Source organism: Apium graveolens, chromosome 10 (genome assembly GCF_009905375.1).
Source record: "Apium graveolens cultivar Ventura chromosome 10, ASM990537v1, whole genome shotgun sequence".
In the NCBI taxonomy this organism is placed as follows: domain Eukaryota; kingdom Viridiplantae; phylum Streptophyta; class Magnoliopsida; order Apiales; family Apiaceae; genus Apium; species Apium graveolens.
Genome location: NC_133656.1, coordinates 93,359,525 through 93,635,421, shown reverse-complemented (window position 1 = coordinate 93,635,421; position 275,897 = coordinate 93,359,525). Strand labels below are relative to the sequence as shown.

The 275,897-nt window shown below is 36.0% G+C and overlaps 5 protein-coding genes, 2 long non-coding RNA genes, 4 other non-coding genes and 1 pseudogene across 12 annotated transcripts; 7 read left to right on the top strand and 5 right to left on the bottom strand.

Annotated features, from left to right (window-relative positions):
* Positions 1-36,001: 36,001 nt before the first annotated feature.
* On the bottom strand, positions 36,002-36,108 carry LOC141694524 (small nucleolar RNA R71). The gene has a single exon (XR_012563819.1). It is a non-coding gene; the product is annotated as a small nucleolar RNA R71 (small nucleolar RNA).
* Positions 36,109-36,799: 691 nt separating this feature from the next.
* On the top strand, positions 36,800-165,163 carry LOC141690754 (uncharacterized; annotated as a pseudogene).
* Positions 79,428-82,768, top strand: LOC141689091 (uncharacterized). The gene is made up of 3 exons (XM_074493270.1): positions 79,428-79,686; positions 82,209-82,316; positions 82,389-82,768. The coding sequence occupies exons 1-3, from the start codon at positions 79,612-79,614 to the stop codon at positions 82,608-82,610; spliced, it is 405 nt and encodes a 134-aa protein (XP_074349371.1). The 5' UTR covers positions 79,428-79,611; the 3' UTR covers positions 82,611-82,768.
* LOC141689546 (MDIS1-interacting receptor like kinase 2-like) lies at positions 84,354-85,403 on the top strand. Its single transcript, XM_074493887.1, is given in 3 exon segments — positions 84,354-84,548; positions 84,550-84,961; positions 85,054-85,403. Coding segments are annotated over 3 exon segments (957 nt in total).
* LOC141689203 (uncharacterized) lies at positions 89,954-92,499 on the bottom strand. Its single transcript, XR_012562286.1, has 2 exons — positions 92,242-92,499; positions 89,954-90,435 (listed from the first exon to the last, which is right to left on the bottom strand). It is a non-coding gene; the product is annotated as an uncharacterized LOC141689203 (long non-coding RNA).
* On the top strand, positions 117,237-118,654 carry LOC141693375 (uncharacterized). Its single transcript, XR_012563092.1, has 3 exons — positions 117,237-117,373; positions 117,519-117,599; positions 118,281-118,654. It is a non-coding gene; the product is annotated as an uncharacterized LOC141693375 (long non-coding RNA).
* On the bottom strand, positions 128,436-128,542 carry LOC141694903 (small nucleolar RNA R71). The gene has a single exon (XR_012564182.1). It is a non-coding gene; the product is annotated as a small nucleolar RNA R71 (small nucleolar RNA).
* LOC141694902 (small nucleolar RNA R71) lies at positions 132,280-132,386 on the bottom strand. Its single transcript, XR_012564181.1, has one exon. It is a non-coding gene; the product is annotated as a small nucleolar RNA R71 (small nucleolar RNA).
* Positions 165,164-182,893: 17,730 nt separating the features above from the next.
* On the top strand, positions 182,894-187,281 carry LOC141693217 (uncharacterized). 2 transcript variants are annotated; one of them, XM_074498235.1, is made up of 4 exons: positions 182,894-183,500; positions 184,866-185,201; positions 185,527-186,072; positions 186,667-187,281. In XM_074498235.1, exons 1-3 carry the CDS (start codon positions 182,900-182,902, stop codon positions 185,694-185,696), a joined length of 1,107 nt encoding a protein of 368 aa, XP_074354336.1. In that variant the 5' UTR covers positions 182,894-182,899; the 3' UTR covers positions 185,697-186,072; positions 186,667-187,281. The 2 variants fall into 2 exon arrangements, with proteins under 2 accessions (XP_074354336.1, XP_074354335.1); XM_074498234.1 differs by having other exon boundaries at positions 186,602-187,281.
* Positions 187,282-187,812: 531 nt separating this feature from the next.
* On the bottom strand, positions 187,813-188,466 carry LOC141692335 (uncharacterized). The gene has a single exon (XM_074497134.1). It carries the CDS (start codon positions 188,338-188,340, stop codon positions 187,966-187,968), a length of 375 nt encoding a protein of 124 aa, XP_074353235.1. The 5' UTR covers positions 188,341-188,466; the 3' UTR covers positions 187,813-187,965.
* A 6,540-nt stretch (positions 188,467-195,006) lies between these two features.
* Positions 195,007-196,664, top strand: LOC141690753 (protein FAR1-RELATED SEQUENCE 5-like). Its single transcript, XM_074495528.1, has 3 exons — positions 195,007-195,265; positions 195,423-195,561; positions 195,632-196,664. The coding sequence occupies exons 1-3, from the start codon at positions 195,007-195,009 to the stop codon at positions 196,662-196,664; spliced, it is 1,431 nt and encodes a 476-aa protein (XP_074351629.1).
* A 52,770-nt stretch (positions 196,665-249,434) lies between these two features.
* Positions 249,435-249,541, top strand: LOC141694666 (small nucleolar RNA R71). The gene has a single exon (XR_012563953.1). It is a non-coding gene; the product is annotated as a small nucleolar RNA R71 (small nucleolar RNA).
* The last annotated feature ends 26,356 nt before the right edge of the window (positions 249,542-275,897 follow it).

Below are 275,897 nucleotides of genomic sequence, written 5' to 3'. Positions count from 1 at the left end.
GAGATTGTTATTGTTGTCGAGGAATAAGGATGATGATGCTAAGTTATTTTTATAAAGCAATTAAAAATTTATTGATTGCTAAAGTCAAGGAGCTTAACAAAGTCTTTAAGTAAAATAATAATAATTAAATAAAATAAACAATTAAGTAGTTAAAAGAGGTAATTTATTAGTTATTATTCGTCCACAAGGGTTGGCTCAGCTGGTTAAAGAGGTGATAACTATCCTCTTGGTCAATTTATGATTATGTCTCCTAAGTCAGAGTATGTCGCTTAAATGCGGTTTACTTTGGTTTATATGGTTTGCAGACTATTGCGTGTGCGCAGCCGTGTGCGCACCCGAATGGTAGCGGCTGCGGGTTACCTACGATAAAAAAAATATTATTCTATTTTATTAAATAAACTTGTGTGTGATATTTAGAGAAGTTGTTTTAATTGAGAGAAATAAAAAGGTAACGTTTTATAGTTGGTAATGACTTTTATTTCATTTTCTATTATAATTCGATTACTAAGGGTGTGATATTTAAAGAAACTGTTTTAATTTAGAAAAATAAAAAGGTCACGTGTTATAATTGAAAATTATTTTTATTTCTTTTTCTATTATAATTCGATTTCTAAGGCTAATAAAACTTTTAAGTAAAATAAGGATAATTCAGTAAATTCAACGTGTAACAAAAAACAGGTACCGTACCAAAACTTTCAATGTTTCGTCTTAAACAAAATTTAAAAAATGGAAATGATGTAATTGAAGGAAGTACCGTAAACTTTCGTATTTAATATAATAATATAGATAGATAAATAATTCGACGTCAAAAATCAAATAATGTTTTTCCCTATTTTGTTTATGTAATTGAATTGTAAGATAATACTTACTTTAAGTATATTTGTCTTTACATTAATACTAAAAATTATATAAAACAAATATTTTTTAATGTGGACCCCGTAAAAAATATATCTGCGACAGCTACCAGTTAGAGTTGCAGATGATTTTGACTTTTGCATTGTTTCAAGAATAGAGGGTTTGCATTATGAGATGAGATTGTTATTGTTGTCGAGTAATAGGGATGATGATACTAAGTTATTTTTGTAAAGCACTTAAGAATTTATTGATTGTTAAAGTCAAGGAGTTTAACAAAGTCTTTACGTAAAATAATTATTAAATAAAATAAACCATTAAATAGTTAAAAGAGGTAATTTATTATTTATTGGTGGTTATAATATTATTATTCTATTTTATTAAATAAAATTATCTATGATATTTAGAGAAATTATTTTAATTGAGAGAAATAAAAAGGTAACGTTTTATAGTTGGTAACGACTTTTATTTCTTTTTTTATTATAATTCGATTACTAAGGGTGTGATATTTAAAGAAATTGTTTTAATTTAGAAAAATAAAAAAGGTAACGTGTTATAATTGAAAATGATTTTTATTTATTTTTCTATTATAATTCGATTCCTAAGGCTAATAAAACTTTCAAGTATAATAAGGATAATTCAGTAAATTCAGCGTGTACCAAAAAACAGGTACCGTACCAAAACTTTCAATGTTTCGTCTTAAAAAATTTTAAAAAATGGAAATTATGTAATTGAAGGAAGTACCGTAAAGTTTCGTATTTAATATAATAATATAGATAAATAAATAATTCGACTTCAAAAATCAAATAATTTTTTTCCTATTTTGTTTATGTAATTGAATTGTAAGATAATACTTATTTTTAAGTATATTTGTCTTTACATTAATATTAAAAATTATATAAAACTAATATTTTTTAAAGTGGACCCCGTAAAAAATATATTTGTGACAGCTACCGGTTAGAGATGCAGATGATTTTGACTTTTGCATTGTTTCAAGAAGAGAGGGTTTTGCATTATGAGATGAGATTGTTATTATTGTCGAAGAATAGGGACGATGATGCTAAGTTATTTTTGTAAAGCAGTTAAGAATTTATTGATTGTTAAAGTCAAGGAGCTTAACAAAATCTTTAAGTAAAATAATAATTAAATAAAATAAATAAATAAGTAGTTGAAAGAGGTAATTTATTAGTTATTGGTGGTTATAATATTATTATTATATTTTATTAAATAAATTTGTATGTGATATTTAGAGAAGTGGTTTTAATTGAGAGAAATAAAAAGGTAACGTTTTATAGTTGGTAATGACTTTTATTTCTATTTCTATTATAATTCGATTACTAAGGGTGTGATATTTAAAGAAACTGTTTTAATTTAGAAAAATAAAAAAGGTAACGTGTTATAATTGAAAACGATTTTTATTTCTTTTTCTATTATAATTTCGATTCCTAAGGCTAATAAAACTTTTAAGTAAAATAAGGATAATTCGGTAAATTCAGCGTATACCAAAAAACAGGTACCGTACCGTACCAAAATTTTCAATGTTTCATCTTTTATATAATAGTAAATTTTATTAAAAAAACTTGTTGTGATATTTAGATAAGTTGTTTTAATTGAGAGAAATAAAAAGGTAATGTTTTATAGTTGGTAACGATTTTTATTTCTTTTTCTATTATAATTCGATTACTAAGAGTGTAATATTTACAGAAATTGTTTTAATTTAGAAAAATAAAAAAGTTAACGTGTTATAATTGAAAACGTTTTTTATTTATTTTTCAATTATAATTCGATTCCTAAGGCTAATAAAACTTTTAAGTAAAATAAGGATAATTCAGTAAATTTGGACCAAAAAACAGTACCAAAACTTTCAATATTTTGTCTTTTATATAATAGTAATAGATATGTAAAGTTTTATGTAATATAGTATTTGGAAAATAATACATCAATATTGGTATAAATTTTATGTAATTAAACGACAAAGTTGTGTTAAGGTGATAATTTTTATGGAGATCAAGTATATGTAAAGGAGGAACTAGAAAGTGTCAGGTTTAATGGAGTTGAGATCGAGATTTATGTTTTTGGGGAGGGGAAACGGCGAGGATATTATTTTGGATAATGATTGCAGTATTGATGTTTATTTTGGAAGGTACATTGGTTATGATTGAGGCGATTTATAATGTTTGGATAGCGTTTGAGTAGTTAGGTTTATAGTGTCAGACGGTCAGTTTGTCAGCTGACTACTGTATAAACTTATTTTTCTGACTAATGAATGTAGATGTAGTGCTGATGTATTTGGCATTGATGGTGATCATGAATATTGTTGATTTGTGTTATTATTCTTGAACAAGTTGTCGCTGAGAGGCTTGTATATTTGTGTACTGATGTTTCCTGACTGCTGAGCAAAGAGTTGAGGCATGCACTTGCTGAGAGGCATGCACTTGCTGAGAGGGATCTTGCAGCAAATCCTCCGATTGTACATAATCAGTTAGCTTTCTTGTGTGGAACTATGCAAACCAGGTTGAGTCAGGATGGTTGTAGGTTTGTAATTTTATGTAATGGTTATTATGTTTATGTTGTTTTCAGATAGATTCATAGATTCATATTAAGTTGCCCTATTGTGAATCTTTTCTGTTGATGATGTATGCATTTGTCATCAATGCATATGCAAGTACTGGAGGGATCTATATAGATATGCTTCCAGAGGGGTGTCAATTTCTGTCTTGAGGTAAATCTGCCCCATTGAGCACCACTAAAATAGCAAGTGTCCAGATAAGGTTTATTTTTTGGCCATATGAATTGAGATAAATCTACTCTATGCCTGAGCCAAGTGTTCAGGTGAGTTTACTCGTTAAACATATGAATGGGGAATAAACCTATAAATATTTTCCAACTCAAATATCTCTAGTTGGTTGTCTGTTTAAGCTATTATTAGCTAAAATATTGTCGAAACTGACTGATTACTATCTGACTTAATGGTTGAAGGTTACACATGAATTCCCTTTGATGAACTGCACAAAGTGGAATGCTTGAGCTGTTTAAGCTGGGCAACAAGAATACCAATGCTCAAATCTTATAGGGCAGATGGGTGCATCCGGTTATCCTCTAAGATGTTAAACTTGCTCTAAAGTTACTCAATTAGCAGCAAAATCGTGTTTCCAGCCTGCTTCTGGGATTGTAACTGGGATCGTATGTGTTGTCGGAAAAAGTGATGTTACATCTGTCTAGTTTAGAATACAAGGTCCGAGGATTGTGAGATAAAATCAGGACGTGTGTTTCACTAGAAAAGTTAATTCGATACTCGTTCCGGTGGGTGAGCAGGGGGATTTATGATACAATGATAAAGTACGTTCGGTAGGCCGGAGCAAATGTCAGGTTTCTGTTTTATAGTGGAAAACAAGTTTCAGGAAGTAGAGCCTACTGAAAAATATGGGGGACTTTGACCTATCAATTAGGTAAGATAACAAGATTCCTAACCTAAAAGTAATAAATAATCAGTTTGTTTGCCTCACAAATAGATTTGGGGTTCTTTTTCAAAACTAAGCACTGTGTTCTTCTTTTCTCATTGTATATTTTGACAACTCCGGTGAGCGGGGGCGGCTCCTTTCGACGCCGTGCCTGAACCTTCTTGCGGTGAGTGAGGTGTAACTGCTATGGGGTGTCTGCAAAACACAATCGGAGGGGGTTTGAGTCCCGCGACGCCTCTGGTGTGAGAGTAAAAGCTTGCTTGGGGACATGAAGATAGATATGAAATGATGGTGGCTGTGTGTGTATACTTGTGTGTGTAAAATGTGTCTAACCCCTAAACCTTTTCCCTTTGAGGTATTTATAACCCAAAGGTAGGGTTTATGGGTTGGTGCCTTTAGATCAGGATTGTTCGTTGTTGGAGGCGGAGTACGCCTGCCTTGGGTATATTGCATACATGTGTCTAGGTAAGGACCACCTTTAGGATGTCCCAATGATATGCTAACACGCGTCATGTTTGTCTGGGATGTTAGTTGTTGATAGCTGTCACCGTCACGTGCCCACGTGCCCCTCATTGGTGGGTCGTGGGGTATGCCCGTGCTTGGGGGGACTCCCCTCGGGTCTGCTCTAGCTGGGCTGGATCCTGGCCGGGAGGTGATCCTGGTCCTGGGTTGGCTCTGAGTCTGGGTCTTTCCACCTGACTGCTTTGGGTGAGCGGGGTCTTGGTCCATCAACTGAGCCTGCCTTGCCTTAGATCTGGGTTGGGGTCTAGCTGGATTGTTCACACCCTATCATTTTCTCCCACTCTCTTATGCAGATTTTATGGATGAGGGAGTAGAGAAGTTTTATGTAGCTGTTGTTGACTTAGAAAATATTCTGCTTCTTTCTTGCCCCCAATCCGGGTCTGGTGTTGAAGATACCAGTCCAGATTCAGGTAAGAGAGAGTGGCTGACTTGAAATTTTGTTTGCTTCTTTCTTGCCCCCCAATCCGAGTCTAGTGTTGAAGATACCAATCCGGATTCAGGTAGGAGAAATTGGTTGCCTTAGAAAAAATTCTGCTTCTTTCTTGCCCCTCAATCTGGGTTGGTGTTATAGAGACCAATTCGGATTCAGGTAGGAGAAAGTGGTTGCCTTGGGAGGGATCCGGATTGTGAAGGATCCCGCTAGGAGTCTTTGATCCGGGTTCAAGCCTTTGGATTCTGCGGAAATTGTGGAATTTGTAACGTTTTTTGCAGTTACTTTCCCCCTTTTATTTTGAATAATTGGCAGTTAATTGTCCTTGAAATTCACCTTATAATAATTATGGGGTTTAAATGTGTGTTTAATATATATACGTATATAAGTGTATATATATGTGTTTTCTGTAACTGACCCCTTGGCCAATCCGATCGTGCCACATGGCGAGTGAGGTTTCTCCACACCTTCCCCTATAAAAGCCTTGCTCCCCTTTACTTTTTATTTTTATCCCTTCAAGAATATTAACAGTCCCTTTCTCTCTTTCTCCCAAAACTCTTCGAAGGCTCGTGTTATTGGTTGGATTTTTCCGCCGCTGTGCCGCCGTTCTCTGTTTGTTGGCCCTCGCCGTCTTCGACTAACTTGTGAGTTTCTCGTGTTCCTCTCTTTTTTCTTCGCTTTTATTTTATTTTCAAACTTTTGCATGCCTCGACTTCGTTATATTCGATTTTGATGTAAGATAGTTGTTGTGTGTGCTGTTTTTTCTTGTGGATGCTTTGGTTTTGTGGTTTTGATGTTTAGATCTGTAACTTCCCAAGCATTTTGGCTTAATTTTAGTTCGAAATTATTGGTTTCGGGGTCAATTTTCTAGGTTTGGTTAACGTGTTCTTGATGTTCTTGGTGAAAATATATGTAAGTATATGTATATGTTGTATATTTTGGTTTTTGATTCTCGTCTTATGATGTTTTTGGGTCAGGGTTTTGGCTTTGATCTGGGTGGGGGTGCATAACCCGGATATAGGTTAGTTTACATGGTTAAAATTGCATGTATAAGATTGCATAGGTTTTTAGGTTGTTTAGATCTGGGTTAGGCTTAAAGACCCGGGTCTGGGTTCTAGGTTCTTGGTTGCTTTTTGTGATCCGGGTTAGGGTTGAATATGGTTTTGTATATGTGTTTAAGGACTTGTTTCTACTTACTTAGTGTAGATAATCCAGATCGTTGATGTTTGGTCGGGTTGGAATTGCATTAGCGGTCCGGATTAGTAGGTTAAGGTAGAACTAACATAACGTGCTTGATCCGGACTGCTTAGCAAAAGATATAAAATTTGTAGGAGCCCGGACTAACTAACCTTGATTTTAATAGGTATATGGTCCGGATCAAGCAGCTTCCTAAGAGAGCTTTTAATTGCTACCCGGGTTGTTCCAGTTAGAAGAGTAATCCAGATTCATCCGAGAGAACCCAGATCTGGACTGAAATGGGTAAAAAGGCTTCCACTTCTGCAGAGGTAATTACCAAATCCCGGTATAAGAGGCTCCCGGAACACTCAGTTCTCTTCACTCCCGAGGGGTACTAGACAGATGTGAAGTATCATTTTGTCACTAAGTGTAAGGAGGTTGACAATAGCGTATATTATGGGAGGATTAAATATGAGAGGTAGGGTAATGATCATCCCAGGGTCTATAACCAGGAGGCACTTGAGAGGGCTTTTGCCGAGTTCCCCATCAACCGGGACCATTACCAATTGAAAGACTTTTTTGCTGAAGCTGATCCGGCTGATATGGATAAGGCTATCTGGGCCACATTCCAGTTGACCCCTGATGTTGCATAGAGGTGGCCGGAACCCCATGAAAGAATCTATCATCGTCCGACCGATGGTTTTGTTCCGGTGTGGCTGGAGCACCTCAGATCCGGGTGGAGCTCTCGCTGCCACATGTTTGTCAAGCATCTCTGTAAGCATGTGTATAAGATTTCTCCAATACAGATTACCCCGAATGGGATTAAATCTATGACTTGGTTCATAGCCTGCTGTAACAAGTCCGGATTCCAACCTACCTTGAAGTTGTTCCACCGGATCTTCTACCTTTCTAAGTCTAGCCAGAAACCCTTCTATGAGATTAGGTTCCGAGCCTCCGAGTGTGGGTATGGTCCGGGTAGAGCTAAGCTTGTGATGCATTAGACTTCTCTAAAGTACTGGAATGGTGAAATTATTCTCCTGAAGGGGGCTGGCTTATTTGCCTTATTTCACCATGGAGGGTATCTAGACCAAATTCCAAACCGCTATTCTGGAAAGGGAGGCTTTGACCTAGATGAGGGCTTTCTGTGACTCTCTCGGATTCCAACCAACCAGGGATACCTTAATGAACCATAAGTTGCTCTTTGAACTCGGTTGTAAGTTTTCTATTTACCTGGATTGTTATTTTTGGTGTCTTCCCGGATCTATTCTGTCTTGTACTTGTAGAATTTTCCTTTTAGGAATAGATGCTTTGTCTGGTCCGGATTATGTGCATATATGTTGTTCCGGATCCTAGCTGTTTTTCACTTGTAAAATTTTCTTTATAGAATTTGTTTCTTTGCTTGATCCGGATTATGTGCCATGTATATTGTTCCGGATCTTTCCTGCCTTGTAATTGTACAATTTTCTTTATAGAGTATGTTATTTTGCTTGATCCGGATTGTTTGTTATATTGTTGATATGGATCCCCGTATAATGAAATTGGTTTTTGACTTGTACTTTTCTTATTTTCTCTTAGGCTTGCCGCATTACGATCCTGCTCTCACCGGAATCATGTCTTCTTCTGCCTATGCCGCTGCTTTTAATACCCTACGTTTGGCCTTCAAGACCACAAAAAGGGCTCTTGGTCCCGGATCCGGATCCGCTGACGCTGAGGGTGGAGAGCCGAATCATCTGCTCCCCAGAACGTTGTTGATCCAGGTAATCAACCTAGGGACTTTGAACCGGTAATTCAGGACATACCTGATGATGAAGTTGCTCCCCGGAAGAAGAGGAAGACTGTCCCTGCTAAGCCTCCTCGGGGTAAGACCGCTATCACCAGTCGGGTAACCTTTATGTCTGATATCCCGGCTGATGATGACTAGGATGAGATGGAGGGATCCAAGATGACCGCTGTTTTCAAGAAGGTCACCGAGCACTGGGGACAGGAAACCTTGTATTAACCTTTTGTCTCCTACCCGGGTTGGAATTCTTTACTTAGCAATTTTTTGTTGTTTCCCTTCAAGTTGGGAGCGCTATAGCTGTTTGCTCTAATATCGCCTTTAATGAGGTTCGGGAGGCCAACAACAAGACAAAGTCGGAGAAGGAAAGGGCTGATAACCTCAAGGACGAGCTGGATGAGGCCCGGGAGGGGTTCAGGACAGTGGAGTCCGGATTGAAAGGGCAGCTGAAGGAGGAGAAGGTCCGGGATGATGACCTCGCTGAGGAGGTTGAAAAACTGAAGGTTGATCTGGCTGCGAAGGAGAACCTGGACAAAGACGCCATCATTTCCGAGTTCAAGGCGAGTGAAGAGTATGATTTGGCACTTGCTCAAGCCGGGGTTCCTGAAGTTCGTAGGGCCTGGATCGTGGCAGAAAGGCATGTTAAGACGGATCCCCTGGCTAACTGGGAAAGCTTCATCCAAGAGTTCCTGGCAGCAAAGACAACCGTTGAGCATGGTCAGGGGGAGCCGGAACCCTTCCATGGTCCCAGTCCTAGTTTCATCTAGAAGTTTCCAAGCTATGACAAGCTTTCCGGGCCTTGCCCATGTAATTTGTTTCCTTCTAGTACTTTGTTTGTCTTTCGTAATTTGTTTCTGGATGATTTGGAATCCTTGAATTTTCCCGGATTGATGGTCAGTCCAAATTAACATTTTATGTTTGATTGTTACTTGGTTAGAATTTCCTTGTTTAGAATATATTCTAAGTATATTTTGTATGATTTTGATCCGGGTATGAGTGCATATCCGGGTTTGTTTGCTTTCTGGTTTGTTTTATACTTGGGAAATATCCGGGATGAAGTGAGCTTTAAATATTTGCTTTGGATCTGGGTATGAACCCCTATCTGGAATGATGGTTGGTATTTAGTACTGCTTTGCACTTAGAAAATATTCTAAGTACAAATAGTGTTTTTGATCCGGGTAGGGTACCATACCCAGGTCTTATCTGCTTTTTGCTTTACTTTGCACTTATGGAATATTCGAAGTACAAAGCACTTGCCTCTGACCCGGGGATGAATTCATTTCCGGGTTGAAGCTAGCTTTAAACGGGTTCTTTTGGCCGGGTATGATTCCCTACCCGAATCTGTTTGCTTTTTTGCTTGGTTTGTACCTAGAAATTGTCCTAAGTACAAAGCTGTTGCTTCCAACCCGGTTATGAAATTGCAACGGGTTGAAATTAGGTCCCAGTTTTTGCTTTTAATCCGGGTATGAATCCATATCTGGATTATTGTCTGGGTCCCTGGTTTTGTTCTGCACTTAGAAAATGTTCTAAGTACAGGGTGGCTGCCTCCGACCCGGGTATTGATTTATAGTCGGTCTGGATCCGGGTATGAATCCATATCCGGGTTTTGTTGTATGCTTGGAGTGATTGCATCTAAACCTTGAATTATTGCATTCCAGGGTTGATATTTGCTTGATTCATAATGATTGCTTAAATAATAGCTTACTGAAATAGGAAAATTCATTTTCATTAATTTGCAATATTTTTCATACAAGAGTTTGAATCATAGATTGGTTGCTTGCCATAGGCTACAAGTTTTTAGTTGCTTTTAGTTGCTTTCTTTACTGATAGTATTTTCTGAGCCTGATTTTGTGCCAAGTGTTTGGTATCTCTGATTCATCCATGTTTTCTAACTTGTAAGTCCCCGGCCTTAACACCTCTTTGATCTTGTAAGGGCCTTCCCACTTGGGCATTAACTTTCCAGTATTGGTGGGATCCGAGGCTTCTGTGTCCCGAAGTACCAGATCTCCAACTTGAAAGTTCTTAACCCTGGATTTCTTGCTGAAGTGTTCCTTAGTCTTCTCCTTGTATTTTTCCATTTTTACTTTAGCCTGGTCCCGGACCTCGTCAATGAGCTCAATGTTTGTTCTAAGCCCCTCCTCATTGGCTATTTCATCGAAGTTGATTGCTCGGTGGGAAGGGTATCCTACCTCGATAGGCAGCATTGCTTCTGTTCCGTAAGCTAGCTTGAAAAGCATTTCGCCCGTGCTTGTCCGGGGACTGGTCCTGTAGGCCCATAGCACATTGGGCATTTCTTCTGGCCACTTGCTTTTACTTTCTCTAAGCCTCTCCTCGATGCCCCAGAGAAGGATCTGATTTGTTACTTCCACTTGTCCATTGCCTTGAGGGTATTCTACTGATGATTTCCTATGCTTGATGCCCCGCTCTTGGAGGTAGGATTCGAACTCTGACCCAACAAACTGGGGTTCTTTGTCTGATACCAGGACTCTTGGGATTTCAAACCTCATCAAGATATTATCCATGAACTTTATGCAATCCTGTTGGTTTATGGTTCTCATTGCCTTTGCCTCCACCCACTTAGTCATGTAATCGATTGAGACTAGTAAGTATCTTAGGTCTCCCCTAGCCCGGGGGAAAGGCCCCATGATATCTATTCCCCAAAAAATGAAAGGGATTAGAGATAGGACTGATAAGGGTAGGACTGGGCTTACTCAGGATACGTTGCTGAAGATTTGGCATTGCTTACATTTTTTCATAAAGCGCTTGCATCTTTGTGGATTGTTGGCCAGTAGTAACCCTGCCTTATTATCTTGTGAGCCGGGACCTTCGTAGACATGTGATCTCCGCATATCCCTTCATGGACTTCCATCAAATAATATTCTGCCTCCGTTGGGCCAACACATTTCAGGATAGGTGAGGAGAAGGTCCGGCGATAGAGTGTTCCTTCTTCAAGGAAGAACTTTGCTGCCTTAGCTTTTAATCTTTAAGCCTTCCCTTTTTTCTTCTGGGTGTTCTCCCTTTTCCAGGTAGTTGATGAAAGGAGTCATCCAATTTGGGTTGTTGTCTATCTCCATGACTTCTTCAGATTCTATACTTGTCTTTTATAATTCCTCAAAGTAGACATAATAATCTAGGTCCGATGAATTCTGAACCAACTTGGACAGGGTATCGGCCTCTGAATTCTCTTCTCGGCAGATTTATAGGACTTGACTTCGTGATATTAAGGCAAGGTAGCTTTGGACCAGAGCCTGGTACTTGGCTAGAACTGGATCCTTCACTATATATTAGCCGTTTGTTTGCTTGACTATGATCTAGGAGTCGCTATAGATGTCAAGGTCCTGGATCCTGAGGGTCTTGGCGAGCTTCAATCCTGCTATTAGGGCTTCGTACTCTGCCTGGTTATTTATTGCTGAAAACCCGAAGAAGATGGCACTTTGAATTGTAAAACCATCCAGGTTCTTTAGAATGAGCCTTACCCCTGACCTTTCGTTCGTTGAAGATTTGTCAACTTTGAGGGCCTAGGCTCCCGTGTTATGATCATTATTGCTCTCTGGGTCAATGCTCATGGGCCTAGGCTCATCTTCCGGAAAGTTGCATTCTATGATGAAGTCAGCGAGTGCATGGGCTTTGATAGCTGTTCTTGGAATGAAACTCAAGTTGAACTAACTTAGCTCGACTGCCCAGTTTACCAGCCTTCCTGAGACATCTGGCTTGTGTATTATCTTCCTTAAGGGTTGATTAGTCACAACCCGGATCTCCCTTCCCTGGAAGTAATGTCTGAGCTTTCTGGATGCCGTGACCAAGGTAAAAGCAAATTTTTCTAGTCTTGGGTATCGGGTCTCCGCATCTTTTAGTACTTAGCTTACATAGTAAACTGGTTGCTGTTTGCCATTATCTTCCCTGATCAGTGCTGCTCCAACTGCCAAGGCTCCTGTTGAAGTAGAGGAATAGCGGCTCCCCGGGTTGGGCTTTGGGTAAGATTGGTGGTTGGGAGAGATATCTTTTTATTTCTTCAAATGTGCTTTGGCATTCCGGGTTCCAATTGACTTCCCTCTTGATGGTTGCTCCTTTCAATAGGTCAAAGAAAGGTAAGCATCTCTCAGCTAGCTTTGAGATGAATCTTCTAAGTTTTTTTAGTGACCCTGCTAGTTTTTGAACATCTTTCTGGGTCCTAGGAGGCTTCATTTCCTGGATTGCCTTTATCTTTTCTAGGTTGGCTTCAATTCCTCAGTTGCTGATTATGAATCCTAGAAATTTTTCTGCCCCCACTCCAGATGTGCTTTTTTCCGGATTCAGCTTTAGTGAGTATTTCCTTAAGTTGTCGAAGCATTCTCTTAGATCCTCGATGTGACCTAGGATGCTTGTTGACTTTGCAATCATGTCGTCAACATAGGACTCTAAGTTTCTTCCAACCCGGGTCTTGAAGATTTTATTCATTGCTCTCTGGTAGGTTGAGCCTGTATTCGTCAATCTGAAAGGCAACATGACATAGGCATAGACTGCCCTATGGGTGATGAATGATGTCTTCTGGATGTCTTTCATATTCATCTTGATCTGGTTGTACCCCGAGACGGCATCCATGAAGCTTAGCATTACTTGCCCGAATGTGGCGTCTATCAATTGATCAATGTTTGGCAGGGGTAGGGATCCTTTGGGCATGCACTATTCAAGTCGGTGTAGTCAACACCCATTCTCCATTTCCCGTTTTCCTTCTTTACCATAACCACATTAGTCATCCATTCCGGGTACTTAACTTCACAAATGATCCTAGCTTTGAGTAGTTTCTCAACCTCTTCATCTATTGCTTTCTGCCTCTCTGGTGCAAAATTTCTTCTCTTCTGCTTAACAGGCTTTCTGTTTGGATTTACATCCAAGCTATGCATTGCTATGGATTCATGCAGCCCAGGCATGTCTCTTGGGCTCCAAGAAAATATATCAGCGTAGCTTCAGAGCAATGAAACCAGATCTTCTCTAAAAATAGTTCCAAGTCCGGATCCTATCTTTACCTTCTTAGAAGGATTGCTTTTATCGATCAAAATTGTTTCTGTTTTCACTGCGGCCTCTACTTTTGCTTGATCCTGGTTTAATACCAATTGCTGGATCCGGGCTTCTGCATTCTTCTTCATGTATATTTGACCCTGATCTATAGTCTTTCCTTGGTTATTTTCCCTTACTTCGTTTGTTTCAGGGCTGGTTGCTTGCATAATAGGATTGCCCTGGCTGAGACCTGGGTTCAATTCAACCTCTACTATGACTTGGTTTCTTTCTAGCTCTTCAGAGCCTGGCTTGGTTGCTTTTGGATCCAGGTTGGATTCTATAACTTGGACTTCTCTTCTTGCAACATCCCTTGAGTTGGGGTGATGTTTCTTAATGATTTGCTGCTTTCGAAGGACTGTGGCCTTCCTTTTGTTGTCTTGGTGAGTTTCCGCCATGACTAGGGCCTGGCTATAACATCTTTCAGCGACCTCGTAGTCTCCTTTAACTTCTCCTATCCCCGTTGGAGTTGGGAATTTGATTTTCAGGTGTGATATAGAGGTAATTGCTTGTATCCTGGTTAGAGTTGAGCGACCAATTATTCTGTTGTAGGATGATGGGGTGTTGATCACATAGAATTTTATCACATGAGTGACTTGGTTTGGAGCTGATTTGAATATCACTAGCAGGTATAAGGTTCCCTGGATCGGGACCAAGTTATTCCCGAACCCATAGAGGGGATCCTCCCGGTATTCATTTAACTACACACTCCCTAACTTCATACGATCCACAGTATGCTTGAATAGGATGTTAACCGAGGAGCCGTTGTCTATCAGCATCTTCCTCACCTCGTTGTCAAAGATATCAAGTGTTACTACCAGGGCTTCATTGTGATTGGAATTCACTCCTTCATAATCCTTACCGCTGTAAGAAATTATAATCTCTAGGAAGGATTGGATAGAGAATACCTCATCTCCTGAGTCCGGGCTGCGGGGAGGTGAGTGAAAACCTCCTAGAACTACATTCACTATATTCTTCCCTTTTCTTGATCTTTCTTCTTTCGGATTGGTATCCCGGGAGACATACTGGTTTCGGTTACCCTTTTTGACTTGTTCTTCGATGAAGTATTTGAGAGATAGATAATTCTCTGTTTTATGGTCATGCGTTTCATGATAATCACATTGTATATTGTAAAGCCAGCTCTCCGGGGGAGTCTGCATGGGCTTTGGGGGTAGTAGAATAGCTTGCCTTTGATTTCTTTTAGTATTTCCTCCCTGGTTCTGTTCAGTGGGGTCCAATCTGACTCCTTCCTAGGCTCCCTGGCTTGCCTAGTTGGTCCTGGGTCGCTTTTAGATTCTGTCTTAGGACCAAGACTATGAAATATTGGAGTGTCTCGTACAACATTGGTTTGCTGGCTTTGTTGGCTTTGCTTGAACTTTTTGTCCTGATAATAACCCCCTTTCGATCGGTCATCAGAGTTCTTGCTCCTGGATCCTCCATTTCGGGTCATCCTCATAGCCTGTAGCACATCTGTTTCTTTGATGAATATGGCTGCCATAGAATAGGCAGCAGTTAGGCTCTGTGGTTCCTTGTTGATCAGCTCTACGATATACCTTTCATTGTGTTCCGGATCCAGGTTCCTCCAGAATATGCATAGTGCCTCCCGCTCATCTAAGTTTGAGTTCTTGTTAATGGCTTCTTGGAAACGCCTCATGTAGGCCGAAAGAGTTTCATTGTCATACTGGCGTATAGTTTCCAGATGGCACATGTGCAGCTCATGTGTCTTGTTTGCTCGGAACCTTCTGAGGAAGGCTCCTCAGAAAATCTTTCAGCTGTGGATGCTTCGGGAGGGGATCCTACTAAGCCACCTCTGAGCCCCCCGAGAGTCGAGGCGAAGAACCTGAACTTTGTCAAGTTGTTGTAGTAGTATATTTGTGCAATTTGCTCAAAGTAATTCAAGTGTTCTTCTGGATCCCCCAATCCATCAAAAGAATCAAAGTTATAATATTTAAGGTTTCTCTGTCGTCGAATGGCCTCTAAAGAATGGATGAATGGTGTTAGGGTTTCTCCAATCTCCATTCCAGAGTCTTTTTCCATCTTTCTTTGAAGTTCATATATCATGTCTTTTAGGTCCCTTTGCCCCTCGTCATCATCATCAGAAACGACATCGGGGTGGGGCCCCTCCGGGTCCTCTTGCCTTTGGCCTTTGCTAGTAGACTCTCCTCTTCTAACTGCATTCTTTTCTGAATCTTCAGCTATACCTTTGCTTCTTCTTCTCTCCTTATCTGTTCCCTCATTTCTTCCAACCTCTTCTTCCTGGTTGCTTTTGTCTCTTTCTTACTTTATTCATTTTGATTCTTTTTCCCCTTGGCCCCGATTCGGTCGAAGACAGATCTCGTAGATTGTTGAGAGTCTCCGGATTCTTCTTGGTCATCCTCCTGTTCATAATATAGCTGAACCCGGGCTTGCTCTTCTTTGTAGAGCCTGATTGCTTCAGCCAATTCATTGCTTGTTAAGTTAGCCATATGTTCCTCGGCCACTGGAAAATTGGTATACTTATATTGATTTAGCTTAGTGAGGTTTCTGGCCTCCCGGGGTGTTACTACCCTTTCGAAGACCGTGGTATGTTGTGTCAATAGTTTCTCCTGGAGGGTCTCTCGATCGCCCCCATGTTCTTGTGCCTGGGAATGGTCCTGTTCCTGGACATGGGTACTTGCGGAGGGTCTTCCCACTATACCCTTTCCTGCCCTTGTCATTATCTCAAGTGTACAAACAACAACTGACCAAGATTTGAAACTAAAAATGTAGATCTAAGGTTGCTTTTTGAAGATAACAAAAAATTTCCAGAATAACACCAAACAAATTTTCTGGGTTTTGCTAACAATATTGTTGAACAAGTATAGCGGGGTCTGAAGCACAAAGACAATATGCAAGCTAGAGTCGACCGAGGTTCGAAAATAATCAAAACTATCTACAGCACACACAAACGTGGCTTAAAAACAAGCGAAACTGGGCTCACACAAACGTGGCCTAAAATAACGAGCACACACAAACGTGACTTAGATAAACAACATTCATGATTATGAGAGAGTATGGTTGCTTAATTTTTATAGGTTAAGGAAATGGACTCTTTTAAGAGTTTGCTGATGAAGGTGAATCCAGGGGCACCGAGACCCAGGGATGGAGCGCCCCTCCTTCTAGCGCCAAATGATAACTCCGGTGAGCGGGGAGGCTCCTTCCGACGCCGTGCCTGGACCTTCTTGCGGTGAGTGAGGTTTAGCTGTTGTGGGGTGTCTGTAAAGAACCACCGGAGGGGGGTTTAAGGCCCGCGACGCCTCCTGTGTGAGAGTAATAGCTTGCTTTGGGGAGATGAAGATAAATAGGAAATGATGGTGGTTGTGTGTGTATACTTGTGTGTGTGTAAAATATGTCTAACCCCTAAACCTTTTCCCTTTGGGGTATTTATAGCCCAAATGTAGGGTTTAAAGGTTGATATTACAGATAGCTTTTGATTGTTATTTGCAACAGATTCATGTATTTATTTGTAGATTTGGATTCAAAAATCGAAGGAGATGGCGATTTGTTCTTGGAGACCGGAAATTTCCGATTTTACCCCTGATATAAAAGTTAAAAACGGTTCAGGGGTGTAAAACAAAGCGAAATTCAAAGTTAAAGGTGCAACTTGCAAGGAATTATAATATAGACCCGAATTGAAAAAATATTCAAAGAAATAGGTTACAAAGTGTCAATTACTCTTATTTTCTTCTGTTTTAATTAGTAATTTACTAAAATGCCCCCGCTTCCGTTAAAGTTAACGGTCATCTTGGATGGAAAGTCGCCAGTGAGGTGCAAATAGAAGCGAAATTAATTTTATGGGTTGCATGTTAACAGAGAAAATAATGTAGACCCAAATCGCAAAAAATAAAATAAAAGTGGATTACAAACCGTCAATTCCTCTTGACTTAATTTCTATTCCCAATTCAATACTAGGAAGTTAAGAATGAGTATCATGAGTACAATGTTTTCAAGAATAGAGGACAATATCAAGAATAAAGAAGACTTCTCATTAATAAAAAAATACCAAGGTATTGCTTTTATTGCATGATCATACACATCACAATACAACGCCTCAATTATAATTTATAACTACATAATGTCAAAAAAAATTTCAAGATTTAAAAATGCTATCTTAAATGTGATTTATGTAATGCTGAAGTTGATCTCAAGAAGTGGGTATACTACTGCGGTGATTATGGTTATACTCACCAAGATAATGTGAGTTAATGTGAGTTGCACAACACCCGAAAGTTTAAAGTTTGGTAAATGATCAATTGCTCGCATGCTTGGTTAAATGATGTCCTCAAAATAATGACATGCTGGAATAAATTACTCCTGCAATTTACAGTTAAGTGTTGGAATAAATTGCATGCGTGTTATTTGTATGGAAAATGCAAATCCCAAATTTTTATCCCAAAAATTTCTAAAATGGGATCTCGCATGAATTAATATGTGCCCACGAATTAAAATAAATCATGTGTCAACCACGTATTTAGTAAATTTTTTGGAGAAAATATTTGGAATACCTAGCATTTCTCTGGTTGTATATGAAATGTCCCATGGTAATATGACATCGTATGAAGTCGTCAGATGGTACATAAGTTTCGCTGATCCTGTTCTCCTATGTTTTAATTTCATAAATTCCAGCTTATAGCCGCTGTTTGACATCGGTGATTTAGTCTTATTTAGTATTTTTATGTATTGGCGGGTTGTTCTTTTGTTTTATAATATTTTTAAATTATTTTCTTAATTTTTTCAATACATTACCTTTATATACGTTGAAAACAGTAAAAAAATGAGTTTTTTAACTTAAATTACTTACTTAAGGGTAGCGGCTGTGGGTTCTCTACGATAAAAAAAACTAGGATATTATTATAAAGTATAGAAATTATCAACATAAAATTTCAATAAATTAAAAAAAAATTAATATAAGGTTTAATAACATTGTTCATTTCTTTAAAAAAACTTAAAAAGAAAATTTTTCCTAGTATCCTTTCCTTTTACCTTAATTTAAGTTTTAAACAAAATTAACACATTAGTAAGAAACAGTCCCAAATTAAATGGGGAGAAAATATAATTGCATTATTCGATGCAAGAGTTTGTGAAGGATAATTTACTTAAAATATTACAACATTTGTGTAGAATACATAACAAACATACATGGTTCATATTTTAAAAACGTAAGGCATCATGATAATATTTATGAAAATCTAGTGCATCCTAATACACAATAATAACTCGTACTAAACAGTATAATAAAAATTAAACAAAACTAAATATAAATTTCTATGAAAAGGCTCGTATAAGTGGGAGCTTATTTGTATCCTTATATTATAATATAAGTATTCCCATAGTCCCAACTGTAGCCCAGATTCTTCAGATCTTGGCCCAATAGACAGTCCACCTGACTCAATAACAGTAGAGGAAGACTAATCCTCAGGTAACCTTTAAGACTTTTCAGGAGGTGAATCCACCAGAATTTAAAGGTTCTGTAGATCCTATTGAGACAAGAGTCTGGTTAAAGAAAATTGAGAAGGCATTTGCCTAAGTCAAGGTAAGAGAGGAGCAGAAGACTGAGTTTGTGAGTTACTATCTGAAGAATGAAGCCACCTACTGGTGGGAAACTATTAAGATATTGGAAGGTACAGATGATGTTGTATGGGATGGATTCAAGGATTTATTTTTAGAAAAGTATTTACCTCAATTTGTTCAGGATCAAATGGAGTTGAAATTTCTGGAGTTAAAGAAGGGAAATCTATCAGTGGCAGATTATGAAGGTAAGTTTGAGGAGTTGTCTAGGTTTGTGCCATCATATGTGGACACTGATAGGAAGAAAGCTAAGAGATTCTAGCAAGGTCTTAATCCTGGATTCGGGGAAAGATTGTAATAACCCCAATTTTTGGAAATTTTTGAAACCCTTATGAATAGTGATTTTGCAGATTATACTGAATAAGAAAACTTTTCATGCCACGCTATGTAGGGGTTCTGTTATTGATATTATGAGATTTTATTAGTACTCTATATGGTATATAAGTGTATGTAAAGATCGTCAGAATCCAATTTCGAACACTTTGATTTTTCCCGGAAATCTACCAGATACAAAAAGAATTGAGTATAAGGTAACATAATAAAAATGATTTAAATTCAAGGATTATACGAGAGGATCATAAAAGGAATATAATGTATTGAGAAAGGTTAAGGAAACCTAAGTAATGAGATTCCGGGTATGATCCCTCAAACGATAAACGAGAACGAAAGTTAAGCGAACCGTATAACAGATCAGCGGTCATTAGCCAAGTGATTAAGAGTTAAGCAAAGGGTTAGAGGGGAGTGATGTCACCTCACCAACAAGAAGAGGACAAGTGTGGGAGGATGACATCACAGGATGACCTAAGCATGACATAAGGGAAGGAGGTGTGGTTGATTAATAACCACACAAATTTCATGGTTAAAAAGGTAATTTACCAAAATCAAAAGCTAGTAACCAAGCAAACAACTCACAAAATACAAAGATATTTCATTTCTTCATCTTGCTTTCGGCTTTCAAGGAAAAAGCAAGAAAGAAAATTTCAAAATCAAGATCCAACCATTGTTAAATCACAAGGTAATTATCCAAGGTCCCTCATGATTAGTTATAGCTATCCTATAAGTTTGAGCTTCTAATTCATCCACAATCTCTTCCTAAAAATCAATGAAGAAGACAATGAATAGTGACTTCAAGAATTTTAACTTGATTTTCTTGTTTTTCCTTTAAGATCCAAGCATCCCTAAGTCATCTCAAGGCTTCTTAAGGCTTCCTAGCTACTCACACCACTTCAAGGAAGGTATATCATCTCCAAACCCTAGCTTTACTTTGTTAAATAGGATGATTCTAGTTGTTATGGTGATATAGTAGCTTAATGCTTGTTGGTTTAGAATTTGGGTTGGAGTGGTAGTGAAATGGATGGTGAATCTTGTTGTTTTGGTTAAAAGAACTTAAGTATAGTTAAATTCAAGCTTAAGCATAAGTATAAATGTTAATATTGAATTGATTGGGGCTGTTAGGATGTGGTATGGATGGAGTTTGGATTGGGATGTGATTGTGGCTTGATTATGGGTTGAATTGGAAGGGTATAAAATTGGGAAATCGCGTAAACATAGCCGTCGTAATGCCCGATTTACCGTAGACTGTTTTTGTTCTTAACATCAGAACCCTTGAACTCACTGCTAGGTTTTGACCATTGCCATGTTTAGATAGTTCATGTTACGAGCTTCTCTTTGATATGTGGTTCGTTTGATTCCGATGAACGGTTTAGGAGAAACGGCCGTTTTAAGTAACGACGTTTCGCGAACGAACCCTTACCCCTCGCCTTACTTTGAAACATAGGTTAAAGACCTTAAAGGACTAATTGAAGTATGAAACATTTATGTAAGGTGTAATAGGCAGTTGGTAAGACACCCGCGAAGGAATCGCCTTAAAACTCGTAATGGTTAAATTATTAAAAATGGTGGAGCCGAGGGTACTCGAGTGACTTAAGAGAATCAGTAAGCGCAAAGCGAGCGTTAGAGTCTAAGTTGGTTAATGTATAGATTTACAAGTGACTTTGGTTTAATTCCAACTTACTTGTTGTTTATAGGTTACCAGACTCGTCCCGAGCCATTCGTAACCCCCGGTCGCTCAGGCAAGTTTTCTATCCGTTATACTGTTGTTGTGATGTATACACTTGTATATACATTATCTTGTAATAGATGCATGACGGTTATATTAGCAAATTCTTGCGATATATTGTAGCATGTGATATGGTACATATGCATGCCTATTTCGTATTCTTGCCATATATATCTGTTGGTTCAGTTGATAATACCTATGCTAGAGAATAGCGGTAAATTGCATATACCCTTAGTATAAGGACCCAAAGGTGAAAACATTTTCTAAAACCGGGAGTCGAGAATCCCGAGTAGATTATATATATATATATATATTTATTTATATGTATATATGGTTATAGTTTTCAAAACTATTAATCGAATAAGGTTTATTCGATAACTTTATTTTATTAATGAATATTATCTTGAATATTCATTCGAGGACTTATGACTCCTTTATATTATTTATTGAATATTACTTGGATATTCATTTGAGGATGTATGACTCCTTTATTTTATTTAATGAATATTATTTATAATATTCATTCAAGTTATTATGACTCCGCTTATTATTTATTAATATTCTTTACTTTATTAAAGAATAATGTTCGATAATCAAACTTACTTTTGATATTCAAATAAAGATATTACTTTTGTATAAGTATATCTTTGATTATTTTCTATTCATTTCAAGTAAGTTTTCCAACTTCTACCTCAATTATTCTTTATGGGAATATTATTTAAATAATAATATTCAGATATTTCTTTATATTGAGACTGATTTACTTTATTAAATCAGCATTATTCCAAACACTCTTTAAAGTGTTTTCAAGTCTTTAAAATGATTTTCAAAAGTTAGAGCGGATCCCAAAACTCATTTTTATATTTAAGATCTTCCTTTTAAAAAGGGGATTTAAATACTCGCTCAAAACCGGAGGGATCCGGCTCTGTGGTGTATTTTATATTTGCAACAAGGTTGTTGTCTTGATAAAAGAGTTTTTGATTACTTACCCAACACTCGGGAAGTAAAATTCTTGGAACAAGTTAATCCATTAACAGGCATCGCCTGGGAAATATCGGTGAGTTTTCCTTTCCAACTAGATACAACTTCTTGGTGGAGTCGTATCAACAAGTTTCTACTTGGGGAAAGTGGGGACGAGCTTTACGTTTCAGAGTCATGGATTTCATCTGAACTAGGAGTGGCGTAAGTGGTCGAGTAGCGCCGGCCCAGCCTTATTATATTGGCCCAAATGGCCTGGAAGTTCCGCTAAGGCGGTCCATTCCTTAGGAGTTCAGTGTTCGGTTAACAAGTAAATCCGACAGGTTCTCCTCTACATGTAGAAAATGGTGGGGTTGCACTACTACGACTGATCATCGTAAGTGGTCTTCCTGGCGCGACAAACTCCCGTAATGAGTTCATCATCCAATTGGATATTTCTGCAACACTACCCAGAGCACTTCGATAGAAAGGCTACGGTTGGGCGATTGTTCAGTGTTGGCAGGGTCAAGTTTTCAAAATGATGTTTGTATCAAATGAAGTATCTCATAACTTCATTTTATTTTGATGATATTTTAAAGGTTGAATCTATTCAAGTATTATCTTGTAGTCTCATCTATGTGATGAACTTTTGAACTAATTATAACTTGAACGGTGGTAGTTCAAGTAGTATTTGGAAAAGATATAAGTATATTGGAGTATCTTGTAACTTCACCTTTTAAACTTATATCTAGTTAATGGTTGTCTTATGAATGACAAAGACTTTCAGAAAAACGTTGAGACAAAATTAGATATATGAGATCACCTTGCAACGATATTTTTATACAGTTATAAACTGGAACTTTATGTATATTATGCATGGAAGAGGACTTCCAAGATTTTGAAAAGTATATATGTATATATACTGAATATTTTACGATTTCATCGCATTAAGATATCAAACTTGGTTCATTTCTTCTTAACCAAGACTTTCTTGACTACTATGAGAATGCTCATATATTATAAATTATTATACATATTATTTCGGTGGGCTTGTTTCTCACCCTTGCTTTCTTCTTTCATCACACAACATCAGATAGACAAGATGAACAGGACCAAGCTCCCAATTCGCAAGCGGTTAGAAAATGTTCTGCAGTCTTCTGGAAGCGTTGATGCCGCTGTAGCTGAGGTAGGAACTACCAATAGCCTAGGCTTTCAACTTTTGATGTACCAGACTTATATATAATATGAATTGTAATAATGGCAAAGAAAATGTAAATTTATTCAGAAAACCTTTTAAGGTGTATTGGCATATAATTGTGGAATAAAACGACTTGTGTTATTTTTGAGTATTCATCTCTGAGACTATAACTTGTGGTGTGTGTGTGTATATTGTGGGGTCACAGTACAGAGTAGTTGATGGTTTAATGAGATTGGGTGTTGTTAAGGGAAATGGAATTCGTGACAACCCGGATCCCCGACCCCGGATTTGGGGGTGTTACAGAAGTGGTATCAGAGCTAAGCGTTATAAACCTCAGAGATGATGTGACGTTAAGATAATAAGTTCACTAAGATAATAAGAACTCTTGCCAAGTTTATAGTCGGGCTACCTAACGTAGTACTGACAGTTAAAACCCTTACGGGAACCCTTATAAATATTCAGATAGTAACATAGTTCGTTCTCGTATAGGGCAGCGGGGCACCGAACCCTGAGATTCAAGAGCATCAGCATGAGGATGTTTTATTACAAGCTGGAGATCAAATTGTGAATCCGATGGAGTACCCTAATGAGGGACCGGATGAGATTCATATTGAGAATGTTGCGGTTGAGGATGTTATTCCGGAAAGGATTGTGGCTGAGGAGGATCTTATGGAGGATCCTGATGAGAATGAAGAGAGGACCGCTGAGAAATTGATGACCGTAGTCAGGGCGACTACCAGAGCAAGAATGGCCGCGAGGGTGGCACTAGAGGATGAAGAGTTACCAAGGGCACAAAGGTTAATGAGGGTAGAAGGAGTGGGGCCTTCCACGACACCAATTATACCAGTATCAGACCCTCTTGCAGAGGTTCCTGTAGACATCCATGAGGTTCCACCAATTCTTGTTCCATCCCCGGTACAGAGCCCATCACCTACTGAGGAAATCCCACCTTTATCTCCTGCACCATTATCACCTGATACCGTGCTTGGTTATCCGTTTGGATCTCCTGGGTCTGCGCCACCTGCACCCCATGGACTGCTAGATGCTACCACTCAGGCTTCTCTTATCGCCAATTATCATATGACTTTGGGTGGCCTGTCTGAGGCCCGTAATGTTAGGAGTGATCTGTTGGATCGACTCACTGCATCGAGGATTGAGGGTGGGGTACTTCCGGAAGGATTAGCTCATAGCATGGAAAGGATTGAGGCTACCACCCGTGTTACAGCTAGAGGCCATCTTGAGGGTCAGATTGATCCGGCTCTACTTGCAACTATCCTAGACCTCATCACTGCTTTAATGGAGCAGGTTAGGGATGTCGTGCGTGCCCGCATTTCTTGATCCATAATAGTGTGCAGAGTCTGAACAATCTGACAAGAATTTCATGCAGCACCGCTTTTGGAGGATCAACCTAAGTTATGGATGATTAGTTTTAATGACTAGATGATTATCTATGGTAGTACTTTTGGGTTATAAGCGATCAGATCAAATGATGTAATTCTCTTTAATATGTTCAGTTGTTGTACCCTCGAACAAATGGTTATGTATATATTCGTTAAATTCAGTTCAGATGAGTTGTTGTGATAAGATCACATTGTTAATTGCTCTATTAACACTTAAGAGAGTGTCATGAAGTTTATCGAACTTAAGAATTCATAATTTGCAATCGTGCAAGGACTAAACGAGGGAAAGACTTAAGCAAAGTAAGTAAGACAAATATCCAGAGATTCTCAAAAATTTTCCAAGTAATATGCCCCCACAAGGAATAAGATTAGGGTCAAACCTTGAATGTGATAATCAGGGAGGTCGCAATTAAGATATAAGGAACCCAAAATATAATAAAGTTAAAAATGAGGATTTTAAATTAAAAGATGACCCCAATTATGGGGAGTAGGAAGAAATATTTAGACTAAGAAAACAGAAGTCGAGCGAGGTAAGAGGACCCGAGACGGTACTCCTATACGGAAATTCATGGACCTGTCTAAACAGAACTTATACTTTATTTCCCAACCACCACCTTGAGGGAAACAATGTAGTGGGAAATTCTTTCAGGACCTTTAAGTCTCTAAGCTCTCAGAGTTCCAAGGAACAGGTTGACCTAGTCGAGGCAAGAGTCTGGCTAAAGGAAATAGAGGAATCATTTGAGATTCTAAATGATTGACGAATCACAAAAGACTGTTTTTGTCACTTACCCTCCTAAGAGAGAGACCACCCACTGGTGAAAGGCCAAGGAAGGCACGGAGCAAGAGATTATAATAAACTGATTTAAGTTCAGTCAATTATTTTCAGGAAAGTACTTCCCAAGGTTATGGAGATAGTGTAAAAGCTTTAGAGCCAGAACAAAGGCAGACGAGTATGATGAATTGTGAATCTAAGTTATAAAAGTCGTCAAGATTCGTTCTAAGGACACGAATCCAGAATGACGGGATGTTTGAAATCAATGCTTATGTTGTGTTAGTTCATGAAATAATGATAAGAGAAAGGAAAATAAAAAGAAACTGAAGTGGAAAGGAATATAAAGGCAATAGAGTTTGAGGAATGATAAAGGAGTTGGGTATGAGGAAACCCTAAAGACTCGTAGCAATAGAAATAGAAAAGTATGTAATCGTCAGGATGCGGGTGATTCACCATGAGTTAAATTGATGGTTGAAGGCATAAGAGATACATATATTTTATCCCCTGTAAGTTGGGAGGATTCGAGGAAACCTTGAGATAATTCGAAGGATAAATAATGAGACGCGGATAGACTGAGGAGACAAGAAAGTAAGAAAGTAGGAAAATTGGATGAAGGAAGCGACCTTCAAGAATGTGAAATGTAAGACCGGTGGCTCGATACCCAGAAAGGGAGACGCCATGTATGAAAGATATCCCAACATTGAGGTGACTGTTGAGATAAACAACAAAAGTAAATAAGGAATTATTAAGAAGAAGTTCACGTTGAACACGACCAATATCTTCCAGAACATCCTTGTTATCGTTACCAAATTAGGCAAGAAAAGCGGATAATCGTTGTTATCTTTTGGAGGCCATATTGATTGACCTCAGTTTGAATAAGGATGCTATTGTGAAATTGGTATAGACTATCGAGGTGGGAATGATTGAATAAGATAATCTATCAAGGATATATGACTTGATTTATCCATGGAAGGATGCAAGTACCTTTTTAAAGGTGGAATTAAGGATAGAACATCGGTAACTTAAAACGAATCTTAGGGGAATGCATAAAGGCTGGCATTTCACCCTTAATAGGGATAGTATGAGTTTTGACAGTATGAATTGGAAAGGATTAAGGTAATAACAACCTTTAAGAATCAGTGGAGAAATTTTTTTCAGAAGTATATAGACAATGATTCTGGTATTAATAAATGGTATTTTGATATGCCCTGTATCTAGGGAATACAGGAGGAACGATTCAAGGATAACCTTAGAGGTTTTACAAGGAGAAAGGTAATATTCAAAATTCTCAAAAATAGAAATGTTGATAAAGGAAATATGACGTAATTATAATGATGCCAAGTGGGGCACGTGTTAAACCACGAGAAAGTATGGATCGAACCAGTAAAGGTCGAAATTGTTCAGGGCAATTAGGACCTAAGATAAAAGATGTTCTAAGTACGATTGAGAGTCAGTCGTGATAGTGATTAACCTCTAAAGACTGAGGCAATAACTTATGGAGAAATGGTGATATTTTTTTTTACTTATCAGATTTTAAGGAAAACATCTTCACATAAGTAGTGATTGAAATGAGGTAGAAAATTTATTTGGAGGTGGTTAAAATGACATTGACTGTAAGGAAATTTTACTATCAGGAAAGGCCAAAGAGGTGGCCGACACTTTAAAGGTAAGAGGATAATTATAGGCGCTTGTGCCAAAGGAATGCAGTGACGATGGTTAAAGCTATGAAGGTTGTATTATGGTTTGGAAGATTGACATCCCTTCTGATGACTGTGCAATACCCAACCGTAATAGTAGTTGGTAAAGGTTTAATTCATGTAATCGCCATGAGCGGGCTATCTATCTCAGGAGATACTATCTTGAGATAAGCCAGGACCATGTTTCAAAAAGGACTAGACGAACCCTTGAGTTAAGTCTTCTATTTAAGGCATACGAGTAAGAATGGTATTAACCTGCTATCGTTGCTTTGATTGAAACTCTTCTGCAATTTTATCTGCTTCATGTCATTATGTATGTCAGGATCAGGAGTGTTCTTCATGAATCATGAATGGTGATTATGTTACCTCCTTAGAAGAATTTTATACGACATATATGGACTCCGTATGGTTAGATATTAAGATTTCATGGAAAGTGAATGATGACAGTAGGTCAGTGGTGGACCATAGTAAGGCAGCAATGATTCTGCGAGTAATGAGCTGATTACAACCATGAGAGTTGTATTGGAATGGATGTTGAGATTAAGTACCACTAATCGGGTCGTGGTAGTGTATAAATTATCATTGATAGACTAATTAAGTAGAGTATCTACCTATTGAATATTTATTCCTTCTTATCAATAGAGAGTTGTATTATTATACGAGGAAGGTTGCGATGCAAGCATAGAATTCTAGTAACGATGATGTCTAGAATGAGATCCCAGATTCGATTTTCAATGTCGAGGGAGTTTCAAAGGTAATTGTGTATAAGCTCGAGGAAGAGCATGGGTCCATAGAATGATGGATGGAATAGCAAAAATATTTAGGCATGTGAAATACGATGCTATAATACTTGATGTTGATATAAATACATATATGTTTTGTTCTCCTATGACAAACCTCAATAGTTCAGAGGTAGATTCCAAGCCAGATATTTTATGGCAATAAAATTTTTTACGAATATACAATTTTCTTCAGTTCGTTCTTTTCTCTTCTTTTCATTTCATGTAAGCTGAGAAGAACAACCCTTCCAGAAGGGGAGGTATTGCCAAATGACTATCTATCTGTGTGATAGAAGCCTAGTAGGATACCATCTATTGTTTAATTGCTTGTCAAGTACTAAAGGCTGTCCACCTTCTATACTAACTATGCAATAGAACAAGTGTTCATGATCAAAGTGATCTCTCAACAAATTCCTTTACTTCTATATGATTGATCAAACTTTGGAAAATAGAAACAGCTGAAAAAGGAGTAGTAAAGTTGTGGTGATATTCGGAATGGAAACACATTCGTGATACTAAGGTTGACGTGGTTATTAAAAGGTTATAGAACGCTAACGAGCAAAAGTATAACCAGTATAATATTAGGAACGGAAGGTAGTAGTGATTACGAACCGGAAAAGAATGGGTATTGAGACGCCAAAGCTATAGTGCTAGAAGCTGTGATAAAATTCCATGCAATTGACTTGAAAGAATTTGGAATGATCACTTAACGCGGATTGAGTTATCTTACGACAATAGATCATATGTCATTATCGAGATATCGCCTTATGAGATTCTTGAGGGAAGACAATGTCGATCCCCCTTATGTTAGGATGAAGTTGTAGAGCGCAAGATACTCGGACCAGCAGTGGTCCAAAGGACCAAGGATATAATAGATCTAATCAGAGGATGGCTGGTAGTAACCCAAGATGGACATAAGAGGTATGTTGATTTGACACGAAAGGACAAGGAATAGGAAGTAGGGGACCTAGTGCTGTTATAGGTATTCCCTTGGAAAGGATGGATGAGGATCGGAAAGAAAGGAAAGCTAAGTCCACAAATTGTTGGACCCTTGGATATATTAAGACGTTTTGGGAAGTTAGCATATGAGCTAGCCCTACCCCAGAACATGTAGCAAGTCATAACATGTTTCACGTATCAATGTTAAGGAAGTGTAATTCAGATGCCAGACAAATAGGGGCATATGAGCACATAGACACGCAACCCGACGTAACCTATATGGAGCAACCAGAAAGGGGCTATAGATCGAAAAGGAACAAGTGCTTAGGAGAAGGGTTATCAAACTAGGCAAAGTTTGGTGGTAGGACCACAATGTGGGAAAATTTACTCGAGAGTTAGAAAGTGCAATGCTAAGAGAGTATCCCTATTCATTTTCTATCTGATTCCGGGACGGAATCCTTTTAAGGAGGGGAGACTGTAATAACCCCAATTTTTGGAAATTTTTGAAACCCTTATGAATAGTGAATTTGCAGATTATGCTGAATAAGAAAACTTTTAATGCCACGCTATGTAGGGGTTCTGTTATTGATATTCTGAGATATTATTAGTACTCTATATGGTATATAAGTGTATGTAAAGATCGTCAGAATCCAATTTCGAACACTTTGATTTTTCCCGGAAATCTACCAGATACAAAAAGAATTGAGTATAAGGTAACAGAATAAAAAAGATTTAAATTCAAGGATTATACGAGAGGATCATAAAAGGAATATAATGTATTGAGAAAGGTTAAGGAAACCTAAGTAATGAGATTCCAGGTATGATCCCTCAAACGATAAACGAGAACGAAAGTTAAGCGAACCGTATAACAGATCAGCGGTCATTAGCCAAGTGATTAAGAGTTAAGCAAAGGGTTAGAGGGGAGTGATGTCACCTCACCAACAAGAAGAGGACAAGTGTGGGAGGATGACATCACAGGATGACCTAAGCATGACATAAGGGAAGGAGGTGTGGTTGATTAATAACCACACAAATTTCATGGTTAAAAAGGTAATTTACCAAAATCAAAAGCTAGTAACCAAGCAAACAACTCACAAAACACAAAGATATTTCATTTCTTCATCTTGCTCTCGGCTTTCAAGGAAAAAGCAAGAAAGAAAATTTCAAAATCAAGATCCAACCATTGTTAAATCACAAGGTAATTATCCAAGGTCCCTCATGATTAGTTATAGCTATCCTATAAGTTTGAGCTTCTAATTCATCCACAATCTCTTCCTAAAAATCAATGAAGAAGACAATGAATAGTGACTTCAAGAATTTTAACTTGATTTTCTTGTTTTTCCTTTAAGATCCAAGCATCCCTAAGTCATCTCAAGGCTTCTTAAGGCTTCCTAGCTACTCACACCACTTCAAGGAAGGTATATCATCTCCAAACCCTAGCTTTACTTTGTTAAATAGGATGATTCTAGTTGTTATGGTGATATAGTAGCTTAATGCTTGTTGGTTTAGAATTTGGGTTGGAGTGGTAGTGAAATGGATGGTGAATCTTGTTGTTTTGGTTAAAAGAACTTAAGTATAGTTAAATTCAAGCTTAAGCATAAGTATAAATGTTAATATTGAATTGATTGGGGCTGTTAGGATGTGGTATGGATGGAGTTTGGATTGGGATGTGATTGTGGCTTGATTATGGGTTGAATTGGAAGGGTATAAAATTGGGAAATCGCGTAAACATAGCCGTCGTAATGCCCGATTTACCGTAGACTGTTTTTGTTCTTAACATCAGAACCCTTGAACTCACTGCTAGGTTTTGACCATTGCCATGTTTAGATAGTTCATGTTACGAGCTTCGCTTTGATATGTGGTTCGTTTGATTCCGATGAACGGTTTAGGAGAAACGGCCGTTTTAAGTAACGACGTTTCGCGAACGAACCCTTACCCCTCGCCTTACTTTGAAACATAGGTTAAAGACCTTAAAGGACTAATTGAAGTATGAAACATTTATGTAAGGTGTAATAGGCAGTTGGTAAGACACCCGCGAAGGAATCGCCTTAAAACTCGTAATGGTTAAATTATTAAAAATGGTGGAGCCGAGGGTACTCGAGTGACTTAAGAGAATCAGTAAGCGCAAAGCGAGCGTTAGAGTCTAAGTTGGTTAATGTATAGATTTACAAGTGACTTTGGTTTAATTCCAACTTACTTATTGTTTATAGGTTACCAGACTCGTCCCGAGCCATTCGTAACCCCCGGTCGCTCAGGCAAGTTTTCTATCCGTTATACTGTTGTTGTGATGTATACACTTGTATATGCATTATCTTGTAATAGATGCATGACGGTTATATTAGCAAATTCTTGCGATATATTGTAGCATGTGATATGGTACATATGCATGCCTGTTTCGTATTCTTGCCATATATATCTGTTGGTTCAGTTGATAATACCTATGCTAGAGAATAGCGGTAAATTGCATATACCCTTAGTATAGGGACCCAAAGGTGAAAACATTTTCTAAAACCGGGAGTCGAGAATCCCGAGTAGATTTTATCTATATATATATTTATATATATATATGGTTATAGTTTTCAAAACTATTAATCGAATAAGGTTTATTCGATAACTTTATTTTATTAATGAATATTATCTTGAATATTCATTCGAGGACTTATGACTCCTTTATATTATTTATTGAATATTACTTGGATATTCATTTGAGGATGTATGACTCCTTTATTTTATTTAATGAATATTATTTATAATATTCATTCGAGGTATTATGACTCCGCTTATTATTTATTAATATTCTTTACTTTATTAAAGAATAATGTTCGATAATCAAACTTACTTTTGATATTCAAATAAAGATATTACTTTTGTATAAGTATATCTTTGATTATTTACTATTCATTTCAAGTAAGTTTTCCAACTTCTACCTCAATTATTCTTTATGGGAATATTATTTAAATAATAATATTCAGATATTTCTTTATATTGAGACTGATTTACTTTATTAAATCAACATTATTCCAAACACTCTTTAAAGTGTTTTCAAGTCTTTAAAATGATTTTCAAAAGTTAGAGCGGATCCCAAAACTCATTTTTATATTTAAGATCTTCCTTTTAAAAAGGGGATTTAAATAGTCGCTCAAAACCGGAGGGATCCGGCTCTGTGGTGTATTTTATATTTGCAACAAGGTTGTTGTCTTGATAAAAGAGTTTTTGATTACTTACCCAACACTCGGGAAGTAAAATTCTTGGAACAAGTTAATCCATTAACAGGCATCGCCTGGGAAATATCGGTGAGTTTTCCTTTCCAACTAGATACGACTTCTTGGTGGAGCCGTATCAACAAGTTTCTACTTGGGGAAAGTGGGGACGAGCTTTACGTTTCAGAGTCATGGATTTCATCTGAACTAGGAGTGGCGTAAGTGGTCGAGTAGCGCCGGCCCAGCCTTATTATATTGGCCCAAATGGCCTGGAAGTTCCGCTAAGGCGGTCCATTCCTTAGGAGTTCAGTGTTCGGTTGACAAGTTAATCCGACAGGTTCTCCTCTACATGTAGAAAATGGTGGGGTTGCACTACTACGACTGATCATCGTAAGTGGTCTTCCTGGCGCGGCAAACTCCCGTAATGAGTTCATCATCCAATTGGATATTTTTGCAACACTACCCAGAGCACTTCGATAGAAAGACTACGGTAGGGCGATTATTCAATGTTGGCAGGGTCAAGTTTTCAAAATGATGTTTGCATCAAATGAAGTATCTCATAACTTCATTTTATTTTGATGATATTTTAAAGGTTGAATCTATTCAAGTATTATCTTGTAGTCTTATCTATGTGATGAACTTTTGAACTAATTATAACTTGAATGGTGGTAGTTCAAGTAGTATTTGGAAAAGATATAAGTATATTGGAGTATCTTGTAACTTCACCTTTTAAACTTATATATAGTTAATGGTTGTCTTATGAATGACAAAGACTTTCAGAAAAATGTTGAGACAAGGTTAGATATATGAGATCACCTTGCAACGATATTTTTATACAGTTATAAACTGGAACTTTATGTATATTATGCATGGAAGAGGACTTCCAAGATTTTGAAAAGTATATATGTATATATACTGAATATTTTGCGACTTCATCTCATTAAGATATCAAACTTGGTTCATTTCTTCTTAACCAAGACTTTCTTGACTACTATAAAAATGCTCATATATTGTAAATTATTATACATATTATTTCGGTGGGCTTGTTGCTCACCCTTGCTTTCTTCTTTCATCACACAACATCAGATAGACAAGATGAACATGACCAAGCTCCCGATTCGCAAGCGGTTAAAAAATGTTCTGCAGTCTTCTGGAAGCGTTGATGCCGCTGTAGCTGAGGTAGGAACTACCAATAGGCTAGGCTTTCAACTTTTGATGTACCAGACTTATGTATAATATGAATTGTAATAATGGCAAAGAAAATGTAAATTTATTCAGAAAACCTTTTAAGGTGTATTGGCATATAATTGTGGAATAAAACGACTTGTGTTATTTTTGAGTATTCATCTCTGAGACTATAACTTGTGGTGTGTGTGTGTATATTGTGGGGTCACAGTACAGAGTAGTTGATGGTTTAATGAGATTGGGTGTTGTTAAGGGAAATGAAACTCGTGACAACCCGGATCCCCGACCCCGGATTTGGGGGTGTTACAAAGATGGCCATATTTGAATTGGATATGTATGCGGGAGTTGTGCAGAAAGCTATGATCACGGAGAAAGAGAGTATAATGTCTCAAAAGTTGAAGGAAAGTAAGAAAAGAAGTTTGAAGGGAATGAAGGACAGTCCCAGTCAATGAAGTTTCCAAATTTTAATCAGAGGAAAGGCAAGTTTCAGCTCAGAAAAAATTTTAACAGATAAAATACAGGTAACGGAGGCCAAGATAACCGTCCATCCACGGGGAACCAGCCAACCCAGCTGAGGCCAGCTCTACCAGACTGCCAAGTCTGTGGAAAGAGAGATGGTGGAGTTTCCAACAAGTTGAAGGTGGTTTGTTTCAGATGCAACCAGAGGGGGCACTATTCAAGAGAGTGCCGTAATCATCCAACCAGAAAACCAGTCAACAAGGATCAGCCTACCAAGAATCAGGCAGGCAAAGTTCCCGCAACTGGGTTTACATGTTTCAAGTGTGAAAAGCCAGGACATATAGCAAGGGATTGCAACATACCAGTTCCAGTCAATAATACGCTGAGAATCATAAGAGCTACTATTGAGCGACATTTATGACACTTTATTACGCTCTGTAAATCTTTGAATTGGTGTATTTGTACTCAAGTTAATAGTGTTTTAATGTGTTTTCTAGTGTTTTTGCATTTTCAGGCATTCTCCATGTAATCAAGTGAATTATCATGGTTTTAGTGCTAATTGGGTGTTAGGATGGTGTTGGAATAAAAGATCGTGGAAAATCAACTCAAATCAGCAAGGAAAAGAAGAAGTTATAATTCTATACAAGGAGTCAGTGCGTCGCGCGCTGCGCCCAAAGATCAGAAGTTCAGCGCGCCTGCGCTGGTCAAGCGCGTGCCTGCGCCAGGTTGAGAAAAAAAAATTGTTTCTATTCTGATTTTGATTCAGAAGACTTCTACTCTGCATGGGGATGCTATATATACATAAATAAAGACATTTTGCAAAAGGAGAGATATACAAAAGCTAAGAAAAAGGAGTAAAGAAGACCGGAGAACATAATTCAACAAAGGTAAAGAAGATCTAGTTTATTCTTGTAATTCTTTATTTTAGTTGTAACGTTGGATGATAGTTTTCTTATTCTTGAAACTTTACTTGTATTTCGTACTTGGTTTTATTAAGTATAAAGACTACGTTTATTATACCATGATTTCATCGGAACCCACATTGATGATGAGTCTGATTATGGGCTAATCGTTATCGTGGGGTTCTAGCAGATTTATTTATGGATTTTTTTAGTTAATTTATTTCGATGCCTTAGTGTGTGGTGATTGTATGATAACCTAGTAGTGGTTGTGCTTATTAGTCTTATGAGCGTCACGAACTTATAAGATAGCTTGTTAATTCTTAATGAAGCGCAAGTGAATTTAAGGATTTAGAACTTGTCATGCTAGCATAGGTTCATGTGTTATTGTTATGCATAATTCGGAGGTAATTTTAACCATCTTACTTTCCCTATGTAATCATGATATATAACTTATGCATTAAACCATTATATTGTCAAATTCTATAGACATATAGCCTCTCAATATAATTGGTGTCTATTCAGCTTCTATCTATTCTGTGGATGTCTGGTATTATGGTATTCGTACAACGAAAGTTGGCGTTTATCAGTTTCGTGTTATTTGATTAGTGTCATCACCATTACATGCTAAGGTTAAGAACGAAACGGCTATTTAATGAAGTACTTAATGAAGTTAGAATCTCATGTTTGTGTTATATATTATTCAACTCTCTTTACTCTCTTTAGTTAATGTTCTTTAGTATAATTCTCTTTAGTTAAGCATAGTATAATCAAAAATCAAATTATTATTCGTCTTAGCATTGAATAATAGCCATATCATTATTGCATAGGTGCATAAATCACAAAGTTAGCCTAATACAGTCCTTGTGGGAACGAACTAGAAATAATTCTATATTACTTGTGAACGCGTATACTTGCGTGAATTTTAGCGCGTATTTAGACTAAAAAGTTTTTGACACCGCTGCCAGGGAATGCAGTGTTAACTTTTAGTTTATGTGTTTATCATCAGTGATCGTTAAAGTTCATTGACTCAGACATTGTTACTTACCTACTCTTTTTCTTTGTCGTGTTTCAGGTATTCTAGCGAGCGTGTATGCATACTCGTTCGCGGGCTCGTAAGAGAACCCTGGATCAAGCCAAGGAAGAAGCGGTAGTGATTCAAAGAGAAGTTTTTGAGGATGAAGAGAAAGTAGCAGAAGAAGAGAAAGTCGAGGAACCAGATCTAGTAGTGATGGGAGATCAAGCAGAAATCTGAAGGCTCTGATAGACTATTCTCAGCCTAAGATCAATGATATTCAATCGAGCATCATCAGACCAGCCATCTCGACTAACACTTTTGAGATCAAGTCGAGCACGATTCAGATGATACATAACTCAATTCATTTGGGGGTTCTCTCTATAGAAGACCCCAAGATGCACATCAGGGATTTCATCGAGATCTGCAATACTTTCAAGTTCAATGGGGTGACTGAAGATGCTATCAAGCTGCGACTCTTCCCATTCTCTCTGAGGGATAAAGAAAAGTGCTGGTTACATTCTCTACCACCAGGTCTATCACCACATGGGTGGATCTTGCTCAAAATTTTCTCACTACGTTCTTCCCGATGGCGAAGACTGCTGCAATCAGGAATGTTCTTACTCAGTTTGCTCAGCAAACTGGAGAATCTCTGTGTGAGGCTTGGGATCGATATAAGGAGGTGCTAAGGAAGTGCCCACACCATGGTATGCCTGATTGGATGATTATAAATTATTTCTACAATGGTTTGGGTGCGCAGTCTAGACCTATGCTCGATGCAGCATCAGGAGGAGCCCTGTGGGCTAAAAGCTACAATGAAGCTTATGAATTGATCGAACTGATGGTTGCTAATGAATACCAGAATCCTTCTCAGAGGATAAGTCATGGCAAGGTAGCAGGAATTCTGGAGTTGGATGCAACAACTGCTATAGCTGCCCAACTTAAAGCATTGACGATGAAAGTGGACTCTTTGGCGAATTATGGAGTTAATGAAATTTCTAGTATTTGTGAGCTTTGTGCGGGAGCGCATGAAATAGAGCAGTGTACTATTTCTAGTGAATCAACTCAATTTGTGAGCAACTTTTAGAGATCACAGCAAAAAGCTCCAGCCACTTATCATCAAGATAACCGCAATCATCCTAACTCCAGTTGGAGTAACAATTAAAATGCGGTGCAACAATCTTATCAGCCATACACAGCAAAGCAGTATAACCCTCTTGGTTTTCAGCAACCGCAATATGCCCCTAGGCAACAACTTCAACTTCAGCAGCTACCGCAAGCTAATGAAAAATCTGAATTGGAGGAGTTGAGGCTCATGTGCAAGAGCCAAGTTATGTCTATCAAGACCTTGGAGAATCAGATTGGGCAAATTGCTAATGCATTACTGAATCGTCAACCTGGCATGCTTCCAAGTGATACTGAAGTGTGGGGAAAGAAGGAAGCTAAGGAGCTTGTGAAGGTAATAACATTGAGGTCTGGTAAGGTCGCGAATCCTGAAAAAGCAAAGACTCCAGAATTTGAAGTTATGGAGGAAGAAGAAGAAGTGCAGAAGAAAGCCGAAGTTGAATCAAGAAAGACTACTGTTGAGCACACTCCTCCTGAGGGTAATATATGGGAGAAACATATCTATCCTCCACCTCCTTTTCCTAAGAGGTTGCAGAAAAAAAAGCTGGACAAGTAGTTTGAGAAGTTTCAGGAGGTGTTCAAGAAACTTCACATCAACATACCTTTCGCTGAAGCTCTTGAACAAATGCCTAGTTACGCAAAGTTCATGAAAGGTATTCTCTCTAGGAAGATGAAGCTTGATGACTTAGAGACCGTTGCTCTCACGAAGGAATGCAGTGCTATGCTGCAACAAAAGTTGCCTTTGAAACTTAAAGATCCTGGAAGCTTCATTATTTTATGCACCATTGGAAAGAAGTCATTTGACAAGTGTCAATATGACTTGGGAGCTAGCATCAATCTGATGCCTTTGTCAATCTTCAAGAAGTTGGACTTGCCTGATCTAAAGCCTATGTATATGACTTTGCAGTTGGCCGACCGTTCTATTAGATATCCGTGGGGTATTGTGGAGGATGTCTTGGTCAAGGTGGATAAACTCATCTTTCATGCTGATTTTGTAATTCTTGATTTCGAGGAGGATAAGAAGATTCCCATAATCTTGGGAAGACCTTTCCTGGCCACTAGTCGAACCTTGATAGATGTGCAGAAGGGTGAGCTCACCATGCGAGTGATGGATCATGATGTAACTTTTAATATGTTCAATGCCATGAAGTTCCCTACGGAAAATGATGAGTGCTTTAAAGTGGAGTTGGTTGATTATGTGCTTACTTCAGAACTTGATCAATTGCTAAGGTCTGATGCCTTAGAGAAGGCCTTGTTGGGGAATTCCGATATTGAAGATGATGAAGGGGATGAACAGCTGTAATTTCTGAATGCTTCTCACTGGAAGAGGAAGATTGATATGCCTTTTGAATCTCTGGGAATGGAGGAGTTGAACAAAGATCCGAAGCGCTTCAAGCCATCTATCGAGAAAGCTCGTACTCTTGAGCTTAAGCCTTTACTTGAACATTTGAGGTATGCCTTTTTAGGTGATGCATCTACTTTGCCTGTTATTATTGCATCTGACCTTTCAGGTAGCGACGAGGAGAAGATTTTGAGAATTCTTAGAGAATTGAAATCGGCAATTGGTTGGACTATAGTAGATATCAAGGGAATCAGCCCTTCGTATTGCATACATAAAATTCTGCTAGAGGAAGGAAGCAAGCCTACTATTGAGCAAAAGAGAATGCTAAATCCGATCATGAAAGAGGTTGTGAAGAAGGAAATTCTTAAGTGGCTGGATGCATGAATCATCTATCCTATTTCTGACAGTTCATGGGTGAGCCCAGTTCAGTGTGTGCGTAAGAAATGAGGTATCACTGTGGTTGCTAATGAGAAGAATGAGCTCATTCCTACTCGAACAGTCACGGGGTGGAGAGTTTGCATGGATTACAGGAAGCTGAACAAGGCCACAAGAAAAGATCACTTCCCTCTGCCGTTTATTGATCAGATGTTTGACAGATTGGCTGGGCATGAGTACTACTGTCTTCTGGATGGTTATTCTGGTTATAATCAAATATGTATTGCTCCAGAAGATCAGGAGAAGACTACTTTTACTTGTCTGTTTGGTACGTTCACCTTTCGGAGAGTTTCTTTTGGACTATATGGAGCATCAGCCACATTTTAGAGATGCATGATGGTTATCTTCTCTGATATGATTGCTCAGAATGTGGAGGTGTTCATGGACAATTTCTCTGTATTTGGTGATTCATTTGATGAGTGCTTACAGAATCTAGGCGATGTTCTCATGAGGTGTGTTGAAACCAATTTGGTTCTCAATTGGGAGAAATGTCACTTTATGGTACGACAGGGCATTATTCTTGGGCACAAGGTCTCTAGTAAGGGTTTTGAGGTGGACAAAGCCAAGGTGGGGGTCATCGAAAATCTTCCCCCACCAATTTCTGTTAAGGGGGTTCGTAGTTTTCTTGGTCATGCGGGCTTCTACAGGCGTTTCATCAAGGACTTCTCAAAAATTTCTAAACCTTTGTGCAATCTTTTGGAGAAGGATGTCCCGTTTAAGTTTGATGATGAGTGTGTGGCTGCTTTTGAGTTCTTAAAAAAGAGTTTAATCACGGCACCTGTCATAACTACGCCTGATTGGAGTGAACATTTTGAGATGATGTGCGATGCAAGTGACTATGCAGTTGGAGCAGTTCTTGGGCAGAGAAAGAACAACATATTTCATGTAGTCTACTATGCTAGTAAGACTCTTAATGGTGCTCAACTGAACTACTCTACTACAGAGAAAGAAATTTTGGCTATTGTCTACGGTTTTGAGAAATTTTGATCTTATTTGCTTGGGACAAAGGTGACAGTTTTCACTGATCACACTGTAATTTGATATCTCGTCTCAAAGAAGGACTCGAAGCCTAGATTGATCAGATGGGTTCTTTTGCTTCAAGAATTTGACTTAGAGATCAAGGACATAAAAGGGACTGAAAATCAAGTCGCTGATCATCTCTCGCGTTTAGAGGATCCAAGTGCAACTTCACTAGATAAGACATTGATCAATGAGTCTTCTCCTGATGAGCAGATATTTGGAGTACAAGAGGAAGAACCATGGTTTGTAGACATTGTGAACTACCTTGTGAGTAATATCATGCCTCCCAACTTGATATATGCTCAACGGAAGAAGTTTCTACATGAAGTGAAGTGGTATATATGGGATGAACTGTTTCTTTTTCAATAAAGAGCTTACCAAATCATCAGGAGATGTATTCCTTATAGCGAAATGAGGGGATCTTGCGAGATTGCCTCTCAACGGCTTATGGAGGACATTATGGTGGAGAAAAGACAGCAGCTCGTATTCTTCAAGCAGGTTTCTTTTGACCGACTTTGTTTAAAGATGCTCATAAGTTTGTTTTGAAATGTGATCGATGTCAACGTGTGGGTAATATGTCCAAGAGGGATGAAATGCCTATTAATGTGCTTCTCGAGGTTGAAGTCTTTGATGTTTGGGGAATTAACTTCATGGGGCCATTTGTCTCATCTTGCAACAATCAGTATATCTTGTTGGCAGTTGATTATATGTCGAAATGGGTTGAAGTTAAGGCGTTGCCAACAAACGATGCGAAAGTAGTGCTTAATTTTCTTCACAAGCAGATATTCACAAGGTTTGGAACTCCAAGAGTCATAATCAGTGATGAGGGGTCACATTTTTGCAATCACAAGTTCACTGCTATGATGCAAAGGTATAATGTTAATCATCGCATTATTATGGCTTATCATCCTCAGACAGATGGTCAAGCTGAAGTATCTAACGGAGAGATCAAGTGCATTTTAGAGAAGGTTGTGTGTCCATCAAGGAAATATTGGTCTTTGAAGCTTGACGAGGCTGTTTGGGCATATAGAACAGCATACAAGACTCCATTGGGAATGTCGCCATTTCCATTGGTTTTTGGTAAGGGGTGTCATTTGCCGGTGGAGCTAGAGCATAAAGCGTATTGGGCTTTGAAGAAGTTGAATCTGGACTTGGATGCAGCTGAAAAGAAGAGGATACTTCAATTGAATGAACTCGACGTATTCAACTTCAAGCTTATGAGAACAACAAAATGTTTAAGGAGAAAGTCAAGAGGTGGCACGATAGGGGTCTAGTGCTCAAAGCATTTATTCCGGGGCAACAAGTTCTTTTGTTTAACTCTCGTCTCCATCTTTTTCCTGGAAAGTTGAAGTCAAGATGGTCAGGGCTATTTGTTGTCAAAATTGTGTTTCCACATGGAGCAGTGGAGATTTTTTAGAATGATCCGGGCCAAGCATTTAAGGTAAATGGTTAGAGGTTGAAGCATTACTATGGTGACACGGAAAACTGCGAGGTGGTTAGTGCCGTTTCATTGTCCGTTTGATCTCACATTTTTATGTCGAGCTAACGACGTAAAACAAACACTTCTTGGGAGGCAACCTAAGTTTGTTGTACATTAGTAGGTAGAGGAAGCAAGAAGAAAAGAGAAAACATAAAAAAATCAGAAAAAGAAAAAATTCAGGGCCAACTTCAGAAGCTGAGCGCGCCCGCGCTGATCTAGCGTGCGGTCGTGCTGATTTGGCAGAAGGTGAGCGCACTCGCGCTGGTCTAGCGCGCGACCGTGCTGGGTTCCCGAATCAGAAAAAAATAGCATTTGGTGAAGAGAAAATCGGGATTTTTACTACAAAATCAATTTCTACCCAAATTTTACTCTTCCACATCCCAAATTTCCCTCTCCAAATCAAACCCATTATTTCCACGATTCCCATAATCAATTCCCACCTCTATTCCATACCTAATTCTCTTCTCACCTCCTATATATACATACACTTATACACAAACTTCTCCATCACTTCACAAATTCTCAAACACAATTCTCTCTCAAACACTTATCTTTTATTCTCTCTTATTCAATCCCAATGGCACCCAAGAGACAAAGAATTCAAGTAAGCAGCAGCACCACCGATTCTTCATCTGCGGGCGGCGTGAGGCCAAGGTTTTCAACTCCCGAGGCTGAAGCGGATTAAACGAGGCTTGTCTCGGAGCCTATAGCGAAGGAGCGAGGTTTTCTGCCATCAGGGAAGGATGGTAAGTTGTTGGATATAATTCTGGAGATGGGCTGGGTTCCTTTTTGCGAGGCACCCGCTGTTGTGCCCATTAGTATTGTTCGAGAGTTGTATGCTAATGCAAAATGGTTTCACTGTGGTTAGGGGGATGAAGGTGGAGTATAGTGCTGATGCTATAAGAAGGGTGATTGAGCAGCCCGCGAGAAAGCCTGGCCAGGACACTTGGAACGATAAGACTCCGGAGGACTTTGATCTGGATCTGATTGTTGCTACTTTATGTATGCCTGAAACTCATTGGAAGTTCAATAGGGGCACGACTCATTATTCCACGTTCCCGGCTTCGTGCATGAACAGGTTTGCACGTGCTTGGAATTCGTTTATTTGTGCTAATATCATGCCATCTTCTCATGTGCATGAGATTACTGTGGAGCGTGCTCGTCTGTTATGGGGTATTCTTCAGGAGGACTATATGGATTTGGGGATGGTAATTTACCAGGGTATTTTGAGGCTCTTGAGAGGAGGTACTACGGGTTCTATACCCTATGCGTCCGTTGTAACGAAGCTGTGCGTAGCAGTTGGTGTTCATTGGCCCGCACATGAGCAGCTGCAGCTTCCCAGTGCTCCTATGGACAGTTCTACGTTGTTGAACATGACAGAGTGATATGGTGGAAAGCCCGATCCTAAGGGGCTTGGATATTCTTATGACCATCTTCCAGGTGGAAGGCCAGCTCCTCAGGCATATATTGGTGTCACGCAACAGGAGAGCAAGGCGGCTTGGAGAGCTGAGTTAGGTGAGGCTAGTCCATCGCAGCAGGAGCAGGAGGAAGCATGATCTGATGTTAGAGCTGGTTTGAGTACGACGCGGTATAGGCATCTAGTGAGGAGGATGGATGCGATGCAATCGCATGACATCCATAGTCGGTTTGCACGTGATCTCACCCAGGCACTTGGGGCTGCATTCAGAGCCACCGGTGTTGACATCCAGTGGCCAGTATTTGGTGAGGACTCTATGTATCCACCTCCTGACACGCCTGACACTCCACCCGTTGAGGGTGATGATCCTGATTCCGAGTAGGTATACCTGATTCCTTACTGTTAGGTCACACTTTCACTGTAGAGGGGTTAAATACAGTGTTTATTACAATCAAATCAAACTTCAAGAACTTATGTAACAGAAAACAAACTTTATTTAACAAATAAACTCTGTTACAATCTGGAACTGTTATCTCTCAGTGATGAACAAATTATCACGAGAGCTACTAGAGTTATATTAAATAATATTCTCGATAATGATAACACCTCTAGTGTAAACTCTATTTCTGTGTTTATATACTACACAGTTACAAGATATTCACTAATTGATATTGAATATAATTCTGCTTCCTAAAATATATCAATCAGATATCTTCTATTCCAAGTATTCCATTCTTCACAGAATTCCTTCTTCATGCATATCTCTTCTTATGTTTATCTTGATCTTCTTAACTTTAATCAGCTACTGTCCTTATCTGATCGTCCTTCAGCACTTAAGTTCTGATATCTATCTCCTGATAACATAAGTACCGATATCCCTTAAGTTCTGACTTCCAGTATAAGTACTGATCAGTTAAGTACTGATTTGTTCTGTTCAAATAAGATCTGAAATCTAAACATAAAACATATTAGCCATGACATTATCAAATATATCTAACAATCTCCCCCAACTTGTAAATTAACAAAATATACAAGTTTAACAGATATTTGATGATGTCAAAAACATTAAGTACAAATGCATGAGAAATAGACAAGATAACTACAACTTACAGTCCTTAAAGTTTTTACCAATTCAGCTTCTGATAACAACTTCAACCTGTATAAATATCAGAATTTAAGCAGTTGTAGATCTTTGACTTGGCTTCATCATTTTCTGATCTCTCTGATGTCAGGAGTTGTTCTGAGATAATTCTTCAACAAACATTTCTCAGCATATCTGAGTTCATCAATCATTCTCCGTTTAACATCTTTAAGCTCTGCAGTATCTTCACCAGTTTGAAATATTGCAGCTCTGAGATCATTAACCTTTGCTTTTCCCAACTCCCGATCTAGTCTTATGACATAAGCTTTATTAGACTCTAGATTGAATTCAAGTCCCTTAATACCAAGATATGTTCTGATCTGTGCAGTATTAGGCTTCATATCAACAATATCACCATTGTGATTTCTGTACTTTGGAACATATCTGCTGTCAGACTTAACAGAATAAAGTCTTTTCTGTCTCTGAATCTGTTCCTTTAAGTAGTTTGCAGCAGTCTCTGTTATTCTGTCATCCACTTGAAGTAAGAACAATACATGCTCCAATTCTTCAAAATACTTCAATGGAATGGCATTTTGTCTTATATGATAAACCCTACCATCTGTCATGAAATACAACATGATGTATTCTTTCAAGTAGGTATGATAAACCATCTGTACAGATTCTAGTTGATTCAATCTTTCAGGAGTTGCTCCAATACCTGGTTCACTCAAGGAAGTTGGATCATCAGTAGTGTTGTGTACTCTTCTTTCATCAGCACTTCCCAATCCAGTTTTATCTCTAGCTTCCTTTCCAGTAACTACTCTTGCTTCAAAACCACTTGAAGTAGTCTTCAAAGATTGAGTCTGTTTTGCTTTAGTGAATCCTGGTAGGAGTGTTTTAGATTTATCTTCTGATATCAAGTTAACTTGAGCACTGTCAGAGGTTACTTGCTTCTTCTGAATATCAGAACTTACAATTTCTTGACTCTGAACAACTTGAGCCATGTCAGAGGTTGTTTTAAGAACTTTTCTTGAAGTCAGAGCAAGATTATCTTTTCCATCAGTAATTTCTTCTTCCTCAGGAGGTACATAAGGCTTGATAGGTTCACCAACCTTTTCTTTACCCTTGGATCTTGGATCTATCTGTGGTTGTGATCTAGCCAAAGTTTCTTCAGTATGTATCCTTTCTTTGATCACAATGCCTTTAGGTTTTGGAAGTAACTTTTTACCAGAAGCTTCAGATTTATATGTGTCTTTCTCTGATTTAAGTCTGGCTTCTTCTTCCTTTAAACTTTCCAAGTCCATCCCTGGATTTTCTTGAAGAAATAACTGTCTTGACATTTCCTCATCAAGATCTAGAAGTTCATCAGAACTTATCCTTTTACCAGCAGCAGAACTTAGTCTTTTCCCAGTATCAGAACTTGTTCTGTGACTAGCTTGTCTTGATGTAAACCTTCTACCTTGACTATGACCACTACCCATTCCAGAGTTTCCTTGGTCATCTTTTCCATCATCCTTTCCTTGCAGTGACTTGTTGATTTTGCATTTGGACTTAATTACCTTCTCCCCCTTTTTGGCATCAGCAGATAATAAAAGAGAGATAAGTAGTTCCACTGAGGTCTGGATTTCAGTAAGTTGCGATTGCTGATTAGCTTGATTTGTCAGAATTTGATCAATCTGAGCTTGTTGTTTCTCTCGAGTTTTCTCAATATAAGCAACCCTGTCAAAGGTAGGTTGGAAGAACTTTTTCTTATCAAGTTTCCAAACTTGTTCCTGTTTAATAAAGTTCTCCTGAATCTTGTGTAGCTCTGCATGAGTGTTGGAATGAAGACCTTGTAGATGTTTAGTACTCAATGCAGTGACTCTAAGCTGGGTTTTAAAATCATCAGAATTTAACATTTCATCAGCTTTAGTCAAGTGCTCAGCAAGATGTAAAGCATTTGGAACACATGAAACTGAGTTCCATTCTTTAGTCCACTCCTGACCTGCAGGAGTTTCACTCCAAGGTACTGGTGCATCCCTGATAACAAACTCCTTTAGCAGTTCAGACTTAGGAAGAGTCAGTGGAGGAGTATGTCCTGAAGGACCTGCTTCATCAGCATCTACAGTTTTAGCAGCTTCACCAGTATCTTCAACATTTGCAGCATCAGAACTTAAAGAATCAAGATCTTCTGATAAGACAACCGTATGAGTAGCAATGGAGTCTTCAACATCCTCTAATTGCTGATCTGATACTAAGTTCTGATCAACAGCCATATCCTGATGCTCACCTAAAATCTGATCATCATCTTGATGCAGAGAAGGTGTTAGTGATAACTCAGGAGTTTGAACAGCATCAGTAATAGGTGTTGTGGAAGCATTATTTGTTGTTGGAGCTTCTAAGAAAAGTATTTCAGGCACAACCAAGTTCTGAATATCAATTTCAGCACTTGTGCCTGGATCAACAAGAGATATAGAAGGTGAATTGGCCTTGTCAGATACAGGTTCCTGAGATTGAGTTGATGGAGAAGAAGTGACTGGAGCAAATTCCTTGTCTTGTGAGATCAGAGATTCCTGATCCCCTTCCTTAGCTGCTTCCTCCTCATCATCTGAAACTGGCCTCTGTGCCCTTTGTTTCTTATACTTCCTTGTTGATTTGGATTCCTTGGGAGTTGCGGGAACCGTCATTCGTCTAAGCCTCTTGAGAAGCCTAGAACCCCCAATTGCAGAATCCTTCTGAGAAGTTGCCTTCTCAGCTTCATTTACCACAGGTTCTGAAGATGGAATCTGATCCTCAGAATCTGATTCATCTCTCAAAGTAATCCTCCTCTTCCTTTGAGATGTTTGAGTCTTTGTTCTCTTTGGCTTAGAGGATATAGGCTTCACAGTAGGTGCTGAAGAAGAAGGTTGAGCAGTCTGTGAAGTGGAGAGATAGGATTTGAGATAAGTTCTGAGGGTAGGTTGAGTAGAATGAGAGGTAGGGACTGAGGTTGATGGATTTTGGTTATGGTGAGTTGGTTGAACGTTTGAGTAAACAGATTTGTAAGTAGCTGGATCAGCATTTACCAGAATCTGTTTTACAGACTGAGGAATCTGTAATTGTCTCACCATTGATTTCTTTGTGTCAGCATGTATCAGGTCGTTAAAGTACCTTTTTGCAACCATAAAAGGTGGGGTTTGAGTGCTGACTAACTGGGGTTCAGCAGTACAATACGTATAAATAAGTTGACAGAATCTAGCAAAATAAACAACATCTCGATCCTCTGTCATCCTATCCCCAATAAAACCAATTATTCCGGTTGCAAAATCAAAATGAGTTTGATGGATAATGGCATACCCGATGTGCTGACTCAGAATTGGGATGGCATCAAAATTTGAACACTTGTTGCCAAAAGCCTTGGTGATGCAATCGAAGAAGAAACTCCATTCTCTTCTGATATTAGCCCGTTTCAACTGCCCAAGTTTCGTCAGACTCTTTTCATATCCCAAATCAGTCATTAACCTCCGAAGTTCTGATTCCTCTGGTATAGAGAAAGTACAATCTTCTGGTAGATGTAATGCTCTTCGTACTGTATCAGGAGTGACTACATAGGAAGAATCACCCACTTGGAAGATAATACTGGGAGTTCCTCGTTTACCACCATCATCATGAACTCCAGTCCTCCAGAACCGCAGAACTTGTTGACTTGAAAATAATTCAGGCTGAGTTAAGGCGTACCCAACCTCACTATGTGCAAGAAGATCTTGCACAAAATGCAATTCAGATGGAGCTTCAGCATGATCAAGAATTGCAGTATAGTTGTTTGGAACAAACTTTGCTCCATCAATGATTAAATCCTTTGGTGCCATGTGAAAAATATTGAAATTCAAGTATGCCTGTTATGTGTGTGAGATAATGTCTGTATGAAAAACCAACGTGAAAAAGAATGAGAAAGAGAGTAAAAGTAAGAAGAGAGATAAAGTATAAAGAAAATAAAAGATTAAAGAAATCTTCTCTCTGTTGTTCTTATACTCGAAGAAAAATGTTACCGTTGGACACCTGTCAGACATGCAGTAATAACGGATAGTTACTGGGCTCGAGAAAACAGGAATGATTACTTATCCAGTTGCCTTGATTCAAGGAAAAACCATTTCAGTTATCAAGAGACACAGATTTAATTCAAAATTGAAACCGTTAGCACTGATTGAATTATTTTTCACTACAACATTAATATTCTGAAAATGAATCATGTTAAAAATGACCGGGATAATTTCGATGAATAAGTGCTGACAAAGAATCAGAACTTAAATAAAGACAAAATTTAAATGGTCATCAGAATATCAAGCAGGATTTAACAACACAGATAAAATAACTCAGAGACAAAATCTTGAAGTAAAAACAGTTTTCATTAATATATCAAGTCAATACATATATGAAATAGAAATTACATCAATACAAGATTGTCCCTAAGCTTCTAATCCTAATGTCAACAGCTTTAGTCCTAGCTAAGAAGCCTGACAAAGCTGAGGATGAAGAAGAACAGGAAGAAGACGAGATTAAGTCATCTTCCTCTTCCTATCTTCGACAAACAAGATGGCGAGTCGTATGATTCGCTCTTGCTGACGGATACGACGAAGGTGAAGGTCTCTTCGAACGGCCACCAGATCACGTTTGATAACCTCTGGAAATTGAATCCAGAGATTGTGAGGGATGTTGGTGATAGGGTAGGGAGTTGGAATTCCATTCAAAAAGACATGCACAGTCTCATCACCGTAATTGTAGAACCAGCCAAATTCAGCCATTTGTGATAGTAAATGAAAAACAAGACTGAATTTGTGATACAAGTGGGATGAGAAGAATAATGTGAAGTGGCTGTTTATATAGGCAAGAGAATGCCAAGAGACGCAAAGATATTTAATGCTGACAGGTAGAAGTAATTCTACCTCGTCTCCCTAGACTTTGAAAAAGAATAACAATCATTGGAAAAGGAATGTGCACATGTAACAAGAGTGAACTTTTCAAGGACGAGTGCCATTATGTTTTAACCATAGACTATTAATCTTCCACTTCAACATTTCGAAATTAATCTGAGACTGTTACCAAATTTTATTCACAGATAAGTCAAGTAAAGGGTTAGACTGAAAAATCAGAACTTAGACTTATCCCTGAACTTAACAGTCATCAGAACATAATGTCTTAACTCGAACAAGGAATATCGATCTTAGTAAATACTCATACAAGTTCTTAGTTATGAACGTCAGAACTTAATCATCAGAACGTGTAACTAGAACTTGTCCTCAGAATTTGTGCAGAAGTGACACAATGACTATTTATCTAAAATAACATAGACCACCACAGAAATTTCATCATTCATATGGAGTGATGTGTGTGTGCATTAAGCTAAATAACAGACAAAGAGTAAAGTCTGATCTACTTCAGTACATCTTAGAAATAAGTCATAATTAAAATTTTGCTAAAGAGCTGTCATTATCCTGAAACCTACTGATAAATGAGTTCATGCATGAGTTCACCTCTACTGTTTTTGTGCTAATTTTATGCATCTTTTGAAATTCTATTTTACAGAGGCTTCTCAGTGTAAGTGAGTCACGACTGTTTATTAGAATTTATGCTATTATCAGAGTATTTCTCCAGTAATCATAGAGTGTGAAAAGTCACCAAGAAAATATTTTGCTTTTCTAATGCATATTTACTTAATACCAGCAATGCACTTGGGTCGTCCCTTTCACATTTTTACTCTAGATCTCAAAGGAGTACCTGATATTATTCTTTGATTCCTTTTTTTTTTTCTTTTGATAGGTGAGGTTTATCAGCACTTAGTACATTCAGCAGTTTTACTAGAATCAGAACTTAAACAGATGAGTAGCATTATTCTAATTTGTGACTTAGTAATAAGATATACAAAGTAAACTTAACTAAGCTCAGTTATCAGAATTTGCTTGTGTCATAAGATTTCCACAGAAATAATTACTTCTGTCATGGGATCATTTGTTTATTGAAGACTAGTAGGTCAGTATCTAGCACAGTTATCCTCATAGGATTGAATAGTTACTGAAACAGACATATCACTTATCAGAGTTTAGAAACATATATCAGACAACAGTCAGTACTTAAAGACATTTATCAATTAATGCACAGAATATACAAAGAGATTAATTCTGTAAATACTGATCATAAAGTCTGATAACATAGAACAAGTTTAAGCAGATTTAGAGAAAGAACCTGAAATCATTCCAAGTTCATTTACCAATTTTGAAAAGGTAGCTTCACACAGTGGTTTTGTGAAGATATCTGCTACTTGTTGATCTGTGGGTACAAAATGCAATTCCACTGTACCTTCATCCACATGTTCCCTGATGAAATGGTACCTGATGCTGATGTGCTTTGTCATAGAGTGTTGAACTGGATTACCTGTCATAGCAATAGCACTTTGATTATCACAGTAAATAGGGATTTTGAAATATGTTAACCCATAATCCAGTAACTGATTCTTCATCCAAAGAATCTGTGCACAACAGCTTCCTGCAGCAATATACTCTGCTTCTGCAGTTGATGTGGAAATTGACTTTTGTTTCTTGCTATACCAAGAAACCAACCTGCCTCCAAGAAATTGGCAGCTACCACTTGTGCTTTTCCTGTCAATTTTGCAACCTGCAAAATCTGCATCTGAGTAACCTATTAATTTAAAATCTGATTCTCTAGGATACCATAATCCTAGATCAGCTGTTCCTTTAAGATACTTAAAGATTCTTTTTACAGCTGTTAAGTGAGGTTCTCTTGGATCTGCTTGAAATCTTGCACAAAGACAGGTAGCAAACATGATATCTGGTCTACTAGCAGTTAGATAGAGAAGTGAGCCAATCATACCTCTGTAATCAGTAATATCTACTGAATTACCAGTATCCTTATCCAGTTTTGTTGCAGTGGCCATGGGAGTGGATGCACTTGAACAGTCTTGCATTCCAAATTTTTTCAGCAAGTTTCTGGTGTACTTAGATTGACAAATAAAAGTTCCTTCTTCACTCTGCTTGACTTGAAGGCCCAGAAAATAACTAAGTTCTCCCATCATACTCATCTGATATCTTGACTGCATTAGGTTGGCAAACTTTTTGCAAAGTTTGTCATTTGGAGACCCAAAAATAATATCATCAACATAAATTTGGATCAGAAGTAAGTCCTTGCCATGGTTGAGATAGAACAATGTTTTGTCAATAGTTCCTCTGTTGAATCCACTTTCCAGAAGAAACTGAGCTAAAGTCTCATACCATGCTCTAGGAGCTTGCTTAAGTCCATAAAGTGCTTTATCAAGCTTGTAGACATAATCTGGATGTTTGGAATCTACAAAGCCTGGAGGTTGTTCAACATATACTTCCTCTTCCAATTCTCCATTGAGAAAAGCACTTTTCACATCCATTTGAAAGACAGTAAACTTTTTGTGAGCAGCATAAGCCATGAATATCCTTATGGCTTCTAACCTAGCAACTGGAGCAAATGTTTCATCATAGTCAATTCCCTCCTGTTGAGAATATCCTTTTGCAACCAGCCTTGCCTTGTTCCTTACAATTATGCCATCACTGTCAGTTTTGTTTCTGAATACCCACTTTGTACCAACAACCGATCTATTCTTGGGTCTTGGCACTAAGGTCCAGACTTTGTTTCTTTCAAATTCATTCAACTCTTCCTGCATTGCTTGCACCCAATCAGCATCTTGAAGAGCTTCTTCCACTTTCTTTGGCTCAGACTGAGAGAGAAAAGAATTGTAAAGACATTCATTCGAAGTACCTGTTCTAGTTCTGACACCTGCCTCAGGATTTCCAATTATTAAATCAGGTGTATGTGATTTTGTCCACTTCCTTGCAGATGGAAGATTTTCTCTAGAACTGGATGCTCCCCCATGATTCATGCTGTCTTCGGTTTCATTTTCTGATGCTCCCCCTGAAACTGTGCTCTCTGAGTTGGATCCTTCAGTATTTAGATTTTCAGCACTGTCAGTACTTGGCTTATCAGAACTTGACGAATCAGAATTTGAAGAGCCAGATGTATGTTCTGATGCTTCTTGAGATGTGATAATATCTTGAGTATGCTCCCCCTGCATTGGTGCATCTTCCTTTGACGTAGTCACCACAGTTTCAATAACATCAGAGTTTAATCCATCAGAATTTACAGTATCAGGACTTAGACTGTCAGGACTTGAGATATCAGAATATGAATCTTCATTTTCAAATCTCAGCTTATCATGATCAATGCAATCTTCAAGTCCAGTGATCTTCTTGTCATCAAAAGAGACATTGATAGATTCCATGACCACTTTTGTTCTCAAATTATAGACTCTGAAGGCTTTTGTAGAAAGTGGATATCCTACAAAGATTCCCTCATCAGCTTTTAGATCAAACTTGGATAGCTGTTCAGGATGAGTCTTGAGAACAAAACACTTACATCCAAATACATGAAAGTATTTGAGATTTGGCTTCTTGTTCTTCACCATCTCATATGGTGTTTTTCCATGCTTGTTAATGAGTGTTGCATTTTGAGTAAAACAAGCAGTCTGCACAGCTTCAGCCCAGAAATAGGTTGGAAGCTTTGCTTCTTCAAGCATTGTTCGTGCAGCTTCGACTAGAGTTCTATTCTTTCTTTCAACAACTCCATTTTGCTGTGGAGTTCCAGGAGCAGAAAATTCCTGCTTTATTCCATGATTTTTGCAGAACTCTTCCATTATCAAATTCTTGAATTCAGTGCCATTATCACTCCTCAAAATTTTCACAGAATCTTTGATCAATTTATCCAGATGTTTGACATGATCAATCAGGATAGATGTAGTTTCACTTTTTGTGTGCAAGAAATACACCCATGTGTATCTGGTGAACTCATCTACTATGACCAACGCATATTTCTTCTTTGCAATAGACATGACATTCACTGGACCAAATAGATCAACATGAAGTAGATAATAAGGCTCAAGAATTGATGATTCAGTCTTGCTCTTGAACGAAGATTTTCTTTGTTTAGCTTTCTGACATGAGTCACAAAGACCATCAGGAACAAACACTGATTTTGGCAGTCCTCTCACAAGATCTTTCTTGATCAGTTCATTTATCTTGTTGAAGTTTAAATGAGAGAGTTTCTTGTGCCAATTCCAGCTTTCTTCAGTTGAGGCTCTACTCACTAAACAGATTGCAGAACCATCAGAACTTGTTGAAAGCTTAGCTTCATAAATGTTACCACGCCTGAATCCCTTCAGAACAATTTTTCCTTTAGATTTACTAACTATCTCACAATGTTCTGCAAAGAAATCAACATGATAACCTCTGTCACAGATTTGACTTATACTCAGTAAGTTGTGTTTAAGTCCTGAGACCAGAGCTACATCTTTAATAATGACATTCCCAAGATTGATATTGCCATATCCCAAAGTTTTTCCAATGTTGCCATCTCCATAAGAAACACTTGGGCCAGCTTTCTCCACAAAGTCTGATAGCAGGGCCTTATTACCAGTCATATGTCCTGAACATCCACTGTCCAAAACTAAAATATTTTTCCTGTTGCCCTGCAATCAAAAAGACCACTAATTATTAGTTTTAAGGACCCAGACTTGCTTGGATCCTTTGGCCTTTTTAGGTTTGTTAACATTTGCAGCGGATTTAGCATCAGATTTTATGTTAACAGCTTTCTTATCAGAACTTATACTAGAAGGAACAACATAAACTTTCTTTAAAGAAGGTTTTATTTGATAATAATCATAGTACAAACTATGATATTCCTTACAAGTATAAATGGAATGCCATAAACTACCACAATGAAAACAAGGATTTTGTGGTTTGTATCTAACAGACTGACTCTTAACTCCTGACTTTGTAGATAAGGAGTTAATATTCTTATTCTTCCTGCAAAAAGAAGCCAGATGGTTAGAACTTCCACAGTTATAACATGCTTTCCTAGGAGCATCAGGAACAGATTTATAGTTATTGCTTTTATTCACACCTTCCTTTCCATTCCTGTTTTTCCTAGGTGATTTTACCTTGTTTGCATTCTTAACATCTTTCAGCTTATGCTTAAGCTGCTTCTTTGTCATTAAGCCTATGTTAACTTCAGCTGTCTTTTCCTGTTTTAGTTTGTCAGAAGCTAATTCCTTTTTAACTTCTGATTTCTCATTTTCGGATTTTTCAGTTACAAACTTAACAGGTTTTAACTTCGGCTTTTGCTCATCAACAGGCTTAATTTCTACAGTTCCTTCTTTATTTTCTCCATAGCCTAAGCCCTCTTTCCAGTTTCCACTGCTTAGCAAATTTTGAGTTGTTTTGCCAGAGTTAGTCCAAGTTCTGATAATCTCTCTCTCCTTTTCTAACTCAGTTTTTAGAGATTCATTCATTTTTAGCAATTCATCCCTAACATAAAAAGCATCATCTCTATCCTTCTGAGTTTGATGAAACATGACTAGCTCTTTTTCTAAGAAATCATTTCTTTTCCTAAAAGCAAGATTTTCAGAAGTTAATCTTTCACATGTTAAAGTTTGATCTCTATAACTAACAAACATGGTTTTAAGATATCTTCTCAACTCATTAATATCATCAGTATGAAAAGCATAAGTAGTCTGAGGTACCTTTGTTTCAGCAGCTTCAGAACTGCTCTCAGAATTTGATTTATCAGCATTTGCCATCAATGCATAGTTCTCCTCACTTTCAGAGTCTGAAGTGTCTGTCCAGCTTTTCTGCTTTGTAACAAGAGCTTTGCCTTTGTCATTCTTGGTCTTCTTGCAATCAGGAGATATGTGGCCTTTCTCACCACAATTATAACATTTAACATTTGCGTAATCTCCTCTGTCAGACTTTCCTCCTCTTCCTTCAGATCTTCTGAAATTCTTCTTGTCAGAACTTATGCCTTTGCTGGAAAACTTCTTTCCCTTCCTGAACTTCCTGTATGCAATCTTTGTGATTCCTTTCACCATAAGAGCACACAGCTTCATCATCTCCTCATCAGCATCAGTTTCAGGCAGGCTTTCAGAATCTGAGTCATCATCACTCTCAGAACTTGATGACTCAGTATCAGATTTTATGATAAGAGCTTTATCCTTGCCTTTCTTTGAGGAAGATGGTTTGGGGGATTCCTCTTCAGCCTTGAGAGCAACCGTTCTTGACTTTCCTCCTTTCCTCTTGCTTCTTTGTTCCATCTCAAGTTCATGAGTCTTGAGCATTCCATAGATTTCATCAAGAGTTGTTTCATCAAGATTGTAGTTGTCTCTTATTGTTGTTGCCTTCAAATCCCAACATTCAGGAAGAGCTAACAGGAATTTAAGGTTTGTATCTTCAAGATCATACTCCTTATTTACTAATGACAAGTCATTCAAGAGTTTGACAAATCTATCATATACATCAGTCAATGACTCATTAGTCCTAGAGTCAAAGTGTTCATACTCTTGAGTGAGTATTGTCTTCCTGTTCTTCTTAACTGTTTCAGTTCCTTGACACCTTGTCTCTAGTGCATCCCATATCTCCTTAGCAGTCTTGCAGTTGATTACCCTGTTTGACATTACATTATCAATGGCACTATGCAATAAGTGACGTACCTTGGCATCCTTAGCAATAGATGCTATATCTTCAGCAGTGTAATCATTCTTTTCCTTTGGTACGGTCATTGCTGCTTCACCTGGAACTACAACAGCGAGCTTGGTAGGTTTGTGAGGCCCTTCCCTGATTCTATCAAGGTATTCTGGATCTGTTGCTTCCAGAAACATGGTCATCCTTACCTTCCATATGGGATATTCAGATGGTCTCAATATGGGAACTCTGATAGTCTCATATCGACTCTGAGTTGATGTCTTTGATGATTCCTCAGTTTTGGTAGGCTTAGTTGGAGTTTCTGTGTCAGACATGATTGTGTTTGGATCTTTAACTGTATGTGTGTTAACAGATAGCTCTGATACCACTTGTTAGGTCACACTTTCACTGTAGAGGGGTTAAATACAGTGTTTATTACAATCAAATCAAACTTCAAGAACTTATGTAACAGAAAACAAACTTTATTTAACAAATAAACTCTGTTACAATCTGGAACTGTTATCTCTCAGTGATGAACAAATTATCACGAGAGCTACTAGAGTTATATTAAATAATATTCTCGATAATGATAACACCTCTAGTGTAAACTCTATTTCTGTGTTTATATACTACACAGTTACAAGATATTCACTAATTGATATTGAATATAATTCTGCTTCCTAAAATATATCAATCATATATCTTCTATTCCAAGTATTCCATTCTTCACAGAATTCCTTCTTCATGCATATCTCTTCTTATGTTTATCTTGATCTTCTTAACTTTAATCAGCTACTGTCCTTATCTGATCGTCCTTCAGCACTTAAGTTCTGATATCTATCTCCTGATAACATAAGTACCGATATCCCTTAAGTTCTGACTTCCAGTATAAGTACTGATCAGTTAAGTACTGATTTGTTCTGTTCAAATAAGATCTGAAATCTAAACATAAAACATATTAGCCATGACATTATCAAATATATCTAACACTTACTATTACCTTCACCGAGGACAGTGAATATTTTAAGTTTGGGGGTAGTAGTTGAAGGAATATATGTTTTGTGTGAGTCACATATAGTTTGCATGTTCATGATAGTTTAGTGCATGTAGTTGCATATTTTGCCATGTAGTTTTTTTTTATATTTTATTTTGGTAGTTTTTATTTCATATGATAGTTTGTTCATATAGTTTCATGCATTTGCATTATAGCATGATCCCTTAGATGATTTTTCCGATCGACTTGTGATATTGATGCTAGTGTGGTGATGTCGTATTTAGTGATGTTAGTTTTTGTCGAATTGATTTGCATGCTAGAGATAATTGTATTTCACTAAGTCTTATAGGTTGCTTGAGTGCTAATCATGATCATAGTTTGTTTGTTTGTCGAGGTTTAATTGCTTGTTTATATTTAGAATTTAGGATATTGTCTTAATGATAAAATAACATGGATTTTTAGAATTGGAGAAAATTGGATTTCTTTGCTAGTTGTGTGGCTATGTGTCAAATGGCTAGTAGTCGGCTCATATTTATATGAGTAGTCTAGGGTTGAGCGAGATGGAGCGAAACGCACTCGTTCAAGAATTTGTGAAAAAAAAGAAAAAGAAAAAAAAAAAGAGAAAAAAAGAGAAAAAAGTAAGTGTTATGTATAATTGATCATGAGTGGGCTCTTTAGTACTCGAGTTATTAAGTTCTTAGGGGAATTTGTGCCTAGTGACCTAAGGCTTTTATAGTCTGGGATCCGCTAACCTAACGCTCGTTACATGGGTACTATTGTATAAGTCTTTTGTGGACCGCACTCATTGCACGGTCAAATAAACATACTTGTTGTTCTATTGTGAATAAAAGCATGAATCCATATAAAACTCCAAAATAAGAATTGAAGTGTTATAAGTCATTTTGAGTCTAGCTTTTATTCTATTTATAACCTTCCAATTGCTTTGATGAGTAGTGAATTATGATTATTGATCTAGTTGCGATAGTATATCTGTAAGCAGTTGCACACACACGTCTCTATTTTGTAGGTTGATTTGTGAGGTTTGATTGATCTTTAGGCGAATAACTGCATTTGTTGAGATGTTGCTTGTTGATTGGTTAGTTATTCTATTGGGGATCGTTCCATTCATTTAGTTGCATTCATATATTTTTATTTCTTATTTTTTGAGTCTGTTTATGCTTGAGGACAAGCATTGATTCAAGTTTGGGGGTATGTTGAGTGGAATTTATGACACTTTATTACGCTCCGTAAAGCTTTGAATTGGTGTATTTGTACTCAAGATGTTGGTATTTTAATGTGTTTTCTAGTGTTTTTGCATTTTCAGGCATTCTCCAGGTAATAAAGTGAATTAGCATGATTTTAGCTAATTGGGTGTTAGGATGGTGTTGGAATAAAAGCTCATGGAAAACTAACTCAAATCAGCAAGGAAAAGAAAGAAGTCAGAATTCTATACAAGGAGTCAGCGCGCGCACGCTTTGATAGCGCGCGCCCGCGCCCAAAGATCAAAAGTTCAGCGCGCCCGCGCTGGTCAAGCGCGCGCCCGCGCCAGGTCGAGAAAAGAAATTCTATTTCTATTCTGATTTTGATCCAGAAGACTTCTACTCTACATGGGGCTGCTATATATACATAAATAAAGACGTTTTGCAAAAGGTGAGACGTACAAAAGCTAAGGAAAAGGAGTAAAGAAGACCGGAGAGCACAATTCAACAAAGGCGAAGAAGATCTAGTTTATTTTTGTTATTCTTTGTTTTAGTTGTAACGTTAGATGCTAGTTTTCTTATTCTTGAACCTTTACTTGTGTTTCGTACTTTGTTTTATTAAGTATAAAGACTACGTTTATTATACCATGCTTTCATCGGAACCCACATTGATGATGAGTCCGATTATGGGCTAATCGTTATCATGGGGTTCTAGCGGATTTATTTATGGATTTCTTTAGTTAATTTATTTCGATGCCTTAGCGTGTGGTAATTGTATGATAACCTAGTAATGGTTGTGCTTATTCGTCTTCTGAGCGTCGCGACTTATAAGATAGCTTGTTAATTCTTACTGAAGCGAAAGTAAATTTAAGGATTTAGAACTTTCCATGCTAGCAGAGGTTCATGTGTTATTGTTATGCATGATTCGTAGGTAATTTTAACCATCTTATTTGCCCTATGTAATCACGATAGATAACTTGTGCATTAAACCATTATATTATCAAATTCTATAGACATATAGGGTCTCAATATAATTGGTGTCTATTCAGATTCTATCTATTATGTGGATGTCTGGTAGTATGGTATTCGTACAGCAAAAGTTGGCGTTTATCAGTTTTGTGTTATTTGATTAGTGTCATCACCATTACATGCTAAGGTTAAGAATGAAAAGGCTATTGAATGAAGTACTTAATGAAGTTAGAATCCCATGTTTGTGTTATATATTATTCAACTCTCTTTACTCTCTTTAGTTAATGTTCTTTAGTATAATTCTCTTTAGTTAAGCATAGTATAATCAAAACTCAAATTGTTATTCATCTAATTAGCATTGAATAATAGCCATATCATTGTTGCATAGGTGTATAAATCACAAAGTTAGCCTAATACAATCCATGCGGGAACGAACTAGAAATAATTCTATATTACTTGCGAACGCATATACTTGCGTGAATTTTATTGCGTGTTAAGCGACTAACAGCTACTCCAACCGTGAATGAACCTCCCAGAGCTAGAGTTTATGACATGTCTGTGAAGGATGCTATCATGGACACTGATGTTGTGGCAGGTACGCTTACTGTGAACTCTTTACGTGCAAAAGTGCTAGTAGATTTGGGAGCAACTCGATCATTTATTTCTTAAGATTTTGTTGATAAGTTGAATTGTCCAGTTGAATTGTTAAGTGAGATTTTGACGGTAGAATTAGCAAATCAGGAGCGTGTATCTGTTAACCAAGTGTGTAAGAGCTGTGAGATTGAGATTTCTGGCAATAAGTTTGATGTTCACTTGATACCATTTAAGTTGGGAGAGTTTGACGTTATTTTAGGAATGGACTAGCTATCTAAGCACGATGCTCAGATAGACTGTCGTAACAAGAAGGTAATTTTGAAGACGCCGAACGAGAAAGTGGTGACGTTTAAAGGTCAGAGGCAAACAAAGAAGTTCTTGAATATGATTCAAGCTAAGAAGTTATTACGACAAGGATGCGAGCATTTCATTGCATATGTGATAGACAGAAGTCAGGAGCCAGCAAAACTGGAAGACATTCCTGTGGTAAATGAATTACCAGACGAGTTACCAGGACTTCCTCCAAATAGAGAAATCGAATTTGCAATCGACTTAGCACCTGGAATGGAACCAATATCTAAGGCCCCGTATAGAATGGCGCCAGTTGAAATGAAGGAACTAGCAAAGCAATTGCAGGAGCTGTTAGAAAAAGGAGTGATTCGACCCAGTTTATCCCCATGGGGTGCACATGTACTATTTGTTAAGAAGAAAGACGGAAGCATGAGGTTATGCATCGATTATCGAGAACTCAATAAGCTTACGATTAAGAACAAGTATCCATTACCTCGAATCGATGATTTGTTTGATCAGCTGAAAGGAGCCAAGTATTTCTCTAAGATTGATTTAAGATCGGGATATCACCAATTAAAGATTAAACCTGAAGATATACCAAAGATAGCTTTCAGAACAATGTACGGTCATTGTGAATTCTTAGTGATGTCTTTTGGATTGACCAATGCCCCAGCTGCATTTATGGATTTGATGAACATAATTTTTAAGGAATATTTGGACAAGTTTGTAATTGTGTTTATCGATGATATTTTGATCTACTCAAAGTCAACGAAAGAATATGTGGAACATTTAAGGATAGCTTTGGAAATTTTGAGGAAGGAGAAGTTATATGCCAAGTTTTCAAAGTGTGAGTTTTGGTTACAGTAAGTTCAAAATTTTAGGGCACATAGTCAGTAGCGAAGGGATCAAAGTGGAGCCAGCAAAGATTGAAGCTATTATGAATTGGGAAAGGCCAAAAACACCAATAGAAGTGAGAAGGTTCTTGGGATTAGCAGGATATTATCGACGATTTGTTCAAGATTTCTCGAAGATTGCGACACCTTTGACAAAGCTTACCAGGAAAAATAAGAAGTTTATATAGAATGAGAAGTGCGAAGAAATTTTTCAAGAATTAAAGGAGAGATTGATCACGACACATGTTTTGTCACTTTTAGATGATCAAGGAAATTTCATAATCTATAGTGATGCTTCTCATAAGGGATTAGGTTGTGTCTTGATGCATCATGATAAAGTTATTACATATACATCTAGACAACTGAAACCTCATGAGCAGAAGTATCCTACTCATGATTTGGAACTAGCAGCAATAGTATTCGCCTTAAAGATTTTGAGACATTATTTATATGGAGAAAAATACGAGATCTATACGGATCATAAGAGTTTGAAGTACATATTCACGCAAAAAGAACTCAACATGAGACAGAGAAGATGGCTGGAGTTGATCAAGGACTATGATTGCATGATTAATTATCACCAAGGTAAAGCAATGATTATGGAAGACGCGTTAAGTCAGAAAGAGAAGTTGAATGTGTTAACAGTACCAGAAGAATTATACAAAGAATTTTAGAAATTGGAATTGGAAGTCAGGATTCGCAAGCATAATGAAACAAAGATGTATAGCATGACTTTCCAACTAGAATTGCTAGAAAAGATAAAGAAATGTCAAGAGGAAAAATGGATCAAGATATCAATCGTTTGGTTGGAGAAGAGTGATGCACTCCGAAAGACGATCAAGGTATTCTCAGATTTTCTTCCAGAATTTGGATTCCACCAGTGACAAAGTTCAAAAATGACATTCTACAAGAAGCTCACAACTCAAGGTATTTCGTCCATCCAGGAAGTACCAAGATGTACAGAAATTTAAAAGAGAATTATTGGTGGCCAGGCATGAAAAAAGAAATTATGGAATGGGATAGAAAATGTTACACGTGTCAAAGAGTTAAGGCAGAGTACCAGAGACCAAGCGAATTGTTACAACCACTAGAGATTCCAGAATGGAAGTGGGAGAACATTGCTATGGATTATATAGTCGGACTACCAATGACGAAAGCAAATCACGATGCTATTTGAGTTATAATGGACAGACTAACTAAATCAGCTCATTTCTTGCCCATTAATGAAAGATTTTCACTGGACAAGTTGGTTCATATGTATTTGAAAGAAATAGTAGTTCGTCACGGAGTCCCTGTTTCTATTATATCGGATCGAGATCCACAATTCAATTCAAGATTTTACAGAAGTTTTCAAGAATGTTTAGGAACTAAATTGAACATGAGTATGGCTTACCCTCCGCAGACGGACGGCAAAAGAGAGAGAACAATCCAAACAATTGAAGATATGTTACGTGTTCGTGCCATTGATTTCAAAGGAAATTGGGATAAACCTTTTCTTAGGTCCCGAATTATCGTAGAAGGGGGGGTTGAATACGATAATCACTAAATTAAAAATTCTTTCGAATTTTTAGCGAATATAGATTTAGTGCTAGGTTAGTGGTTTCGTGTTCTTGAGGTGAATAGTGTTTGGGAATATAAAACAAGGAATACAAGATATTCGTGAAAGTATATATTCATATATAAATCCGCGAGGGGTGTTGCTACACTCCGGTAAATAAATTAACCGGCTACAATCTAAGAACAACAAAGTTTCTAGCTTCTATAAAGATCAACAAATTAAATCCTATACAATGATCTAGCTTTTGTTTGTCTAAGGATTTAATTACAGGATAACGATTATAATGCCCCTATGAATATACAAGAGTTAAATTGGGCATTATAACGTTTCTCCAGTGAGAAGTTAAATGGATATCAATGTGCTAAGCTTCTCTGTATTCTCTTTGTTTCTTGTTTTCATCACCTCCCGTGAGAGAGAAGCTGAACAGTACTAATAACAATTATAAAAATTGATTGTTATATATTCTACTTCTCTGTGTAGACTTTCAATTCATTTGGACAGGTGGCAGCTTTGTGTCCACAAATATCCTTGAATTGTTGTTGTATAATTCACTGGAAAATCAACCAAGTGTTCTATGGTGACTAAAGTATCCTTTGGCTTTTCTTCTATGGCGACCAACATCTGTGTTGCTCTATGGCGACCAATTGAGCTCTATGGCAACCACTGGAGCTCTATGGCGACCACTGGAGCTCTATGGCGACCACTGAAGCTCTATGGCGACCACTGGAGCTCTAGGTAGTAGTCCTTACACTTCTCTGGCGACCAGAGTGAATAGTCTTCTGCCTTAGAATATTTTGCTTCTGTTTTTCCATTCTTTACTGTATCAACACTTTCTTCTGTAATTGAATTAAAATCCCTTCTTGTATACTGATGTTTGGTGCACTGGTCTGGTTCAAAAACAACTAGCATTGAGGGAACCTAAATCAATTTGTCTTGTGTTTCTGAGTTGATACATATTGGTTGAATATCCATTGCTTTTAACACTGACCGTCAATAAACAACTGTACTTTCATTGGAATCCTTTCTGGTACTTTAAACAGCGTCTTCATTGCTACTACAATCTTGAATACTTTATTCACTTTTCTTCACCGACGCTTGAACATATAAATGAGTTCCTGTCAGTGAGTATAACTTTAAGACTGTAGCTGTCTTCTTTAACCTCTGTTTATACCATGTCTTCAATTCTTCAGATTGCTATGCTTCATACACTGTCTATCTTCAATCAATGCCAATACACTGAAATCTTCTGGTAGCACTTTATATACTAAATCTTCATCATTTCTGAAACCCTGAAAGTCTTTAACCTTTATTCTTCACTGAGGCATGAACATATTAATGAACTTCTTTCAGTGACCTGTAAATAGACTTCAAGCCTTCTTCTAATATTCTAATTCTTTGTATTTGCCTTGTCTTCATTCTTCCTGATTTCTTGTGTAGATATAGTATTATTAACCTGTCATGTTCTAGTGTTATTATCGTGTTGAGTTATCATGTAACTGTTCATACAGCTACGCAGTCTCACCAACAATCTCCCCCTATTTGATTGTTAAAGCTAACAAATAAATTAAATAGAGAGGATAACTCAACTAACAACAAGAAAAAGTAAAGTACCAGGACTTGTAAATAATACTACTGGTTTTCTGGATCAGATACTGCATTTCTAGATTTCTTGAGTAACTGATATGAAAGATGCTTATTCCTCTAGCACTGAACTGATCTTCAAGTAGTTTCATCTTCATTTCCTTGGTTCTTCAATTCTTTGCCAGATAATACTTCTCAGTCTTGAAGTAATCATCAGCAGCTTCTTTTGTACAACCACATTTCCTGTTGAGAAGCACATATCTCTCTTGCTTCTCCCCCTATGAGAATCAACTACTTAAAGGAGATCACCTTAGTTTACCACCTCTCCCGTTCAATAGGATTCGCAGATAAAAAACAATGGTACTCCCCTTTTGGAAAACAGCTTCTTCCCTTATGAAGAATAGTGATGAACCAAACCACTTCTTCTGATCACTAGGAGATCACCTTGTGTTTACCACCTCTCCCGTATAATAGGATCCATAGTTACAAACAACAATGGTGTGGTGTAGTGTAAATGTGCTTTACCTTTTTCCTCCTCCCTGCTATTTCTCCCTCTTAGTTGAGGAATCCTCCAAACTATTATATAAGCATTTATCTCCCCCTTAGAGAAGATGTATGCTGTTTTCTGAAGGAATTCTCATATTTTACTTGGTTGGAAAAGAAATAACAAGTCATAGTTTGATCAACTATGTCCCTTTAAATACTGCAAGAATGACTTCACTGTTGATCATCTTGTTAACCAATATTCCCAACTCCTTATACCTCCCAACTGTGAGATCACCAATTGTTACCACCCGAAGTATTCTAATCCAATATGTAGATGTTAGATCCCTAAGATTTAGGTTCCAATCATAAACAGATTCGAGACCGAAAGTATCAAGAACCATGTTTAGGGATAGGGAATGGGATATGGTGTTTCTCTTTCTTCCTCACTGTGAGTGTGTGATTCTGTTTTGTGTACCTCACAAGTGTTTCACTCTTCTCTCCACTCGTGTTTACACTCATTCTCACAAGTGTATCACTCCTCTCATAGCTTCATAATCCAGCTGTACCTGCAAGGAAAATCACCTTAGCCATCCTTAAGGAGGTCATAGGTGGTGCAATGGGAGTTCGCAAATCCCCATACTTGTTAGACTCGTCAGATGAATCTAAGTCATAATTTACCAGTTGCTAGTTTCCCTTTTAGGGTTCCAGATTGAACTCTGGGAAGGTAAACAATGATCTAAAGAATTTAGCATAAAGATCAAAGTTTCCTTCTAATGTCTGTGAAGACATTTCCTTGTGACTCATCAGGTAATATATGAATCATTGTCAACAAGTTGCCGATCTGCACCTATGTCAGATCCACTATTCGTAGATTCATCTAGGGGATTTAAGCCTGGGGAGGTAGACACTGACCACTGACATATGGCTATTGGATCAGTACCCTCTCCTAACACCTGTAAAGGCAATTGATCCATTAAAGAACCTTGAACAATCGAATCTAACCGTAAAATGGTCGAAACTGTTGTTTTCCTCAACTCTTCCTTTGTGTGTGTAACCTATCCTTGTGCATCAAGAATTATTTATGTTTGAGGTGGTGACACTATATCGGATGCCTTGGCCGACAGACGAATTTCAATAGACGTATCCTGTTGAGAGGATGAATCTAGTGACTGTTTTTGTGCCTTTTCAGCCATTACATCTTTTTGAGAAGATGTATGGGGGCTAGCAGTTGTCTTGGTTTAAATACTACTCATCTTTTTAGGAGACATAGTTGCTGGGTTGACTTCAGAACCTTCCTTATGTGGTGCACTAAGGTACTATCTCCCTCACGCTCATTCATACTTCATTTTAGGGGTAAGAGAGTGTTGGTTGGTTATGTTTCTGTGTTTGTCTTTACAGTCTGGGATAGAAGTTGTGGGTTTTCAACCTCATGACTATCAAATGAAAGAAGGCCATTGGAGGTTGAAGCTGTATCACAGAACATATTGTAATGTAGAGATAAAATGCAATTAAGATCTATAATGAATGAAAATTATGCATTTAATCTTTTGAGAGAATTGATGTACTATAGTGATTTCAAAAAGATTTTAATGAAATAAGCAATCACTAATGTAGAAAAAAGTTTGATTTTCTCCTAAAACTATTCTAGTGCACAAGACTGTTTTATGCCTAAAAAGATAAATGATTTGATAAGACACAGACTGATGACCTAGCAGTATTAAGAAGAGAAAGAAAGTTTTTTTCTTTCAATATGAATGAGTTTTTGTAAAAGCATTGATCACTTAGGGTAAAGTTTAAGCAATTCTCATTCATGTCAAAAGCTCCATAATCTATCTTTATAAGATTATAATCAACAAAATTGTTTATTGATAAATATCCTTAATAAGACTGACTATGTTGCTGATTTCAAATTGTAGTGAATCTGTCAGATATAGCAACTCATATAAATCCACTAGAACTTAAAATCTCATAATTATCTGCAATAAAATATTAACAATATATCATTTTCTGATACTTGTCAAGTACTTTAGATACCAATATTTATGTTGCATACTATTTTAAATATTAAAATAAGATATCAATGAATTAAATACCAATTTTCTATCAAAAGACATCAACATTCAATATCATATATCATACAATTGTTAACTCCTAACAACTGTAATATCTTATCTCAAACAATATTGGTTCGATAAATAAAGCAACATTAATTAATATTGACTTGTTTGCAATCTTAGAAAAATATTCTAGGTTTCATATACTTTGATCCATTGAGTATTGCAACATTATCAAAGTGTTTAGGAATTTGCAAATAAGTATAAAAATTATTCTAACTTGACAACATATGGTTACTTCTAATAAAGCAATCAAACATTTTAACCATAGTTGTACTTAAGAAAAATTTCTACACTTTTTATATTAGTATAAGTGACTGAAGATAAGCATTGATTACTTAGAGGAGTTCTAAGTAATGTCACAAATACTAATACTTCATAATTGATTCATAGTTGAACTCTTAACTAAATATCATTAACTGATATAAATCAAGAAATTACACACAACTAATCATGCTACAATCATGATTCTGATTTCAGTGAATTCTTGAGATGTAATCATTGCTAAATTCACTAAAACCAAATCTCATAATTAACTTATAACACATAAGTCATAATCAATATACTAGATATCAATTGTTGACAAATTTAGTTATAATCAATCATGCTACTTATTTATTTTAAGTTAGTTTGAATTATGGAGCAAATTAAATCATTGAATTGCTTCAAATTCTATATTCCAAACAACCCAAAATAAATATTAAATAAATAAATACTAAATATCTATGAGTTAGATACTAGCACTTAAATATTTATAATTATCCTTGAATAATTATTAATAGAATATATGACTTATATACATGGCAATCACTCTCTGGATAATTAGTAATTTTAGAATTACTTTCTAAGCATATAAAATATTGAGAGTTTTATACACATGAATTAGAAAATACTTCAACTTTCAATATCAGTGATTTTAGAAATAAGCATTGATTACTTAGAACAAAAATTCTAAATAATATCACTAATACTAAAAGTACCACAATTATTCGTACATGATAGAAATAACTATGTTGCATATTGTTTTAACATAATTTAAATTATGAGACTGATATAGAATGGAATTGTCTACAGTCATAATTTTAAATCAATTAAAATAATATTCAAACTTAATATTGTAACTTAACTACCACAAATGTATATGACATTGTAATTATGATAATCAAGATAGTAGCACTAAGTGCGAGGTACTGGATTACTGAGAAATTCACAAGTCCTTTAAATATTGAAGATTTAATACTTGTGAACTTATTTTAAGAATTCCTTACAGATGTGATTTTAAACTAATATGCAATGAATGTTATCCCACACTTACAAACCAGTCTTGAAAGATTAATTTTAACAAGCGATTTAATAAGTGTTTCTGCAAGTGACTCTTTGACTAAGAGACATGCTCTCAAAATAAATGATACCTGGTGTGAAGGTGCCTTGTCATAGAGTGTTCACAGAAGTTGTTGGATTTGAGGTTGTTTCCCATCATAACAAGAAATCAATCTTCTTCCATGAAGTTGACATCTTCTTGAGATGCTTCTCCTGTTACCTAAGTTGACAGCTTCAAAGATATTTCTCATGTCTTTCTAACAACCTGCATAATCTATATCTATATAGCCAAACATGTTAAGCATAATATCTTTAATGTACTTTACTCCAAGAGTTGGTAGTCCCTTAAGATAACTAATAATCTTGTTAATAGCTATAAGATTGGATTCTCTAGGATCTACTTAGAACCTTGCACTTTGGAATCTTAAGAATATTATATATTGTCTATTAGCATTTGAGTAAAAGAGTGTGCTTGTCATACCTCTATAGCTTGTCATTGTTACCTGAGTTGCACTGATCAAGGTTAAGTGGTTCCTATTGGTAAGTAGTCTTGACATGTTCAGAATCTTCCAAATTTTGCATCTTCAAAAGATCCTTAACTTACTTGAATTGCCATCATTATTTTGGGTTACTTGTGTTCCTCAAAGAATTGTTCTTTTGGCTTGCATTAGATCCTAAAAGAATTATTCTAATGGTTTGCTTGAAGTAAACCCAAAAAGAATTGCAACTTTCCAACATGCTCCTCCATACCTACTCTGCAATTACTTAGCAAATAATCTTGCACAAGTCTTTGTTAGTAGACCAACATATAACATTATCATTATATCACTGCACATATAAAACAATATGTTTGTGCCTAGTGATAAGAGAGTTATTCATATGATGACTCTACTAGTTCATATTAAACTGTAACTTCAGTTAGAGTGCCATACCATGTCCTTGACAATTTCTTGAGTAGTATACTAGTTCATACTAACCTGAAGTGAGCTAGTGAAGAAGAGATATATAGAGTCCAATATATTTACAACTGCAAAGTCCATGAACTATTATGCATTGACTACTTCCTTTGACTCACCAACCAGGAGTGCACTTGTACACATCTACTAGAGTCCAATTCCAAGTGTAATGTGCATCAGGTGCCTGATATGTTATGATATCCTTAAGTCTCGTCACTGGTGCTATCTGTCAGATACTTCTTTCTGATAATAACCTAGCATCCAGTTTGGCCTTGTCCCTCGTAACAATGCCATTGCCATCCATTTTGACTTCTGGTTATCCTTATACCAATTACAAAGTTGTCATTTGGTTTGGATACCAGCATCCCTTCAATCTGCTTGCTGACTGATTAAGTTCATCTTGCTTTACAATCATCTAATCAATCCGGATCTATCAGAGCTTCTGTAACTTTCTCAGTTTCTTCTTCAGATAGAAAATTAGAGAAATAATCATACACACTCAGTAGCCCTGCTAATCATTACTCCACCATCTAGATAACTTTAAGAACTAGACTCCGGGAATAATATTGACATCAAACCCTTTGTCTCAGCAGATATGTTCTTTAGTGTCCTCTGATTTTTCAATATGGTGTTGTGTCTGACTAGTTGATCCTTCTTTTGCTCCCCCTAAGCTGTTGCTGGGATTTTCTGAAAATCCTTATCCTTCTTGACTGGCTTCATTGAAGTAATGAGTTGTGTTATACACTGCCATTCCACTGCTTGGATATGAATCTCAATACTATTAATTTCTCCTTTAACAGCGTGGAGCATGGAGTTGTTGAACTATGCACTTAGACTATCTATCACCACCTGTTGATCAACCACAAATGCCCTGTAGGTTGTATACTCCACTGAGTAGCCATGAAAAATATCCTAACAAGTTTTAGCTGCAAATGCCAAGATCTTCAAACAACAGAAAATATTTCATTGTTTGCTTATGTAGAACATTCTCTCCAAACACTTTCAAGTTATCCAGTGTTTGCTTTTGTTGGCCATTAACTCATTAATGGTCTTCATGTATACATCCTGATCAAGGCTTGATCTTACTTGTTGTAAATTGTATTGACTGCTTCAGCCCTTTGGTATTTAGAAAGTCTTGATTAGCTTGATATTTCCTTTGTAGCTTTAATCAAGTTCTGGTTCTTCCTTTGTACCACTCCATTATGACACGGAGCTCCCAATACTAAATATGTCTCAAAATATTCTTGATACTACAGATATTAATTAGAACTGATTCTTGAATTCAGTCCAATTATCTAACCACAAGATCATTATTTTACAGTTGCTTCCAGCTTGATCTTCTGATGTGATCAATCACCATCTGTGATGTCTTGTCTTTAGAATGCACGAACAACAACTTTGTTTAATAAGAGTAGTCAACCACCATCACTAAGGTATATCTTTGCTTTGATATGATATTGTATTTGACTCCTCTTTCTGACAAGCCTCACATTTATCATCTTCTGAATTCAAGATGAGGCAGTCCTATCACTAACCACTTTTCACAAAAGAGTTCCTTGAGTTGATGTTCAGGGGTGAGAGCTTCTAATGCCATAGCTAAACCAATATCGGATGAAGCTTTATAGTAGAAACCATTGACTTCACCTTTATTGAGATTCCATTCTAGCCATAAGCATATCCTCTTCTTACTCTAAGAAGAGCAAGCTTCTCAACTTTCCTGCTTCAGATGAGACACTAATCCTTCTTTGAATTGATATTTTGTCCTTTGATGCAGAACTGTCTGATAAGAGGATTTGTGCCTTGATTCTCCAGCAAGAAATATGCTTCAAGTGTTATCAATGACTCCAATAATTAGTTGTTATCAGTGATAGCAATTGTTTAATCCATGATGACATCCTTTTTTCTTTATAGCTTTTTCCCGTAATGAAAACCTTTGTTGTTATCTCCAAAGATTATTGATGGAATAGTTTTTTTTAATCACATTTGATTGTGAGGCTCTTTCTTTGATCATATGCCTTGAGTATGAATTACCAAGAATACATATAAATCAATTAACCTGTTATGTCCTGCACTCACAAATGGATTAACAGTTCTTGGTACCCAACTTATCAGATTGGGTCCAGTTGGATTAGAGATTTTACTATAAACAGATATAACAATAGCTGCAACCTTATCATACTAATTCTTGTCTTTGGCTGACCATTTTCTCCATTTTAATACCCTTGACAGATTTGTCTTAGGCTAGGGGATAAATGGTTCCAACCTTACATGAGGAGGACTAACAGTCTTTGCCCTATTGTGATCCTAAACATGTTTTTTCTATAATAAATGCAAGTACTAGGAGATGCATTCATGGCATAAAGAATAAGCAAGCATTGTATTGGGAATACATGGCATTCATTCAGAAATATGACACATAAGAATTAAGCAATATAGACATGATATGGAACAAACAGAGTTAACAAATAAATCACTGATTCTATCTAGTCCAATCATGTCGATGTATCTCATCTAGCTGTCTCAATCCAATTATAAACTAATACATCTTAACAAATAATTCAGATCAAATGAATAAATCACAATGTAATAGGATACAGGAGATAAGCATAAATAAAGGTCTTAAGTGCTGAAAAACTTATACCTCACTAAAAACCTGAGATATGTGAGTTGAACCATCTTCAGAGATTGTTATGAAAGCAAGATATTCATTATTCTCGTCATCTGATCCATCCTAACTCTTTCCCGTGCACTATAAGTTTTGACTGCCTTTTTCCCTAAGAAAACATTCCACCTTCGTCACAACTCTTCAACTGAATCCCTACTCATCCTTGTTTGTCAAGCTTCTTGTTCTGTTGTAGCAAAACCCTGATAGTTACTTGACACATATTGTTTGTCATAATTGTAGCTATCAAATCTTGCTTATGTCCCATTCTCATTCTTATAATCACCCCTTGAACTGAATCTGTAAGAATCTCTGCTTCGGAATAGATAGGTTTGATCATTGGATATAGCTTATGTACTCCTGGTGAATCTGATGCGACTAAACTTCCCTGACAAGTGAAACATTGTCCTGATGTCCAGTCCCTCAAGTACTTCTACTTGAGCTTCCTTTGATACATCTATCAATAACTCTTACATTCTGTCCTGAGGTTCCAACTATACTACATGTAACTGATATGTTTGTTTGCCCCCACTATTCTCTCTAACCTCCACACTTCCTGCATGTATGATCTCATTGATTCCCGGATAAATATAGCATTGGTACAAACCACTATGTGACTGTATAATCTAGAATCATAGAGTTGTCTTAAAATCTCTAAGAAAAATTATACCCGTATAAATTTCATTCATTCCCTGCGTCTGAAAACCCAGTGGTATCCTATGGAGTGAGCCTTTGAGGAAGTTCCACAATTTTCATATGTAGGTCTTGAAATCAGTTCCGTCGGAGTAAGAAAACAATTATCTTCAATTTCTGTATTTGGGAATTTTCCGTCTGAATAGTACATGGTCTTCGTTTTCTTCAAAAGATTAAAATCTACTTTAAAAGCCCGTAGGAATCCGGAGTCTACCAATCCTTGAGTACCCTTAATTTAATATTTAAGAGAAATTTAAATTTCCAATATTTTTAATTTTCTTAGAAAATAAATTAAACAAAAATAAATATTTACATAAAATCTAATTTTCAAGAATTTCGAATTTTCTTAAAAAGTAAATAAAATGTAAATTATTATTTAAGAAAAAATTAAATTTAAGAATTTTAAATTTTATGGAAAAATAAATAAATCAAAAATAAAAATTATGGCTAAGTCCAAATTATTTAAAATTCAATAATCTCAAGTGTTGATAATTTTTGAAAATTAAAAAATATGAAAATATGAGAACTTGACTGTTTGGGCTGACACACCGGATCTGATCTGTAAATCGATCAACAAGCTCTGATACCAATTGTTAGGTCCCGAATTATCGTAAAGGAGGGGTTGAATACGATAATCACTAAATTAAAAATTATTTTGAATCTTTAACGGATATAGATTTAGTGCTCGGTTAGTGGTTTCGTGTTCTTGAGGTGAATAGTGTTTGGGAATATAAAACGAGGAATACAAGATATTCGGGGAAGTATATATTCATATATAAATCCGCGAGGGGTGTTGCTACACTCCGGTAAATAAATTAACCGGCTACAATCTAAGAACAACAAAGTTCCTAGCTTCTACAAAGATCAACAAATTAAATCCTATACAATGATCTAGCTTTTGTTTCTCTAAGGATTTAATTATCGGATAACGATTATAATGCCCCTATGAATATACAAGAGTTAAATCGGGCATTATAACGTTTCTCCGGTGAGAATTAAATGGATATCAATGTGCTGAGCTTCTCTGTATTCTCTTTGTTTCTTGTTTTCATCACCTCCCGTGAGAGAGAAGATGAACAGAACTAATAACAATAATAAAAATTGATTGTTATATATTCTGCTTCTCTATAGACTTTCAATTCATTTGGACAGGTGGCAGCTTTGTGTCCACAAATATCCTTGAATTATTGTTGTATAATTCACTGGAAAATCAACCAAGTGTTCTATGGTGACTAGAGTATCTTTTGGCTTTTCTTCTATGGCGACCAGCATCTGTGTTGCTCTATGGCGACCAATTGAGCTCTATGGCGACCAATTGAGCTCTATGGTGACCACTTGAGCTCTATGGCGACCACTAGAGCTCTATGGCGACCACTGGAGCTTTATGGCGACCACTCGAGCTCTATGGAAACCACTGGAGCTCTATGGCGACCACTGGAGCTCTATGGCAACCACTGGATCTCTATGGCAACCACTGGAGTTCTAGGTAGTAGTCCTTACACTTCTGTGGCGACCAAAGTGAAGAGTCTTCCGCCTTAAAATATTTTGCTTCTATTTTTCCATTCTTCACTGTGTCAACACTTTCTTCTGTAATTGAATTAAAATCCCTTCTTGTATACTGATGTTTGGTGCACTGGTCTGGTTCACAAACAACTAGAATTGAGAGAACCTAATTCAATTTGTCTTGTGTTTCTGAGTTGATATAGATTGGTTGAATATCCATTGCTTCTAACACTGACCATCAATAAACAACTGTACTTTCACTGGAATCCTTCCTGGTACTTTAAACAGCGTCTTCATTGCTACTACAATCTTGAACACTGCATTCACTGTTCTTCACTGACGCTTGAACATATAAATGAGCTCCTGACAGTGAGTATAACTTCAAGACTGTAGCTGTCTTCTTTAACCTCTGTTTATACAACGTCTTCAATTCTTCAGATTCCTATGCTTCATACACTGTCTATCTTCAATCAATGCCAATACACTGAAATCTTTTGGTAGCACTTTATATATTAAATCTTCATCATTTCTGAAACTCTGAAAGTTTTTAACCTTTATTCTTCACTGAGGCATGAACATATTAATGAACTTCTTTCAGTGACCTGTAAACAGACTTCAAGCCTTCTTCTAATATTCTGATTTTTTTTATTTGCCTTGACTTCATTCTTTCTGATTTCTTGTGTAGACGTAGTATTATTAACTTGTCTTGTTCTAGTGTTGTTATCGTGTTGAGTTATCACGTAACTGTTTATACAGCTATGCAGTCTCACCAACACCTTTGCCCTTAGTGGAATTTACTTACATTAACAGTTATTATGCCAGTATCAGAATGTCTCCCTATGAAGCTCTTTATGGACGCAAATGTCGATCACCTAGTATATTGGGACGAAGTCGGAGAACGTAAAATACTTGGACCCGAATTGGTATAGTAGACAAAGGAAGTTTTTGAGGTGATTTAAAAAAGGCTAATTGCAGCACAAGATTGTCAGAGAAAATACGCAGATCAATCCAGAAAGGATATGGAATTCAAAGAAGGAGGCCCAGTGTTATTGAAAGTGTCACCGTGGAAAGGATTATCGAGATTTGGAAAGAAAAGGAAGTTGAGTTCTAGATACGTTGGACCTTTTGAAATTTTGAAACAAGTCGGCAAGGTAGCGTATGAGTTGGCGTTACCCCCACATATGGAGCACATTCATAATATTTTTCACGTATCGATGCTTAAGAAATATAATCCAGATTCTAGGTATGTGATCGAGTATGAGCCAATAGAACTTCAAGCCGATTTATATTATGTAGAGAATCCAATAGAGATTCTAGAAAAGAAAGAAAAAGTATTAAGAAATAAAGTTGTAAATTTAGCAAGAGTATTGTGGAGAAACCCAAAGGTTGAAGAGTCAACCTGGGAGTTAAAAAGCGATATGCGAGAAAAATACCCTCATTTATTTACTTAAGAGATTCATAGGACAAAATCCTTTTAAGGGGGAAGGATGTAATATCCGGGATATAGCGTGTAATTATTTTTATCAGTAAATGATTATTATGTGATTATTATGTGAATTTTGGTGAATTATCTGATTATTGATAATAATATTTTGATGTTATATGTGATAAAAGGTGAGTATGTTAATTTTATTATGTCCAGAATAAAATATAGATAAATATGGTATTTTCTGGTAATTTTTGGACTGTTATATGATTTTATAATGATTTATGAATTTATTAATTGTTTTCTGTATAATTACAAAACTATTTTATAAAGTCGGGAATCATTCAACTTCAACCGATTTTACGTTTTTACAACCCGAAACTCTTCGGAAAACTCCTTCCTAACCTAATATGATAATTCCGGACATTTTCCGTATTTTGACTTTTTCAATCCGAATTACGGTTTGACTCGTACGCGTCCCGACGCAAAATTTTCGATACGATAATCATTTTGACAGATCAACAAAACCCGTATTCTCGAAAGACGGGATAATATTATATTATTTTCATATAAAGTGTTTTATAAGAAGCCCGGTTTGGATAATTATCCAATACGGGTATCAACTCGAAACATTTTTGCAGATACTTAGCGGCTAAATAACATTTTTTTCGATCCAACACGATCCAAAGACTATTAATATTCCATAAATATTAATAGCCTATTTCTTATTTCATTTTATTCGTATTATCATAATCAACCAGTAAAAACCAATAATATACAGGGAAAACCTTAATAAATCGTCGCGTTCTTGAAAATCAAACCCAAAAACGAAGGCGTTACCGAATTCAGAATCAAGCATGCCATATACTAATTTGAAGCTCTCAAAAAGCTCTTTCTGAATCAATCATCACTTTTGGTGCATGAATCAAAGTTATTTTCTTATTTATTTATTTTAGTTCGAATTAATTAGCGATCAAAAGAGGAATTTTTGATGTTGATGTTTTTTATGTGATTTGATACTTGAATCATGTAGATCTTTTCTTCTTGATCATTTTGGTATATTATATGACTGATTTGGAGTTCAATAACATATAGAAATTGAGGTTTGATTCTTGAATTTGTAAAATTAGGGTTTTTAATTGTTTGAATGTTTTTAATTCGATTTGGGGATTTCATTTCTGTTGATTCTGGGTATGAGTGATTAGTACCAACTGATAGATCGTTTCATGAGCAATCGAACCATGTAAATCTGGAGAACGGAGGAGGTCTGGAACAGGTTCGCCGACGTCGAAAATTTCGGCTGAGTTTTCTAGGCAATCTAACAACGTTCTGCTTGCATAATTTGCATGACTGAGTTGCTGGGAATGAGGGGAACAAAACCCGTTTATTTGGTATAAAACTGGGCTGAAAACCAGGTCGCCGGATAAGCTTCAGGCCGGCGACCATCGCTTCTCCGGCGACCAGGGAAGACAACTGTAAAATTTACAGTTTAGTCCCCCAAGTTTTGCAAGCCTTACATTTTCAATACTTCTGTTTTAAAAACTTCTAAAAATTAGATTTCAGTTTTAAAAATATTCAAAAATCAGATTTCTGTTTTATTATTTTCAGAAAATGTATTTTTTTTTATAATTATTTTTAGAAATTATTTTTAATTATTTAAAGTTCAAAAATTCATTATTTATTTTCTTAAAATTATTTTTAATTTTAAAAAAAATCTTAATTAATTAATTGATTTTAGTTGATAATTAATTATTTAATTAGTCAATTAATTTAAATATTAATTGATTAATTGATTTAATTAGTTATCAATTAAATTTAATTGAATAATTTAATTAGATTTACTTATTTATTTGGATTTTAAAAATTCTGAAAAATAGTTTCGAGCTTTAAAATATTATTTTAAATTATTTTCAAGACTCGATAATTATTATTTAATCATTTTAAAGTCAGATCCGGGTGTTCGAACCCTATTATTTAATTATAAAATTATTCAGAGACCCGTTTTAATTCCGAAAAATGTTCAAAAATTCGTATTAAATACGTGGAAAACTATTTTAACCCTGAATCTTCTTTGAATAATTATTTTTATTGAATTTCTTACGTGATACGTGTTATATGTGATCTGATTGATGTACAATATGACTGTATGTGCATTGTTTGACGGTTTTTATCATAACTTTCAATTCGTACGTCGGATTTTGGTGAAACGAATGGTCGATAGAAGCTTGTAACGAATAAAATGAGATGAGATTGAGCATTGATAAGTAAATGTGATGTTTAACAGAAGAAGAGAGACGTAGAAAGGGAAAACAAGTGGTCCGTGAGTGGGAACTAATTGACAGTGCTAGTAAAGTAAAGTGGATTGATAAGGCAAGTGTCCCTGAACTTTCTTGTAGTATAATTGCAAGTGCTTCTGCTTTTTCTTGTAGTTTAATTGCAAGTATTCTCGAACTCTCTTCATTATGTTGCAAGTATTTCAAATAGTTCTTGTCCTATATTGCAAGTACTTTGAAGTATTTAACCCCAAACCCTGATTATTGTTATTGATCTTGAGCCATAAGCCTTATCCGTGGTAAACCATTGATTGTTGAATTCTTAGATACAAACCACACATATACAATACTACTCCACAAATACATATCTACCACATACTGATTCTTGATATGGAATTGCTTAACATATGAACCTTTATGCCTTGTGTAATAGAAGACCAATCATTGTAACCCTTGAACCCTTGGTCTTCTACTTCCTGATTCTTTCCTTGACTGAAAGTCAATCTTCCTATATACCTTGTTGTACCTTCATGGTATTATGAATCACCCTATGCTTCGAGATAAATGTTATTTATGATTCAGCTTATTGATTTATATTGTTTATCATATTGTTATTCTAGAATTGGATTGTTTTTAAATATGGACCAGATTCGTGGCCGGACCAGATTCGTGGTCATAATAAGCCAATGTGTGCCTTGGATCCAGTATATAGAGCAAAGCTGAGAGCCTTGCTTGGGGTTAGTGCGTGACTGATCATCAGCCTAACCTTATTTTTGAAAAAAATAAAAGTGAATATCCAATTCTAATCATTGCCTATCAGGAAACTTAATCCCTTATATCATTTTAATTGATCATTGTTTGATCTTAGTGTTGTCATTGTGACTTGTTGAGCTAGTTAGCTCACTCTTGCAAATCTGTTTATATTCTTTTCCAGTGAAAAAGGAAATTGGTGGTAGCGAGGATCCCCAGACAAGTGTGCGAGCTAGGTATCCAGGTTGAAATGGGATAAGCCAGCAGAGGATGTTTGTACTAGTTGTGTTGATAGTTTGTAATAAAGTTTACTTCCGTTGTAAGATAACTAAACTGGGATTTCGTACGTTTGTAAAATAAATAAGGTTGTAGCTTGTGGGCATACTTTAAAGTTTAAACTGCTCCGATCCGTGGAATATGGTAAGTAGGGTCAATACATATATATCGTTATATTTATAAACATGTTTATATATGTGTGTGTTGTGGACCCCAAATTTCTGACCCGGGTTTGAAGGGCGTCACACCATTGGTGCCCTGGTAGAGCTACAAATTAACAGAGCTGTTCGTGAACAAAACTCAGGATCAGCTCGTTTAAGTGAACTCGGCTCGGTTCGTTTTCTTAAATGAGCTGGTCTTGAACATGAAAATGAATTCAGATAAATAAACGAGCCGAGCCGAACTCTTTATGTGTACGGCTCGTTTAGTTCGGGCTCGGCTCGGACTCGGCTCGAACTCAGTAACTCGGCTCGGCTCGGATAATGTTTATATGTATTATAAATAATAAATTATTACTGATCACTTAATTATTTTTATTAGTACAATTTTTTAACATTTACTAATAATTTGATTATTTTAAAATTTTTGTTTATTATTCTAAATTTAACACTTAGTTTTTTCGTAAGTAATCTATCAAATTATTATCCTAATACATTCATCTCCAATTTTTCATATATTAAATAACTTGTAATTTACCTAAACCAAATTTAAGTATAACAGCAAAGCATAATAATATTTTGACATCGTCATTTTTAAAAGTAATGTACGATTTATAAAGTTATAAATGTCTGAATAATTAAAAATAAAATTGATATATTTTTAAAAGTCGTCTTGAAAATAGAATGATATAGATTAAGAAACAAGTGGAGAGTATGAATATGAGTATATAATTGTAAGATAAGAGTAGTACTTGATCTCAATACAACTTATAAAATTATGAATTATTATTTAAGGTTATTCGATTGAAAAATATATGCAAACTATTAGTGGACAACTCGACTCGGATCGAGTTCGGCTTGGATCGGCTGTTCGTGAACGAACTCGTGTTCGGTTCAGAGTCGTTTATAAACGAGTCGAGTTTGAACATCACTTTTCGCTCAATTACTAAACTCGGCTCGACTCGATTGAAAAAAAATTAAACTCGGCTCGACTCAGACAGAACTTGGCCAGATCTGTTCGTTTGCAGCTCTATGCCCTGGTACTACTAGTTTTTTCCCAGAGAAATATGTGCAGTTTTTTCATATGAAAATTTTGTATTATTATTCTGGAATGAACTTATTTTGCATGCTTATTGTAATCATCTTCATTTTGTCAATTTTTGAGGCGGTTTTATAACCGAAATCAAATAGATAAAAATCGAACCGAGATTTTTTAACAGAAACCAAACTGATGATTTCAGTTGTTGTTTTGGTTTTCAATTTTAAAAATCGAGGACATGCGATTTCAATTTTATCCAAAAATTATCCCGAACCGAATCGTGCTCTCCATTAGCGAGAGTTGTTCTCAATTTATTTAGATATATTTTAAACATTACTTTGAGAGTTTGATGTGTTTTCATGTGTTTTGGTGTGATTTTACGTCTGGAATATTTGATTTGCTGAATTTTTTAGTTTTAGATTTAGTAATAAAAATATTTATGCCATTGCATTTATGGTTAATAGCTCAAATGAGAAGTGGCGAATTGGTGTGTGTATATATATATATCAACTTCAAGAAATCGTATAATCGTATTTCTAAGAAAACAATAATTAATCAACGATATGATCTATTTTGTATTTATTTTTCTCGATTATTTTTTGGTTGAAATACCCGGTTTAAGAATGAATATTGAATCGGACATATATACCCTGACCGAGAAAGTGTATTTCAGTTAAAAAAAAATAATGTCAAATACTCGGTCATTATCACGATGCTATTATTGGTCAAATATCTAAAATTTGATATTTAGATCACCCCCAATTTAAATTCTCTTAAAAAAATATGATAATTTTGGTCATGCTTAAAACCGGATCTAAATAAGAATAATTCCATACTATGAAATTAGTAATGAAAATAATTTTCAAATTAATTAATTAATAATAGTGAAGGCCTTGCATTCAGGAGTTGCTCCGGGAACAAATCCTCCCAGATTGCCAAAGTTAAGTATGCCAAGTTAAGCGGGACTAAATAAATTTGATAGGTACAGTCTTATGTACGTTTATCTACATTATTTTTGTAGAAACATATATTCATACAGACATACGAAAAGAAACATAAGAAAAAAAAATCAATGGCTGAAGAAAACGCATCAGCGTCACAGCCAGATACACAGCTCTTTACGCTTCTAACAGGTCTTCTCCAACAGGTATCATTTTTTAGATATATAAGCATGTTTGATCTATCAAAGCTTGTACATATAAATTGTTGCTTGATATATGAATTTTTGATGAAGTATGTGATCTGGGTTTTTTAGTTTACTTGATTTTATGTTATGGCTTTTTAAAATAAGTTGATATATAGTGTTCTTGGGGTATACTTGACTGATTTAGTGATGGTAGATGTGATAGATGGTACGTGATCTATTAGGTATCTGGTTCGAAATGTTAAGCAGTCGTTTGGATCATGAGATTTTAATCCGGTTAATAGTAATGCGGATGAGATTTTATTTCATTTTTACAATCTTATTAATTGGGTTGAAATTTGATGAGGCTTGTAAGGTTTACTTGAGTTCACATTAACTGAGGTCTGTGATTGTCATTAACTCGTGGTTATGAAATTAGAAGAACAATTACAGGAAGTAAACATCTAAATGCCTGAAATTTTTTGTTGTTCGTCTGTAAACGAAATTAACTCGAATGTAATGAAAATGGATTAAAAATTACAAAAAACAATGGAATTAGAAGATCAATTAAGAAAAACCAGAAAACTGCTTTATCTAGACTCATAATATCACAGTTCAAAAGGGTAAAATCATGAACAAAAGAAGAATGGAATACAATAAATAAAGCATCAAAAGAAGATGGACCTAAGGTGAAACTCTATAATTCCTCAAGCCATACATAGATACCGGGCTTGATTTGCTTGGACTAGGTGTATTGACTCTATTCGAGATAAACAGTGCCCGTGTTGTAGCCCAAGCTTATTATAAACATTAGTAGGATCCCTATTTTATAGTACCTTCACCATGAATAATCCTTGTTCTCAAGGATAAAGTTTGTAAAATACTTTATTAGCAACTAGAAATTCCTTGATAAAATGTGAAAATTATAATGCTCCAATACGAAGTAAGGGTCGTCCACATGAAAATAGATAACCCAAGCTTCTCACCGGTGCCCAATTCCTTGTATAGCTTCGAAACACCTTGCATCAACACTGAAACTTAGAATTAGTTTCAAACTCCATGTCCCTCAGGAATTCAGTTTTCGATTTTAGTTATTCTCTTGACCCCAAATTTTCCAGCTCCAGTTTGGAGCATAATGCAAGAATATTGATTTTTTGGAACTCCTTGCTTGATCTAATTGCTAACGTTGCATGCGACACAGACCCATTTATCGCAAAATTATCATTCTTGTTAGAAGTGATGCATCACATTTTGCAATACTTTTTTTTAATAATTTTGTTTCCTCTTCCCAAGAAAATTTAAATACCTTTCTTTTAAAGTGGTGATCAGCTGATTTTACATTTCCTTAGTTTGTACCCCTAATTATAATTAATGCAAGTTTCTTCTCTTTCTCTGATCTATTCTTCTTCTTTAAAATCACTCTCTTCCTGCATTGCTCTGCTATTTTACCTTGTCTATTGCTTTATATCTTACTTATAATACAGAAAACTCCAAAAATTGTAGTTAAAACAGCTCAGGATCTAACCAAATCCTGACAGGAGGGAAAATAAAAAAGAAGAAGCTAATATTGCAAATTTACAGTTACCACTTAAAAACTTGGGAGCACAGCATAGATATACTAGTTAGCAACCTATACAAGGGATCACCTTTTAAGCACTTTGCAAAGAAAGCAGAAATTCGCTCAAATGAGAACCTAAAATTAGAGTCTGTCATATCTTGCAAGTGCTCTCTTAGCCTTAGATTCTTTTTCCTTTTCCTTAGTTTCCTTGGTCTCTTGCTTCTCAGTTGCATCCCTTTTTTATAATACCAACATTATTAGCCCTTCTCGAGTCTCAATGCTATCTTTACTAGCATCATTCTTCCCTGATCCAGCTTCTCTAATTAACATGCATTGAGCAGAACTCTACAAATGACTCAATTCCCCTCAATTTGCATATTAAATAATCTTCGTGGTCTTTATTTTAAGGCCTGGTCGGCCACGGGAATCAAATACACTTGTAAAATATTTAAAGCTAGGAGACTATAAGAGAATCCATATGTGAAACCAATTCATTCCTTTTTTAAACAACCCATCACGAGTCAAAGTATCCGGATGCACTCCTTACTTCATCATTTAAGCGATAGGACCAGGAGGACTGGCTCCAGAAGAAAATGCACTATAAGTATTTATCTTAAAGGGAACCATCTTTAGAAAAGATGACTTGGAGGCTGCCTAATATCCTGGCCATAATTTCTCTTTAGATCTTCCTTACTGTATGCTTGTTCAAGATTATTGTGGAGGTTTCTTAAAAGATTTGCATCTTGATGATTCTTTCATGCAAGTTATATCTTGTGTTTTTGTTTTATATTAGAAGTGAAGATTTACCGAGTTATTTATTAGACTCCAAAGGATAAGACATTTAACTACATCAAAACGAGGTTTTCCGTTTGTGCTTGTAACTTTAAAACCTGGAATAATTGTTTATTGTTTACATGTGATATTAATCCTGAGATTATTATGCATTGTATTCTTATCTCTTATCATTCTTACTACGAGCATTATGTAGGTGGAAGCATTGACCAACCAAGAAGAAGTCGAATTGCGTTCGAAAATTGAAGCCCTTGGATTGGAGGTTACAAAAGTCCCTTCAAAGTCAAAAAAGAATCTTGATGAGGTAAATCAGATGTTTCAGAATATTTATACATATTGTTTTACTTTTATTATTAATTTTACACTTGAACTATAGCTAGAAATAGCAAAGGAGTTGGATGAACTGTCAGCAAAGCTGGATAATGTGGATGAAATGATATCCTCCGCAATAGCTGCCGATCCGCAGGTTAAGTCCCTTCTCAGTAGTACTGCTGATGTATGGATGCCAGTTATCACAGCTACTTCAGATGAAAGGCGCAACTTTACCGCATCAATTGAAGATAAAAATCTTGAGCTGAAGGACAAGAATTCAATTTAGTTATTACAGTATAACTGAAAGGGGAATTTGTTGAATGGTTCCGATTCACATCAAAATTTCTAGTATTGTTTGGAAGTTTATTTTTAATTTTAAAAAATTTACACATAATTAAAATTTAAATTATTCAATACATGTTTATTATAAATTAGTTTGTTATTTGACTTGGTATCTCGCTTGTGAATCTTGAAACTTGCATAGTGATCATCACTGTAGAAAATTAAACTGCTGGAGAAGAGTGTTTCCTCCAGGAATTGGTAAATGGTAAAAGAGGAGGACTGTCTGAATGTTTTCTACTTACATTTGAGGCTAAATGTAACAGAATGAATGTCGAAAATTTCAATTTGCCTGGAGAAGATTGACTAGAGAGAAGGGCAGGGAGAAGAAGATTCATGTTATATGCAGTAGCTGTAGCTAGTTAAGTATGACACCAAATTGTAGTATCAGACAATTAGTATAGATGTAGTGATTCAGTAATTTAAACATGGCATCATGCTCTCGGGTTAGTTACATCATATGCATATTATATTGTGTGCTTAGGCGGAGGAGGCTTTAATTTATATTAATTTATAATAAAAAAAACTCAGGGATGGCGCTTACACTTCAAGTCTACAATCATTTGAATTATATTCATTCAGAAGACTCAATGGAAGGTTGCTAATGAAAATAGTTGCATACTTCTTCTGTTAGTTGCATGCTTAGTTGTGGTGGAGGGGCGCTCGCAGTTTAAAATCATCATTGTCTAGAACAAAGGAAACAGAAAGAGAAAGAGAAGCTCTTCTCAGCACGGGATGGTGGGGGAATCGAATTTCTTTTCTTAACTCTTCAAAGTGGTCGCATTGTACCTGGACAGGCATTGAGTGCAGCAAGGCAGGTAGAGTCATTAATATAGATCTTGCGTTTTACTTTGATGGAACTATTCCACACCAGATCGGAATGCTTTCAAAACTCAAGTATCTCTCCCTCCAAGACAACTCTCTCACTGGTGTGTTGCCTCTACCCCTAGGTGCTTAATATATCCTGGAATTATCTCTATGGCCCCATCCCCTCAGGAATAAGTAGCCTCAAGAATCTGCTTTATTTAGACCTCTGCGGCAATGAACTCACTGGATTCATTCCCTTGGAACTAAGAAACCTGAGTAATTTGGTCAGTTTATACCTTAGACAAAACAAACTCACAGGGACTATCCCATCAGTTTTTTCCTCCATGACTAACCTCAACCACCTGGACCTTGGTTTTAATCAATTTAATACTTCTTCAGCTTTTCAGCTGGTTAATCTCACTCATCTTTATGTTTCTCATAATTCTTTAACTGGCCCAATACCTCTCTTCAACAACTGCAGCAGTCTAAAATATCTAGACCTCTCCAACAATGTGCTTAGCGGAAACATCCCGAATGATCTTGGAGATTGCAATTCTTTGGAGCAAGTGTGGTTAGGAAGTAACAATTTGACTGGAAGCATACCTGATAACTTGTATTGTCTGTTAAATTTAACTCTCTTGGACCTCTCCTACAACAATTTTTCTGACACTATCCCACCAGCCTACTATCCATATGAAGGCTATACATGTAACTATCTGTTATTCACATAGCAATCTGTATGATGGTAAGTTGACTTCCCACCCAACAGAGACAGTCTTTCGCGTCCTTTCCATAATCCTTCCCCTTCTCATCGGGCTGTCCCTTATTGGTACTTGCCTTCATGTTGTTTTGCCGTCACACAACAATAGAAAATCAAAATAGGATGAACGCGGGGAATGGTGATGTTTGTTCAATATGGAACTTTGATGGAAACATTGCATATGAGGACATCATAAGAGCAACAAATAATTTTGACATAAGATACTGCATAGGAACTGGTGGCTATGGCAGTGTATATGAAGCCAGGTTGCCAAGTGGCAAGACTGTGGCACTCAAGAAACTTCATCGCCTGGAAGCCGGAGGAGCCAGCTTTTGACAGTAGTTTTAGAAATGAGGTGCATGTGTTGTCAAACATAAGACACAAAAATATTGTAAAGCTCTTTGGTTTCTGCTTGCACCATCGATGCATGTTCCTTGTATACGAGTATATAGAGAATGGAAGTTTATTTTGTGCCCTCAGAGATGATGGCCACGCTTTGGAATTAGATTGGAGCAAGAGAGTGAACATTGTAAAAGGTATAGCACTTGCTTTATCTTACCTGCACCATGAATGCACTCCATCTATAGTTCATCGAGACATATCTACTAATAATATACTACTAAACTCCACAATGGAGGCCTTTGTTGCTGACTTTGGTGAATCAAGGTTGCTAGACCCCGATTCATCCAATCAAACTATGGTTGCAGGCACTTATGGTTATATTGCTCCAGGTTTCCTTTTCTCATTGTTACAAAATTTTACCCCTACGCTACATTATACAGGGATGTCTGTAATAATGCTCTTTGATTTTCTGATTCCGCAGAACTTGCATACACGATGGTTGTAACGGAGAAATGCGATGTTTATAGCTTTGGAGTTGTGGCATTAGAAATCATGATGGGAAGGCATCCAGGAGATCTCCTATCCTCATTGACAACTCTCAAATCCACCCAAACTAAAATGTTGAATGATATATTGGACACTCGACTCCCGCGTCCAACACGTCAACAAAAGCATGACATTTTTCTTGTTTTAACGCAAGCATTTGCATGTCTATGCTCGAACCACAAATCTCGGCCATCTATGATTGCTTTATCTCATAAATTTTCACAAATTCCAGTGATATTGGCTGCAAATTCTATTTATATAACTTCTGTTGAGCAGGTTTATTGATTTTCTGGGATAACTGAAAGCATGACAATGAGTGGCATAATTTGGTTCCGCATATTTGTTATTGTTCTTATATTACATATACCGTAAAAGCCTAAGAATTTTATAGAACAGAACCCAGATGTCTTTTGCATATCATCTTTGCATATGTGAGAATGAAATTCTATTTGTACACCTGTTGAGCAAGTTCATTGATTTACCTGGATAACTAAAAGCATGACGATGAGTGCCATAAATTGGTTCCTTATATCTATTAGTGTTCTTATATTGCATATACTAGCTAAAGGTCTAAGAACATAGAACAGAAACGCAGAACTATCACAGGACTAAGGACTAAGAACTATCAAAGCGTTTTTACTTCTTTAAAACAATGGAAATGGGAAAACTATCGTGTGCCTGGAGTTGTGATGCCAGAGCTGTTAAAATGTTTCGGAATTTAACCGTACTGGGCTTGCTAAACAAGCATTAACTTCACGTATTTGTCCGCTCTGGTCGAGTCCTCGTGGCTTTGGTTTTTGTTCATATCCCAAAAAGCCTCATATTACCTCTCTCGAAATTCATCTGGCTATCTGCCTCCCCCTTAAGCCCAACCCGGTTATGGACAGTTTATGATTTTGTCCGTTTTGGACCGAACTCGTACGGGTTTGTTTTGAGTCACTCCCACAAGGACTCATCTTAATGGAGTTATCTGGCTGCTTATATTCTAGCAATTTGTCCCTCCCACAAACGATGTGGGATAACTCCTAACAATTTCCCCATTCACAAATCGGACTCGACACCTGCCGAATCTGCCACCTTATTGTGTGATATGCTCCCCCGGGACCCAGACGGGAATCCTTCTAGCTTTCTGACCTCCCCTAGGTCCATACTGGAAGACCCACCTACCTTTTCCTTGAGCCCATACTGGGTAGTCCATCTGTCTCCTCCTCGGTCCATTTTCGGAGCCAGTCTGAGATTGTTCTGGATCTTTTATAAGCATAGCTCTGATACCATTTGTTGGGTTTGCTAAAGAGGCTTAACTCCACATTAGTATGATATTGTCCGCTTTGGGCCCGAGCCCGCACGGATTTTTTTTTTGCACATCCAAAAAGGCCTCATACTAATGGAGTTATCTGGTTGCTTATATTCTAGCAAGCTACCCTTCCACAAACGATGTGGGACAACTCCTAACAATCTCATTCTTCACACATCGGACTTGACACCTCTCGAATATGCCTCTTAATTGTATGATCTAGCTCCCCCTTACCCATACTAGAAGTCCATCTGGTTATCTGCTTCCCTAAGGCCCATATTGGAAGGCCCAACTGCCTTTTTCTTGAGCTCATACTGGGTTGACCCATCTACCTTTCCTTAGGCCAATCTGAAAGCCCGCGTAAAATTGTTATGGACCGTCTCAATCATAGCTCTCATACCACTTGTTGGGCTTTCTAAACAGGCTTAACTCTACATTAGTATGATATTGTCCGCTCTGGGCCCGAGCCTGCACGAATTTATTTTTGGGCACGTCCCAAAAGGCCTCATACTAATGGAGTTAACTGTCTGCTTATATACTAGAAAACTTCCCCTCACACAAACGATGTGGAACAATTCTTAACAATCTCCCATTCACACATCGGGCCCGACACCTATCGATTCCACCTTCTTCAACGTGACACCGGGCTCCCTCTTGACCCAAACTGAAAATTTATCTGGCTATCTTCCTCACCTAGGCCTATAATGGAAGTCCACATGCCTCCCCCTTAATCCCATCATGGGGCAAGCCCATCTGCCTCTTCCTAGGACACTTCAGGAGCCCATCTGAAATTGTTATGGACCGTAACCTGAAACTCTAATACCACTTTGGGCTTGCTAAGCAGGCTTAACTCCACATTAGCCTGATATTGTCCACTTTGGGCTGAGATCGCACGGGTTTGTATTGGGTCACTTTCAAAAGGTCTTATTATAATAGAGTTATCAGACTGCTTATTTTCTCGCAATCTTCCCCTCCCACAAACAATATCGGATAACTCCTAACAATATCCCCCTTCACACATGGGGCTCGACACATGCCGAATCTGTCACCTGATTGTGTGATCTGCTCCCCCTGGACCCATACTGAAATCCTTCTGGCTTTCTGACTCCCCTTAGGCCCATACTGGAATGCCCACCTGCATTTTTCTTGAGCCCATACTGGTTAGTCCATCTACCTCCTCATAGGTCAATTTTCGGAGCCCGTCTGAGATTGTTATGATCTTTTATAACTATAGCTCCGATACCACTTATTGGGCTTGCTAAGCAGCCCTAACTCCACATTAATATGATTGTCCGCATTGGGCCCGAGCCCACACGGATTTATTTTTGGGCACATCCCAAAAGGCCTCATAAAAATGGAGTTATCTGGTTGCTTATATTCTATCAATGTGCCCCTCCCACAAACGATGTGGGACAACTACAAAAAATCTCCCCCTTCACACATCGGACTTGACAGCTGTTGGATCTGCGTCCTGATTGTGTGATATGTCTCTCTCTTGACCAATACTAGAAGTCTATCTGGCTATCTGCTCCCCCTAACCCATACTGGAAGGCCCACCTCCTTTTTTTTGAGCCCATACTAGGTTAGCCCATCTGGATGCGCATATGAGATTGTTATGAACCGTCTCAATCATATATCTGATACCACTTGTTGGGTTTGTTAAGCAGGTCTAACTTCACATTAGTATGATATTCTCCGTTTTGGGCCCGAGCCCGCATAGATTTGTTTTAGGCACATCCCAAAAAGTTTCATAATAATGGAGTTAATTGGCTATTTATAAACAAGCAAATTGTTTGCTAAGCAGACATAACTCCACATTAGTATGATATTGTTCGTTTTGGGCCAAGCCCATCTGGATGCCCACGTGAGATTTTTATGAACCGTCATAATCATATATTTGATACCACTTGTTGGGCTTGGTAAGCAGGTCTAACTTCACATTAGTATGATATTATCTGCTTCGTCTGGATGCCACATGAGGTTTTTATGAACTGTCTCAATCATATCTCTGATACCACTTGTTGGGATATACAAGAAAACTGAAGCAAACTGCTTGCTAAGCAGACCTACCTCCATATTAGTATGATATTGTTCGTTTTGGGCCAAGCCTCCACGTATTTGGTTTGAGTCACACCCAAAAGACCTCATACTAATGGAGTTTTCTGGCTGCTTATATTCTAGCAATCTGCCCTTCCCATTAACGATGTAGGACAACTCCTAACAATCTCCCCATTCACACATCGGATTCGACACCTGCCGAATCTGCACCTGATTGTGTGATCTACTTCCTTGAACCTATACTGGAATCCTTCTGGTTTTCTGACTCCCTCTCGGTCCATACTGGAAGGTCCGCCTGCCTTTTCCTTGAGTCGATATTGGGTAGTCCATCTGCCTTCTCCTAGGTCTATTTTCGAATCCCGTCTGAAATTGATCCGGATCGTTTATAATTATAGCTCTGATACCGCTTCTTGGACTTACTAAGTTAGTCTTAACTCCACTTTAGTATGATATTGTGCGCTTCAGACCGAGACGAACCCGGACAAATTTGATTTTTGGGCACATCCAAAAAGATCTCATTAGTAAGTTAAATGGCAGCTTATATATAAGCAGCCTATCCTTCCCACGAAAACAAATCCATCTATCCACGCTTTCCTGCATCTTTACTGTTCTTAATATATATGATGACAGATGGTCTTACATGTCTTACGTTTGTGGTTATGTCGAGACTCGAAACTATAGTCTAGAATAGCAAATGAGTTTATTGGATCATTCGAAAGCTGGACAATGTGGATGAAATGTTTGTTATCCTCAGCAATGATCAGATGGTCGAGTCCCTCCTCAGCAGTGCTGTCGATTTTACGGATGCCAATTATTACTGCTACTTCAGACGAAGGTGCAATTTTACAGCATTAGTGAAAGATGTAAATGCCAGAGTGAAGGACACAGATTCATTACATTTCTTACAAGATACCTTATAGTATGAAATACATTTAATGTTCTGAATTCTGATTGATGTTCAAGTTTCTAGTTTGACCGTTGAACTCAGTTAAAGCGTTTACCCTCACTTGTAAACGCCATGTGTTTAGTTTTTTGATCAGTTGTAGATAATCATTCTAGATACAAAATAAATAAGCGTGAGACCTTGATGCTTATTGTAAAACATATGAAAGTTTCAACTATAAATCAAAACAAAAGATGGTATAGCAAATACAAAAAAAAAATGTATTAATGATGACCTCGATTTTGTAAAAAGACAAATGTTATGTTAGTTGAGGTTCATTTAGAGAGATTTCTGTTTGCAGGAGGTTTGAGCATTTGAATCTGTTGAAAGGAGATACATAATTTCATATGTACTAAAGGCCGAGGTTTGGATATTTTCTTAAGGCATTTGATGGTTTGAAACTTGTTGGAGGATTGAGTATTTTAATCATGCCGAGGTTTGATTTTAATTATAGGTCATTTGATGGTTTAAAACTTGTTGGGGATGTTATAAAGCATCTCACAAGATTTCTGAATTTAACGAGTGATAACATTTGTTAGCTATCCAGAACAAAGACATTCCAATTTCATTTGTTAGTACTTCCAGAACTTTTTAACCTTAAGCAATTTCAGAGAATTGTCAAATTAATGTATCAAAAAGTACAATACTAGTAATATTTCGGCAAAACTCATGTCATGAGAGTATATGTGAATAGAGACATGCAAGGTCACCGCTACTAACCATGAAAGCAAGATATAGCTACTCTTGCCATGGATTACACAGCTAAAAAATACAAACTCTATTTAGGTTTAGGAACATTGACAATCAGACCAACCATCCACGTTAGAATGGATCCGAAAACCTTTGAAATCAGGAAAAGAATCACAAAACCAGCCAAAATGGTGAGGAATGGAGGTCCTTGGCCGCTGCTTTCTTCAGCATCAGGTTTCTTTGCAACAGAACCGCCTTCTGGAGAGTTAGAATTTGTCAAAAATACAGGAGCCAGCCTCTGCTTTAATTGCAATCCAACCACAGCTTTTGGCCTGTATAGATGAAAGTTAGTTTATCTGAAAATTCTTATGCTCAGTTTAGTTGGGAGGAACGGAATGAAAAGTCAATACAAAACAGAGGTGATAAAAAAGGAGGGAAGAGTAAAAAAATAGTGCAAACTGTGAAGAAAAATGAGTAGGAAGAAGAATGGAGAATTCGTTCCAACTTTGGTAGGTTTGAGCTCTGGTTGATATTGGTAGAAAGGGAAGAAGTATTTGTCCAAAAAATAGTACAATTTTCCAATTCATTCCATCCAATATATCATTGCTTTCAACGGTTGAAAGCAATGATATTAATAAGTTGTACAATAGTGTAAAATTGTGCAGAGGGGAGACATCTATCTAGGAACAGAAGTTCAATTTACTATTTAATATGCACATATTATATTTATTTAACTTTTTTTGAGAGAAAATCAAATTAACTTGTCCCCTGAATACTCCAAGGGAAGATTTTAGTGCTAGTGCAATGTTTTAAAGTTTGTCACTGTGAAGGACATTTTATGTCCAGGAATAACAAAAAACATAAGCTACAAGCTCAAAGTAAATTATGGTTTTCCATTGTTTCATACAAGATTATATACTTGTTCAGACAATGGACGAGAAATTGGACTTCTATTAATTGGTCACGAAAAGAAAAGTTAACTGACAGACTCTACAGTTGGAAGCCAATATACTACACAGAAAAATTAACAGCTTAATTAGGCCATCCAAACTTATTTATCCATATTCCGTACCAATATAACAAGTGGCAGAAACTATATTTTACACTAGTGTGCTCCTCCGCCAACTATAACCAAAGTCAATCTCCTCAAGAAAAAGGGGGGGGGGGAGAAAGAAAGAAAAGTGTAGAAAAAAAAAGATCATGGGTCGTTGGCTGTTGAGGTTTTAGACCCTTCCGTATACAAGTATATACATAAACAACTTTTGATGTTTTAGACCCTGCAGTATACAATTATACACAGATAAACAATAAAAACTCTAGTGTTTATATTAATATGAAGTGGACTCTGATATATTACGCATTGTAGCAACAAAACTATTTAGCAAGAACATCAACCGGAATGTAAAGTAGACCCTGTTATATTACGCATTTTAGCAATTAAAACATTTTGGCAAGAATATCAACCAGAATTAACTCCATCTTTTTTACCTTCAGAGAGGAGAACACAAGAACCAAACCCGAGTTCATTTCAATACTGACGATAATTCTTTATCACTAGGTTCCAATTCTCCCTCGATTTCTCGTAATTAACTCAATTTAACAATGCTTATTCCCACAGAACAATACCAACTTCAGTCAATAATATCACTACATATCTTTAATCACTAAAATGTTGTTATAAACAGCATTCAATTCACAAACAGACTTTATATCACCATTTATTCGTAAGTTCTTGATTAAAGTCTCAAACTTTATTAAAAAACAAGATCTTTATTATTTTTCATTCTAGGGCTGATTTAAAAAGAACCCAGAATTTATAAAACCTAACATACATTAAGCTTAAATGTTGTTATAAACAGCATTCAATTCACAATCGGATGAATGTCAACATTTATCAGTAAGTTCTTGATTAAAGCCTCAAACTTTACTAAAAAACAAGATCTTTTTTTTTTTAATTTTTCTTTCTAGGAATGATTAAAGAAAACCCACAACTTTAAAAACATACATTAAACTACATTGTCACACACAAATATAAGATCAATAAATACCCACATAGATAAAGTGCAGGTGTCGCAGAAACAATGCACAATCAGATACATACATGTTTATATAGGCAGCTAAAAATAGAGCAGAAATACCTGAAATTGGAGAGCCCATTTGATGGTGAAGTGGGAAACTTGAGAGAAGAGAGATGGGGTTTGTGAAATGAAGGATGAAACCCAAGAGCAGATTGAGGAGAACAAGTGCTGAGAGTAGTAAACATTGTGCTGCTTACAATTACAATTACTATTACAATTGGGTAGCTGAGAGAAAAATGTGAGATTCTGCTTATTATCTTTTAACACACTTTGATGTTTGGTATTCTTGCTATTGTACTATTTTCATACAATTCCTTTAAGATCACATTGGTTACTTTATTAGACCTTTTTTTTGTAAATTTCGTAATTTATGACCATTTATTCTCTTTTTGCTACATTGTGGGAAATAATAAAAAATCCAAACACAACTTAAATTTGCTCCGATTTATGATATACTTTATGTAGATTTATTTCAAACAATATATAAAATACAAATTAATGTGGACATGAATAAAAAAAATGTTCGTCCAAATTCTATTTTTAAAAGTTTAATTTCACTAAACTTATAATCTAAACTCAATTTATAAAAGGTTTATGTTGCAAGTTATTCATTGCAGCTGATTCATTGATTATAACTTTTATAAAAAATAATTTGATATGTAATAAAATGAGTTAATTACTAAACAATTGTGGGGAATAATAAAAAATCGAAAACAACTTGAATCTGCTCCGATTTATGATTATTTTATGTAGATTTATTTTAAAGAATATATAGAATACTAATTAATGGGAACATGATTAAAAAAATTGTCATCCAATTGTTTTAAAAAAGTTTAATTTCGTAAAAGTTGTAATCTAAACCAAACTTGTAGATTTATGTTGCAAGTAATTTAGGGAGATCATCTATAATTATGATTTATTGATTGTAAATTTTATAAAAATAGTTTGACATGTAGAAAAATTGAGTTAATTTTCAAAATATAGCATTTTCAAGATGATTGATCCTCCATAACATCCAAAAAAGCTAGATCATCTGCTGTGTCTGATCTTTTTTAGAAAGATAGGCAGATGCATATATGCGTGATGTGTATTTAGCTATTGATACACCATCTTTCAAATGCTTATCGACTCTTAATACATAACTTGAAAATGTATATCAAGCCTTGGGTGCATGACGAAATTGCGCCCAACTTGATATGGCAAACGAAATAGTGTTTTCAGTATTTTGGCCAAATTTATGAAAAGTGATAGCTGGTTGGCAGGGCTATGAGATACCCTGTTGTAAATTAATATATATTTAATATAATAAATTTTTTTATTTACAAGTTTAAGTATAATGGTATGATGAGATCGTGATCATTCTTTTGAGAGATGCATGTCATAAGTTCTTTTAGAAAAATTGAGATTTTAGGGTATAATTAAATTATACTCTTGATATAATTTCTGAATTATAATAATCGGAGGATGTTTCTTATTGTGAAGACTTAAATTCTCGTGTTTGGATCTAAGGATTTTTCTTAATATAATCCATAAAGAAATTAAGTTAAAGCGGAGAACTTGAAAGAGTTATGAGATTCGTTTAATAATTAATTTAAATTAATTATTGACTTAATATTGTTTTAACTGGAAAAACAAGTTTATTGATATCTGGGCTAGACTCCGCTAAGCTTGTATGGGCTGAGCTGGTCAACTCTGATTTAATTAAACTTATTTGAATATAAATATATATATATAGACTCTATATGAGAAAAGTTCTATGGAGACCACATTTTTATCGGAGACCTCGAAGACCACTTATTTTCAGCAATCAAAACACTATCAAATATATTATTTTGTGAAGTATGTTCTATGAATATCACTAATTCATTAAAATTGTTGAAGTTCATTTAAGTTTAATAAGTATAATGTGTATGTTCTGCAATTTGAACATATGTTCTGTAATTTGAACAAATATTCTGCAAACTAAACATGTTTCGTAAAATAAAGCATTTTGTAATGTTCTACATGCAGTACATGTATGATGTTTAAGATTTTGAATAAAATAATGATCTTTGTAGACCATTATTCACAAAATAATACGTTTTGCAATGTTTTTATGCAAGATTTTAGTTGCAGAACATAAGTGGTCTCCAACGAAGACGTGACCTCCATAGAACTTGACTATATATATATATATATATATATATATATATATATATATATTTATATATTCTGTAACGGCTGAGAATTAAATATATATATATATATATATATATATTCTGTAACGATTGAGAACTAAATATATATATATTTTTTTATTTTGTAACGGCTGAGAATTTAGTATACATATTCTGTAACAGCTGAGAATTAAATATATATATATTCTATAACGGCTGAGAATTAAATATTATATTCCGTAACGACTGAGTTAATACAATATTTAAGTCTGTCGGTTACACTTTCATTTCTTATACTATAAATACCGAAAGAAAACAGAAGGTGGAGAGACAGAGAAAAAACACATCTCAAAAACTCTCTCTTTTCTCTCTATATTCGCTCCTGCAGAATATATATATATTTCTTCGGTGAACTGAGGTGTTAGTCGAAGTTGAGTATAGCTTGTCTGTGGAGGCTCTGCTCTATGCTGTTTTATCCCGCGGGAGATATTGCTGCAATAATCACATGTAAGTAGGCAATAATCTCTTCAAAAACAGTCAGGACTTGTTCTGAAGTCCTGGTGACTCAGTTGTTCATGTATTATGGTACGCTTCTTCTACTGTCTTCTTTGATACAGTCTCATATTAGTTTGTTTTTTTGCCTTCGTGGATCATTTTGTTAACCAATGGCTTGACTTTATTTTATTAAATATGTTATATAACTGCCTCATTGTTGCTATAGTTTTAAATATTTCCAACAATCTTGAAGAGATTATAGTTATATATAGTTAATTAGCAAGATGGTTAACGAAACTGGTGATGTTCCTAAGAATGTTGAGACCGGTTCTGGTTCTCATGGTACTGCATCCATTGATGGGACCACGTATCATTTTCCCCAGCCAACTGATTTATCGGTTATGCCTGATAAATTCAGTGGTCGAGCTTCTTTTTCTCGTTGGCTGAAAAAGATGTAGCTCTGGTTAACGGTTAAGGGTCTATGGCCAGTGGTATAGTATGATCTTTATGTGTTTGATCAAGAGAAGGTTGAATCTGTTAAGGCCAATGCTTTATGGGATGAAAAGGATGGGTGGCTAGGGCAGCCATTTTGGCAACCTTGGCGAACACCTTATTCGATGTTTATTCATCAGATGCCTATACTGCTAAGGTCTTATGGGATAAACTGAACTAAACCCATAATACTGATTCTCAAGGACTTGAGAAGTATTCTGTGGCTAGATTTCTTGAGTTCAAGCTGGTGGATGGAAAATCCATGACTGAACAGGTTAATGAGTTTGAGATGTTGGTTCATGTTTTGGGTGAGTCCGGTATGATATTGCCTAAGAAGTTTCGAGTGATGTCTGTGATTGAAAAACTCCTTAAGTCTTGGGAAGAGTTTGCTCTCTCCCTGAAAAGACAAAAAGGAGAGATCACTTGGATTAACTTGATGTTGGACATCTCTGTGCAAGAGCAACACAAGTCCAAATAAGGACAAATAGAAAGGTAGTTACTAAGAAGGCTAACACTAAACCTGACAAGAACAAGGCTAAGAAACCAAATGCAAATAAATCATGTTGGTCTTGTGGATAAGTTGGTCATTGGAGAAAGGACCGTCCTAATAAGAAGGCTAAGGAAGCTGGAGTGGTAGCTCAAGAAAATATTGTGCTTGGACTTGGAACCACGAGTGGGCCTGTAGCTAACATGGTTGTTGGTGAGGTCGTTGACTCTGGATCCGATAACGGGTATGTTACTTACTACCCTGTACTACTTTCCACTTATTTTTCATATGAGTGGTTGATTGATACTGGAGCTAATGTACATATTTGTACTGATATTAGCTTGTTTGTATTTTATCAACAGAGTCATGGAGTGACAGTGGCGATGGGGAATGCTAGTGCTGCACAAGTGCTTAGAGTAGGAAATGTGGATCTAAAGTTTACTTCTGGGCGTATTTAGTCTCTTACTAAAGTGCATCATGTTCCCTATATTCGTAGAAATATAATAAGTGGAAGTTATTTAGTTAAGAACGGCTTTGAACTTTCTTTGAAATGTAATAAAGTAATTATTACTTATATTGGTACATCTTTTGGCAAGGGTTACTTGTTTGATGGTTTGTTTTTAATAAATACTGAACCCGTTTTGGGTAATTTTGTAAATGACAGTGTTGCACCTTCTGTTAATTGTGTAGAATTATCTGATTTGTGGCATTTACGAACTGGTCATTTAAATTTTGGTGCTATAAAGAATATGATGAATTTAGAGTTGATTCCAAAGCATGCCATTGATAAGAAATCTAAGTTTCAAGTGTGTGTAACTGCTAAACAAACAAGGAAACCTTTTCTTAATATTGTTAGGGATTCGGACTTGTTAGATTTAGTTCACTCGGACATATGTGAATTTGATGGTATGTTGACGAAGGATCACTGTAGATATTTCATTACTTTTATAGATGATTGTAGTAGATATTGTGTTAGATATATTTGATAATGTCATGGCTAATATGTTTTATGTTTAGCTTTCAGATCTTACTTGAACAGGATAAATCAGTACTTAACTGTTGATCAGTACTTATACTGGAAGTCAGGACTTAAGGATATCGGTACTTATGTTATCAGGAGATAATCATCAGAAGATAGATATCAGAACTTAAGTGCTGAAGGACGATCAGATAAGGACAGTAGCTGATTAAAGGAAAGAAGATCAAGATAAACATAAGAAGAGATATGCATGAAGAAAGAATTCTGTAAAGAATGGAATACTTGGAAGAAAAGATATCTGATTGATATATTTTAGGAAGCAGAATTATATTCCATATCAATTAGCGATTATCTTGTAACTGTGTAGTATATAAACACAGACATAGGGTTTACACTATAAGTGTTATCATAATTCGAGAAGATTATTCATTGTAACCCTAGCAGCTCTCGTGATATTGTTCATCACTGAGAGGTAACAGTTCTATACTGTAACAGAGTTTATTGTTTCAATAAAGTTTGTTTTCTGTTACTTAAGTTCTTAAAGTTCGATTTGAGTGTACTATACACTGTATTCACCCCCTTTACAGTGTGTGTGTGACCTAAGAAGTGGTATCAGAGCCTATCTGTTAACACACATACAGTTAAAGATCCAAACACAATCATGTCGAACACAGAAACTCCAACTAAGCCTACCAAAACTGAGGAACCACCAAAGACACAAATTCAGAGTCGGTATGAGACCATCAGAGTTCCCATACTGAGACCATCTGAATATCCCATATGGAAGGTAAGGATGACCATGTTCCTGGAAGCAACAGATCCAGAATACCTTGATAGAATCAAGGAAGGCCCTCACAAACCAACCAAGCTCGCTGTTGCAGTTGCAGGTGAAGCCGCAAAGACCGTACCAAAGGAGAAGAGTGATTATACTGCTAAAGATATAGCATCAATTGCTAAGGATGCCAAGGTACGACACTTACTGCATAGTGCCATTGATAATGTAATGTCAAACAGGGTAATCAACTGCAAGACTGCTAAGGAGATATGGGATGCTCTGGAAATAAGGTGTCAGGGAACGAAGATAATTAAGAAGAACAGGAAGACAATACTCACTCAAGAGTATGAACACTTTGACTCAAAGATTAATGAGTCATTGAATGATTTATATGATAGATTTGTCAAACTTTTGAATGATTTGTCATTGGTTGATAAAGAGTATGATCTTGAAGATTCAAACCTTAAGTTCCAGTTAGCTCTTCCTGAATGCTGGGATTTGAAGGCAACGACAATAAGAGACAACTACAATCTTGATGAAACAACTCTTGACGAAATCTATGGAATGCTCAAGACTCATGAGCTTGAGATGGAACAAAGAAGCAAGAGGAAAGGAGGAAAGTCAAGGACAGTTGCTCTTAAGGCTGAAGAAGAATCCCCCAAAGCAGCTTCCTCAAAGAAAGACAAGGGTAAAGCTCTTTTCATAAAGTCTGATACTGAGTCGTCAAGTTCTGAGAGTGATGATGACTCAGATTCTGAAAGCTTGCCTGAGACTGATGCTGATGAGGAGATGATGAAGCTGTGTGCTCTTATGGTGAAAGGAATCACAAAGATTGCATACATGAAGTTCAGGAAGGGAAAGAAGTTTTCCAGGAAAGGCATAAGTTCTGATAAGAAGAATTTTAGAAGATCTGAAGGCAGAGGAGGAAAGTCTGACAGAGGAGATTACACCAATGTTAAATGCTATAACTGTGGTGAGAAAGGCCACATATCTCCTGATTGCAAGAAGGTAAAGGGTGACAAAGGCAAGGCTCTTGTCACAAAGCAGAAAAGCTGGACAGACACCTCAGACTCTGAAAGTGAGGAAAACTATGCATTGATGGCAAATGCTGATAAAGAAAGTGCTGAGAGCAGTTCTGAAGCTGCTGAAACAAAGGTACCTCAGACTACTTATGCTTTTTATACTGATGATATTAATGAGTTGAGAAGATATCTTAAAACCATGTTTGTTAGTTATAGAGATCAAACTTTAACATGTGAAAGATTAACTTCTGAAAATCTTGCATTTAAGAAAATAAATGATTTCTTAGAAAAAGAGTTAGTCATGTTCCATCAAACTCAGAAGGATAGAGATGATGCTTTTTATGTTAGGGATGAAGTGCTAAAAATGAATGAATCTCTAAAAACTGAGTTAGAAAAGGAAAGAGAGATTATCAGGACTTGGACTAACTCTGGCAAAACAACTCAAAATTTGCTAAGTAGTGGAAACTGGAAAGAGGGCTTAGGTTATGGAGAAGATAAGAATGATAAAGGAACTGAAGAAATTAAGCCTGTTGATAAGCAAAAGCCAAAGTTAAAACCTGTTAAGTTTGTAATTGTAAAGTCTGAAAATGAGAAATCAGAAGTTACAAAGGAATTAACTTCTGACAAACTAAAACAGGAAAAGACAGCTGAAGTGAACATAGGCTTAATGACAAAGAAGCAGCTTAAGTATAAGCTGAAAGATGTTAAAAATGCAAACAAGGTAAAATTACCTAGAAAAAATAGGAATGGAAAGGAAGGTGTGAATAAAAGCAATAATTATAAACCTGTTCCTGATGCTTCTAGGAAAATATGTCATAACTGTGGAAGTTCTAACCATCTGGCTTCTTTTTGCAGGAAGAATAAGAATATTAACTCCTTACCTTCAAAATCAGGAGTTAAGAGTCAGTCTGTTGGATACAAACCACAAAATCCTTGTTTTCATTGTGGTAGTTTATGACATTCCATTTATACTTGTAAGGAATATCATAGCTTGTACTATGATTATTATCAAATAAAACCTTCTTTGAAGAAAGTTTCCATTGTTCCTTCTAGTGTAAATTCTGATTCAAAGTCTGATAGTGTAAGTTCTGATAAGAAAAATGTTAACATAAACTCTGATGCTAAATCCGCTGCAAATGTTAACAAACTTAATAAGGCCAAAGGATCCAAGCAAGTCTAGGTCCTTAAAACTAATAATTAGTGGTCTTTGTGATTGCAGGGCAACAGGAAAAATATTCTAGTTCTGGACAGTGGATGTTCAGGACATATGACTGGAAATAAGGCCCTGCTATCAGACTTTGTGGAGAAAGCTGGCACAAGTGTTTCTTATGGAGATGGCAACATTGGAAAAACATTGGGATATGGCAATATCAATCTTGGAAATGTCATAATTAAAGAAGTAGCTCTGGTCTCAGGACTTAAACACAACCTACTGAGTATAAGTCAAATCTGTGACAGAGGTTATCATGTTGATTTCTTTGAAGAACACTGTGAAATTGTGAGTAAATCTAAAGGCAAAGTTGTTCTGAAAGGATACAGGCGTGGTAACATTTATGAAGCTAAGCTTTCAACAAGTACTGATGGTTCTGCAATCTGTCTGATGAGTAGAGCATCAATTGAAGAAAGCTGGAATTGGCATAAGAAACTCTCTCATTTAAATTTTAACAATATAAATGATCCGGTCAAGAAAAATCTTGTGAGAGGACTACCAAAGTCAGTATTTGCTCCTGATGGTCTTTGTGATTCCTGTCAGAAGGCCAAACAAAGAAAATCTTCATTCAAGAGCAAGACTGAATCATCAATTCTTGAGCCTTATCATCTACTACATGTTGATCTATTTGGTCCAGTAAATGTCATGTCTATTGCAAAGAAGAAGTATGCGTTGGTCATAGTGGATGAGTTCACCAGATACACATGGGTGTATTTCTTGCACACAAAAAGTGAAACTGCATCTATCTTGATTGATCATGTCAAACAGCTGGATAAAATGGTCAAAGATTCTGTGAAAATTTTAAGGAGTAATAATAGCACAGAGTTCAAGAATTTGATAATGGAAGAGTTCTGCAAAAACCATGGAATAAAGCAGGAATTTTCTGCTCCCGGAACTCCACAGCAGAATGGAGTTGTTGAAAGAAAGAATAGGACTCTCATTGAAGCTGCACGTACAATGCTTGAGGAAGCAAAGCTTCCAACCTATTTCTGGGCTGAAGCTGTGCAGACTGCTTGTTTTACTCAAAATGCAACACTCATTAACAAGCATGGAAAAACACCATATGAGATGGTGAAGAAAAAGAAGCCAAATCTGAAATACTTTCATGTATTTGGATGCAAGTGTTTTGTTCTCAAGTCTCATCCTGAACAGCTATCAAAGTTTGATCTAAAAGCTGATGAAGGAATCTTTGTTGGATATCCACTTTCCACAAAAGCCTTCAGAGTCTATAATTTGAGAACAAAAGTGGTCATGGAATCTATCAATGTCTCTTTTGATGACAAGAAGATTACTGGTCTTGAAGATTTCATTGACCATGATCAGCTGAGATTTGAAAATGAAGACTCAAATTCTGATACATAAAATCCTGACAGTCTAAGTCCTGATACTGTAAACTCTGATGGATTAAACTCTGATGTTATTGAAACTGTGGTAACTACGTCAAAGGAAGATGCACCTATGCAGGGGGGGCATACTCAAGATCCTACCTCATCTCAAGAAACATCAGAACATGCATCTGGCTCTTCAAGTTCTGATTCGTCAAGTTCTGATAAGCCAAATTCTGATAGTGCTGAAAATCTAAATACTGAAGAATCCAACTCAGAGAGCATAGTTTCAGGGGGAGCATCAGAAAATGAAAATGAAGATAGCATGGATCATGGGGGAGCATCCAGTTCTAGAGATAACCTTCCATCTGCAAGGAAGTGGACAAAATCACATACACCTGATTTGATAATTGGAAATCCTGATGCAGGTGTCAGAACTAGAACAGGTACTTCAAATGAATGTCTCTACAATTCTTTTCTCTCTCAGACTGAGCCAAAGAAAGTTGAAGAAGCTCTTCAAGATGCTGATTGGGTGCAAGCAATGCAGGAAGAGTTAAATGAATTTGAAAGAAACAAAGTCTGGACCCTAGTGCCAAGACCAAAGAATAGATCTGTTGTTGGTACAAAATGGGTATTCAGAAACAAAACTGACAGTGATGGCATAATTACAAGGAATAAGGCAAGACTGGTTGCAAAAGGATATTCTCAACAGGAAGGAATTGATTATGATGAAACATTTGCACCAGTTGCTAGGTTAGAAGCCATAAGGATATTTTTGGCTTATGCTGCTCACAAAAAGTTTACTGTCTTTCAAATGGATGTGAAAAGTGCTTTTCTCAATGGAGAATTGGAGGAGGAGGTATATGTTGAACAACCTCCAGGCTTTGTAGATACCAAACATCCAGATTATGTCTACAGGCTTGATAAAGCACTTTATGGACTTAAGCAAGCTCCTAGAGCATGGTATGAGATTTTAGCTCAGTTTCTTCTGGAAAGTGGATTCAACAGAGGAACAATAGACAAAACACTTTTCTATCTCAACCATGGAAAGGACCTACTTCTTGTCCAGATTTATGTTGATGATATCATCTTTGGATCTACAAATGACAGACTTTGTAAGAAGTTTGCCAAACTGATGCAGTCAAGATATTAGATGAGTATGATGGGGGAACTTAGCTACTTTCCGGGCCTTCAAGTCAAGCAGAATGAAGAAGGCACTTTCATTTGTCAATCTAAGTATACCAGAAACTTGCTGAAGAAATTTGGAATGCAAGATTGTTCAAGTGCATCCACTCCCATGGCCACTGCAACAAAACTGGATAAGTATACTGGTAAATCAGTAGATGTTACTGACTACAGAGGTATGATTGGCTCTCTACTATATCTAACTGCTAGTAGACCTGATATCATGTATGCTACCTGTCTTTGTGCAAGATTTCAAGCAGATCCAAGAGAACCTCACTTAACAGCTGTGAAAAGAATCTTTAAATATCTTAAAGGAATAGCTGATCTGGGATTGTGGTATCCTAGAGAATCAGACTTTAAACTAATAGGTTACTCAGATGCAGATTTTGCAGGCTGTAAAATTGACAGGAAAAGCACAAGTGGAAGCTGCCAATTTCTTGGAGGCAGATTGGTTTCTTGGTTCAGCAAGAAACAAAAGTCAATTTCCACATCAACTGCAGAAGCAGAGTATATTGCTGCAGGAAGCTGTTGTGCACAGATTCTTTGGATGAAGAATCAGTTACTGGATTATGGGTTAACATATTTCAAAATCCCTATTTACTGTGATAATCAAAGTGCTATTGCTATGACAGGTAATCCAGTTCAACACTCTATGACAAAGCACATCAGCATCAGGTACCACTTCATCAGGGAACATGTGGATGAAGGTACAGTGGAATTGCATTTTGTTCCCACAGATCAACAACTAGCAGATATCTTCACAAAACCACTATGTGAAGCTACTTTTACAAGATTGGTAAATAAACTTGGAATGGTTTCAGGTTCTTTCTCTAAATATGCTTAGTCTTGTTTTGGGTTATCAGACTTTATGCTCAGTATTTACAGAATTAATCTCATTGTGTATTCTGTGCTTAATTGATAAATGTTTTTAAGTACTGACTGTTGTCTGATATATATTTCTCAACTCTGATAAGTGATATGTCTGTTTAAGTAATTATTCAATCCTATGAGGATAACTGTGCTAGATACTGACCTAGTAGTCTTCAATAAACAAATGATTCCATGTAAGAAGTAATTATTTCTGTGGAAATCTTATGACACAACAAATTCTGATAATTGAGCTTAGTTGAGTTTACTTTGTTTATCTTATTACTAAGTCACAAATTAGAATAATGTTACTCATCTGTTAAGTTCTGATTCAAGTAAAACTGCTGAATGTACTAAGTGCTGATAAACCTCACTTATCAAAAGAAAAAGAAAAAGAATCAAAGAATAACATCAGGTACTCCTTTGAGATCTAGAGTAAAAATGTGGAAGGGACGACCCAAGTGCATTGCTGGTATTAAGTAAATATGCATTAGAAAAGCAAAATATTTTCTTGGTGACTTTTCACACTCTATGATTACTGGAGAAATACACTGATAAAAGCATAAATTCTGATACGCAGTCGTGACTCACTTACACTGAGAAGCCACTGTAACATAGAATTTGAAAAGATGCATAAAATTAGCACAAAACAGTTGAGGTGGACTCATGCATGACCTCATTTATCAGTAGGTTTCAGGATAATGACAGCTCTTTAGCAAAATTTTAATTATGCCTTATTTCTAAGATGTACTGAAGTGAATCAGACTTTACTCTTTGTCTGTTATTTAGCTTAATACACACACTAATCACTCCATATGAATGATGAAAATTACTGTGGTGGTCTATGTTATTTTAGATAAACAGTCATTGTGTCACTTTGCACAAATTCTGAGGACAAGTTCTAGTTACACGTTCTGATGATTAAGTTCTGAAGTCTACAACTCAGAACTTGTATGAGGATTTACTAAGATGGGCATTTCTTTTTCGAGTTAAGAAATTATGTTCTGATGACTGTTAAGTTCTGGTATAGGTCTAAATTCTGATTTCTCAGTCTAATCCTTTACTTGGCTTATCTGTGAATAAAATTTGGTAACAGTCTCAGTTCGAACTAGAATATGTTGAAGTGGAAGATTAATAGTCACTATGATTAGGATTAATGGTATTCGTACTTGAACAGTCCACTGTTACTTGTTTCTTGTGCGTTTTAAACCATGTTAACTCTTTCCAATGAATGTTATTCTTTTTCAAAGTCTAGGGAGACGAGGTAGAATTAATTTTACCTGTCAGCATTCAATTTCTTTGCGTCTTCTGGCATTCTCTTGCCTATATAAGCAACCACTTCACATCAGCCTTCCCATCACACTTTTATCACAAACTCACTCTCGTTTTTCATTTATCATCACAAATGGCTGCATTTGGCTGGTTCTACAATTATGGTGATGAGACTGTGCATGTCTTTTTGAATGGAATTCCAACTCCATACCCTATCACCAACATTCCTCACAATCTCTGGATTCAATTTCCAGAGGTTATCAAACGTGATCTGGTGGCCGTTCGAAGAGAACTTTATCTTCTTCGTCTTCGCCAGCAAGAGCGAATCATCCGACTCGCCATTCTGTTTGTCGAGAGTAGGAAGAAGAAGATGACTTAATCTCGTCTTCTTCCTGTTTTTCTTCATCATCAGCTTTGTCAGGCTTCTTAGCTAGGACTAAGGCTGTTGATGTTAGGTTTAGAAGCTTAGGGAAAATCTTGTATAAGTATTGATGTAATTTCCATTTCATGAATGTATTGTCTTGATATATTAATGAAAGTTGTTTTTACTTCAATATTTTATCTCTGAGTTATTTTATCTTGTGTTGATAAATCCTGATTGATATTCTGATGACCATATAAATTTTATTTTATATTAAGTTCTGATTCATTTTCAGCACTTACTTATCTAATTTATCTTGGTCATTTTCATGTGATTTATTTTCAGAATATTAATGATGCAGTGAAAAATAATTCAATCAGTGATAACGGTTTAAATTTTGAATTAAAACTGTTTCTCTTGATAAATGGAACGGTTTTTCCTTGAAACTAGGCAAATGGGTAAGTAATGATTCCTGTTTTCTCGAGCCCAGTAACTATCCGTTATTACTGCATGTCTGACAGGTGTCCAACGGTAACATTTTTGTTCAGAGTATAAGTACAACAGAGAGAGGATTTCTTTAATCTTTTATTTCCTTCATATTTTTTTCTCTCTACTTACTCTCCTTCTTCTCACGTTGGTTTTTCATACAGACATTTTATCAAACACCTAACAGGCACTTTTGAATCTCAATTTTTCACATGGCACCTAAGGATTTAATCATTGATGGAGCTAAGTTTGTTCCAAACAACTATGCTGCAATTCTTGATCATGCTGAAGCTCCATCTGAATTGCATTTTGCGCAAGATCTTCTTGCACACAGTGAGATTGGGTACGCATTAACACAGCCTGAAGTCTTTTCGAGTCAACAAGTTCTGACGTTTTGGCGGACTGGGCACTTTGATGATGGTGGTAAACATGGCACTCCCAGTATTGTTTTTGAAGAGGGTGATTCATCTTATGTAGTCACTCCTGGTACAATACGCAAAGCTCTACATCTCCCAGAAAATTGTACTTTTTCAACTCCAGAGGAATCAGCACTTCAGGAGTTAATGGCTGATTTGGGATATGAAAAGAGTTTGGCAAAGCTTGGGCAGTTAAAAAGGGCTAATATCAGAAGAGAATGGAGTTTCTTCTTTGACTGCATCACCAAAGCTTTTGGGAACAAATGTTCGAATTTTGATGCTATCCCAATTCTGAGTCAGCACATAGGGTATGCTATTATTCATCAAACTCATTTTGATTTTGCAACTGGAATAATTGGTTCTATTGGGGATAGGATGACAGAGGATAGAAATGTTGTCTATTTTGCTAGATTCTGTCAACTTATATATACTTTTTGTACTGATGAACCTCAATTAGTCAGTTCCTCAACCCCACCTTTTAGAGTTACAAAACGATACTTTAATGATCTGGTAAATGCTAATACAAAGAAAATAGTGGTTAGACCATTACAGATTCCTCCGTCTGTAAAACAGATCCTAGTAAATGCTGATCCTGATACTTATAGATCTGTTTACTCTGATGTTCAACCAACCACAAACACCCAAAAACCATCATCCTCAGCACCTACCACTCATACTACTCAACCTACCCTCAGGACTTATCTCAAATCCTATCTCTCTACTTCACAGACTGTTCAACCCTCATCCTCCAATCCAAAGAGGACAAAAACTATTCCTCAAACACCTCAAAAGAGGAGGAGACTGTACTGAGAGATGAATCTGATACTGAGGAACAGGTTCCTTCTTCAGAACCTGTTGTTTCTGAAGCTGAGAAAGAGATTTCTCAGAAGGATTCTGAAATTGGGGGTTCAAGGCTTCTCAAGAGGCTTAGACGAATGACAGTTCCTGAAACTCCCAAGGAATCCAAATCAACAAAGAAGTACAAGAAACAGAGGGCACAAAGGCCAGTTTCAGATGATGAAGAGGAAGCAGCTAAGGAAGGGGATCAGGAATCTCTGATCTCACAAGACAAGGAATTTGCTCCAGTCACTTCTTCTCCATCAACTCCATCTCAGGAAGCTGTATCTGACAATGCTAACTCACCATCTGTGTCTCTTGTTGATCCAGGCACAAGTACTGATATTGATGTTCAACACTTGGTTGTGTTTGAAGTATTTCTCTTAGAAGCTCCAACAGCACCAAATCCTTCACCAACACCTGTTACTGATGCTGTTCAAACTCCAGAATTATCTAAGACACCTTCTCTGCATCTAGATACTGATGATCAGACTTTAGGTGAGCATCAAGATATGGCTGTTGATCAGAACTTAGAACAAGATCAGCAATTAGAGGATGCTGAAGCCTCCATTGCTACTCACACTGTTGTCTTATCAGCAGATACTGATTCTTTAAGTTCTGATGCTGCACATGCTGGAGATACTGGTGATGCTGCTCCAACTGTAGATGCTGATGAAGCAGGTCCTTCAGGACTTACTCCTCAACAGACTCTTCCTAAGTCTGAACTGGTTAAAAAGTTTGTTACCGGGGAAGCACCAGTACCTTGGAGTGAAACTCCTGCAGGTCAGGAGTGGACTAAGGAATGGAACTCAGTTTCATGTGTTCCAACTGACAAGCATCTTGCTGAGCACTTGACTAAAGCTGATGAAATGTTAAATTCTGATGATTTCAAAACTCAGCTTAGAGTCACTGCATTGAGTAATAAACATTTACAAGGTCTTCATTCAACTACTCATGCAGAGCTACACAAGATTCAGGAGAACTTTATCAAACAGGAACAAGTTTGGAAAATTGATAAGAAAAAGTTCTTCCAACCTACCATTGACAGGATTGCTTATATTGAGAAGACTCAAGATCATAAACAAGCTCAGATTGATGAAATTCTGACAAATCAAGCTTTTCAGCAATCGCAACTTACTGAAATCCAATCCTCAGTGGAATTACTTATCTCTCTTTTACTACCTGCTGATGCCAAAAAGGGGGAGAAGGTAATTAAGTCCAAATGCAAAACTAACAAGACACTGCAAGGAAAGGATGATGGAAATGATGACCAAGGATACTCTGGAATGGGTAGCGGTCATAGTCAAGGTAGAAGGTTTACATCAAGACAAGCTAGTCACAGGACAAGTTCTGATACTGGGAAAAGAATAAGTTCTGCTGCTGGTAAAAAGTTAAGTTCTGATGAACTTTTAGATCTTGATGAGGAAATGTCAAGACGGTTATTTCTTCAAGAAAATCCAGGAATGGACTTGGAAAGTTTAAAGGAAGAAGAAGCCAGACTTAAATCAGAGAAAGTCACATCTAAATCTGAAGCTTCTGGTAAAAAGTCACTTCCAAAACTCAAAGGCATTGTGATCAAAGAAAGGACACATACTGAAGCAACATTGGCTAGATCACAACCACAGATAGATCCAAGATCCAAGGGTAAAGAAAAGGTTGGTGAACCTATCAAGGTTTATGTACCTCCTGAGGATGAAGAAATTACTGATGAAAAGGATGATCTTGTTCTGACTTCAAGAAAAGTTCTCAAAACAACCTCTGACATGGCTCAAGTTGTTCAGAGTCAAGAAATTGTAAGTTCTGATATTCAAAAGAAGCAAGTAACCTCTGACACAGCTCAAGTTAACTTGATATCAGAAGATAGACCAAAGACACTCCTACCAGGATTCACTAAAGCAAAACAGACTCAATCTTTGAAGACTACTGCAATTGGTTTTGAAGCAAGAGTAGTTACTGTAAAGGAAGCAAGAGATAAAACTGGATTGGGAAGTGCTGATGAAAGAAGAGTACACAACACTACCAATGATCCAACTTCCTTGAGTGAACCAGGTATTGGAGCAACTCCTGAGAGATTGAATCAACTGGAATCTGTACAGATGGTTTACCATACCTACTTGAAAGAATACATCATGTTGTATTTCATGACAGATGGTAGGGTTTATCATATAAGACAAAATGCCATTCCGTTGAAGTATTTTGAAGAATTGGAGCATGTACTTTTCTTACTTTAAGTGGATGACAGAATAACAGGGACTGCTGCAAACTACTTAAAAGAACAGATTCAGAGACAGAAAAGGCTTTATTCTGTTAAGTCTGACAGCACATATGTTCCAAAGTATAGAGATCACAATGGTGATATTGTTGATATGAAGCCTAATACTGCACAGATCAGAACATATCTTGGTATTAAGGGACTTGAATTCAATCTGGAGTCTGACAAAGCTTATGTCATAAGACTAGATCAGGAGTTGAGAAAAGCAAAGATCAATGATCTCAGAGCTGCAATCTTTCAAACTGGTGAAGATACTGCAGAGCTTAAAGATGTCAAAAGGAGAATGATTGATGAACTCAGATATGCTGAGAAATGTTTGTTGAAGAACTATCTCAGAACAACTCCTGACATCAGAGAGATCAGAAAATAATGAAGCCAAGTCGAAGATCTACAACTGCTTAAATTCTGATATTTATACAGACTGAAGTTGTTATCAGAAGTTGAATATTGGTAAAGCTTTAAGGACTGTAAGTTATAGTTATCTAGTCTAATTCTCATGCATTTGTACTTAATGTTTTTGACATCATCAAATATCTGTTAAACTTGTATATTATGCTAATTTACAAGTTGGGGGAGATTGTTAGATATATTTGATAATGTCATGGCTAATATGTTTTATGTTTAGCTTTCAGATCTTACTTGAACAGGATAAATCAGTACTTAACTGTTGATCAGTACTTATACTGGAAGTCAGGACTTAAGGATATTAGTACTTATGTTATCAGGAGATAATCATCAGAAGATAGATATCAGAACTTAAGTGCTGAAGGACGATCAGATAAGGACAGTAGCTGATTAAAGGAAAGAAGATCAAGATAAACATAAGAAGAGATATGCATGAAGAAGAAATTCTGTAAAGAATGGAATACTTGGAAGAAAAGATATCTGATTGATATATTTTAGGAAGCAGAATTATATTCCATATCAATTAGCGATTATCTTGTAACTGTGTAGTATATAAATACAGACATAGGATTTACACTATAAGTGTTATCATAATTCGAGAAGATTATTCATTGTAACCCTAGTAGCTCTCGTGATATTGTTCATCACTGAGAGGTAACAGTTCCATACTATAACAGAGTTTATTGTTTCAATAAAGTTTGTTTTCTGTTACTTAAGTTCTTAAAGTTCGATTTGAGTGTACTATACACTGTATTCACCCCCTCTACAGTGTGTGTGTGACCTAACATATTGTTATGTTTATTTGCTTAAACATAAGGATGAAGCACTAGATAAATTCATTATGTATAAAAATGAAAATGAAACACAAACTGACAAAATAATTAAACGTTTGAGGTCTGATAGAGGCGGTGAGTACACGAGTACCTTGTCTAATGAATTTTGCGCAAGCAATGGTATAGTTCGTGGGGTTACTTCATCATACACACCTGAGTCTAATGGGGTGGCAGAGCAAAATAACAAAATTTTTAAAGACATGATTAACAATATGCTGATTAGTTCTGGGTTGTCTAAGTACATGTGGGGAGAGGCTCTCAATACGGCTTGCCCTATTCTGAATAAAGTCCCTCTAAATATATGGACAAGACACTTTATGAATTATGGATAAAATGTAAGACAAGTTTCAGTTATCTTCGTGTGTGGGGTTGCCTTGCTAAGGTGCTTGTCCCTGAACACAAGAGAAAGAAACTATGTCCGAAAATTGTTGATTGTATCTTTCTCGGCTATCTTGAAATCACAACTTCTATGAGATTTTTAGTTTTTAAATCTGACATAGATGGGATTGTGGCGAATACGATAGTTGAGTTTCGTGATGCAACTTTCTTTGAGGAAATATTTCATATGAAGACCAATATACCTTTGGGCAATTCTGAGTATGATCCCACTCACACATCGAGTTCTATTCCTGATCATGTGGAAAAGATGACAAATGTAGGGGCGGAACCTGGTGGTAGCTCTACTCCTAATGAAGTAGAGGAACCTAGAAGGAGTAAGCGTGTAAAAATAGTCAAGGACTTTGGAAGTGATTTTATCACTTACAATGTCGAGGATGCGCCTTTAATTTTTCATCGAGTCATGGATTCTTCACAGTCAAGGCATTGGAAATGCATTATGAAGAGTGAAATTGACTCAATTGTTTCTAACGGAACATGAGAGTTAGTTGATCTCCCTCATGGGTGTTCTACTATTGGATGTAAATGGATTTTCAAGTGGAAACTAACCCCGATGGCTCAATAGATAAGCACAAGATTAGGCTAGTTGCTAAGGACTTTAGGCAATTGATATATACTCTCCTGATGCCCGAATGACAACAATCAGAATGCTTATTGCACTGGCTTCTGTACATGGTCTTATCATCCATCAAATGGATGTAAAGATAACTTTTTTCTTCGTGGTGACCTTGAAGAATAGATTTATATGGATCAGCCTGAGGGATTTGTTGCTTCTGGTAATGAGAAGAAATTATTTTGACTAGTCAAGTCCATCTATGGCCTTAAACAAGCACCTATAGACTAGCATAAAAAATTTGATGAAACTGTTTTCGACTTCGAGTTTTTAGTTAATGAAAGTGACAAGTGTGTCTACTATAAGGTTATAGGTAATGATTGTGCAATTATGTGTGCTTATATATAGATGATATTTTGTTGTTTGGAACCAATATTGAGATTATTAACAAGATAAAGAGTTTCTTGAAGAGGCAGTTTGAAATGAAGGATATGGGTGAGGCTAGTGTGATTCTTGGGATCAAGTTGACTCAGTCAACTGATGGAATAATATTGTCACAGTCTCATTATATAGATAAATCTATACTTGAGAAGTACGGTTATTCAAATTGTAGAATCGCTACTATACCTATGATTCAACAGTTTCCATAGTCAAGAATAGTTCAGGAGGACTTGTGTCTCAGTTAAGGTATAATCAGATTATTGGGAGTTTGCAATATCTTGATAATGTGACTAGACCAGATATATCTTATTATGTGTCTAAGTTAGCTAGATATACAAGCTGTCCAAATAAGACTCATTGGGAGGCACTGGATAGGGTTCTTAAATATCTCAAGGGAACTATTTCCCTTGACTTGTATTACTGGAGATTTCCAGGGGGTACTTGAGGGTACAGTGATACAAGTTGGATAACTAAGAAATCTGGTTTCAATGGAGTGACTGGATATGTGTTTACCCTTGCGGGTGGAGCAGTGTCCTGGAAGTCTTCTAGAAAGACTTTGATTACTTGGTCTACTTTTGAGGCTGAGTTGTGTGCACTTGATGCCACAAGGACGGATGCTAAATTGTTACACGGACTCATGTCAATGTTACCTGTAGTAAGCAAGCCGCAACCTGCCATTTATGTTCATTGTGATAGCCATACAACTTTCGACAAGATCATAAGTGTGAAGTATAATGCTAAGACAAAAGACACATCCAAGTTAGACTGAAGTCTATAAGGGGTCTTGTGTCTAATAGGATTATTGCTATAAAGTTCATAGGAACTTAAGATAATATAGCTGATCCGCTGATTAAGGGGGCTTGGGCATGCTGTAGTCCTTAAGTCGAGGTTGGGGATGGGACTGGTAACCCATCATGATTCATCAAAAACGGGAACCCAATACACCTGAAAAGAAATCCCTCGAAGTGTATTCAATGTGGTAATAACAAGAGTTTTAATAAACTATGATGCAAACAGTTTTGGATTAGAATTTGATAAATACTGATGGACCAAATACTGTGCCAGGATTTATAAACTCTGAATGGGGTCAATTCGTAAGACAAGATGTTGGCAGTACATCTTTGGAGATGCCCAACTAAGAGAATGTAATTGTGTGGTCGCAATTAGAGGAAAGGGGTTATTCCTTGAACTCTAGAAGCATTCGATGAACAAAATCGAGACACGACCATAATGTCTCAAAGCCGTAGATTGGCACAATAACCTTTGACTTGTCGTCGTCTATGGAGTGTGGTTACACCCAACGGATAGAAATTCAAGGTGAAAAAAATCATCTATATCTGGTAGCTACCGAAGTAGGCGACTTAGGAGGGTTCAAACCCGGAAGGGTACCGACTCTGAAAAACAAGTCATGATGAGGATTGATATACATTTTTGTATGGATTTGTGAGGGATTTTTAAAAAAATTGAGATTTTAGGGTATAATTAAATTATACTCTTGATATAATTTCTGAATTCTAATAATTGGAGGTTGTTTCTTGTAGTGAAGACTTAAATTCTCGTGTTTGGGTCTAAGGATTTTTCTTAGTGTAATCCACAGAGAAATTGAGTTAAAACGGGGAACCTGAAAGAGTTATGAGATTCGTTTAATAATCAATTTAAATTAATTATTGACTTAATATTGTTTTAACTGGAAAAATAAGTTTATTGATATGTGGGCTAGACTCGACTGAGCTGGTCAACTCTGATTTAATTAAACTTATTTGAATATATATATATTCTGTAATGGCTGAGAATTAAATATATATATTCTGTAACGGCTGAGAATTAAATATATATATATATATTCTGTAACGGCTGAGAATTAAATATATATATTCTGTAACGAATGAGAATTAAATATTATATTCTGTAACGGCTGAGATAATACAATATTTAAGTTTGTCGATTACACTTTCATTTCTTATACTATAAATACCGAAAGAAAACAGAATGTGGAGAGACAGAGAAAAATCACATCTCAAAAACTCTCTCTTTTCTTTCTACATTCGCTCCTACAGAATATATATATATATATATATATATATATATATATATATATATATATATATATTTCTTCTCCGGAGAACTGAGCTGTTAGTCGAAGTTGAGTATAGCTTGTCTGTGGAGGTTCTGCTCTATGCTGTTTTATCCTGAGGGAGATATTGCTGCAACAATCACGATGTAAGTAGACAATGATCTCTTCAAGAACAGTCATGACTTGTTCTGAAGGCCTGGCGACTCAGCTGTTCTTGTATTATTTTTTGTGCACGGTTATGGCTATGGTGAACGGTACGCTTCTTCTATTGTCTCTGTTGATACAGTCTCATATTATTTTGTTTTTTGCCTTCGTGGATCAATTTGTTTACCAGTGGTTTGACCTTATTTTATTAAATCTGTTATATAACTGCCTCATTGTTGCTGTAGTTTTAAAGATTTCCAACAAGTTCGACTTATGTCGGAATTTACTTGGAATTTATAATTTCGAAATGAAATGAAAATTACGACTAATTCCAAACTTCTGACCCAACTTATTAACTCGTGACAAAAATTTGAAACTTGTAATCAAATACGAATTTGTGACCAACGCTCAACTAAACTCGTTAGAGTAAGTCCTATGTAATGCTATAAGTGAAGTCATTTATATAATTTAAAATCAAACACTAAAAATTTCAACTCCAAAAAAGTTTCATAATTGGATGCAAATATGTATAAATACATACTTGATTCTAAATTCGAAAAATGATGCATATATGCCACTACAGGAAATTTGATATTTAGCTATAAATAAATTTTCTACTAATATATATTGGTAGCTAAATATTATTATTATCTACTAATAACTAACTGTTAAAAAGATTGGTGAGTTTTGAGACCGTAGTATCAGCAAATAAGATGCGTAAGTTAAGTTTTACATAGTTAATACGTGGCAGGGAAATATTTGGAGCCCAAAAACTCCCGAATTTTGCTAAGTTTCAAGGCTGCTTTTCAAATTTTAGATTGTACAACCTGACGTGTCAAATAACACCCCCTGTAAATTCGCAACATTGCATACAAATGTATTTATCATTTTGCTAAGTGGGTGTTGTTTTATATTGCTTCTTATTATATACTTACTTTAAATTCCATGTGATGCACGAATTTTTATTAATATTTAATTTTTTTATTTATTTTGTAAATATATTTTAATTTTGAAAATATTTTTTGTAAATATATATTAATTATAAATTTATAATAAAAATAATAGGATAACTTTAGTAGAATAAGTAGACTCTATCAAGTAGTTTAATAATTTAGTAGTTTGACAGTTATATATAACATTATTTATTTATTTATTGAATACTAGAATACGTTATTGGTCGTATTTTAGTAGGATAAGTAGACAATATGTAATAGTTAATTAACAACTTAGTAGTTTAGCGGGTATATAACACTATTTATTTATTTTCCTTAATAACCAAAATTAGGGAATAACCGTTGAACCAAATTATACCCCATTCCGGTTATTATAGTATAAATAGTATAGATTTATACGTGTTAATGTTAAAAATAGAGAAGAACTAAATGTATTATATTTTATATGATTTCATATTTCGTTTAACAATTTTTAATTACATTAATGCAGAAATGTTTGATAGATTTAATACCTTAAAATTAAAATATATCATCATCAATTATCGTACATGTTGGCAATTGTTTTTGTTAACATTAGTTCCTAATTGTGTAAATGGTGTAGTTTTATTTTTATACACGTATGTTGATTACAGACGTGTATAAGAAGGATACTAATCACTTTCTGAATTAATTTTTTATTCGAAAAGATTGCCATAACAACAACAACAACCGATCATGCAACACACTTACAAAGAAATGCTAAAATTTACCCTCCGTCGTATTAATTGTTGGGTTCAATTCTAAATCACTCTAATTAGAAACAGATACTCAAATATTAAAATTTAAACTATATTTATAAAAAAATATAAAAATTTTAGTAAAAAAATAAAAAAAAGAAATTATTTAGTGTTTTCAGCATGTCTATAACTAGTATTTGGTATGTAGATTACCAAGGTGCCGCACTTCCAATATCGATTTATACGATTGTGATTTCCAAACAATGGGATGACAATGAATTTTTGTATAACCATCACATAAAATTAGCTAATTCTTTTTAATATTTTATTTTTATGCAACCTGGTTATACCAGCAACCTGGTTATACCAGCAACCTAGGTTCTGAACACTACTTTTCTTTTGTGGCAAAAAAAAACATAAATGTGCTGATTATTGAAATAGGAAAATAATGTTATCAAATGTCCGTAAAAAGCAATGATAACCAGAAGTCTAATTGCACGATTTAGAATTTATTTATTGGTAATAAATAGATGATAAAAATGTAGAAAAATGCATGAGACCTTATAGAAATCTAAAACTTCAAATAGTTATGTGGTAATCCAATTAAAATAGTCACACACGTGGATTCAAAATATTGTCACATGGAAACTTGTCACAATAACATCAATCTCAATATAAAAAAATATTTATATAATTATTCTAAATAAAAATTTGAAAGATTATTATAATAATAAAAAATAGATTTATAATATAAAAAATACAAATAAAATGCTTCATTCGGGCATATTATTACATACATAGCTATGTTCAAAAAAAAAATTCTGAAACCCACAAAATACGATTCGATCAATAAAAATGCTCGGCCAGACAATGAGGTTTTAAAAAGGCTTCATTTTTTCTTGAATATCTTGGCCCGTACAAAGTTGAAAATCACGACAAAAGTACGATTTCATAAAAATCCAAATTTTAAAAAAAATCCGGATGAAAGCCCCGTTCGACCTAGATAAAAGTCTAGTCATTTCAAAAAATCTGGATTTAAAAATATAGCTAAAATGATAAAAAAAAATGTTGATAATTAGTGGAATAATTTAATGTTAATTTCAGATAGAATCATGTTTAAATTATGCACTATAATAAAATATAAAATCAATTACTTTTGCTTAAATTTTTTTAGTTAAATTTACGAACACACATGAGTCGTCGCCTCAACCTCTTCTAATCAAGATCTCGACTTCTACACCAACCATATTGGTATTTTCGTTTAAGTTGTGGTCTTAATCTTTTTTAAAAAAATATATATAATTGTGTGGTATTTTACATTAGAATTACTTATATTTTGTGATAAAAGTTTAAAATAGATTAGGAGATTGCATAATAAAATCAATATTTTTCTTCACTGCTCTACGTAGTGCTATATATAATCAGAGGTCTTTTCAATTGAGAATTGCTAGAGTTCCGGAAATCGTCCCGAAACCGTTCCAAGATGATGAGATTGAATATTCATCAATAAATAAAATGGGTCCCTCATATATTAATATGAATTTTATTAATAAAAGTTGATATGTGTCATTTTAGGAATGTTTTTGGGATTTTTTTTTGTGTTGTAACATTGCTTAATTATGAAATAATACAATTATGTGACTAAATTTACATTAATTAATTACAGCTAAAACTCCGTACTATTAGTATTTAGCAACATTAATTATAAATTTGAACCCATTAAAATGTGTAAAAGAAATAGGCAAAAGGAATAATAATATTTATTTGAATTAAGAAATATGGGTAGATTTTTGATATATTCCCTGACCTTGAGTTAGGCGCTCTATTAAAATTTCAGAACTTCCCGGCTAAATTTTCCAAATTTTTTGATTTAGCGGCTCATGAGTAGATAAGGACAATTAGAGATTTCACCACGTTCATATTATTTTGTTTGACAGTTGTATCATGTGTGCCATGTCCGAGGAATCTGCAATCATAAATCATATTACCCAATTAATCGCTATTTAGCCTCGTCTTCTCATTTATCTCCTATAGCTAATGGTAATCTCTCTCTTTGTATTTTCAAATATTTGTATCATTTTAGATATCTCGTTTCAGGATTTTGGAGAAAGATAAAATTGCATCTTCAACCTGAAAATTCTTTATCAATCTCCAAAACCTAGTCACCGCATCTTTTTTCTTATAGGGCACGAGTAGATTGGGTACCTTCTCAACCATTTCAATGACCCAAAATTCCACACCGTCTATTAACACTCGAGGTAGTGAGGTATATGATTACATCTACACACTTATACAGTTTCATAATATGATATATTAATTTTTAAGTTAACTTGGAGATGTAGTAGCTCTATTGTGTTGATTTGCAAGAAACTGTTTTGATTTCAGTGGTTTAAGTTGTTTTATATTTTGTAAATTGATGCAGTGTGTTTATATATATGCATTTATGAATGTTTTAAGCCTTGATATGTTGGGAGTACAGCATAATTATTTGTGTTGGTTTAAGGCTTCTAATTAGGTTTTGCAGATTTAATTAATTAAACTTTGGTGATTATTTTATCTTGATGATGAATGATTATTTTTCATTAGAATGAGGGTATAATTAGGCATATTATCTTAGTTGTGTATTTCTCGTATAAAATTAAGCATTGTTCTGTGTCATTTGTTAATACAAAAGCTTGGTTTTATATTTTACTTATAATCTAAGGACGCATGTGCTATGCTTGCCCACATATATTCAACATGTTCGCCCATAAAAATAAGTGTACTTATTACTATAATTTAATATTAATACATGTTAAATCATCTCTCTCCGTGAACTCAAGAATTTTTTGGGGAGTAACTTTTACATCTAACAATTTGATGAAGAAGTCATTTTGATATGTCGTCATAAAGTATCTTAGACCTCAACATCTGCTGCTTTATGCTGATATCCTGCTCTATTTTGCAGTTCATCGGATATGAAACCGTGAAAAGCATGTTGGTGCTCTAAACCAGCGTGGACCTTAGTGGTTGTTCAATATCAACGAGGCCCAGTATGGAGTAACCAATACATATTAATATCTGTGATTTACCAAGCTAGCTGTGAACATATGGTTCAACAATTTAATGGAGCCTGGCACCTCTAACTAATCAAACTCCCGGTGCTTGAAGCCCATCAAGCAGCACTTGTGCAAAAATGGAACATAGAAGCAGCCTACGTATATTAAAAGTAAAGATGATTCCGAGCCTGTATTTTATCATTGTACAAAAATTGTATATTGATTACTTGTAATTTATAGAGTGTTGTTTTTTTACTTCTTTTTAACAAATTAATAATAAATTTTATTTTAAAATTATTTTTACAGTTGTATGCATTTAAATTGAAATAAAAAATCTTTATCTAAAAGTCACAAGCGTCTCGATTATTAGGTTTGATGTGGATAATAAGCGGATGTCACGTGGACGTCTCCCAGGCTTCCACATGGACGACTTTGAAGCTATAAAATTAGGAATTTGGACCTTTTACATGATGCCACATGGACCACTTACAAGTCGTCACATGTACAACCAAATATTTGCCATGTGTGTTATTGTGTGGCGCCATGTGGATTTTTGTGTCCACGTAGACTTTTGACACATCAGTCGATGACTCATCACCATATATCAATAATGCGGGGTCCGCACATCTTTTACCAACTAATATTCATATGTGTAGACAAAGACTCTTTCTCTACAAACTTTTACCTACCAATCGCTACCAATCTTTACCAATCTTGTATTGGTAGATATAGCTCTTTACATATGAATAAATAAGTTTTACCTACCTTTTTAGTTGGTAGGTAAAAGTCAAATTTCTTGTAGTGTGCATCCATATCAAATCATCAAGTAATCATAAACGACATGCATATATTGGAGAGAGATATAAAAATTAGTTAAGTTAGGAATTATTTTGATACAAGATGTAACTAGTATTGTAGTTTGAAGTTAAATTTAGTAACAAAAAATACATTTTTATGCAAAATTATAGTAATAACATCTTGCATTGCACTTACTCTTAACAAAACTATGAATTTGTGACCGCTAAATTTTATGACAAAAAATGAAATTATGACGTATTATCGAACTTTCAACTGCACTACACGTGACAAATTTTTTCTTCCGAAAATGCTCGGAAAGACGAATTTCGTTATAAATAAAATAGTTTCAATTAAACAAGTCTCTTGTATCATAAAAAGTCTTATTTGTTGTAGTGTCCGAGTTTAAGTTGGCGTAAAACATGTTATTCGACTAACTGTTAGTATATTCTCTGGATATATGGATACAATAGTAAATTATTGCCAAGAGACGAGGCTCTTGATCCTCTTGGACTCGAACAAGTTTTATAATTTAAAAAAGAAGAAGAATATTGTCATCAAGCTTGCAGTAATGATTAACAAGAGGTAGAACTCTTTGTTTGGATGTGTCGGGCAGAGATCTATTGGAACTAGCCGATACCCTCTCAAAGATAGCAATCCATGGACTTCTTACAGCAGCTCAAACATATTAAATATTACCACATCGGCTTCTTACAGCAGCTCAACAATGTTAAATATTACCACTGATACAAATATTATCTACCCAGGTCCAAATGAATTTCTCATCTCTTAATCGTCCTATCATCAATGGTTATATTTGAGAACTATAAGAAGCTTGTAATAATTATTTAAAATAAAGCTCCCGGATTAATTAATTCCTGGAACCGCACAAGTTGGGAGATGATCTTTGTTTTAAAGATATCGATCTAATTAATACAAATAGCAAATAGCAACACCTAAGTAGATTAATCAAACAAATCAAGAACAAGCTATAGGTAAGTAGCTTTAAACAAGCTTGCTAGTTGCTGCAAATCAAAATATAATATTTTCAATACATAATAAATTTAAGTGCAGTTAGTGCTTACTAGCTACCGAAATCCGCATAAACTTGGAATCTTGAATCCCAGAATTAGGGTAGATACTAAATCCAGCCAACTCTTCTGCAAACAAATCATCATCCGTTTCATTAAAACCATCAAACAAATTCATCTCTTTAGCTCCATCTTTTTTCATAACTTTTCCTTCCTTTGCCTGGGAGAAACTAGTCGTCTTCCTCTTCGTAATAACAGAAGATTTTCCAGTGAGTTTCTGAACCATTTCTCGAAAATTCGAAACATCTGTCTGTATGATCTTTGGCTCATACAAGTGTATAACTCGAACCTTATGCTTTAAGATTAAATGTGAATCTTTCTGCATGGAGAGCTTAGATGTAGTTTTCATCTTTAATATATGCTTCAAGAAAGAGATCAGAAAGAAGTTAAGCTTTTGATTTGTGAAGAAGCTAAAGATGGAAGGCTTTATATATACGATAGTATAAATGTTGAATATATGCCTGCCCTTTGGTTGATAGCTTAAACTATTGAGCAACTACTTGTATAAGATATGATTATATGCATACTATATATTAACACACAACTACAATTAGATTTTATGAATATATAGTTGCTAGGTCAACTCGCCAATCCTTTTACAAAAACTAAGTCTATATTTGTAATTATCTTTCTTAAGTTTCTTTCTAAAAAAGCCCAAGTTTTCCTCTATAAGAAAACTTCAAAGTTTCTCCATCTATAAATTTGATTTGACCAAATAAGAGACGAGAAATATTGTATATGTTGAGAACTTAAGATGACTTGGAAGCTTTGCAAACCCTATGGAAAAGGAATAGTTCAAAGGTAAGGTTTGACTTTTTAAAAAGTCAGCATCACTTTCATTTTTAAGTGTTCAACTATCTGTTTCTACTCACCGGCTTTGCATTTTAGTCAAACATTATTTTGGGGCAACTAAAGAGAGCCAGAGCTGTTAATTTTGTACACGATACGATAACACGACACGAAAACGATACGAAAATAATGAGTTTGGTTTGACATTTTTGGTACACGAACACGAAAGTACACAGATGAATTTAGTGTCGGTTTTGGATTTACACTTAGGTACACAACACGAAACGAAAGTACACAAAATAAAAAAATATTTAAATAAATTTATCAAAATTATATGAATACATATATCTTACAATAATATTTTACATATAATATGTACATAAAATAGATTCAAATTTACATTTTATAAGAATTGAATACACTTAAGTCTTTATGACTTATTAAATTGAAACTCGACTAATAAAAATTTAATATTTAAATATATATTTTATTTATCTTTATTTTTATCATCAATTTTAAATTACACGAAACATGACACGAAACGTACACGAAATGAAGGTACACGAACACGAAACGAAACGAAACGAAACGAAACGAATCCTTAATGGTTCGGGTTTGGGTTGAACATTCATGACACGAAACACGAAAATACACAACACGAAAGTATACGAAACGAACGAATTACCTGCTCTAAAGAGAGCTGATTTGAGAGCTGATATTTACTATAGATACTTAAAATTGACATATATAACCTGATACATGTTGATAGGATATGCAGGTAAGAAATTTAAATTTATGCATATAAATAATAAAAATAGGGTTACATCTATAATGCGTTTTTTTAATCTCAAAAGATATTTACATACTTTAGGTTATTTACATCAGCTAAGTAGGGTTAATATAAATTCTGTGCGCATATTGGTTCTTATATATATATTTTTTAATTATTTAAATATCAAAATATACATGAATTATAAAGTCAATTAATAATATCACTTGTGACTCACCCCAACTCATCCAGTTTTGTCAAAGTCAAAATATTTGTTAAATGTGTGAAATGTTATGACCGATTATATTTATAACTTGTCATATGGTTAACTTTCTAGAGGATATGGACAATTTAAAATTACTGAACTATTACATCTAAATATAAAATTTTGCTTAATCATGCCCATAACGCGCGGTCACCGCTATCTATACTATTCTATACTTTACTCTATTTTTTAGTCGGTTGCTTGGTATGATACGACAAATAACAACCGTCAGATCTAAAGTCAAAAAAATTAGAACCGTTTGATGTAATAATAAAATATTCTTATATTAATATTTAAACTACTCTCATGTATTCAGAGTTCGAACCCCCGTCAACAGCTTATTATACTTAAATTTTTATATTCTTTATTTTAACAATTTCTACAGATTCAGGGTTCGAGTCGCGTGAACAACATATTATATTATATTATTTATTTTCAGTCAAGTCTTAAATTATTATAAAAGATATATTGTTATAACCTATTATGTTCTTCAATTTATTTTTCAACTATTGAAAATTATATTACAAAATATATTATTAAAAATTATCGAATGTTAAAAGCAATCCGTGCATCGCACGGGTTAGCACGGGTTATAGGCTAGTATATTATTATAAATTAATTGCATTCTATATACCTGAACAAAGTTAGTTTTGCACGAAAATAACTAAAATTTTATTCGTGTAAATGTGATGGCTAAATTTTAATTTTTTTTAACGTAGAGGTGTATTTCAGCTGGATGCAAGGGTATAATTGTCAAAACATGTTTAAATTATTATAATATGTATATATATTTGTTTTTTAAATCTTTTATGCTAAACATATTATTTGGACTCAAAATTTTTATGGTAACTTAATCAGAGTCCTACTTAGCACCGGCAAAAACTTGGGATTTATTTAAAAAAATTTCAATTTATAAAAATGTTTCGGAATAGTTTATGTAATAGAAAAAAGTATATATAAAATCATTTTTTAAATGTTTTTTTATGATGAACATTGTTTTTTGACTTGAATTATTATGATAGCTTATTCGTCATCCTAGTAAGCACCCGTAAATATTTTGGATTTATATAAGAAATATTTGATTTATTAAAAATGTTACAAAAAATCATATGTAATAAAAAAAAATCATTTTTTATGCTTAAAATAACTTTTTGACTTAAATTTTATTTATGAAAACTTAATCTCTGTGTCAACAAGCACTAGTAAAAATTTAAGATTTATTTTAAGAAATTTGCAGTTTAATAAAATCATTAAAAGACGAATGTATATACATATTATAATTATATAAGTGATGTTTGACAATTATACCCCTGGATTCATTAATTTAATTGAAAATTTATCGACCGAAGTGCGGAGCCCCACAATATAAAAAAATAAAAATTTAGCCATCACATTGGCGTGAATACAATTTTAGCCATTTCCGTGTAAAATTATTAGTATTCAGGTATGTAAAGTGCAATTAAGTCTATATTATGTAGTAGACGAAACATTAAAAATTTGGTTGGCTGGTTGATCATTCTAAATCTAATTAATATTGAAGTCAAAAAATAATTTAAATAATAACATAAAATTAGGGATAGGCATTTCCCCTGTCGCGCCCGACCCCGCCCCGAATAGGGCGGGGAATCGGAGATTTTTTCGTGTAAGGGGCAGGGATCGCGGAGATATGTGTGAAAAATTGGGGGATCGGGGATTAGTGTCTGTCTGCCCCGATTCCCGACCCCGACTCGTATTTTAACTAAAAATAATATTATGTACATATAATTATCTCAAATAAATATTGAAATATATACAATATATTATTATTTTTAATTTCTTATCTCTTAAATTATTTAAGTTTACTTATTGTGGTATTATTTCATTAAAATAATATTATTTTTGTTTATTATTGATACTAAATAAATTTTAATTCAAATTAAGGTTAAAAATTAAAATTGAATTTTAAAGAAAATTTATATATTATGATTTATTATGTAATTTGTTATTTAAAATTTTATTTTATTAAATAAAAAATAAAAAGAAATCCCGAAAATTCACGGGGATCCCTGTTCCCCGTTTGAGGCAGGGATCGGGGAGTAAAATATTCTACTATCGAGGATCGGGGCAGGTTCGGGGATCAGTTTTGGGTTCGGGGATCGGAGGCGGGAATAGCACTACTCGATCCCGAAGTGACCCGATGGCCATCCCTACATAAAATAAATGTAAATGGTCAAAATAATTTTCATTCATGGTACTCTAAAACCATATAGTGTGGTTTTTTAGTTCTGGACAAAAATGCAGCGATATTACCTGGTTATGATGCAATCATAAACTTTTAAAGACTAAAATAATAATTAATGAATAGAATGGTGTTATGAGTGTAAGGGATCGGATACAATAGCACGTGAATGGACCTACATATTATATATGTTGTGCAAGACATGCCTATATAATAACAAGACTAAGTCACATTGACAACCCTGAGATTTAGTTGTATGATAATCTAAATCTGTATTATGTATTGTAATTTTGAGTTTGTAAAAAGGTTAGAAGATTAGACTTGTGTATTTTTATGTAAACAGTTTCAAGCCTAAGAATAAACTCTAGAAGAATATCAAGCAAAGATCATCATGCCTCAGAGAAAAGATGTAGAAGATTGGACTTGAATAAATCTGTTTTATGAAAAATGTTCTAAGTCAAGATATATCGACAAGTCACGGATCAAGTTATATATAGAAGTCATTCGAGAACTCCAAAATGACTTATCGAGAAGTCCAAAAATGGCTTATAGAGAAGTCTCAGAGATATCGACAAGTCAAATAAAGATGTGAAGATTGGAAATATCGATAAGTCATTTCTGCATGTAGAGAACTCAGAGATATCGATATGTCAAATGAAGATGTGAAGATTGGAGATATCGACAAGTCATTTCTGCATGTAGAGAATTCAGAGATATTGACAAGTCAAATGAAGATGTGAAGATTGGAGATATCGACAAGTCAATTTCTTATTAGAGATCTCAGAGATATTGATAAGTCAAAATGCATATAGAGTTCTCAGATATATCGACAAGTCATTTCTACAATTAGAGATCTAGAGACCTCAACAAGTCAAGTACATGTATAGAGAATTCAAAGACCTCGACAAGTCAAATACAGTTATAGAGAACTCAGAGATCTCGATAAGTCATTATACTTATCGAGATGTCACTTCTCTATAAAACAAACTGGAGATCTCAATATGAACCTCAAATACAGTATTACAGACAAGTTAAAGATTCAAGATTATCAATCAACAAACGATCTATTCATTTAGATTAGAAAATCTACAAAAGTAGCTTGAAGAGTGCAAGATCAAGAGCCAAGATTAACTGACAAAGGATGGTCATAGAACTACAAAATTTGCAAAGATTTATTAAGCCAAAAATAGAAAGATTTAGAGATAGCTTAGAAAATGATTTATTACATCTTATTGCATGCTGTGTAAACCTGTGTTTACTAATCTATAAAGTAAACACTGGTCTTTTTTTTAGATGTAACAAAAAAACAGATCTAAATTTTCTTGTACTCTCTCAAGAAAGAAGCTGAGTTCTTATATTTAAGAATACAGAATTTGTAGCAAGACAAACTTAATCAATACAAATTAAGTGAGTTTTAAAATATTGTGTTTGTTGTGCTTATTGTTTTAATTTCGCTAACACAATATCACTACAATCATAAACTGCTTTGTTCACCATATCCAAACAAGTTTTAAAAAGGCTAAAAATCAAGAAAACACATTTACCCCCCTCTGTGTTGTACTCAATATCTAACAAGTGGTATCAGCGCAAAATCTGAAAGAAAACATATAAAAATCTTGGAAGTACGAGTGCACATAAGTTAAGTAGAATCAAGTTACCAGCCTTTGACAGAGCCAACTACACACTATGAAAAAAGATGACGATGCTGTTTATAAGGATGACCAATCCATTATATATCCAAATTCTTAATAATGGCCCCTTCACTCCCATGGAAATGATTGAGGAATCTACAGGTGGAGACATGGTCATCCCGGCTCATTATTCCCCTAAAACCCCTCAAAATACACTGAAACTGAAAAAGAAAAAGTCTCTCTGGATAATGGCTTGCAATTAATTCTGATAGAGTCACCTGATAATGTGATGTACAACAACATTTCCATCCGTGACACAACCAAACATATATGGGAGAAATAGCGATTATGTGTGAGGGAATAGAGGAAGTTGGGTCAAATCAAAGGAGGGTACTGATAAGTGGCATTTTATACCACTTAGAACGTCTTATAATAGCTTGAATTGATGTCTTGAAATCAAGTATTTTATGTATTTGATGCGTTTTTCTAGTGTTTGTGCATTTCAGGGTATTACTTGCGTTTGTGGAGAGATTTCATCAAGAATAAGCCTTAATATGTGCTTAGCATTGCAAGTGGGAAGTTAGGAGCAGAATGTAGCGAAGAACGGGAGCAGAAAAATGAATTTTCCAGAAAGGTTCTGAGCACCCGCTCAGCTCTGCTGAGCCACCGCTCAGGAAGCTGGGCGCCCGCTCAGGATTGCTGAGCGGCCGCTCAGGGGCGTAAAAAAAGATACTGATTTTTAGACTCCTAATTCTGTTGAGCTTCCAACTTCTGAGATAGCTGGGTTTTGTGGGGTTTCTATATAAGTAGTTTTCAGAGACGTTTCACGTGTGTTGAATCGTAGTATCAATCGAGGAGCGAGGAGATAAGGAAGAAGACCGTTTTAGCACATAGCAAGGAAGGGGAAGCATAGTTTCTTGTGATTCTTTTATTCGTTGTAACCGTGGATGCTAGTTTTCTTTACTTTGAACCTGTTTACTCTTGTGACATACTCTGGTTTAATATAAGTAGTTTTATTAATTATTCTTGTGTGTTATTATCATGTTTTCATATGAACCCATGGTGACGATGAGTTCAATCATGGGATAATCGTGATCATGGGGTCGTAACGGATTTACTATGGAATTCTTTAGTTAGTTGTTTAATACCTTAGTGCGTGATGATTATATGATATCTAGTATTGGTTGTGCTTATTCGTCATATATGCGTCGCGAATATATAGGATAGGGTGTTAATCTCTTGTGAAGCGACAGTGGATCTTGAGGTTTAGAACTTGCCATGCTAGCATAGGTTCATGTATATATATGCATGATTAGTGGGTAACTCTAACCGTTTTACTTGCCCTGTATAATCATAAGGAATAACTTGTGCTTAAATCGTTATGTTGTCAAATTCTGTAGACATATAGGGTTTAACCATAATTGATGCCTATTCAACTTCTATCTTAATTGTGGATGTTTGGTAGAATGGTATTAGTACAAAGAAAGTTGGCTTTTATCAGTTTCGTGTTGTTTCATTAATATCATCATCGTTACATGCTAAGGGTAATAACAATAACTATTGAAGGAAGTAGTAATGAAGTTGTGATCTCATGTGTGTTTAATATTGTTAATTCAAGTATCAATTAAGTGTTTAATTCTCGTAGTTAATTGTAGTTAATAATTAGTTAATCAATTCTAAGTGTTATTGTCTTGACATTGAGAAGTAATTATACATTGGTGAGTGAGTGTTAATTGAACATAATTAGTCTGAGTCTCTGTGGGAACGAACTAGAAAGTATTCTATATTACTTGCGAACGCGTATACTTGCGTGTATTATTAGCGTGTGTTTTTCGCCCTAACAAGTTTTTGGCGAAGATGCCGGGGAACTCAGCGTATTTGTTTAGTTTATGTACTTACCATCAGTGGTCATTAGGACTCATTGATTAAAACGTGTTACTTATTGTTTCCGGTTGTGTTTCAGGTACTTTAGCGAGCGTTTATGCAAACACGTTCTCGTACTCGCAAGAGGACTTTAGATACGGCTGAGGAGACAGACGAAGTTCTTGATATTCCGTAGAAAATAGATTTTGAAGATTCGGATACAGAAAGTGAGCAGAAAGAACCAGTAATCATAGGTGATCGTATAGTTCCGGCAGATCCAGCTCTTATGGACTTTTCTCGGCCTAAAATTGATGACATTCAGTCGAGCATCCTTCATCCAGCTATTCAGGCTAACACTTTTGAAATCAAGCCGGGCACTATTCAGATGGTGCATAATTCAGTTTCTTTTGGAGGTGCTGCTACTGAAGACCCCAACATGCACATCAAGAATTTTGTCGAGGTCTGTAGTACTTTCAAATATAATGGTGTGACTGATGAGGCTATCAAGCTGAGGCTTTTCCCATTCTTTCTGAGGGATAAAGCTAAGGACTGGTTACATTCTGAACCAGCTGGGTCCATCATTACTTGGCAAGAGCTTGCGCAAAAGTTTCTGGTAAAGTTCTATCCAATGGCGAAAACTGCGGCTATGAGGAGTGCTCTTACTCAGTTTGCGCAGCAGCCTACAGAATCGATGTGCGAAGCTTGGGAGCGCTATAAGGAGTTGTTGAGAAAGTGTCCACATCATGGTATGCCTGATTGGATGGTGATCACTGGTTTTTATAATGGTTTGGGGGCCCAATCTCGGTCCATGCTCGATGCAGCAGCTGGAGGCGCCTTGTGGGCCAAAAGCTATACTAAGGCTTATAAACTTATTGAGACTATGACTGCAAATGAGCATCAAAACCCAACTCAAAGGATGATGCCTGGGAAGGTAGCAGGTATTCTGGAAGTTGATGCAGCTACAGCAATTGCAGCACAGCTCCAAGCGCTGTCTTTGAAGGTCGATTCTTTAGCCACCTATGGAGTCAATCAGATAGCTATGGTCTGTGAGCTTGTGCAGGTACTCATGCTACGGATCAGTGTTCTCTTGTTAATGAATATGTTCAGTATGTGAACAATTATCAGCGACTGCAGCAGCCTGTGCCAGCTACTTATCATCCTAACAACCGAAATCATCCAAATTTCAGCTAGAGTAATAATCAGAATGCTATTCAGCAACCATATGAGCAAGGCGTAAGTAAACAGTTTAATCCACCTGGATTCCAGCAATCACAACATTATGCTCAAAGGCAATCATATCCTCAACAAGAAGGTGCTGCTCCACCTTCTAGTGCTCATTTTGAGGAACTTAAGCCGTTGTACAAAAGGAAGGCTGTTTCTATCAAGACCTTGGAAAATCAAATCGGTCAAATAGCCAATGCAGTGCTCAATTGTCAACCTGGCACACTTTCCAGTGATACTGAAGTGCCAGGCAGAAAGGAAGCTAAAGAGCAAGTCAAGGCTATTACCTTAAGGTCTGGAAAAGTTGCTGATGCTGAAAAAGCAAAAGACGGAGAAGCTGAAGTTGGTGATGAAGAAGCTAAGCAAAAGGAGAAAGCGGCGGAACCAAGGAAGACTACTATTGAACACACTCTGCCTGAGGGTAATACAGGGGAGAAACAGCTCTATCCTCCACCACCTTTCCCTAAGAGATTGCAACAACAAAAGCTGGATAAGTAGTTCGGTAAGTTTCTGGAGGTGTTCAAGAAACTTCACATCAATATACCTTTCGCTGAGGCTCTGGAGCAAATGCCTAGTTATGCAAAATTTATGAAGAGTATTCTTTCAAGGAAGGTGAAACTGGATGACCTTGAGACCATTGCTCTAACGGAAGAGTGCAGTGCTATGCTGCAATAAAAATTACCTCCAAAGCTTAAAGATCCAGGTAGCTTCACCATTCCTTGCACCATTGGCAAGTTGTCTTTTGACAAGTGCCTGTGTGATTTGGGAGCAAGCATCAATCTGATGTCATTTTCTATCTTCAAAAAGTTGAATTTGCCTGATCCAAAGCCCACCTACGTGTCTCTACAATTGGCTGATCGTTCTATTACATACCCACGAGGCATAGTGGAGGATGTGCTAGTAAGGTGGATAAGCTCTTCTTTCCTGCAGACTTTGTTATTCTGGATTTCGAGGAAGATAAGAAGATTCCCATAATCTTAGGGAGACCTTTCTTGGCTATAGGCCGTACCTTGATAGATGTGCAGAAAGGTGAACTTACTATGAGGGTGCAGGATCATGATGTGACATTTAATGTATTCAAAGCGATGAAATTCCCTACAGAAGACGATGAGTGCTTAAAGGTGGATTTGATTGATTCTGCGGTAACTTCAGAACTTGATCATATGCTAATGTCTGATGCATTAGAGTAAGCCTTAGTGGGGGAGTTTGACAGTGATGATGAGGATGGTAATGAGCAACTACAATATCTAAATACTTCTCCTTGGAGGCGAAAGCTAGACATGCCGTTTGAATCTCTTGGTACTTCTGACCTCAAAAATGCTGAAGGAAAGCTCAAACCATCTATTGAGGAAGCACCTACTTTGGAGCTTAAACCATTGCCTGAACACTTGAGGTATGCTTTTTAGGTGATGCATCTACTTTACCTGTTATTATTGCATCTGACCTTTCAGGTAGTGAGGAGGATAAGCTCTTGAGGATCTTGAGAGAATTCAAATCAGCTATCGAATGGACTATAGCAGACATAAAGGGGATTAGCCCCTCGTATTGCATGCATAAAATTCTGCTAGAAGAAGGTAGTAAGCCAACGGTGGAGCAACAACGAAGACTTAATCCTATCATGAAAGAAGTGGTGAAGAAAGAAATTCTGAAGTGGATGGATGTAGGAATCATATATCCTATTTCTGACAGTTCCTGGGTGAGCCCCGTGCAATGTGTACCTAAGAAAGGAGGTATTACTGTGGTAGAAAATGGGAAGAACGAGCTCATTCCTACTCGAACAGTCACAGGATGGAGGGTATGCATGGATTACAGAAAGTTGAACAAGACCACGAGGAAGGATCACTTCCCTCTTCCATTTATTGACCAGATGCTTGACATGTTGGCCCTTCATGAGTATTATTGTCTTCTGGATGGCTATTCGGGGTATAATCAAATTTGCATTACACCAGAGGATCAAGAAAAAACTACTTTCACTTGTCCATTTGGCATGTTTGCTTTTCGCAGAGTTTCGTTTGGCTTATATGGCGCACCTGCCACTTTTCAGAGATGTATGATGGCTATATTCTCTGATATGATTGGAAATAATGTCGAAGTGTTCATGGATGACTTCTCCATCTTTGGACATTCGTATGATGAATGTTTGAACAATCTTCGTGCGGTGCTCAAAAGGTGTGTGGAAACTAATTTGGTGCTCAATTGGCAAAAATGTCACTTTATGGTGCGTGAAGGCATTATTCTTGGGCATAAGGTCTCTAGCAAGGGTCTTGAGGTGGACAAAGCCAAGGTGGGAGTCATTTAAAATCTTCCGCTACCTATTTTTGTGAAGGGAATTCGTAGTTTTCTTGGTCATGCGGGTTTTTATCAGCATTTCATTAAGGACTTCTCGAAGATATCTAAGCCGTTGTGCAACTTGCTCGAGAAGGATGTGCCTTTCAAATTTGATGATGAATGTTTGGCGGCATTCGAGACTCTCAAGAAGAGTTTGATAACAGCACCAGTTATTACGGCACCTGATTGGACAGAGCCTTTTAAGATGATGTGTGATGTGAGTGATTATGCGGTGGGCGGAGTTCTTGGGCAGTGCAAGAATAATCTCTTTCATGTGGTCTACTATGCTAGTAAGACTTTAAATGGAGCTCAAATGAACTACACCACTACTGAGAAGGAGCTCTTGGCTATAGTCTTTGGTTTCGAAAAATTTCGATCTTATTTGCTTGGGACAAAGGTGATAGTGTTCACTGATCATGCGGCCATTCGCTATTTGGTTTCCAAGAAGGATTCGAAGCCTAGACTCATTCATTGGATGCTCTTGCTACAGAAATTTGAGTTAGAGATCAAGGATCAAAAAGGTACTGAGAATCAAGTAGCTGACCATCTCTCTAGGTTGGAGAATTCCGATTCTACTTTACATGATAAGACATTGATCAACGAATCTTTTCCGGATGAGCAGTTGTTCGCAGTTCAGGAGGAAGAGCCATGGTTCGCAGATATTGTGAACTATCTTATCAGCAATATAATGCCTCCTAATATGAATACAGCTTAAAAGAAGAAGTTTTTGCATGAGGTGAAGTGGTATATGTGGGATGACCTGTACTTTCAAATATAATGGTGTGACTGATGAGGCTATCAAGCTGAGGCTTTTCCCATTCTTTCTGAGGGATAAAGCTAAGGACTGGTTACATTCTGAACCAGCTGGGTCCATCATTACTTGGCAAGAGCTTGCGCAAAAGTTTCTGGTAAAGTTCTATCCAATGGCGAAAACTGCGGCTATGAGGAGTGCTCTTACTCAGTTTGCGCAGCAGCCTACAGAATCGATGTGCGAAGCTTGGGAGCGCTATAAGGAGTTGTTGAGAAAGTGTCCACATCATGGTATGCCTGATTGGATGGTGATCACTGGTTTTTATAATGGTTTGGGGGCCCAATCTCGGTCCATGCTCGATGCAGCAGCTGGAGGCGCCTTGTGGGCCAAAAGCTATACTAAGGCTTATAAACTTATTGAGACTATGACTGCAAATGAGCATCAAAACCCAACTCAAAGGATGATGCCTGGGAAGGTAGCAGGTATTCTGGAAGTTGATGCAGCTACAGCAATTGCAGCACAGCTCCAAGCGCTGTCTTTGAAGGTCGATTCTTTAGCCACCTATGGAGTCAATCAGATAGCTATGGTCTGTGAGCTTGTGCAGGTACTCATGCTACGGATCAGTGTTCTCTTGTTAATGAATATGTTCAGTATGTGAACAATTATCAGCGACTGCAGCAGCCTGTGCCAGCTACTTATCATCCTAACAACCGAAATCATCCAAATTTCAGCTAGAGTAATAATCAGAATGCTATTCAGCAACCATATGAGCAAGGCGTAAGTAAACAGTTTAATCCACCTGGATTCCAGCAATCACAACATTATGCTCAAAGGCAATCATATCCTCAACAAGAAGGTGCTGCTCCACCTTCTAGTGCTCATTTTGAGGAACTTAAGCCGTTGTACAAAAGGAAGGCTGTTTCTATCAAGACCTTGGAAAATCAAATCGGTCAAATAGCCAATGCAGTGCTCAATTGTCAACCTGGCACACTTTCCAGTGATACTGAAGTGCCAGGCAGAAAGGAAGCTAAAGAGCAAGTCAAGGCTATTACCTTAAGGTCTGGAAAAGTTGCTGATGCTGAAAAAGCAAAAGACGGAGAAGCTGAAGTTGGTGATGAAGAAGCTAAGCAAAAGGAGAAAGCGGCGGAACCAAGGAAGACTACTATTGAACACACTCTGCCTGAGGGTAATACAGGGGAGAAACAGCTCTATCCTCCACCACCTTTCCCTAAGAGATTGCAACAACAAAAGCTGGATAAGTAGTTCGGTAAGTTTCTGGAGGTGTTCAAGAAACTTCACATCAATATACCTTTCGCTGAGGCTCTGGAGCAAATGCCTAGTTATGCAAAATTTATGAAGAGTATTCTTTCAAGGAAGGTGAAACTGGATGACCTTGAGACCATTGCTCTAACGGAAGAGTGCAGTGCTATGCTGCAATAAAAATTACCTCCAAAGCTTAAAGATCCAGGTAGCTTCACCATTCCTTGCACCATTGGCAAGTTGTCTTTTGACAAGTGCCTGTGTGATTTGGGAGCAAGCATCAATCTGATGTCATTTTCTATCTTCAAAAAGTTGAATTTGCCTGATCCAAAGCCCACCTACGTGTCTCTACAATTGGCTGATCGTTCTATTACATACCCACGAGGCATAGTGGAGGATGTGCTAGTAAGGTGGATAAGCTCTTCTTTCCTGCAGACTTTGTTATTCTGGATTTCGAGGAAGATAAGAAGATTCCCATAATCTTAGGGAGACCTTTCTTGGCTATAGGCCGTACCTTGATAGATGTGCAGAAAGGTGAACTTACTATGAGGGTGCAGGATCATGATGTGACATTTAATGTATTCAAAGCGATGAAATTCCCTACAGAAGACGATGAGTGCTTAAAGGTGGATTTGATTGATTCTGCGGTAACTTCAGAACTTGATCATATGCTAATGTCTGATGCATTAGAGTAAGCCTTAGTGGGGGAGTTTGACAGTGATGATGAGGATGGTAATGAGCAACTACAATATCTAAATACTTCTCCTTGGAGGCGAAAGCTAGACATGCCGTTTGAATCTCTTGGTACTTCTGACCTCAAAAATGCTGAAGGAAAGCTCAAACCATCTATTGAGGAAGCACCTACTTTGGAGCTTAAACCATTGCCTGAACACTTGAGGTATGCTTTTTAGGTGATGCATCTACTTTACCTGTTATTATTGCATCTGACCTTTCAGGTAGTGAGGAGGATAAGCTCTTGAGGATCTTGAGAGAATTCAAATCAGCTATCGAATGGACTATAGCAGACATAAAGGGGATTAGCCCCTCGTATTGCATGCATAAAATTCTGCTAGAAGAAGGTAGTAAGCCAACGGTGGAGCAACAACGAAGACTTAATCCTATCATGAAAGAAGTGGTGAAGAAAGAAATTCTGAAGTGGATGGATGTAGGAATCATATATCCTATTTCTGACAGTTCCTGGGTGAGCCCCGTGCAATGTGTACCTAAGAAAGGAGGTATTACTGTGGTAGAAAATGGGAAGAACGAGCTCATTCCTACTCGAACAGTCACAGGATGGAGGGTATGCATGGATTACAGAAAGTTGAACAAGACCACGAGGAAGGATCACTTCCCTCTTCCATTTATTGACCAGATGCTTGACATGTTGGCCCTTCATGAGTATTATTGTCTTCTGGATGGCTATTCGGGGTATAATCAAATTTGCATTACACCAGAGGATCAAGAAAAAACTACTTTCACTTGTCCATTTGGCATGTTTGCTTTTCGCAGAGTTTCGTTTGGCTTATATGGCGCACCTGCCACTTTTCAGAGATGTATGATGGCTATATTCTCTGATATGATTGGAAATAATGTCGAAGTGTTCATGGATGACTTCTCCATCTTTGGACATTCGTATGATGAATGTTTGAACAATCTTCGTGCGGTGCTCAAAAGGTGTGTGGAAACTAATTTGGTGCTCAATTGGCAAAAATGTCACTTTATGGTGCGTGAAGGCATTATTCTTGGGCATAAGGTCTCTAGCAAGGGTCTTGAGGTGGACAAAGCCAAGGTGGGAGTCATTTAAAATCTTCCGCTACCTATTTTTGTGAAGGGAATTCGTAGTTTTCTTGGTCATGCGGGTTTTTATCAGCATTTCATTAAGGACTTCTCGAAGATATCTAAGCCGTTGTGCAACTTGCTCGAGAAGGATGTGCCTTTCAAATTTGATGATGAATGTTTGGCGGCATTCGAGACTCTCAAGAAGAGTTTGATAACAGCACCAGTTATTACGGCACCTGATTGGACAGAGCCTTTTAAGATGATGTGTGATGTGAGTGATTATGCGGTGGGCGGAGTTCTTGGGCAGTGCAAGAATAATCTCTTTCATGTGGTCTACTATGCTAGTAAGACTTTAAATGGAGCTCAAATGAACTACACCACTACTGAGAAGGAGCTCTTGGCTATAGTCTTTGGTTTCGAAAAATTTCGATCTTATTTGCTTGGGACAAAGGTGATAGTGTTCACTGATCATGCGGCCATTCGCTATTTGGTTTCCAAGAAGGATTCGAAGCCTAGACTCATTCATTGGGTGCTCTTGCTACAGAAATTTGAGTTAGAGATCAAGGATCAAAAAGGTACTGAGAATCAAGTAGCTGACCATCTCTCTAGGTTGGAGAATTCCGATTCTACTTTACATGATAAGACATTGATCAACGAATCTTTTCCGGATGAGCAGTTGTTCGCAGTTCAGGAGGAAGAGCCATGGTTCGCAGATATTGTGAACTATCTTATCAGCAATATAATGCCTCCTAATATGAATACAGCTTAAAAGAAGAAGTTTTTGCATGAGGTGAAGTGGTATATGTGGGATGAACCGTATTTGTTTAGACAGGGTATCCCATTCTGTGAGACGGAGGGGATATTACGAGACTGCCACTCCACAGTCTATGGTGGATATTATGGTGGTGAGAAGACGGCAGCTCATATTCTGTAAGCAGGTTTTTTCTGGCCTACTTTGTTTAAGGATGCTCATCAGTTCGTTTTAAGGTGTGATCGTTGCCAAAGAGTGGGGAATCTTACGAGGAATGATGAGATTCCGTTAAATGTGATGCTTGAAGTCGAGGTCTTTGATGTTTGGGGAATCGATTTCATGGGACCATTTGTCTCGTCCTGCAATAATCAGTACATCTTGCTGGCAGTCGATTATGTCTCAAAATGGGTAGAAGTCAAGGCTCTACCGACGAATGATGCAAAGGTAGTATTTAATTTTCTTCATAAGCAGATTTTCACAAGGTTTGGAATGCCACGAGTAATCATAAGTGATGAGGGGTCGCATTTCTACAACCGTAAGTTCACTTCTATGATACAGCGCTACAATGTGAATCATCGTGTTGCTACTGCCTATCATCCGCAAACGAATGGTCAAGCGGAAGTGTCTAATAGAGAGATCAAGCGCATTCTAGAGAAAGTTGTTTGTCCGTCAAGGAAGGATTGGTCTTTAAAGCTCGATGAAGCTGTTTGGGTTTACAGAACGGCATACAAGACTCCACTTGGGATGTCCCCGTTTTAACTTGTTTATGGTAAGGGATGTCATTTACCTGCGGAGCTTGAGCATAAGGCCTATTGGGCGTTGAATAAGTTGAACCTTGATCTAGATGCAGCTGGAAAGAAGCGGATGCTTCAGTTAAATGAACTTGATGAATTTCGACTCCAAGCGTACGAGAACAACAAAATGTACAAGGAAAAAGTGAAAAGGTGGCATGACATGAAGCTATATCCTAATTCATTTGTGTCGGGGCAGCAAGTTCTTTTATTCAACTCTCGTCTCCGACTTTTTCCTGGAAAGTTGAAATCAAGGTGGTCTGGACCTTTTATTGTCAAAACTGTGTTTCCACATGGAGCGGTGGAGATTTTTTAAAATGATCCGGGCCAAGCATTCAAGGTTAATGGTCAGCGTTTAAAGCATTACTATGGGGACACGGCAAACCGGGAAGTGGTTAGTGCCGTTTTCTTGTCAACTTGAGCGAAGTACCCTACGTCAAGATAATGACGAAAAAGAAGCGCTTCTTGGGAGGCAACCCATGATTTGTTGTTATAGGAACCCTTCGAAGTTAGTAACCTATCCAAAACCACAAAAAAATCTGAAAAACCAGGCCAGGAATTTTTTTTTCCAGAAGGTCCCTGAGCATCCGCTTAGCAAACCACAAAAAAAATCTGAAAAACCAGGCCAAGAATTTTTTTTCCCAGAAGGTCCCTGAGCGCCCGCTCAGCTTTGCTGAGCGACCGCTCAGGGCCCGACTGCCTGATTTTTTTTTAAGCCCAATAAAAAGCCAAAAAAATCGGAAAATGTAAAAAATTAAAACACAACCCACGAGCTATTTTCCCATACACCCACGTTTTTAACCCTCAAACCCACTCCTAATCAAATTTTAACCCTAATCTTTACCCTATATATACATACAACTATTCCATATACTCCCCCATACACTTTCAACCTTAAACTCTCTCCCATATTCAAAAACACAAATCTTAAGCAATTTTTCTCAGTTTCAATGGCACCCAAGAGATCCAAGACGATTGATAGCAGCAACACTGTTCCTACTGATGATTCTTCGAGGGGTATTGCTGCGAGACCTCGTTTGTTTGATAGGGCTGCTAAGGAGGAGTATATTAGGCTTCTGGGTAAGCCGATTTTGAAGGAGAGGGGATTCTTACCATCGGGGAGGGATGGTGAGTTGTTGCCGATGATTGCTGAAAAGGGTTGGATTTCTTTTTGTGAGTCACCGGAGGCAGTTCCGATGAGCGTGGTTCGCGAGTTCTATGCGAACACAAAGGCTGAAAAGAATGGGTTTTCTATTGTGCGTGGGCTAACGGTGGATTATCATCCTGAGGCGATTCACCGTGTGATTGGGCAGCGATAGCGGAAGTCCACAGAGGAGAATTGGAATGAGAAGACTGATTTTGACTTGGATTTGATTTGTGCTACTCTCTGTCGTTCGGGCATGGTTTGGACGTTCAAGACCGGGACTAACGAGTATCGTCATTTTCTGGCGATTGCGATGAATAGGTATGCCCGTGCATGGAATGCCTTTATTTGTGCTAATATTCTGCCTACTTCACATGCACATGAGATTACAGTTGAGCGAGCACAGTTGTTATGGGGTATTTTGAATGAGGAGTACTATGTAGACCTTGGTGAGTTCATCTACCAAGGAATTCTGAAGTTTTTGAGGGGAGCGAAGCACATGAACATCCCTTATGCATCTACTGTTACAAAGCTTTTCCGAGCAGTGGGAGTTCAGTGGCCTTCTCACGAGCAGTTGCAGCTGCCGGCCGCTCCTATTGATTTCAGGACTCTGAATGCGATGCAGGAGTGGATTGGTGGAGAGCCCGAGGAGCATGGGCTGGGTTATCATCTTCCAGGAGGGCGTCCAGCAGCTGGTGCTATCATGGATAGACAGGGGCGTGATGAGGGAGGCTCTTCTAGAGCTCAGGAGGGTGCTGGGATGGCTGATGCCCAGTCTAGGAGGCTGTCGAGGAGGATGAATGCTATGTACGAGACGCAGAGCAGGTTTGCTCAAGAGCTCACCCTTGCACTTGGGACTGCTTTTAGAGGCCTTCGAGCTGACATCCAGTGGCCCGTTTTTGCTGAGGACTCTGCGTATCCGCCTCCTGATACTCCACCCTCTGAGGGTGATGATGATTTCTCCGAGTAGGTATACCCTGTGTTCCTTTCTACTACCTTCACTGGGGACAGTGAAGATTTTAAGTTTGGGGGTGGTAGTTAAGGAATATTTTGTGTGTATGTCATATAGTTGCATATTCATTATAGTTTAGTTCATATAATTGCATATTTTTTCCATATAGTTTTATTTTATTTTATTTCATTTTATAGCTCATGCATATACCATGATCCATTTTGCGTTGCTTTACCAATTAATTTGTGATGTTGATGCGAGTGTAGTGATATCGTTAGATTGATGTTGAGTCTTGTAGGTTGACATGCATGCTAGAAACACTTGTAATTTCACTAAGTCTTAGAGAATGCTTAAGGACTAGATTGTTGTCATGGTTTGATGGTTTTTGAGGTTAATCTATTGATTATACTTAGAATTTATAATAGGTTCTTAGTGATAAAAGGCATGAAAAGAAAAAAATTGGAGTAAAAAAATTGGAATTCATTGCTAAGTGTGGTTAGGCGTCAAATGGCTAGTAGCCGGCTCGTATTTTTATGCGAGTAGTCTAGGGTTGAGCAAGATGGAGCGAAACGCACTTGCTCAGAAATTGAAAAAAAAAAGAAAAAAAAGAAAAAAAAGGAAAGAAAATAAAGAGTTAATGCATAATTGATCACGAGTGGGCTCTTTGATATTCGAGTTTAAAGTTCTTAGGGGACTTTGTGCCTAGTGACCTAAGGCTTTTATAGTCTGGGATCCACTAACCTAACGCTCGCTACATGGATGCCATTGTATAAGTCTTTTGTGGACCTCACTCATTGCACGGCCAAACAAGCATTTGTTTGTTGTGTTAAATAATAAGCATGATTCCGTAATAAGCTCCAGTAATCTTGAAGTGTTATAAGTCATTTTGTGCCTAAAATTTATTCTTCGTATAATCATGTGATTTCCTTGAGGATAGTCGAGTTATGATAATTGATCTAGTTTCGAAGCATATCTGTTAAGCATTCGCACACACCACGTTTCTGGTTGCATGTTAGTGTGCATGATTTGATTGATCTTTATTCGCCTAATTGCATTTGTTGAGATGTCGTGAATTGGTTGGTTTGGTTGTAGTGAGGGGGATCGCTGTATTTCATATAGATTGCATTCATGCATATTTTTGAGTCTGTGACGCTTGAGGACAAACATCAATTTAAGTTTGGGGGTGTGATAAGTGGCATTTTATACCACTTAGAACATCTTATAATAGCTTGAATTGATGTCTTGAAATCAAGTATTTTGTGTATTTGATGCGTTTTTTCTAGTGTTTGTGCATTTCAGGGTATTACTTGCGTTTGTGGAGAGATTTCATCAAGAATAAGCCTTAGTATGTGCTTGGCATTGCAAGTGGGAAGTTAGGAGCAGAATGTGGCGAAGAACGGGAGCAGAAAAATAAATTTTCCAGAAAGGTTCAGAATTGCTGAGCGGCCGCTCAGGGGCGTAAAAAAAGATACTGATTTTTAGACTCCTAATTCTGTTAAGCTTTCAACTTCTGAGATAGCTGGTTTTTTGGGGCTTCTATATAAGTAGTTTTCAGAGACGTTTCACGTGTGTTGAATCATAGTATCAATCGAGGAGCGAGGAGATAAGGAAGAAGACCGTTTTAGCACATAGCAACAAAGGGGAAGTATAGTTTCTTGTGATTCTTTTATTCGTTGTAACAGTGGATGCTAGTTTTCTTTACTTTGAACCTATTTACTCTTGTGACATACTCTGGTTTAATATAAGAAGTTTTATTAATTATTCTCGTGTGTTATTATCATGTTTTCATATGAACCCATGGTGACGATAAGTTCAATCATGGGTTAATCGTGATCATGGGGTCGTAACGGATTTACTATAGAATTCTTTAGTTAGTTGTTTAATACCTTAGTGTGTGATGATTGTATGATATCTAGTATTGGTTGTGCTTATTCGTCTTATGTGCGTCGCGAACATATAGGATAGGGTGTTAATCTCTTGTGAAGCGACAGTGGATCTTGAGGTTTAGAACTTGCCATGCTAGCATAGGTTCATGTATGTGTATGCATGATTAGTGGGTAACTCTAACCGTTTTACTTGCCCTGTGTAATCATAAGGAATAACTTATGCTTAAATCGTTATGTTGTCAAATTCTGTAGACATATAAGGTCTCAATATAATTGATGCCTATTCAACTTCTATCTTAATTGTGGATGTTTGGTAGAATGGTATTAGTACAACGAAAGTTGGCTTTTATCAGTTTCGTGTTGTTTGATTAATATCATCACCGTTACATGCTAAGGGTAATAACAATAACTATTGAAGGAAGTAGTAATGAAGTTGTGATCTCATGTGTGTTTAATATTGTTAATTCAAGTATCAATTAAGTGTTTAATTCTCGTAGTTAATTGTAGTTAATAATTAGTTAATCAATTCTAAGTGTTATTGTCTTGACATTGAGAAGTAATTATACATTGGTGAGTGAGTGTTAATTGAACATAATTAGTCTGAGTTTCGGTGGGAACGAACTAGAAAGTATTTTATATTACTTGCGAACGCGTATACTTGCATATATTATTAGCGTGTGTTTTCTGCCCTAACAGGTACTAGTGTCTCGGTATGAGGGTTTTCAAAGCCTAAAGAAGGAATTACTGAAGTTTTTGAAAGGTATAACAAATTGATAAATGACTTGCAACTTCATGATAAGTATTATGAAGCTGAGGAGGTGAACCTAAGGTTCTGGCTATCTCTTCCCGAACACCTTGAACATAAAATATCAGCTATAAGAGAAGGAAGAGACTTGAGCAGAATGACATTGGAGGTGCTGTATGGAATTCTGAAGACATATGAACTTGAAATGTTACAAAGAAAGTCATTAAGGTAAAATCAAGGACATGTAGTTGATGGATCTAGTGTCTTGGTTTTCAATGATTGTGAAGCAAGTGAAGATGAACAAGTTACACAAACTCCACTCATTCAAGCTGTGGAGCAAAAGAACAAAGGACCCTAAAAACAAGTTGTTTTGGAGCTAGAGGAAGATGAGTTATACCCTTGATAAGCTAGATGAGATAGACCAATCTATGACATACCTGGCTAGAAAATTTTCTAACATTAGGGTCAAAAAGCCAAGATTTTTTAAGAACAAGGGACAGTCTTCCAACAGCAACAATTGGAAACCAAAAGTTCAGTACAACTCAGCTATAAAAGGTGGCTACAAGACTGGATATGTTGATAGATCAAATATAAGGTGCTTCAACTATGATGAATTGGTTCACTTTGCTACTGAGTGCAGGAAGCCAAAGAAAGTGAAGAATGATAAAGCCTATTTGGAATTGGAAGCAAAATATGAAGCTCTCTTGAAGAAACAACATGGAAAAGCTTATATTACTGAAGTAAAGAGTTGAGATGACACTAATAAAGATGATGAAAAGGAAGAATCCAGAAATTATGCTTTCATGGCTCTTGAGCATGGAGAATCATCCACTTGAAAATCAGAGGTACCAACTCTAACCACTATTGATTTAGATGCAAGTCAATATAAAGAAATTGTTGAAAAGATGAGTGTAGAGATGTTTCATATCCACACAAGCATGGAGGAAGCTACCGAGGAAGTGAGTAGGCTGTCAAAGATAAATGAGAATCTTGAGATTGAGAAGCAAGATTTGGAACTGTAGCTTGTTGAGCTTGAAACTGTCAAGCAAGAAAATGAATATTTGAAGAACAAGCTGAAGTGTGCAAGTGAAATTGAAGCTGTGTTGAGGGAAAAACTAGAAACGAATGAGGTGAAACTGAAGTCATTCAGGAATATGAGGTGTTGGGTGGACAACACCATGAGAAGAATAAACCATGTGCTAACTTAGCTATTGGTTTGGACTATGATGCCTTGAATTACAACAAGAAAAATGAAGGTGACAAAGGAAAGGTAATGGCAAATCAAGATGTCCAAGTTATGTTGAGAAAAGTTGATGCACCTTTGTTCAAGGCATGTGAAGTCAATTTCAGTAAGGTTGAGTTGGTTATCAAGCAAGAACTTGTAGATGAAGACAATGAGAAGAAATGCACAGAAACAACTCCAACTCCTAAAAGTGAAAAGAATCCCATGGTAGATTAAGATTCTAAGAAGCTAATCAAGGAAATCAAGACTGAGAATGCAGGAAAGAAAAAGAAGAAAAGGAATGGAAAAATTGGATTGAACAAGAGCAACAACTTTGCATTTGTTGCAGATGCTCCCAGAAAGCAATGTCAAAAGTGTGGCTCTACAAGTTATTTAACTCACCTTTGTAAAAAGGCTGTTAGTGAGTCAAAAGTAGGAGCATGCAAATACAATGAAGCAAAGGCTGAACACCCCTATTCCTTCTCTAACAAATTTGATAGCATTCCTTACAATATGAAAGTAATGACAAGCTGTTATAGACTGAGAATGAATCTCAAAGAGGAAAAAACTGAGTCTACAGCCAAGAAGGAAACTGCAAATCAAAATTTGAACACTATTCTTTTTGAATCATCAAATTCTACTTCTGCACATTCTGTTAACAAAAAGAAAATACCCAACACTCCTTGGGTAGCTAAACATACTTAATCCCCATTGTGTGCAGGGCAAAGAGAAGAAGGTCATATGGATCATAGATAGTGGATGCTCAAGATATATGACAGGTGATAAAACCATGCTATCACGATTTGAGGAGAAGGTTGGCCCATTGACGACTTTTGGAGAAAACAACAAAGGATTCATAATGGGATATGGCAATTTAGTTTTTAGAAATATTGTCATTGAAGATGTGGCACCGGTAGCTAGACTTAAGGTGAATCTCATGAGTGTCAATCAATTCACAAATAGAGGATTCAAGGTTTTATTTGACAAAGGAGAATGCTCAATTATCAGCAAAAAGACTGGTGAAGTTGCTTTCAAAGGAGCAAGAAAGGGAAGCTTGTTTGTTGCAGACTTATTCTCAGTAAATAAGGATGACATCTGTTTCTTCTACACTAAGGCATCTGTTGAGCAAAGCAAGTTGTGGCATAAAAAGCTCTCTCACCTGAATTATAAAGTTATTAATACCCTTGTTAGGTCACACACACTGTAGAAGGGGGTTGAATACAGTGTATAATACAATCAAATCAAATTAAGAACACAAGTATGTAATAAAGAATAATCTTATTAATAAAACAGTATTGTAATGGAACCGTTTTCTCTCAATGATGAACAAATATCACGAGCTGCTAGGGTTACAATGAATAATATTCTCGATAATGATAACACTTCTAGTGTAAACCCTATGCTGTGTTTATATACCACACAGTTACAAGATAATCTCTAATTGATATCGAATATAATTCTATATCCTAAAATATATCAATTAGTTATCTTTTCCTCCAAGTCTTCTATTCTTCATAGAATTCTTCTCCATGTATATCTCTTCTTGTTTTAGTCTTGATCTTCTTTCCCTTCAATCAGCCGTCTTCCTTATCTAGAAAGTCTTCTTAAGTCCTGATATTATCTCCTGATGAATATCTTCTGATATCTTAAGTTCTGATAACTTAAGTTCTGATATCTTAAGTTCTGACTTCAGTATAAGTACTGATTTCCAGTTAAGTCTTGATTTGTCCTATTAGTCAAGATCTGAAAACTAAACACAAATCATTATTAGACATGACATCACAAATATATCTAACAATCTCCCCCAACTTGTAAATTAGCATAATATACGAGTTCAATAGATATTTGATGATGTCAAAAACATTAAGTACAAATATATATGAGAATTTGACTAGATAACTACAACTCATAGTCCTTGTAGCTTTTACCATCCTTAAAGTCTGATATCAGCTTTAGCCTGTATATCCTTCAAAATTTAAAAGTTATAGTCCTCGACCTGGCTTCAGTGTTTGATCTCTTGAATGTCAGGAGTTGTTCTGAGATAGTTCTTCAGAAGAGTTCTATCAGCATATTCAAGTTCATTTATCATCCTCCTTTTAGCATCTTTAAGTTCAACTGTATATTCTCCTGTCTGGAAGATAGCAGCCCTGAGATCATTAATTTTTGCTTTCCTTATCTCCTGATCCAGTCTGATCAGATAAGCTTTTTCAGACTTCAGATTAAATTCAACACCCTTAATACCCAGAAAAGTAGTGATCTTGGCGGTATTGGGCTTCATCTCAACTAAATCACCATTGTGAGCTCTGTACTTTGGATAGTATGGTCTGTCAGACTTTACAGAGTAAAGTTTCTTCTGCCTCTGAATATCAGATATTAAGTATCTGGCAGCACCATCTGTTGACCTGTTCTTCACTTGAAGTAGAAATAAAACATGTTACAGTTCTTCATAATACTCTAACCGAATTGCATCCTTTCTTATCTGGAATACTCTCCCATCTGTCATAAAATAAAGCATTATGTCTTCTTTCAGCTTGGAGTTGTAGACCATCTATACAGACTATAATTGATTTAGTCTTTCTTGAGTTGTCCCTACTCCTGGTTCAGTAAGGAATGTAGGATCTGAGGTAGAGTTGTTTATTCTTTTCTCATCAGGATTACCCAGTCTTTTTTTATCTCTAGCTTCCTTCCCTTGGATCAATCTACCCTGAAAAACATTTGTTGAAGTCTTCATAGGTTGAGCAGATTGTTGAGCTTTAATAAACCCAGGTAGTAGAACTGTTGAAGGTTTAACATGAGCAATGTCAGAGGTTTCCTTTTCTTCTGATGTCAAGACAACTTGAGCTCTATCAGAGGTTGCTTGAATATTCCTTTTCTCCTTCAAAATCAGACTTGTACCTTCACCAGCATTTGCTTCCAGATCCATGGTTGGCATATATATTTTTATAGATTCATCAACTTTTGCCTTACCCTTGAATCTAGGATCAACTTCCACCTGTGATTTAGACTTGGCCTTAGATGCCTCAGTATCTGTCCTCTCTTTGATCACAATGACCTTGGGCTTAGGTGGTTTCTTTGCTGTGACTTGAGTTTTAGACTTTGACTTAGATTTATCATTTTCAGCTTTCAATCTAATCTCTTCTTCCTTCAGACTTTCAATATCCATGCCTGGATTGTCCTTTAGGAACAGCCTTTTGGAGATCTCTTCATCAAGTTTCAGAGTTTGTTCATCATAATTTATCCTTTTAGTATCAGAACTTGTTCTTTGACTTATAGTTCTGGCTTCCCTTGATAAAGAACCCCTGCCTTGACTTAGACCTCTACTCCTTTCAGAGTTTCCCTGGTCTTCATTATCATCATCCTTACCCTTCAGTGGTTGATCAGTTATGCATTTGGACTTAATTACTTTCTCCCCCTTTTTGGCATCATCTGGTAGAAGCAGGGAGACAAGCAATTCCAAAGAGTTTTGGATTTCATTGAGTTGGTTTTGTTGAGCAGCTTGATTCTTTAAAATATCAGATAGTTGAGCTTGCTGCTTTTCTTAAGTCTTTTCTATATACTCAATGCGGTCAAAGGCTGGCTTAAAAAACTTTTTCTTGTCCAATGTGACACTCATGGTTTGCTTAGTCACTGTATCTTGAAGTTTGTCCACATTGGCTTGAGTTATTAAGTGTTGACCTTGAAGGTTCCTGGTACTCAATGCAGTAACTCTGAGCTGTGCTTTCAAGTCATCATTCATCAGCATCTCATCAGCTTTAGCTAGGTGCTCAGCAAGAACATCTGCAGTAGGAATAAAATCAACTTTGTTCCACTCCTTGATCCATTCTCTTCCCCTGTTAGTTTCACTCCAAGGAACTGGTGCATCCTTTCTCACAAACTTCTTAATCAAATCAGCTTTACAAACTTTTTGTGGAGGTGCATGTCCAGAAGAACTAGCTGTATCAACATTTATATTTGTAGCAACTTCACCAGTATTTTCTTCAACAGAACTTGAAGAATCTTCAGTATCAGCATCTTTTGATAGAATAATTGTATGTGAAGCAATGGAAGATTCATCTGCATGGTCATCAGCATTTAGCAATGGAGTTGATGGTGGAGTGTGCTGAGAAAGATGTAAAGTAAATGGAGTTTCCAGATACAAGACCAAAGGCACATTCAAGTTGTTGATATGAATTTCAGCACTGGTGTCTGGGTTGTCAGCATGTACTGGAGAGTTTATTGGAGACACATGAGGTGTAGGCATTGGAGTAGTCTCTGGCTCTTGGATTGGAGATTTGTGAGCTTCATGAAGTTCTGGCTCAACACTTGGAAGAGATTCAACTACAGTAGGTTCTTGTGGGATCAGAGATTCCTGACCCCCTTCTACAGCTACTGCTTCCATTCCTTCTTCAGAGATTGATTCTTCTACAGCCCTCCTTGATCTTTGCTTTTTAAGTCTCTTAGCTGGTGGAGAGACTCTGGGAGCTTGATAATCAGAGTTTAGCTTTCTAAGACTTTTTAGAGGCCTAGAACTCCCAGTTTCTTGAGCTTTCTGAGAAGAGACCTTCTCAGTTACTTCAGCAACAGGTTCTGATGGTTGAACCTGTATTTCATCATCAGACTCATCTCTTAAAATCATCTTCCTTCTTTTCTGTTGTGCCTGAGGTACTGTCTTAGTCCTCTTTGCTCTAGAAGAATAAGGCTTCACTTGATTATGTGCTGATGGATGGTTGGCATGTTCCGATGTGTGTGTTTGTTGAGTGGTAGTAGTAGGTTCTGATGGCTGTTGTAGTTGTGGTTGTTGTTGTTGTGGAACATCAGGATATAATATAGAGTAAGTATCAACATCAGCATTTACAAGGGCTTGCTTTACTGCTAAAGGAATTCTAAGGGGCCTCAGAACTTTCTTTTTGTTATCAGCAGTTAAAAGGTCAGTAAAAGCCCTTTTTGCTAACCTAAAAGGTTTTATGTGTACACTTGTTAGTTGTGGTTCATCTGATGTACAGTAACTGTAAATTAACTGACAGAACCTAGCAAAGTAAACTACATTCCTTTCCTCTTTCAATCTATCTCCTATAAAACATAACACAGTCTTGGCATAATCTAAATGAGACTGGTTTAGGAGAGCATACCCAATTTGTTGAGTCAGAATCAGAATGGCGTCAAAATTTGAGCATTTATTTGCGAACGCCTTGGTGATGCAATTGAAGAAAAAGCTCCATTCTCTTCGAATATGTGGGCGTTTAAGTTGGCCTAACTTCGCCAAACTCTCCTCATACCCTAAATTAGCCATCATTTGCTGTAGCAATGGCTCCTCAACAGTAGAACTGAACTGGCAGTTCTCAGGTAGATGTAGAGCTTTCCTGACTATTACCGGAGTAACAACGTACTCCACCTCATTTGCTGTAAAAATGATGCTTGGAGTCCCATCATTACCACCATCATTATAAAGTCCCGTTCGCCAGAATGTCAGAACTTGAGTTCCAGATAAAGTGGATGGCTGCGTCAAAGCGAACCCTATTTCACTGTGAGCCAAGAAATCCTGAACAAAATGAAGTTCCGAAGGAGCGTCACTCTTGGTTAGAATGACAGTGTAGTTGTTGGGGATGAACTTTGCTCCATTAAAGATTAGATCATTGGGTGTCATTGAAAAATAAGTGAGAAATAAGAATGCCTGAAAGGTGTTTGGTAAAATGCTTGTGTAAAAACCGTCAGTGAATGTAGAGAGAATAAGAGAAAAGAGAGAGAGAGTATTGAATACAAAAGTAGATAAAAGATTTATAATATTTTCTCTCTTTTACTTATACACGCCACTTGACAGCAGTTAAGACGAATTGGAACAGTCTTTACACCTGTCAGCCATTCAGTAGTTAAGACAATAGTTAATGGGCACAGGAAATAAGTAATGATTACTATGCACATCCAGTTTTTTAATAAAAAAATTGTTCCCACTAAACAAGTAATTATGACTGTCTTTATCTCACTTAAACCAATATTATGATAAAATAGAACCGTTCAAGTATTGACCAAAAATAAATCAAGGTAATAAATACTGCCACGTAAGCATCAGAACTTGACTATTATCAGAATTTAAAGGTCATCAGAATATGGCTTCTGTACTCAAAAAGTGAATGTTTATTTCTGTAATTCTTCACACAAACACTGATATGGTTTCCCCATAACTTAATCATCAAAACTTCTATCAGAATTGTCCTCAGAATTTATGCAACTGACACTTAAACTGTTCATCTGAAATAACATTGATCACCACAGTAATCTTCATCATTCATATGGAGTGTAAGTGTGTGCTTTAAGCTATATATCAGACAAAGATTAAAGTCTGATTCACTTCAGTACATCTTAGAAATAAGGCATAACTAAGAACTTTACTCAAAATCTGTCATTAGTCTGAAGTCTACTATAGAATGAGTTCATGCATGAGTCCACCTCAACTATTTTGTGCTCATTTTATGCATCTTTTGATATTCTTTTTCACAGGAGCTCCTCAGTGTAAGTGAGTCACAACTGCTTATCAGAATTTATACTATTATCAGAGTATTTCTCCAGTAATCAGAGAATGTGAAAAGTCACCAAGAAAATTTTATTTTGCTTTTTTAATGCATATTACTTAATACTAGCAATGCACTTGGGTCTTCCCTTCCACATACATTTTTCTCTAGATCTCAAAGGAGTACCTGATATTTATTTTTTTTCTTTTCTTTTTCTTTTGATAAGTGAGGCTTATCAGCACTTAGTACATCCATAAGATTTACCAACATCAGAACTTAACAGATAAGAAGCACTATTCTAATTTTTGACTTAGTAATAAGATACACAAAGTAAACCTAACCAAGCTCAATATCAGAATTTGCTTGTGTTAAAAGATTTCCACATAAACAATTACTTCAAACATGGGATCTTTAGTATATTAGAGACTACTAGGTCAGCATCTAGCATAATTATCCTCATTGGATTGAATAGTCACAGAAACATTCATATCACTATCAGAGTTTAGAAATTCATATCAGACAAGAATCAGCACTTAGGTAAATTTCAGTTTAAGCACAGATTAATAAAGATAGTAATATCTGTAAATACTGATCATAAGGTCTGATGTATCAGAACATAAACTAAACAAATTTAGAGAAAGAACCTGAAACCATTCCAAGTTCATTTACCAATCTTGTAAAAGTAGCTTCACACAGTGGTTTTGTGAAGATATCTGCTAGTTGTTGATCTGTTGGAACAAAATGCAATTCCACAGTACCTTCCATCACATGTTCCCTTATGAAGTGGTACCTAATGCTGATGTGCTTTGTCATTGAGTGCTGAACTGGATTACCTGTCATAGTAATAGCACTTTGATTATCACAGTAAATGGGTATTTTAGAATATGTTAACCCATAATCCAGTAACCGAATCTTCATCCAAAGAATTTGTGCACAACAGCTTCCTGCAGCAATGTACTCTACCTCTGCTGTTGATGTGGAAATTGACTTTTGTTTCTTGCTAAACCAAGAAACTAATATGCCTCCAAGAAATTGGCAGCTTCCACTTGTGCTTTTCCTGTCAATTTTGCACCCTGCAAAATCTGCATCTGAGTAACCTATTATCTTAAAGTCTGATTCCCTAGGATACCACAATCCTAGATCAGTTGTACCCTTAAGGTACTTGAAAATTCTTTTCACAGCTGTTAAGTGAGGTTCTCTTGGATCTGCTTGAAATCTTGCACAAAGACATGTAGCATACATAATATCAGGTCTACTTACAGTTAGATAGAGTAGTGATCCAATCATACCTCTGTAATCAGTAATATCTACTGATGTACCAGTATTCTTATCCAATTTTGTTGCAGTGGCCATAGGAGTGGATGCACTTGAACAGTCTTGCATTCCAAATTTCTTCAACAAATTTCTGGTGTACTTAGATTGACAAATAAAAGTTCCTTCTTCATTCTGCTTGACTTGAAGGCCCAGAAAATAGCTATATTCTCCCATCATACTCATTCAATATATTGACTGCATTAGCTTGACAAACCTTTTACAAAGTCTGTCATTTGTAGAACCAAAAATGATATCATCAATATATATCTGCACCAAAAGTAAGTCCTTTCCATGGTTGAGATATAATAAGGTTTTGTCAATAGTCCCTCTGTTAAATCCACTTTCCAGAAGAAACTGAGCTAATGTCTCATACCATGCTCTTGGAGCTTGCTTAAGGCCATAAAGTGCTTTATCAAGTCTGTAGACATGATTAGGAAATTTTGAATCTACAAAACCTGGAGGTTGTTCAACATATACTTCTTCTTCCAATTCTCCATTAAGAAAAGCACTTTTTACATCCATTTAAAAGACTTTAAACTTTTTATGAGCAGCATAATCCAGAAATATCCTTATGGCTTCCAATCTAGCAACTGGTGCAAATGTTTCATCATAATCAATTCCCTCCTTTTGAGAATATCCTTTTGCAACTAGCCTTGCTTTATTTCTTGTAATTATTCCATCACTATCAGTTTTATTTCTGAACACCCACTTTGTTCCAAAAAAAGATCTATTCTTTGGTCTTGGCACTAGGGTCCAGACTTTATTTCTTTCAAATTCATTTAACTCTTCCTGCATTGCTTGCACCTAATCAGCATCTTGAAGAGCTTCTTCCACTTTCTTTGGTTCAGTCTGAGAAAGAAAAGAATGATAGAGACATTTATTTGATGTTGATGTTCTAGTTCCAACACCTGCTTCAGGATTTCCAATAATCAAGTCAGGTGTATGTGCTTTAGTCCACTTTCTTGTAGATGGAAGGTGATCTCTAGAATTGGATGCTCCCCCATGATCCATGCTGTCTCCATCGACATTTTCTGATACTCCCCCTGAAATTATACTCTCTGAGTTGGATCCTTCAGAATTTGAGTTTCCAGAATTATCAGAACTTGATGAATCAGAACTTGAAGAGCCTGTTCTAGGTTCTGATGCTTCTTGAGATGTGGTTGGATCTTCAATATGCTCCCTCTGCACAGGTGCATTTTCCTTTGGCGTAGTCACCACAGTTTAAATAACATCAGAGTTTAACCCATCAGAGTTTGTAGTATCAGGATTTAGACTATCAGAATTTACAGAATCAGAATTTAAAACTTCATTCTCAAATCTCAGCTGATCATGATCATTGAAATCTTCAAGTCCAGTAATCTTCTTATCATCAAAAGAGACATTGATAGATTCCATGACAACCCTTGTTCTTAAATTGTAGACTCTGAAGGCTTTTGTGGAAAGTGGATATCCAACAAAAATTCCTTCATCAGCTTTTTGATCAAATTTGGATAGCTATTCAGGATGAGTTTTAAGAACAAAACACTTGGATCCAAATACATGAAAGTACTTCAGATTTGGCTTCTTTTTCTTCACCATCTCATATGGTATATTTCCATGCTTGTTGATAAGTGTTGTATTCTGAGTAAAACAAGCAGTCTACACAGCTTCAGCCCAAAAGTAGGTTGGTAATTTTGCTTCATCAAGCATAGTTCGTGCAGCTTTAATAAGAGTTCAATTCTTTCTTTCAACAACTCCATTTTGCTGTGGAGTTCCAGGAGCAGAGAATTCCTGCTCTTTGCAGAACTCTTCCATAATCATATTCTTGAACTCAGTGCCATTATCACTTCTTATGATTTTCACAGAGTCTTTGACCAATTTATCCAGTTGTTTGACATGATCAATCAAGATAGATGTAGTTTCACTTTTTATGTGCAAAAAATACACCCATGTGTATCTGGTAAACTCATCTAGTATGACCATAACATATTTCTTCTTTGCAATAAACATGACATTCACTGGACAAAATAGATCAACATGTAGTAAGTGATAAGGCTCAAGAATTGAAGATTCAGTCTAGCTCTTGAATGAAGATTTTCTTTGTTTTGTCTTTTGACATGAATCACAAAGGCCATCAGGAGCAAATACTGATTTTGGCAGTCCTCTCACAAGATCTTTCTTGACTAGTTCATTTATATTGTTAAAATTTAAATGAGAGAGTTTCTTGTGCCAATCCCAGCTTTCTTCAATTGATGCTCTGCTTAACAGACAGATTGCAAAACCATTAGAACTTGTTGAAAGCTTGGCTTCATAAATGTTACCATGCCTGTATCCCTTCAGAACAACTTTGGCTGTAGATTTGCTTATAACTTCACAGCGTTCTTCAAAGAAATCCACATGATAACCTCTGTCACAGATTTGACTAACACTCAGCAGATTGTGTTTAAGTCCTGAGACTAGAGCTACTTTTTCAATGATGACATTCCCAAGATTGATATTGCCATATCCCAAAGTTTTTCCCATGTTGCCATCTCCATAAGAAACTCCTGGGCCATCTTTCTCCACAAAGTCTGATAGCAGGGCTTTATTTCCAGTCATATGTCCTGAACATCCACTGTCTAGAACTAAGATGTTTTTCCTGTTTCCCTGCAATCACAAAAACCACTAATGATTAGTTTTAAGGACCCAGACTTGCTTGGATCCTTTGGCCTTATTAAGTTTGTTAGCATTTGCAGCGGATTTAACTTCAGAGTTTATGCTAACATTTTTCATATCAGATTTTACAGTGTCAGACTTTGCATCAGAACTTACACTAGAAGGAATAATGCTAACTTTCTTTAAAAAAGGTTTTATTTGATAATAATCATAGTACAAACTATGATATTCCTTACAGGTATAAATGGAATGCCATAAACTACCACAATGAAAACAAGAATTTTGTGATTTAAACCTAACAGTCTGACTCTTAACTCCTGATTTAGGAGGTAAAGAGTTTATATCCTTATTCTTCCTGCAAAAAGAAGCAAGATGGTTAGTGTTGCCACAGTTATTGCATTTCTTTCTAGGAGCATTAGGAACAGACTTATAATTATTGCTTTTATTCACACCTTCCTTTCCATTCCTATTTTTCCTAGGTGGCTTTACCTTGTTTACATTCTTAATCTCTTTCAGCTTATACTTAAGTTGCTTCTTTGTCATTAAGCCTATATTAACTTCAGCTGGTTTATCTTCTTTTAATTTGTCAGGAGTTGACTCTGCCTTAACTTCTGTATCAATATCTTTCATCTTTTCAGAATCAGATTTTACAGTTTTAGCTACAAACTTAACAGGATTTACCTTTGGCTTAGTAGTCTGTTTAACAATAATTGGCTTAATTTGTTCAGTTCCTATTTCACTTTTATCATCTCCATAACCTAAGCCCTCTTTCCAATTTCTACTACTTAGCAAATTCTGAGTTGTTCTGCCAGAGTTAGTCCAAGTCCTGATAATCTCTCTTTCCTTTTCTAACTCAGTTTTTAGAGATTGATTCAATTTTAGCACTTCATCTCTAACATAAAAAGCATCATCTCTTTCTTTCTGAGTTTGATGGAACATACTAACTCCTTTTCTAAATAGTCATTCCTTTTCTTAAAAGCCAGATTTTCAGAAGTTAACCGATCACATGTTAAAGTCTGATCTCTATAGCTAATGAATATGGTTTTAAGATAAGATCTTAATTCAGTAATATCATTAGTATGAAAAGCATAAGTTGTTTGAGGTACCTTTAACTCAGCAGCTTCAGAACTGTTATCAGCATTTGCCATCAAGGCATAGTTCACCTCATCTCCAGAATCTGAAGTGTCTGTCCAACTTTTCTTCTTTGTGACAAATGCCTTACCTTTTTCACCTTTCCCTTTCTTGCAATCAGGAGATATGTGGCCTTTCTCACCACAATTATAGCATTTAACATTTGAGTAATCTCCTCTGTCAGACTTTCCTCCTTTGCCTTCAGATTTTCTGAAACTCTTCTTATCAGAACTTTCACTTTTCCTGGAAATCTTCTTTCCCTTTCTGAATTTTCTATAGGCTATCTTTGTGATACCCTTCACCATAAGAGCACACAATTTCATCATCTCTTCATCAGCATCCATCTCAGATAAACTTTCAGTTTCTGAATACTTATCATCATCATCAGAACTTGATGAATCTGAATCAGACTTTATGATGAGAGCCTTTCCTTTGCCTTTCTTTGAGGCAGCCACTTTGGGGGATTCCTCCTCAGCCTTAAGAGCAACTGTTCTTGACTTTCTCCCATGCCTCTTGCTTCTTTGATCCATCTCAAGTTCATGAGTTTTGAGCATACCATAAATTTCATCAAGAGTAGTTTCATCAAGAGCATAGTTGTCTCTTATAGTAGTTGCCTTTAAATCCCAACTTTCAGGAAGAGCTAAAAGGAATTTAAGATTAGAATCTTCAAGATCATATTCCTTATCCACCAGTGACTGATCATTCAAGAGTTTGACAAATCTTTCATATAAACCAGTTAATGACTCATCAGGTTTTGAGTCAAAGTGCTCATACTCTTGAGTGATTATAGTCCTCCCATTCTTTTTAATTGCATCAGTTCCATGGCATCTTGTCTCCAAGGCATCCCATATCTCCTTTGCAGTCTTGCAGTTAATTACCCTGTTTGACATGACATTATCAATGGCACTATGCAGCAAATGCCTTACCTTTGCATCCTTGGCAATAAATGAGATATTTTCAGCTATAAACTCATTTTTCTTCTTTGGTACAGTCTTTGTTGGCTGATCTGCAACTACAACAGAGAGCTTGGTTGGCTTATGTGGTCCTTCATTAATTCTGTCAAGGTATTCTGGATCTGTAGCTTCCAGAAACATAGCCATCCTCACTTTCCATATGGGATACTCAGAAGGTCTCAGCATGGGAACCCTTACAGTCTCATATCGACTGTGGATTTGAGTCTTTGGAGTTTCTTCAGTTTTGGTGGGCTTGGTTGGAGTTTGTTCTTCTTCAGACATGATTGTTTTGGATCTTTACTGTATGTGTGTTAACAGATAGGCTCTGATACCACTTGTTAGGTCACACACACTGTAGAAGGGGGTTGAATACAGTGCATAATATAATCAAATCGAATTAAGAACACAAGTATGTAACAAAGAATAATCTTATTAATAAAACAATATTGCAATGGAACTGTTCTCTCTCAGTGATGAACAAATATCACGAGAGCTGCTAGGGTTACAATGAATAATATTCTCGATAATGATAACACTTCTAGTGTAAACCCTATGTTGTGTTTATATACCACACAGTTACAAGATAATCTCTAGTTGATATCGAATATAATTATATATCCTAAAATATATCAATTAGTTATCTTTTCCCCCAAGTCTTTTATTCTTTATAGAAGTCTTCTCCATGCATATTTCTTCTTATTTTAGTCTTGATCTTCTTTCCCTCCAATCAGCCGCCTTCCTTATCTGAAAGTCTTCTTAAGTCCTGATATTATCTCCTGATGAATATCTTCTGATATCTTAAGTTATGATAACTTAAGTTCTGATATCTTAAGTTTTAACTTCAGTATATGTATTGATTTCCAGTTAAGTCCTAATTTGTCCTGTTAGTCAAGATCTGAAAACTAAACACAAATCATTATTAGACATGACATCACAAATATATCTAACAACCCTGGTGAAAAAGGAGTTATTGAGAGACATGCCAAATCTGGAGTTTGCTTAAAATGAAGTTTGTGAGGCTTGTCAAAAAGGAGAAATGAAAATGTCTAGTCACAAAAGCAAAGCTGTGAATTCTATAAGTGTACCTTTGTAACTTATTCACATGGAATTGTTTAGACCAGTTAATGTTTTATAAATTTCAAGGAAGAAATATGCACTTGTGATGGTGGATGACTACTCAAGATACACATGGATAGAGTTGATGTATTCAAAGGATGAAACTTCGCACATCATTATTGAACACATCAAGAAGATTGAGAAGCAGGATGAAGATCAGAATTGTGTAAAAAGATTGGGGAGTAACAATGGAACAAAATTCAGAAATGCAACCTTAACTGAATTCTGCAAGGACAGGGGCATTGTTCAAGAGTTTTAAGCAGCAAGGATACCTCAACAAAATGGGGTAGTTTAAAGAAAGAATAGAACTTTGGTTGATACTGCTAGAACAATGCTGCAAGATGCCAATTTGCCAACATGTTTTTAGGAAGTTGTCAACACTGCATGCTACACTCAAAACAAATATCTCATCAACAAAAATCTTGGAAAATCACTCTGCTCAATCTTATAAAAAAGAAAGCCTACTATGAAGCATTTGCATGTGTTTGGAAGCAAGTGCTATGTTCTAAAAGACAACTCTGAATACGTGGAAAAATTTGACTCTAAAGTTTTTGAAGCATTTTTTCTGGGATATTCATTGGAGAGGACTACATACAAAGTCTATGTGATTGAATAAAAGAAGATTATGGAAAGCACAAATGTTACTTTTGATGATGACAAATGTCCAGGCTTGGAATGCCTTAGTGAAAATGAAGCTGAAGCCCTTAGATTTGAAAATCTTAACATTGATAGTGATTCTGAAGATGAACTTGAAATCAACACAAGCAACAGATGAATGAAGAGTCAACTGAGCAAGTGAATTATGAGAATGGAAGCTCATCTCACACACCTGAATTTGATAGCATAAACTCAGAAAGTTCTACAAGTCATGCCAATGGTGAATAAAATACAGAAAATTTAAGTCAACAAACTCACACCAGAAAATGGGATATGAGTCATAAAAGGGAAGCAATTATTGGTGATTCCAATACTGGATTGAGAACTAGAAGTGCAACTGTAAATGAATGTCTACATGTATGCTTTCTTTCATAAACTGAGCTTAAAAAAATTGAGAAAGCTCTATTTGATCATGACTGGATATCTGCTATGCAAGAAGAGCTAAATAAGTTTGAAAGAAACAAAGTTCGGAAGTTGGTTCCTGCACCAAAGAACATAAGTATAATTGGAACAAAGTGGGTGTACATGAACAAAATGGATGAAAATGTAATTGTAACAAGAAACAAAGCAAGGTTGGTTGCAAAAGGCTACTCACATGAAGAAGGAATTGATTATGATTAAACTTTTGCTCCAGTTGCAAGACTAGAAGCAATAAGGATCTTTCTTGTATTTGCTGCACACTCGAACTTTAAAGTGTATCAAATATATGTAAAGAGTGCATTTCTAAATAGTGAGTTGGAAGTAGAAGTTTATGTGCAACAGCCACCTGACTTTGAAGATCCTGAATTTCCAGATTTTGTTTACCAACTTCTCAAGGCTCTCTATGGGTTAAAGCAAGCACCTAGAGTATGACACATTGTCAGAATTTTTGCTTAAACATGGATTCACTAGAGGAACAATTGACAAGACTATATTCTATAAGCAGTATGGTTGTAATATCCGGGATATAACGTGTAATTATTTTTGTCCATAAATAATTATTATGTAACTACTATATGAATTTTTGATGAATTATATGTTAATTGGTATCTGTGTTCGGTGTTTATATGTGATAAAATTTGAGAATTTTAATTTTTATATGTCAAAAATAAAGTATAGATAATTTTGATATTTTTCTAGTAATTTATATGTTGTTATATGATTTTATAAAGGATTTATAGATTTAATAAATTATTTTTCAGATTAACTATACATTATTTTGAATAATCGGGAATCGTCCAACTTCAATTGTTTCTACATTTTTACTACCCGGAAGTCTTGGGAAAACTCCTTTCTAACCTAAGTTGATTATTCTGAGCATTTCCGTGTTTTGACATTTTCGATCCGGAGTACGGTTTTACTTGTACGATCTTCGGTACAAATTTTACGATACTATTTTCTTTTTGGTAAACCGATAAAACCCGTGTTTTCGAGAAACGGGATATTTTAATTAAACTATCATATTATCTTCACGTAATTTGTGTAATCAAAGCGCTGAGACCAAGACTGTATTTACAAAAAGCTTGGTTTTGATAATTATCCTAAAATCGGTACCGGATTGGATCAGTTTTATTAATACTTAAAGTTGAGGTATTCTATTTTTATATCCGGTATGATCCAACGGGGTACCAATATTCTGTAAATATAAATACCCAATATAGTATCTTATTTTGTAAAGATAAACATAAACAAACATAAAAATCTTATAATTATCCAGACAAAATACATAAATTTATCGCGTTCTTCATAATCAAACGAGGATTCGAATGCGTTATCGAACTCCGATTTGGGCGTGCAAGTAGTCGAATCGAAGCTCTTGACGAGTACAATCAAGTTTTACAACCTATACCACTGCAGAAACATCAAGTAATTTTCTATCTATTTTATTAAATTCGAATTTAATTGATTTAAAATATGAGTTTTTGATTTTAAAGTTATTTATGTGTTTTGATGATTGCATGTTATAGATCATGAAATTTTGGTCAATTTGATATATTATATGTTGAATTTTGAGTTCAATAACATAGAGAAATTTTTGTTTGATTTTCGAATTACAGAATTAGGGTTTATATAGTATGAATGTTCATAATTGAAAATTGGGAATTTTTGATATAAGGGTTATTAACCTAATTAGAGGATACCAACAAATAGATCGTAAAAAAAGGAATTGATTGATACTAATTTGAAGAACAGGGGGAAATTGGTTTGAGCTTACCGGATTTTCTTGAAGCTCATCGACGGCGAAGTTTAGCCGAATTTTCTGATCAAAACATGTATCGTTTGTAAATTTTAATTTGATGGTTATGTTCCTGGAAAGGTGGGCTTTAAATATGCACCTTTTGGACTTGTTCTGGGCAGCCATAAGCCGACAGGCGATTAAAACTTCATGTAGTTTGCAAAAGTTTACAAATCATGTACTTCTGTTTTAAAACTTTTAAAAATTGTATTCTCTATTTATTCTAATTTTATAAAATCATTTTTATTATTTAAAAAATTTCAAAAATCATTATCTCGATTTCAAAAATTATTTTTAATTTAAAAATAAATCTGGATTATTTAATTAATTAATTTTAGTTAATAAATGATTATTTAATTGGTCAATTAATTTAAATATTAATTTATTAATTGATTAAATGAGTTATTAATTAATTGTAATTGATTATTTATTTAGATTTAATTACTCCTTTTGATTTAAAATTTTAAAAAATAGTTTCGAGCTTTAAAATGCTTTTCTAAATTATGTTCAAGGCTCTATAATTATTATTATATGCTTCTGGTACACATTTTAATTTCGAAAAATGTTCAAAATTCGTATTAAATTCCAGGAAAATCATTTTAACCTCGAATCTCCTTTGAAAAATTATTATTATCAAATATCTTGCGTGCTATGTGCTATGTGCTATGTGATTAATGTGTTATATGCCTATGTGTTTATTGTTTGACCATTTTGATCATAACTTTCAATCCGTAAGTCGGATTTGGGTGAAACGAAGGGTAGATAAAAACTTATGACGTCTATGTGACGATTAAAATAATAGGAGATTAAGTATTGATAGATACTTGTGATGCCTAGCAGAGGAAACGAGGCATAGAAAAAGAAAGCAAGTGATCAGTAGATAGAACTGAGGCGTATAAAAAGAAAGCAAGTGATTAGTGAGTAGAAGCGAGGCATTGAAAAGAAGACAAGTGGTTGTTGAGTAGAACCGTTAGACGAGTGCAAGTGAAGTCGGAAATCATTTGTGATAAGGAAAGTGTTCTAAAACTTTCTTGAGATATATTGCAAGTACCCAGATCAGTTCTTATTTTATATTGTAAACAATTTGAATATACCTGAGATATACCATATGTTATCATGTGATAGTTGAGTTGCTTAACCCTAACCCTGATCATATCATTTGATACTTGAGCTATAAGCCTTATTCCTTGTAAACCATCGATTGTTGATTTCCCAGATACTAAACCACACAAATACGATACTACTCCACAAATAAATATACACCATACACCAAACAGTGGAACATAATTGCTTGAACATACAAAGACATATATATTCTACAACACCTTGTAATATCAAACAACTGAACCCTGTATAACCATTGAACCATTGTTCATTTATTACTTGATTCTTCTACGGGCTTGAAGCCATTATTCATACATACCTTGATATACCCTGGTGATACACAAAAAAAACTGCATTATGCTCTGAGATAAATGTCTTATCAATGTTAATTATGATTTCATTTTATTAAATTACAATATTTATCATATTGAATTATTTTAGAATTTGATAGTTTTGTTTTTATGTGGACCAGATTCGTGGTCTTGCCAGATCCGTTGTCCTAGTAGGCCAATGTGTGCCTTAGATCCAGTTTATAAAGCAGACTGTGTGCCTTGCTTGGGGTTAGTGCATTACTGATCAGCAGCCTAACCTTGGTTTTAAAAGATTTAAAATGAATATCCAATTCTAATAATTATTTGGCAAGAAACTTGATTCCTCTGAATCATTTCAATTGATCATTGTTTAACCTCAGTTATTGTCATTATAACTTGCTGAGCAAGTTAGCTCACTCTTGCAAATCTGTTATGTTATTCTACAGTTAAAAAGAAAATGGTTGGTAGCAAAGATTCCCAGTCCAGTATGCGAGCTAGGGTTCCAGGTTGAGTTGGATCGAGCTAGCAGGAACTTTATGTTTAGTTTTGAGTTATATAAGCTTGAAAGAATGATTTTATTACCGGTTGTAAGTTTAACTAGTTGGGATTTGGTATGATGTAATAAAAGTTAAGATTGTGGCTTGTTTTTATACTTTAACCTGTTGCAATCCATGGTTTTATAAAGAAGGGTCATTGCATATTTTATTTCACAAATAGGTTTATATTGTGTGTGTGTTATGAATCCCAAACTTATGACCCGGGTTTGAAGGACGTCACAATGGTGGTGATATGATCATAGTTTAAATCTACATGGATGATATCATCTTTGGTTCTACTAATGAAAAACTATGTCAAAGATTCTCAAGACTCATGCAGAGTGAATATGAAATGAGCATGATAGGAGAATTAAGTTACTTTTTTGGACTTCAAACCATTCAAAGAAGTGATGGAATTTTCATCACTCGAACCAAGTATGTTAAAGATTTATTGAAGAAATTTGGAATGGTTGATTGTTCACCTGCATCAACACCTATTTTTACAGCTACTAAGTTGGATAAAGATAAGAAAGGAAAAAGTGTAGTCATTTCAGGTTTTAGAGGATTGATTGGATCTTTGTTGTATTTGACTGCTAGTAGACCAAACATTATGTTTGCTACATGTCTGTGTGCGAGATTTCAAGCCAATCCAAAGGAATCACATTTGATAGTTGTGAAGAGAATATTCAGATACTTAAAGGGAACACCAAACTTGGGATTATGGTATCCTAAGGGAACTGGATTTGAAGTTGTTGGACACACAAATGCAGATTTTGCTGGATGCAGGGTTGACAGGAAGTGCACTAGTGAAATCTGTCAATTTATTGGACAAAGACTTGTATCCTAGTATAGTAAGAATCAACAATCTGTATCAACTTCCATAGCTGAGCCTGAATATATAGTTGCTAGAAGTTGTCGTGCTCAAGTGCTTTGGATTAGAAATCGGCTAATGGACTATGGTCTAGTGTTACATAAAATTCCAATTATGTGTGACAATACTAGTGCCTATATATATATATTATTGCTAATCCAGTAAATCATTCTAAAACAAAACACATTGATGTAAGGTACCATTTTATTAGAGAACATGCTGTAAATGGTATTATTGAGCTTATTTTTATTCCAACAGAAAAATAATTAGTTGACATCTTTACTAAACCTTAGGATGAAGCAACTTTCACTAGACTTGTTGGTGAAAGTGGAATGTTAAATTCTTCATCCTAAAGGCAAGAACTCAGCTAATATGTTGTAGTAGACTAATTTCTAGTGAGTCAAAACTAATTTGATTTAATTGGAAATTTGACTGGAATAAGAGTTATAAGTATTTCAGAATTCTCTGTATATTTATTTTTCAAAATTCAAAATTTAGCTTGGAATTTTTTAAATTTTAAGAAAACTGTTTAACTGTTAATCTACATTCTTAATATGTAAAATTAGCATAAGGCATATTCAAAAGCACCACAAGTATATAGAGAACTGAGTTCTCGATAAGTCTAATTGACTTCTCGACAAGTCATTTTGAGACTTCTCGATAGAGTTCTCGATAAGACTTTCTCTAGACTTCTCAAAGGACTTCTCGACAAGCCTCATTATGACTTCTTGATAGGTCATTGTAGAGATCTCGATATATGTTATTTCATTGAGTTCTCTACAAGTATCCATTCTTAGACTTCTCGATAACTCAAAACTGAAATAATTTAATTAAATAATTATTTTAGTGAAATATTTTTGATATAAAATCATTCTAATTTTATTTTGATTTATTCAAAAAAATGGAAAAATTTAGTCCATTAAGGACAAACTGGGTATTTATTTGACATCTCGATAAGTGACCTTTTAGTTATCGATAAAAGTCAGGATAGTGACATATCGATATGTATCTATTATTACATGTGACTTCTCGATAAGCAAATCTTAATCGTTTATCTCTACTTCTCGATAAGTCACTTACCTTTTTCTATAAATACCCAGACATCTCGACATAACCCCTCTTTATGCTTTCGAGATCTCAAGTGACCTAATTTTTAAAAGTCCTAAACGTTCTCTCTCATTTTGAACTCTTTCTTCTTCAAATCTCTTACCCACTCTAATTCAAACACTTCAAATTGAATCAAACTCTGTTAGAGCTTTTATCTCAAAGGAGGGCACTAACTATCTTGCATTCACAGATGCCAACCAAGCTCCTTATAGTTTCAAGATCTTTGTCAAGTTCCTTTCTAAGACATTCTTTACAGGAGTGCACTAGTGATCTTTATCTCAAAGGAGTGCACTAGTGGTCTAAAATTAGTGTTCTTCATGGCTCACAACAGACATATAAATATGGGATTCTTGATTCTGCAGGAACTCAACACAAGGCTCACAATGCCTTTGGCCACAAGAGGTAAGAAAATCTTCTTTCCTAGGTTTATAATGTCAACTGTAAACCATAAAGTTCAAGACATTCATTTACTTAATGGTATAGATAAAACAAAAATAGGCAATTGTAAACAAGTGTCCAAAATTCTATTTCGCTCACTTATTACAAAGAATAAGGTACTTGTAAGTCTTGGAATCACTCCATTAATGTTGGAGAGATTCAGAACTTACCTTTACCCTATGCCTGATATGAGGTTTAGGGTAACAATTAGTACAGTTATGGCTCCTATACCTGTGGAAGAACAAACACAGGAACACCAACAGGGCCCTTCCCAAACTGAGACCATTCCTTCTTTATCATTAGAAGCTAGGGAACCAACCACTTCAACCTCTCAAAAGGGCGAGGTGAGTAAAAAGAAGAGAAAGCAGGCACCCTTAACAATAATAAATGAGAGTGGTCAGGATCAAACATAACTTGAGTCTACCTTGGTCAAGAAGCCAAAGAAGGTAAAGCAAACAGAGTTGACCACTTAATTACCTACCTCTGTATCCTCCCAACATGATACAATTGTAAAAGAGGGATTAAAACAGACTCTAGAGGCATCCTCTCAACAGGGTGTCTCTATTCAACAAAGCACTCTCCCTAGTGCATCTTGTAAAGAGTCTACTTTGAAGCTCCCTCATTTACTCAGGGGGAGCTGCCAACACTCAATTCTCAAATCACTACTCTTATCTCCCAAATTTCTTCTTAATATAATGAGATACTTGAACCCACTTCTCAAGTGTCACCAAAATCAAGTGACACAGTTCAAGAAACTGTGCTCACCACCCACGAACCACATTCAATTGGTGAGAGGCTACAAGATGGGGTAGACCTTGATGACACCAACAAAAACACAGGAGTTTCATCAGTTTTTACTGAAGATCCTGTGGTATTATCAAATGCACCTTCATGTGCAAATCAATCTTCACAGATTTAAAGGTTTGAGGGTAGTACTATTGAGGGGGAGCTATCTAAATCCTCTCCAATTCAATTGGAGGTTCCTCATGAAGGGATAATTCCCCTTAAAACCCTGGCTGAAATTGCTTTAACAATTGAAGCTAAGAGTCCAATTGTCAATGATCCAATCATTGGGGAGACAAGTCAAGAACATTTTGGTGCCAGTTCTTTGCAAGAAGAACAAGGGTTTGAGGCCATGGTACATGACAGTAACCTGGTCAAATCCCCTTCAATTCAAATAGAGTTTCCCACTCTTGGTGAACAACACATTATCACAACCACAGTTTGTACTGTGAGTTCAACTGTGATTCCAATCACAGGGTTGCCTATCACCTCTCAACCCTCCACCTCAAACCAAACAGACACCCCATCTACATCTAATTCTATACAACAACCTTTACACCTCATCTCACAGTGGCTGCATGATGCTCAAACTCAGCCAATAACCATGAATGACCTCCTTGTGGATCAACTCTCTGGCCTTGCCAACATTACCCAAAAATTGCTCACAACTGATATATCCAACGGGATTATCAGGTTATCTTGCTTTTTTTATAAAATAGATGTTAAAGAACATCAACAAAAGATTGTCAATGAAGTTGAGCAAGATGGAAATGTGGATGCTTGGCTAGATAAGGATTTCAGTCTGGAAATGGATGAGGTTTTGGCTAGGTTTAGAGAAGAGTATATCACTATCCTAGGGAGCAATTCCAAGACACTCAGTCCATAGGAAGTTTATATTGCTATTACAGAAGTCTAAAATGCACAGCTCAAAGCTTTTTATCTCATTGGTAAAACACTGCAACAAACTTTGAATAGTCATCAAGACGGAATCAGGAGATTGGTCAAAGACAAATTGGATGATCTTTTTCCAACTCAGGTAGAAATAAAAACAAGTTCAACAAATTTGATGACCAAATGCCTAGGTTTGATGTCACTAGAATGGAGCAGAGCATCAAGAACTTAAAGCAATCATTTCTGGATCTGCATGAAGTTGTCCAAAATCAAATCACAAATAACAATGACATAAGGTCAAATTTGATCAACTACATCAAGCTAGATATGAACCCTCAACATTATTGATGGAAGGAATCAAGGAATCTGTTCAAGAAACATTTGGTGCTACTTTCTTTACAAGCTCACAACAACCAATCTCCACATCCATAAACCTTCATATACAGTCTCTTCAACAGTAAATCTCCAATCTGCAAGCCTCCAATGACTCACTCACAGCTCAGTTTACAGCTCTCACAACTTTGGTGCAGAGTCAACAAAATGACATCAGGACCCTAGTAGACTCTCAAAAACATCTCCAAATGCAGAATTTTATCTCATTGAGAGCTATTATGGGTGCCTTGAATGTTCCATTACCTTCTCTACCTGAAGGTGTGAGGCCGGAAATTCCAACTCCACTACTCTTGCCTACTACCAAGACTAAGGGAAAGATAGAAGCTATAATTCAACAATCCAAGGAAGATGGAAAATCTACACAGTGAAAAGAAGCTGGAAAATCTACATCTCACTCTAGTCAAACCTCTACTCAAATCAAAATTTCTCAAGATGTTAGTAAAGAAAGACTCCAGAAAGCTACAGTAGGACCCTATCAAGATAAGGAGTTCAATGAGCTACTAGTTGTGCTAAGAGTCTCTCTCCACAATAACTACATCACTTACAAGAGAGCCTTGGCCAACAACATCAATTTTCTAAGTATGGTGATTGTAAAGGTTGACAACATTTTGGAAAAAATGATAGTGGTCAATATTAATGACTGTGGTTTGGACATGTGTCTATAGGTGTCTCTCTCAAATCTTCAAATTATGAGAGCATCTGAGCTGGATGTAATAATTGATAGAGTTAATCCAGTAATTATAGAGGACACCCAATTTCTCAATGAACTCAAGAAAGCTCAGATAGCTGCTTTCCTGAAGCCTATCTACATCCAAGCAAGGGGGTGGCCTATATCTGTCCACAAACCAAACAGTGCAGATACTTCATAGTTCCCAAAAACTATGTAAAGACAAATACAAGATTGATTATGACATTGGAAACTGACCTAAAGAGGAAGAAGAACAAAATAGCTGAAGATGAGAAGATGATCAGGATGCTGGGAAGATGCCAACAGAATGTTGAGACCATGTTACCAACTACTCAATTCAACACAACAGATGATAAGGATGATGATGAGCAGAAGAATGATGAACAAAAACCTTTTAGCTCAAATCCAAGTCAATCTTCTAAAGCAGCTGGCAACAAAGTAGAAGATAAAAAGAGTGATGAAAAGAAAAGGGGAGAAGATGGCAGAAGGAGGAGAAAGGGTGGAGAAGAAGGTGTCAAGAAAAATGTCTAACAAATCCAAATCTCACAAACCCAAACCACCAAGCCTAGCCAAACACTATCTCAGCCAAACTTCCTCAAAAGCCAAAATACTTGTATAAACAAACTGCAAACATCCTGCACAAGATACCAATTAGATCAAGCCATGTCACATTAAAAAAAATCACAAACCTGTCTTCATTCAAGCCTCCAACCATAACTCACTTCAAGATTGTTGGAAGAAAACTAAAGAAAATGCAAGTTGGTGCTGGGGTCATCTGGAACTACTTCAATCAAACTGACTTTCTGCCTCTAAATATGTGCATCACAGATGATGACTTTTTCCAAAAAAAGCTGAAGAAATTATCAAAGTTTGGGTTGTATCACTAGCAGAGGTCAGAAACTATTACCAAGATGGAACCTTCATTTTGCTCAGCAGTATAGTAATGGAAACTTTTTCAACCACAGAATGGAAGAGGGTAATTAGCTTGATGAAGGATAAGGATTCAAGTACAAGAATGTAGAAGGCTGTGATTTTTGAAAGGCTGAGGGTAAAGGATGAAACATATGCAAGATTAAAGGCTGAAAAGGAGGAAAGAGATAGAAAATATGCTAAGGAGATAGAGATGTTTGAGCAGAGGTCAAACGAACTCAAGGTAAGGGGGATGAGTAGAATATCAAAGGATGGACATTTTCTAAACATACAAGTTGGCAGATTCTCAAGATTCAGAGTTGGTTCTCTCAATGGTTACACATTAGATAAATGGCTCAAACTTGTAAAAGCTCTAAGAGGGAATGAAATAATTAAAGAACTTCAGGTCCTAGTTAACCTAAAGGACCTCATTACAAAAAAAACCATGCTATGAGAAATTCACTTGATGGCTATAATTGTGGAACTTATGTAATCTTCAAATGTATAAAAGTTGTATTTGTAAATCTGTCAATTTTATTGTAATTATTTTTAACTTAGGGTTAGTCTTGTTATCAAGCATGAATATGTGATAAGCAATCTTCTCACAAATTGGGGGAGATCGTTGTGCAAGACATGCCTATAAAATAACAAGACTAAGTCACATTGACAACCCTGAGATTTAGTTGTATGATAATCTAAATCTGTATTGTGTATTGTATTTCTTGAGTTTGTAAAAAGGTTAGAAGATTAGACTGGTGTATTTTTCTGTAAACAGTTTCAAGCCTAAGAATAAACTTTGGAAGAAGATTAAGCAAAGATCATGCCTCGGAGATAAGATGTAGAAGCTTGGAGTTGAATAAATCCTTTTTATGAAAAATGTTATAAGTTAAGATATCGACGAGTCACAGATCAAGTTATAGAGAAGTCATTCGAGAACTCCAAAATGACTTATCGAGAAGTCCAAAAATGGATTATAGAGAAGTCTCAGAGATATTGACAGGTCAAATGAATATGTGAAGATTGGAGATATCGACAAGTCATTTCTGCATGTAGAGAACTCAAAGATATCGATGTTTTCGGTTTTACAACCTTAACGCAAAAGCATGTATCGCAACAAGTAGTATATTAATTTGTTCCCACGAAGACTATTAATAAGCAGGTAAATACCAATTACCACTTTTCTTTTAATTCGAGTCTAATAAAAATCAAACAAGTGTTTACAAAATTATCACTAAACAATTAAAATAACACAAATATTGAATAATAAGTTCCAAGAGAATGAAAACTAGGCCTTTAACTTCATCTTATGTTCTTCAACAAGCTTCTTCTTTAACCTCTATTCTCATGGTCTAATTGCTAGTCTAAGACAATCATGTATTCACAAGGACCTTCCGAATTTCAAGTGACTCTAATTTATGCAGTAACCCTCATATTCCTATGTAAGATTTAAAATCATAAATAGCATTAAGTTTCGTCTTAATTGGATTTCTTAGGGTGTTTAGGTATATTCCTATCCTAACCACGAATTAATATGAATATCAATCCTAAGATATATTAATTGGGTCTTAATTTAGGGTTTCTCTTCCAAGTCCACCTAAATTACGAAATCAATCTCAAGGGTGATCAATCTTTGAGAAGCATTAAACACAAATCAACATAAACAATTAATACGACCACAAAAATAAAGAGAAAATAATAGAACTTATATATTAATAAGAGAATCCATTAAAGGCCTAGAAAGAAGATTAGTCCATCATCTCAAGAGAAAACAATACACAAGAGTATGTACACATAGTGGAAAATTAAGGAGAAAGGATGAAAACTGTAGATGCAACAATCTCCTCTTCTTCAAGTTGTTTCCCTCTTGAGCGTGGCCTCCTTTTTATTCTCCAGGAACTTCATAAATAATAATAATATCTGATGTATCTATATGTATCTAACTAATCTATTTTAATATTTTAAGGAAAATAAAAATAACTTTCCCAATCTGATTCTGTTTTCCAAGTAAAATTCGTAGTTGACTTTTCTTCAGAAAGTATGGGCCTCTCCAGATGGATATTGATCTCTAGACCACCTAAAAATGAAATAAAATCTCATTATCTTCGCGTGGGTTGTTGAATCGTCCAATTTGGGCTTCTGGAACTCAAGATATGCCCCAAACAGTGTAGCATACACGTGTAGTCCAACAAATCGAATTTTCTTCTAATAAATCTCCAGAATCAGCTTTTTATTCCCCAATCCTTCCAATTTTAGGATTACTTACTTCCTACAATAAAACATTACAATTTATTTAATAAAAATCCAATTCTAATGTAAAATATAATAAATATGAGGAATAAAATCAAGGATAACGATAAAACACATAACTAGTTTATTTATTAAAATGAATAGTATAACAATCAAAATTTTTTACTTTTTCCTTTTAATAATTGTTATTTGTTAATAAATGTAAAAAAATTGTCAAATTTTGATGATTTTATAGTTTTCTAGTTCTTTTTAAGACTTGCTCCACCCAAACTAGCGGACCCGTACTATTCAAAAGTGTCTGAACTACATATTCTTGATATAGTTTTACAAATATTGCGATCCTTAAATATTTTAAAAAATTTATTTGCATCGTTCCTTTTAATTTTGACTAACGACAGTAAGTCAAATTTTCAATTTCTTGAATTGCGGAGGATGATCAGAGGTTTTGTCGCTGTCGAATAGAAAATGGCCATGATTTTCGGCCACCATTCCATCCATCACATGCCATCAAAACCTAGATAGAATTCTTCGATTTGACCTCATGAAACTTCTGATAATTTCAATTTTTTTATTGTAGGAAACTCGCAGCCTCTAACCTTCGGGTACGCATTGGGTAAATCCCACGAGCTCACGCAATAGCTCGCAAACCACGTGAACCAAGCGACAGGCTCTGCTTCAGGAGGCATAATCATAAATTCTCCTCCCATAGAAATCGAATCTGTGATCAGGAAGATAATTATCTCATCTTTAACCATTTGAGCCAACCCTTGCGGGCTGATATTATCAATTTCATCAATGAATCAAAAATCCCCAGGTTCAAAAAGTTGAAGAACCCTGAGTTAACAAACGACAGTTATTCAAATTCAGACGTAGGGAAGCTAATCAAGTTTCTAGAAAGATGAAGTACACAAACATTGATTTTTTTAGGTCAAGAACTTTAACAAAAAAAGATTCAAGAACGTATGAATTAATTATCCTCTCCCAAAATAACACCTTATATAAATAACAAACAAGAATATCATCAAAATATTTCTTTAATTTAAAAAAATTTAACATTAAAATCATAATATTTAATTTTGCTTAAACTTAATGTGTGACAGCCTCAACCCCGGGGTCAGGAGTTGACGTCATCAAACATGACAAACAGAAATATAAACTACAAGATTATCATTAATATTATACTAACACGACCCCAAACCAAGATCCGATCCATGTTCAAGTATGATTCAAGTTACTCAATATAACAAACCATTTATTCAAAAAGTCTGACACAATAAACTTATTCAGCAACTCATTAGACCACATATGGTCTGATACTAACTACCTCTGAGAAGCCAGGTCCAGATGGGGCTGAGACACGGTTCTGCCAAGGTCTGACTGGTCTTCTAGGCATCTGCGATATATATATATATATATAACAGGTTGTAAGGGTGAGCATATAATCGCTCAGCAGTACCAGCATATGAATATCAAGATAAAAACAGTAAAGTAAACAGTTATAGGAACAGAACTAAAAATCAACATGAAACCCGTAATCTGAAAATCATTTCGAAAAAAATTACTAAAAGAAACTGGATAACCATGTATAGCATGCTCTTAATAAAAACAAACGTAGTTGTGTGATGTGTAAGTACTAGAGTCCAAATTTAGCATGCTATTCACATTTATTATTCAACTGTATCAATCACTTATTCCCTTACGGAAATCTTAAATCCAAATCGGATACGTAATGGATATGTGAAGATAGCTGATCAGGCTATCAACACAAGACAGCTCCAATTGCCATCTCATAAACCTGTTCCGGAACTCAGAGGCTAGCTAGGTCTCTGACCTGCTGGACTAATCGATTATGTAATGGGCGCAACCAAATTAGCCTCTTACGCAACCTTATTAGGCCACTCTGGCCCTATGTATCCCATATCTGATCGTTTTATCCCGTTTTTAAAACACTTGTACCTATCTCATTTCAAAACCATTCATTTAATAGCACACATAAAACTGGTTCACAAATCATTTTTATTCGAGATAGGTACCTTTCGAAGTTACTTTTCCCCAAAATAGGTTTAAAACAGTTATTTATAACTACAGGGGATACGTAACTTAAAAAGTTTATGTTCCTGTACAAGAATAAAGTAACAATTTACTCATATGCACTGAACCATAAAAAAATGGTTAGGGGCACTTACCTTGCAATACTTTACAAAAACCCTAGGTAGCTTTTATGCTGACTTCGTTCCTTGCGAGACTCGACTGAGATCTACAGTCTTAGAATAACCTAATTAGTCACACTGACATGCTTGATATCCTCGATCCTATATAACCCCATCCAATAACCTGACTCGTATACATATAACTATATGCACATAGTCATGTAATTCAAATTTACAATAGGGTAAAACGCTTTATATCGAATAGTACGCATTTATCGTATTTTAAAATAAATTTTAGAAAATTTTGACGGCGACTCTTCTGTTTATAAGCCTACCCGTCGAAACATCATTGACGTATAAATTCACAACAATCCATAATATCAATCCCAGCATGATGTTCATAACAACAAGTCATTTTCGTTTCGCAAAATAGTTTTACGAATCATTTTATTTATTTTATAAATTTAGAACTCAGAATCAATTCATCACCGTCCACCGTCTGCTCGTAAAAATTCATCACGGACGGCGGCAAAATTTATTGGTGCCCGAAAATATTAGGGTATCCAAATAAATTCTACCGATTATTTGAAAATATTTCCCGCACGAATTATTAATATTATCACGGATATTAATCAAACAATTCCTGTATAAAAAGGGATTAAAATTAATTAGTAAAATAATAAAATTTTTGCACACAGACTGTGCACAAATGCACACAACTGCGCGTATAAACCATGCGCCACCAGAACCACCAAAAGGAACAGAGCAACACAATAGGGAACAAGGTAACCACTACACACAAATCAAACATATGCATACAACTTCGTATGTATATATAAGCATGCACAGAGATGAAACTAGGAAACTCGCCGGAATAACCGGCTGGAAACTCACCGGAAAGCGGTGGAAAATGGAAGAACAGGGGCGGCAAAAGAACAAGAGGGAGGAGAGAAGAGAAACTGTGAGTGGAGAAGAGAGGAAGAGAAACGAGGATGAGAGATAACGAGAGAGAGAGACAATTGAGAGATGGTGGAATGAAGTCGGGGAGAAACGAGGGTGGGGGTGTCTTGTTTTTTTATTTTTTTCCCTCCTTTACTCCAATTGCAACACGTAGTACTAATTTACTGAAATGCTGACACTTAGAATTTGGGATAAATATGAAGGTTTGATGGTGTGTTTTACCCCGAAACTCAAAATTAAACGACTCGAGTCACGTTTAAATCAAATTCATAAAATCACCGAAATAGTCTTAAAATGTTAAAAATATCCCGAAGTTAATTAAAACATAAATTTCAAAATTTAAAAACCATTTCTGAAACGTAATTTATACCTGATTTTAACAATTAAATGAATTAACGTGCGGATGAAATTAATCCCAAAAATTTCCAAAATAATTTTAAATTTCTCAGAATATTATAAACTTCATAAAATATGAGTTTCATAATTTTTGAATAATTCTGGAATTAAATACTGATTTTACAAATAAATGAAATCATAAAATCATTTATAAAGATAAATAATTAATAAAATATTGATTTCTTAATTTTATAAAATCTTAAAAATAATTATTGAAATTATAAAATTATAAAAACAATTTTAGAGATAATCCAAATATTTATATAAATAAAACTACAATAAAATTACTTTTAAAAGCTAAACAAAATAATACAACTTAATAATTAATCACACAATTCAATAATATACACCAATATATCACACATAAATAATAAGAACCAACACACAGCTGTCAAAACCAGTACACATATTTTATTTAATTAATTATTCAACAATTACACTATTAAAATAATATAAAATATACGAGTCGTTATATCCTTCCCCCCTTAAAAGATTCTGTCCCCAGATTCTGACTCAACTGAACAATTGAGGATATTTATCAAGCATGTCTGACTCTAACTCCCAAGTAGACTCTTTTACTCGAGGATTTCTCTAAAGTACTTTCACTATGGGGATTGACTTATTTCTAAGGACTCGCTCTTTACGATATAGAATTTGGATTAGCTGTTCCACATAGGACAAATCTGGCTGAAGCTCAATTGGTTCGCACTCTATAACTTGATTCGAATCAGGAATATATGGCTTCAACATAGGTACGTGGAACACATTATGGATATGCTGCAACCGCGCCGGTAACACTATCTCGTAAGTGACTTTCCCTATTTTCTTCAAAACCTCAAATGGTCCTATAAATCTGGGGCTAAGTTTACCTTTCTGACCAAATCGCACTAATCCTTTCCAGGGTGATACCTTCAACAATTCTAGTGACCCTACCTCGAAGTTCATATCTTTTTGATGCAAATCCGCATTCTTTCTCTGTCTATCCTGGGCTGCTTCTAACCTTTTCCGAATCAATACCACTGCATCTTTGTTCTGATGAACCAGCTCAGGATCTAACATTTTCTTCTCTCCTACTTCATCCCAATACAATGGTGATCTACACTTGCGTCCATACAAAGCTTCGTAAGGCGGCATTCCAATGCTGACATGATAGTTATTGTTGTACGAGAATTCAATTAAAGGTAAATGTTCGTCCTAATTTCCCTTAAAATCCAAAGCACAAACTCTTAACATATCTTTTATTATCTGGATTGTTCTCTCATTTTGACCGTTCGTCTGAGGATGATAGGTGGTACTCATATTCAGCTTGGTTCCTAGACATTCTTGGAACTTGGTCCAAAACCTTGAATTGAATCTCGGGTCTCGATCTGATACAATGGACACAGGAACTCCATGTTTGGTCACTATCTCATCAAAATACAACCTAACTAGCTTTTCCAAAGAACATCTTTCGTTGATCGGGAGGAAATGTGCTAACTTTGTCAATCTATCAATGATTACCCAAATAGCGTCGTGATTAGCTCTCGTCTTTGGCAATCCTAGCACAAAATCCATTGCAATCTCTTCCCACTTCTACTGAGGAATCTCCAAAGTTTGTAACAATCCACTTGGCCATTAATGTTCTGCTTTTACTGTCTGGCACACATGACATTTGCTAACCCAATATGCAATATCCTTCTTCATTCCTGGCCACCAGAAGTTTTTCTTCAAATCTCGGTACATTTTAGTGCTACCAAAGTGGATAAAAAACCGAGAGTTGTGCGCTTCGTGTAACACTTCATTCTTCAATTCCGCCATATTGGGAATCCAAATTATGGAAGAGAATCTAAACATACCTTGGCTATCCTTTTGAGTGCACAATTCTTCTCCTGTCAGAGTGTCCAATTCTTGTTCCCTAACTCCCTCTTGAAACCTTTTAATCTTTTCCATCAATGCTGGTTGAAAGGTAATCTCGTACAATTTCCCCTTACCTTCTCTTGGGACTCGAACTGCAATCTCCATCTTTTCCTAGTCTCGTGCTAGCTCGTCTGCAATCTAAACCATATTCAGCTTTTCTTTTCTACTCAAGGCATCAGCCACCATATTGGCTTTACATGGGTGATAGTTAATTGAACAATCATAGTCCTTGATTAACTCTAACCATCTTCTCTGTCTCATGTTCAGGTCCTTCTGAGTGAATATATACCTTAAGCTCTTGTGATCCGTGTAAATATCACACTTTTCTCCATACAGGTAATGTCTCCACAGTTTCAATGCAAACACTATAGCTGCCAACTCAAGATCACGGAATGGATACTTCTGCTCGTAAGGCTTTAGTTGTCAGGAGGCATAGGTAATAACTTTATCGTGTTACATCAGTACACAACCTAAACCCTTTAAAGAAGCATCCCTATAAATCATAAAGTTTTCCATCTCATCTGGAAATACTAGTACCGGAGCTGACACTAGCCTTTTCTTCAGTTCCTGGAAGCTTTCTTCACACTCCTCTGTCCAAATAAATCTCTCGTTCTTTTAGGTTAGCTTGGTTAACATAGATGTGATCTTAGAGAAATCCTTTACAAATCTTCGATAATATCCTGCTAACCCAAGAAAACTTCTTACTTCCGTCGGAGTCTTTGGTTGCTTCCATTTGGATACGGCTTCAATCTTTACAGGTCTACCTTGATACCTTCCTTGCTTACCACATGTCCAAGAAACTGTACCTCTGACAACCAAAACTCACACATGGAAAACTTCGCATATAGTTGCTTTTCTCTCAGCCTTTGAAGGGCAATCCTTAGGTGCGTTGCGTGATCTGCTGGAGTCTTTGAATAGATGAGGATGTCATCAATAAATACAATAACAAACTTATCCAAGTACTCCTTATACACCCGGTTCATTAAATCCATAAAAGTCGATGATGCAATGGTCAATCCAAATGACATCACTAAGAACTCATAATGGTCATACCTTGTTCTGAATGCAGTTTTGGGTATATCTTCAGGCTTAATCTTCAGTTGGTGGTAGCCATATCTTAATTCAATCTTTGAAAAATGGTATGCTCCTTTCATCTGGTCAAATAAATCGTCAATCATCGGCAAAGGATACTTGTTCTTTATCGTTAACTTGTTCAACTTTCTATAATCAATGCATAACCTCATACTTCCATCCTTCTTCTTTACAAATAACACTGGAGCACCCCACGAAGAAACACTTGGTCGGATGACTCCTTTATCCAACAGTTCCTGAAGTTATTTGGCCAATTTCTTCGTTTCCACTGGAGCCATTCTGTATGGAGCTTTAGAAACTGGTTCTGCTCCTGGTATCAAATCAATGGAGAACTCTATTACTCGATCAGGGGGTAATCCTGGAAATTCTTCTGGAAAGACGTTGGGATACTCTCTTACTATGGGGATCTCATCCAAAGTAGGGGTCTCTTTCTTAGTGTCCACCACATAAGCCAAATATACTTCACATCCTTGCCGCAATAATTTCTTTGCTTGCAGTAGTGAAAGAAACTTATTTTCCTGCTTCTGTCCTTGATAGCTTATCCTTATATTATCTGTGGTATACATAACAACTCTCTTTTTCTTACAATCAATATTCGCCTTATATAGAGACAACCAATTCATGCCTAAAATAACATCGAATTCTCCTAACTCAAAAGGTATTAGGTCGGCGGGAAAAGTATGTCCTGAAATCTCTATGGAGCACTTACGACCGAATTAACTTACAGGTACTTTATCCTGATTAGCCACCTCTATGGTCACAGGTTCATCTAAGTCTTTCAATATTAATTGTATTGTATTCACACAGTTCATGGATATAAAAGATTTGGATGCTCCCAAATCAAATAAAACATTAACAGGCATGTAATTAAGAGAAAACGTACCTACAACTACATCGGAATCCTGAGCCGAAGATTTCTTGATCATCTTAAAAGTTCTAGCTCTGGAGGTACTTGTTGCTGGTCCTTGAGATGCACTTATCCCTACACTACCCTGGGTAACTGATCTACAATTCCTAGCAATATGCCCCACTTTGCCGCAGCTGAAACAGGTTACTCCTTGGTTCTCGGATTTGCACTCGGTGGAATAATGACCCTTCTGACCACACTTGAAACAGTTGACGTTCTCCTTGCACCAACCACTATGCTTCTTTCCGCATGTCTTGCAGTCGATCACCGGCTTGTCGAACTTTGTCGGAGTAGAACTGACTGAGGTAGTACTGGGCCTAGCTTGTGGGAAATTCTGCCTCCTGAACTTCCTGTCTCTATTCCTTCAAACCGTTGCTGAAACTTCTGACTTACTCCTTCTTGTTTTGACTTTGCAGGCCCACCCTCAAACTTTCTTTTCTTCTCACCTTTTTTTCTTAGCAGCTAACCTATGGTCACTTTCTATTACTAAGGAAGCCTGAACTACCGAAGTATATGTCTTGAGCTGTAGAGCTACAACTCCACTCCTAATCTCTAGCTTCAATCCTTGTTGAAACCGCTTCGCTCTCTAGGCTTCCAAACTCACATACTATGGTGCTATACGAGCCAACTCCGTGAACTTGGCTTCGTACTCTATGACACTTCTGTCTCCTTGCTTCAACTCTAAAAACTCCATCTCCATCTGACTTTGGAGACAATCGGGCTAATATTTTTCCAAGAACAGTTCTGTGAATCAGGTTCAGGGAATAGGACCTTCTCCTTCTAACACTCGCGTAGACTCCCACCAATAGTTTGAATCATTTTTCAGAAAATAACTGGCATAATCTGTCTTTAAATCCTCACTCACCTTGGTGAGTGCAAATGCCTTCTCCATTTCCTTCAACCAGATCCTGACAACAACAGGATCTACTTCACCTTTAAATTCTTGGGGTTTCACAACTTGGAAAGACTTAAAACTAATAGCTTGGGTCATCCCCCTCATCTGGTGCTGTTGTTGGATCTGCAGGTGCTGCTGTTGTTGTTGATATGAGCTGTTATTGTTGTTGCTGAAATTGTTGTTGTTGCTGCTGGAATTGTTGTTGTTGTTGGGCCAGCTGAGCAGACTGCTAACGCAACAAATCTATTAATTCACTCATGGAGGGATCCCCAGCAGATCCGTTGTTGGGTTGAGAATTGTTCTTAAGTAGCATTCTCCTGAAACATAGCAGTCATGTATAAGAAAATGGATTGCTCCAACAGTTTATACATATGTATCAGGAGAGTGTTGCCACTAAGACAATATCCTCATCCTCAGTTAATTGGATCTGTCTTGAGTGAATGATTATATTCTAGAATTGCCAGCAACAGAAGCAACAATAACAGTAACAACAATAATAACAACGCACAAGTATATATGAAAACTGAACAACATAATAGAGCAGTTACTATATAACAACCAACAAAAATCCAACTGATATCCAACTAAAAACCATCCAAGTACACAAAAAAATTGGCTGTCATAACAGCCTCCACCTACTACAAAGTACAACAATATAATTTACATATATAAAGAAAAGAACTACAGAACTCCTAAAAACCAACTCTGAGCTATGTCTATCACTGTTGCCCACCTGCTCTAACCACTGCCACTATCGCTGCCACCAATAGAGCCTAACTCGAACACCATCCAGTTAACCAGGTCCTGGTACTGAATGGCCCTGAACTCGGAGCTAATAAAAGGGTCAATAGACCTAGCTTACTCCACAGCAGTCTGAGTCAAAAACCTCACTCGGGCCTGAATATCGGGTGAAGGCACAGGGATGCCCTGAAAAGGTCCAACTGGAACTCGATCGAGGTGCGTGGCCAGCTCTGGGCTCTGCTCTCTAATAAAAGACCTGTTCACCGCCCGGTGAATATAGTATGAAATCGGGAGGAAGCACCTATAGGAACAGATGGAGGAACCGGAGATCTCGAGGAAGAAGAACTGGGACCACAACCTGGTGGAAAGTCCCTAACAGCAGATACTGACCTCTGTACCCAACGAGGACTGGCACTAGGTCCTAACATACCTCTCAGTGCAAATGGAGGAACTGGTTGGGGAGGCAAAGGAGTCTCCTCGGCTACAACATCTAAGGTCCTCTCAAAGTCTAAATTTTCTGATTCTGATATGTTCTCCGAGGATGGAGAACTGGAGATCACTATGGGCCACTGCCAACAAGATAAATAAACAGGAAAGACACAACAAGGTCAAGGCAGTTCTATCAAAATATCACTAGATGCCAGGGTAACGCTGTCGGAACCTTCGACTGACTCCAAGGTTTGCCCCTCTACATGAGTTGCTGACTCACACCTTAGGACACAGTTTCTATACCTTTTTTACTCAATCCCTAACTTGAATCAAGGACTTGAACATTTAGCTCTGATACCAAATTTGACGGCCTCAACCTTGTGGTCAGGAGTTGACGTCACCAAACACGACAAACAGAAATATAAACAACAAGATTATCATTAATATTATACTAACACGACCCCAAACCAAGATCTGATCCAGGTTCAAGTATGATTCAAGTTACTCATTATTACAAACCATTTACTCAAAAAGTCTGACACACTAAACTTATTCAACAACTCATCAGACCGCACATGGTCTGATATTAACTACCTCTGAGGAGCCAGGTCCAGAAGGGGCTAAGACACGGTTCTGCCAAGGTCTGACTGGTCTTCTAGGCATCTGCAATATATATATATATATATATATATATATAGGCTTTTGCTCAAATGAGAACTTTTTAAAATGAGAACTATGAGAACCAGTGATTTTTATAGTCCAATTTGGTGATTTTATAAAATTTAAAATTTTTGGTTTGCACAAAATTACTAATTTACCATATTCGAAATTTCAACTTTTTAAAAAATCACCAATTTTAACTACATAAATCACCAGTTCTCACGGTTCTCATTTTAAGAAGTTCTCACTGGAGCGCGACCCTATATATATATATATATATATATATATATATATATAGTGAGCATATAATCGCTCAGCAGTACCAGCATATGAATATCAAGATAAAAACAGTAAAGTAAACAGTTATAGGAACAGAACTATAAATCAACATGAAACCCGTAATCTGAAAATCATTTCGAACAATAGTAGCTAAAAGAAACTGGATAACCTTGTCTAGCATTCTCTTAATAAAATAAACGTAGTTGTGTGTTGTATAAGTACCAGAGTCCAATTTTAGCATGCTATTCACATTTGTTATTCAAATGTATCAATCACTTATTCCCTTATAGAAATCTCAAAGCCAAATCAGATATGTAATGGATATGTGAAGACAACTGATCAGGTTATCAACACCAGACAGCTCCAACTGCCATCCCATAAACTTGTTCCAGAACTTGGAGACTAGCTAGGTCTCTAACCTGCTGGACTAATCGGTTATGTAATGCGCGCAACCGAATTAGCCTCTTACGCAACCTCATTAGGCCACTATGGCCCCTATGTATCCCATATCTAATCATTTTATACAGTTTTCAAAACACTTGTACCTATCTAATTTCAAAACCATTCATTTAACACCACACATAAAAATGGTTCACAAATCATTTTTATTCGAGATAGGTACCTTTCGAAGTTACTGTTCCTCAAAACAGGTTTAAAACAGTTATTTATAACTACGGGGGATATGTAACTTAAAACGTTATGTTCATGTACAAGAATAAGGTAATAGTTTACTCATATGTACTGAACTATAAAAGAATGGTCAGGGGCACTTGCCGTGCAACGCTTTACAAAAACCCTAGGTAGCTTTTATGCTGACTTCGGTCCTTGCGAGACTCGACTAGGATCTACAGTAACAGAATAGCCTTATTAGTCACACCAACATGCTTGATATCCTCGATCCTATATAACCCGATGCGATAACCCGAATCGTATACATATAACTATATGGACATAGTCACGTAATTCAAATTAACAATAGGGTAAAACGCTTTATATAGAATAGTACGCTTTTATCGTATTTTAAAATAAATTTTAAAAAATTTTGACAGCGACTCTTCTGTTTATAAGCCTAACCGTCGAAACATCATCGACGTCCAAATTCACAACTATCCACAATATCAATCCCATCACGATGTTCATAACAAGTCATTTTCGTTTCGAAAAATAGTTTTACGAATCATTTTATTTATTTTATAAATTTAGGACTCAGAATCAATTCATCACCGTCCACCGTCCGCTCGTAAAAATTCATCGCGGACGGCGGCAAAATTTATTGGTGCCCGAAAATATTCGGGTATCCAAATAAATTCTACCGATTATTCGAAAATATTTCCCACACGAATTAGTAATAATATCACAGATATTAATCAAACAATTCCTGCATAAAAAAGGATTAAAATTAATTAATAAAATAATAAAAAATTTGCATACAAACTTCGCACAAACACACATAACCGCGCGTGTAAACCACGCGCCACCAGAACCACCAAAAGGAACAGAGCAACACAACAGGGAACAAGATAACCACTACACATAACTCAAACATATGCATACAACTTCGTATGTATATATATAAGCATGCGCGGAGATGAAACTAGGAAACTCTTCCTCTCTTCTCCACTCACCGGAAAGTGGTGGAAACCGGAAGAACAGGGGCGGCGAAAGAACAGACGGGAGGAGAGAAGAGAGACTGTGAGTGGAGAAGAGAGGAAGAGAGATGAAGATGATAGATAACGAGAGAGAGCCAATTGAGAGGTGGTGGAATGAAGCCGGGGAGAAACAGGGGGTGGGGGTGTCTTTTTTTATTTTTTATTTTTCTCTCCTTTACTCCAATTGCAACACGTAGTACTGATTTACTGAAATGCTGACACGTAGAATTTGGGATAAATATGAAGGTTCGATGGCCTGTTTTGTCCCGAAACTCAAAATTAAATGACCTGAGTTGCATTTAAAACAAATTCAGAATATCATCGAAATAGTCTTAAAATGTTATAAATATCCTGAAGTTAATTAAAACGTAAATTTCAAAATTTAAAAACCATTTCTGAAACGCAATTTATACCCGATTTTAACAATTAAACGAATCAACGTGCGGGTGAAATTAATCCCAAAAATTTACAAAATAATTTTAAAATTTTCAGAATAATATAAACTTCATAAAATATGATTTCGTAATTTTTGAAGAATTCCGGAATTAAATACTGATTTTACAAATAAATGCAATCAGAAAATTATTTAAAGATAAATAATTAATGAAATATTGATTTCTCAATTTTATAAAATCCTAAAAATAATTATTGAAATTATAAAATCATAAAAAAAAATTTAGAGACAATCTAAATATTTATGTAAATAAAACTGCAATAAAATTACTTTTAAAAACGAAATAAAACAATACAACTCAATAATTAATTACACAATTCAATCATATACACCAATATATCACACATAAGTAATAAGAACCAACACACAGCTGTCAACACCGGTACACATATTTTATTTAATTAATTATTCAACAATTAATACACTATTAAAATAATAAAAAATATACGAGTAGTTATATAACGTATCGAATATAACATAGAATCTCATCTAAAATTGAAAATAAAATATAACATGGAATCCAGTGTAAAATCTTTTATACATTTTGTAACAATAAAATTATGTTTAGTAATGTTATATTTGATCCTAATTTTTCTTGGATTTTATTTTTATTCATAGAAAACAGTTTTTGGTGTGAAATTAGAATTGAAATGTGTTTTTATGGTAATATTTATTGTTTTTTATTAAGGGTGTTTTTTTATTAAAAAAACATAAATAACAGAATAATTAGCATCCCGAGTAGTACTGTACTACAAGCGTGGTGATCCGCTCGTTGACTTAGCCGGCAATTAAGTAGAGTATATATGCATATGGATGGTAGATAATTTAAAATGACGATGCATGTTCGTAGGTTACAGTCAATAAATAATTAGGACGAACGACTACGAGTCTTTCTTTAATACCAACCTGATATGATTAGTAGTGTATATATTAAGAACTGATTGTTTACACAATTATAGCTAGCAATACATCAACAATAGATAACTATGGGTAGACATGCTTTGTACGCGGCTGCCATTGCCGGAGATACAGATGCCAAACATAAGTTGAAGATAGAAGCTGATACGGTGAGCACCTACCACATAACTATCTTGCACATCGAATCCAGAGCCGGAAATACAGAACGCGTGCGATTCATTTTGAAGGAGTTTGCAAACAAAAATCTTTTGGTGAAGCTTGATTCTAATAACGAAACTGCACTCCACCTTGCAACATATAATGGACACATCCAAGTGGTGGAGCTCCTTGTTGATGCAGCTACGAGTTTTCCTTATTCGGCTATTGAAAACCGAGATAATCAAATTAGTTGTTTCGAAGATTTTCTGCGACAAGCTAATAACAAGATGAACACTGCCTTACACCTAGCAGTGAGTACTTGTAACGCCGAGATTGCTGAGATATTAGTGAAGGCAGATGCAAGCGACAAGCATATTCAAAACGGTAACGGTGATACTCCAGTCTATCTTGCCGCCAAATTGGGGTACAATCATATAATCAAGATTATCTGTACAACTTGTACAGCTCCGTCTTTAGATGGTCCTCATGGTACAACTGCTTTGCATGCCGCTGTTCTGAAGCTCCCTCAGGGTAATTTACCCTTGTCCAATTAGTTGTCATTTTGAGTTTTCATACCCATCGTTTTATAAGGAATAATATGTTAATATTACTGATTGTATAAATGTCAAGCCCACATTGCAGCAGTCTCCTAATCCAGCCTGCAAGCCCCCTTAGCTAGCTCCTTTAGATTTATTAATCCAGCTTACAGTGCCACGTTAGATAAGGAACTTGGAGTTAGTTACCTACCAGTATATAGGTAGCCTGAGAGATAGAAATGAGAGTCCTGTCAAAAAAAATAAATAGAAATGAGAGTTAGATTAGTTAGTACGTAGAGTTAGAGTTAAATGAAAGTTTCACAAATTAATACTCTATATATTTGTACGTTGAAATATGTGAAAAAAGAGGAAGTATTTATATAAAATTTATTTAATAATAAATTTAAAAATAAAAAAGGCTCAATAAAGTTCGATAAGGCTCGCGAATTGTACGAGCCGAGTAACTTGAATCTCGAGCTCAGCTCGGTAAAAAATTCGAATAGTTTGCATTCGAACTCGGCTCAATTATCGAGTCGAAATCAAATATTTTACTAGTCGAATTCTAAGAGTAACTCCAACAATGGGTGTCAAGAGGGTTGTCAACGCCATATGACACAACGTAGTTTGGAATGCTTGTTAGCACTCCATTGAAGTTATTAGGATGCCAAGTAAGGTGGCATAGGATGCCAATTTGGGATACCGGAAGTTAACATCCCATAAAATTGGATGCAAACTTCATATGCGGTCCAAAGGTTAATAAACTATTATGACAATTTCATTTGTGGTCTCAATAATAAATAATTTAATATATTTTTAATTTATTTGTATTTGTTATAATTTTAATGAAGTTGGCATCTATGAATGTCAACCATTAAATTATTTTGTGAAAAAAGAGTGTTAAAATTGATCTGAAAAAAAGAAACAATTAGATATAATAATTTTTACTACATGACAAAATTGACATCTCTTCAAAAATCTCAGCTATTAAAGATGTTCTAATAACTCACGAATCTCTTCAAAAACCACTGCAGATCCCCGTTATCGTTTCCTTCTGTGGTGACTATCCTTTTTCTTAATTAGGGTCTTCATGATAAGCACCCCCGACCGACTCCTGTGATCATTTTGACTTATTTATAATTCAAAATTTCAAAAAATTGTGACATTACTTCTTATTGATTGTTTATGGACATAACAGGAGGAAAAGAATATTATTTTTATCTAATTAGACTTATATAACTTATAATCTATTAATCATTTGAGTTACTTCGTTGCAATTAGAAAAAAACGTTTATAAAATTATAAGCTTTTGGTAAATATGTGATGATATCACTAACCTTTAACATTTTTTTCTCACTTGCAGCAAACGAAGAAGATAATGACGTGGTAATTGTACTCATAAATGCAGCCAAACGTACAATTTCTTCAAAGGATGCACCAGCTAGCAGTTTTGCATCTGTCTTAGACTCTGTCTTAGAACTGGCAGTGCAGGGAAATCATGTAAACGTGGTTAAGCTGATATTAGAAGATCCAGCATATCAAAGTAAAAATATGGATCTCAAGACTTTGATTTACATGGCGGCCGAAAGGAAGTACAATGATATTGTCAAACTACTCTGTAAAACTTACCAAGCTGGAAATAGCCTTGAAGATGAGGGTGAGACCGCTCTGCGTGCTGCTCTTATAGGGAGCGATGAAGGTATGCAATCACTATGAACATAAATATGCATGTATCATACATGTAATAGAATAGTTCATCATATTTGCATACATATGTTATGAAATCAGTCAGGTCAAATTAAGTGTTATTATACTTTATGTACTGAAATGGTGTTGAGTTCTAACTGTTGTAAGTGTTTTTTATCTACTCAGGTAATGATCTTATTCCTACTCTGAACCAAAACAGACCGCGATCAACCAAGTCCTAAAACTGCTTAAATATTTTTTTTTAAAAATGAAAATGTAGCTTCAACACTAAAACACCACATATTGGTACTAACTAATATCGTATCTTTTCTTGTAAGATTCTGTACACACTTGCTTGAGGGAGAATGAACGTCTCGTGACCTACGAGGATGAGAAAGGGTGGACTCCACTTCATTATGCTGCAAAATATCAATTTGATTTAGTACTTGAAGTGATAGTAAAAATTAAAAATACAAACACGCCTTGGGTATCGATCTGGGTATGCTGACGATGTTCCAACACCAATTTGTGTTGCACTCAAAGAAGGACATATTTCGACTGTAATACAACTTATAAAATTATTGCCAGCTTCCTCAAACATAACTAATAATCATGAGGGTCGAAATATACTGCACTTGGCGGCACTTCAGAGCCAAAAAGAGATGATAGAATGTATTTTCAAATACTGTCCAGAAGAGTATATCGACAAGATTCTGAATGAGAGGGATATGAATGGTGATACGCCTCTACATCTGCTCATTCGTGAAGGTTGCTTCAGTCAAGAGTTCATTGAACATAAGGGACTTAATACAATGGTAAAAAACAACCAGAACCTGACTCCTTTGGATATGTTATATATTCATGAAGAAATCATAGCCGATCAGGTACGATGAAACCTAATTCTCCTTTCCTTTTCTTGAACAGAATATATAAGAACACTTTATCTGTCATCTATTTATAAACTAACTATATTTTCAGCACTGCAGTTTTCGGCCAAAATTTAGATTTTGATAAAACAATCATGGAAAATGTTTGGCGTATTGAAAATTTAGTTTTCGGCCAAAATATATAAGAACACTTTATCTGTCCAATTTTTTACATTTCAAAATTCACCAATAGTCGCCACCGCCTTCTCCACTATCATTAGTTCTTTCTTCGTGTATGTCATTATTACACTGGTTGGCCTACTTTACCAAAGGAAATTAGAAAAAGATAGTATGCATGAAGTGTGAGTATTTCCTTCGTTTTTACCAACTGGATAATGTATTTTACATATTCATGACGTATAGTTCAGTCTATAATTATATCCATGAAATTGCAAGAAACATATCAATGTGTAATTTATGTGCTGACAAAGTCTGTCTTCTTCGCTTCGCACTTGTCTTTCTGTTTATGTTGCTCTTACAATTTTAGGTAATTAAGAGTGCTTACGACTTGGACTATTTTAAGTTTGGGGAAATAAAAAACTTTCCATGCAGTAGCAGCATGGTACAACTCATCCAAAGAAGCATAGAGTTTACTAGTTTAGTCATGGTCTCATGAGCAGTGACGACGAACGCAGGAAGTTTTTCTAAGGGGGGCCGTCTTATATAATATTCAGTATGCAACATTATATCAGTTGGTATCTTTGTTCAGAGCGTAAGAGTGGAAAAACAGAACACTTGTGATTCGTTTTCAAGGAGTTTGTTAACAAAAATCTATTGGACAAGCTTCATTCTCATAACAAAACTGCACTCCACCCTGCAACATATAATGGACACAATAATGTGGTCGAGCTTCTCACTGATGCATCTACAGGTTTTCCTTGTTCCGCTGATATAATTCGAGAAAATTCAATTAGTTGTAATATCAGAGTAGTCACTAGTTGCAATTTTGGTGTTACCAGACTGGGGAAGATCTTAATATTGGTAAATCTTACCACAGACAATTGTCTGAATGAACAATTCTTCCTGTTTTGAGTGGTGTATTACAAAGTCTGAATGACTGCGAGAATTATTTACGCAAGTTTATACACCGGAACCTGCGCGAGATGCTTCCAAAATAATTGTATTTCAGTCATCAGTCATCTACAGTTGGATCAAATATGTCATATACATAGCAACAATTATAATCTTGATTACCCCCCAGGTAGAAATATTTCAATTCCAGCACTAACAAGTTCAAACTCTGATGTCATATAAACATATAATCAGTATTCTACAATTAAGTATTTGAATAATTAGTTACACACTTCTGTCAAGGATATTCCAACTCAGAAAGTTTCTCGGAATCAAGTTGATATAATTAATTCATTGATCCTTTTAGGTTGTAGTCCTAATGTTGTTGGATTTTACACTCTGTTGCGGTGGGAAAATTAACTTAAAACTGATCAAAGCCTATATTGATCAACTGAATTATTTAAAATTCATGACCATAACGGCATAACCTCTATAGTTTAATACGGATTTACATATATTTGCCTACATTATTCATATAATATATGTCAGAATAGAGATTTCACTTGTATTATAAATTGCAACTGGGTGATCAAGATGCCTTTGATGCAGAGTCTTTTATAACTCTGTCCTCTGAACTTGCTCTAAGTTTTTTAAAGTAAATATAAGATTCGTCTTTATATAAACCGGTACATAAAATAAGTATCCATCATAAACAATCCAAAAGTTACATACAATAGCTCTATGAGACATCGCAGAACAAAAAAAGACAAATATTTCTAAGTTTTCATTTTATGTTCACCGAATCATCACTGCAACTTAGCCGTCCTTGCCCCTACTACCTCACTTGCTCAGGAGTGGAAACCAACGTTCACGAAAATCAGATTGATACGAAAGCAGGAACAGAAGAAGAACAAGAACGAATCCTACGCCCCAAGGAGTTCCCCCAGCTCTGTGAAACGAATCTTGTTCGGGCAAGGGCACCAAAAAGGACGACCAAGTAGTATCAAAGTTGGAGAGGACATGCAACGCTAGTAGAAGTACCAGTGGTGAAACTATAAGAATTAGTTTTATCTGATCAAAAAACCCTTCGAAAAGTGACTCATAGTTCATGTACCATGACAAACTCAAGAACATGAATAATATTACCAGGAAAAAATATAAGTGTAGTGGCAAAGGTTGTTGAGAATGAGGAGAAGAATAGCCATCTTTAGACATGTTTGATGGTTTTTTAGAGAGAGTTTTTAGGTGTTTTTGTGAGTGTTGAAAACAGAGTTGTAAAAATGTTGGAAAGAGTTAAGTAGATTGTATGGATTGGTGATTGGCTCGATTGATTATAGGACACTAATGTTTGGTGTTACAATATTTATATTTATAAGGTCATTCTCAACAATTTTAATCCAAAAATTCAAATTTAGATCACCAACTCATTCAAACTCTTATCCAAATTTTTGATAAACTCCAACACCAAACGTGATCCAAATTTTAATCCAAATTAACTTTTACAGTAAATTTGGATCATGAACAGTGGTGATCCAAATTTAAATCTATTATTACTGATCCAAATTTGGATCAATATTTATATCATCGTTGAAGGAGAATTTGAAATAATCTACCCCAAATTTGTATTCTTGAATCACTATTGGAGATGCGGGTGGGTGTTTAGTGGGCGTCCTACTAGCTACCACTACCATGTTGAAGACTTTTCTGGGGACATTTGCTCTCAGGTTGGTTGAGCGACCGTCACCCTCGCATTTTCGACATGAGGGTGTCGAACTTTTTGTTACGTAATTAAAAATATTATTTTAATATTCTTTCTCTTTCACATTAATTTTGACATTTTTTTCATAAAACACTCAAATGATTGGCACCCTTAGATGTCAAATTCAGAACAAGTCCAACAGTTTATATAAGCACTTAAATTCAATTATAAGGATTTTGACAAAAAAATGACAGTGTTTTAATATTTCCTTAAATCACTAAGAGTATCTCCAATAGTGTTAGTTGTGTAATTGGTTGGCTAAATTGAGTCTGTAGGATAATATGTAAAATTTGTTGAACCCGTAAGGTATTGTGTTTCGATGGTATTGGCTATATTGGTTAACTATATTTTAAAAATAGTATGTTATTAAAATTTTATGTTGTTATAAATATAATACATTACTTCAATATGGTAATAAGTGATTAATTTTTTTTACAGATTTCTTAGAGGTCTGTAGTGGTTCAACAAATATAGTCAACATCAAGAATCAAGAGGTTAGCTATATTTATAGATAAGGGGAATGCACCATTGGAGATGATTTTTTTTACATAATCTCTATATTTTTTATTTATAGTATGTATTAATGATTTTTAGAGTTTTATGTGGTTGGAGATGCTCTAAGGCATGACCTTCATTTTTTATCTTCAAAAAACTTGTAGTACCTCCTTCTAACACTTTTAGCAATAAAAAATTCATTTTTCTCCCTTCATTTTATTTTTTTTTCTCCCTCTTTCTTCCACTTTTTGTTCATATTTTTTCAAATTTATTAATATAACAATAATAAGGAACGAGTATAAAGATGATTGTTGGAGTTAATTAGTTAAATACAAAATCATATCTTAAATTACTAAGAGTCAATATTTTATATTATTTATAAAAAAACTACTAGCATACTATTGGACTTTCTCTCAGAAACTTAACAAAATAAATGTAAAATATAAATATATTAGAGATATAATTATTTATTTATTTATTATTTGGACCACAAAGGGGACCATAAAGTAAGTTGACACTCTATTTTATGGTATGTCAACTTTAGGAACCCCAAATTGACAACTCATGTCAACTCACTTGACATCTCAATAACATCACAACATTTCAATAAAGTGCTAAGAAGAGTGTCAAGTCACGTCATACACATGACATTGGCACCCGTCTTCGCACCCACCATTAAAGTTGCTCTTAGCATTACGTGAAATATGCAGTACAATTTTATACTATTCTAACACTCTCATTCAATTCTATCATTTAACAAATTCGTAACATAAATTAACCAACCTTCAAATAAATCACCAACGAAAAAAACTTATATCTATTGTTATTTATTGTTAGAATATTAATATATGATCGTGAAAAGGGTTGGTCACGTCATACCACATGACGTTGGCACCCCTCTTCGCACCCACCATTAAAGTTATTCTTGACATTACGCGAAATATGTAGTACAATTTTATACTATTCTAACACTCTCATTCAATTCTATCATTTAACAAATTCGTAACATAAATTAACCAACCTTCAAATAAATCACCAACAAAAAAAGGGTGGTGGCATTATTTATCACTTTGGTGTAAATAATGGTCCAAATTGTCACCTTTAAAAATTAAGGCCTTATGTGTCACCTCATAACGAACAATCGTGTAATGTTTTTTGTTTTTTTAAAAAATCCCAAAAACGTCACTTCGAGAAACGTTTACATTGATTTTTTTAAAGGTGGCAAAACGTTACTTAAAATTGTGTTTTGGTTCCTAACACTACATCATGTAGCGTTTTGGCCCCAAAACACCACTTTATCTAGCGTTTTACACATATAAATTTTTTAATAACAAATATTTTTAACCTCAAATAAAAAATTATTAATTCCTAAAATACTAAAATATTATTTAAATTGTTTTTAAAACCCAAAAGGGGATTGATAAACCCTAAAATGTTAAAAATTATTAAAATTAAGTTACACTTTTAAATTTTAAATTGTTTAATTTAAAATTTTCAATTTTGGTTCCCAAGGTTAATTAAATTAGGGTTTAGGTTCCAGGGTTTAGGGCCCCCTAAACCCTAAATCGATATAATATTTATTAATTTTTTTTAATATTTCTAAAACCCAAAAGATGATTGGTGAACCCTAAATGTTAAAAATTGTTAAATTTCGATATAATCTTAAATTTTAAAAATATTAAATAAATGAAATATCGAAATACGTAACATTAAGTGATGTTTCCGGGCTCCTAAATAATACACCAAAAACAGCTCAAATAAGAAAAACGATAAAAAACAAAAAACGTTAGTTCATTTAACGTTTTCCCATTGAAATGTAAAAAAAAGTAGCAAAACGGTACTTCGTGTACCGTTTTGTCCTATTTTCAAAACGTTACACGATACTCCGTTATAAATTGATATTTTGGGCCTTAATTTTCAAAAATGACATTTCATGCATTTTTTTACTGAAATAGTGACATTTTAGTCCATTTCTCCAAAAAAACTTATATAAATTGTTATATATTGTTAGAATATTAATATACGATCTTGAAAAGGGTCATTACTCTAACAATTTAAAATTTACAACTACTGATTCCTTAACATAGTATCATAACTCAGACTTGCAAATGACTCGTGTTCGATCCCCGCCACCTCCAATATTCTCAGAGTTTGTCGTGGGACGAAGGTAAATTTATGCCCCAAAAGATGGGCGCACATGGTCCATTCTTGACCCATAAATGGGTTTTTGAGGGTGAAAGAGTGATAAAATACTAATATAAAATCCCTTTGGTACACCCGAAATTTTCGGGAACTCCTTACATGGGATGGGCACGACAGTTTAATTTACAACGTGGTTTGGCATGCCGAGCCCAATTCAAATTTAGCATGCCGTTTAAACTGAACTCAGATACCGTATTAAAATTATATCAAAGTTTGTTTTGCAGTGATGTATTTAAATGTTATTTGATTTATGTCATCGATTTGTATTTTGTACAATAGTAATAAAAATGAGCGTTAGTATAAAATCGTACTGGGAGACCATTTTTTTTAAAGGTATTAGATCTTAGGACTCTTCAATATTGTACCACTTGATTTAGGAATTATAAATTTAGAGTTTGTGTTTAAGAGCGTGTAAATTATTATTAAAAATGGTAGATGTCATTTAAAATTAATATCATATATGCGGATTAAAATTAAATAAAAGTTTTTGAAGAAAAAACTAAATTTTACTTGGCAATTTCTTTTTTTGCTAGGTGAAAACATAAATTTGGGATAACTAAAACAAATATTGAGATAATCTTCGTAAATTCAATAATTGTAAAAGTCTCGTACTTAATTCTTGATAAAAGGGACTTTGGGGATGATGGTGATATTTTCCTTAGTGGAGAAGTTGTGTGAACTGTGAACCACAAAAGGTACAAGTTGAGTCACTAATGTCACATTTCTTATTACCTTTTCTTCTTGTCCTTTTAAATTAACTTAATTTGATGCTTCTTTTAAATAAAATCCCAGTGGGCGGTGATTTTTTGACGACGTTTGAGATCCAAATCACAGAAAGTTGGATGCCTATGAAGATGACAAGTGGTACCGACCCCTTAGACTCATATAAGAATTATTTACTTATGTATTTTTTTTTGACAAATATGACTTATAATCTTATAAATAAGTATCCGTTCTCATAAATTCTCGGGATGAACGAGGATCGAACTCAGGATCTGGGATAAACTCTTAACCCCGATTAATTTAGTTAACCTTGTAACTATTGCTTGAATCCTTAAATTATGTGAGTGTTTGCTTAAACTTTATTTTTGAAATTTTTTACTTAGGTTGTGTTTGTTGTTGCTTTGAAACACTTGAACTTTACTTTTGAGAATTTTGCTTAGGTTGTTTTTGTTTGCTATTATTGTTGTTACACACAACATCAGCTTTTCGCTGAAAATTAGATTTTTGTTTGATAAATTTAAAATTTAATTTTTTTTAAAGTTATTTTGGCTTAAAAGCTGATTTCAGAAAAAGTAAGCCTCGTGTTTCTAAAAAACTGATTTTCAGTTTTTGCAAGAAGCGGATACTCTGATTTCATCAAATCTCAACAAAAACATTTTAATTTTATTTTTTACATCAAAAATATATATATCAAAAATATTACCAAACAGTTATCTAATTTTTACAACAACATTTTTTTTACTAACAGCCCAACAATTTTTTAACAATAATCTCAAATAGAGCCTTAAACTTTTTTGCTGATATGTCTCGTGCTTTTTGCTTAACCTTTTTTATTGCACAGGAAAGTATTAAATTAAATATTAAAAAAGACCATACTAAATAATGTATCCCAATTTTTTTAAATTTGTTTTCCCAAATATGACAAATTAGCATTTAATTTGTGAATATGTATAAAAATGTGATATTATTATTTTTTGAAATATAAGGTATAAACTAATAGGTAACATTTACTCTCTAATAATTTTCGAGACAGGCAGGAATTGGCTCATGGTATCCGGAAGATATCAAAATCAAATTGTTAAACTTATGCACTTGTTAATGAGATCAAAGGCGCAAATTATAAGATATGATCCACTCTGCTGACGTTTTTCAACAAAAATACTTTAATTTACAATTTCGTTTCTAATGTATATATTTATACGAAGGTTTAATGTTATCAATGACCGACAGCTAGCTGTTTAAATACACTAATTATATAGTACAAACTTTGTAATCATTCGAGCGCAGCTTTGAATTATTGTAATATGATCCAAAGTCTTTTTCTGCCTAATCTTTACAGATTTCGATCATGATAGTATGTTCTGGTCATTTTAAAAAGTTGCATCTTTCATGTATATATTAGATTAAGTTAAAGATATACGTACCCTAGGCAGGCATTTTGCAAAAGAAAACATCCAAGGTATGATGAACTTTCTTTTCCTGGAAAAAGGTATGATGAATTTGAAAAAGGCAATTTTATATTGTAATTAAAAATCCAGCCTTATACAAGCCGTTTACGAGGGTGTGGACTCGGACGGAAAGAATGGTTGCATAGATCACGTGGTGAGTCTCATTCATTTATCCTTGTCCTATTGAAAAGATGGATTTATGTTGGATAGAAAACGCAAATATTTAATGCGTTTGAGAACATAACGTAATTATATAATACGTTATATAATATTTTATGGTGTAAACTAATACACAAATACGTTACGTCCTGCTGATTTTAAGGTAGTTTTTATAGCAACATGACTTTGCTCTGCGCTTCAGTGGTAACACATAACTGAAATGCGTTGTCAAAGTATCAGGTGAGGGTCAACTTGTTGTGAAGTGCTATTTTAATCATATTTGTTTATAATAGTGCTAAAATGGACCAAAACCCTATATATATAGAATATATGCACGTTTATATGTCCGTTTCAAATATGTCATAGTATTATCTCTTTTTTTATATAAACCAAATTATATAAATAAAAATAAAAGTTTCAGGATTACACCCTTGCACAAAAGAACAAAGCCAAACAGCTACTTTATTAATTGATTCATATGATAAACATGTTTTCAAACTCTTGCAGATAACTTTCCTCCACAAGAATCATCATATGGGTTTTTAGTGCATCAGCTTGAATAACCTCGTCCGATCCCACTTCACCATTAGCCATCAACTCTTCCTTATTTTGCCCTAAGCGTAATATCCAAGTCCATCGATTCTTTAAAATTCCTAAAAGGACCATTGAGTTTTACTAAAATTGAGATTTTACATAGAGAAACATGATATAAAAGTCATAGTATTGTTCTGGATAGCAAAGACAGAGATTAGAGACCATTTCCTAGGTTGTGAACCATCCTCCTTCTTTTGGGGAACGGTCTACAACAACCGTTTGTTGTAGACCGTTTTATAACAAACACCTTTTTAGCCGTTGCATGGGGGAATGGAGGGATGAGATAACAGACGGACCGCGGAAATTTTCCGCGGTTGGTAGGATTGCCCCCTTATCCCCGCAACCCAACAGCCCCCCTTCACCACACAAAAAACCAAAATCCACAACAAAAATTCTACTCTCCAAGTGACCAATTTAGGCGATTTTGGGGCATTTTCATCAAGAAATTCAAGTACTTTTGTCAATTCAAGGTATATTTCTTGTCTTGAATTTCACATTTTCATGGCGGATAATTTACTTGCTCGTATGTTTCGTCATAAATGTCATAATGAAAAAAAAGAGGCTATTGATCATAATGTACATCTTGATGATTTAAATACTAGTGAAGAACCTAAAACCCCTGTATTTGTTGAAGAAGATGATTTTGTAGATAAAAATGAGGAATTTATTAATTTAGATGACGATTTGGCTGATGTTGAGGATGAAAATGATGAAAATGAGGTTGAAAATGAGCTTAAAAATGATAATGATAATGTTGAGGGTGAGGATGAAGATGATAATGTAGAGGATGCAAATATGTATGAAAATGTTGATGGGGGGAGTTCCATATTTGAATCAAAATTTTCAAAGTGTGGATGAGGCCGGTCATTTTTTTAGGGTTTATGCTTTATGAAATGGCTTTGCTATTAAAATTCAAGCGAGCCATCGTAATAAAGACAACGAGATATATGGTCGTTTATATATTTGTAGGCTTTATGGAAAAAGTGTCGTCGCCGAGAGTAGTAAAAATAAACGGCGTAGAGAGGTTCTTCCTAAAAGTGAGTGCAAGGTGAGGATGTATGTCAATTATCAAAAGAAAAAAACGTCTTTGAGAAGTAACTAGCCTTGAATTGGTACACAACCACAGTCTTGTTTCCCCTAGCAAGATGAATTTGGTACAACGCGAAAGACATGTCAACACCGCTACTCGTAGTTTTATTAAAATGCTTTATGATTCGGGGGTTCGTAATTGTCAAGTGATGAATGTGATTGGTAACATTTATGGAGGTAATGATAAAGTTGGTTTCAATGTTCAACATGTTAGGAATGTGTTAAGAGACGATAGGAAGAAAAGGTTTGAGATTAGTGACGCCCAAGCGGGGTTGGACTTGTTGCATAGGTTGAATGAAGAAAGTGGTTCTAAATATTTTATTAGGACCGAAGTTGATGAAGAGAATCGTTTGAAGTGTCTAGTATGGATTGATCCGAGATGTTTAATGGCCTACCAAAATTTTGGCGATGTTGTGGCTTTTGATACCACTTATCGGACAAATAGATATGCAATGCCATTTGTCCCATTTATCGGAGTCAATTATCATTATCAATCGGTGATTTTTGGGTTTGCATTGATGCGGGATGAACACGCATCGACTTTTGAGTGGATTCTTCATACTTGGATTAAAGGTGTGGGGAAGAAGCCTCCATTGACTATAATCACGGATCAAGATCAAGCCATGGCAAGCGCTATTGCGGTTGTACTCCCGAATACTACCCATTTATTGTGTTCTTGGCACATAAGTAAAAAATTCCCCGAGAAATTAGCTAATTATTATTCGGCTTTTCCGGAATTCAAGACGGACTTCAACCATTGTATTTATAAATCTCTCACCGAAGATATTTTTAAGGCTAGATGGGCATCGTTTGTGGAAAAGTATCACTTGCAAAAGCATAATTGGTTAAATGGGTTATATGAGTTGAAGCGTAAGTGGATTAGTGCATATACTAGAAACACATTTTCGGCGTTTCAAAATAGTACATCGAGGAGTGAGGGGATGAATTCTTTCTTTGATAAGTATGTGAGTTCGGCAACGGGTTTGAAGGAATTCATTAAAAATGCCCAAAAAGCATTGGCAAGGCAATTCATGAGGGAGAAGGAAAAAGATATGTCACAATTAATCTAAAATGTCCCATGAAAATGCATACCACATTGGAGTATCATGCTTCTTGTTTTTACACTAAGGATATGTTTAGAAGATTTCAAGATGAATCGGTTGAATCTTTAAAATACTTTGTTGGGAAAATTCGACGAGCTTGTGAAGAAGGGGAGAGAATGGGGGATGTCTATACGTACTATAGTTGTTATAGGCCCATGTCTGAGCCTACGAGAAGAAATGTTTATTTTGTGGTATTCGAGAAAGCAAGCTTTTTGGGAATGTGCATGTGTAGAATGTTTGAACATTTGGGGCTACCTTGTAGACACCTATTGGCGGTCTTCATTAAGAAACGGGTTTCAGAAATTCCCTCGTATTTCATAAACTCGAGGTGGACAATGCATGCCAATAGAGTTGATGGTGTGTTGCCTTACGATTTGGATGTTGAAAAAAGTCATGAGATGACCTCAACCGATCGATTTAATAGCATGACAATGTTAACCATGAGTTTTTGTCAAAGTAGCATTGCATCCAAGGAATGGTATGATTATGCCGTTGAAGTGATGAATCGAGAAATACCAATTCTCGAAAGAATGAGCGTTGATGGAATTAAATCTTACGAAAGCAATTCTCATGCTCCAAATGCAAGTGCTCATGAAGAACCAATTCTTGACCCTATTATATCCCAAACTAAAGGGAGGAAAAAGGACGTTCATTTTAAAAGTCCCATATAATCGATTGGTAAAAAGGAGAAGCCGCCAAGAAAGTGCACCTATTGTCAAATGGAAGGCCATGATAAAAGAAAGTGTGCTAGTAGACTAGAAGATCTTAGAAATGCTCAAGAATTACAATATAATTAGTAATGTAGTATTTTGTAACGGAATGTTGTAATCTTTTAATGAATTTAAACTTCTTGTATTTAACCTTGCTTTCTTTTTGGTTATGTTTAATTGTCCTATAATTGCCAATTATTGTCATATAATTTTGTTTTATTGTGATAGGTAACATGACTAGCGAGTATAGTGGTGACAACAACTCCAATCATAGTTGTGATTCGGTTTCCCACGTTAGCAACACATTCTCGGACTCCCAACCAAGCGACTCGTGGTATGAGGACAATGACGAGGAAGATGCGGTCTCACCAATCTTTAGTAAGATGGAAGATGCATGTGCCGAGTTGATGCCCCTTGTGGACAATGAGGAGCCGCCCCATGTGGAGGAAGAGGAAACAGACTTGTACCCTCCCGATGAGGAGGCTTACAGGGCCAAAAATTGGATCGAGGCATGCAATTGGATGGGGGTAGTGAACCGTGGAGATTGGTGAACTCTCATCCGGATCCCTACTTCCTTTCGATCTTGAATTTGGGCAACAACACGCTTGATGGATAATGGAAAAAATTCGGATGGAATGGCGGTAAGCTTGTTAAATATGATCGGATTGCCGATATTGTAAACTTGAGGCCTCGTGAGGGTTTTAATATGGACCAAATGTGCATTGAATATGTGAAGGGTTGGGTTTCACACCTAACGGGAGGGACAAAGAGGGAACGCGAGACATGTTTTGCAAGATTTCATCTCTACGACGGCTCGAGTACCATTCCCGTTACCATTTGGAACGACTCTAACCCTTAACCGTGAAAACTTACGGAAGGGCATATCCGTGATGGTTGTGTACTTGTTCTCTACCATATTGCATGCTTCGTGGATACTACGCAAGGAGTTGCTCAACATCGGTTATCCGGTGGTCTTTCTAATATACTAGGTATTTTTGGTTAGAATCAATATACTACGCAAGGATTGTATTGATCATGTAATTTTCATTCGAACCTATGTATTTTTTAATTTTCATTGAATTTGAGCGGAAAGTATGTATTTTCTATGAATTCAAGTATGAAATTTAAGATTGAAAGTCTACCTATAAATTTAAGACTGAAAATTAAAATTTACAAGTCCAACTATACATTTGAAATTGTTATGGAATGTATTGAAAAGTTTTTTTTAACATTTGGATTAAATGTTGACTTTTGTTGACTTTTTAAGGAATTTTCATTTTAATGTAAAAATTGAGAATTTTTTTTTCCTAAAAATCACTCATTACCCTATTTTAAGACTTTTAAGAGTGGTTTAGAATTTTGGAAGTTAGTAGAGAACCAACTTCCAAAATTTAAGAAATTTCAACAGAAGGTTTATATGGCTGCTCTGTTTTCTACTCTGTTTTATGGGAAAAAAGCAAAGGGACGAACCGCGGAAAATTTCCACGGTCGGGATGGAGAGGGACCACTGAAATTTTTCCGTGGTTGGGGCTATGATTTTTTTTTTGTGCAGACTACAAACAGAGCAGCCATAACATGCACAAAAATGCCAACACCTGCAACCAAAATCCACCAACACCTACAACCAAATTCCACAATCCCAACACCTACAACGATCCACCAAAATCCACCAAAATTCACAAAAAACCACCAAAATCCACAACAATCCAAAATGCACAAAAATAACCAAAATCCAACAAAATTAACTACGTCAAACCAAACAAACCAAATAAACCAAAATAAACCAAATAAAACCCGACAACATAAAATGAAATGAAATTCAACTACATAATCCGACAACCTAAAATCAAATAAAATCCAACTACGTAATCCGACAACATAAAATGAAATGAAATCCAACTATGTAATTCGACAACCTAAAATCAAATGAAATCCAACTACGTAATCCGACAACATAAAATGAAATGAAATCCAACTACATAATCCGACAACCTAAAATCAAATGAAATCCAACTACATAATCCGACAACCTAAAATCAAATGAAATCCAACTACGAAGCTTCGTGACGTCTACACATACGAATCCCAGGAATCCCCTTGCCTTCCCTAGCCGAAGCTCCCTGGCTATCCGATACCTAAAGGTATCAACCCCCTCTTGCGACCAATTCGGTACCGCGACTAAGTCATATCCTTGTGTGAAGTAGTCCATGTATTTAATCACATAAACACCGCAATCATTGGAGTTTCATTGCTTTGGTCTGGACGGTAGAGCTAGGACCTCGACTGAAGTAGGGTCACGCCCCTCAACTGGCTGTATCATATGCAATAGCCTCGGCAACAACCATGATTGCAATGAAATTATGGTCAAAGAATGAATATAATATACAATCGGTAAGGACTACATATAAGAGATTAATACTAGAAAAGTAAAGGACCATACCACCACTCATATATCCTCTCGATAATCCGGCTCGTCATTCATTGAATCTATGATAAGACCTTCAAATCGTCTAGTACCGAATATGAACAAAACCCAATGCACATCTCCAACACAACATGGGATGAATATGTAGTCCGCCTCGAGAATAGAATGACCAACATTGGCAGTGGAAAAACCAGTAAAATTACGTAATGCTTTATTCCATGCCCTCTGCAATATATCTCCACCGATCCTAGATGTTTTTCTGATTTTCTTCACATGTCCTTTCCCAAGTACCATGAAGTAGGGATCCATGAAGTAATACACGGGTTTCCTCTCCCATATACCTCCAGTGTGAATCTCCTCCTCCCGACTCCTTAACAATCCTTGAAAATAAATATGGATGCAACAAGTAAAATGAATGCAACAAGTAAAATGAATGCAACAACTAAAATGTATTAGCAACGAGTAACAAACAATACATATAAATGTATATGATCCTGTCATCAACCCATGTTCCTGGAGCCAGACTATGCATAGCTGATGCATGGACGTGATAGTCCTGAACAGTAAGACCACCGGAAATCCTCGGCTCCATCCCAAAACCCCATCCCCATTCTGAATATATTGCATTCTTCTTTGTCACGCTCAGACTCTTCATGATACTCCACTTCTCTTCTTTCATCCTGCGGGATGCAAGCTTTGCGGGTCTACTGGATGAGGCAACAGTCTGGGGGGCTGAGACACATACTGGGATGGCTGTGTCATGTCAACGACATCCTGGGAAGGAATGGCTGGAATGTCAAAGTCGTCAGCCGAAGGTGCAATGAAATCTGGTTTTATGTTCTGAAATGTGGGAGGTCTATAGGCAGGTCCTTTGATCTTCTTCATCAATCGAGAGAATGGTGTGAGGAAGGTACCAGAAATCCACCCAAACTCCTCTAAAAACTTTGGAGGAACCCTAGCATCCAGCTGCTTCAACATATTCAGCCCGACAACCATCTACAAACAAAAACAAACATTTTTTCATTAATTCCAAAAGGCTATCATATGTGCAAGATGAAATACGTGTGAATGCAAATTTGGCAGTGTATGGTGTAATGTGAAATATGCATATTTGTAAAACACTTACAACTTCATATCCCTCGAGGCTGTCATACAACTCCCTCGTCTTGTACTGTTGCTGAGGCTGCGGATCCGGCTTCCCTACTCGCATACGAGATACATCAGCATACCACGCCATATAATCAGCCTCAGAAGAAATGTCAACCGAGTCATTAATAAGTCCATCCAAATCTGAACAAAACCTGACCCATTTACCAATATCAATGAACCACCGTACAAGCCAATCATCTCCTGCAAATGTGGCATCCTTAGGCCCCCTATAGCCAACCATGTTCACCGGCGCTCGTGGAATCTGAGGACTAGCACCAAACTGTCTGCTCACCCTGTCCGGATGTTGCCACTTGACCACATCATAACATACAAGGGGAACTCGACCGCACCCAGCTAATTGTGCCTGTATCATCTCAGTGTCCATAATATCATCGAATCTAGCATATGGCCTCCAAACCACCTCATCACCAGCAACACCATCAAACTCACCCCTATAGAATGGTAAGATGTGGTGAGGACCTGTCTTCCTGCGCTTCTTTGAAACCCTCACATGAGTATGACTAGAATTGGCCCATGCCTCAGCAACCGGATAATCATCCTGACCGGGAGACCGTAAAGGCACACCAATATGAGGAAATCTCTCGTAAGCCCAAACCTGTTATACCCAGGCACAACAAGCAATGCTCTTACTGTCCTTCCTTGAAGCATACTCCAAACCCCGGTATATATGAGTTAACACAGCTGCACCCCAAGCATAATAAGGAATCTCCCGCATATTAATCAATAGGTGCATATACCGAACATGAACAAAAGACCGGTTGTTGGTAGGGAAGAGGATACAACCAATCAAAAATAGCAGATACGGCTTAGTATGTACAACCGTGACCATCATATTATTCTTCTCAGGCTTCTGTGCACCATATCTATCAAAGAACCACCCTAGCTTGATGTTATTCCGATACAAAGCCTCCTTCACCTCCTCCTCGGTCAAAGGCTCAAACCAGTTATTAACAAAATACGCAGCCTTGTTCTCTATCACCCCACAAGTCAGTGCATCCCGCTGAACTGGAAACCCTAGAATGAACCCTACATCCTTCAGTGTAACAGTCATCTCCCCCTGTCTCGTGAAGAAAGTGTTGGTCTCCGGTCTCCAACGCTCTACCAAAGCAGATATCAACCGAGCGTCTGTAGCCAAGACAACTGCAGGGTCTGCAAATATCCTAAACCCGAGCATGTGTAACAATTCCCGCTGTGGTCTCCTTAACTTCCAATCGTGCAATGACTTATTCCTAGAATAGCTCTGCAATTCCTCTCTCCCTGTACCGTCCCAAACATCCTCACTAACGTGATACCGATTATCCCAAATAACATTATGCGCGTTCGGACCCGACAACATATTCCCGAAATCATCAAAATTATCCATACCTGGAAATATTGTGAACAGAATTCATCAATCACCATAATAAAAACACCACCACGTACACAATAAAAACAATCACCACACATATAATCACCAAGTACACAGTACATTCGAAATAACTCTTCATAGATTCGAATTTAATTTTGATTTTCAACTACATTGCAAAAAATATTCGTAATTATACACTAAAGAATTAGGTTAATTACGCATTGTAAACAAAATTTGTAATTCATATGTTAATTACCCTAAGGAATTATGCACTGAAATTTAACCCTAAATTTAACCTATTTGCATTTAACCATATTATAATTTGAATTTAACACTAAAATTATGATTAAAAATTCAAATTTTGCATTAAAAATTATAACCCTAAATTTTTCATTACATTATAAATTCGAAATTTACAATAAAAAATTCGAATTTAATACACAATTCATACGTAAAAATTATTAACCCTAAAAATTCACAATTATTAACCAATTCGAATTAAAATTGTAAAAATATTAACCAATTCTAACTAACCCTAAAAATTATTAACCCCAATTTATTAACCCTAAAAATTGTAAAAATTCGAATTAAATCATGCTACAAATCATACGTTAATTCGAATTTAATCATATTATGATTCATACGTTAATTAACCCTATAATTTTGAATTACATACAAATAATCATATCTACAACAACAACAAAAACACAAAAAATCAATTTAATAAAACAGGAAAATAACAAAAGGGGATCGATTATATACCTTAATTACGAGAAAAGAAACGATTCAAGGCTGGATTTGGTGCGATTCACGGTTGTTGCGGTTGCTGTGTCTCTCTCCTGCCTCTCTGTGTTTCAGTCGCCTCTTTGTGTATTTGTGAAGGTTTAACCCATGTTTCTGTGTTGTTTGCTAGGTATTTGATAAAAAAAATGACACCAACCACGAAAATTTTCCGCGGTCCGTGGGGCGAGGGTATTTTGGTAATTTTTCCGTACCGCGGAAATTTTCAGCGGTCCCTTGTATATATTTTTAATATCAGCCGTTGGATCAACCATCCAACGGTTCAGAAGGTGTTTGTTGTCCAAACATCTCTAGCAACCGCTTGCTAGAGACCGGCTACCCCTTCTTTTTCTGAAACATATACAATAATTTGTTGATTTCTTGTGCCAAAGTGGTTAAAATTGAGCAAAGTAATGTTGTCACTGCAATTTTTCAACCTTCTTTAAAATCACTATTTTTGGCAAAGCAACAATACTTTTGAGTAAGAAATATTCAACTGTTCTCTACCATTTTTAAAACTCAGCCAAAATTTAATTACATTCCAACCCCAAACTTGTAATTCACAATGTAAGAACAAGTGAGATATATATTTTGTATGAGATCCGCACCAAGCACAAATATCCTACTTGAAATTTTATTCGCACTTTTTCTTTAGAATCTCGTTATTTGGGATTATTTCATTTACGAGTTTTCAAGGAAATATTAAAGTTTCGATAAAATTTGAACTTCCAAAAAATAGCCTATATGTTGTCACTAGGTGTATTATTGTTAGGAATCGTGTATACAATTTGATCATAAGCAAAACACATAGCATAATTTTATTTAAGTCATTTTGTAGTTGTCAACGGCTAATGTGACGCTCTCCAAACCCGGGTCAGAAGTTTGGGGTTCACAACACACACACAATATATATAAACCTGTTTATGATAATAAAATATATGCAATGACCCTACTTACCAAATTCCAAGGATCGCAACAGGTTAAAGTATGCACACAAGCCACAACCTTACTTATATTACAAACGTACCAAAACCCATCTAGTTTAACTTACATCTGAAAATAAAACATTCTTACAAATTTTAAAACTTAAACTATAACAAAAGTCTTTAGCTAGCCTATTCCGTCTCAACCTGGAATCCTAGCTCGCACACTTGATTAGGGATCCTCTTTACCAACAAGCTCATTCTTAACAGGAAAAAAACATAAATAGATTCGCAAGAGTGAGCTAACTAGCTCAGCAAGTCACAGTGACAATACTGAGATTAAATAATGATCAAATTAAATGAGTTTAGGGAATTAAGCTTACTGATAAGCAATGATTAGAATTGGATATTCATTTTTAATTTAAAAACCAAGGTTAGGTTGTTGTCAATCACGTACTAACCCCGAGCAGGGCATACAACTTTGCTCTAAATACTGGATCCAAGGCACACATTAAACTAATATGACCACGAGTCTGGTCTGACCACGAATCTGGTCCACATTTATAAAAAAATCCAATTCTATAACAATAACAGAATAAACAGTGTAAATCAATAAACCGAATCATAAACAACATTTATCTTCAAACATAATTTTATTTGCAATCACCAAAAAGGTATAACAAGATAAGTACAAGGATTGACTATCAGCTGATAAAAGAATCAGATAACAAAAAAATCAAAGTCTCGTGGTTATAAGGATTGATCTTCTGATGTATCAGGTATGAAGGTTTGTATGTTAAACAATTATGATTCAGTGATCAATATATAATTTGTATGTATTTATGGAGTAGTATCGTATATCTGTAGATCGTATTCGGGTATTCAATAATCAATGGTTTACAAAGAATAAGGCTTACGGCTCAAAATCAATAATTGGAATCAGGGTTTAAGGTTAAATACTTCAAATCACTTGTAATATAAAACAAAACTATTCCAAACACATATCAAGACAGTTTAGGAATCACTTGCCTTATCTCAACTGGCTTCACTTGACTTGCTCTCGTCTATCGTTTCTATTCATTGACTATCTACTTTCCCTTTTTACGCCTCGCTTCCTCTTTTAGACATCAAAAGTATTTATCAATACTCTTTCTCACTTCATTCTATTCGTTACAAGCTTTTATCTACCCTTCGTTTCACCCAAATCCGTCCTACGGATTGAAAGTTACGATAAAAACAGTTAAACAATACTCACATAAGCATATCTTACATCACTCGGATCACATATAGCACATAACACGTGAGATATTCGATAAAAATAATTTTCCAAAGAAGATTTGAGGTTAAAATGATTTTCCAGGTATTTAATACGAATTTTTAAACAATTTTCGGAATTAAAACGGGCCGATGAATCATTTATAAATAAATAACAAGGTTCAAATACCCGAATCTGACTTTAAAATCATTTTATATTAATTATCGAACCTTGAAAATAATTTAAAATAATATTTTAAAGCTCAAAACTATTTTTCGAAATTTTTAAATCAAAAGAAATAATTAAATCTATTTAAATAATCAATTAAATCAATTGATGAATTAATATTTAAATTAATTGACTAATTATATAATTAATTATTAACTAAAATTAATTAACTAAATAATTCAGATTTATTTTTGAATTAAAAATAATTTTGGAATTAAAATAATAAAATTTTGGAATTTTAAATAATTAAAATCAATTTCTGAAAATTATTATAAATAGAAATATGATTTTTACAAATTTTGAAAACAAAAATCCAATTTTTGCAAGTTTTTAAAATTACAGGGACTGAAATGCAAGGTTTACAAAACTACATGGGCAAACTGGTAATTGGCCACCGTCCTCGTCAATTCGCCGGCGGTCGCCATTAACGGCAACCCCGAGCTTTTCCGGCAACTTGATAACTGCCCAGAACTTCACGAAATTAACATGGACTGCTCTACTCGATGTCTGGAACACAATTATGCTAACAAAATACTCAAACAATCAATGAATAACTCAAAACGTTGGCCGGAAGTTTTTCGCCGTCGTCGACCTTTATTTTCCGATCAACGCCTTCCGGTTACCTTCTGTTCAAGCTACTAGTACCAATCGATTTCTCTTTACATGATCTATTTACTGGTGTAAATAATTTAAGCTAATAACCCTTGAATAAAAAACGCCTAAAAATTAATTAAGAACATTCATACTATATAAACCCTAAATTTATAATTTCGAAAATCAAACCCAATTTTCTATATGTTATTGAACTCCAAATTTAACATATGATACACCAAAATGATTAGAATCAAATTATCTACAACATGCAATCATTAAATCATACAAACAACATCAAAATCAAAAATTCATAATTAATCCCAAAATAATTCGAATTTAAATAAAATTATAGAAAATTACCAGTTGATTCTGCAGTAGTATGGATAGTAGAATCTGGTAGTACTCTTCGATACCTTTGTTTTGGTTACTTGAACTCCAAAATCGGATATCGATAACACCTTCAAATCTCAGTTTAATTCTCAAGAACACTATAAATTTAGGGTTTTTCTCTGAAAATTATATATTTTTACTGTTTGCAAATGATTATCTGTATAAAATAAAATACGGTAATGGCTATTTATATTACGGAATATTGGTACTCCGTTGGATCATATCAGATATAAAATAGAATACTTAATTGATAAAACAGATCTAATTCGATACCGGTTTTTGGGATAATTATTAAACCAACATTTTGTAAATACGGTCTTGGTCTCAACACTTTGGTTACACGAATTACGACAAGATAATATAATAGTTTAATCAAAATATCATATTTCTCGAAAATACGGGTTTTATCGATTTACCGAAACGAATACTGTATCGGAAATTTTGCACCAGGACCCACACAAGAAAAACCGTACTCCGGATCGAAAAAGTCAAAACATGGAAAATACTCAGAATATTCCAATTAGGTTGTAAAAACGTATAAATGATTGAAGTCGGTTGGTTCCCGATTATACAAAATAGTTTATAATTACTCGGAAAAATAATTTATTAAATCCATATATCCTTTATAAAATCATATAGCAACATAAAAATTAATAGAAAAATGTCACAATTATCTATACTTTATTTTGGACATATAAAAATTAGAATACTCAAATTTTATCACATTTAAACATTCAAATACAGATACCACTTAACAGATAATTCACCAAAATTCATAGAATAAACACAGATTATTTATTTATTGATAAAAATAATCACACAATATATCCCAGATATTACATCCTCCCCCCTTAAAAGGATTATGTCCTCAGAATCTCCTAATTAAACAAATGAGGGCACTTTTCTCGCATATGACTTTCTAGCTCCCAAGTTGATTCTTTAGCCCTTGGGTTTCTCCACAATACTTTTACTAACTTTACAACTTTATTTCTTAACACCTTCTCTCTTTCTTCTAGAATCAGACTCTCTACATAAGATAAATCTGCCTGAAGTTCTATCGGCTCGTACTCGATTACATGCCTGGAATCTGGATTATACTTCCTAAGCATAGACACGTGAAATACATTGTGAATGTGCTCCATATACGGGGGTAACGCTAATTCATATGCTACCTTGCTGACAGTTTCAATATTTCAAAAGGTATAACGTATCTAGGACTCAGCTTTCCTTTCTTCCTAAATCTAGTCAATCCTTTCCATGGCGATACTTTCAACAATACTAAATCTCCATCTTCGTATTCTATATTCTTTCTTGATTGATCTACATATTTTCTTTTACGATCTCGTGCTGTAATTAACCTTTTCTGAATAACTTCGACAACTTCTTTTGTTTGTTGCACCAACTCGGGTCCGAGTATCTTTCGTTCTCCTACTTCATCCCAGTACACTGGTGGTCGACATTTACGTCCATAAAGAGCTTCATAGGGTGGAATTCCAATACTGGAATGATAACTGTTATTGTAAGTAAATTCCACTAAGGGCAAATGCTCGTCCCAACTTCCTTTAAAATCAATAACACAAACACGTAACATGTCCTCAATTGTCTGAATCGTTCTTTCACTTTGGCCGTCTGTTTGTCGATGATAAGCTGTACTCATATTTAATTTAGTTCCCAAGCATTCCTGAAAACTTCTTCAAAATATTGAATTGAAGTGTGGATCTCGATAAGATACAATAGATACGGGGACTCCATGACGGACTACTATCTCCTTCAGATACATGTGAACCAACTTGTCCAGTGAAAATCTTTCATTAATAGGCAGGAAATGAGCTGACTTAGTTAATCTGTCCACTATAACCTAGAGAGCATCTTTCAAAAATTCATACCAATCTATTAAATTATTCAAATTTTGATGGCATTGTGGTTTGCTTTTATCCTTGGTAATCCGACTATAAAGTCCATAGCAATATGCTCCCATTTCCATTCCAGAATCTCTAATGGTTGTAATAATCCACTTGGTCTCTGGTGCTCCGGTTTAACTCTCTGACACGTATAACATTTGCTGACCCATTCCGCAATTTCTCTCTTCATATCTGGCCACCAAAAATTTTCCTTTAGATCTCTGTACATCTTGGTACTCCCTGGATGGATTAAATATTTTAAATTGTGGGCTTCCTGTAGAATTTCATTCTTCAATTCTGTCACCGGTGGAATCCAAATTCTGGAAGAAAATCTTAGAATACCTTGATCATCCTTTTGTATAGGGCTGAGAAAAAAACCGAATTAAAACCGAAACCGAAACCGATAAAAACCGGTAAAAACCAAGCCGAGAAAAACCGATCCGAAACCGAAACCGAAAAATATATAACCGAACCAATTTGAATGGTGTGGTTCCGGTTATAAGTTCTATCCAAACCGGAAAAAACCAAACCGATAATTAATATTAATAAATTAATTATATAATTATATGTATATATAGATAAATTTTAGAAAAAAAATCCAGAGACATTTTGTAATTTCAGCGTGTCTGCTACTTTGTATATCGTGTGTACAAGTCATCTGGCCTTTAATGGACTACTACCTATTGAATTAGCTACTGGACATAGTATTAGAGAGGGGAGGTTTATTGACACTGTAAAACCCTATTAGCAAAAACTAGCACTATATATACGTACCCATGATATCTACTAGTGAACTCTGAACAATATATAAACAATAAAAAAAGACAATGAAGCTTTGTTTTCCAGGAGCTTGAAGTGTTTTAACTTCGTGCAGTATTCTGACTAAATATTTTTAAGCATAATTTTACTTGAAATAAATATTTTTTATTTTGTTTTTCTTCATCCGGTTTTTTAACTGAAACCGAACCGAGATCTTTAAAACTGAAGCTGAAACCGTTAGTTTGGTTGCAGTTTCCGATTTTTAAAACCGAAGATATATGGTTGTGGTTCCGGTTTTATTCAAAAACCGATCCGAACCGGCCCATGCTCTACCCTATTTTTGTGTGCATAACTCTTCTCCTACCAATTGATTGACATCCTGATCCATTACTTCTTCTTGAAACTTTTTTATTTCCTCTAACAATTCTGGCCGAAAAGTCATACTATACATCTTTGCTTCATTGGGCTTGCAAACTCTGATTTCGAATTCCAATTTCTGAAATTCCTTATATAACTCCTCGGGTACCGTTAACACGTTCAATCTCTCTTTTCGGCTTAAGGCGTCTGCTACTACATTCGCTTTACCTGGGTGATAGTTAATCACACAATCATAATCCTTGATCAACTTCAACCACTTTCTCTGTCTCATGTTGAGTTCCTTTTGCTTGAATATGTATTTCAAACTCTTATGATTTGTATAAATCTCGCATTTTTCTCCATAAAGATAATGTCTCCAAATCTTCAAAGCGAATACTATTGCTTCTAGTTCCAATTCATAGGTAGGATACTTCTGCTCATGAGGTTTCAGTTGTTTAGATGCATATGCGATAACTTTATCATTTTGCATCAAGACGCAACCTAATCCCTTATGAGAAGCATCACTATAGATTACAAAATTTCCTTCATCATTTGGAAGTGACAAAATAGGTGTCGTGATCAATCTCTTCTTCAATTCTTGTAAAACTTTCTTCACACTTCTCGTTCCATATAAATTTCTCATTTTTCCTGGTAAGCTTTGTCAAAGGCGTCACAATCTTCGAGAAATCTTGAACAAATCTCCGATAATATCCCGCTAATCCCAAGAAACTTCTTACTTTTGTTGGTGTTCTTGGCCTTTCCCAATTCATAACGGCTTCAATCTTCGCCGGGTCCACTTTAATTCCTTCGTTACTAATGATTTGCCCTAAGAACTGAACTTCCTGTAGCCAAAACTCGCACTTTGAGAATTTAGCATACAACTTTTCCTTTCTTAAAATTTCCAAAGATATCCTTAGATGCTCCGCATGGTCCTCCGTTGACTTCAAGTAGATTAAAATATCATTTATAAACACAATGACAAACTTGTCCAAATATTCCTTGATAATTATATTCATCAAGTCCATAAACGCTGCTGGGCATTGGTCAGTCCAAAAGACATAACTAAAAATTCATAATGACCATATCTTGTTCTGAAAGCTGTCTTCGGTATATCTTCAGGTTTAATCTTCAATTGGTGATATTCGGATCTCAAATCAATCTTAGAAAAATACTTGGCTCCCTTCAGCTGGTCAAACAGATCATCGATTTGAGGTAATGGATACTTGTTCTTGAAAGTAAGCTTGTTAAGTTCTCGATAGTCGATGCACAACCTCATGCTTCTGTCCTTTTTCTTAACAAATAACATCGGTGCACCCCACGGGGATACACTGGGTCTAATCACTCCTTTTTCTAACAGCTCTTGTAATTGCTTTGCTAGTTCCTTCATTTCAACGGGCGCCATTTTGTACGGGGTCTTGGATACTGGTTCCGTTCCAGGTGCTAAGTCGATTGTAAACTCAATTTCTCTATCTGGAGGAAGTCCTGGTAACTCGTCTGGAAACGCATCTGGAAACTCATTGACTATTGGAATATCTTCAAGTTTTGTTGGCTCCTGATTTCTATCTATCACATAAGTAATGAAATGCTCACATCCTTGTCACAGTAACTTCTTAGCTTGAATCATCATTAAGAACTTCTTTGCTTGTCTCTGACCTTTAAACGTCACCACTCTCTCGTCTGGCATCTTCAAAATTACCTTCTTGTTACGACAGTCTATCTGAGCATCGTGCTTAGATAGCCAGTCCATTCCTAGAATGACGTCAAATTCTCTTAACTTAAATGGTATCAGATCCACACAAAACTTATTTCCTGAAATCTCAATCTCACAGTTCACACACACTTGATTAATAGATACAGGCACTTGATTTGCTAATTCCACAGTCATTATTTTATTTAATAATTTAACTGGACAATTCAACTTATGAACAAAATCTTGAGAAATAAACGATCGAGTTGCTCCCGAATCTACTAACACTTTGGAACGTAAAGAATTTACAGTAAGCGTACCCGCCACAACATCCGTGTCCTGAATAGCATCATTCACAGACATGTCATAAACTCTAGCTCTGGGAGGCTCATTCACTACTGGAGTGGATCCCATGATTCTCAGCGCATTATTTACTGAAACTGGTGTCTTGCAATCTCTTGCTATGTATCCTGGCTTTTCACACTTGAAGCATGTAAATCCAATTATTGAAACCTTGCCCGCTGGATTCCTGGTAGGCTGATCCTTGTTCACTGTTTCCCTGGATGGTTGATTCTGGCACTCCCTTGAATAGTGCCCTTTCTGGTTACATCTATTACAAACCATATTTAACTTATTACAAACTCCTCCATGTTTCTTTCCGCATACCTGGCATTCTGGTAAAGCTGGCCTCTGCGGATTTGGCTGATTCCCAGTGGCTGGACGGTTGCCTTATCCTCCATCGCCCGTATTTTGCTTTCTAAAATTAAAATTCTTTCTTGGATGAAACCTGCCTTTCTTTTGGTTAAAATTTAGAAACTTCCCCGCTTTTGACTGTCCTTCATTTCCTTCAAACTTTCTCTTCTTACTCTCCTTCTCTTTCTGTGACATTTCACTCTCCGTTTCCGCAATCGTAGCCTTTTGTACAACTCCTGCATACGTGTCCAACTCAAATATGGCTACTTCCCTCTGATCCACTGCTTAAGACCTTGCTGGAATCTCTTAGCTTTCTTCCTATCAGTATCCACATATGATGGTACAAACCTTGACAATTCCTCAAACTTACTTTCATAGTCTGCTACTGAGATATTTCCCTGCTTTAACTCCAGAAAGTTCAATTTCATTGATCCTGAACAAATTGAGGAAAATACTTCTCTGGAAACAACTCCTTGAATCTTTCCCAAGTAATAACATCCGTTCCTTCCAATGTCTTAACAGTTTCCCACCCATAAGTGGTTTTATTCTTCAAATAGTAACTTGCAAACTCAACTTTCTGTTCCTCTCTCACCTTAACCAAAGTAAATGACTTCTCTATCTCTTTTAACCAAACTCTCGATTCAATCGGATCTAAAGAACCTTTGAATTCCGGTGGATTCACAACCTGAAAATTCTTAAAAGTTACCTGAGGATTGGTCTTTCCCTGCTGTTATTGAGTCAAATTGATTATTTGTTGAGCCAAAATCTGAAGAATCTGGATTACAGTTGGGTCTATGGGACCTGGATTAACATTATGGTTATTGTTGTCTTGGTTGTTGTTGGTTTCTTCATTCTGGTTGGTAGAACGGGTATTTCTTCTGGGAGGCATTTTCTGTAAAGAATCAAATAACTTATTTAGCCTTTAAATCAAATATTTCTTTTATGAAAAGTTTTTGTAAAACATAAATATCTCTTTTTAAAAACATTTTTAGTGGTTAAACTAAATAAATTGCATGTTTCTTTACATAATTTAAACAGTTAAAGGAATAGGATACATGTTATCACAAGAGTTTATAACTGGTGCAGTAAATGAAGTAAAAAAACAGGTGCAGTAATGTAAATGACAATGCTGGAAAAGAAAAGGTACTGATATATATATATATATATCAAAGTTTGGGAGTACAAGCGTGAAAACGCTTCAGCAAAAGCAAAAGGGTACAATAATCCTACACACTAATCAGCAAGTCTACTCTATATATACAAGCCAAAAGTATGTTGATACACACTACACACTAATGTACATATAACAGCTGTCACAACATCTCTGTCCTCTAGCTCCAGGGAAACTCTGGTCCACCAAGCCTCGCAAGATCCTCTAACAACTCTCTGGCCCACCCCATAAGAGCATCCGGGGCCGCATACTCACAAGTAGCTTCATGCAGTCTAGCCTCAAGCACCCTCCGGGTCACATGAATCTCATCCCGAGGCTCCCTCACACTCCTGTCAACATCTATGGTCCTCACAATATGCTGTAGCTCCCGAATCTGTACCAACAGGGCCTCTCGCTCCAAAAGAAGAGCCTCATACCGATAATATGGAACAGAGCGTGGAGTAAAATGGAAAGATGAACCCCCAACTGAATGCCCAGTAGAGTCAGATGCAGCAGGTGGGGGTCCTCAGATAGGTGGCCTCATACCAGGGGGTGGAATATCTCACAGTGGTACAGCCAACACAGCAAGAGGTGATATAGCTAACACCGGTGGAAGAGCAGGGCATGGATCAGATGTCGGTCCTCCAACTGAAGGCTCAGAATGATCAGATGGTACAAGAAGGATATAATTTGCCATCACTGCTATCTGAAAATCATATCGCAAGATAAGAATCTCAAATCACTACACGAACCATACTAACACCTATTATACAGTTAAACTCAAAACCTCGTTGTTCTATCTTTCTATTTCTTACTTCTAATCATAACCCTCTACCCATTCCCGACGATCTAGGCTTGTGTCAGTGACTTATAACTTGTAGCTCTGATACCGAACCTGTGACACCCTCCAAACTCGGGTCAGAAGTTTGGGGTTCACAACACACACACACGCACAATATATAAACCTGCTTATGACAATAAAATATATGTAATGACCCTACTTACCAAATTCTACGGATTGCAACAGGTTAAAGTATGCACACAAGCCACAACCTTACTTATATTACAAACATACCAAAACCCATCTAGTTTAACTTACATCTGAAAATAAAACATTCTTACAAACTTTCAAACTTAAACTATAACAAAAGTCTTCAGCTAGCCTATTTCGTCTCAACCTGGAATCTTAGCTCGCATACTTGATTGGGAATCCTCTTTACCAACGGGCTCCTTCTTAACTGGAAAAGAACATAAACAGATTCGCAAGAGTGAACTAACTAGCTCAGCAAGTCACAATGACAATACTGAGATTAAACAATAATCAGATGAAATAATTTTAGGGAATTAAGCTTACTGATAAATAATGATTAGAATTGAATATTCATTTTTAATTTAAAAACCAAGGTTAGGCTACTGATCAGTCACGCACTAACCCCGAGCAAGTCACACATTGGCCTAATAAGACCACGAGTCTGGCCTGACCACGAATCTGGTCCACATTTATAAAATAATCCAATTCTATAACAATAGCAGAATAAATAATGTAAATAAATAAACCGAATCATAAACAACATTTGTCTTCAAATATAAGGTGATTTGAAATCACCAAAAAGGTATAACAAGGTAAGTACAAGGATTGGATATCAGCCGGTAAAAGAATCAGATAACAGAAGAATCAAAGTCTCGTGGTTATAAGGATTAATCTTCTGATGTATCAGGTATGAGTTTTGTATGTTAAATAATTCCGATTCGGTGATCAATATATATTTTGTATGTATTTGTGCAGTAGTATCGTATATCTGCGAATCGTATCTGGGTATTCAACAATCAATGGTTTACAAAGAATAAGGCTTACAGATCAAAATCAATAATTAGAATCAGGTTTTAAGGTTAAATACTTCAAACCACTTGCAATATAAAATAGAACTATTCCAAACACATATCAAGACAGTTTATGAATCACTTGCCTTATCTCAACTGGCTTCACTTCACTTGCTCTCGTTTATCGTTTCTATTCACTAACTATCTACTTTCCCTTTCTACCCTCGCTTTATCTGTTAGACATCAAAAGTATCTATCAATACTCTTTCTCACTTCATTCTATCTGTTACAAGCTTTTATCTACCCTTTGTTTCACCCAAATCCGACTTACGGATTGAATGTTACGATAAAAACAGTTAAACAATACTCACATAAGCATATCGTGCGTCAATCAGATCACATATAGCACATATTACGTAAGATATTCGATAAGATAATTTTCCAAAGAAGATTTGAGGTTAAAATAATTTTTCAGGTATTTAATACGAATTTTTAAACATTTTTCGGAATTAAAACGGGTCGATGAATCATTTATAAATAAATAACAAGTTTCAAATACCCGAATCTAACTTTAAAATCATTTTATAATAATTATCGAGCCTTTAAAATAATTTAAAATAATATTTTAAAGCTCGAAACAATTTTTTGAAATTTTTAAATCAAAAAAAATAATTAAATCTAAATAAATAATCAATTAAAATTAATTAATAATCAATTAATCAATTAATAGACCAACTAAATAATTAATTATTAACTAAAATTAATTAACTAAAAAATTCAGATTTATTTTTGAATTAAAAATAATTTTCGGAATTAAAATAATGAATTTTTGGAATTTTAAATAATTAAAATCAATTTCTATAAATAGAAATATGATTTTTACAAATTTTGAAAACAGAAATCCAATTTTGCAAGTTTTTAAAATCACAAGGACTGAACTGCAAGTCAAAACTACAGGGGCAAACTGGTAATTTGCTACCGTCCCCGTCGATTCGCTGGCAGTCTCCATTAACGGCGACCCCGAGCTTTTCCGGCCACATGATAACTGCCCAGAACTTCACCAAATTAACACGGAATGCTCTACTCGATGTCAGGAACACAATTATGCTAACAAAATATTCAAACAATCACTGAATAACTCAAAACGTTGGCCGAAAGTTTTTCGCCGCCGTCGACCTCAATTTTTGGGTCAAGCCACTAGTACCAATCGATTTCTCTTTACATGATCTATTTACTGGTGTAAACAATTTAAGCTAATAACCCTTGAATAAAAAATGCCTAAAAATCAATTAAGAACATTCATACTATATAAAACCTAATTTTATAATTTCGAAAATCAAACCCAATTTTCTATATGTTATTGAACTCCAAATTCAACATATGATATACCAAAATGATCAGAATCAAATTATCTCCAACATGCAATCATCAAATCATACAAACATCGTCAAAATCAAAAATTCATAATGAATCCCAAAATAATTCAAATTTAAATAAAATTATAGAAACTTACCAGTTGTTTCTGCAATAGTATAGATAATAGAATCTGGTAGTACTCTTCAATACCTTTGTTTTGGTTACTTGAACTCCAAAATCGGATATCGATAACACCTTCAAATCTCAGTTTGATTCTCAAGAACACTATATATTTAGGGTTTTTCTCTGAAAATTATATATTTTAACTGTTTGCAAATGATTATCTGTACAAAATAAAATTTGGTAAGGGCTATATATATTTACGGAATATTGGTACCCCGTTGGATCATATCAGATATAAAATAGAATACTTAATTGATAAAACAGATCTAATTCGGTACCGGTTTTGGGGATAATTATCAAACCAAGCTTTTTGTAAATACGGTCTTGGTCTCAGCGCTTTGGTTACACTAATTACGAGAAGATAATATAATAGTGTTAGTCCCTAACAATGCAACAAGAATTACAGAAGGAGGGTTAAATGGAATTCTTGAAACTTTTTATGAATTATAAAATGTTCTAACTTAAGATATATATATATATATATTGCAGTGTTTTGATTTGTAAATTGCCGAATAACAAGTTAAATATGAATCAAAACACAAAGTAATAAAAACGCAAGTCTTTAAAACTTTCTGGTGGATTTGAATGTATCCACCAGATATATATATATATATATATCAAGAGAACTCTGTGAAGCTTGAATAGCTCACAGCTGCTTACAAGTAAGAACAACTAAACTTACAGAGAAATGCTAAGGATGCAGCTTACAAATGTTTCTCTGAGAAAATACTTGCTTAGTCTCTTGTTTTTCTAATTGCTACTCTTGGTTTATATATCACCAAGATTACACAGTAATAGGACAAGATAATAAAAGAAAACCTATCAAGTCTGATACTATGCTACTTCATTACTCTATTCCAGCATCTTTGAATATCTTCATATTAGCATGGAAATGGCAATGCTTCTTTGTTCTCAAAAACCCAGTTGAATAGGCTTCCACATTCCTTTTGCATACACTCGACGCATGTGACTGTGTTGTCACTGTTAACAGATGTTCAAATTGATTATCCGTCCTGTACATGATCATCCGTCGGGTTGTCTTGTTGATCATCCGTCGGGTAGCTTTGTTGATCATCCGTCGGGTATCTATTTGGCACTTGACTTCATTTCATTTATACAGAATTACAAGACATTATCTATGTACAATTAATCAACCTATTCTGCATATCTAATTAAAGTCAACATGACTTATATGCTACTACAGAATCTAAACAAAGGTGTTTGCAAAAATGTGCTACATGCCTTATTATTACATAAGCTATTCACTCGATGGATAATAAATCATCATTCGTCGGGACTATATTGAGTGATCCGTCGGGACTATATTCCTTATCCGTCAAGTGCTACATTCTTCACTAAGTTAAATCTACTAAGGTGTTTTGTTAATTAAATCATCAAGTTCACAAAATATTCACAACAATCTCCCCCAATTTATGTTTACTAGAATTGTAGCCATAAATTAAGAGAAACTTGATGATAACAAAACACCCTAAAAATATAAATTTAAATGGAAGTAGATAAAACTGTAAAGTTCTTCAATTAACAAAGTGTAAAAAGATTTGCTCACAGTCATTTTCAAGGCGCTCCTCTAGCCTGAGCAGATTAATCTATTTCCTTGAAGATCTGGATCTCTTTCCAAGCTTTCTGTTGTTTTCTTCTATCTGATTTTGGAGCTGTCTGTGGAATTCCAGTTCATCAGATTCTGAGAGATTTAGCATTTCTTGCATTTCCAAAAAAGTCTCATTGCTAGAGATGCTCAATTGGTCTTCTGATATGAAGAATCTTCTAACTCCTTTATCATCCATGAATTCCATCAGCCAGTAGGGCCTTAGATGCACTCTACTCCCTATTTAAGGAATAGTTAGAGTCTTTGGGAGTGCATCTTTGGCTCTAATACTCCTCAGTTCTTCAATCTTCTTTAGAACAAGTCTTCTAGCTGTCATATTATCCAAAGTTCTTCTTGAAGGATGAATAAACCTTTATCAGCACAGATTGGCTTTCTTGAAGGATCCTGTGAAGTGGCCACTGTATCTCTTTTCCTCCCTTGTACTTGAATACTAACCTTTCAGGTAGATTCCTGTAAGCATCAATCCCTCTAACTTTTTCCAGTTCATCTAGATAGAGGTTTAAATCTGAGAATTCCTTGATGTCACAGATGTACATGATGTTTCCCTTGTTAACTTTGTTTTGATCTTTGGTTAGGGACTTGGATCTGAGAGTTGATGGCTTCACTTTCTTGACTGCTCTGGTCTTTGTCTTCTTTGGCTTCATGAAGTGAGGTAGATTGAGTTCAGGTATTGGTAGACTGTCCCAGTCTATATATTCATCCTTTGGAATGATAGGTTCATCATGGAAATTCTTGGATGGATCTATCTTGAATTCTACATGTGCCACAGAGGGCATGGATGTTTGAGTTGTTGTAGAAATAGACTCTTTGGGAAAGTACCCCTCCATCTCCTTATCACTGAAATCCAATTTTCTCTTGATTCTTTGCTTGTACCTTGGCTTCTTTGTCTGTGGAGGTGCATTTTGCATTTCTTGAGCTTGAGATTCAACAAGTTGTGTGGGTTTCACAGCTTGTAACTTAGCCAAGATAACAGCTTGCTCCTTCTTTTGTTTGACCTTTTTAGCATCTAAAGCAACTTGCTTCTTTTCTTGCTTCAATCTTGCCTTTTCTTCTCTCTTTGCTTCAACAAATTGAGGGTGTCCAGCCACCACACAAATTTCCTTACCATTCCTGAAAACTTCAGCAATTCTTCTTTTCAATGCTGAATCAGCTGGATCCTTGTAGAATGCTATAGACCTGGCCAACAGCTTCTTTTCATCAGGCTTTGGTGTCTCATACACTGTGTCCAAGGGATTCTTTAGTGAAGATTTTGGATAGATCACCCTTGGCTTCAAAATTAGCTTAGCCTTTGGAGATTTGATGCAGGATGGCTGTCCTCTTTCTGGATTATTCATTCTCATTTCATTCACAGAGATTTTCCTAATTTGAAAGTGATGAATGACTGATTTTTCTAGCTTCTTTGCTAGCCCAAACTTCTTTTGTATATCCTCATTAATTTTCTCCCAGTTGATTGGACTCAACTGCTTCTTCTCAGCGGCTCTCAATGTGGCTGCTGCTTCATTAATTAGATCGATGCTATCTGTAGTTGGTGGCTTGGTGAAAGCAATTGCAGGCACAATTACTTTGCTAACTTGAATATTGAGTTGTTTATCCCCCTCACTTTATCCTTTCTCCCCCTTTTTGTTATCATCAAGTTGTGTGGGAGGGAGTTGAGCAGCTACCAATTGTTGAAGAAGTGCAGTCTGAGCTTCTTGATTGGTGAGTATCTTGGCCATTGACTTCTCTACAGCAGACAGTCTTGAGTCCATGGCCTTAACTTTCCTATTGAGATCTGCCTCCTTTCTTAGCTTTTAAGCAACTTCAGTCATTATGGTTGCAGGGAGTCTAGCATCCATCCTTTCTATAACATCTTGCTTGACTTCTGAGATTTCTTGCTTGATAGCATCCACACTTTGACTGTGTTGGAGGGCTTGAATTTTATGCAGCTGGAGTGCTTCAAGATGTGTTGTCAGTAGCTTCTTTGTGCTGGCTTTAGTAGATGCCTGAATGGCTGCTTGGGTGTCGTGAATTAGCTTGAACAATGTTGATTGGAGATGTGAGTAGGAACATTATTTTGTAAGCATCCAGGCAGGAACAACTGCATCTCCCCCTATGTTTATGCTGTCTTCCTCATCATCCCCATCAGCATCCCCAAAAGAAGCTTCATCCAGTTCAAAATCACTGCCAATGTTGGAAGGCATAGCAGTGATTGCATCCGTTGCTCTTTGTAAATATTGTGTAGTATGCACCAAGTTCAACAATCTTTCAGCCTCCTCATTGCCATGTACAACTAGAGTTTGGTAAACTGTCACAGGGTGAGTAAATGTCTCAGCATCCAGGGAAATGGAATCTATAACAGCTTGATATTCTTGCTGAAATAGTCTTTCCCTTTCTACATCATTGACATTCATTGACTCACTTGCAATGGTTTCCATCCTTATCACTCATGTACCTGCATTTCTCTCTTGATCTCTCTTTTGTTGCATCAAGGTCTCACCTTGGCTCCCCACCCTCACACCCTCACCTTCACCATCTAAGGTGGGACTCCTCACACTCACTTTTGCCAATCCTGAAGAAGTGGATTTCATTTGTTCACTCTTTTCCTCTCCTTTTTCCTGGGAGCAACCCAGACTCTCACTCATTTCACTCTCTTCTCTCAATCCTAGGAGTGATTGCACTACCACTAAGTCTTCTGCACTTGTAATAATTGATGAAATTTGAAGCTGTGTAGAGACACTCGACAGATAAGGGATATTCATCGGGTTAGCAGTTTGACTATCCGACGGATAACTGCTGTTAAGCTTATCCGTCGGGATACAATCACTACTCGACGGATGAATAATATCCATCGAGTGAGTAGAAATGAATGAGTTTGGAGTGGAAACTATTGTGGACTCTGTGCAGATTGATGAGAATTTTGGCATAGATGTCTCAACAGTTTCAGAAAGAAATGGCAAGTGAGCCAACAAATCATCTAGAAGATTATGCTCACTTGCTTGGATTTTTGGCTTCTCCAAGAGAGTTAAAGATGGAGAATTTGGAAGTGATGTGTTTATCATGTCAACATCCAAAGAGTATGTGGGAGAGTTTGGTGTTTCATGGGCTTCAATTGTTAGAGATTTTGGCTGTGACTCCACATTTATTGGAGCCACATCAATCTGACTTTGAGAAGGTGCAGTGACAGTGTCTTTAGCACCAATTTGCACAGTGTGTGAACCCTGTGCATCCCCAAGGGTCTTTGATTTCTTCTTTCTAGTGTAAGTTTGGGGTGAGCTTGTGTCCCTTACCCTTTTGGCCTGTGCTCTTGGCTGAGAGCTTTGTTCATAACTAGAAATGAGCTTATATCCTTATTAAGCACTACAGTTTGTTGGGAAACTGCAGTGTGGCTAGGCTAGGAAACACTCACCTCTCCAACCTTATCCTTAGGGTTTCTTTGATGTTCACCCTGTCCCTCACCTTTCTTACCCACCTTCACACTCCCCTTTTTTGGTTTGGTGGATTTTACAACTGGCATCTTTTGAGAGACACCAGAGGGGGCTTTCTTTGGCTTTGTTTTTGAAATTTTGGGTTTGGCAGCTTGGATAAGCAACGGTTGGGTCAATGACACAGTTGCCATAACTACACTAGAATGCAAAGAAGTTTGTGAGGCTGGAAGAGTAGAGACAGTTGAACTTACCTTACTTACCTGAGGTGCCTCCATAACAGGAAAATAGAAGAGTGGCACCTCTTTGTGATGGTTTGCCCTATTCAAATCTGTAATGATTCTTCTTTCTTGAACCCAACAATCTAATTTGTTGGTTGGGTTCTCAAGCACAATATCCTCAGAGAGGTGGTTAGCAAGCATCATTAAAAATCTAGCATAGTAAACATTTTTACCGCTCTTATTTAACTCCCCTAACTTAAATCCCAACTCAAATATGACAAGATCACTAAAGTTGTAAAATTTATCAGATACTAGCATGTAAAGCATGTTAAGCATAGAGATATTAACTGAATCAAAATTGTTGATTTTACCAGAGAATACCTTAGTAACTACATCACATAGATAACTCCATTCCTTCCTAAGACCCAACCTCCTAATTTCACTTAATTTAGAAGTGGAGAGTGCATAGCCCATGAAGTTAAGCATATTAACAATGTCAGTGTCTGTGTGTGGTGAAGTTACAGTATTATCAGGAATTTTGAAACATGCTTTCACAATATCACTATTAACACATAATTCCTTACCTTTAGTAGTGAAAGTGATAGTCTTATCAGTTGAGTTGTATGTTGCAGTCATCCACATCTCTTCAACAACTTCACAGTAGATGGTGGGTGATTCCAACATGGTATAGTTGAGTTTGCAGTTCTTCACAAAATCCATCATTTTATGGTAGTCGCCAGACTGTTGAATCCCCTTGTTCACTAAAGCTGTGAAGTTGTTCTTCTCATAGATGAATCCAGTTTGAGACATGATCTTGAAAACTGGTGCCATTGTTAGAAAATAAAAACTTGCAGAGAGAGAGAGTAAGTGCTTTTGAGAAAGAGAGAAGTTAGAGCAGATGATTTGAGAATGATAAAAGAAAAGCAATGAAAATAAATTATGCTTTTATACTATCTCAAAAATAACTGTCAAAAATAATAAAGTAAAATAAAGTGACCAATAAAAATTGCCCAAAATAGCCATTTTAAAAATAAACTATAAAAATTCCATCAATTATTCGCCGTGTTATGCTTACAAACTGTAAGTATACTCGATGGATAATGTTCAGAGAATCAACGGCTAAAAATAAGACAATTCGACGGATGAGGATAAATCAGTTATCCGTCGAGTCATAAAATATTCCAGAAAAATAATTGATTTTATTAACAAATAGTATACCGACGGATGATCAAACTCGATGGATAATGATCATCCGTCGAGATGTAAATTTTGACTTAGCCAAAATTTCATCCAAGACTGAAAAATCAATTAGATTTCTGGCTACATTACAACTTGCAAATTATCTGTAAAGATTCAAGAGTAATTAAGCATACCTAACTCACTTACCAACCTTGAAAAGGTGGATTCATCCAGTGGCTTGGTAAATATATCTGCAAGCTATTTTTCGCTTGGAACAAAATGCAGTTCCAGGGTACCATTCATTACATGTTCCCTTATGAAGTGGTACTTGATGTCTATGTGCTTTGTTCTTGAATGATGTACTGGATTATCAGTGATGGCAATTGCACTTGTGTTATCACAGAAAATAGGAATCCTTTCCACTTGCAGACCATAGTCTAGCAATTGATTTTTTATCCGCAGAATTTGTGCACAGCAACTGCCAGCAGCAATATATTCAGCTTCAGCTGTAGAAGTAGAAACTGAATTTTGCTTTTTACTGAACCAGGACACAAGCTTGTTTCCTAGAAATTGACAGGTTCCTGTTGTACTTTTTCTATCAATTCTACAACCTACATAATCTGTATCTGAATAACCAGTTAGATCAAAACCAGAATCTCTAGGGTACCAAATGCCAAGCTTTGGTGTTCCCTTGAGATATCTGAAAATCCTCTTAATAGCTACTAAGTGAGATTCTCTAGGATCAGCCTGAAATCTAGCACAAAGATATGTAGCAAACATTATGTCTAGCCTATTAGCTGTTAAGTACAGAAGTGAGCCAACCATGCCCCTATAACTTGAAATATCCATAGACTTTTCAGTAGTGTTTAATTCAAGCTTAGTTGCAGTGGCCATGGGAGTTTTTGCAAATGTGCAATCCATTAGATCAAACTTCTTTAAAAGATCATAAATGTATTTAGTTTGACTAATGAATATTCCATCACTAACTTGCTTAACTTGCAAACCAAGAAAGTAGGTTAGTTCTCCCATCATGCTCATTTCATACTTACTTTGCATCAATTTGGCAAACTTTTTGCAAAGTTTTTCATCTGTAGAGCCAAAAATAATGTCATCTACATAAATTTGAACAAGTATGCTAAATCCATTAACATTTCTAAAGAATAAGGTTTTGTCTACAGTACCTCTAGTGAAGTGATTCTCTAAAAGAAACTTTGACAAAGTGTCATACCAGGCTCTAGGTGCTTGCTTCAGTCCATAAAGTGCTTTCAAAAGATAGTAGACATATTCTGGAAAATTTGGATCTTCAAAACCAGGAGGCTGACTGACATAGACTTCCTCCTCCAAATCTCTATTTAGAAATGCACTCTTGACATCCATTTGATATAGTTTGAAATTGGCATGGGCTGCATAGGCTAAGAAAATTCTGATGGCTTCAAGTCTTACAACAGGAGCAAAGGTTTCATCAAAATCTATTCCTTCTTGTTGACAATAGCCCTTAACAACCAATCTTGCTTTGTTCCTGACTACTATGCCATTTTCATCCATCTTGTTTCTGAATACCCATTTGGTGTCTATTGGATTCTTTCCTTTAGGCTTGGGTACCAGCTTCCATACCTTATTCCTTTCAAATTGGTTTAGCTCCTCTTGCATAGCTAAAATCCAATCAGGATCCAACAAAGCTTATTCTACCTTCTTTGGTTCTTCCTTAGAGAGGAAGCTGCTATATAGACATTCTTCTTGAGTTGCTTTTCTTGTTTGAACTCTAGAAGATACATCACCAATAATGAGCTCAAAGGGGTGATCCTTTGTCCATTTCTTTTGTTGAGGTAGATTAGCTCTAGATGAAGAGGCCTCATTATTGTCTTGATGTGTGATTGAGTTTTGATTATTGGAAACTCCCCCTGAGTTAGTGGATCTTTGATTTGAGAAAGGGGAACTTTTTGTAAGTGATATATTCTGACTATCAGCTTCTTTTGATAACCCGACGGATGGTGAATTTTGAGTACCGACGGATGAAGCTGGTTGTCTCCCGACGGATGAAGCATTTTGCAACTCGACGGATGTTGAATTTTGTGCTTCATTGGTAGTGAATTTTTCTACATTATCCTTTGATACCGTTTCTTGATCACTTTCATCATCACAGTCATCACTAACCATCTCCACATTGTCAAATTTGAGGCTCTCATGGTAATCTCCATCTTGCAGTCCTTCAATCTTTTTATCATTAAACACAACATGTATTGATTCCACAACAATGTTGGTTCTCAGATTGTAGACTCTATATGCTTTACCAACAGCATATCCAACAAAAATTCCTTCATCTGCTTTAGCATCAAACTTCCCATTTTGATCAGTTTGATTTCTCAAGGTATAACATTTACAGCCAAAGACATGAAGAAAATTTAGAGTTGGCTTCTTGTTCTTGAACAATTGATAGGGAGTCATGCATTTTGCTTGATTAACCACAGAAATATTCTGAGTGTAGCATGCAGTATTTACAGCTTCAGCCCAGATATATGTTGGTAACTTAGACTCTTCAAGCATTGTCCTTGCAGCTTCAATACGTGATCTGTTCTTTCTTTCTACTACTCTATTTTGTTGTGGAGTTCTTGTTGCTGAGAACTCATGCAAAATCCCACTTTCTTCACAAAATACTCTCATGACATAATTTTTTAACTCAGTTCCAATATTACTCCTGATTCTTCTAACTTTAAAATCAGGATGATTGTTGACTTGCCTTATGTGATTGATGATGATTTCACTAGCCTCATCTTTGGACTTAAGGAAATATGTCCAAGAGAACTTTGAGAAATCATCTATAATTACTAGGCAAAATATTTTCCTTGAAATGGACAACACATTGACTGGTCCAAACAAATCCATGTGTAGCAGTTGCAAAGGTTCTTCAATTGTTGAATCAAGCTTCTTTCTGAATGATGCTTTAATTTGCTTTCCCTTTTGGCAAGCATCACACAGTCCATCCTTAAAAAACTCCACTTGAGGAATGCCTCTAACCAGTTCTTTCTTTACAAGTTCATTCATGGTCTTGAAGTTTAGATGGGATAGCTTCTTGTGCCATAGCCAACTTTCATCTTGACTTGCTTTACTAAGAAGACATGTAACAGATTCTGCATTTGATGAGTTGAAGTCAGCTAAGTACACATTCCCTTTTCTCACTCTAGTGAGAACCACTTTGTTGCTTCTCTTGTTTGTCACAACACAGGCTTCTGAGTTAAAGGTTACTGAAATGCCTTTGTCACACAGCTGGATGATGCTCAACAAATTGTGCTTGAGACCATCCACTAAGGCAACCTCCTCAATGATGACATTATCTTTTGAAATTAAGCCATATCCCACAGTATAACCCTTGCTGTCATCTCCAAAAGTAATACATGGGCCAGCTCTTTCCTTGAACTCTGTGAACAGGGTAGAATCACCAGTCATGTGTCTTGAGCAACCACTATCAAAGTACCATTGATTCTTTCTGTTTCCCTGCACACATTAAAATCAAATCAAGTTGATTTTGGTACCCAAGTTTCCTTGGGTCCTTCCTTGTTAGCTTTCTTTTTCTGTTTCTTAGGTTTGATCTCATTTGACTTGGGGATATCAGATTCATCTTTAGTCATTTGAGTTGGACCTTTGAAACCATTCATTACAACAAAATTATCATGCACATTTTGATTAACAGGAAATGGCATGCTATTAGTAAACATGTTATTCCAGTAGGGCATGCTAAATGGCATTTGAGGCATACTAAATACAGCATAATAAGGATTAGGTGCAAATGGCATATTAGCAAATTGTGCATTCATATTCTGTGTAGACATACCATTCATAGGCATAGAAGGCATGGCATTTATGTTGGGAAAAGGTGGTGGCACAGATATGGAAGTAGGCATGGCATTTTTTGCAATTAACAGACAGTTACACTACCACACTTAACACAGATTTTTCTTGGAGCATACTTATCAGGTGTGTAGTTGTTATGCTTGTTAATCCCTACTTTACCATTTCTATTATTTTTCCTTTTAGCCTATGTTTTAACCTCAATCTTTTCTAGTCTGTCATTCAATTGCTTGATAGACAGATGACCAACATTCACTTTCTTCTCCTTCTTCACTTGACTAGATTCTCCTGAAATGAAGTTTTTGGAAACTGATCCATACTTTTCATTTAACTTGGAAAGTTTGGCTTTACTCACAGGTTTGCTCTCAGCCGACGGATAAGGATTTATGTCACTCGACGGATAATCCTTTTGGTTATCCGACGGATGACTCTCATCATCCGTCGAGTCCACATCTGTTAGCAATCCTTCAACCAAATTGGATTCCAGCTTCTCCTTGTTGTTCTTCCAGGCTGCATCACAAAAGGACTCAATACCTTGAACTTTGGTGATTTGAGCATGAACATCTCTAGATGTTTTCCATGCCTTAATTACCTCATGTTCTCGTTCAAGCTGCTTCTTCAAGATCTCTTCTTTCTTCAAGGACTCAGTTAATTCATCCTTAGCAATTTTACACTACATTCTCAATTTTCAAATTCAATAAACTGAGATTCTAGCACATTATTCCTCTCACTTAAAAATAAATTGTTTTCTTTGATTTTAGCATTTTCCTTAGTAAGAGACTTAAGTGTAACACGCAAATGATATAGTTCTGTAGACATGTCATTTATTGCACCATTACACTCAGCTTTAGATAGATGTGCAAGGTTAGTGGTGATTACCTGATTACTTGAAGAACTTGTCTCTGTTTCATCAGACTTGGCCATTAGGGCTAGATTGACATAGCTGACATCCTCATCCTCATCCAGACCATCTGCTGCCCAGTCATTTTCTTGTGTAATGAAGGCCCTTTCCTTTTGTTTGAGTAACTCAAAATATTTCTGTTTATAATCCACAAGCTCAAACTTCTTCTTGCTGGAATCTGAATTTCTACACTCACTGGCAAAGTGCCCTGCCAAGCCATATTTGAAACATTTGAATTTTGATTTATCCACCATGTTTTATTTGGTTAGCTGCTCCAAAGTTCTTCTTGAACTTGAGTTTGGCAAATCTTCTGGAAAGAAATGCTAGATGTTCATCAATGTCATCCATATCATCTTGGCTCAAAGAATCTTCATTTTCTGCTACCAGCCCCTTGCCCTTGTTTTCACAGACCTTTGAAGTAGATTCAACAGCTTCTATCTTCATCTCCTTCTCTTTCTCTAACTCAGCAACCAGTGCAATGGACCCTCCTTTCTTTCTCCCTTTCTCCATTCTTTCATCTTGCTCTATTTCAAGCTCATAAGTCTTTATAATGCCATACAGTCTCTCTAGTGTAAACTCCTTGTATTCTTGTGAGTTTCTCAAGGAGACTGTCATTGGTTTACATTCTTTTGGTAGGGATCTCAGAAATTTGAGGTTGGAATCTTTGGTTTGGTAGACTCTTCCATGCAGCTTTAGAGCATTTAGTAGCTTTTGAAATATACTAAAGATATCAGTGAGAGTTTCACCTTCTTCAAAGTGGAAATGCTCATATTGCTGAATTAGTAGTTGCATCTTGTTTTCTCTAACTTGTTCAGTGCCATCACAGATAATCTGAATTGTATCACAAACTTCCTTGGCAGTTTTGCAATTGATGATGGTGTCAAACATGTCACCATCAACTTCATTAAACAGAATATTCATGGCCTTCTTGTCCTTCCTGACTTGTTCAATATCAGGATCTGACCATTCATGCCTTGGCTTGTGAACTAATGGTTCATTTCCAGTTGCAGCTCTCATTGGTACATGAGGGCCTCTCTCTATGCAATCTACATAGGCCTCATCTTGAGAAAGTACATGAAGATGCATCTTTACCTTCCAGTGATGGTAATTGTCTTTGTCCAGAAAAGGAATCTTGACTCCAACATCCTTCTTGTTCATCTTACTGTTTGTTGTGATCTTTAAACTCTTTGTTCTTTAAGAGCTTGCTCTGATACCAATTATTAGTCCCTAACAATGCAACAAGAATTACAGAAGGGGGGTTGAATGGAATTCTTGAAACTTTTTCTGTATTATAAAATGTTCTAACTTAAGATATATATATATATAGCAGTGTTTTGATTTGCAAATTGCGGAATAACAAGTTAAATATGAATCAAAACATAAAGTAATAAAAACGCAAGTCTTTAAAACTTTCTGGTAGATTTGAATATATCCACCAGATATATATATATATATATATATATATATATATATCAAGAGAACTATGTGAAGCTTGAATAGCTCACAGCTGCTTACAAGTAAGAACAACTAAACTTACAGAGAAATGCTAAGGATGCAGCTTACAAATGTTTCTCTGAGAAAATACTTGCTTAGTCTCTTGCTGTTCTAATTGCTACTTTTGGTTTATATATCACGAAGATTACATAGTAATAGGACAAGATAATAAAACAAAACCTATCAAGTCTAATACTATGCTACTTCATTACTCTATTCCAGCATCTTTGAATATCTTCATATTAGCATGGAAATGGCAATGATTCTTTGTTCTAAAAAACCTAGTTGAATAGGCTTCCACATTCCTTTTGCATACACTCGACGCATGTGACTGTGTTGTCACTGTCAACAGATGTTCAAATTGATTATCCGTCGGGTACATGATCATCCGTCGGGTTGTCTTGTTGATCATCCGTTGGGTAGCTTTGTTGATCATCTGTCGGGTAGCTATTTGGCACTTGACTTCATTTCATTTATGCAGAATTACAAGACTTAATCTATGTACAATTAATCAACCTATTCTGCATATCTAATTAAATTCAACATGACTTATATGCTACTACAGAATCTAAACAAAGGTGTTTGCAGAAATATGTTACATGACTTATTATTACATAAGCTACTCACTCGATGGATAATAAATCATCATCCGTCGGGACTATATTGAGTTATCCGTCGGGACTATATTCCTTATCCGTCGAGTGCTACATTTTTCACTAAGTTAAATCTACTAAGGTGTTTTGTTAATTAAATCATCAAGTTCACAACATATTCACAACAAATAGTTTAATCAAAATATGTAGTTTCTCGAAAATACGGGTTTTATCGATTTACCGAAACGAATATTGTATCGAAAATTTTGCGCCGGGACCCGCACGGGTAAAACCGTACTCCGGATCGAAAAAGTCAAAACATGGAAAATACTCGGAATATTCCAATTAGGTTAGAAAGGAGTTTTCTCGAGACTTCCGGGTTGTAAAAACGTAGAAACGATTGAAGTCGGTTGGTTCCTGATTATACAAAATTGTTTATAATTACCCAAAAAAAATAAATTATTAAATACATAAATCCTTTATAAAATTATATAACAACATAAAAATTAATAGAAAAATATCACAATTATCTATACTTTATTTTGGACATATAAAAATTAGAATACTCAAATTTTATCACATTTAAACATTCAAACAGAGTTACCACTTAACAGATAATTCACCAAAATTCATATAATAAATACAGAATATTTATTTATTGACAAAAATATTTACACGATATATCCTGGATATTTCAGCTAACAATCCCAATGGATAGTCGTTGATAAAGTAGCTTATCAAGTGATAAGTTTTGTAACATATTTTATAAGATTTCTGTTATAGTTGGTGATGTTGTTATTCATTTAAAAGTCATGTTGACTCAATGAAGGGGCGGTCCTGGGCATTTTAAGGCCTAGCCTGAAAACAAAAATTTACCCCCATGTACAAGAATTATCATCAAAAATAATTATACATTCTGCATTTATTTTTATGTTATTTGTATCTTTTTATTTACGTAGGTAAATATTAAATAATTTTTTAATTATTTTCTAATTTAAAATTTTAATAATTGTATAAATGATCATCAGTTTTATAATAGTTACCATTTAAAAGTAATTTAATTTAAAATAAATTTATAAGTTAGCTATTACATTAAAATGTCTCATTTATTTTAGTACTAACAAAGAATAAAGTTTAAATAAATAACACATAATTATAATAAAATTAAATAGGTTTATAACCTAGTACAAATCTAAAAATTAGGGTGCCTAAAATGCTCAATCACAACTAACGAATAGTTCAATATATGTGTGTTGCTATTTAATTTTCGTCTTTTACTTATCTCGGATCAGTTTCCCTTATTTTTACACATCATATGTTATATTGTAATCAGGCATAATATAAAAGTAACTGTAGATCAAAACGGAATTAAGTTTATAAAAAACTTTTGTGGGCCTCGAACCTAGTGTGCTCATTGCGAGCGCACCAGCTGCACTGGGTCAGGACCGACTATGACTCAATGGATAATTTAGAATATGAGGGTCATGACTAGCTATGACTCAATGGTAATTTAGAATAAGATGGTATTTGTACATAAGTGATGCCAATGTAATTCTGTTTAAGTGAAGTGAGTCCTCAACGACTAAGTGAAAAACATCATCAACCCATCTACGTCCAGAAAAATCACTATCAATGGCTAGAGTAGTCTAAATATCAATTAACAGTGACTTAATAGTGGTCAAATATTCATTCTGAAACAACACATAGGTTAATTGGAATCTCAGGAAAGAAAATGGAAGCCAAGACAAACTTTGTTTATTATCTTGAAATTCGAAGAAGAAACATTCTATTTTCATGCATGACAAATTTGAGGGATATTTAAAACAGCATGTCAAGGAAAAATCAAGTTAATTTTTTCAGGGCTCACGGGAAAGAAAGAGGAAGTAATCTTACTAGATCTAGACTATTGCATTATTTTGTTATCTAGTAAAGTTGTATCTTGGTGACAGATAAACCAAGTAGTAGTAGTGTTTTTCTTAAAAAAATAAGGTTTATATTAAGCTTTATAGACATAGATCATTTCTGAGGAACACTGTAAAAGCATATGTGAAATTGCACTTGTAATTTACATGGATTATTTTCTCTCTCTATATATATATACCTCAAATGGTAAGCTCAAAACAAACAATCTAAAATATTTAAGTACCGCGTTCTCTACATTTCAACAATTTAATTTTTCTAGTTCAAAATAATAAAAAGTTTTAATTTATATTCAACCCTCTTTTCTACAAATTACCCTAGTTGATTGTTAGGGAATAACAAAAAAATTCTGGATCAAATGACATTTTCTAGTTGTGAATGATTCTTCTCCCTCTAGCCATCTAAGCATTTCTTGTTTGTTGTTCAAAAGAACATTCATGACTGAGTCAAAAAGGGAAAATACTCGAGTCTCCTCCCAAGCCCTCAACAAGCGAGGCCCCGAAAACTGATTTGTGAATTCGTTTTCCATAAGAGAGATGCAATATGATTCTATATGGACACAATACAAACTAATCCTTACATTATCACCCCCAAACTTAAAATTTTCAATGTCCGCATTGAAGGCAATAATAAGGATTTCAGGCATACCTAGTTATCAGAAATATCACCCTCCTCAGATGGAGTATCGGGTGGCGGATACACAGAATCAGCACCAAACACCGGCCAATCCACCTCAACCCCAGTGGCTCAGAAAGCAGTGCCCAAAGCCCGTGTCAGGTCTACAACAAAAGGACTGTGCATGTCGTGCACCGCATCCATGCGTCTGACCAATCTCCTGAACTGCGCATCGCCAAGCCCAGAACCATCCCCTGCCTCCTGCTGAGCAGGCGAAGAACTAGCCTCTCCACGAGTGGCTCTCCAAGCTGCACGCCTAGCTGGAGAAGATCCACCAGCATAAGTCTGATCGGCTGGCTGGCCTCCGGGAAGTTGGTCATAGGTGTACCCCATACCTTTCTCATCAGCTTTTCCTCTATACAACTCCTTCATAACTGAGATCGTGGAGCTATCAATTGGAGCGCTCGGCATCTGCATCTGCTCCAAATCAGGCCATCGAACACCAACCAAAACATAAATCTTCATTACAATAGAGACATGAGGAATCGCCCCCTATGTCCTGCCTTGCAGAAACTTCAGCATATTCAGATAGATCACCAGGTTGAGATCCACACACTCCTTATTCAATATCCCCCAAAGTAGAATATCACGATCAACAGTAACATCATGCTGATGCGAAAAAGGCATAATGTTAGCACAAATAAAAGCATTCCATGCCCGAGCATACATGTTCATGCATGCAGCCGAAAAAGTGAGCGGCTCATTCGTGCCCTTCTTGCACTTCCACTGCGTGCTCGACACACACAACTCAACCACAATATAATCAAGATCCAAATCACCCCTAGACTTGCTCACCCAGTCCTATTGCCTTGGCTTTCTCGCGGATTGATTAATTACCCGACTAATAGTCGTGGGATGATAATCCACCGTCAGCCCACGAACCACAGAAAACCCATTCCTATCCGCTTTAGCATTCACGTAGAACTCTCACACGATACTCATCGGGACAGCAGCATGAACCTCGCTGAAAGTTTGCCATCCCAACTCCGTAACCATCTCCAAAAGCTTTCCGTCCCTCGTCGTAGGTACGAAACCCTTCTCCTTAGCAATTAATTCAGACATCAATCTCGTAAACTCAGCCTGGGCCTCTGGAGAAGAAAACCTGTTTGCCGCTCCACCAGCACTCGAATCCTCGGTAGATGAGGGACTAGAGCTGCTACCAACCGTGAATCTCGATCTTTTGGGTGCCATTGCAAGCGTAATAGAGATTTTGTGTGTAGATAGTGTATAGGAGAAGCTAGATAGATGTGTGAGAGATTGGATATACGATATATGTATATATAGGTTAGAGATGGGGAGGGGTTAGGATTGTTTAGGAATAGGAATTAGGGTTGGATTAGGGTAGTAATTCGAATTGGGCTGGGGTAGTGTTTTTGTTTTTCTGATTTTCTGTTTTTTTCTCTTTTTTTCAGGGAAGCTGCGCGGCCGCCCCGCTCCTCCGCGCGGGCGCACCGTGGTTCTGTCAACTGCGCGCGGCCGCCCCGGTTCTGGCGCCCGCTTCTGAAAAAAGATGATTTTTTTTATTTTTTTCTCATACTAAAATACAACAAGTCATGGGTTGCCTCCCACGAAGTGCTTGTTTTATGTCTCTAGCTTGACGTGAAACCTCAAACTCAAGTTACCAAAAGAACGGCGCTCACCACCTCGCGGTTCGCCGTATCTCCATAGTAATGCTTCAATCTCTGCCCATTCAGTTTGAATGCTTGGTCGGGATGCGTATCAAAAATCTCCACCGCCCTATGTGGAAACACAGTTTTGACCGTGAATGGCCCTGACCACCTCGACTTAAGTTTTCCTGGAATAAGATGGAGACGAGAGTTGTACAATAGAATTTTCTGACCAGGAACAAATAACTTGTGCACTAACCTACTATCATGCCATCTCTTGAATTTTTCCTTGTACACTTTGTTATCTCATAAGCCTGTAGTCGAAACTCCTCGAGCTCATTTAGTTAAGCATTCTTTTCTCTCCAGCAGCTTCCATGTCAAGATTTAACTTCTTCAAATCCCAGTATGCATTATACTCTAACTCCGTAGGCAAATGACACGCCTTCCCATACACCAACTGGAAAGGAGACATACCAAGAGGAGTCTTGAATGCCGTTCTATATGCCCAAACAGCTTCATCTAGCTTCAAAGACCAATCTTTTCTTGATGGACTCACCACCTTCTCCAAGATACATTTAATCTCCCGATTAGACACTTTAGCTTGCCCATTAGTTTGAGGATGGTAGGCTGTGGCAATACGATGATTCACGTGATACTTCTCCATCATTGTAGTGAACTTGCTATTGTAGAAATGTGATCCCTCGTCACTGATTAAGACTCTTGGCGTGCCGAAACGCGTGAGTATCTGCTTATGAAGGAATTTGATCACCACCTTAGCGTCATTGGTTGGCAAAGCTTTCACCTCGACCCATTTGGACACATAATCAACCGCCAATAGAATATACTGATTATTGCAGGATGAGACAAATGGCCCCATAAAGTCGATTCCCCAAACATCGAAAATCTCTACTTTGAGAAGCACATTAAGAGGCATCTCATCTCTCTTGGATATATTACCAACTCGTTGGCAGTGATCACATCTTGAAACGAACTGATGATCGTCCTTAAACAAGGTAGGCCAGAAGAATCCTGCTTGAAGGATACGGGCAGCTGTCTTCTCTCCACCATAATGTCCACCATATAGTAGAATGGCAGTCGCGCAAGATTCCCTCCGTCTCACTACACGAAATACATCGTCTGATAATCTGGTCAGCTCCCTGTCTAAACAAGAATGGCTCATCCCATCGATACCACTTCGCCTCATGTAGAAACTTCTTCCTTTGAGCATAAGAAAGCTCTGGGGGAATAACATTACTTACCAGATAGTTCACAATATTTGCAAACCATGGCTCTTCTTCTTGTACCCCAAAAAGTTGCTCATCGGGAAAAGATTCATTGATCAATGTCTTGTCTTGTGCAGCCTTGCCTTGTTCTTCCAATCGTGAGAGATGATCTGCTACCTAATTCTTTGTACCTTTCCGATCCTTGATTTCTAGCTCGAATTCCTGAAGTAAGAGAATCCATCGAATCAAGCAATGTTTTGAATCTTTCTTCGATACCAGATATCGAATAGCAGCATGATCAGTGTAAACTGTCACCTTTGTCCAAGGCAAATATGATCGAAATTTCTCGAAACCATAGACAATTGCCAGCAACTCCTTCTCTATAGTAGTGTAATCCATCTGAGCACCATTAAGGGTTTTACTAGCATAGTAAACCACATGGAAAATGTTCTGCTACCTCTGGCCAAGAACTACTCCAACTGCATAGTCACTAACATCACACTTCATCTTGAAGGGCTAGTTCCAATCAGGTACAGTAATAACAGGCGTTGTAGTCAAACTCTTTTTCAAGCTCTCAAAAGCAGCTAGAAACTCTTTATCGAATTTAAAGGGAACGTCTTTCTCTAACAAATTGCACAAAGGCTTAGAGATTTTGGAGAAGTCTTTAATGAATCACCGATAAAAACCCGCATGACCAAGAAAACTGTGGACTCCTTTAACTGAGATTGGTGGAGGAAGATTTTCAATGACCCCCACCTTGGCCTTATCCACTTCAAGACCCTTGCTAGATACCTTATGCCCAAGAATGATACCCTGTTGCACCATGAAGTGACATTTTTCCCAGTTGAGCACCCGATTGGTCTCAACACATTTTTCAGCACCAAACCAAGATTATGCAAGCATTCGTCATAAGAAGTCCCGAACATGGAAAAGTCATCCATGAACACCTCCACATTAGTGCCAATCATGTTTGAGAAAATGGCCATCATGCATCTCTAAAAAGTAGCAGGTGCACCACAAAGTCCGAAAGAGACTCGACAGAAAGCGAAAGTGCCAAAAGGACAAGTAAAGGTGGTCTTCTCTTGATCTTCTGGGGCAATGCAAATCTGATTATAGCCCGAATACCCATCCAGAAGATAATAATACTCATGACCAGCCAATCTATCAAGCATTTGATCAATGAATGGAAGAGGGAAGTGATCCTTCGTGGTGGCTTTATTCAGCTTCCGATAGTCCATGCATGCTCTCCACCCTATGACTGTCTGAGTTGGAATGAGCTCGTTCTTAGAGACAACTGTAATGCCTCCTTTCTTAGGCACACACTGCACCGGGCTCACCCATGAACTGTCAGAAATAGGATAGATAATCCATGCATCCAGCCATATAAGAATTTCTTTCTTCACCACCTCTTTCATAATAGGATTGAGTCTTCTCTGTCGCTCAATAGTTGGCTTACTTCCTTCCTCAAGCAGAATTTTATGCATGCAATAAGAAGGGCCGATTCCCTTGATATCTGTAATAGTCCATCCAATTGCTAATTTTAACTCTCTCAGAATTCTCAAGAGCTTGTCTTCATCACTTTCTGAAAGGTCAGATGCAATAATAACAGGCAAAGTAGATGCATCATCTAAAAATGCATACCTCAAGTGATCAGGTAGTGGTTTAAGCTCAAATGTAGGAGCTTCTTCAATAGATGGATTGAGACACTTTGGAAAAAATTTCAGCTCTTCCAATCCAAGAGACTCGAATGGCTAGTCCAACTTCCTCTTCCATGGGAATGCATTCAAATACTGCATATGCTCTTCCCCTTCTTCATCTTCACTATCAAAATCCCCCGTTAAGGCTCTTTCTAAGGCATCAGTCCTTAGCAAGTGATCAAGCTCCGAAGTTACTACGGAGTCGACCAACTCCACTTTAAAGCACTCCTCTTCATCAGTGGGGAATTTCATTGCATTGAAGACATTGAACGTGACATCCTGACCTTGAACTCTCATGGTTAGTTCACCCTTTTGCACATCGATAAGAGTTCGACCCGTAGCAAAGAATGGTCTTCCAAAGATAATGGGAATCTTCTTATCCTCCTCAAAGTCTAGAATGACGAAATCAGCAGGGAAGATGAGCTTATCCACCTTAACCAAGATATCCTCTACTACTCCTCGCGAATAAGTGATGGAACGATCAGCCAACTGTAAAGACATGTTCACAGGTTTTGGATCAGGAAGTCCAAGTTTCTTGAAAACGGACAAGAACATCAGATTGATGCTAGCTCCGAAGTCACACAAACACCTGTTGAACGACAGATTGCCAATGGTGCAAGGTATCGTGAAGCAACCTGGATCTTTAAGCTTAGGAGGTAGTTTCTGTTGAGCACATCACTGCACTCTTCCATTAGAGCAATGATTTTTAACTGTTATGGCCTCAACCCCGGGGTCAGGGGTTGACGTCATCCACAACACAACCGACAACATAATAAAATTCATTTCACTGATAAAAAATAATCACGACCCCTTTTACCAAGATCTTTTCCAGGTTTAAGTATGACTTAGGTTATAATTTACCGCAAAACTAATTCATTACTACCACCTTGACAATACTATCTTAATGCAGCAACTCAACATGACATTTCTGGTCTGACCCAACTACCTTAGAGGAGCCTGACACGGAAGTAACTAGAACTCTGCCCAGACTACCACGGAAGAATCTCCTAGGTATCTGTAATACATATATAAAACATTTTGCAAGGGTGAGCAATTAATTGCTTAATAGTACCATTAAATGAATAAAATTAAATAAAAAACAGTTTATGATAAACATTTATAGGAACAGAAATCATAACTCCATTATAGAAAACAAGTAGAACGTGTATAAACTAGATATCAACAACTAGCATGCTCTGTAAAACAATAACATCAGTTGTGTGCTGTGTAAATATCAGAGTTCAATTTTAGTATACTACTTTCATTTTTAAATCTTCCGTTCCAATACAGGAACCATAAAACCATTTGTCCCGTTACGGGGACCATAAAATCATTTGTTCCGTTACGAGAACCTCAAAAGCACTTGTTCCGTTACGGGAACCTCAAAATCACTTGTTCCGTTACGGGAACCTCAAAATCACTTGTTCCGTTATGGGAACCTCATAATCATGCTTAGATATAAAAGTATTGGATGATCCCTGATGAGATAGCTGATCAGGCTATCTCCATCGGACAACTCTATCTTGGACATCCTATGAAACTTGTTCCGGAACTCAGAGACTAGCTAGGTCCCTGTCACGCTGGGCTGGTAGTTATAATAGGGTGCGCAACCACTTTGCCTCTTACGCTATCTTCCTGGCCGTTACAGGCCCTTGCGCACGCTCATCCAATTATTTGATCAACTTTTATCCAGTTTTTCCAAACCACTTACCTATCTCTTTTCAAAACCATTCCATCATAGCACACTTTCCAAAACATTTTCATTTTATTCAAAACTTAGAGATAGGTATTTTCAGTAGTTACTTTTCCCCCAAAACACAAGTTAACAAAACAATTTGAAATCCAGGGGATACGTAACTTAAATCGTTCTGTTCCAGTACGTAAATTTAAATCAACAATTATTCATATATTACTGAACCATAAAGATATGGTCAGGGGTACTTGCCTTGCAGAGCTTTTACAAATATTATCGATTGACCTTGAGCCGACTCAGACGCTCAGGCTTTATCGTCTGACCACTAGATCACCCTGGACTCAACTTCAACCCTCAGATCCTTCGATTGGAACCTTACTGAGCTCGTCGACTGCCCACTAGGCTATCTTTAGACCAACGCCAACTCTTGGGCCTTCCGACTAGAACCTACAGAGTCAAAATACCCTAATTTAGATATTCTATTATTCTTAACATATCCTTACTAACAATCTACCCGTACGTTAACATAACCCGACTCGTAACACACACATTATTGTAATACAGACATCAGCTAGGGTTCATATTCTCCAAAATCGGTTCGGTGTTCGTTTTCAGAAAATACGTATACTCGTCATTGTACGAAATTAGGGTTACTGGTTTTGGCAATATATTTCATCACATCGAACAATCAAGTTTCGTACAAGATACATATGCATTTATATAGTTGCTCGACGTCCCGATAATTGCCGGATACGCTCCTGTATTTCCGTAGTTCGATTTCCCGGAAATCGGGCAGCACCTCCTTTATTTATCGGCTAACCCGTCGAAGCAATTCGACGTCACAACACAAGTTTCACAACAACAAAAACAAATACAATACATCACCATTCCCAAAATTTCCCAATCACCGACACAATTCAATAATCACAACCAATTCAATCGTCTTTTTACAATATTTACTAGTTAACTAATTCAATTTAGAATAAAGATATAAAACTAATTTTATTTATTTTAAAATTCTAGGATTCAGATAATGATCATCACGGTCCACCGTCAGCTCACCGTCAGCTCACAAATGTTCATCACTGACGGCGGCGAAATCCACGGGTACCCATTTACTTCGGGTTTCCAGCATGAATTTCACCGATAATTTCCGAACCATTATAATTTGAAAACCACAGAAGATCGTATAATATTTCTCATAAATTCTAATTAAAGCTTCGAATTTAATAAAATCTCAGAGATATAATTTGCCAAAAACCCATAGAACATCAACCAACACTGGAATATTCACACGCGACAACAATATCGAACAACTGAGCAACAAGGCGGCGGCGAGAAATCACCAGAAAAATAGAAATATAAGGTGGAAACAGAATGCAATTAGCCATATACAGATACACAGGTGTATAAGTATATACATCATTCAAAAATCAGGATCAAGCTTCAGGAACAAACGGAAACGGAGGTCGGCGAATTCGCCGGAAAATAGGGCGGCGGGCTTACCGGGAAAAGAAGCTGGGCGGCGCTTACAGGGGAGCCGGAGAAATAGAACAAGAATAGAGAAGATTGTGGGAGAGAAAGAGTGAAGAGAGGGAGAGATATACAGGAGATATTGCCGAGAGAGAGAGATTCAGGCGAGGGGAGAAAGAAGAAATGAAGAACAGGGCCTTGTGTTTATATATATATATATATATATATATATTTTTTTTATAATATATTTTTATCTCTTTCTGTTAAACCAACATACAGGCAACACGTGTCAACAATCTTGCTACACTGATTTATACCCTGCCACGTAGCACTTAGAGATAAATATGAATGTTCTGCAGCCCGGTTTATATCCCACAATTTGATTTTATCGAATAAACTTGCAGTTAAAAATAACCCGGAAAAATTGCCACAAGATTTTAAAATTTCCGGGATAAATAAAAACTAATAAAATAAATTTTCCATAATTTTTAAACTATTATTTTATTTTTTTTGAAACGCAACTCATACTCGCATTACACAATTAACGAACCGAGTTGTACTTAAAATAAATTCAGAAAATCACGAGAATAGTCTTAAAATGTTATAAACATCCCGAAATTAATAAAAAGGTAAATTTCTTAATTTAAAAACAATTTCAAAAACGTGATTTATACCCGCTTTTAACAATTAAACGAATCAACGCGCGGGTGAAATTAATCCCAAAAATTCCCAAAATGATTTTAAAATTCTCGGAATATTCCAAACTTATAGAAATATGAGTTTCATAATTTTTGAAGAATTCTGAAATTAAATACGGATTTTACGAATAAATGCAATCAGAAAATCATACAGGGCTAAATAATTGATGAAGTATTGATTTTTAAATTTTATAAACTCCTAAAAATAATAATTGAAATTATGAAGTAATAAAAATAATTTTAGAGATAACCTAAGTACTTATGGAGATAATTCTTGCATAAAATCATCTTTTAAATATAAAAACAAAACAACATAGTTCACAAATAATTACTCAAATGAATCTCGAACACCAATAAGCACTTATAACTCATCACAAAGTAATATCCAGCTGACAGAACCCACACACATATTTTTTTAATTGAATTATTTAGTTAATTAATAAATACATATTGAAATAATATAGAAATGTACGAGTTGTTATATTCTTCCCCCCTTAAAAAGGTTCTGTCCTCAGAATCTGATTTAACTAAACAAGTGAGGATATTTGTCAAGCATATCTGACTTTAACTCCCAAGTAAACTCTTCTACTCGAGGATTCATTCAAAGCATACTCAATATAGAAATAAACTCATTCCTAAGGACTCACTCATAACGATCTAGGATTTGGGTCGATCATTCCACGCTGAACAAATTTGGATGAGAGCTCATTGGCTCATAATCAACGATTTGTTTCAAATCAGAAACATATTGCTTTAACATTGACACGTGGAATACACTATAAATTTACTGCAACTGCGACGGCAATATTAACTCATGAGCAACTTTATCTATTTTTCCTCGATACCTCAAATGGTCCCATATATTTAGGACTCAACTCGCCCCTTCTAATCAAACCCAACCAATCTCTTCCAAGGTGAAACTTTTATCAATACCAACGATCCTAATTCTATATCCATACTCTTTCGATGTAAATCTGTCTTCTTTTTGAATTAACTCAGGACCTAACAACATTTCTACTCCCACTTCCTCTCAATAGAGGGGAACCCACACTTATATCCATATAAGACTTCGCAAAGTAGCATTCCCCTACTAGCATGGTAATTATTAGCATAGAAAAACTCAATTAATGGTAAGTGATTACCTCAGTTTCCTTTTTAGATCCAAAATATATGCTCTCAACATATCTTATATTGTCTGAATCGTCTTTTCACTTTGACCCTTCGTCTATGAATGATAGGCGGTGCTTATTTTTAACTTAGTCTTCAAACATTTGAACACCTTCTACTCCTTTCCATTAGTAAGGCTGGAAAGTAATCTCGTATCTTCACTTCTTCTCACCTTCAGATATTTGAACTTCACATTCCACTTTTTCCAATTCTTTTATTAACTTGTTAGCGATTTTAATCACATTCAGTCCTTTCCTTTTGCATAGGGAATCTGTTACTACACCGGCTTTGCTTAAATGATCGTTAATGGAATAATCGAAATCATTTGTTACTCTCAGCCAAAATTCATACTTGATACTTAACATATAGTTGATTCCATTCTAATCTTCGTAGGGAAATCCTTGGGCGTTCCACATAGACTTCCTTAGCCTTTGAATAGCTAAGGATGTTATTAATAAATATAATCATGCTTATCCAAGCACTCCTTATACACCATGTTCCCTGAATGATACACTTGTTAATCCAAATGACATTACCAAAATTGTAATGCCCATATTTCATTTTAACCACAGTCTTCGATATATCCTCAGGCTGGTTCTTAAGTCAACCCTTGAGGAATAACACGCTCCTTAAATTAGGTCACACAAGTAATCAGTTTTAGATAGGGGCTGCTTGTTCTTATTCGTGGTTTTGTTAATCTCTCGATAAATAGTACATAATCTCATAATTTCATTCCTCTTCTCCCATGGCATCACTAGTGCACCCCACGGGGATATATCTGGTATGATCGCCTCCCTTCCGATAACTTCTGTAATTACTTCATTCCCACTGGCCACTGGAGAAACTTCAGGGCATTCATTCATTACTCGAACTTTTTTCAACTTAAATACTTTCTTCTTCGTATCTCTACATATGGTGGATCTACCTTATATCCTTAGCTTATTACTCCTTTTCTCGCATGCTTGGAAGAACTTCTTATCTTGCTTCTGCCCCTAGAAACTTATCTTACTATTGGCTTCCGTACACTTTACAATTTGCTTCTTCTGAAAATCAACTTTTGCCTTATGACATGACAACCAGTCCCTTACTAAAATCACATCGAACTCTTTTAGCTCGAAGGGTGTCAGATTAGCTGAGAAGAATACTCATGGATTCTAATTGACAGTTAAGACATAAGTGATTCACTAAAAGTCCATCTTAATTGACCACTTCTATGGTTAAAGGCTCGGCTAAGTCTTCTAATATCAGATTCATTTTACTCACACATTTCTTTGGTATAAAAGGCTTAGACGCTTCTGAATCAAATAAAACTTTAACAGGTATGGAGTTGAGAGAAAATGCACCCGCAACTACGTCCGAGTCCTAGGCGTTCGATCTCTTGGTCACCCTGAAAGTTCTGCCTCTAGCTGTGCTGGATTTTGGCCATTGGGGTGTAGTACCTTGAGTAACCATTCCACAACTCCTTGCAATATGCCCAACCTTCCCACAATTGTAACAAATAACTCCTGGATTTTTTTGTTTGTATTCCGACACATAATGACCCTTATGACCACATTTGAAACATTGAACATTATTTTTTTTGTTTTGAAAATCACATCATAATTTAACTTAACCTAATTGGAACCAACTTCTATTTAATTGACCATTAGCTGGTAAAATTAACCAACTCTCTCTTTTAATTGATCAATTGGAGTATCAACAGAAACATCAATAACACACAAAAGTATAAGTTATATCCTTAAAGTAGGTTATTTTCCAAAAATTTGGACAACATTTTCTCTGTATTATTGACTACCAGTCGGACTCAAGCCGACACCAACAATCAACCAACAAGTATACTAACCAACTGCCACCACTCAACTCCATGATTCACAATACTGTGACACATAACATACTAATAACCATATGTATCACTAACCAAGATAACAAAACAGGATTGGCTATATCAGCCACAACTACCAAAAAGCAACCTCGCAAACCAGGTCAGACTTAAGGAACTCTGAATCCTGCTGGACATACTAGTCCAAGTTTCAACCAACTATTCTTCTAAGGGCGGTTCCCTATCATTTTCCATTGACTCGCCCACCACTGAATTAACTTTTCTAAGACGAAAACCTTCTCCAATGGATCATAAATCCTTTCTGCTGCCATTATTCCAAAATAGCAACCGGATACGGAACTTTTATTCCTCCTGTCAGTCAACTCTTCGTTTACTTTCTATAACTAGGACGGTCTAACTACGGAGGTTACCGAAAAAAATATCATTATCATAGAATGCCAAATAAAATGTTGAAATCAAGGTAATCCATTCTGAAAGAAAAGTGAAGAAGATGTGGATATGACTGGGAGCAACCATACAAGTACTTAAGATGGCCAGTCTTAGTACCATACAATTTACAATACATAATTCGATGGCATCCCACCAGACCCTTTGCCGCACAGAAAAATAGTCAAATCATATGTATTGTTTGCCCCAATCAACCGATAGAACCTCCGAGGAAAGAAATATAAGGGTTCAAGGTAAAAACCACAGTACTGATCCACATTCATTATGAGACTCGGCTGTCATGGCAGCCGCTGACTATTACCAATCCATCTGAACTTTCACGGTCAGACTTGCTTCCTCGAGAAGGAAAACTAGAAACCTCTACGAGACATTGCCAGTGATACCTATATACAAGGGAGACTTACTACAAGCTAGGACAGTTCCAGCCAATCCTCAGAAGACATCAGGGTTACACCTCCGAAACCCTTGACTGAACTCATAGACCCGCTCCTCTGATTGAGTTGATGACTCACATCTATATATAAACCTTCCTGCACTATTTTGACTCTATTCCTAACCTAAATCAGGGACTCAAACCTGTAGCTTTGATACCAACTATGACGGCCTCAACCCCGGGGTCAGGGGTTGACGTCATCCACAACACAACAACCAACATAATAAAATTCACTTCACTGATAAAACATAATCACGACCCCTTTTACCAAGATCTTTTCCAAGTTTAAGTATGACTTAGGTTATAATTTACCATAAAACTAATTCATTACAACCACCTTGACAATACTATCTTAATACAGTAACTCAACAGACCATTTCTGGTCTGAAAATACTACCTCAGAGGAGCCTGATGGAAGTAACTGGAACTCTCCCCCGACTACCACGGAAGAATCTCCTAGGTATCTGCAATACATATATAAAACATTTTGCAAGGGTGAGCAATCAATTGCTCAGCAGTGCCATTATATGAATAATAAAAAAATAGTTTATGATAAATATTTATAGGAATAGAAATCATAACTCATTTATAAAAAATAAGTAGAACATGTATAAACTGAATATCAACAACTAGCATGCTCTGTAAAACAATAACATCAGTTATGTGCTGTGTAAATATCAGAGTTCAATTTTAGCATGCTACTTTCATTTTCAAATCTACCGTTCCATTACAGGAACCATAAAACCATTTGTCCCATTACGGGGACCATAAAATCATTTGTTCTGTTACGGGAACCTCAAAAGCACTTGTTCCATTACGGGAACCTCAAAATCACTTGTTCCGTTACGGGAACCTCATAATCATGCTCAGATATAAAAGTATTGGATGATCCCTTGTGAGATAGCTGATCAGGCTATCTCCAGAGGACAACTCTATCTTGGCCATCCTATGTAACTTGTTCCGGAACTCAGAGACTAGCTAGGTCCCTGTCACGCTGGGCTGGTGGTTATAATAGGGTGCGCAACCACTTCGCCTCTTACACTATCTTCCTGGCCGTTACGGGCCCTTGCGCACGTTCATCCAATTATCAGATCAACTTTTATCCAGTTTTTCCAAACCACTTACCTATCTCTTTTTAAAACCATTCTATCACAGCACACTTTCCAAAACATTTTCATTTTATTCAAAACTTAGAGATAGGTATTTTCAGAAGTTACTTTTCCCCCAAAACACAAGTTAACAAAACAATTTGAAACCCAGGGGATACGTAACTTAAATCGTTCTATTCCAGTACGTAAATTTAAATCAACAATTATTCATATATTACTGAACCATAAAGATATGGTCAGGGGTACTTTCCTTGCAGAGTTTTTACAAATATTATCGATTGACCTTGAGCCGACTCAGACGCTCAGGCTTTATCGTCTAACCACTAGTTCACCCTGGACTCAACTTCAACCCTCAGATCCTTCGATTGGAACCTTACTGAGCTCATCGACTATCCACTAGGCTATCTTTAAACCAACGGCAACTCTTGGGCCTTCCGACTAGAACTTACAGAGTCGAAATACCTTAATTTAGACATTCGATTATGCTTGACATATCCTCACTTACAATCTACCCGTACGTTAACAAAACCCAACTCGTAACACACATATTATTGTAATACACGCATCAGTTAGGGTTCACATTCTCAAAAATCGGTTCGGTGTTCGTTTTCAGAAAATACGTATACTCGTTATTGTACGAAATTAGGGTTACTGGTTTTGGCAATATATTTCATCACATCGAACAATCAAGTTTCGTACAAGATACATATGCATTTATATAGTCGCTCGACGTCCCGATAATTGTCGGATACGCTCCCGTATTTCCGTAGTTCGATTTCCCGGAAATCGGGCAGCACCTCCCTTATTTATCGGCTAACCCGTCGAAGCAATTCGACGTCATAACACAAGTTTCACAACAACAACAATTACAATACATCACCATTCCCAAAATTTCCCAATCACCGATACAATTCATTAATCACAACCAATTAAATCGTCTTTTTACAATATTTACTAGTTATCTAATTCGATTTAGAATAAAGATATAAAACTAATTTTATTTATTCTAAAATTCTAGGACTCAGATAACGATCATCACGGTCCACCGTCAGCTCACCGTCAGCTCACAAATGTTCATCGCTGACGGCGGCGAAATTCACGGGTACCCATTTACTTCGGGTTTCCAGCGTGAATTTCACCGATAATTTCCGAACCATTATAATTCGAAAACCACAGAAGTTCGTATAATATTTCTCATAAATTCGAATTAAAGCTTCGAATTTAATAAAATCTCAGAGATATAATTTTCCAAAAACCCACAGAACATCAACCAACACTGGAATATTCACACGCGGCAACAACATCGAACAGCCGAGCAACAAGGCGGCGGTGAGAAACTGTCGGAAAAATAGAAATATAAGGTGGAAACAGAATGCAGTCAGCCACATACAGATACACAGGTGTATAAGTATATATATTATTCAAAAATCAGGACCAAGCTTCAGGAACAAACGGAAACGGAGGTCGGCGTCGCCCGAAAATAGGGCGGCGGGCTTACCGGGAAAAGAAGCTGGGCGGCGCCTACAGGGGAGCCGGAGAAACAGAACAAGAATTGAGAAGATTGTGGGAGAGAAAGAGTGAAGAGAGGGAGAGATATACAGGAGAGATTTAGAGATTGCTGAGAGAGAGAGAGATTCAGGCGAGGGGAGAAAGAAGAAATGAAGAACAGGGCCTCGTGTTTATATATATATAGTTTTTATAATATATTTTTATCTCTTTCTGTTAAACCAACATACAGGCAACACGTGTCAAAAATCTTGCCACACTGATTTATACCCTGCCACGTAGCACTTAGAGATAAATATGAATGTTCTGCAGCCCGGTTTATATCCCACAATTTGATTTTATCGAATAAACTTGCAGTTAAAAATAACCCAGAAAAATTGCCACAAGATTTTAAAATTTCCGGGATAAATAAAAACTAATAAAATAAAATTTTGAAAATTTTTAAACTATTATTTTATTTTTTTTGAAATGCAACTCATACTCGCATTACACAATTAACGAACCGAGCTGCACTTAAAACAAATTCAGAAAATCACGAGAATAGTCTTAAAATGTTATAAACATCCCGAAGTTAATAAAAACGTAAATTTCGTAATTTAAAAACAATTTCAAAAATGCGATTTATACCGGCTTTTAACAATTAAACGAATCAACGTGCAGGTGAAATTAATCCCAAAAATTCCCAAAATAATTTTAAAATTCTCGGAATATTCCAAACTTGAATAAATATGAGTTTCATAATTTTTGAAGAATTTTGGAATTAAATACGGATTTTACGAATAAATGCAATCAGAAAATCATACAGAGCTAAATAATTGATGAAGTATTGATTTCTAAATTTTATAAACTCCTAAAAATAATAATTGAAATTATGAAGCAATAAAAGTAATTTTAGAGATAACCCAAGTATTTATGGAGATAATTCTTTCATAAAATCATCTTTTAAATATAAAAACAAAACAACACAGTTCACAAATAATTACTCAAATGAATCTCGAACACCAATAAGCACTTATAACTCATCACAAAGTAATATCCAGTTGACAGAACCCACACACATATTTTTTTATTGAAATATTTAGTTAATTAATAATTACACATTTAATTAATACAGAAATGTATGAGTCGTTATACTAACTCCTCAAGTTTTAGCTTCCGAGATAGAATACCCTTCATGAACTTAGCATAGCTCGACATCTGTTCTAGAGCTTCAGCAAAAGGTATGTTAATGTGCAACTTCTTGAAAATCTCCAAAAACTTGGCAAACTGCTTATCAAACTTCTGCTTTTGAAGCCTTCTCGAATACGACGGAGGTGGGTAGACCTGTTTATCCCCTGTATTACCCTCATGAGGATTGCTTTCAACAACTTTCTTTTTCAGTTCCACCTCGGCATCCTTCTGTACAACTTTTTCAGCTACTATCTCATTTTCTGGAATCGGCAAGGGTGTGGATGCACTTGGGGTCGCAACCTTTCCAGATCTCAAGGTGATTGCCTTCAACTCTTTGACTTCCTTTTTGCCTGGATTAGCTTCTGTATCACTAAGAAGAGTTCGTGGTTGACGGTTCAACAAAGCGTTGGCAATTTGCCCTATTTGATTCTCAAGAGTCTTGATAGAAACTGCTTGGCTTTTGCACATAAGCCCCAACTCCTCCAATTCAGATTTTTCATTAGTAGATTGACCGGCACTTTAATGCGGTTGTTGTTGAAGTTGGAGTTGTTATCTTGGTGCATACTGTTGTTGAAAACCAGGAGGGTTGAATTGTTTGGCTCCAATCTGCTGATAAGGCTGTTGCACACCACCCTGATTATTGCTCCAGCTGAAGTTAGGATAGTTGCGGTTGTTAGGATGATAAGTGGCGGGAACTGGTTGCTGCGACCTCTGAAAGTTGCTCACAAACTGAGCTGACTCACTAGATATAGCACACTACTCCATTTTGTGCGCACCTGCACAAAGCTCACATACACTAGTGATCTGATTAACTCCATAATTAGCCAAAGAATCCACTTTCATCGTTAACGCCTTTAGCTGAGCAGCTATAGCCGTAGTTGTATCCACCTCCAGAATTCCTGCTACCTTACCTTGAGGTAGTCTCTGAGTTGGATTCTGATATTCATTAGCAGCCATCAATTCAATTAGCTCATAAGCTTCATCATAGCTCTTAGCCCATAAGGCTCCGCCTGATGCTGCATCGAGCATGGGTCTGGATTGCGCTCCCAAACCATTATAAAAGCAATTGATGATCATCCAATCAGGCATGCCATGATGAGGACACTTTCTAAGCATCTCCTTGTAGCGCTCCCAAGCCTCACACAAAGATTCTCCCGATTGCTGCGCAAATTGAGTAAGAGCATTCCTTATTGCAGTTGTCTTCACCATAGGGAAGAATTTAGTAAGAAACTTCTGAGCAAGATCCTCCCCAGTAGTAATAAAACCTACTGGTAGAGAATGCAACCAGCACTTAGCCTTATCCCTCAGAGAGAATGGGAAAAACCTCAGCTTCACAACATCTTCGAAAACATTGTTGAACTTGAAAGTGTCGCAGATCTCGATGAAATCTCTAATGTGCATGTTGGGATCTTCCATTGGGAAACCCCCAAACTGGACTGAATTCTGCACCATCTGAATCGTGCTAGACTTGATTTCAAAGGTATTAGCTGCAATGGCTGGTCTGACAATACTAGACTGAATGTCATTGATCTTTGGTTGAGAATAATCCATCAAAGCTTTCGGATTCGCTGCTGGTTCTCCCATTGCAACAAAAACTTTTTCTTCAACTTTTTCCTCTTCTTCAACTTCGCCTAGTGTTTCCTTACGAGATTGAGAACGCGTTCGCATACACACTCTCTAGAGTATCTGAAACACAAACAAAGTAAACTAGTAAGTAAAATATCTGAGTCAGTGAACTTTAACGACCACTGATGTCAAGCACATAAACTAAATTTAACACCGATATCCCCGGCAGCGGCGCCAAAAACTTGTTCGCTGTAATTCTAACACGAAAATACACGCAAGCGTACACGATCACAAGTAGTATAAGATATAAATCAAGTTCTTTCCCACATGGACTAGTTTAGGTTAATTTTAGATTATGCACTTATGTAACAATGTATGGTTATCGTTCAATGCTAAGACAATAAGAAATTGAATTTTGATTAACTAAGAGATTATACTATCAAATATTGACTAAGAGAATTAAAAGTGATTTACTTATATGAGAATAAACATGGGATTCTAACTTCATTGAATACTTCATTCAAAGTCTATGTCTTTAACCTTAGCATGTGATGGTGATGACAACTAATCAGATAACACGAAATTAGTATACGCCAACTTTCGTTGTACGTATACCCTACTACTAAGCATCCACAATTAAGATAGAAGATAGCAGACACCAATTATGCTTAAACCCTATATGTCTATAAGATTTGAAAACATAACGGTTGAAGAGCAAGTTATTTATCTTGATTACATAGGGTGAATAAGATGGTTAAAATTACCCATGAATTATGCATGTCAATTCATACATAAACCTATGCTAGCATGGCAAGTTCTAAACCTCTATATTCACTTTCGCTTCAATGAAGATTAACAAACAATCTTAGATGTTAGCTACGCATCAAAGACGAATAAGCACAACCAAACTAGGAAATCATAAATCACCACACACTAAAGATTTAGAACAATCAACTATTGAAATCCATAAATAAATTCGCTAGAACCCCATGACACCGATTAGTTCATAATCGAACTCATCGTCACCATGAATTCCAATGAAACATGATAATAAATAATATAAGAGTACTAGGGTTCAAAGACAAATTGAAAACAAGCATCAAAGTATCAACTATATTGAAGCATGAAAAGTCTTCTTCTCCGTAGCCGTCTTGTGCTCTCTAGGTCTTCGTATTTCTCTCCCTTGGCTCCCTGTTATTAAAAACGAATTATTACGGGTATATATAGGCTTCTGGTGGACCTGGGCTCTCAAAATCTCCAATTTCAACACAAAACAGGATTCTGGAACAGGGACCCCGTACGGCCTCCCCACACTCCGTGCGTGCGCGCACACTTTCTGCATCTCTGACGCGGCCGCCCCACTTCCTGCGCGGGCGCGCCGCCTTCCTGCACTTTGACTTCAATTCTTGTTTTGGCTGCAGTTTGAGTTCCGTTCGTCAGAATTTGACGATTCAATAGTCCACGCGAAGCTATCGAGATTCTCTACAAGTTGAGAATGGTCTTGACTTCAGAATCTGACCTATTTTCAGCATATTTACTTGAAAAGCTCATTTATTCATCCAACTAATGTCTGTAATGCAATAACACAAAAACACATCAAAAATACCAATAACTTGAGTCCAAAACACCAACTTAAGCCTGTAATGAAGCGTTCCAAGTAGATATAAAATCCACTTATCACCTCTCTTTATTTCTGTTTTACTCTAAATCTCTTCTCTCATTTTCTCATGAAAGGCTTAGAAATTTTGACATACAGAAATAAGAGGTGGCTGAGATGAGATGTTTGTGGTCACATGAATAGGGGTACCCTTTTATGAAGGAATAGACATGATCATACCATCATGACTTAATTGAATAGTCCAACTAATGCCTGTAATGCAATAACACAAAAACACATCAAAAATACCAATAACTTGAGTCCAAAACACCAACTTAAACCTGTAATGAAGTGTTCCAATTAGATATAAAATCCACTTATCACCTCTCTTTATTTCTGTTTTACTCTAAATATTTTCTCTCATTTTCTCATGAAAGGCTCAGAAATTTTGACCTACAGAAATAAGAGGTGGCTGAGATGAGATGTTTGTGGTCACATGACTAGGGGTACCCTTTTGTGAATGAGTAGACATGATCATACCATCATGAATTAATTGAATAGTAAATGCTGACGAGACACTATCAGTATTTAAATTAAATTTTGATAAAGAAGAGTCGGTATTTATACCTTGTGTGATGGAAAGATCAGCTTCTAGAAATGGTAGGGAATCCAATGGAGGAACTGAATGAACTTCAGTTGATGTTGGTGTTAAATGTACCCTTCCTTTAATATCCAGTGCCAAAATCACTGCATCAAGAGTCAAGCCTGCACTACCACTTTGAGGTAGTGGTTCTTGTGTGGCTGGAGATATAGGAGTTGCTAGATCACTGAAAGATTATGATGGCTTCAAGTCTGGCAACTGGAGCAAATGTTTCATCAAAATCTATTCCCTCTTATTGAGAATAGCCTTTAGTAACCAATCTGGCTTTATTCCTTATGACAATGCCATTTTCATCCATCTTGTTTCTGAATACCCATTTTGTGTCAATAGAACTCTTGTTCTTTGGCTTGGGTACCAGCTTCCATACTTTGTTCCTCTCAAATTGGTTTAGCTCCTCTTGCATTGCTAAAATCCAATCTGGATCCAATAGAGCTTCTTCCACTCTCTTAGGTTCCTCCTGTGATAGAAAGCTACTATACAGACATTCATCTTGAGTAGCCCTTCTAGTTTGCACTTTAGATGTAGCATCACCAATGATCAGTTCAAAAGGGTGATTCTTGGTCCATTTCCTTTGAGGTGGTAGATTAGCTCTAGATGAGGTTGCCTCAGTATTGTCATGATGTGAGATAGAATGTTGATTGGTTGAAACTCCCCCTGAGTTGCTGATCCTTTGAAAGAAATTGGGAGTTCTATCAACAGATGAAGTGAATTGATTATCCGTTGACAGACTGTGATCAACGGATGCTTCATTATGAACTTCAACGGATGATGCACTTTGTCTTTCAACGGATGCTGCATTGCTTCTTTCAACGGAAGCTGAATTATGACTTTCAACGGATGCAGCATTCTGTGCATTATCTAAAGGCATATTTTGAATTCTTCTTGAGATGCCTTCTTCATCATTCTCAACTTCACTATCATCATAATATATCTCAATATTGTCAAATTTGAGTCCTTCATGATGTCCCTCATCTGTTAGTCCATCAATCTTTTTATCATCAAACACAACATGCACAGATTTCATGATAATGTTGGTTCTTAGATTGTAGACCCTATATGATTTTCCAGCAGAATAACCAACAAATATTCCTTCATCAGCCTTTGCATCAAACTTCCCTTTGTGATCAGATTGATTCCTTAAGATGTAACATTTGCAACCAAAGACATGCAGAAAGTTTAAAGTTGGTTTTCTTCTCTTGAATAATTGATAGGGAGTCATGCCTTTTGCCTGATTGATTAGAGAAATATTCTGAGTGTAACATGCACAGTTAACAGCCTCAGCCCAAAAGTAAGTTGGGAGTTTTGACTCTTCAAGCATTGTCCTTGCAGCTTCAATTAGTGATCTGTTCTTCCTTTCCACCACACCATTTTGTTGCGGGGTCCTTGGAGTTGAGAACTCATGCATGATCCCATTTTCTTCACAGAATAACTTCATGGTTGAATTCTTGAACTCAGTTCCATTGTCACTCCTAATATTCCTTACTTTGAAATCAGGATGATTGTTGACTTGCTTGATATGATTGATAATGATTTCACTAGCTTCATCCTTTGATCCAAGAAAATAAACCCATGAAAACTTTGAGAAATCATCTACAATCACTAGGCAATATCTTTTCCTTGAGATTGACAATACATTGACTGGTCCAAAAAGATCCATGTGTAGCAGTTGTAATGGTTCATTAATTGCAGATTCAAGCTTCTTACTGAATGATACTTTCTTTTACTTTCCTTTCTGACAAGCATCACACAGTCCATCCCTTGTGAATTCTACTAGAGGCATTCCTCTAACTAAGTCCTTTTTGACTAGATCATTCATTGTCTTGAAATTCAAGTGGGACAGCTTCTTGTGCCATAGCCAACTTTCAACTGAATTTGCTTTGCTGAGAAGACAAGTAATGGATTCTGCATCTGTAGAGTTGAAGTCAACTAAATACACATTCTCTTTTCTAACTCCAGTTAGAACCACTTTATTGTCCTTCTTACTTGTGACAATACAGGCTTCAGAATTGGAGGAAACAGTATTCCCTCTGTCACATAATTGACTGATGCTCAATAAGTTGTGTTTGAGACCATCAACTAATGCAACTTCATCAATGATGACATTTTCTTTTGAAATCAAGCCATATCCTATAGTGAATCCTTTGATGTCATCTCCAAAGCTTATGCTAGGGCCAGCTCTCTCCTTAAACTCTGTGAGCAGGGTGAAATCTCCTGTCATGTGCCTTGAACAACCACTGTCCAAGTACCATAGATTCCTTCTTTTTCCCTGCACACAACAAATTCAATCAAGTTGATTTTGGTACCCAAGTTTCCTTGGGTCCAGCCATATTAGTCTTTTTCCTAGACTTCATTCCTCCTGCATCTTTTGACTTAGGTAACTTTGGGTCAACCTTGATCTCAGATGTGGTTGGTTGAAGTGTAGGGTTAGTCACGGAATCATTTAGCACATTTGATTGAATTTGATAAGGCATAGATTGTGCAAACATGTTATTCCACATAGGTATATTGTATGGCATTTGAGGCATACTAAATGCAGTAAAATAAGGATTATTAATATATGGCATGTTTGCAAAATATGCATGGGGATTCTGATGAGACATAACAGGCATAACATGCAGAGGTGATATAGACATGTTAGGCATGAAGGGATTTGAAGGCATGGGAGCATTTTTAACAGATTTGCAATTATCAGATAGGTGATTAACACTTTTACAATGCACACAGCTTTTTCTAGGAGCATACCTATCAGGTGTGTAATTGTTATGTTTATTAATCCCTACCTTCCCATTTCTTTTAGATTTTCTTTTAGTTTCCTTCTTATCCTCAACCAACTTAAGCCTATTTTTCAGCTGATCTAAAGTCATGTGTCCTATATTCACCTTACTGGCATCTTTGGATGTGCTAGCTCCTTCTTTGACAAAGTTCTTGAAAGTTGAATCATCCTTCTTATTGAGATTTTTATTTTTAAAATTACTTGCCTGTTTTAATTAATGAGCCTTCAACGGATGCTCTTTTTCTTCCTTCAACGGATAACATTCATCATCCGTTGATTCCACATCCGTTGACAATCCATCAATTAATTCCAACTCCTTTTTGTTTTTCTTCCAGGCATCCTCACAGAATGATTCAATTCCCTGAACCTTGGCAATCTGAACATTAACATCCCTAGATGTTTTCCAGGCCTTGATTACCTCTTGCTCACTTTCTAACTGTTTAGAAAGAATTTCTACTTTCTTAACAGCTTCTTCTAGTTCACTCTCAACAATCAAGCATTTAAGTTTAATCTTTTCAAGCTCAATTACCTGATCCTCTAACACAGCATTCCTATCACTTAAAAACATATTATTCTCTTTGATCCTAGTGTTTTCCTTGGCTAGTGATTTAAGGGAAACACGCAAATGATATAATTCATTGGACATATCATTTATGGCTTCATTGCATTCATTTTTAGAAAGCTGAGAGAGATCAGTAGTAATTACCTGGTTGCTTGATGAACTAGTTTCATTTTCATCAGAATTAGCCATCAGGGCTAGGTTGACATATTCCATATCATCATCTTCATTGACTCCATCTGCTGCCCAATCATCTTGAGTGAGAAAAGCTCTTTCCTTTTGTTTGAGCAAATCAAAATACTTCTTTTTGTAATCAACTTGCTCAAATTTCTTCTTATCAGAGGTTGGCTTCCTACACTCACTTGCAAAGTGTCCACTAATGCCACAGTTATAACATTTGAACTTGGATTTGTCCACCATATTTTTGTTTGGCTTAGTGAATTTTATATTTTTCCTGAACTTCATCTTTGCAAACCTCCTGGACAGAAAAGCCAGATATTCATCAACATCATCAGAGTCATCCTGACTGGAATTGTTTTCATCCTCAGCTACTTGCTCTTTACCCTTGCTTGATTCTGATTTGCTTATGCCAATTTTGAGACTTGGCATTGTCTTCTCCTCATTCCTGGTTTCAACCTTCTCACTGTCAGCTACAAGTGCAACTGATCCTCCTTTTCTCTTCCCCTTTTCCAACATCTCATCTTGCTCCATCTCAAGTTCATATGTCTTCAAAATTCCATATAATCTTTCAAGTGTGAAGTCCTTATAATCTTGAGAATTTCTTAGAGAAATAGTCATAGGCTTTCATTCATTTGGTAGAGACCTTAGAAATTTTAAATTGGAGTCCTTAACTTGGTACACTCTGCCATACAGCTTCAATCCATTCAATAGTTTCTGAAATCTGTTGAAGGTATCATTCAATGATTCTCCTTCTTCAAAATGAAAATATTCATACTGTTGAATGAGAAGCTGCATTTTGTTTTCTCTAACTTGCTCAGTGCCTTCACAGATAAGCTGCACAGTATCCCAAATTTCCTTAGCAGTTTGGCTGTTAATGACATTGTCAAACATATCTTGATCTAGGCCATTAAACAGAATGTTCATGGCTTTCTTCTCCTTTTGAACCTCTTCAATATCTTCAACAGTCCATTCTGCTTTTGGCTTGGGAATAGACTGTCCAACAGCAACTGTTGCAGTAGCAGCTGTGGCCACCTTGTGAGGGATGTGAGGACCATTTTCAATGCAGTTGATGTAGCTTTCATCTTGAGAGAGAAGATGTAAATGCATCTTCACTTTCTAGTGATGATAGTTATCTCTTTCCAAGATTGGAATCTTTACACCAATATCCTTCTTACTCATGATGTTAGCAAAATAGATCTTTAAACTCTTTGTATGTTAAGAGCTTGCTCTGATACCAATTGTTATTCCCAGTGGACTAACAATGAGATTTACACAAGGGGGGTTGAATGTAAATCTCAAAACTTTTTCAAGTTTTGAGTAGTTTCTAAGGCTAAGTGTTTTAGTGAGCAAACGTGTGTGAATGGCTTGAAGCTAATACAGACAGATATATATTCAAACACAAATGTAAAGAACACAGAGAACTTAAAAACTTTTCTGGTGGATTTGTTGTTCCACCAGAGATGTGTTATTTCAGAAAATCTGTGATTCAAAGAATTAAATCATAGCTGCTTCCTAGTACAAACTAGATGATTTTTTCTCTGGATTTTTCTAAACAGCTCTGGAAAATTCACATCTAATTACTAGCTGCTACTTGATTTATATATCACCAAGTTTACAAGTGAAGACAAAACTGTAAAATACAATTAAAAAGGCTCTTCACATGTTTCTTCTTCATTTCTCTATCCAATGCAATTTAGGCTTAGCTGTTAATCTTTGAATACTTCCTTGTTTGCACCAGAATGGAAATGCTGCATTTTCTTGATTCCTCCTAGAGGCTTCCACATTCCAGTTTGTCTCTGTCAACCCATGTGCCTCTGTCAGCTTATGAATTGTCACTATCAACTGCTAATGAACTAAGCATTCGTTGAAGCTTTCATCCGTTGATGCCTTATCCGTTGAGGCTTTATCCGTTGAAGCTTTATCCGTTGATGCATTATCAGTTGAAGTCTTTATCCGTTGAAGCACTTATCCGTTGATGGATATTATCCGTTGAAGCTTTAGAGACATCCGTTGAAGCTTTGTTTCTTATCCGTTGAAGGTCTTCAATATCAGTTGATACTTCTTCACTTATACAAAATTACAAGGCATGAAATATTTACAATTAGCCCTCCTATTTGCATATCCACTAGTAGTCAACATGATTGATAATTTCCTACAACATCTAAGAATTATAACTTGAATCCAGAGAATGAAATGTGCTACAATACTAAACTTATTGCTAAGTAAAGCTACTCCTTCAACGGATAGCCAAGATGGTCTTATCCGTTGAGGCTACAAACACTAGATTTCTACTTAAGTGTTTTGTTTAACTTATCATCAAACTAATACACATATTTCTAACAAAAATGATATATATGATAATCTAATTAAAATTTACAAAATAAGGCGACAAAATGGCATATATTTTATTATATGTATAATAGAGCAAATAGGAGGTTGGAAGAGACATTTTGTTCCACTTAAAATTACTAAATTATCTCTCATTAATAAAAAAAATAATTGTCAAATTTAATACCATGAATTAATTACACATAAGTCATAATTACTCCTTATTAATAAATACCAATAATTGTCATATTTAATAACATATATTAATTACACCTAACTCATTAATATTAATAATTTTATAGATGTTACCATTTATTATTGAATATTAACAACCTATAATTAGATATCCAAAATTTAATCATGTTTCCCTATATATATACTAAATTCTAATTTTTTTGAAGAAAATATATAAAATAAATTTATTATCAACATATAAATTTAATATGTTAGCAAATCTGAAAATGACAATGTTAGTGTATCAAATATTAAACCCAAGAAATATAGAGATATTCTCTTTGTATACTGATAAAGGAATGGGTTATGAGGGGGTTTTGTAATGAAGTTGAGATTCTTATTATATGGCCAAATCGAATATAAACTAATACCGATTTAAAGATTTTGAATATATATGATAAAATATTAAAATATCAAGTTCATTGCGGTTACATCAATATTTTATAATAGTAAAGTGAATCATATTTCTTATATTAACCGATTTAAAGATTTTTTCAGAGGTATAAATAAAATATTTATAATATTAATGCAGTGTTACAAATATCGGCAATTTCGCCGATAAATAGCTGGAAGACATCTAAACGATAAATTTTGGTCACCGGCAATTTTACGGTCAAAATTTGATGAATCAAGCACATGTTTTGAGGCTCTGTAGAGAAGAAAAGGAAGAAGAAATATACTCAACCTTGAGTTGATGAAGAGCGGCGATTTTAAATGAAGAAATTAGACGACCGCCGATTGGAAACCGGAAAGATAAGGGAAGAAGACAAGGAAAATGAAAAGAGAGGCGTAAGATGATTAAGACTCTTATTATTTTAATGAATAATGCACACAAAATAATGTTATAACATGGTATGGATGTACAAATGACAACATGGCAATTTTACACATCTCAAGTTTAATTATTTTACTTATATATTTTAAAAATATATATTATATGTCCAAATCAAATATAAATTAATATTAGTTTAAAGGTTTTGGAATATATATGATAAAATATTAAAATATCAAGTTCATTGCGGTTACATCAATATTTTACAATATTGAGGTGAATCATATTTCTTATTTTAACTGATTTACAAAAAAATTCCAGAGGTATAAATAAAATATTTATAATATTAGAGGCAATTTCGCCAATAAATCGCTGGAAGGCATCTAAACGATATTATATAGCAAAATTGGAGCAAAAAAACAATTTTACCATTTTCGGTCATCGGCAATTTTCCGGTCAAAATTCGACGAATCAAGCACATGTTCAAGAAACTGTGTTCACCACCCATGAACCACATTTAGATGGTGAGAGGCTACAAGCTGGGGTAGACCTTGATGACACCATCAAAACCACAGGGGTTTCATTAGTTTTAACTGAAGACCCTGTGGATGTTACTCAAGCACCATCATGTGTTAAACAATCTTCACAGATTGACAGGTTTGAGGGTAGTACTCCTGAAGGGGAGCTATCTAAATCCTCTCCAATTTAATTGGAGGTTCCTCAAGTAAGGACAACTCCTCACAAAACCCTAGCTAAAATTGATCTGTCAATGGAAGCTGGGAGTAAAATTGCCAATGATCCAGCTATTGGAGAGGCAAGTCTAGCACATTCAAGTGCCACTTCTTTGCAATAAGAACAAGGGTTTGAGGCTATGGTACATGATATTAACCTAGTCAACTCCCCTCCAATTCAAATGGAGGCTTCCACTAGTGGTGAACAACAAACTATCACAACCACAACAACAGCTGTGAGTCCAACTGTGACTCCTGCCACAGGGTTACCTACCACCTTTATCCCCTCCACCTCAAACCAAACAGACATACCATCTACCTCAAACACAACACCACAACCTTCTCAGCTCATATCTCAATGGCTGCAAGATGCTCAAGCCCAACCAATAACTGTTAATGATCTTTTGGTTGAGGAACTTGCATGCCTAGCCAATATCACTCAACAACTCCTCACTACAGATATGTCCAACCAAGACTATCAAGCCATACTACTTTCATGCAAGGAGGATGTTGGAGAGCAGCAGGAAAATATTGCAAATGAAGCAGATGGTAATGTGGATGCATGGCTCTCAAATGATTTTACTACCACTATGGAGGAGGCCTTGAAAAAGTTTAGGGAAGAATAAGTAACCATCTTGGGGATCAATGCTAAGGTCCTCACTCCCCAAGAGGTATATGATGTTGTGATAGAGGTGTACAAAGCACAATTAAAGGCCTTTCATCACATTGAAAGAGCTATGGAGATCACTTTGGTCAAGCATCAAGCTGAAGTGAATAAATTGGTGAATGACATGATTGATGAGCTGGTGCCAACTTTTCAAGACATCAAGACCAAGTTCAACAGATTTTCTAACAGGCTTCAAGCCTTCTCTCTCACTCCTCTAGAAGAAAATATGTCTAAGCTGAGAGAGTCTTTCAAAGCTCTGCATGTAGTGATCCAGAAGCAAATTACTCAAAATAATGAATCAAAGGTCAAACTGGATCAACTTTACAAAGCTAGGTTTGAATCTTCAGCCCTGGTCATAGAGGAGGTTAAGAATGTTGTGCATAATTCTGTTTGTCCTTTGGCAGCATCAAGCTAACAACAACCTTTATCTATATCAACAAACCTACAAATCCAAAACCTGCAAGCTCAAATCTCATCTCTACAGTCTTCAAATGATTCTTTGACAACTCAAGTCTCCCAACTGACTGCTTTGGTGCAAAGTCAACAGTAAGATATCAAGTCCCTAGTAGACTCCCACAAACACCTACAAATGCAAAATTCTGTCTCCTTGGGAGCAATTATAGGAGCTTTGAACATTCCTCTTCCAACCTTTCCAGAACAAGTTAGGTCTGGAATTTCTACTCCTCTCATCTTGCCTGCTACCAAGACTAAGGGGAAGATAGAAGCTAGAATGCTAAAATCATTCGGCCAAGCCACAGTTCAAATAAATCAAGATTATGTTGGGAAAGAAAAACTACAGAAAGCAGCTGAGGGACCCTGCTTGGACGAAGAATTTGATGAATTGCTCAGGGCTCTCAGAGTTTTTCTAACCAACACCTTCTTCACCTACAAAAAGGCTTTGGACAAAAATATCAACTTTCTAAGGGTGATAATGGTGACAAGAGAGAACTTTCAAGAGAGGAGGATTGTTGCAAACATAAATGACTCCGGTGTGGATAGATGTATGCAGGTGTCTCTCAATTATGTCATATCTAAAGAGCATTTGAGATGGATGTTAGTCCCTAACAATGCAACAAGAATTACAGGGGGGTTGAATGGAATTCTTGAACCTTTTTCAAATATAAAATGTTCTATCTTAATAATATGTAAGTGTTCGATTTGCAAGGTGCGGAATAAGAAGTTAATAGAATCAAAACACAAGTAATTAAAAATACAAGTCTTTAAAAACTTTCTGGTGGATTTGAATGTATCCACCAGAGATATATATTATATCAAGAGAACTCTGTGTAGCAATAATAGCTCACAGCTGCTTACAAATATGAACAACTAAGTTTACAGAGAAATGCTAAGGATGCAGCTTATAATTGTTTCTCTGAGAAAATGTACTTAGTCTTGTTGTTGTTCTATTTGCTACTTCTTGGTTTATATATCACCAAGATTACAAAGTAATAAGACAAGATAATAAAACAAAACCTATCAAGTCTAATACACTGCTGCTTCATTACTCTATTCCAGCATCTTTGAATATCTACATAATAGCATGGAAATTGCAATGCTTCTTTGTTCTCAAAAACCCAGTTGAATAGGCTTCCACATTCCTTTTTCATACACTCGACGCATGTGACTGTGTTGTCACTGTCAACGAATATTTGAACTGATTATCCGTCGAGTACATGATCATCCGTCGAATTGTCTTATTGATCATCTGTCGAGTAGCTTTGTTGATCATCCGTCGAGTATCTATTTGGCACTTGACTTCATTTCATTTGTGCAGAATTACAAGACATCATTTATGTACAATTAATCAACCTATTCTGCATATCTAATTAAAGTCAACATGACTTATATGCTACTACAGAATCTATACAAAGGTGTATGCAGAAATGTGCTACATGACTTATTTTTACATAAGCTACTCACTCGATGGATAACAAATCATTATCCGTCGGGACTATATTGAGTCATCCGCCGGGACTATGTTTGTTTATCCGTCGAGTGCTACATAATTCACTAAGTTAAATCTACTAAGGTGTTTTGTTAGTGAAATCATGAAGTTCACAACATATTCACAACAATCTCCCCCAATTTATGTCTACTGGAATTGTAGCCATAAATTAAGAGAAACTTGATGATAACAAAACACCCTAAAAATACAAATTTAAATTGAAGTAGATAAAACTGTAAAGTGCTTCAATTAACACAGTGTACAAAGATTTGCTCACAGTCATTTTCAAGATGCTCCTCTAGCCTGAGCAGATTAATCTATTTCCTTGAAGATCTGGATCTCTTTCAAAGCTTTCTATTGTTTTCTTCTATCTGATTTTGGAGCTATCTATGGAATTCCAGTTCATCAGATTCTGAGAGATTTAGCATTTCTTGCATTTCCAAAAGAGTCTCATTTCTAGAGATGCTCAATTGGTCTTCTAATCTGAAGAATCTTCTAACTCCTTTATCATCCATGAATTCCATCAGCCAGTAGGGTCTTAGATGCACTCTACTCCCTGTGTAAGGAATAGTTAGAGTCTTTGGTAGTGCATCTTTGGCTCCAATACTCCTCAGTTCTTCAATCTTCTTTATAATAAGTCTTCTAGCTATCACATTGAATTCAAAGTTCTTCTTGAAGGATGAATAAACCTTTATCAGTACAGATTGGCTTTCTTGAAAGATCCTGTGAAGTGGCCACTGTATCTCTTTTCCTCCCTTGTACTTGAAAACTAACCTTTCAGGTAGATTCCTGTAGGCATCAATCCCTCTAACTTCTTCCAGTTCATCTAGATAGAGGTTTAGATCAGAGAATTCCTTGATGTCACATAAGTACATGTAATCTCCCTTGTTGATTTTGGATTGAGCTTTGGTTAGAGATTTGGATTTGAGAGGTGAGAGCTTCACTTTCTTGACTGCTCTTGACTTTGTTCTCTTTGGCTTATTAAGGATTGGCAAATTGAAGTCAGGAATTGGTAGACTTTCCCAGTCTATTGGTTCATCCTTAGGCACAATAGGTTCGCCATGAATGTTCCTGTAAGGATCCACCACCTTAATGTCTTCAAATACCACTGAGGGTTTTGATGCTTGAGTTGTAGTTGGAGTAGATTCCTTGGGAGTCTGATCCTCCAATTCCTTACCAACAAAGTTCAATTTCCTTTTGGTTCTCTTGGTCAATTCCTTGTATCTGTGAGATTTCTTCTATTGTGGTTCAACTTGCTTCTTTGGATCTTGAGATTCAGTGATTTCAGATGACTGAGCAGAAATTTGTTGAGTAGATTTCAATTTGGCCAAGATAGCAGCTTGCACTTTCTTTTGTTTGAGCCTTTTAGCATCTAGAGCAGCTTCCTTCTTTTCTTTCTTTAATCTTGCCTTTTCTTCCCTTTTTACTTCAACAAATTGAGGGTGTCCAGCTATCACACAGATTTCTTTGCCATTCCTGAAAACTTTGGCAATTCTCCTTTTTAAGACTGAATCAGCTGGATCCTTGTAGAATGCAATAGATCTTGAAAACAATTTCTTCTCATCAGGCTTTGGTGTCTCATACACTGTATCCAAAGGATTCTTTAAGGAATTCTTTACGTAATTCACCTTTGGTTTCATGATAAGATCTGCCTTTGGAGATTTGATGCAGGATGTCTGGCCTCTTTCCAGATAGTTCATGCTCATTTCATTCACAGAGATTTGATTGACCTGATAATGATGAATGGTTGATTTTTCTGGCTTCTTTGCTAGATCAAATTTCTTTTGAATATCCTCATCAATTTTCTCCCAGTTGATTGGACTCAACTGCTTCTTTTCAGCTGCACTCAAAATGGCTGCTGCTTCATTTATTAGATCAATGCTATCTTTAGTTGGTGGCTTAGTGAAAGCAATTGTAGGCACAATTACTTTGCTAACTTGAATGTTAAGCTGTTTTCCCCCTCACTTGAGCCTTTCTCCCCCTCATTGAGAGATGATGCTCGCCGACAATTTTCCGGTCAAAATTTGACGAATCAAGCACATGTTTTGAGGCTCTGTAGAGAAGAAAAGGAAGAAGAAATATACCCAACCTTGAGTTGATGAAGAGCGGCGATTTTAAATGAAGAAATCAGACGACCGCCGATTAGAAACCGGAAAGATAAGGGAAGAAGACTAGGAAAATGAAAAGAGAGGTGTAAGATGATTAAGACTCTTATTATTTTAATGAATAATGCACACAAAACAATGTTATAACATTGTATGGATGTACAAATGACAACATGGCAATTTTACACATCTCAAGTTTAATTATTTTACTTATATATTTTAATAATATATATTATATAGCCAAATCAAATATAAACTAATATTAGTTTAAAGGTTTTGGAATATATATGATAAAATATTAAAATATCAAGTTCATTGCGGTTATAGCAATGTTTTACAATATTGAGGTGAATCATATTTCTTATATTAACCGATTTACAAAAAAAATCCAGAGGTATAAATAAAATATTTATAAGATTAGAGGCAATTTCTCCGATAAATCGCTAGAAGGCATCTAAACGATATTATATAGCAAAATCGGAGCAAAAAAAAAACATTTTTACCACATTTTCGGTCATCGGCAATTTTCCGATCAAAATTGGACGAATCAAACACATGTTTTGAGGCTCTGCAGAGAAGAAAAGGAAGAAGAAATATACTCAACCTTAAGCTGATGAAGATTAAGGATTTTATATGAAGACTTCAGACAACCGCCGATTGGAAACCGGAAGGATAAGGGAAGAAGAGAAGGAAAATGAAAAGGGATGCATAAAGATGATTAAGACTCTTATAATTTTAATGAATAATGCATGCAAAACAATGTTATAACTTCGTATGGATGTATAAATGACAACACGACAATTTTACACATCTCAAGTATAATTATTTTACTTGTATATTTTAAAAATATATAAAAATATGTCTGATTTTGTTTTGATTAAACATTACGATAAATTTCCAAATTTTTATAAATCGCAAATCGATGGTTCAACCGATTTATTTCAATTTCAAATTTTTATAACCATAGATTACTGACCTAATTTTTGATACATTTATCATAAAAAATTGAGTATATTGGAAAATATATTCATATTATCAATTGTACAATATTATATTTAATATGTCGGCTTTCATATTCAATCATTATATTTTCTGCTAAGAAAAGTAAAAATTACCTCATATTTATTATATCACTAATTGTACCATGTAAACAACTGTAGTAACTCTTTAATTAACTTAGCAATATTTCATTGTTATGAGTTCTCTCTTATGAGTTGTAATTATTTTCATGAAAAATGTATGCTTTGATTGCATTATATTTTGATCGTATATTTCAATTTCATTGCTGCACATTCACTTTATTTTGAGAGAAAACAAGTTAATTACGTCATTGATTTCAATCTCATAAAGAGAGATATTTAGTTAATCAATCCATCAAGAAGCAACATGAATATATAGTCAATAATTACAGTCAAAATAACATCAATTCACATAATATAGAGCATGCTTGTGCATTGCACAGTTATATAGCTAGTTAACTCTAAAAAGGCCAATATATATGTCATTAAAAATGGCAATAATGGCCTTCAGTCAAAGCAATAATTGAAAATATCTGGTCAAAGTATTCCTAAGTTACTTTTTTTTACAAAATTACATTTTTGTCCTTATAATCCCCCACTCATCTCTAACCTTGAATCGCCCTTCACCCACCAGTTTCTCTCCCTCAATTTCTTACTCATTTTCACTCGGTTTATCACCCTACCATCTTTGTTTTTCCGAAATCAACCAAAAACTAACTTTTCGGCCAAACTCCCCCTCTCTCTTCAAAACACTCACTCTCACTATAATTTAATCAAAATACTCCCCAAATATCACCATCTTCTACCTCCATCATTTTACCCAATCTCCTCACATTCTCTCCCTTGAATTCGATAACCCATGCCCGATCTACACCCATCTTCTTCGTTTTTTCAAAAATATAACCCCGACTCATTTTTTGGCGATCTCTCTCTTCTTCTTCTATCTCTCTCTAACCCTCTCCTGCCTCGCCTCCCCTTCGAGCAACAGTGTTATTCTCTAACAATCAATTAGGGTGATTTGTAGAAAGAGGGTTGAATATATCAAAAATATTTGTATTTTGAACAGAAAAATAAAAATTCTAAATTGAAAATTACACAAAAATTAAAAATTTTAGGTGGTTTATTTTTAATCTCACCATCTAAGATATGTATATTAAAGAAATAATATGTGTAAATTACAAGAGCTATTTCACAGGTGCATTTTACAGTGTTTCTCTCTAAAAATGAACTCTAAAATCAATTTCTTAAGAGATAACATTATTTCTACTTGATTATATATCACCAAGTTACAATCTTTACTAGAAAAATACAGCATATTCTTCTACGCCCGGTTAGTTTACTTTTGCATTTTTTTCCTGTGAGACTAGACAAATGAGGCTTGATTCGACCTTGATATATAGATTTGAATATCCCTCTAATTTGTCATGTATGAAAATAAAATGTTTCTTCTTTGTTTGAATTCAATATCACATGCAAATTTTGTCTTGTTTTCAATTTTCTTTGCTGAGATTCCAATTAACCCATGTGTTATGTTAGATTCAGGATCTGACCACTGTCAAGTCACTATCAACTGCTACTCAGATTGCCTTGGTCGTTGAGAGTGATTATTTAGTCGTTGATGGATTGATGATGTTAGTCGTTGATGTTATTGCTTCATTTAACATTTGATAACTCATTTCACTTAATCAGAATTACATGGCATCACATATTTACATTTAACCATCATATTCTAGGTTATTCATTGAGTCAACATGACTTCTGAATGAAAATAACATCACTAACTTATATAAAAATATCATAAAAAATGTTACAAAAACCATGGGCTACCCTTTCAACGGTTATCACTTAGGATGGTTAGCCATTGAAGACTACAAAGTAACTTTAACAAAATTATGCTATATATTTTGCTTAATATCAAGAAATAAGTCTGATTTCTAAAAAATAATAACACCGCCATAGCCACCACCAAAGTGGTAGTGGCCTCCTTACTCCCGTCACTGCAACCCACACACACAATACACAACTCATACACCATGATTACTCTTGTCTAAACCAATACTTATTGGTACAGTGGTATCTCTCTTGTTAATTTTAAGGGATGTCAAATATTGGAACCTTTTTTTTTGCATCTCCATTATTACCTTTACGCGATGTCAGGTGTTGGAAACTTATTAAAGACAAGGTTGGTGCATGCACGAGTGTGTAACTAACAAAAAAATATTGATTGTTGTCGTCTAAACATGGGCCTTTTTTAAGTTATAGTGAATTAATCAAAATTCATAACCTTTTTTCGTTTAACTCCCATCTTCTCTTTTTGAATGGAAGATGAAACTTTCTGAAAAAAATCAATTTTTTACTTTTTCTCTAAAAATAAAAAATTACGAAATATATAATCTTAACAAAAATTAACATGATAAATTAAAATGTTCGATCTTTTTATTTAATCTAATATCATCTTAACCTGATTTTAAAATTACATATGTTTACAAGATCATTTCAAAACAAAATATTATTATTATTATTGAATTATATCATAATATTCAGATTTAAAATTGTTGGATTTTTAATCACAGCGGGGCATGACAAAACAATTTTACACATACAAAATCCAAATAAAAGCATATAAATCGTGGTAAAAACATAGGGATCAAATCTAACCTTTAAAATAATTCGGAGACAACGATCAGAGATCCTTAGTAGTTGCTCCTCAAGTGTGAAGCACTCCACCGGTATCCACCAAGAAAACGATGTTAAGGAGGAGGAAGGAGGTGGAGAGAATTGGGTTTTCCAAACTTTTTGGGTTTTGGGGTTCGAATAAAATTAGGGCTGTAATAGTATATTTATAGGCAAAATTTTCAGCTGAAATTTTCCCATAAATATTATTATTATTATCCCATTTATTATTCTCATTAATAATTAAAACACCTTTTAATTATTAATCCTTTTTCTAAACACTTTAGAAATAATTCTCTCTCTTGATTTAATTTCCAAAAATTAAATCCTTTAATTAATAATATTAAGAACTTTTCTTAATTAATTTATAATCAATTAAATCTCATTTAATCAATTATTAAATTTGCCAATTAATTATTTATTTCATAAATAAATAATTATCAACCATTATTAATTAATTCCTCCACCATTAAATCATTCTCTTTTTATGGTGTGACCCTGTAGGTTCAATATTAAGCCGGTAGTAGAAATAAATAATAATAAAACTATTTTATCATTATTTATATAAATTCTCTAATTTATTAAATATGATTAATTAATTAATCACATTTATTCTACATCGTGAGAGATACTTCTCAGCATATCGCGACTATCCGGATAATATGAATTCACTGCTTAGAATACCAAGAACCTATTCAGTGAATAGTTACCGTACAATAAACTCCTTCTACCCTGCAATGTCCCGATAAAATACAAGGCATGGATCTCGTGTCAAGCCTATCTAATTCAATCACTTGCTTACCATTTACTATGCGTAGTTCTATGCAAATTAGAAACTCCTTTCTAATTTCATTCACTCTGGTCAGAGATTCCTGAACTAGCATAAGTGGATCAGGCTTGAACATTCGCTTCCTTCACTGGAAGGGGTAGATCCTTTATTGATCATGCATTATCTTCGTGTACAAATTCCTATACCCAGTAGAGCCCTAATAATTGTCCCTGGAGACTAAGAACTAAACCAAAGCATAGTTCAGTGTACACAAGATGACTATGATGACCTCAAGTCTAAGGATACTTGTACAACTATCACTATGTGAACAACTGCTGACACGTGAGTGAACTCCATCAGTTGTTCAGCTAGGCGAGTCATGTTCAGTGAACTTATTCTATAATAAGCACCTACATACTAGCTATAGTGTCACCACACAAATGTCTATGTGAACAGACATCCTTCATAATGAAGCAAGCATAGTATGTACCGATCTTTGCGGATTATTAATTACCAGTTAGTAATCCTACGACGAGGAACTATTTAAGTTTAGAGTTATCATCTTTTAGGTCTCACTATTATGATCTCATCATAATCCATAAAAAGCTGTACTCTAAACTATGGTATATCTTATTTAAACACTTAAATAGATAGAGCCCGTAATAAAAACAAAACAAGTCTTTTATTAATATCAATGAAATCAAAACAGATTACATAAAAAGTTATTCCTAAATCCTAATACCTGATTGGACTTAGGACATATTCCTTTCAATCTCCCACTTGTACTAAAGCCAATCACTCTGGTATCTAATACCCATCTTGTCTTTATGACGATCAAAGTGACTTTCATAAAGTAGCTTTGTGAGTGGGTCTGCTATGTTGTTATATGTGTCAACTCTAATTCAATACAATATAAGAAATGTCACCGCGCTCCCACTAACCCTTTTGTAGACGCATGGTTCATCTACGTTTTTGATAAAATCAAACTCTTTGATTGTCTCATCAAAATGAATGTTCCATCTTTCGAGAAGCCTGCTTTAAACCACATATGGTTCGCATTATCTTACACACTAGGTTTTCATTTCCCTTGGAAAGAAAACCATCTGGCTAATTGCCAGATCTCATAGTCGTAGTAAGCAGCTATCGCAAGCAAAATCTGAACTGATTTTAACAGGGCTACAGGTAAAAGGTTTCATCAAAGTCAATCCATTGCCTTTGTTTAAATCCTTTTGCCACAAGCCTGGCCTTATAGGTCTCCACCTGGCCATCTGCTCCAATCATTCTTTCGTATACCGTATACATAGATTCCATTCTGGATTTCATGGCACTATGCCATTTTTCTGAGTCAACACTACTCATAGCCTCATTATAGGTCACAGGGTCGTCATCATCAATGATCGATAACTCATTGTCATTCTCAATGACAAGGCCATATTTCCTCTCAGGTTGGCGAGACACTCTCCATGTTCTATGAATGGGCTGTTCCACAAAAGGTTGTTCAGTCAGAACAGGTATTTCCACTTGAACCGTAGTAGTTTGTGCTTCTTGAACTTCATCAAGTTCAATTTTGCTCCCACTGTTTCCTTCAAGGATAAACTCCTTTTCCAAGAAGGTAGCATGTCTGGAGACAAACACCCGATGATCGGTGTAAAAGTAATACCCTAAAATCTCTTTAGGATATCCCATAAAACTACATTTTACGGATCGATATTCCAGCTTATCTGGGTCAACTTACTTGACATAAGCTGGACATCCCCAAATCTTAACGTGTTTAAGAATCGGTTTCCTTTCTTTCCATATCTCATACGAAGTTTGAGGAACAGATTTTGGAAGGCACCTTATTCAGTAAATATGCTGAAGTTTCCAATGCATAACCCCATAGGAATACTGGAAGATTTGCATAGCTCATCATGGACCGAACTATGTCTAACAAAGTCCGATTTCTCCTTTCAGATACCAATCTGGAGGCGTCCACTGGGAGACTATACCATTTACTTTGAGATAATCTAGAAACACTCCATTAAAGTATTCACCACCTCGATCTAATCGAAGAATTATAATACTCTGTTTGGTTTATTTCTCCACTTCATACTTATACTCTTTGAACTTTTCAAAGGCTTCAGACTTGTGTTTCATCAAACACATATCCGAATCTAGATCTATCATCTATGAAAGTAATGAAGTTTGAAAATCCACCCATGGCTTGCTTAGACATTGGTCCACATACATCTGTGTGTACCATTCCTAGCAAATTTGCAGTCCTCTCTCCATGTCTACTAAATGGAGACTGCAGTGCCACAATGAAGTGAAATTTTCATCATCCCTTTTCTTTTATTAGTTTGTTCAATCTGAAGTAAATCATGTCACATTTATACAGACCATTATTTAAAGCACCACGTCCATAAAGAATATTATCTCTAAGAATATAACATTCATTATTCTCAATAATAAATGAAAATCCATCCAAGTCTAACATGGGAATAATATTCCTCACAATCGAGGGAACAAAATAACAATTATTTCAAACAATAGTCTTGCCCGTAGGCCTATGTAAATGAAATGGTTCTACATCTACAGCAGCAACTCTTGCTCCATTTCCCATCAGTAGAATCACCTCCTCTTCCTCAAGAGTCCTACTTCTCCTTGGTCCCTGCAACAAATTGCAGATTTGAGAACCACAGGCGGTATCTAATACCCAAGTAGAAATTTGATTTAATGACATATTCACTTCTATCATGAACATACCTGAATCAGAAGCGGTAGTCTCACTACCCTTCTTCTTCTTCAATTCTGCAAGGTAAACCTTGCAGTTCCTCTTCCAGTGCCCCACCTTGTTACAGTGAAAGCAAACAACTTTGCTTTTGGGGTCTTCAGCTTTTGGTGGAACCGGCGTTTTCTCACCTACTTTCTTCTTCTTGGAAGGGTTCCTCTTCCTTTTCTTAGGATTGGAACCTTCACCAATTAGAAGAACAGAACTCTTCTTAGGGGGAAAATTCGATTCCGCAGTCTTCAATATGTTGTGGAGTTCAGGCAGGCTGACATCCAACTTATTCATGTGAAAGTTCACAACAAACTGCGAGAACGAACTCGGAAGCGATTGCAAGACCAAGTCTTGGCTCAGCTCCCCATCCATGGCAAAACCAAGTTGTCCAAGACGTTCAATCAAATTGATCATCTTAAGTACATGGTCATTCACAGATGATCCCTCAGACATCCTACAACTGAACAGCTCCTTCGATATCTCATATCGAGCTGTCCTCCCTGCCACATCATACAACTCTTGTAGATGCATGAGGATAGTGTGAGCATCCATATGCTCATGTTGCTTCTGTAGCTCAATGTTCATGGAAGCTAGCATGATGCATTGAGCAATATTTGCATCATCTATCCACTTACGATACACAACATGTTCATCATTATGTGCATCACTAGCAGGTTCAGTAGGCTTAGGTGAGTCAATCACGTATTCCAGCTTCTCAATCCTGAGAACAATTCTCAAGTTTCGAAGCCAGTCAGCATAATTAGGACCAGTCAATTTGTGAGCATCCAGTATGCTCCTGAGTGATAGTGCAGAAGACATAATGTATATTGTAAATCTGTAAATGATAAACACATAACAACACTTAGCAAATATTCGATTTCATTTTAAAACACTATATGAATCGGGTCTTTATTCATAAGTGGCTCCCACTAGTTTATCTAATTTATTCAACCCCCTACGTGAAAAATTAAGCATTCATAATGCTAGTGGGAATAGGGATCCTACATTCCATTACACAACCCCGGCTGTGGCACGAAACTCCATGTAATATTCAATAGGCATACAACCCTTGTCAATTACATCTAATGTTATTCCCTAATCAAACTTTAGCCTCTTAAATAATTGAGTCACGGCTGTGGCACGACAAACTCAATATTCTAAGTCAAGTCTAACCCAACATTCCGTACAATTGAATCAGTCCCCAAAGGCCCACGGCTGTGGCACGTAACGACCTTTAGATTCTTATTCAATGTACACATCTCTATGTAATAGACAAGTATTTCTTACTTCGAAATCAAAGCCCTCGGCTGTGGCACGAAACGACAATGATTTAAAAATAAGAACTACTTTTCTATCATGTTGGAAGGCTATGACCGACACAAGCCCGTTGTGTCATTGGCCAATTACTACTTGATATTATTTAATTTTAGAGGGATTATATTACGTTACAATCATAATCATATTATAAAGAGATTCTTCCTTTTAAATTAAATATTTCAAATCAATAATCAATAATCAGATGATTCCCAGATCGGGTGGAGCATTGTCAAGAGGCGTCACTTAATAACCCTTTCTTACAGATAGAAATCTGTTGTTGACAGAATCATCCTTTCTCTCATATCGAAAATTCATATTCAATTACGTGTTTCATAAACACAAGAATTTCATGATTGTATTCATAATATTATTATTAAGGTTATGAAACAATTTCACTATACTAGGTTGTCTAACACACGCCTTATGTTCATTTAAGTTCACCTAAATCTATCATCACATGATAAACTAAGCATATATCACATATATAAACATGAATAAACATCAAGGTAGGCATGTTATATCATCTAGCACATTAGTCTAAGCATTATACATCTCTATGTATCACATGAAGCATTTAAAAGCAGTTAAAACAGTTAAAAACAGCTTTAAAATACTTCCGGAAATATAAACAGTTCAACACTTTTATATAAACTAAAATTGATCACTCCATTAGATCCGTCTCAGAAAAACGAATCCAACGGTATATTGCACGCCCAAAACGGAGTTACGAAACTCCCAGAAAATCAATTTTAATATGGACAGTCGGGCTGTAACGCATTACAGGAACGCGTTACAAGCCCTGTAACGCATTGTGGTGATGTGTTACAACCCTTTTAACCAATTAAAAGGTGTAACGCATTCCGTGAATGCGCCACAGGGTGTAACGCATTCCCGGAATGCGCGACACCCCCTTTTTTTCCCTGCAGCAGCCGCCGTCTTTTTCCTCGGAAAACGAGCCTGACATCTGACTTTTCTCTTGTGGCTTTTCCTTTAAACCGTGCAACAGCAGACAAGCAGATGCAATAACAGATGTATAGCAGATATATATATATACAACTGAATATACATATATATATACTTATTTAATTATGAATTATTAATGATACAACTTCAAAATTTCATATAAAAAATCTATACATCCTAAAATTATGAAAAAAATACCCAGACGATCTACAACACTTGTAGAACCCAGATCAATATTCAAAATTATTCTGAGAAACGATTTCTCATCAGACAAAATTAATCCATAATATAACTTGTAAAAATCATAATTAATTCATACAAGCACATAAAATTCTGAAATTTTTACCACAGATCTATATGCATACAACCTATGCTCTGATACCATTGTTGGATTTTTAATTGCAGCGGGGCATGGCAAAACACTTTTACACATACAAAATCCAAATAAAAGCATATAAATCGTGGTAAAAATATAGGGATTGAATCTAACCTTTAAAATAATTCGGAGACAACGATCAGAGATCCTTAGCAGTTGCTCCTCAAGTGTGAAGCACTCCACCGGTATCCACCAAGAAAACGATGTTAAGGAGGAGGAAGGAGGTGGAGAGAATTGGGTTTTCCAAACTTTTTGGGTTTTGGGGTTCGAATAAAATTAGGGTCTATAATAGTATATTTATAGGCAAAATTTTCAGCTCAAATTTTCCCATAAATATTATTATTATTATCCCATTTATTATTCTCATTAATAATTAAAACACCTTTTAATTATTAATCCTTTTTCTAAACACTTTAGAAATAATTCTCTCTCTTGATTTAATTTCCAAAAATTAAATCCTTTAATTAATAATATTAAGAACTTTTCTTAATTAATTTATAATCAATTAAATCTCATTTAATCAATTATTAAATTTGCCAATTAATTATTTATTTCATAAATAAATAATTATCAGCCATTATTAATTAATTCCTCCACCATTAAATCATTCTCTTTTTATGGTGTGACCCTGTAGGTTCAATATTAAGCCGGTAGTAGAAATAAATAATAATAAAACTATTTTATCATTATTTATATAAATTCTCTAATTTATTAAATATGATTAATTAATTAATCACATTTATTCTACATCGTGAGGGATACTTCTCAGCATATCGCGACTATCCGGATAATATGAATTCACTGCTTAGAATACCAAGAACCTATTCAGTGAATAGTTACCATACAATAAACTCCTTCTACCCTACAATATCCCGATAAAATACAAGGCATGGATCTCGTGTCAAGCCTATCTAATTCAATCACTTGCTTACCATTTACTATGCGTAGTTCTATGCAAATTAGAAACTCCTTTCTAATTTCATTCACTCTGGCCAGAGATTCCTGAACTAGCATAAGTGGATCAGGCTTGAACATTTGCTTCCTTCACTGGAAGGGGTAGATCCTTTATTGATCATACATTATCTTCGTGTACAAATTCCTATACCCAGTAGAGCCCTAATAATTGTCCCTGGAGACTAAGAACTAAACCAAAGCATAGTTCAGTGTACACAAGATGACTATGATGACCTCAAGTCTAAGGATACTTGTACAACTATCACTATGTGAACAACTGCTGACACGTGAGTGAACTCCATCAGTTGTTCAGCTAGGCGAGTCATGTTCAGTGAACTTATTCTATAATAAGCACCTACATACTAGCTATAGTGTCACCACACAAATGTATATGAGAACAGATATCCTTCATAATGAAGCAATCATAGTATGTATCGATCTTTGCGGATTATTAATTACCAGTTAGTAATCCTACGACCAGGAACTATTTAAGTTTAGAGTTATCATCTTTTAGGTCTCACTATTATGATCTCATCATAATCCATAAAAAGCTTTACTCTAAACTATGGTATATCTTATTTAAACACTTAAATAGATAGA

Excerpts from the sequence above, each read along its gene's own strand:
- LOC141689091 (XM_074493270.1), top strand. The coding sequence starts at position 79,612 with ATGGCTGAAGAAAACGCATCAGCGTCACAGCCAGATACACAGCTCTTT. Across the intron at positions 79,687-82,208 it reads TAACAGGTCTTCTCCAACAG|GTGGAAGCATTGACCAACCA; the intron begins GTATCATTTTTT and ends AGCATTATGTAG. Across the intron at positions 82,317-82,388 it reads CAAAAAAGAATCTTGATGAG|CTAGAAATAGCAAAGGAGTT; the intron begins GTAAATCAGATG and ends CTTGAACTATAG.
- LOC141693217 (XM_074498235.1), top strand. The coding sequence starts at position 182,900 with ATGGGTAGACATGCTTTGTACGCGGCTGCCATTGCCGGAGATACAGAT. Across the intron at positions 183,501-184,865 it reads TGTTCTGAAGCTCCCTCAGG|CAAACGAAGAAGATAATGAC; the intron begins GTAATTTACCCT and ends TCTCACTTGCAG. Across the intron at positions 185,202-185,526 it reads TCTTATAGGGAGCGATGAAG|ATTCTGTACACACTTGCTTG; the intron begins GTATGCAATCAC and ends TTTTCTTGTAAG.
- LOC141692335 (XM_074497134.1), bottom strand. The coding sequence starts at position 188,340 with ATGTCTAAAGATGGCTATTCTTCTCCTCATTCTCAACAACCTTTGCCA.
- LOC141690753 (XM_074495528.1), top strand. The coding sequence starts at position 195,007 with ATGGCGGATAATTTACTTGCTCGTATGTTTCGTCATAAATGTCATAAT. Across the intron at positions 195,266-195,422 it reads TGATAATGATAATGTTGAGG|CGAGCCATCGTAATAAAGAC; the intron begins GTGAGGATGAAG and ends TTAAAATTCAAG. Across the intron at positions 195,562-195,631 it reads AGTGAGTGCAAGGTGAGGAT|TCTTGTTTCCCCTAGCAAGA; the intron begins GTATGTCAATTA and ends ACACAACCACAG.